Source organism: Misgurnus anguillicaudatus, chromosome 6, assembly GCF_027580225.2.
Source record: "Misgurnus anguillicaudatus chromosome 6, ASM2758022v2, whole genome shotgun sequence".
Classification (NCBI taxonomy): Eukaryota; Metazoa; Chordata; class Actinopteri; order Cypriniformes; family Cobitidae; genus Misgurnus; species Misgurnus anguillicaudatus.
In genome coordinates, this window is record NC_073342.2 from 8,132,473 (window position 1) to 8,370,882 (window position 238,410).

The 238,410-nt window shown below is 39.0% G+C and overlaps 19 protein-coding genes, 2 long non-coding RNA genes and 3 gene segments (V, D, J or C); 17 read left to right on the forward strand and 7 right to left on the reverse strand.

Annotated features, from left to right (window-relative positions):
• Positions 1 to 30,797, reverse strand: part of LOC129433513 (immunoglobulin kappa light chain-like) — a 65,686-nt gene extending 34,889 nt beyond the window's left edge. Inside the window, exons 1-3 of the mRNA XM_073869113.1 lie at positions 30,776 to 30,797; positions 30,598 to 30,690; positions 30,192 to 30,494 (exon numbers count right to left, since the gene is read on the reverse strand). Coding sequence (XP_073725214.1) covers positions 30,192 to 30,494; positions 30,598 to 30,690; positions 30,776 to 30,797 — 418 coding nt within the window. The remainder of the gene's footprint in view (positions 1 to 30,191; positions 30,495 to 30,597; positions 30,691 to 30,775) is intronic.
• Positions 30,798 to 31,085: 288 nt separating this feature from the next.
• Positions 31,086 to 34,487, forward strand: LOC141364429 (Ig kappa-b4 chain C region-like). The segment is given in 3 exon segments: positions 31,086 to 31,091; positions 31,162 to 31,213; positions 34,164 to 34,487. Coding segments are annotated over 3 exon segments (381 nt in total).
• Positions 34,488 to 66,047: 31,560 nt separating this feature from the next.
• Positions 66,048 to 68,092, forward strand: LOC129433531 (Ig kappa-b4 chain C region-like). The segment is given in 3 exon segments: positions 66,048 to 66,064; positions 66,231 to 66,331; positions 67,770 to 68,092. Coding segments are annotated over 3 exon segments (441 nt in total).
• Positions 68,093 to 78,251: 10,159 nt separating this feature from the next.
• Positions 78,252 to 78,711, reverse strand: LOC129434506 (immunoglobulin kappa variable 3-20-like). The segment is given in 2 exon segments: positions 78,252 to 78,556; positions 78,660 to 78,711. Coding segments are annotated over 2 exon segments (357 nt in total).
• Positions 78,712 to 91,738: 13,027 nt separating this feature from the next.
• On the forward strand, positions 91,739 to 98,665 carry LOC141364163 (uncharacterized). Its single transcript, XR_012369814.1, has 3 exons — positions 91,739 to 92,262; positions 97,209 to 97,312; positions 98,471 to 98,665. It is a non-coding gene; the product is annotated as an uncharacterized lncRNA (long non-coding RNA).
• A 12,163-nt stretch (positions 98,666 to 110,828) lies between these two features.
• Positions 110,829 to 112,772, forward strand: LOC129447486 (zinc finger BED domain-containing protein 5-like). The gene has a single exon (XM_055209250.2). The coding sequence runs from the start codon at positions 110,829 to 110,831 to the stop codon at positions 112,770 to 112,772; it is 1,944 nt and encodes a 647-aa protein (XP_055065225.2).
• A 547-nt stretch (positions 112,773 to 113,319) lies between these two features.
• LOC141364164 (uncharacterized) lies at positions 113,320 to 114,011 on the forward strand. Its single transcript, XR_012369815.1, has 2 exons — positions 113,320 to 113,562; positions 113,662 to 114,011. It is a non-coding gene; the product is annotated as an uncharacterized lncRNA (long non-coding RNA).
• A 6,847-nt stretch (positions 114,012 to 120,858) lies between these two features.
• LOC129433280 (macrophage mannose receptor 1-like) lies at positions 120,859 to 127,567 on the forward strand. Its single transcript, XM_073869115.1, has 3 exons — positions 120,859 to 120,955; positions 126,753 to 127,091; positions 127,206 to 127,567. Exons 1-3 carry the CDS (start codon positions 120,859 to 120,861, stop codon positions 127,559 to 127,561), a joined length of 792 nt encoding a protein of 263 aa, XP_073725216.1. The 3' UTR covers positions 127,562 to 127,567.
• Positions 127,568 to 130,167: 2,600 nt separating this feature from the next.
• Positions 130,168 to 134,153, reverse strand: LOC129433718 (histone H2A-like). Its single transcript, XM_055192365.2, has 2 exons — positions 133,719 to 134,153; positions 130,168 to 130,543 (listed from the first exon to the last, which is right to left on the reverse strand). Exons 1-2 carry the CDS (start codon positions 134,088 to 134,090, stop codon positions 130,214 to 130,216), a joined length of 702 nt encoding a protein of 233 aa, XP_055048340.1. The 5' UTR covers positions 134,091 to 134,153; the 3' UTR covers positions 130,168 to 130,213.
• Positions 131,394 to 132,988, reverse strand: LOC129433671 (histone H3). The gene has a single exon (XM_073868454.1). The coding sequence runs from the start codon at positions 132,836 to 132,838 to the stop codon at positions 132,428 to 132,430; it is 411 nt and encodes a 136-aa protein (XP_073724555.1). The 5' UTR covers positions 132,839 to 132,988; the 3' UTR covers positions 131,394 to 132,427.
• Positions 134,154 to 134,518: 365 nt separating the features above from the next.
• On the reverse strand, positions 134,519 to 135,481 carry LOC129433665 (histone H1-like). Its single transcript, XM_055192332.2, has one exon. The coding sequence runs from the start codon at positions 135,420 to 135,422 to the stop codon at positions 134,802 to 134,804; it is 621 nt and encodes a 206-aa protein (XP_055048307.2). The 5' UTR covers positions 135,423 to 135,481; the 3' UTR covers positions 134,519 to 134,801.
• Positions 135,482 to 138,476: 2,995 nt separating this feature from the next.
• Positions 138,477 to 138,788, forward strand: LOC141364430 (histone H4). The gene has a single exon (XM_073869116.1). The coding sequence runs from the start codon at positions 138,477 to 138,479 to the stop codon at positions 138,786 to 138,788; it is 312 nt and encodes a 103-aa protein (XP_073725217.1).
• Positions 138,789 to 139,630: 842 nt separating this feature from the next.
• LOC129433709 (histone H2B) lies at positions 139,631 to 140,059 on the forward strand. The gene has a single exon (XM_055192362.2). It carries the CDS (start codon positions 139,637 to 139,639, stop codon positions 140,009 to 140,011), a length of 375 nt encoding a protein of 124 aa, XP_055048337.2. The 5' UTR covers positions 139,631 to 139,636; the 3' UTR covers positions 140,012 to 140,059.
• Positions 140,060 to 143,026: 2,967 nt separating this feature from the next.
• On the forward strand, positions 143,027 to 144,127 carry LOC129433663 (histone H1-like). Its single transcript, XM_055192330.2, has one exon. The coding sequence runs from the start codon at positions 143,041 to 143,043 to the stop codon at positions 143,653 to 143,655; it is 615 nt and encodes a 204-aa protein (XP_055048305.2). The 5' UTR covers positions 143,027 to 143,040; the 3' UTR covers positions 143,656 to 144,127.
• Positions 144,128 to 144,248: 121 nt separating this feature from the next.
• On the forward strand, positions 144,249 to 144,767 carry LOC129433678 (histone H2A-like). The gene has a single exon (XM_055192345.2). The coding sequence runs from the start codon at positions 144,336 to 144,338 to the stop codon at positions 144,720 to 144,722; it is 387 nt and encodes a 128-aa protein (XP_055048320.2). The 5' UTR covers positions 144,249 to 144,335; the 3' UTR covers positions 144,723 to 144,767.
• A 731-nt stretch (positions 144,768 to 145,498) lies between these two features.
• Positions 145,499 to 147,060, forward strand: LOC141364165 (histone H3-like). Its single transcript, XM_073868265.1, has one exon. The coding sequence runs from the start codon at positions 145,552 to 145,554 to the stop codon at positions 145,960 to 145,962; it is 411 nt and encodes a 136-aa protein (XP_073724366.1). The 5' UTR covers positions 145,499 to 145,551; the 3' UTR covers positions 145,963 to 147,060.
• On the forward strand, positions 146,703 to 147,014 carry LOC141364431 (histone H4). The gene has a single exon (XM_073869117.1). The coding sequence runs from the start codon at positions 146,703 to 146,705 to the stop codon at positions 147,012 to 147,014; it is 312 nt and encodes a 103-aa protein (XP_073725218.1).
• A 614-nt stretch (positions 147,061 to 147,674) lies between the features above and the next one.
• Positions 147,675 to 148,107, forward strand: LOC129434355 (histone H2B-like). Its single transcript, XM_055193288.2, has one exon. The coding sequence runs from the start codon at positions 147,685 to 147,687 to the stop codon at positions 148,057 to 148,059; it is 375 nt and encodes a 124-aa protein (XP_055049263.2). The 5' UTR covers positions 147,675 to 147,684; the 3' UTR covers positions 148,060 to 148,107.
• Positions 148,108 to 150,519: 2,412 nt separating this feature from the next.
• Positions 150,520 to 152,493, reverse strand: LOC141364166 (C-type mannose receptor 2-like). 2 transcript variants are annotated; one of them, XM_073868266.1, is made up of 4 exons: positions 152,460 to 152,493; positions 152,017 to 152,370; positions 151,255 to 151,593; positions 150,520 to 151,123 (listed from the first exon to the last, which is right to left on the reverse strand). In XM_073868266.1, the coding sequence occupies exons 1-4, from the start codon at positions 152,491 to 152,493 to the stop codon at positions 150,768 to 150,770; spliced, it is 1,083 nt and encodes a 360-aa protein (XP_073724367.1). In that variant the 3' UTR covers positions 150,520 to 150,767. The 2 variants fall into 2 exon arrangements, with proteins under 2 accessions (XP_073724367.1, XP_073724368.1); XM_073868267.1 differs by lacking the exon at positions 151,255 to 151,593.
• Positions 152,494 to 165,581: 13,088 nt separating this feature from the next.
• Positions 165,582 to 168,626, reverse strand: LOC141364167 (macrophage mannose receptor 1-like). 2 transcript variants are annotated; one of them, XM_073868268.1, is made up of 4 exons: positions 168,353 to 168,626; positions 167,864 to 168,263; positions 166,358 to 166,653; positions 165,582 to 166,227 (listed from the first exon to the last, which is right to left on the reverse strand). In XM_073868268.1, the coding sequence occupies exons 1-4, from the start codon at positions 168,405 to 168,407 to the stop codon at positions 165,869 to 165,871; spliced, it is 1,110 nt and encodes a 369-aa protein (XP_073724369.1). In that variant the 5' UTR covers positions 168,408 to 168,626; the 3' UTR covers positions 165,582 to 165,868. The 2 variants fall into 2 exon arrangements, with proteins under 2 accessions (XP_073724369.1, XP_073724370.1); XM_073868269.1 differs by lacking the exon at positions 166,358 to 166,653 and having other exon boundaries at positions 167,913 to 168,263.
• Positions 168,627 to 174,044: 5,418 nt separating this feature from the next.
• LOC129434105 (von Willebrand factor A domain-containing protein 5A) lies at positions 174,045 to 182,949 on the forward strand. 8 transcript variants are annotated; one of them, XM_073868457.1, is made up of 23 exons: positions 174,045 to 174,109; positions 174,426 to 174,475; positions 174,680 to 174,882; positions 174,987 to 175,209; positions 176,917 to 177,083; positions 177,184 to 177,298; positions 177,377 to 177,552; positions 177,647 to 177,735; positions 177,814 to 177,958; positions 178,397 to 178,476; positions 178,566 to 178,680; positions 178,774 to 178,932; positions 179,028 to 179,131; positions 179,207 to 179,424; positions 179,528 to 179,569; positions 179,862 to 179,897; positions 180,016 to 180,081; positions 180,982 to 181,023; positions 181,184 to 181,224; positions 181,365 to 181,449; positions 181,541 to 181,680; positions 181,759 to 181,882; positions 182,010 to 182,949. In XM_073868457.1, exons 2-23 carry the CDS (start codon positions 174,433 to 174,435, stop codon positions 182,087 to 182,089), a joined length of 2,493 nt encoding a protein of 830 aa, XP_073724558.1. In that variant the 5' UTR covers positions 174,045 to 174,109; positions 174,426 to 174,432; the 3' UTR covers positions 182,090 to 182,949. The 8 variants fall into 8 exon arrangements, with proteins under 8 accessions (XP_073724558.1, XP_073724560.1, XP_073724561.1 ...); XM_073868459.1 differs by having other exon boundaries at positions 181,544 to 181,680; XM_073868460.1 differs by having other exon boundaries at positions 180,982 to 181,020.
• Positions 182,950 to 183,274: 325 nt separating this feature from the next.
• Positions 183,275 to 198,072, forward strand: hdac10 (histone deacetylase 10). Its single transcript, XM_055192643.2, has 20 exons — positions 183,275 to 183,527; positions 184,238 to 184,372; positions 184,622 to 184,718; positions 185,969 to 186,066; positions 187,227 to 187,331; positions 187,447 to 187,515; positions 187,684 to 187,810; positions 188,382 to 188,447; positions 188,549 to 188,608; positions 188,704 to 188,793; positions 188,926 to 189,032; positions 191,675 to 191,742; positions 191,910 to 192,168; positions 192,267 to 192,345; positions 192,415 to 192,500; positions 192,601 to 192,654; positions 194,679 to 194,760; positions 194,838 to 195,032; positions 195,119 to 195,278; positions 197,955 to 198,072. Exons 1-20 carry the CDS (start codon positions 183,463 to 183,465, stop codon positions 197,966 to 197,968), a joined length of 2,016 nt encoding a protein of 671 aa, XP_055048618.2. The 5' UTR covers positions 183,275 to 183,462; the 3' UTR covers positions 197,969 to 198,072.
• A 9-nt stretch (positions 198,073 to 198,081) lies between these two features.
• On the forward strand, positions 198,082 to 219,131 carry parvb (parvin, beta). 3 transcript variants are annotated; one of them, XM_055192644.2, is made up of 14 exons: positions 198,082 to 198,282; positions 199,016 to 199,137; positions 209,927 to 210,016; positions 211,370 to 211,440; positions 214,403 to 214,505; positions 214,629 to 214,769; positions 214,896 to 215,011; positions 215,093 to 215,154; positions 215,291 to 215,310; positions 215,457 to 215,518; positions 215,596 to 215,664; positions 215,771 to 215,872; positions 218,211 to 218,283; positions 218,818 to 219,131. In XM_055192644.2, the coding sequence occupies exons 1-14, from the start codon at positions 198,227 to 198,229 to the stop codon at positions 218,892 to 218,894; spliced, it is 1,164 nt and encodes a 387-aa protein (XP_055048619.1). In that variant the 5' UTR covers positions 198,082 to 198,226; the 3' UTR covers positions 218,895 to 219,131. The 3 variants fall into 3 exon arrangements, with proteins under 3 accessions (XP_055048619.1, XP_055048621.1, XP_055048620.1); XM_055192646.2 differs by lacking the exons at positions 198,082 to 198,282; positions 199,016 to 199,137 and adding an exon at positions 203,342 to 203,462; XM_055192645.2 differs by lacking the exons at positions 198,082 to 198,282; positions 199,016 to 199,137 and adding an exon at positions 206,250 to 206,410.
• A 5,038-nt stretch (positions 219,132 to 224,169) lies between these two features.
• Positions 224,170 to 234,442, forward strand: parvg (parvin, gamma). Of its 2 annotated transcripts, none has more exons than XM_055193294.2 (12): positions 224,170 to 224,374; positions 225,008 to 225,111; positions 225,232 to 225,334; positions 226,536 to 226,676; positions 226,761 to 226,873; positions 229,140 to 229,195; positions 229,285 to 229,316; positions 229,445 to 229,506; positions 229,582 to 229,650; positions 229,847 to 229,948; positions 230,798 to 230,870; positions 234,050 to 234,442. In XM_055193294.2, exons 2-12 carry the CDS (start codon positions 225,016 to 225,018, stop codon positions 234,121 to 234,123), a joined length of 921 nt encoding a protein of 306 aa, XP_055049269.1. In that variant the 5' UTR covers positions 224,170 to 224,374; positions 225,008 to 225,015; the 3' UTR covers positions 234,124 to 234,442. The 2 variants fall into 2 exon arrangements, with proteins under 2 accessions (XP_055049269.1, XP_055049268.1); XM_055193293.2 differs by having other exon boundaries at positions 224,172 to 224,364.
• Positions 234,443 to 238,410: the final 3,968 nt, after the last annotated feature.

Consider the following 238,410-nt stretch of genomic DNA (forward strand, 5'->3'; position numbering starts at 1 on the left):
TATTTGTTCCGACCCAGCTTCTTTAATTTTTCTTTTGTTTTGTGCGCCGGAGCTTTACAGCTTTACAGGGGAGATGCACGCTATAAGTTTGAAAAAAATTAGCAAACATGTCTGAGGAACAGGGCAGCCGCGTCACTACAGTCACGTGACTTCACGCTCGAGCTGGAAGAGAAGACAATGCTGAATAAAGTCGTAATTCTGCTATTTTTGCACCAAACTGTATTTCCGATGCTCAGTGGCGCCCCCAGGATTGTTTTCATGGGGGGGCACAAAGGGGCCAGTACAAATCTTAGGGTGGCACTATTAAAAAAATTATTATGCCTGAATCTAATGGTCAACAGTTTTCCTTTGCTTTTAATGCTACTTGTATAGTTATTCTTATTTATTACTAGTATATGATGTACTAGAGACAAATAAAAATTGCAAATAATTGAAAGATCAGATGGTGGAATAGTATTAATCTATCAAAGATGAGTATCGACCGATCATCGTTTGATTTGTGTATTTAAAATACATTATTTTATTAAACTATACAATGAGTTATATCCAGTGTTATCCAGTTAACATACTGTAATTAAATGAGTGACATACTTTAGTCCTTAACACGTTTCTAGTCTTCTATAAAGTTTTCTCGACATGGGCACCAATCTTACCTCTCTCTCTGTCTCTCTCTCTGTCTCTCTCTCTCACAAACACACACACACATACACATACACATACACACACACAAAGACGCGTTTGAAGGGAAAAGCGCGTGTTTTTGGCAATGGCGCAGCCCAATTCGCGTCATTGGCATTTCGCATCGCCCCTTGCGAGGACGCGTCTGCCTGATTGCGTCTTTGCATTGACTTTGTATGAAATCTACTCGCGCAAATCGTTGAACTTGCGTTTGGTGAGTATGCCCCATAATGAATGGAAACACATTATTCCCTTCGCCGCACCGCAGGCAGCGAGTGCACATGCACAAGTGCAGCGGGTACACTGGCAAGAGTAGAGCGAGACCTTCAGCCTACGTGCCGGGCTTTTTTAAGGGGGCACAGTGTGCACAGCTCACAGAAATGTGTGCATACACAGACATCAAACGAAATATTATAGATTCTTCAGTCTTTTCTATGGCACTTACATTTTTAACAAGCTGAGCGCCCCAGCCTTCATGCAAAAACCTCCAAAACAAAAGTGTTGACTAACTTTTAGATCAAATACTATTCAATCGGATTAATGACATATTGGCATCATATTTACATCTGAAATGGCATGTTTTGTTTATTTACGTTTTGTTTAATGACTTCTAATTGTGTCATTAATGCATTTGGCAAAACAACTGCATTATCCTATGAAATTAATGTAATTTTAAATCCATAAAGTACATAAACAACGAAAATGACATAAGCTATAGCCACGTGATAGATTGTAATGTTCAATAACGATTTAAAACAATATGTTTAGATAAAATTATTAGAGTAACGGACTTTTGCATTAAATGTTACCTCGTATGTGAGCATGTGTGATTCTGCGCCCCTGTGAACTCTGGCGAACTTTGGCGTTGTGCCAAGAAGATAAATCTAGAAATCTCTACTAATATAACGTCCAGACGGTCACATTTTAAACTATACATTTTCTACACAGAGGAGGTTAACTGCACATTACCGTCCTGGGGTTTGGAAATGTTGTGGGCGTTTCTTAGACGTTTTAATTCCTCAGATAGCCAAATGCAACAGCAAAGCTTGTGAGCGCGCTCCGACGCTGATGACGCCAGAATAAAGAAATTTAACAGGATCAAAGCGGCGAAAATGACAAGTGAAAGTGACAAGGATGCAGCACAGAATTGATAATATTGCGCATATTAAACAGATTAAAAGACAAGCAACAGATTAATGGATGCTTCTTTGATTTCGAGGTTGCATGCAAAATCCAGTTGGCTTAAAAACCGAGCGTCAGTTTGAATGGGCATGACGTCTCTGGTGCCGGGGTTTAGCCCCGGATGGCCCCAGCCCAATTTAAATCCTGACAGTGATTATCTAAGTTGAAACAATATGCTTTATATAACGTAGAATTAACTGAGTTTTACTTACTAGTTTGTAAGTTTCTTCTGTAATGCATGCAATGGCTGAACAGGAGCGAACAGGACGTCACGTGTACGTCACATGGATGGTAGTGCGGCTGCGCGTAATCGTGGGTAAAGGAGAGGGGAGGGGTTAAGGTTGTATTCTATTTATCACATTATACAAATGTATTTTATTTTTTTACATAGTGCTTTTAGTGTACATTTTAATGAATACATATTATTACCATTATTTCAATCTAAAAATCAAAAAAAAAAAAAAAAAAAAAAAGTTTTAATCTCATTCTGTTTGGGGGGGGCACTGGGGGGGCCAGTGACTTTTATTTCAATCTAAAAATCAAAAAAAAAAAAAAAAAATTTTTAATCTCATTCTGTTTGGGGGGGCCACTGGGGGGCGCCACTGCCGATGCTTCAACACAATCTTCCTGACCCACTGATGTCACATGGACTACTTTGATGATGTTTTTATTACCTTTCTGGACATGGAAACCATACATAGATTTTCAATGAAGGAGATAGAAAGCTCTCGGACTAAATCTAACAATAAAACATCTTAAACTGTGTTCCGAAGATGAATGGAGGTCTTCAGAGTTTAGAACGACATAAGGGTAAGTCATTAATTACATTACTTTCATTTTTGGGCGAACTATCCTTGTTTGGTAGTCACGCTGTTCCCTTTGGGGGCGGAGGTGAAAACACAAGCTTATACAGTATGTAAATATACACAGACAATGACGCCCCCACTGCACGCTAGAATCTCCGGAAAAACAAGCCTTTTTTAAAATGTACGCTTTTAAATATACAAAAACTGCTATCTCAAACATGGAGAGGCTTCTTCGTGATCTCAACTAACAGATTCTGCAATAAAACGAAAATCACAAATTTTGAAAAAAAAAACTTTGTTTCTCATTTTCTCGAAACTTGGGCTATGTTTACACGTGGGCGGCTATTTACATAAACGGACATTTCAAGCTCTCCGGTTTCAAAAATAATATCGTGCACACATGTCAGTTTTCAGAAAAGTGTTTATGTACACGTACCCGTGCATATATGCCGTCAAGATAAGCTCAAGCCCACGTAAGCCAATCACCGGCAGCGCTGGTAGTGACGCCAACTGGTTCTTCATGTTGGAGGGAGGTGTTGTTGCAGTAGGTGATCGATGACGTCAAAGTACCATGAGAGCGAGTTGAGGAATCACACGTAGAGGTCTAATTTCGAATCGCTCTCGCGGTACTTTGACATCATCCGTCTGTCGGTTCATGCAGCGCCGCATGAAGTCAAACACGCGTAAAATTGCTGATCTCCGAGCACTCGTCTCTGCTCCTCTACATAATGGAGCAGCTGTATTTGCAAATACAAACACACGAAACGAGTTTGCACGAACATAAATGTGATCTTGGAAGCGTTCAGAGTAGCAGTCACACATGTAAACATAGGTCGCACTTTTGACGTAGGTGCGAGCTCTGCCGCATACTCTGTGACGTTGCCTGCTTAAACATCCGTTTATCTCAGTGTACATGCAATCGTGCAACCGAAGATTTTCAAGATCTCCACTCTGGCCGGAGTTTTTAGAAACAATCAGTTTCAGAGGCGAGTTCTCCGTTTGCGTGTAAACGAGGGGCACAAACGAAGGTAAATCTCTCCGTTTTTAAAAATAACCATGTACGTGTAAACAGAGCCTTGTGCTGCCGACTTGTGTCCCTGGTTTCCGTGACGGGTCACATATTACAACAAATTACAATTAATTAAGTATAATAGTAAACTTTAAAGATGTCTGAAATAAGTCTTTATGATGTGTGACGAGCGTCCTCTGAGGAATCAGCGTCGCCCTGGCAACAAACACAAAACACCTGCACGCCCTCATCGCCGGCTGATCGTTCACAGCTGCTCCCAATCACCCCACAATCATATAAGCAGCATAAGCTGAGAAGACAGACAGACGACGGTCGCGGGTTTGGTCGGAGGTCAGGTTAGTTGGCGGTTTGGCATAATCTGATTTGTGACTGGGTCTGTATAGTATAATGGAAGAGGAAGATGGGAATGAGGATTGGTTAAGAGGTCTAGAGGAGTGGAAAAATCAAGGATATGTACAGGGTAAAGGGAGAGGAGGAATAAATAATAATAGTAGGACTGAGGGGATGTGGAAAGGATCTTCTGTTAAAAGGATCGTTGCCGTAAAAAGGATTTCTTATTAATTGCAGATTTCTTTGATGTTTCACTGACTAAAACTGGTACAAAACAGGCAATTAAGGAGGAACTATATGGTAAATTAGTTGAACGAGGCATTTTACCTGCTGATTCACAAGTTGACTTGGAGGCAGAGGGGGCTTTAAGTGAAACCAGTTCTATAGCTTGCCCTACTGGCCCAGATGTGGGTATGGATCCTACGCTAGCAGTCCGGTTGAAAGAGCTTGAGCTTGCTATTAAACAGCAAGAACATGAAACTAGAGTTGTTCAGCTCCGCACACTTGAGGTGGAAGCTGAGCGTGATATTAAATTGCGAAGCTTAGAATTGGAAGCAGAGTCATTACGACTTCGACCCCATCCAGCCCCAAATTTTCCTTCACCTCTAATGCCTAATACTCCAGTGGACAGTAGCACTGCTAATTATGGTGCGGCAACAGGAGATCAAGTAAACTTTGATGTAACAAAGTATATTAAACTAGTGCCACATTTCAGGGAAGCTGAGGTTGACTCTTATTTGGTGGCCTTCGAACGAATTGCTACAAAACTTGGTTGGCCAAAGGATATGTGGGGTCTGTTACTTCAGTGTAATTTTGTAGGTAAGGCTCAGGAAGTATGTGCTGCATTACCAATTGAACAGTCACTGGATTATGATGTTGTGAAAGCTGTTGTGCTTCGTGCATACGAGTTGGTGCCCGAAGCGTATCGACAGCGTTTTCGAGGTGCGATTAAAACAGCCAAGGCGACTTGCGTAGAATTTGCACGAGAAAAGAGAGTGCTTTTTGAAAAATGGTGTCTGGCTAGTAAAGTTACTGATCTTGAGCAGCTGCAAGAACTTGTGTTACTTGAGGAGTTTAAAAATTGCATGCCTGAAAGCATTGTTGTACATTTAAATGATCAAAAGATAAGTTCACTCTCAGAGGCTGCAGTGGTAGCTGATGAATTTGCACGTTCCCACAAACCATTGTTTTCCTCCATGCGCCAGGCTAAACGTAGGAGTTTTAATAATGAGCAGGCCGAGAAAAAGCCACCTGTTACTTTTGAAAAGTCTGAGAAAGATCAATTCAAACGTGCTGATCGTAAACGCGTTTGTTTCTACTTAGACCCAGGCCATATGATAACAAGTTGTAAAGCATGGAAACAGAAGTCCGGTATTGACAAACCCAAGAGTGTAGCTTTTGCTGTTCCATCTAGATCTGTCTCTGAAAGCTCATTCTCAAAGCTTGAGGCTTCCAGTTATAAACCATTTTTGCTAACTGGTACTGTGTCTCTTTCAGCTGACTTGCCTGACCATCCCATATCGATACTGAGAGACACGGGGGCCGCTCAGTCCTTTATTTTAGCTGATGCCTTACCATTCTCAATAGAGTCATACTCCGGCGCAGATGTTCTAGTCCGCGGGATTGAGTTAGGTTGTGTAAAGGTACCATTACATAATGTCTATCTCAAGTGTGATTTGATCACAGGTCCAGTTCAATTTGGAGTGAGAACAAAACTTCCAGTGGAGGGAATAAGTGTAAAGTTTTTTCTTGCCCAGTTGTTGTAGAAAGACCTGATGTATCCAAGCATGCTGATGTTGCTACATGTTTCCCTGCTGTCTTCCCTGCCTGTGCTGTTACTCGAGCACAAGCTCGAAAACTGGATGATGTTGTGAATCTTTCAGATTCATTTATGAACCCTGTGTCAGACTCTGTGGAGTGCTCTCTATCTATTAAACCTGAAATATGTTCTTTTGAAGCCCCAGATCTCAATGCAGAAGAAGCTACTTTTGAAGTTGGTAAGGCTGGCCTAATAGCTGCTCAAAAAGCTGATCACTCTCTGGCAGCTTATCAAGATGTCGCTGCTGCTACTAACTTGGAGCAAGCTCCTGATGGTCAGGTCACATATTATTTGAATGACGGAGTACTCATGCGTTGCTGGCAGCCTCAAGTAGGTGAAGATCTGTTAGCAATACACCAACTTGTGTTACCTTCTGTTTATCGTCCTCAGGTTTTGAAGCTGGCACATGAGCATCCACTCTCTGGTCACCTGGGTATTACCAAGACATACAAGCGTATTTTGAGGTATTTCTATTGGCCTGGTTTAAGAAGCAGTGTTGTGAGTTACTGTCGTGCCTGTCATGAGTGTCAAGTTACAGGTAAACCAAACCAGACTGTCCCTTCTGCTCCTCTTTATCCCATACCAATAATGAGTGAGCCCTTTGAACACCTGATTTTGGACTGTGTTGGTCCTTTACCCAAGGCCAAATCAGGTCACCAGTACATTTTGACCTTAATGTGTGCAGCCACCCGGTTTCCAGAGGCTATTCCTCTGCGCTCATTAAAAGCTAACATAGTAGTTAAGGAAATCATAAAATTCTGCTCCACATTTGGGTTGCCCAGAGTAGTTCAAACCGATCAGGGTTCCAACTTTACCTCAAAACTGTTTGCACAAGTCATGAAGGAATTGGGAGTTAGCCACCAAATGTCCAGCGCCTACCACCCAGAGTCACAGGGGGTTTTGGAACGCTTTCACCAGACTCTGAAGTCTATGCTCCGTACATATTGTGTGAGTTCCGGTAAAGACTGGGTTGAAGGTTTGCCTTTGTTACTTTTTGCAATCCGTGAAACTGTCCAAGAGTCTTTAGGTTTCAGTCCAGCAGAATTAGTGTTTGGTCACACAGTTCGCGGACCTCTAAAACTTCTTCGTGAGCAGTTAACCTCTAAAACCTCGGTTGCTACTAATGTTTTAGACTATGTCAGTGATTTTTGTGAGAGGTTGCATCATGCCTGTGATGTGGCTAAGGCTCACCTCTCATGCGCTCAGTCTAAAATGAAGACAAGATTTGATAGGAAGACCACAAAACGCAGTTTTCAAACTGGTGATTTAGTACTAGTCTTGCTCCCAATACCCACTTCTCCCCTGCATGCTAGATTTGCTGGCCCATGCACTGTTGAGAAAAAGTTGAGTGATACTAACTATGTTATTTCTACTCCAGATCGTAGAAAGAAGAGCAGGATTTGTCACATTAACATGTTAAAGTCCTATGTGTCAAAGAACAAGACTAATGCATCTATCAACCCCACCCCGGTCATGCCGGCTGTTGTTTACTCTCCAGTAGGAGATGAGTTGAATACAAGTGAAGTGCCTGGCAATCATTTCAATAATTCAGTTGAATTGAATAATCTTGGTGCTTATCTTGCACACTTGCCTAGGGATCAAAGTGAGGCCCTTGTTCAATTGATATACAAATATCCCACTTTATTCTCTGATGTCCCTAGTAGAACCTCAGTTATCACTCATGACATTGATGTTGGCGAGTGCCTTCCCATAAAACAACATCCATACCGTGTTAATCCCCAGAAACGTGAAGTGATGCGTAAGGAAGTTGATTACCTCTTAAAACATGGTCTAGCCGTACCAAGTCATAGCCCTTGGAGCTCACCCTGCTTATTAGTGCCAAAGCAGGACTCATCCTTCCGCTTCTGTACAGATTATCGCAAGGTAATAGTGTTACCCGTATGGAGGATTGTGTGGACAGAGTTGGTTCTGCCAGTTTTGTGACAAAACTTGACCTGCTGAAAGGTTATTGGCAAGTGCCATTGACTTCTCGAGCATCTGAGATCTCTGCCTTTGTGACTCCTGACAACTTTCTACAGTATTCTGTGATGGCCTTTGGAATGCGAAATGCCCCAGCAACGTTTCAAAGGTTAATGCAACGAGTACTATCTGGAGTGTCTAACTGTGAAGCCTACTTGGACGATGTTGTGATTTACTCTCATACATGGGAGGATCATCTTGATAGCCTAGAGCAAGTTTTCAGCAAATTAGCTGATGCTTCATTAACTCTTAACTTGCTTAAGTGTGAGTTTGCTAAGGCAGTTGTAACTTATCTGGGTAAAAAAGTGGGCCAAGGTCAAGTTAAGCCTGTTGAAGCTAAAGTAGAAGCCATACTAGATCTCCCAACTCCTCGTAACAAGAGGGAGCTGCGTAGATTTCTAGGTATGGTTGGGTATTACAGGGGGTTTTGCAAAAACTTTGCTACAGTAGTTACACCCTTAACTGATCTGCTCAGCACAGCCAAAAAGTTTTTGTGGACCTCTGAATGTGTGCCTGCATTTGTTTCAGCTAAAGACCTGTTGAGCAACGCCCCTGTGCTCTCTGCTCCTAATTTTGCTCTACCATTTCAGTTGCGGGTAGATGCCAGCTTTTCAGGTGCAGGAGCTGTGTTGATGCAGGAGGATACTTGTGGTGTTGAACATCCTGTGTGCTATTTTTCTAAAAAGTTTACCCGCCCTCAACAGAATATAGCACAATTGAGAAGGAAGCACTGGCCTTATTGTTGGCTGTGCAGCACTTTGAAGTCTATCTTGGAGGTAGTAGTCATCCCATCATAGTGTATACGGACCATAACCCCTTAGTGTTCTTGCACAGAATGTGTAATTCAAACCAACGTTTGATGAGGTGGTCTTTGGTTATTCAGGAATATAACCTAGTTATTCGTTATTGTAAGGGGTCGGACAATACTGTGGCTGATGCTCTTTCTAGAGTATACTGTGTGGAATAGTGAAGGGTATATACTATATGGTCCTTTATTTTCTTTTTCACAACATTAATGATGTTTGAAAACTTATTGGTGGGGGTGTTACGTTCCAAGGAACGTATACTTTTTTTTCTTTTTATGATTGTTAATGTGGTTGTGTACCTGTGGGTTTTTTGTATGTTTGTGTGGTTTCTCTCTTTCTGTCTTCCACCAGGTGAGAGGAGAGATAGCAAATACTCTGATTGCTGTCACCACCTGCAACTCATTTGCCCTGAGCAGGCAAACACCTTAAGAGAGCAGCAGCGAAAGACTCTGGGGCAGCCTCCTTAGCATGTTGAATCCTCATTGCCAAATACCACATTTGTACTTTTCTAGTTGTTAGAGTATTTGACTCTTTGTTGTATAGTGTTGTACTACCTGGCTGGTTGTAGCCCTTTAGTGGAACTACTTTAATTTTACATCTTGAACTCTGGAATCCTTAGGGAGGTGGGTGCCCGCTTATTCCTTTTTGTAACATGTTTTCTCCTGTTTTTCTTCTAGTCAGGGAGGTAGAGTATACTTTTGTTGTTTATTTCATTTTCTGTTGCTAGCTTAGCAGTTACACATCTAACTAGACAGAGGGTCATTTTTGTTTGTTATTTTGGGCCTTCCCCCCTCCTGAATTTTTGTCTGCCTCCTTATCTTAATTTTAACTGAGAAAAGAACTCCAAACTAATAAAATACTTCTCAGTTTACCTTTTTGTGCTCAATGACACTTACCTAGCCATACATTATTACTTTTTCAACTTGCTGTTACCTTTAAATTAAACTCCTAGACTGCCACCTTAACTAAGAACGTAACACTTCGAAGAGGAGTATTGAGGATGTCGCTGATACAGTAGGTAGAGATGAGCGAAGGAAGATAAGTCAGGAAGAGGAACTGAAGGTAGTCGTCAAGTTTAAAGAGGGACATGATATAGGTGAAGTCGGATTGTTTTCCTTGACTAGTGGATTGAAAAAGGCAGTAGGAGACATAAGTATGGCAAAGGTGTTACGGGATGGTAGACTACTAATTAAATGCAAGAATAATGAGCAAAAAGATAACGCTATGAGATTACAAACGGTGTGTAAAAAAGAAGTGGGCGAAGTACGCAGCTTTGAAGGTACAAGAACAAAAGGGGTGATAACTAGTATACCGATTGGGGAAAAATTGGATGATATTAAAAAGAGTATTAGGGGAGGTACTGTAGTGGATATAAAAAGACTAAAAGCAAATCGTAATGGAGAGAAAGTGGATAGCACTACGGTATTGTTGGAATTCAAAGAGCAAATGTTGCCAGATAAAGTGATGGTGGGATATTTGAGTTTCAGGGTGCGGGAGTATATTCCTCCACCAACTCGATGCTATAGATGCCAAAGGTATGGTCATATAGCGAAAGTTTGTAAAGGGAAACTAAGATGTGGGAAATGTGGAGGAGAACATGAATATGGAGAATGTGGAGAGGGAGTTGAGAGGAAATGTTGTAACTGTGGAGGGGATCATACAGCTGCGTATGGGGGATGTCTTGTAAGCAAAAGAGCAGTTGTGGTGCATCAGATAAGGACAACACAAAACATTACATATGCTGAAGCTGTAAAGGTTGTCAATAAAGGAAAGAATGAGACACATGAGACATCGGTAGCACAAGTTAGTGATGCTGAGGGCAGAAGGCCAAAAGAGGATGTGGTAAACTCAGAGAAACTGATATTGTTCATTGCCTATGTGGTTAATTGTTCTGATCAAGCTAAAACAAAAACTGAGAAAATAAAAATCATTGTTAAAGCTGCTGCTAGATTCTTAAATGTGGAGAATCTATCATGGGAAAAGATACAAGCTGATCTAATACAGGGTGAAACAAGTGATCTATCATTGACACCTGTAGGAACTTAGTGATTTTACAGTGGAATGCAAGAAGTCTAATTGCCAATGGGCAAGAGTTAAAAGGCTTTATTTATAAATTAGAGATTAAACCAGATGTAGTTTGCATTCAGGAGACATGGCTTAAGCAGTCATTAGATTTTGTTATAAAGGGATACATAGGTGTTAGAAGAGATAGAGTGGAGGGAAGTGGTGGAGGATGTGCAATATTTGTCAAAAGAGGAATGCAGTTTAGAGAGGTTAAGAAGGGTGGGGATTTGGAATATATTGTAATTGAAATCTGGACAAATAGTGGTAGTATGGGTATCATTAATTTTTATAACCCATGCAGACTTTTAAAAGTTGAATATCTAGATGAAATGTGGGAGAACTTAAAGGGATACTTCACCGATTTAGCATTCAGCTTTGTATCTGTAGAAACCCGGCAGTATTACTGAATGACCATGTTTCCCTCCATCATTTCCCCCTGAGAGGAGAAATATCTGCATTTTGGTTCTGCAAAAAAGTCCTCCGATGATGCAAAAATCGTCATATTACATCATCGGAGGACTTTTTTGCAGAACCAAATCACAGTGTAGTGGATAAAGTGCATAAATGGGCAATTGAGTGGGGATTTAGGATATCAGTTGAAAAAACTAAGGTTATTTTCTTTACTAGGAAGAAAATAAATCAGGAGCTTAAGATTCAAATAGCTGGTAAGGAATTGGAAAGAGTAGAGGTTTTTAAATATCTTGGAATGTGGTTTGATAAAAGAATGACATGGGCAATACATATTCAGAAGATGGTAGAAAAATGTAAAAAGGTATTGAATGTAATGAGGTGTTTGCGTGGGGTGGAATGGGGTGCAACTAGGAGTGCTATGCAAACAATATATATTGGACTTATTAGGTCAGTTTTTGACTATGGGTGTATTGTATATGGATCTGCTGCTATTTTAAATAAACTAAATAGAATACAGAATCAAGGTCTAAGATTATGTTGTGGAGCTTTGAAAACTACTCCAGTGACAGCCATCCAAGTAGAGATGGGGGCGATGCCATTAGACCTTAGAAGGGACCAACTCAGTCTGGTGTTCTGGGCAAATCTTAGAGGTCATAGGGAAGACCATTTAAGTCAAGCTACACTGGTAGAGAGTCAAGAGAGACAGAATGGTATGAAAAGCAGTTTTGGATGGACTGTTAAACAGAAAGCATATGAGATGGAAATAGCCTCATTGGATATAAGTCCTACAGTGGTAATTTCGAGAACTCCTATATGGACTCTTGAAGATCTTTCCATTGATCTTAATCTTTTGGAAGAAGCTCAGAAGGAGGATATAGATAGTAATGTGGTTCAGAGGTATTTAAGAGAAAGATATGGAGATAGAATAATAATTTACACAGATGGGTCAAAAAGGGAGTCAAGAGTGGGGGTGGCGTTTGTTAATCCAAAGTTAAAAATTGCATCCCAAAAAAGAATTAATGATAATTTAGCAGTCTATACAGCAGAGTTAGTTGCTATTGTATTGGCGCTTTCTTGGGCTGAAAGCAATAAGCCAAGAAGTTTGGTAATTGCTTCTGACTCAGCTTCAGCTTTGATAAGTATTCAGAACATTAATTCACAATCTAGGCAAGACACAGTGCCGGCGCCAGCCGAGCGCTGATGAGGGGGCGTCTTAAATACCAGAGGGGGCGATCACACAGCTCATTTAGCTGCTTTAGGATAGACTAATTTAAATACCTATTCGTTAATTATAAATTCAATGTCTGTTTTTTATCTATTAATATTAATAATAATACACGTATTTTACTTCTGATAAACAGGTGTGTGTGAGAGAGAGATCGTATGCTTACCTTTAACGTTAAATGCAGAACAATAATAGGTTGTACTTTAACTTGCAAGGATGCTGAAGAACATAAACATCTGAACTTTTGTACAGTCTGGCTGAACTTCATGGTGCCAGAATTGACATGACAGCCGAACATTTGGTTCTGTGCACCTGAAATGCTCCGATAATAATCCAAGCCATGGCATTATTTGATGTGTGATAATCCAGAGTCCGGTTTGCAGAATTTGCAGCGCTATTTTACATATATCCATTGCTACAGGGCAGGCCCGGGTCACTCTCCCACTCCTTTCTGTAACTTTTGATATACTTTCGCACTTCGACATCTTGACTTACCGCTGAGACTGAGAACGCGGGCTCATTGTCGACGTGCATCAAGCCTTCAACACAATAGGCTTGTTAAACTCCATGCGGCGCCGCAAGAACCGACAGCCGGATGACGTCAAAGTACCGCGAGAACGATTCGAGAATCATGCAAAGTGTAGTTTCGTCTCGCTCTCGCGGCGCTGTGACGTCATCGCATCACAGTTCTAGTGGCGCCGCTTGAAGTGTAACAAGCCATGGAGTGGGCGTGTGTTTATTAATGTCACGGTAGAATACATGCACACTTGATTTTTTTGTTTTGTTAAATAATTAGACCGTAAAATCCACTTTAGGAAGACAATACACAAGGCAAATGTGATTTTTAAATAAAATATTATCATTAAAATCCCATTCAACATTAATGGTGATCTGAGGGGGCGGGAGAGTGCCGATGAGGGGGCGACGCCCCCTCGTGGCGCCGGCCCTGGCAAGACATTGTTATAGAAATTGTCCAAATGGCAAGTAAATTAATTAAAGGTGGAGTCAAAGTTGGATGTGTATGGATCCCTGCACATAAAGGAGTAGTAGGGAACGAGTTGGCTGATAAGAATGCCAAAGAAGCAACTGAATTGGAGAATATAAATGTAAGTATTAATTACAGTAAAGCTGAAGTTAAATCAATCATAAAAGGAAAGATAAAGGAGAAGTGGCAAGTCCTGTGGGATAATGGTCATTCCGGTAGGAAATTATATAGTATCCAAAAAAGAGTGGGGGTGAGTAGAAGTAAATGAAGAAAATATAATTTCAAGAATGAGATTTGGGCACACAGGATTAAATAGTACATTAGTTTTAATGAAAAAACATGATAATGGGAGGTGTAGTGTATGTAACACACAGGATACCATAGAACATGCTATTGAGGTATGTACTAAATATAGTAATGAGAGGCAGCATTTAATCCATCAGCTAGAAGATGAAGAGATACCGTTGAAAATAAATGAAATATTGCAAAGGAAATCTAGTGATTTATGTTTTAAGTTTTTATTTTTATTTTTTAGGAAAACTGGTTTAATAAGGATAATTTAAGTGTAGGAACAATAGTATTCAGACCCACACTCCATTTCAGAAGGTGGCAGTAATGCAACCAGACGTTGTTTGCCAACTGCCATAAAATAAGAAGAAGAAGAAGAAGAAGAAGAAGAAGACAGACAGACTCTGGTCTCCAGCCGAATGCCATGCTGGTCTAACCCTTGTTCTTCTCTGTTCTCCCTAGAAAGCAGCGACTGACCGACAGCCCACTTTGAAGCACGTTTGGACACCCACTTTTGATTGGACTCAGCACCAGAAGAGCACTTTGAGCACCAGCCACCACGTACCAGCTTACCTACCTTCGCTCCTTTTTGATTAAATACAAATAAATCGACCCTCCGGGGCCTTGTTCACAAAGCATATCTTGTCGAGTGATTCTTCACCCCGTGACAGATGTATGCAGCACGCAAATGCGAGGATGCAGCCCTGGCCGTCATCAGCAACAGAACAGCTGTGGGAATGCTGTGAGTAGGTAGGATGACAAAATTTACAAACCCGAAAGCTCAAAATTTGACTAGACAAAGCAGGAATTTCCCTTTACGAAGATACATCGATTGTAAAAATCCGTTGAAAATTGAGAAAGTTATGATAATTTTAATATTAGAAATCATAAGGAAAAGTTATATATAGATGTCAATGGAAGCTGCTTATTCACATGTTTTTTTCTTGTAACTTTATCATTTCATCAGATATTTGCATGAAATTTGAACAGACGGTACAATTTTAATAGTTCTTTCAAATGAAATCATGAACATTTACTGTTTTAGTCAGAATGGACATCAGACCTCACCGAAAACAATTAAAAATAACAAATTAATAAGCGTTCTTTCATATTCATATTTTTCCACAATACAAGCAAAGACAATTTTATGAATTCATATTTATACACCATGAAAATGCAAAGTTGATAACAGGCTATTGTACAACCAAGTCATCCAAGATGACATCTGCTGCTATCGCATAGATGGACACATCAGTGTTATGTACATCAAATTCATACCCCTCTCCACTCATGGCACAATAACCAACAGTCTATTTCTTTTTTTTAGCATGGAAAGTTTGAGTTTTCCCATTAACAAATTACCCTGCTGGCACCCAAATCCCACGCATGACACACAAATGCCCACCCCTCTACCACACAACAACTCCTTGATCAAGCTCATTTTTTTCTTCTGGGAGTTCTAGAAATGCTTCCTCGATCTTGTCTGCACCTAATTCTTCAAACTTTTTCTCTAACACTTTTCGTTCTTGTTCACTTCTCTTCCTTTCTTTTGTGGCGTGACGTTTATGCAATTCCTTTTGAAGCTCTCCTTGCTTCTTCCTCCTCTAGCCATGTTTCCATCCACATGTTTTTATCCGAATTAAGTGATATCGAATGAAAAATGCGTTATGGAAACAGTAAAATTCGATTGAATTTCATGAATATCGACTCAAAAGAAATACGTTCGATCTCATTGGATTTTATCTTGATCGATTTATGGCTTATGCGATAAACGCTGATGGAAACGTTATTTGCCGAATAAATAATGATTTGCGATTAAGGTTTAGGTCCTTTTATGGTTGCAACCCACACACAAAACAAAGAAGAAAAAGTTTTAGGTCATTTCCGCTCTGGTGGCACACATTGCGTGTGTCAACAAAGTCAGATGTAAGTGGACAAACGACGAGACGAGATTAATTTTAAATTTAATTTACCAGAGAAAAAACGGCTATTTTAGAGCTGAAGATCTTTGCCCGAACCTGACGGGTTCGGTCGGATTCGGGCTTCATTTCTAACATTTTACACGGGCTCGTGTTCCGCCTTTGCACGGTAAATGAGCGGTCAAGTTCAATGCTGCTGAATGCCCTATCAGGTAGCGCAAGACCACGCTGAAGCCATTTACAGTGGATTTAATAATTTCCTCAACAAAAATGTAGCCTAATCTTGGTGAGTAAAGGTTTTTTAATGTATAACTAAATATTACTTAGCCTTAAATACATAATTTAGACAGAGGATATAGACTAATGTTGGCATTAATGTAAAGAAAGTGCCGAAGCAAATACCACGGAACCTTTATCTTAATTTCGTTATTCCCAAATAACCATCTTATTCAGAATGTATTATCATAATTTAATTCGTTAAGAAATAATTGTTTTTATTGGCATGCTGGCATATAATGTTTTGCATATGCCTATTTAGAACGAGATGTTACGATGATGACTTTTTTTTCTTTGTTTCAACTTCCAAGTGACGTGTAGCCCAGTTAGTCATTAATAAATAATGGTAAAACCTGTGTAAATTACTCATTCTTGATAAAAGCTGTTTGTGTGCGCAAATTTAAATAATGTATGGCTATAAACGGGTTCGGGATTTTAAAAAGCTGTCAATCAAAATGTAGTTTCGGGTTCGGGCTGCATTCTGTCGGGCTGCATTCTGTCGGGCTCCGGTCATTTCAGGCCCGATTACAGCTCTATTTTAGATAGAAAAATCTAAGAAATGCCATAATTTATCAGGAACTGGCGAAGGAAATGTCCAACAATGGTTATGACAAGACGTGGGACGTCCTCCGGAGTAAATGAGGCGCTCAAACAGCGATACGTGTTTCAAAAATAGAGTTATCTCGCAATGGTGCCGGAGGGAAAATAAAAGCAAATTCGACCTTGATGAGATGGATCCTCGGCCAAAGAACCCTCGTAGCTTCATTGGCTTATTAACAACTCTAAAGATATTTTTTCGTTCTCATTTACGTTAAGAATTGATCCGGACTATCATTTCACGTTAATGCCTCCGTTGTCGTTGGGAATTTAGATGCATCTGCATCATCATAGCAATTAACGTCATTTTCTTCTTATTATAGCTTGATATGTCGCTATCAGCTCAGCTGGCACATAAGCGCTTATAACTTGTGAAATGGCGCAAATTTGTCTAGCAAAACTTTGTTCGCAAATGTTTGCTTGAATATTGTGCGATTCAGTGCGAAAATGAATGGAAACACCTTGAAATGTCTCAAATCAATTCGATATACCAATTTGATCGCAAACCAGCATGTGACGTCATTACGCACAGGTTTTTATTCGCTTTAAAGCCGTTGGATGGAAACACCGTTTCACCAGCTTTATTCGCATAAGTTTTTTAACCGAACTTCAGATAATTCGATTGACAAGTGGATGGAAACTTAGCTTCTTTCTTCTTTATATGACCCCCAGCTTCACTGCTTTCCTGATGACTAGCTCTTGTTTTTCCTTCTCTAAACTGTCCAAATAGTCCACAGTGTTGTTTTCCGTTCTCACATTTTACAGGAAAAGTAACAGATGGTGGCATTTGGAGCTTTCTTCTTCAGCGCACTAAACATCCCCATCAGCTCTTCAGCATCCATGTTATGTGATCTTGCCGAGGCTGTCTCTTGTTTTAGGTTCTTTGTCACTGTCCATGTATCAACAAAGTATTGTTGATACTGTCTTTCAAGTACTAACATTATTGCTCTCAGACAGCTTTCAATCATTTGAGTGAACATGACTGTGTCTTTTGGTGGTTGTTGCAATTTCTCAAGGATTTTGTCTGAAGCATTCAACTGATTTCCAAAGAGGTCTGTTGTGCAAGTCAGGAATTCAGCAGCTGAGCATAGTTGATCTTTCAGGTTCTGCACAGTCTCTTTGATAATTTCAATACATTTAATGTAATCAGTTTGGTCATCTGCACCAGTGTAGAATTTGGTCATCCAGGGTCCTGTCAGAAATTTACCAAGCAAACCCAGAACTTGCATTTCAACCTGTCCGGTTGTAGAGTTGAAGTCTTTAAGTATGCTAGCATGCAGGCCTCCACATGATGTTTCTCCACAGAGATATGACTTTAGTGTGGCATGATGACTTGACAATATTCCACATATATGGAAAATAATTTGCAGTCTATTACCTCTGTAGCATGCGATGAGGCCAAGAGGGAGATTGTTGTGATCCTTAAAGCCACGAGGGTCACCCTTGCCATCCATGTACCTTATCTTATTTATTTGAACCACAATGTTGGCCCCAATGCAGTCTTCTCCTTAATTTTCCCAGTAATCACCATTTTCGATTTCTCAATCTCATTCAGAGAACTCTTTGAAATGATTGTTTCCAGAGGATAAAGGTTGAAATTAAGCTCATTCAGGGCCTTGTTCCACAGCGGTCAGTGAGCGTGTTTGATATCTTGTTTTATGTGTTTTTATTTGTTTTTCTGTTTTGTTATAATAAAGTTGTCATTGTTTTTCCAATCTGTCTGCACTTGGGTTCGTTTTCAGTCACCCCTTGACAGGTACATTCCCAGTCTGTCTGCCTGCATGTTTCCTCGTTCATTATCTATTTGGACTTCATTTTCCATCATCCTCTTCTCTCGCTCACCTGTACTGTGTTTGTGTTTGTCCGCACATTCCATCAATCATCATTATCATCTCTATACTCTGTCTGTTCTCCACGTTGTTGTCCGTTGTCAAATGTTACGTGTGTGTTTGGATTTACTGTTTATTGGTTTATAATTAAAGTTTATTTGTTGATTATTTTCATCCATCGAATGTTTCATTCATCATCCACCGCATCAAGTTACAATAAGATCAAATCTTCTGTTTTTCTTTAGTGTTAAAAATAAGTCATATAAACCTGCACCTGGTATGAATGCCCGGCTTCAATTGAAAACTCTCCTACTTTTTAAAATTTTCAAAGACTCAAAGACTCTCAAAGACTGTTTTCATAAATATGGGCGTTGCGGTGGATTTTTGCTTGACAATGTAAATGTGATTTTCACTTCACACTCCCAGTGTCACTGTTTGATTGTTAAATCATTTGAACTGAAACAAACCAGTTTCACTTCTCTTAAATGAAGGCATTATTCAGTTATGAAGTTATTTGCATACCATTTTATAATTCTCATAAACATTGAATAGTTTCCTAATGGATTGTGCTAGACAATTCATAAAGTATGAAGTTTTGTTCTCGTCATTGGTATGAACACTGAACTCACTGAAGAAATGTTGTCATTGCAAACATCACCTGTTGCTGCATCTGGTCATAATTATTCAAAGATCATCAGATCTGCTATTGTGCTGTTTTCTACTTAATTACGAGAACAGATGAAAAATAATTTGCTCTCTTATATTCTCATAGAGTCTGTGTATGTTGTGCTCTTAACAGCTTCATTATTTAATGGGGGTTTGAAGCAAATAAAGCAGAAATGAGTTTGATATTAAACCTAAAATCTGATCATATCGTAAAATAATTTTAAGCTCCTGCACTCCCAGTGGCATCAAAAGCAGTTTGGATGAATGGTTATTAAAATTGTTTGTATTTATCATCATAAGTACTGATAAACTTTGTGTGTCTGCTCTGATCAGTGTTGTCCCTACTGAAAAATCCAGCTAAAACCAGCATAAGCTGGTAGCTGGTTCCAGCTGGTTTAAGGTGGTTTATGCTGGTCCTCCCAGCCTGACAAAGCTGGTCATGCTGGTGGGCCAGCTGGTATTCCAGCATGACCAGCTAAGTCCAGCTAGACCAGCTTAAAATGTGACCAAAACACACCTAGACCAGCTTGCTACACCAGCAGAACCAGCTTCCTACACCAGCAAAACCAAGCTGGGGACCAGCTTAAACCAGCTCACCAGCTTATGCTGGTCTTAGCTGGATTTTTCAGTAGGGGTGTTATTATAGTCCCTTTCACACAAACAGTCTTTACTGGTAATTTACTGGTAAATTGCAGTTAACATGTCATGTGTGAACAGAACCTTTCCGGTAAATCAGTGCTCCCAATTTACCAGTAAGACAGGTTGTAAGATTACCAGTAATTTACCGGTAAGCGCTATGTGTGAACGAAAAATTTAGGATCACCGGCATTTAGAACTGACGACGTCAGACCACGCTGACAGATCGGGCCAATAAGAAACTTTTTATACAGGTGACGCGTTACCCCCAAACCCAACTCTAACCTCAACACCAGGCAACAATTGTTTAAAGTTTAGAAAATATAAAAAAATAAATCAGAAAAAATAGTATAAACCAATACTTAAAGTGACATACTAACGCAAACATCAAATCTAATCCTAAACCAGGGGCGTCGCTAGACCCCTTTTACTGGGGCACGTGCCCCAGTGTAAATCTTTTGTGCCCCTGTGTAAATCTCAAGTTTATGTCACGGCCTGGGGCTGGCTGTTCAAGGCTAAAGCCACGCCCCTTCTCAACTTCCACCTCGAGGAGGTCCCCAAAGCCAACCCAATGACCAGACAACACGAGAACAGGTAAGTAATAATAAAACAAGCTTTATTTAAATATTTAAAATGTCTTGGGGAATGGGGAAAGGGGAATTAAAACTAAATCTAGCTCTGCCCTCCAGGTGGGCCTCAGCCGGGGGATGACGGGAAGCAAGGGGCCAACGGGGGTCCGGGGCGTGGGACTCAGGCTCCGGCCCGGCCTTAATAATCCGTGGCGCGCTCCTTCTTCCTCCTGGAGGCAGAATCAGAACCAGTATGAGTGGGGGGGGTTATTATATTGGTCGCGTACCTGAATCTTCCTCGGGGAGGCTCTCCCTTGTAGTTACACAATTTTCATCAGGTTACTCACTACTCCTTTCCTTCTCTCCACAGGTATCGACTTGGACACAGAAGCACAGTTAGTTTGCTCTAAGATGGCTCTCACCTCTCGACTGGACTCAGCGTACCGTAAGTACAGGTTTTTGCTCGGTTTCTCCTCAGAATATTCACTCTCTCTCCTCTTCTCTCCACAGGTATCGACTTGGACACAGAAGCACAGTTAACTTGCTTTGAAATGGCTCTCACCTTTCGACTGGACTCAGCGTACCGTAAGTCCAGGTTTTGCTCGGTTTCTCCTCAGGTTCTTCCCCACAAGTCTACCGGATACAGTGCATGCTCCGTCTCTATGGATCGACAGCTTAAGAGATTAATAGGCACACAGGCAGCAGTGGCGGACTTACAGCAGTCGGCGCAACGTGCGATGGGGTAGGTAGTTCTTAGGTGGCATCGGGGGCGAACCCTCATGACCGTTCGATGGTGGCAGAGGGGTGGAATATCCCAACGTCTCACCGGGCCGAGCGCTGCCCTTTCCTCGTTGCCGTCGGGCGTTCGAACTCTGGACAGGGGCGCCCCTTTGTAGAGGCCACGGGACGATGGAATTACGTCACCTCTCTCTCTGCAACAACAATGTTTATAAAATCGAAAACGTCAATAATAATAGCCCTAAATCGTACTCACACCTCTACTGTTTCCTCGGCTCTTCACTGCCACTTTTCACATCCGCCTGAGGTCTAGAGGGGGGAAAATCGTTTCTGGGCACCGTACTGTTTCTGGAGGCCCGAAGCACACTCACAACGTATGCTGTACTGAACAGAGCTAAAGCCAGCAGCCTCCTTGTCTTCTCTCGACGAAGTGCGTGAAGGCGGGGGTTAATCTGACAAGACACACAGCAATACACCGCAACCCACAGCAATATACAGCACCACGTCAAAAAGAAAGGTTTCCACAGCACAAAGACTCACCCACCACTCCAAGTGTACAAAAAAGACGCCCGTCTTCCTTCACTTCGCTTAGTTCAGATTTGGCGATGGAAATATGCGGCCCAGCTAGTGGTGTCGTTGTTGTGTCTGCTTCGGTAAGTATTTCCTCGGCTCACCCACCACGCTCTGTTAGGGGTAGGGCCGTCCTCCTTCTCCTGGAGGGAGTTAACATAAGCCAGGTTAATACACAAGATACTTTCAGCTAGATCTAGGTACTCACAGCGATGCCATGTGTTCGTTCTCCTCACAACCCTTAAGGTTCGCGATGACTTCCCAATCAACAGTTCCAGCCTGAGAGAGAGAGAGAGAGAGAGAGAGAGAGAGAGATTTTTCAAGCTTTTTTATATAACAATATTACTCATCATCAACAGATCTTACAAAAGTGTTTTAAAAAACATTAAACAAAAAGTGCAAAATTAAGTTCATTGTCAATAACTGAGCACAAAGCTCCTTTGTGACACCATATTCCTTCAAAAACATTTAAAGAGTTCATGATCTTATAAAAACGAAACTCAATCATAAGTCTTGATTTGATTATGGCTGAAAACACCCTTTCCACATTATACTCACTTTTTTGCTCAATTTTATCCCTTCTGCTAATATAAATGGCCATTTTGGCTTTGCCCAGAATAAAATTTAACAAGTTACACTCATACTTTCTTCTTTGGACATATTTACAACCCAAGATAAAAGTTTGCACAGAAAACTTCTCATTAAAACAGTTAAAAAGATCTTGCAAACAATAAAACAAAGGCTTAAGCCTTGAACAATACAAAAAGGTGTGAAAAAAAGGTCTCCCTCTGAAAACAAAAAGGACATTCTTTGCCAACATCTGGATTTAAAACAGAAATAAAAGCATTAACAGCAACAATGCCATGTAAAATTCGCCATTGTAAATCTCCATCTCTTTTAGCTAACGGTGGCTTATACAGTGCTCTCCACTCGGGTTTGACATCATTACTCATTTTAAAAAATAGTATGCCATGGTGTATCAATTCTTTCATGGAGTCCCTTTTTATTAAAAGATTTTACACAAGCATTGTACATATTTTTACCATTATTTTCATACATATCCATGTCTATCAACTTTTCAGAATCCAAAAACAATCCTGTATAATCACCTAAATTGGGTGAAAGAAGCAGGTTTGGAAATGTATCTTTCTTGTTGGGGACCAATTTCCCTTCACAATAATCCTGAAGCATTTTCACTTCTTCTGTTGTAAAAACAGATAGTAATTTTTGTAACACTTGTCCAACAATTCGAGTGGACTTCACTCCTAAAACATTAGCTACATCTTCAACTTTTCCCAGACTTGGGCCAGCCACTTTAATTAAACGTTTTACTGTTGTTATCTTGGATTTAATGAATACTGCCGTCATTGACCCACATGCACCAAGAATGTCCAAACGTGACCCATAAATCAGGGGTTCTTTCAGTAGCCAAAATATTGAGGATGTAAAGTCAGTTCTTTTTACTTGAAAAAGGTCCCAAACTTTAAAAAGATTACTATAAAACTTCGGCAAACTGGATGTATTCATTCTTTTGGGATCTAACAAGAACAATGATTTATCTAAACATAGTCCTTCAGCAGTCCTTAAAATTGCACTGGCCACTGGCCTCCAACTTAAGTCCTCTGGGCCATTGAGAAATCGTTGTAGGAAATGTAATCGAAAATCTGCAGTCCTACTTTGCAAATGTACAAGTCCTTGTCCTCCTTCTTCCTTTGGCAAATACAATACATTATGTGGTATCCAATGCAATTTGTCCCAAAAAAAAATCTACTAAAAGAGATTGGATTTTTCCCAATAACCATGCGGGTGGATCTATACAAGCTAGTCGGTGCCATAAAGAAGAAGCCACCAGATTATTAATAATCAAAGCTCGTCCTCTATATGAAATATTTTTTACAATCCATTTCCATTTCATAAGACGACCTTGTAGTTTCTCAATTGTTCCCTCCCAATTTTTTTGAACAATCGTGTCGTCTCCTAAAAACACTCCCAAATATTTTAAACCATCTTTTTTCCAACTTAACCCATTTGGTAGTATTGGTACCTCTCTTTCCCACTTCCCTACTAACACTGCTTCACTTTTATCCCAATTAATTCTTGCAGAAGAGATGGTTTCAAACTCCCTCAATGTTTTTAATAAAGTATTCACATCATTTTGCTTGTTAAGTATTATGACCACATCATCAGCATAAGCTGATAAACAAAAAGTACTTTTACCGGCTTGTAAAGATACCCCTTCTAAAACTCTTCTCAATTTATTTAAAAATGGTTCTATTGCCAATGTATAAAGTATTCCTGATAGAAAACAACCCTGTCTTACACCACGACATACTTTAAAAGGAGCACATAAGCCACCGTTAACTTTCAATAAACTCTCAATGTCATTATATAATATTTTAGCTTAGCGGCAGAAGTCCTTCGACTAGACTGTCGCTGAGAACTTCCAGCAGATACTCCCCTAACACAGGCCAACAGGCTTTATAAAACTCAACCGGGATTCCATCGATCCCGGGAGCCTTGCCATTCTCCATACTTTGCAGAGCTTCATATAGTTCCCCCAGGCCGATGGCTCGCTTTAGTGCTGCATTAGAGTCTTCAGAGACCTTCGGCAGCTCTTCATAAAAACTCTGTTCAACAACCCGATCCTCTTTGTGTTCGCAACTATAAAGCCGTTAATAAAATCGATTCGCTCTTTCCCGAATTTTTATGGGATCTGATAAAAGAGAACCAGTCTCAGAAAATAAAGAATGTATCAATCGTTTTTGACCATTCCTTTTCTCTAGAGAAGAACTTTGACGGCACGTCCATCTGGTCTATATCTTTAAACCGTGATCGAATTAGCGCCCCTTGTGCTTTCATTCTTTGCATATCAGACAAAACAGATTTCTTTAAAAAAAGGGAATCAATATGCGCTTGATTTCCACTTAACTCCGCTACTTCTTGGAATTTTAAAATTTCATCTTCTAAAACTTTTGTAGATTTAATTATATCTTTCGTGACATTGTGAGTATACTGTTGACATAGCTGTTTGATTTGTGTTTTTCCAAACTCCCACCATTTCTGTAAAGACTGATAATTAGCTTTTTCATTCCTAAAATTCTCCCAAAAAAATTTAAAAGTTTCAATAAAATGTGCATCACTTAATAAACTCGTATTAAAATGCCAATAAGCACTTTTTGGTTTGACAAAGTTTAAAGTTACCGTACATATAACTAAACTATGATCTGAAAACCCAACTGGAATTATAAAACAGGTCTTAAAAATACTAAGATTGTGTTTAAAACAATAGAATCTGTCCAGTCTTGCTAACGACAACATGTTGTCACGGGCATGTGCCCATGTGTATTGCTTTAGATTCCCATTTAAACTCCTCCATACGTCACATAAGTCATTTGTTTCAATCATCTGAATTAGTCGTTTGCGAGAGAGTAAATGTGGTTCTACATGATTTCTATCTATATTAGTTTCTACACAGTTAAAATCTCCACCTAGGAATAAATGTTCTTCACCATTACATTTTTCTAAAGTTTCAGAAAGAGTATGTAAAAAACCATTCTTTCTACTGGTAAGGTTGGAGCATATACACACATAAAAACAAAGGTATGGCTCTCAACCTGAACTCGAATCTTTAACAACCTTCCTTTCACAACCTTTTCCACCTCAGTAGAATGGGGAGTAAAATTTTTAGAAAATAAAATGGCAACGCCTCCACTAAGTGAGGATTTATGACTTGAAAAAAAAGACCTTTAAATTCTTTTGTCCAATCAGCAGCATTTGTTATATCACTGTGTGTTTCTTGTAACAGTAAAACATCAAGTTGTTTCTGACTCATAGTTTCGTATATCTCTGTACGTTTTATGGAATCCCTTGCTCCATTTACATTTAGGGATGCAATACGAATATCACCCATAACAAAAATAAAAGAATAAAAAAGTAAACTTTAGCCATAAAAAAACAGCCAATTTGGGGTAAATAATTAAGCCAGTTCAATGCCATCAATTTATTCTGTCGGTTTGAGTTTTGTCACAAATTTTTTCAACCTATAAACTTCTTTGTTTGTAAAATACCCCTCACTCATAAAAGTTCTAGTATTTTCCACAAAGCGTTTAATGTCTGGAAAATAATCAGCAACCTGTACCCCCCTCAGATTTTTTGTCAGTTTTAAAAACTTCTTGATTTCATCAGTACCATACTCGTGACATATCCACTCATTCTGAGAACAACTAGAAGCACTAGAATCAGAGAAATCACTATCATTGCCATCATCATCAGCATCAACCTCCTTTACATGTTCTGTTGTTTTAGCTTGCTTTGATTCTGAAGCCTTATCATTATTTTTCCTCTTTAAAGGTGCTTTGAATACAGCCTGATCTAAATCCCTCATTAAATCGTCACTTAAGCTGACACTTCCCGAGGGGGCTATTGTGTCAGATGCCGTGACGTGTAATATCCTTGCTCTCAACAGATTTATTCACCTTGGGCTCATCTAAGACAATAAAACGGGTAACTAAACCAGTCTCCCCATTATTCACCTTTTCTGCCTGTGACAGAGACATTCTATCAGTTAAGCCACTAATGTTACTAGATGTCCCAGGTTCAGCTTGGGTTGGTTCATGAACATTCTCTGTTTCTTCGTTCACAACTTTCACACTATTTTCTTCTGGAACATCTTGTTTGTTTGTACCGTTACTATCTGGACAAGCACGTACTAAATGTCCAATTCTTCCACAGCCAAAGCATTTCATCATATCAGTAGATACAAAGACTGTATAATCAAAGTCATCCACTCTAAACTTCAAAGTCAGGTTAAGTTCCTCTCTGTTATCTTTGAGGATCATGTAAGTAAATCTCCGAAAAGATACTACATGCTTTAACAAATCCGATTTACTTCCGAAGGCGATCTTTTTCACCGGAGTGACTATCCTTCCAAAACGTGACAGTTCCTTTGTTAACATTTCGTCTTTAATAAACGGCGGAACGTTAGACAAAGTGACTTTCCTAGCGGGAGTAGAAAGAGGAAGCACTGGGATAAATAAACCACTGATTACAACTCCTTTCGCCACAACTTCATTTGCTTTCTCAACTGAATTTAAAAACAAGACCATAGCGTTATTCATTCTTGATGCCGCTAAAATACATTCATGTCCAACAACATCTCCGACGGCGAGAATGCACTCCTCTACATTCACCGCGGACACCACCTTCACGCCGTGTCTTCGTGTAAGAGAGTTTAAACTAGTGTTTGTGTTTTGGGCTGCCATGCTTCCCAGTAGCTACTACACTGGTTGCTGACGCCGGAAAACCCCAAGGGAAAACCTTATTTCACTTTACTACACCACAGATACCAAAAAACCAAAAGGAAATAATACAAAAGAAAAAAGATTTAAAGAGAGAAAGCAATAGTTTTTGCCACAGCGGGCATAAAAACCACTTACACTCACCACACGCTCCTCACAACCGCTCGCTCAATCAGACGCATGCGCGCGCACACACACACACAGACAGAGAGAGAGAGAGAGAGAGAGAGAGTTAGACAGCCACAAACAGCGCACCAGCGGCCACAACACAGCGCTTCCACACACACCCAAAAGGTCTCCAGACTGTGAATAAACTTGGCCTTAAGTACTGCCTTGTTCAGCGTATCTTCCAATCACTAACCGCTGTCCCCAACTAGGCACAGGTGCATCGAATTTGCCGATTTTCCCGCTCGTGGCGCTTACCGGAGTCCGGAAGTCCGGGCGGAAACACTTCCGGCGGAACCAAACTTCCATAATTTTGGTTCCGCCCCAAAGAAAAAAAAGATCGTCACCTTGTGACATTTACATTTTAGCAGTTAACTAGTGTATTCCTTTACAAAGATAAACGCGGCAAATTCACCCAATTCATGTCCGCGTCCACGCACCCATTCAAGTCCGTGCGCGTCTGTTTTGCCGTGCGCAGCCGCATACGAAGTACAAGACAAGTGACGCCACGCGATTGAGTTGGTTTATGAAAACATGACAAGATTAAAGTAAGTTTCTAAATAACAATAAAAAATGTTAATTTTCACCCGATCACTATTGACGCATGTGATGGACATCAGAAATGTTTTGTGCAAAGTAGGAAAAAGAAAGCAAAAATAAGTGAGGGTGAGTTTAAGGGAGGTAAGACACATATCATCTTACCCTGCCAGGTCTCAAAGATTAGAGACAAAATCTCAGGAAAACCTCTGTCAATAGTCTATAAAATTGCATTGTTCACATACAAAATCTGCGTTATACTGTTCTGTATTTTTAGATATGAAATTAATATTTAGTTAACTAAGTAATTAAGATAGATTTTAATAAAATGAAAATATTCTTAAAAATAAAAAAATAAGTTATTTATCATTGTAATGTAAAATGCAAATGTGCAAAAAAATATTTTTTCTGCTGTCATTATTTCCAAACATTTTATGCCTTTAAACATGTTAATAATCTTAATTATATGAAGATGATACTTAAATGTTTTTAAATACATGTTTGTCTTTCCCAGTACTTGTTGCAATTTTGGAATAGTGGGTTAAGCAAAGGAAATTGTATCTTGCACACTGCAGGCTTTCAAGAAAAAGTCAAAAAAAAAAAAAAAAATGGGGGGCCTGTGCCCCAGTAGAGCTTTATGTCTAGCAACGCCCCTGCCCTAAACCGAAGCAAAAATGGTTTGAAAATAGGAAAAAGCAGTTGAGTAACCAATCCGTGAGAATGCCACGGAAAAAGACAGTCCGTAGCAGGGCCACGGAAAAATGCGGAGATCCGTGAGAATGCTACGGAAAAATGACCACAAAATTCCATGACTATCCCACGGAACTTTGTGAGATCATGTTGCGACTGAAATGGGGGTTGTGACCGAGTAAAAAATTCCTACATTTTTAATCTTACACATGAAGTATAATCACAATATTGCCAAAATCCCATTATAATCACATTATGAGGGTTCAAGCAAATGTGGTCAATGATACATACTGACGTTTCTCTATATGAGTGATTATAATCAGTTAAAATATTGTGAATTAAACTGTACAATAATAATAAAATTAATCCATGTTGAAGCTGTTTTAACACAGCACAGGGCCGGCGCCACGAGGGGGCGTAAGGGGGCGTCGCCCCCTCATCGGCACTCTATCGCCCCCTCAGATCACCATTAATGTTGAATGGGATTTTAATGATAATATTTTATTGAAAAATCACATTTGCCTTGTGTATTGTCTTCCTAAAGTGAATTTTACGGTCTAATTATTTAACAAAACAAAAAAATCAAGTGTGCATGTATTCTACCGTGACATTAATAAACACACGCCCACTCCATGGCTTGTTGCACTTCAGGCGGCGCCGCTGGAGCTGTGGGGCGGTGACGTCAAAGCGCCGCGAGAGCGAGACGAAATTACACTTTGCATGATTTCTCGAATAGTTCTCGCGGTACTTTGACGTCATCCGGCTGTCGGTTCTTGCAGCGCCGCATGGTTTGAACAAGCCTATTGTGTTGACGGCTTGACGCACGTCGACAATGAGCCCGCGTTCTCAGTCTCACCTGTAAATCAAGATGTCGAAGTGCGAAAGTATATCAAAAGTTACAGAAAGGAGTGGGAGACCTGCCCTGTAGCAATGGATATATATGTAAAATAGCGCTGCAAATTCTGAAAACCGGACTCCGGATTACCACACATCATTTAATGCCGTGGCGTGGATTATTATCGGAGCATTTCAGGTGCACAGAACCAAATGTTCGGCTGTCATGTCAATTCTGGCACAATGAACTTCAGCCAGACTGTACATAGTTTCGAAAAGTTCAGATGTTTATGTTCTTCAGCATCCTTGCAAGTTAAAGTACAACCTATTATTGTTCTGCATTTAACGTTAAAGGTAAGCATACGATCTCCCTCTCACACACACCTGTTTATCAGAAGTAAAATACTTGTATTATTATTAATATTAATAGATAAAAAACAGACATTGAATTTATAATTAACGAATAGTTATTTGAATTAGCCTATCCTAAAGCATAGCTAAATGTGTAAACGAGTTATTGTCATTTTGCTATTGTGGTTCTCTATCTGCTGGTGTTTAATCGCTAGCTTATGGTGCATTACTTGTGGCAGTTAAAATAACTACGTTAAATGATCAAATTGAACCAAAATTTTGATAAAATGTTGCGTTTGGACCATTTTTGCGCTAGAAACCATTTGCAAACACTGTCCCCCACATTACGTAAAAATTATTTGCACTACGGACTACGTCTGGGTCTGAACTTCAAATGAGCAGTGTTGTGCTGTTAAGTAACGTTATGTATGCTTTTTTGTTGTTGTATATAGTAAAAGTGTTCAGATCATGTACGTTGCTCACTATAGCTGTAGTTTTTGTGGTTGTATTACAGAGATGTTTGTTTATAACACGTTTAAGCTTAAGGTACGTACCAAAGCTATATGTATTTTCTAGCTTGGGGAATTAAATGCATTTTGCGTGATCGCCCCCTCTGGTATTTAAGACGCCCCCTCATCAGCGCTCAGCTGGCGCCGGCACTGACACAGCAGAAATTGATAGATAGACAATAAATGAATGAAACGATTTATAACTATAAAAAATAGTTATCTAAAGTGTTGTTATTTAAATATACTATGGTACAAAATAAAAAAAGCTGTAAGTGAAATAAACTATCACCATCATCATCATCATCATCATCTGCAGTATCTGTCAGGTGTATGAGTTCAGTCACTGTGTAGTCTGACTGAAAGAGGTTTTTGTATCACTCTTTATCACTGTGTCAACACATTAGTGCTACTTGGATAGTGATAACTCTGACAGTAATAATCTCCTGAATCTTCAGTCTGAACTCCACTGATGGTCAAAGTGAAATCTGTGTTTGATCCGCTGCCACTGAATCTTGATGGAGTTCCTGACTGAAGTCTGTTTGTCTCATGTATGAGGAGTTTAGGAGCTTCTCCATGTCTCTGCAAATACCATTGTATCTCATCACCATCATACACTCTACTGCTGACTTTACAGTTTATTTGAACTTGTTGTCCTGGTTGAACTGTTATTGATGGACTCTGAGTAAGAGTGTACTGTCCTCTACACACTGAAAGAAACAACAAGAATGAAATATAAGACAACACTGAAACAAATCAATATTTCACTCTTCAATGAATTAATGATGATGATAAAAATGTTACAACACAAACCTTGAGTAAAAACTGTGAGTGTCCAGATGAAGATGATGATGAAAGTCATTGTTGTTCTTTTGATTTGTGTGATGATGAAGATTCTGTTCTGTTCTGATCTCAGTCATGAAGTGTTAAACTCACAGCACTATAAACACTCACACATCACTGAAGCATGACAACACAATGCAAAGAAGACGACAGGAAACTTCGGCTATCATTATTCAATGTGGACTTGCATGCTAAAATATTCTGAATAAAAACAAAAATTTTACAGAAATAATACATTTTTTTTCTGTAATTTTGAATAAAAGTAAAAAATTTATGTCCAAAATTAGTTTGTCTAAATTCAGGTTTATGTAACCAGGTGAAAGAGTTACAAAGTGAATAAATGAAAACTAAATGATACTGAGAGAAAAAATACAACCATCTGAAAGATTTTGTAATAGTTTTCTGTTTATTATTCAGACATAAATCATTCAGAGATCTTTACAATAGTTGTTTGTGTGATGTTAGTGTTGTATATTCTGCTGTAGTTTGTGTTCAGTCAAGTGTGTAGAGGTTTTTGTACAGTAGCTCTATTAGTTTGTATCACTGTGGTGGACTTTCGGCAGCGGCACCAGACTGGATGTTGGCAGTAAGTAAATAATCCAATAATAATTTTAATACAATAAATAACTGTTTCTAAATATACAACTCAGATATGAAATACAAGATGGGAGGTACTTTATATCATATTTATTAGTATTTGAATGATATTGTGTATACAAGAGCACCCAGAAATTTTCACTAATATTTGTTTGTGTTTAATCATTTGTACATATAGATACTTGAAAAAGTTTGTGGATTTTCTCAAACTCAAAATGATTTAAAATTTTTACATTTATATGAAATTAACAGCAACAGAGCTAATACAACATTAGCTCTGTTGTATTATTTGGTGTGTAGTTAAAACTAACTGGGTTACAAAAAATATTTTGTTATAGCATTTGGTTAATAGTAAGTTAGATTTTTTCAGACTGCAATTGCTTGTTTATTGTTTACAAAAAGTTTTTTTGGGGGCTGTTTGTTTGTAATGGTTGATTTATTTCACATTTAATAGAATTTAATTTAGGTTAGCCGTTACTTATTCACGATACAGCACTTGCCTCGAGTACCTTATTGCTTTTATAAAACGGTTACCACACAATATTACAGTAAAAAAAATATTAGTGCAACTTTCATGAAGTTAAATCAATAAAAGCATTCCTTCTGCTAGAAAAAATAGTCCCTGAATGCAAACAACAACATGGAAGCTCAAATAAAAACAACAAACTGCTCTCAGACTTTGTCTCATTATATGTTTATGTGTTGCTAAGGGTGTTGCTAAGGGCGCAGTGATATTAAATAGAACCGTTGGGTGAAGCGGTCATAGCAGTGTTTTATTGTGAATAAAGCACACCTATTGACCAATCAGAATCAAGGATTGGAACTAACCGTTTTATAAATAAATATAATCTAGAATAATTCAGAATAACAGTTGCACGAAAAAAGCTGTTAGATTAACACTAACCTGTAAACATGACTTGCTAATAGCGAATATAGGGGTGGGCGATGAGCTAAATGTTTTATCATTATACGAGTCATTTTAACTAACAATAATGATATACTTCACAGTCAAGTTATATTACTTTTAATAAGAATTTTATCATATGGAAATTTAATGCCACTAACATTTCAGAATTCTTTTGACCAATTTCCATAACACAAAAAAATAATAGTCACTTAAGAAAATAATCTCAAGCTTACTGATGACAAGAGTTACAATTAATAACAATAGAACAAAGGCACACAAGAAATCGACCTACTTAAAAAACTTAAAGCACTGAATAATATTATATTGTGTAAAGTAATCAAATATACAATACCTATCTTTCACTATAAATTCAACATTCATTCTTATTTATTTTACAAAAGTGATTCAGTCAATGGCAGTAAATTACTTTATTTCTGATGTTTGATTTATTTATTTATTTATATTTATTTAATGTTTATTTGACAGGGACAAATGGATAAAACATTGCTTTATAAAAAATACAAAGTAGATTCCATGCATACAGGTTTATAGCCAAGACTAATTTGCAACCCCTGTCCCTGTTAGGCTTGTAAGGTTAAAACAGAGATTACAGAGTATTGAAGCACAAATTTATAGCTATTAAAATATATACAATAAATACATCAAATACATCAAATAAGATGTGGGCTTAAATAGATGTAGTAGTCACTATAACACAGAATCTAAACAAATTTATACATTAAGTTGTAGCCTGTATAATCAGCGTTCACAAAGTTGTTTCAGTTTTAGCCATTGCTTTAAATGTGTATTAAAAACCTTGAGTCCTTTCAGTGTTTTAATTTCTGATGGTAAAGCATTCCACCATTTTATGCCATTTTAAAGTGATGTCTGACCAAATGTTGTTCTACATTTTGCGACTATACAGCCTATACAGTGCGGCGCGGCTTTTTATATTGCTAAGCAACCACCGAGTAAGCTGTCTTGAGTCTTGTCAATCAAATATTGACGTGTGAGCGCTCTTTTACTGTTAACTGTCATATTAGCAGAAACTTTAAAAATAGGACGCTTGCTCTGACCTTGTTTGAGGGTGAGGTGCACAAAGACGCAGGAGAAAGTGAGCGAGTGGAGTCCGGTTCTTCAAAGTCCTTGTAAACTTCCCTTACCACAACGTAAGGCCCGCCTCTCCCCTCATTCGATTGGACAATGCGGCCGACGCGAATGACGTCGGGCGCTTCTCCGCTCTCAGCGCTTCTTCAAAAGCGCGTGCTGCGGCTGGCGGCAAAAACCTAATTTGTAGGGGGCGTGGTAAGGCTTTGGCAATAAGATGTCTAGTAGCAGTCAATCTGCTTCACAGCCAATCACGGGCCCCCTACTTGTTCGGGCCCCGGGGCTTTAGCCCCGCCTAGCCCTATGGTTAATGCGGCCCTGGGTACAAGACTTAATGTGACAAATTATTTTTTTTATGTGTATGCAAATTTATAAATGTTATATACAGTATTACACAAAAACTGTCAAGACTTTAAATGACTGTCCTGTATATAATATTTAAAATGTCTTAATATTTTCTTTCACAATAATGAATATGGGTCAGTTTCCCAGACAGAGTTTAAGTTTTGTCCCTCGCTATAATGCGTGTTTGAGCTGTCTTATCTGAAACAGTTTGCATTGAAATACCTTAACATATCAGTGCCATTGTTTTGTCTCAATGTGCACGTCAGTAATGTTTATTGTAAGGTTTGTTTGTTAAAACTAAAGTGTGTTTATATAATTAAGCCCCTAATCCTTTATTTATATTGTCTATATATATATTAATTTATATTTTCATTAAACTAACAAAACGTATTTCAGTGATTCAAAGCCTTCAGATGAACATAACAACAATGATATTAGCCATTTAATGCAGCTATTAAAACATTCTTCAGAAGACCTAAACTTTCTTCATTTATTATTATGATCTTAATGTTTAACAGAGAGAGAGTGAAGTTAATTTATCTTTCTTGTGTGAGTTATTGACTATTGATGTGATTTTCAGCCAACAGTCCCCCTAAAGTGAGCGTCCTGCCGCCGTCCAGTGAAGAGATTTCCACAAAGCAAGCAGCAACACTGATGTGTGTGGCCAACAAGGGCTTCCCCTCAGACTGGAGTCTGAACTGGAAGGTGGACGGGATCAGCAGCAGGTCTCAGTACAGCAGTGTTGCTCTCCTGGAGAAGGACGGTCTGTACAGCTGGAGCAGCAGTCTGACTCTCTCTGAGCAGGAGTGGAGCTCAGTGATCTCAGTCAGCTGTGAGCTCACACAGAAAGACCAGCGTGATAAAGTCACTGGAGAATTGAGGAGAGATCAGTGTTCACAGTAGATCCACTCACTCTCTCCTCTGTCTCACATCAAGACTAACTGTGTTTCTCTCTCTCATCTCACATCTCTTTTCACAAACAACACAAGTCTATGTCTGCTTTATTCATTCACTCATGATTGAAAGTTCACATTTTATAAATAAACCTGACTCAATGAAGCATGAAAACACCTGCAGATGAAGTAATTTTACATAACTGTCAGTCAAATGAAATGAAGAACCTTGAACATGAAGTGATTGGTGTGTTTAGTTTGATAGTTATTCTCATGTGACTCCTTCAGTATCTGTGATACAGCTGTTGACTAAATGATAGCCTACTTACTGACGTTTCTCATATGAGTGATTATCTTCAGTTTTTTTTTATATTGTGAATTAGGTAACACTTTATTTTGATAGACATTTTACTAATTATAAGTAACTTTGCAACTACTTATCAACTACCAATCTTTAGAGAATTAGTAAACTGTCTGCTTAATATCTACTAACACTTCATTGCGATGATATCTCAACAGACATTTGTAGCGAATTTATGCGGGAGGAGGGAAATAACGTTATTTGAAACACTATGAACCTCCGACCGAAACACTACGGGGATTCCCAAGGGAATCTTAGATTTTAGCTCAAAGGGAATATTATGTATAATTAACTGTAATTAATTATACAAGTTTATCAGGTTTTACCTGGCGTAGCAGAATTAATAATAACAATTAATTAATATGTTCGTCCACCGAAGACATATATCCATAATCGTATATTAACGTCTAAGAAATGTTAATTTCATGGCCTTTAAAATTAACCTTCTCACTGATATACAGTGCTACTCGCAGCGTGTAGCTGGATAAAAAGGCAGAAATAGTGACTTTACTTTCATGAGCATTGAACACAGAAACAATTCAATTGTGAAAATGCAAACCGGTTTATTAACTATAAAATGAAGTACACATAACGACTAACTAAACATACACACATACAATAACATAAAACATAGATGAGAAAGAAAAGATTGAAAATAACTAGAGAGAGTGAAAGATTGGCAATAGCACTATTGCTTAACATCTGCACAAACCATCGGATAATCTCTAAGGATCGCCTTAATTTTCATAAGGGGTAAAGCTTGAACATCAGCGAGTTAAACGAGTTTTATACTTGCGTTGGCTCTTTTTGATGCGGTGCGAAGTTTCTTATGCTCGCGGTGCGAGCAAGGAGAGAGAGAGAGAATCCAGGTGTGTTCGTTTAAGATGGAAGTCCGTTAAGTTGTTTCGTAGGGCGGATTGGTCCGCGGGGTTTTCCGAACTCTAGCGCAAAGCCAGGAAAGACTGTCCTGAAGAGACAGGGCTCAGAGAAAAGATGATGAATCCGAGGGACTCTGGGTGAGTCTCAGCGAGTTTCCAAACTGCGCTGACGGGTTACCTGGGTAACCGGGCGACTGGGCGCTCATGAGTGAACTAAGCCACTGACTGAGATACTGAGCGAATCGTTCGAATTGAGCTATTGAGCGATGATCAATGAGCAATGAGCCATGATGGCTTGGGCGATAGGCCGTTTTGACCTTTCACACGCCCAGCCCATTTTGGTTGTATGGCCAATGTGTGAAGTGTTCGATAGCGCGGGGAAACAAGCCCTTTGATCTTTCAGACATCGCATTTGCGTACTTGCATAATGATAAAGGGTTGTTTCTATAACCCTTCGAATCGATATTAAATGACATTGATGCGGCTTATGGTAATATGATACATAGAAATGATTAGGAAATAAAGAGTAGGTTAATTTGATACTAGACAAGACATGGTTTTAAAATCAAGTTGAATAATAATTTCATACCTAAAGATATGAACCATGCTAAAGTGAACAAAATCTAACTAAAGTGTTAACACACAGTTACATCACACATACATAATCATGCAGTAAAGGGATATAACATATATATACACATTTAAACAGCTCATTGGGATCTTTAAATGTGGTTTCATCACAGACATACAGTCTGTGCCCCCTGTTGTGTCTCTGGCGATCTTCGTTCGAACGTCTCTGATGGAATTCCTTTGAACGTCCTTTTACGACGGCATTTGTTTTAATTGTTGCCCACTTTACAGCCTTGATAGGTGGTAGATATCTGGGTGATTGTGTTATCAGGACACAGGGTTATCTAAAGTCACAATTTTAGGGCTGTTTACGATCCAGACGCCAAATGGCCTCAATCTGACTCCGAGCCATTTGCTACACATTCAACTGTCTGTTTCTTTGCAGGTGCATGTCAACTTATTCCACTTACCCAAACCTCTTCCCTAACCCTAACCCTTACAGTCTACTAATAATCTAATGACAGTTAGTTGATGTATAGTTGCAAATTACTGAAAGTAAGTTGACATGTAGTTGCAAAGTTATTTATAGTTTGTAGAATGTCTAAAGTGGACTATCAAAATAAAGTGTAACCGTTAATTAAACTGTATTATAATAACAATATAAATCATCCATGATGAAGCTGTTTTAACACAGCTGAAATTAAAAGACCAACAATAAATTAATGATACAATTTAAGACTATCAAAAAAATTAATAAATATTGAATTAAATGTATAATTAGGGGTTCAAGCATGAAGTTGTAATGTTACGAACTGCGCGGAAGCAAATGCAGGTGAAAAAAACAATGTTTTTTTTAAATAAACAAAGAGACAGATGACAGATTAAATGACCAGGCAGGAAATGTCCAGTGTTGTTGGCAATGGTGGCGAAGACTGTGGTGCAGACCCGGCACCAGACACAAATTCACGGACGGGCATTTCATTTTTTAGGGGGGGCACAAATAAGAGCAACGTCACTGGCTGCAATGCATAATATCATTAGTTATGCATTAAGTGGACAAAAAAGCGAGGAAGAACTAACATACCTCTCCATTAACGCAATACGGAGAAGTCGTAAAGATTGCTTCAGTAAGCTAGGTCCAATCTAAACGCAAATAAAACACGTCGCAGGGCTCGACATCAACGCTTGTCCGGTTAATATCAGAGACAAGTGGATTTTTCAAAAGGCCAAGTGAAAGAGAATTTTACTTGCTCGACCGAACAAGCTGCCTAGTCTGATTAAAAAAACGCCAATAACAATCACCAAAACAGGATGATGATTCTGCATCCTTTAATCAATGGCGACCGAAAGTGCATAATGTAAAAACGCAGAGTTAAACAAATAAGCACAGCAAACACAAAGTGTGTTAACAAAGTGGGTTAAACGTACTGCGGTAAAAATTTGGATTTTTTAATAACATGATACAGTTAAGCAGCATCACATCACGGTTGAAAATGTGACAGATTTAATGACAGTTCACTACAAATAATTAATATTAAGCCACTTACATTTTAGACGCAATGTTGACTGTGTTTTTGTTGTTTCAGCAGCGAAAATAGTGAAAGATAACAGCAGAACCATAACGTGTCAGTCTCACTGCAGGCAGCACTCAATCGTGTCTTAGCATTAAGCGGTGGCGCGCTTAGCAAACAACCAAACATCCGCGCTCACTACTGACAAACCAATCAATCAAATTCGTTTAAAATATATATTTTTTCAAATCAGACCAAACACATTTTTATTTTTATTCATGAGTTATATATGTACAAAACATTAACTTTTAATTAATAAAAGTGGCCTATTGATAAAAACATGAAGCTGGTGAACAGGTGAAGGGAGACGGCAGGTTCGTCCAGGGCGGGCACTAGTGACTCACAGGGCGGGCCCGGCCCCCTAAAGCCCGCCCATGGTGCCGGGACTGCTGTGGTGGTAAGTTGGTGACAGTGTTTATTGAGTGCAGCGTTGGTGGAGTGGTGAGCAGTGGTGAAGATCCAAACTGAACATGGGAACATCCACACGAAAACGACGACGACGACAATAAACAATCGAATTTGACAAACTGTAATCCACAATACGACACGAAGAGCCACACAACACAGGAACCAAACAAAGAGTGAGAATCTGGCAGGGAACAGAGAGTCATGTGAGTATTTATGGAAGGAGATGCAATGATGATCAGCTGGAGCGAGACAATGAACACACAGGTGAGCCGAATCACTCTAATGAGCACATGGCAGAGAGGTAAGCAAACAAACACACACACACACACACACACGACACGGAGAAAACAATGGATTTCCTACCGTGACAGAAGTGCTGAAACCCTATTGTATTTGTTAGGATTTTTATTAGTGGTGCTTGCATTTATGTAAGGCATCACTATTACTATTGCTCATACTTATTATTATATCTTTATTTATTTATTCTTATATCTGGACACTTTTTCGGCGCGTAACTCGTCCCACACGGTTTGTCGTAGACCAATGAAACAGGGCTCAAAATGACCGGCTTATTGAGGTCACGTCTGCTATGACTTTTATAAGGGATCAGGTGCAGGATTTCCGAAAGGGGGGCGAAAAACCACCCAAAAAATCCCATTGACTTAACATTGGGCCCAACTTTGACGGGTCATAGCTCCGCTCAAGGATTTTGTAGAAACATGTGGGTTATAACATTTGAAGAGGGTGGTAGGCTCTGGAAGAACATACATCACAATGGGGTGTAAGTTGTACCCCTGGGGTGTAAGAGGCACCCGAAATTTCCCATTGACTTATAATGGGGCAGGGAACACGCCCATATAAGGGAATAAAACCGTTCCAGATGGGATATCTTTGCTTTACAGTGTCATAGAGATAAGTGGGTGGGCTCATTTTACTCGGGCATCCAATCAGTCTCTCAGGATCATTTCAGAGCTATTAAGCCACGCCCCTAGCAACCACTTTTGAGCACCCTAGCAACATCTCCCATAGACTGCCATTATAAAATGCCCAGACGGGATATCTTCGCTTTACAATGTCATAGAGATATGGGGGTGGGCTCATTTTACTCAGACATCCAATAAATTTATCAGGATAGTCCCAGAGCTATTAAGCCACGCCCCTAGCAACCACTTTTAAGCACCCTAGCAACATAAAATTCAAACAGTTATACCTCGGCATCAGAACATCGTAGAGACACGGGGGTTGGACCGTTTTACTTGTGACTCGGAGTGTAACAACTGGTCACATCATTGGCCACTCCCAAGCCCCGCCCCTAGCAACCAAATAAGAGCACCCTAGCAACCGAATAAAAAAAGCCTTATATCTCCGCATCAGAACATCGTAGAGACACGGGGGTTGGACCGTTTGACTCGTGACTCAGAGTATAATCACTAAGGGATGTAATTTTTTTCCCTAGCAACCAAATACAGTACCCTAGCAACAGAGTAAACAAAGCCTTATATCTCCGCATCAGAAAATCGTAGAGACACGTGGGTTGGACCGTTTGACTCGTGACTCGGCGTGTAATCACTAGTGGATGCCAATTTTTTCCCTAGCAACCAAATACTGTACCCTAGCAACAGTGTAAACAAAGCCTTATATCTCCGCATCAGAACATCGTAGAGACACAGGGGTTGGACCGTTTTACTCGTGACTCGGAGGGTAATCACTAGTGGATGCCATTTTTTCCCCTAGCAACCAAATACAGTATCCTAGCAACAGCGTAAACAAAGCCTTATATCTCCACATCAGAACATCGTAGAGACACGGGGGTTGGACCGTTTGACTTGTGATTCGGAGGGTAATCACTAGTGGATGGCAATTTTTTCCCTAGCAACCAAATACAGTACGCTAGCAACAGAGTAAACAAAGCCTTATATCTCCGCATCAGAACATCGTAGAGACACGGGAGTTGGATCTTTTTACTTTTGATTTGGAGTATAATCATATACTGTCGCCCGAAATTTGCCACGGCAAGCACAACTTCACATTTTCTTCAGGAAATGTACCTATCTTTTTTATTCTTCTTTCTGGACAAAATTTCGGTGCGTAACTCGTCCCGCACGGTTTGTCGTAGATTCATGAAAGAGGGCTCAAATCGACCAGCTTATTGACGGGATGGGTGCTATATCTTTTATAAGGGATCGGGTGCAGGATTTCCGAAAGGGGGGCGAAAAACCACCCGAAAAATCCCATTGTCTTAACATTGGGTTGAAATTTGACAGATCATAGCTCCACTCGAGGATTTAGTAGAAACATGTGGGTTACAACATTTGAAGAGGGTGGTAGACTCTGTAAGAACATACATCACATTGGGGTGTATGCTGTACCCCTGGGGTGTAAGAGGCCCCCGAAATCTCCCATACAAAGTCAATGGGCGAAAATCCCATAGACTTAACATTGGGAAAAAGTTTGAAGGGTCATAGGTCTGAGCAAGTATTTCGTAGAAACATGTGGGTTACTAAATTTGAAGAGGGTGGTAGACTCTGTCAGGATGTACCCCACAATGGGGTGTAAGGTTACCCTAGCAACCATTTTGGGCACCCTAGCAACCTATCCCATAGACTGCCATTATAAAATGCCTAGATGGATATCTTTGCACCACAGTGTCATAGAGACATGGGGGTGGGCTCATTTTACTCAGGCATCCAATCAGTCTCTCAGGATCATTAAAGACTTACTAAGCCACGCCCCTAGCAACCACTTTTGAGCACCCTAGCAACATAAAATTCAAACAGTTATATCTCGGCATCAGAACATCGTAGAGACACGGGGGTTGGACCGTTTTACTTGTGACTAGGGGTGTAACAATTGGGCACATCATTGGCCACTCCCAAGCCACGCCCCTAGCAACCAAATTTGAGCACCCTAGCAACCGAATAAACAAAGCCTTATATCTCCGCATTAGAACATCGTAGAGACACGGGGGTTGGACCGTTTGACTCGTGACTCGGAGGGTAATCACTAGTGGATGCCATTTTTTCCCTAGCAACCAAATACAGTACCTTAGCAACAGAGTAAACAAAGCCTTAAATCTCCGCATCAGAACATTGTAGAGACACGGGGGTTGGACCGTTTGACTCGTGACTTGGAGTGTAATCACCAGTGGATGCCAATTTTCCCCCTAGCAACCAATTACAGTACCCTAGCAACAGTGTAAACAAAGCCTTATATCTCCGCAGCAGAACATCGTAGAGACACGGGGGTTGGACCGTTTTACTTGTGATTCGGAGGGTAATCACTAGTGGATGGCAATTTTTTCCCTAGCAACCAAATACAGTACGCTAGCAACAGAGTAAACAAAGCCTTATATCTCCGCATCAGAACATCGTAGAGACACGGGAGTTGGATCTTTTTACTTTTGATTTGGAGTATAATCATATACTGTCGCCCGAAATTTGCCACGGCAAGCACAACTTCACATTTTCTTCAGGAAATGTACCTATCTTTTTTATTCTTATTTCTGGACAAAATTTCGGTGCGTAACTCGTCCCGCACGGTTTGTCGTAGACCCATGAAAGAGGGCTCAAATCGACCGGATTATTAACGGGATGGGTGCTATATCTTTTATAAGCGATCCGGTGCAGGATTTCCGAAAGGGGGGCAAAAAAACATCTGAAAAATCCCATTGACTTAACATTGGGTTGAAATTTGACAGATCATAGCTCCACTCGAGGATTTAGTAGAAACATGTGGGTTACAACATTTGAAGAGGGTGGTAGACTCTGTAAGAACATACATCACATTGGGGTGTATGCTGTACCCCTGGGGTGTAAGAGGCCCCCGAAATCTCCCATACAAAGTCAATGGGCGAAAATCCCATAGACTTAACATTGGGAAAAAGTTTGAAGGGTCATAGGTCTGAGCAAGTATTTCGTAGAAACATGTGGGTTACTAAATTTGAAGAGGGTGGTAGACTCTGTCAGGATGTACCCCACAATGGGGTGTAAGGTTACCCTAGCAACCATTTTGGGCACCCTAGCAACCTATCCCATAGACTGCCATTATAAAATGCCTAGATGGATATCTTTGCACCACAGTGTCATAGAGACATGGGGGTGGGCTCATTTTACTCAGGCATCCAATCAGTCTCTCAGGATCATTAAAGACTTACTAAGCCACGCCCCTAGCAACCACTTTTGAGCACCCTAGCAACATAAAATTCAAACAGTTATATCTCGGCATCAGAACATCGTAGAGACACGGGGGTTGGACCGTTTTACTTGTGACCCGGAGTGTAACAACTGGGCACATCATTGGCCACTCCCAAGCCACGCCCCTAGCAACCAAATTTGAGCACCCTAGCAACCGAATAAACAAACTCTTATATCTCCGCATCAGAACATCGTAGAGACACGGGGGTTGGACCGTTTGACTCGTGACTCGGAGGGTAATCACTAGTGGATGCCATTTTTTCCCTAGCAACCAAATACAGTACCTTAGCAACAGAGTAAACAAAGCCTTAAATCTCCGCATCAGAACATTGTAGAGACACGGGGGTTGGACCGTTTGACTCGTGACTTGGAGTGTAATCACCAGTGGATGCCAATTTTCCCCCTAGCAACCAATTACAGTACCCTAGCAACAGTGTAAACAAAGCCTTATATCTCCGCAGCAGAACATCGTAGAGACACGGGGGTTGGACCGTTTTACTTGTGACTCGGCGTGTAATCACTAGTGGATGCCAATTTTTTCCCTAGCAACCAAATACAGTACCCTAGCAACAGAGTAAACAAAGCCTTATATCTCCGTATCAGAACATCGTAGAGACACGAGGGTTGGACCGTTTGACTTGTGACTTGGAGTGTAATCACCAGTGGATGCCAATTTTCTGCCTAGCAACCAAATACAGTACCCTAGCAACAGTGTAAACAAAGCCTTATATCTCCGCAACAGAACATCGTAGAGACACGGGGGTTGGACCGTTTTACTTGTGACTCGGCATGTAATCACTAGTGGATGGCAATTTTTTCCCTAGCAACCAAATACAGTACCCTAGCAACAGAGTAAACAAAGCCTTATATCTCCGCATCAGAACATCGTAGAGACACGGGGGTTGGACCGTTTGACTTGTTACTTGGAGTGTAATCACTAGTGGATGCCAATTTTTTCCCTAGCAACCAAATACAGTACCCTAGCAACAGAGTAAACAAAGCCTTATATCTCCGTATCAGAACATCGTAGAGACACGAGGGTTGGACCGTTTGACTTGTGACTTGGAGTGTAATCACCAGTGGATGCCAATTTTCCGCCTAGCAACCAAATACAGTACCCTAGCAACAGTGTAAACAAAGCCTTATATCTCCGCAACAGAACATCTTAGAGACACGGGGGTTGGACCGTTACACTCGTGACTCGGCATGTAATCACTAGTGGATGCCAATCTTTTTCCTAGCAACCAAATACAGTACCCTAGCAACAGAGTAAACAAAGCCACATATCTCGGAATCAGAACATCGTAGAGACACGGGGGTTGGACCGTTTGACTTGTTACTTGGAGTGTAATCACTAGTGGATGCCAATTTTCCCCCTAGCAACCAAATACAGTACCCTAGCAACAGAGGAAACAAAACCTTATATCTCCGCATCACAACATCGTAGAGACACAGGGGTTGGACCATCTTACTTGTGACTCGGCATGTAATCACTAGTGGATGCCAATTTTTTCCCTAGCAACGAAATACAGTACCCTAGCAACAGAGTAAACAAAGCCCTATATCTCCGCATCAGAACATCGTAGAGACACGGGGGTTGGAACATTTGACTCGTGACTCGGAGGGTAATCACTAGTGGATGGCAATTTTTTCCCTAACAACCAAATACAGTACCCTAGCAACCGCATAAACACAGCCTTATATCTCCGCATCAGAACATCGTAGAGACATGGGAGTTGGATCGTTTTACTTTTGGCTTGGAGTATAATCATATATGGTCCCCAGAATTTTGCCACGGCAAGCACCACTCACATTTTCTTCAGGAAATGTACCTATCTAGTTATTATTATTATTGTTATTATTATAACAGTCCCAGGTACTTTGCACTGTTCATGCTATAATAAAAAAGGGGGGAATCGATTCTTTTGTTGCTTGCTTCAAATTGTATTCAAAATATCTACATGCTTATCAAATCCACATCCCACCAATGGTTAAACCCACACAAATATATACATAAACACACTTCCATAAGCATATGTATCACAGTACAAGGCAAATGGGCATTGAGTCTTTTAAGAGTGAAATCGAAAACAGTCCAGAGAACAGTAAAGAATCTTATCTGAGGACGGTCCATATGGTATAGGCTGATGAAGATGAGGAAAAATGTTCCAACTTTTATCCTACAAGGCCAGTGACCTCGAATGCAACCATTTTCCAGAGAGAGTTTCTTCTTCCAATTAAGCAACTATTTTGTCCATAACCAGCAAACATAGCCACAGCAGTTGAGTAGAAGCTACACCATAAAATAATCCTCTACAAGAAAATACAACAAGTAAATCACACTAAACAAATCACACTTATATAAATACAAGCAATGCATATCCTGAAGAAATAAACAATGCATTAAACTTACGTTTGAGCAGGAAACAATAAGTTTCTCAAACAGGCTTAAAATGATCATGACACAGAACCATGAGGCAGCTCCAAACAGGACCTAACACTTACTCTGTCACTTCCTGTTTTATCCCCTACAGGACATGTCATCATGTGTCCCCCTAGTGGCCAGGATGAACTAATATATAAACTGCATTAAACCCTGTGACAGGCAGTGACTGTTACATATCCATCCCCTCATTTTTGAACTTCTATACACTGCCAAAATAAGGTTTTAAATTCTGCACATGAAAAGAATCTACATGTTCAGGTTGATCAATGAATGACACAGAGTAATTGACAGGGCCAAGACATTTAACCACTTTAGCAGGGCCTTTCCATTTTTGGTTTCGCCATGAAACCTTCATCAGCACGTGACAGTGGATGTGTACGAACCCATACTAAATCTCCAATTTGTAAGTGAATTTGTCGCCTACGTAGATTATAGTACTTGCGTTGTTTATTCTGAGCGTGCTCCACATTCCTTCTCACAGCTTGAATTAGCTCTTCTGACCTTTCCAGGACAGGGTATGCGGGACTGTTGGGATCAGATGGTCTTAAGATGGCTCTTTCTAGTGGTCCTTTCAACTTACGACCAAGCATAACTTCAGCTGGGGTGAATCCTGTACTTTCCTGCCATGCTGTATTAATAGCAAACCGGAATTCTGCTAACCACCGGTCCCAATGTCGATGATGGTCCTGCACATAAGAGGCAATCATGGTTTTAAGCGTTCGGTTTATCCGTTCGGTTAAGTTGGTTTGTGGATGCGCTGCAGTGGTGAGCTTCTGTATGACATTCCATTGCTTGCAGATTAGACCAATGAGTTGAGAAGTGAACTGCGTTCCTCTGTCAGATACCAAGTACATAGGAGTACCCCATCTTGTAAAGATTTCTTCAACAAGAATGCGTGAAATTTGAGGAGCTTTGGCTACTCGCAGCGGGAACAACTCAACCCATTTTGAGCAGTAATCCACGATCACCAAGAGATGTTCATTTTGTTTGGGACTTTTAGGGAATGGTCCCATTAGATCAATTCCCAGCATGTGTCCAGGCTCCAGCTAACTTCGAAACTGTTGGTTTGTACTTTTGGCATACCTGGCATTCTTTACAATGCTTCCATACATCAGAGCGTATTGTTGGCCAATAGCATATATCCACCAGTCTCAACAATGTCTTAAGTCTGCCAAGGTGTCCGCTTAACGGGTTGTCGTGAGCATATTTCAGAAAGTCAGCTCTCAAAGAGGTTGGTACCACAAGTTGCAGTTTTTCTCCTTTTTTCCCTTGATTTATGTTTCTGAAAAGAAAACCATTCTTCATAACATAGTGAATACGATTTCGATCTGGTTCAGCGTTTGATTGCACTTCAGCAATGATTTCCTGGATATTTGCATCTTCTTGTTGAGCCTTGGCAACGTCTGACCATTCTATGGGAAAGGTTGAAAACGCAGTTGATGCATCCTTGGATTTTGCCAGAGCTAGCAGGTTGAGTGCTGAGGATTCAGGGAAACTACGAGAGAGGGTGTCCGGAACAATATTACATTGCCCTTTTCAAACTCTTGGAGACGGATACCCCACCGTATCAGTCGAGAAGAGGGTTTCGGATGGTTGAAGACCCAGGCAAGAGCAGCATGATCAGTGATCACTTCAAATGGTCTCCCCTCCAGGTAAGGTCTCCATCTTTCTACTGCCCAGACCACAGCACAGCATTCCTTTTCCGAAACGGAGTATGACTTCTCAGCACCTCTTAGAAGACGTGAAGCGTAGGCCACTACATGTTCCACTCCTGCTATATCTTGGGTTAGGACGGCTCCTAGTCCCAGGTCGCTTGCATCAGTTTGGACTTTGAAGGATTCATTGAGGTCAGGAGCTATAAGAATTGGGGCACTAACCAACTCACGTTTAATCAACTCAAAGGAATTCTGACATTCTTCTGTCCACATCCAAGTAGCTCCTTTTCTTTTCAAGGCATGCAAGGGAGCAGCTTTCTCAGAGAACTTTGGAATAAATCTCTGATACCAGCCGGCCATACCCAGAAATCGTTGTACTTCTTTCAGCGACTTTGGTACAGGGAAATTGGTAACAGCATTGACTTTGTCCTGATCTGTCCGTATTCCTTCGGCTGAAATCACATGTCCAAGAAACTTCAATGACTTCTGCATCAAATTACACTTTTGAAGATTTAAAGTTAAGCCTGCACTGTGTAGGCACTGCAAGACTGTTCTCAGGTGGTTAAGATGCTCCTCCTCAGATTTCGAGTACACCACAATATCATCAATGTACACAAAACAGCTTTTACCTTTCTGATCCTTTAGCACAAACTCCATGAGACGCTGAAAAGAGGCTGCTGAGTTCTTAAGACCAAAAGGTAACCGTAAAAATTCATATAGGCCTGATTGGGTCACAAAAGCAGTTTTATGAACACTTTCTGGATCCATCTCAACTTGCCAATATCCACTTTTAAGATCAAGGGTACTGAAAACTGCTGCTCCATGCACTGTCTCAAGGATATCATGGATCTGAGGCATGGGGTAGCCATCCAGATACTTCTTTGCATTTAGACCTCTAAAATCAATACAAAACCTTTGTCCACCTCGCTTCTTAGGCACTAGTACTACAGGAGCAGTCCAAGAAGAAAATGAAGGTTGGATGATCTTCTTATCCAACATGACCCTGATCTTCTGTTCAATGAAGCCTTGTTTTGCTGAAATACACGGTAAGCTTTCTTGCGAACAGGAACCTCATTGGTGGTGATGATGCGATGCCTTACCACACTAGTATGGCCGATTTCACTTGTGCACACACTAGGCCACTCTTGAAGTAGTTGTCGAAGCTGTGACCTAGAGATGGACGATGTGTCAGAGTTTGCAACCAACTGTTGAATATATTGACTGGTCTCTGAGGTTTCATCTGAAATAGGCAGAGCAATAAAAAGTGATAGCAGTGCATCTGTAGCAGGTGGGGTTAAGAATGAAAAGGTTTCTTCTTGACGATCAGTGATAGCAGGTAAGGTATATGAAGCATGGCCAATATGCAAACTAATTCCAGTCGCTGCCAGAAAATCCAATCCTAGCACAACAGGTACAGTGAGGTCATCATCTTTCATTACAAACAGTTCAAGTGCATAACTTCCTCCATGTAAATCACATTCACTACTCCATACACCTATAGCAGGTAATACCAAACCATTGGCTTGCTTGAAAGCTTGCCCACGGCTTGACTTTAGCCGTTCATTTCGTCCCAACTGTTTCCAGCATGACTCTTGTATCAGAGTTAGGGAGCTTCCAGTATCAACCAGAGCTTGAAAGTATCTCCCTCTGATCAATACAGGTAAGGTCAGAATCTTTAAGTTGGACTCCTTTTCCAAAGATTGTAGAATACGGGTTGAGGACTGATTTGACTTGGGATGAGAATCTCGTTCAGATGGAGATTTTCTTTTCTGTGTTTCTGCATTTATCTGACTCCAATATCGTTTTGTTTCTTCAAAATCTCTCTCTATTTGTGTTCCAGTTCTCACCAGCTCACTCACTTCCTTCACAGTTCCCCTCAACAAGCTTGCAAGTCTAGGGTTACAATTCCTCAGGATAGCTTGAACAATCTCTTTCTCCGGCATGTCTTTCTTCCATCTTAGACAAAGTGCTCGGTAATGGTAAGCAAAATCACGAATGGACTCTCTGGGTCCTTGTTTCCTTTCCAAAAGACGCTTAGTTGCTTCAGCTTCATAATCATCTGTAAGGAAAGCATGCAAAAACTCTTGCTTAAACTCCTCCCAGGTAAGTACATGTCTTCTTTCCGCTAACCACCAGTCTTTCGCCGTCCCCTTTAATACTGAGGTAAGAGATGCTAGGATTTCAGAATTTGATAGAGGTCTAATTGCGAGATATTCCTCACACCGTTCTATGAATGATACAGGATCATCAGAATCTAATTGGGGAAACTCAGTTTTTACAGGTGGACGATAAAATACATCATTCACATTGTCTGGGAAGCTTGGTAAGGGTTTTTTCGGATATGTTGGTGCAGGCAACAAAGGAGAAGCTGGCGTAGATGCATTAGGTATATAACTCTTAAACTTAGCATCAAGTTGAGCGTCTCTCCTTTTCAGGCAATCTACCATAGACTTTCCCATATCTTGAATGCTTAATTCCAGGCTCTGCTTAAGTCGCTGGCATTCTCTTTCCATCTTATATGTCAACTTCTCTTCCAGGTGCTTACAATTGCTGCTATATTCAGTTTGGGTACAACACAGACTTAACTTTTGTAGACAAGCTTGTACGTCCTCTTCTAAAGTTGTAACTCGTTCAGTCAGACCTTGAACATGCCTCTCTACAGAGCTGATATCAAAGGCTATGTCATCTGGAGGAGGAGGAGGAGGAAGATTAATGTCAGATTGAACATCAGATTCCTCATCATCTGAGGTAAGATACAGTTCGCTAAAAGTATTTATAAGGTCTTTTAATTGAGTCGGATCTCTTCTAGTGTTAAAAGATCCAGCAGTGAAATCAGCTGGAGGTTCATACACATCCCCTGCACTGTGCACTGTAGTTGACATTTTTAACACAAAATACCCACTCAACCCAAAACAATACACCTATAGATTTTCTACTTTAACATTCAACAACCGATTCCCCGTACGGGCCACCAATCTATAACAGTCTCAGTTACTTTGCACTGTTCATGCTATAATAAAAAAGGGGGGAATCGATTCTTTTGTTGCTTGCTTCAAATTGTATTCAAAATATCTACATGCTTATCAAATCCACATCCCACCAATGGTTAAACCCACACAAATATATACATAAACACACTTCCATAAGCATATGTATCACAGTACAAGGCAAATGGGCATTGAGTCTTTTAAGAGTGAAATCGAAAACAGTCCAGAGAACAGTAAAGAATCTTATCTGAGGACGGTCCATATGGTATAGGCTGATGAAGATGAGGAAAAATGTTCCAACTTTTATCCTACAAGGCCAGTGACCTCGAATGCAACCATTTTCCAGAGAGAGTTTCTTCTTCCAATTAAGCAACTATTTTGTCCATAACCAGCAAACATAGCCACAGCAGTTGAGTAGAAGCTACACCATAAAATAATCCTCTACAAGAAAATACAACAAGTAAATCACACTAAACAAATCACCCTTATATAAATACAAGCAATGCATATCCTGAAAAAATAAACAATGCATTAAACTTACATTTGAGCAGGAAACAATAAGTTTCTCAAACAGGCTTAAAATGATCATGACACAGAACCATGAGGCAGCTCCAAACAGGACCTAACACTTACTCTGTCACTTCCTGTTTTATCACCTACAGGACATGTCATCATGTGTCCCCCTAGTGGCCAGGATGAACTGATATATAAACTGCATTAAACCCTGTGACAGGCAGTGACTGTTACATAATTGTGCCGTAAAACGAATCGTGCAGACCAAACCGTAAGGCCTAGAAACATGACATTTTGCCAAATGATAGGTCTCGAAGTTAAGAGAGTATCAACCCAATTGGCCTATATGTGGCGCTATAGTGATGACAAACGCGTTGATGCCCATAACTCCCACAATTTTTGTCCAAATATCAAGTGCCTTATCACTGGAATCACTGAATCAAGACAGACAATTTGTATATCTTAGATTTCATTTAAATAATTAAAATGTTTCCGCTATTTAAAATAAAAAAGAACTAGTCCTAGGTTTTTTGCCCAATCGAAACCAATCGAGTGCTGAAATATTCCTTAGTTCAAATATGAAAAGTTATCAAAAAAAGTTGAACTTTCGACTCTCCGTCAACACACCATGACCAAACGTCTGAAGTGCCCGGAGTCACTTGGACTTGATTGGCTATGAAAGCAGTAGAGGAGGCTACTCCCCTGGTAGAGTGAGCTCTCAGACCTGCTGGCGAGACTTGACCACGTGCCTCATAGGCTTAACTCCTGCTCCGGCTTGGCGAACGTCGGAGGGCAGAAAGTCTCAAGAATGACTGGATGTGCAGTCGAAAAGGGAACCTTAGGCAGGTAATCAGTATAAGGATGCTAAATCACCTTCACCATTCCTGGGACAAAATCTAAACAGGATGGCGAAACCGCCAGAGCCTGCATATCCCCAATTCTTTTTAAAGAGGTTATAGCCATTAGAAAAAACATCTTTAGTGTCAGAAGTCTATAAGACGCTGACTCTAGAGGTTCAAAGGGGGTCTAAACCAGACCTTCCAGGACTATAGCTAGGTCCCACGAAAGAATCTTAGTTCAGTCAGGACCACTTAAGAATACCAAAATTATATAATATATTTATATATTATAACAAATATCTGAATTTGGCCAAAGGCTGAGGAATCAAGGGGCTCGGTTGTCATACTGCACCTTTAAGATGCATCCTTTGCATGTATCCCCCAGCCTGTCATAACCAACATTTTAGTATGCTACACGTGAAAATAATTAAAAGGGGTGCAATGGTTGTGAAACTGAGATATTGGAGGTGAAGGGGAGGTGGTGGGTAAAATTGTCTGTGCGACAGAGTAGCTACAGAGCGTCTGATTTACTGCTTAAATACTGTTGATTAAAGCAGGTGAGAGTGATTAAGCAGCTGAGCGTCAGCTGGAGTAGTTAGCGATCAGTGATCTGCCTGAACTACGCTTGAATTCCATCCGGTCACTCAAGCTATATTTCAGTCAGGACCACTTAAGAATACCAAAATTATATAATATATTTATATATTATAACAAATATCTGAATTTGGCCAAAGGCTGAGGAATCAAGGGGCTCGGTTGTCATACTGCACCTTTAGATGCATCCTTTGCATGTATCCCCCAAACACAACAACGTAGTTGAGTGCATAACTTCTAGAGACTGCTTGTCTCGGAGTATGCGGCTCCTGGCATGTTGGGTAGCATACCTCAAAAGGGAACGCGGTTCCCTGATATTCATCAGATTTGAAACAGGCAGGTTCAGAGGAGAGAAATAAAATGAAGGACAGCTGAGGTTGACATTAGTTAATCATTAATTAACAGACCCCCAACACAAGATAACGCGTGCAAAATGTTTCTTACATCTTGGCATTGTTGGAGACTTTTTACGTGACATTCACTCTTCTCAATAAGCAGCTAGCGCTGCTTCAGTGGGCTCCACCCCGACCCAAAGCATTCACAGGCGGTCTAGTCCTTGCGCAGCAGAGCAGAGTCTCTCCCAGTTGCAATCAGGGCAGGACATAGACTGTAAAAAAAGATGGACGACGCGACGTCGCCTCCCACCATTGTAATGAATTGAAGCCAAAAATGTCCGACCACGGTCGCCGCCATGTTACGTAAAAACGTCAGTTTGGAGCCGAGGCATGCGCAGAAGGAATCGTCCGTGAAGCCAGAGGCGGAGCCGCGGTATCAAACTTCCGCCCAAACGCTCGCGCGGCCAATTCAACCACTCCAATCATAACGACACGCCCCGTTTCTATAGCATCAAATTACAAGCTAAAATGAAACTTATCACAAAAATTAACACTTGAACATATATCAGCTTGATAACAACTACTTGAAAGGACCAAAACCATCTTTCGAAAACTTTTATTGGAAGTGTAAATTTTTTTTATTTAGAGCAAAGTCCTATTCATTTGAATGGAGAGGGCGGGGTTATGACTTGTACTACAGCCAGCCACCAGGGGGCGATCAAAGAGCCAGAGGCTTCACTTTTCAAGGCTTATGAGGCACACCCGGGGCAGGAGAAGTGGTTATCTATCCGCGTCCAGACGGCATAATCGTGCATGCGGGAAGCCGGAGCAGGCGGATCCCGCGATGGCTTACATTAATGGCGAGATATAAATATAAAATGGTCTTTGAATAAAATGAATCACTGTACATAAAATAAATGTACTTGAGGGAGCTGAGCAGCAGCACATTTAGAACAGACAAACTGTACGGAGCTGACGCGTTAATGGGCTATTTACCTACAAAACAACGTTTCCCATCATTTATCAGTGTATGTTTTGAAACTGGACTGTTTGGCCATATAAACATGAACATACACACATTTCGTTTTATGAGAACATAAGCAGATAAACAAACGAGAAAACATTTTCAAGCATTCATGTGTCTTAAAATAACATTTTTGACAGTTCAGAGAGAAAGAGAAACGTGAAATAATGTAGTAAGCCAGTGTAGTAAGAATGCAAATGTGACGTGATGACGTCACTGTTATGCAAATGACGCAATGACGTAATCTAGCGACATTTAGCGACTTTCCAAGCAAGCTTTAGCTACTATCCATTGAAAATAGTTGGCAACACTGGTTTCTTATGCTTTACATGCTTGTAGAAGATGCGTAGAGCGACTGCCTTCGGGACGTTAAATCAAGTCTAAGACACGAAATGCTGTAAAACTATAACTGTCGAATTTTGAGGCAATCAATTAAAACAACATATATACACTGATACTGCAAGGTGACCTGAACAATTTATATCGAAATGAATTGAAACGAATGACAGACATACTCCTTGCTTGTAGTCACATTGGTCTAACGTACTGGCCTACTGCTGTAAATACCTAAATGTAAATATGGTAAAACTGCTAAATATTGCATGAAATGCTGTTAATAGAACATCCTGCTATACTGTTGATAAGAAAGTTATTGTTTACAGTGACATAGCGATTTTAGACTATTTGAGCGACAAAGATACTAAAGTGAACTTTTTCCAGTGCGCATACGTGCACAAACTCAAAGCTCACGCACTGAAAAGCGCGTTCAAAGATCACGTAAAACATAAGTTCTTTGGGCTTGACAGGAGATATACGCACAAATTATCTTAATACCTGTACGGAATGGATGTCTTCCAGCAGTTCCACAGAGAGTATTGCAACATCTTCCGATTCCGAGCAAGCCATGGTAACGCCGAAAAGGGTAAGGAATAAAATTCTATCGATCGCATGAGTACTGGCTCAGTCTACAATCTGCTATGCAAATGTCTGTGCGACAGACTCGGTAAAAATGTCTGTGCGACAGACTCGGTAAAATTGTCTGTGCGACAGAGTAGCTACAGAGCGTCTGATTGACTGCTTAAATACTGTTGATTAAAGCAGGTGAGAGTGATTAAGCAGCTGAGCGTCAGCTGGAGTAGTTAGCGATCAGTGCTCTGCCTGAACTACGCTTGAATTCCATCCGGTCACTCAAGCTATATTTCATGTTGGAGGCCTCAATCGTTTTGCCCCACGAATAAAGCAAGCGAGCAGAGGAGGCCTCCCGAGCTACGCCCCGTCCACCAAAGCGTGGCAAGCCAAAAGAGCGGCCACATAAAGCCCGAGAGTGGATGGGCAAACCCTGCTGACAGCCTTTCCTGCAGAAAACTCAGAACTGTAGCAATCTGGCAGTTAACAAGATCTACATTGTGTGTTGTGCACCATGCTTCAAAGACACCCCATTTAACGGCATAATTCTTTCTAGTGGAGGGAGCCCTAGTACTCCAAATAGTGTCAATAACACCAGGCGACAAGCCCGTGTCCCTCAGTTGGTATCCTTCAGGGGTCAAACATGGTGATTCCACAGGTCAGGCCTGGGATGCATTATCGTACTCCTTGCCTGAAACAGAAGGTCCCTCCTCTCTGGACTCACCCATGGCGAGCCGTTGCGGAGAGATATTATCTCTGACAACCATAGTCTATCAGTAACAGGCAAGAGCCTTGCTGGCAAACTCTGGCTAGATTCTGCGGGAGCAGTGCAACTGGAGGAAACGCATAGAGGTGCTTGTCCCACCATGTGTGCGCCATTGCGTCCAGACCCAGGGGGCTGGGGGACTCAGAGAGAAGTAAAGTGGACATTGTGGAGTCTGAAAAGAGGTAAAGAGGTCCACTTCCACTTCCGCTCTGTAAAATCTGGTCCATATCCAAGACACTATGTCTGGGTGGGGTTTCCATTCCCCAGTCGATAATGTCTGCCTGGACAGTAAATCTGCTCCTACATACAGGTTCCCCGGGATGTACATTGCTCTGAGTGACAGGGACTTGTCCTGAGGCCAGAGATAAATCTGCCTCGCTATTCTGTTTAAATTGTGTGAGCGCAGACCTCCCTGGTGACTTATGTATAAGACTGTCGCTGTGTTGTCCACCTGCACTAGGACATGACAGCTTCTTTGTTGGGGAGAAAGTATTTCAGGGCCAGAAATACAGACGTCAGCTCTAGGCAATTGATGTGCCAACCAAACTGATGACCCTCCCATTCCCCTTGAGCTGGACGACCACCTAAGATCGCACCCCAGCCCGTCAGGGAAGCGTCTGTCATTAGCAGTCTGTGATGACAAGTCGTCCATAGTGTGGGACCCAAGGCAAGAAACCGGGGTCTTATCCACATAGGTAGTGTACGAAGCCCGTGGCGCTTTTATTAGCCTTTGAGGGTTGGCCCTTGGATGAAACCCTCTAGATCTGAGTCACAACTGAAATGGCCTCATATGCAACAGCCCCAAAAGAATCACAGTGGATGCTGATGCCATGAGCCCTAATATCCTCTGTTATTGTTTAACAGTGAGATCCTGCCCTAGCCTGACACTGCTCAGGGTATGCTGAATGGTCACGATTTGCGCAGGAGACAGATGTGCCCACATCGTAATGGAATCCCTATTATTTCCTCTTGGGGGAATGCTAAAAGGCCCTGCTCCCGGAATGACAGCAGGAAGACGGGGCCTTTAACATTGAAGACAGGGGTCTTTAACATTTTGCTGGAACCCCCCCGCAAGCCCAGAGGCGGCGGAGGTGGAGATGCTTCGTAAAGGCAGCGGGACGGAGCGATCTAATGTAATATGATATGCCCCGCCGGCGAGCCCGACTGTATAGAGTGGAACCGTTAGGATTGTTTCTTTCTATAAATGAAAGTGCTGAGGTTCACTATGCTATCTTTTTTAATGTCCCTTGGCTTTGAAGGACCGGGAAGAGGTCGGGTGACCGTGACTGACAGCCCCTTCCCTTGCGTGCGGCCAGTCAATCTGCAACCTGGCCACAGTGCGTGTTACCACCTCGAGAAGCTCCTCGACCGAATTTTGATCATGCGAGGAACGCTCGGAGGCTGGTTTATCAAAGTCTGCAGAACCGAGAGAGATATCAACGTATGAAAAAACACCGGAGTGCGCTTCATTTGACGGTGCGGTAAGAAAATAATCACGGCGACCACAAAGCATTTTTATTGTGAATGATTCACAATGCTCGCACTCAGACTGTAAAGCCGTGACCGCATCCTCCTCCCCCAAACACACCTTTGCCAAAGAGCAAGAACAAACACAGGACTTAGACTGTTCTTGGCTCTTCTTACTCATATTTTCCTTTTAACTAAAACTCTTTTAATTTGGAAAGAGAGAAAATCTGACCCCTATCTTGTTGGAATCTAACTCCTAACACAGTCTCAAGTAAAGTTCAAAAGGTAAGAGAGATTTGTATTTTAGTGTAGCACACACACAATCAGTATTTGGTCTGAACAAAAAGACCTGATGACACAGCTGGTGCTCATCTATTTTATAGCCTTGCATCGGGTGCGCATTGATGTCGTCATCAACGGAGGCTATATACCTCCTTGTCAATTCCATTGACAAATCTGTCACAGGTCGGAGCGGACCACCAATACTGTGACTCACGCTCCTCCCTCTATTTCCACCCCATGGTGTTCCCGAAACAACCCAATGAGCAGAAAGACAAGAGGAATACAATTATAACAGAGCTTTATTGAATTAAAAGGAAAAAGGGAGGGGGGATTTAAATAATTAAAATCTTCTGTGGCCAGGCTAAAAGACACAACATACACTCAGGGTACTGGGCGGTGACTCCTCCGATTGCGAGCAAGGATGCAGGCTTTAGTTCTTCAGCTTCCAGGCAGCTGGTGGAGGCGGCCCCCAGGTAAGAAAACAGGCGTGAACTCTTTGACTTCTGGGTGAGAGTACAGGTGAGTACACAGGACTTTAACTCCTTGGCTCACAGGTAGGCATACAGGTACTGATACCGAGTTTCTAGCTCTTCAGCTTTCAGGTGGATATACAGGTAAGTACTCGGGACTTTATCTTTTTGGCTCACAGGTGGGCATACGGGTCGGTACAGGGCTTTAACTCTTGGGCTTGCAGGTAGGTATACAGGTAAGTACACAGGGCTTTAACTCTTGGGCTTGCAGGTAGGTATACGGGTAAGTACACAGGGCTTTAGCTTTTGGGCGTACAGGTGGGTATACAGGTAAGTACACAAGGCTTTAGCTTCTGGGCGTACAGGTGGGTATACAGGTGAGTACCCAGGGCTTTAGCTTCTGGGCGTACAGGTGGGTGTACAGGCAAGTACACAGGGCTTGAACTCTTTGGCTTATAGGTGAATATACAGGCGAGTACACAGGGCTTTAGCTTTTGGGCGTACAGGTAGGTATTACCGGTGAGTACACAAGGCTTAAATTTTTTGACTTACAGGTGGACGTGCAGGTGGGGACACAGAGCTTTAGCTCTTCTGCTTCCAGGTGGCTGGAGAGGATGTACAGGCAAGAATACAAGGCTTTTAACTCTTCGCTCACAGGTGGGTATACAGGTGAGTACACAGGGCTTTAGCCCTTAGACATTCAGGAGGACAGGCAGGTAAAGATGCAGAGCTTAAACTCTTTAGCGTACAGACTGGTGGAAGACGACACACAAGTGAGTACACAAGTATTGACTCAGATGGACATACAGTGAAAGATTCAGCACTTTAGCTCTTCGGCATACGGGCAAGGAGGTAGGTAAGAACACGGAGCTTTAGCTCTTCAGCGTACAGGCAAACATAGACCAGTGGCTGGTACACTCTAAAAAAACAAACAGTGCTATATAGCACCAAAACTGTTGATTTGAATCGTAACCATAGAAGAACCGTTTTTAGTGCCATATAGCACCGGTGAAGCACCGGTGAAGCACCTGTGTAGAACCATATAGGTGCCATATAGCACCACTATAGCACCACATTTGGTTCTACATAGCACTATATGGTTCTACACAGGTGCTTCACCGGTGCTTCACCGGTGCTATATGGCACTAAAAACGGTTCTTCTATGATTACGAGCAAACAACCACTTTTGGTGCTATATAGCACCGTTTTTTTTTTTTTAGCGTGTAGCAATGAGAGGAGACACGGCGATATGCAGTTAAGGGTGGAGGCTTTAACTTTTCAGCTTACTGGTTGATGGAGGCAAGAAACATCCAATCTCCTTTCTCAGACAGCGGAGCGTGGCGTCATAGCATGAACTGGCATTTAGAAACACTCAACAATAGAGCTGTTAGACGTGAAGATAACCAGCAAATATCCCAACAGCAGGATGCAAGTAAAGACACTCCCTCTCCTGCTTCAAGGCACGATAATCAAAGCCAACTCTTACTTCCACGACCACAGCACCACCAGCGGACGATGAGGAAGATCGACCAGTCCCCCAGTCATGGACATGTGTTGGAATACTGTTAAGCACCAACACTCTGCTCTTCTCAGGCAAACACTGATAAAAGCACTGCACTGCAATTTTCCTTGTGTATACACAAAAGAAATCACCCACCGCACTCCACACAGTCACGGTGAAATAAGGCCAGTGATACGTATCCAGCCCGGGTTCCGAGTCCTGGCCAATAGTGCAGTCTAGGCGTGGGACAGACACAGAGGGTATTAAGGTCGCGAACCGGGTAACTCCTTCCTCTTCCTCTACCACCCCCAACAAGGAAACACGGATATAAACAGACTGGGTGATTAACAGACACTGGTAGTTAGATTGGCATCGACATCAACACATCAAACAGCAGTCGTCCTCACCTCAGTTCGAAGTAACACAGGGCAATACCTTCGTTGTTTAGGAAGATTTGGGCTTTTGGCAAGAAGAAAGCACTAATACTAGTGGTAGCATACAAACGGGGTATTTTCCAAAAATGTCGGACTGCCCACAATGTAAACAAATTGCTTGTCACTTATCTCTTCCGTGTTTCATGTATAAATCTTCTTCTTCTTCTTTCCACCTCAGCCTGTAAGTCCAAACATCTGTTCTCAACACCACACCAGCTACTTCCGTATCACTCCCGGCGAACACATGGAATATACTTCACCGCTTCCTGCCTCTTAGACAGCCCTTTATATAAGTCCTCCTCCATCTCTATGATCCAATCACCAATTGCCACATTCTCCTCACCCACCTGATGAGTATTTTGTGTTATCGTTGCCCGGGGTCGACCGGAACCGGCCAGGTGTTACACTGAAATTGGCCCGGGCGGAAATATTTGCAAAACTTTAGTTCCACCTGTACATAGTCACCCCGTGACGTTTACACACTATATTCAGCGGGTCAAGAAATAAAGACGTTTCCTCATAGCGCTTAGCAGCGCAGCATCGAGAGAAGCTTTTGATAGGGAACATAATTGTTTAGACTTTTGTATTTGCACTGAATTGCAAGGCGGCACGTTATTGTCCTTCTCCTTAAGTGGAACCGGAGAGCTTTACGCAGACACTGGAAGAGGTCAACCCTCAGTGGCGTTTTGGTAAGGATTCCCAATTCGTTGGTCACGATGTGACGTCTCCGTTCCCTTCCTCCAGGGAACGTGGGTTACATACGTAACCGAGACGTTCCCTTTCAGTCGGTCACTACGACGTCACGTTGTGACCGACGAATTGGGAATCCCTACCAAAACGCCACTGAGGGCTGACCTCTTCCAGTGTCTCCGTAAAGCTCTCCGGTTCCACTTAAGGAGAAGGACAATTAGGTTTTAAGGCAGAAGGCCGGGCACTAGATGTTCCTTTAACCCCACAGTAGTGCCAGCGACTGGGAAGCACCCTATCTGAGCGCGATAGGAATGCTGCGGAAGCCACCGCCCCCTTAAGGGCTGATGGTGGACGAATAAAGACAGCCGTGGCAGTGTAAGAAAAGCAGTGCTCTGCTGAGGGAAACGTGGGCTAGTAGGATTAACCCCACGGAATGTGGATGCCCGAGTCAAACACATAGGTTCGCGAGGATGCAGCTAGTGAGAGGCTGCAGCGGATGCTCCGCAACATCAGGCTGCCAAGGCAGCGGAGGAAGACAAATCATACTCAATTTGGAGCACCAGTCGGAGGCTGCAAGCCGACCTGCGAGCCTGTTCTCTGTGCTTCCCCTAACGAGGAAAGGACACGAGAGGAGACAGGCTCGACACGAACACTGTAAAATCTAATGAACGTATTAGGTGTCGCCCAACCAGCAGCTCTGCAGATGTCTGTTAGCGAGGAACCACGAGCGAGTGCCCAAGATGAGGCAACACTTCTAGTAGAGTGAGCTCTCAAATGAAATGGACAAGGAATGCCCTGCAGATTATAAGCAAGGGCGATAGTATCAACTATCCAATGAGACATCCTCTGCTTAGTGACAGCTTTCCCTCTCTGCTGACCACCGTAACAAACAAAGAGCTGATCTGAGATCCTGAGGCTTTGTGCGATCCACGTAGAGGCGTACGGGACATAATAAAGCCAAGGTTGGGTCTGCCTCCTCCGGGGGCAGCGCTTGCAAGCTCACCACCTGATCTCTGAAGGGAGTGGTGGGAACTTTGGGCACGTAGCCTGGCCTGGGTCTGAGTGTTACGCTCGAGACAGCAGGACCAAACTGAAGGCACAAATCGTCGATGGAGAATGCATGAAGGTTACCTACCCTCTTAACAGAGGCCAATGCGGGCAGGGTCAGAGTTTTCATTGACAAAAACTTCAGACTCGCAGACTCGAACGGGGGTCCCTGCAGGGCTTTTAGCACCATGGACAGGTCCCAAGGAGGAATAGAGGGAGGGCGCGAAGGATGTAGCCTTTTAGAAATCTAATAATTAAATCGTGCTGGCCAACTGATCTGCCGTTTATTAAAGAGTCATGTGCAGATATAGCGGCAACGTCAACTTTAATGGTGGAGGGTGACAGCCTACCATCTAACCGGTGTTGAAGGTATAAGCACGATATTATTGGGGCATTCTCAGGGGTCCTCGCGTTGCGAAGAGCACCAATCGACAAAAAGGTTCCATTTAAGTGTGTAAGCCCATATTGTGGAAGGTGCTCGTACCGCGGAGATGGTGTTAGATACCGCTTGCGATAAATCACCTAAACCTTGTGTGCACTCAACGACCATATATGGAGATCCCACAGGTCGGGGCGTGGGTGCCATAATGTGCCCCGTCCTTGAGAAAGAAGGTCCTTCCTCAGGGGAATCCGCCAGGGAGGGGCTGTCGCGAGGAGCATCCGTTCTAGAAACCAATTCCTGGTCGTCCAGTAAGGCGCGACCAGTAAAAGGCTCTTCTCGTCCTGCCTGACTTTGCACAGCGTCTGTGCGCTTAAGCTCAATGGAGGGAATGCGTATTTGCTCATCCCCCGCGGCCGGCTGTGTGCATCCACGCCGAGGCTGCCCTCGGTTAGTGAATAAAATAGGTGACAATGGGTATCGTCCGGTGACGCAAACAGATCTATCTGCGCATGACCGAACTTCTTCCAAATTAGCTGAACCGTCTGGGGGTGGAGTCACCATTCGCCAGGGCGCGCAGCTCGGGAAAGCGCGTCTGCTGCTGTATTGAGCGAACCCGGGATGTAAATGGCACGAAGGGACCTCAGATGCTTCTGACTCCAAAGGAGGAGATGACGAGCGAGATGAGACAGGTAACGAGAGCGCAAAAACCGCCTTGACGGTTGATAAACGCAACAGTCGCAATGTTGTCGGTGCCAACTAATACATCCTTCCCTCGCATCTCCGTAGCGGAGCGTACGAGTCCCAGATATACAGCCCACCGCTCGCGGCAGTTGGGGTGCTATGCACACCCCTGAGACTGCAAGCCCGTCATACGTGGCTGCTCACCCCATGCTGGGGGCATCGTATGTGCTACAGAATACCAGGAGACCTGTCTCAGGGGCATATCTTGTCCTCAGAAATGCTGGGTCTGACCACGGGGTGAAATTGAAATGACACGCAGGTGTAATGGTTACACAGTGAATGCCGGTGCGTCACGCTGTCCTCGGGACTCAATCGTAAAGCCAACGCTGAAGCGGTCTCATATGGAGCAGCCCGAATGAGTTTAAAACGAGCAAGACGCCGAAGCATTAAGTCTCTGTGTTCGTGCAGCGTCTGCCGAGAACGAGCTATTATAACCCGACTTAAATATAAGCAGAATGCAAACACTGCTCTCTCTCGGGGGCTTTATTGCCATCTCTAACACTTTCATGGAGACACGGGGAGAGAGAGACAGCTCGAATGGTGGTACTTCGTATTGATATGCCCTCCCCGCGAACGCAGAGTGAAGAAACGGGCTGTGGCGAGGGGAAATGGACACCTGAAGTAACGTCTATAGGTCTAAGGCTGCAAACCGATCTGAACATTGAAATACATGCTTCGGCGTTATCCTCCTGAAGGATCTCATTCGGAGAGCCAGTGCGTAAATCAAATCGGTCTTATGTTGAGTTTACACCAAACGCGTTTTGGGCATCAAAATCGCGTCTACCGCGCCTAGTTTGCCGCTTGAACACTTTGAATGCATTCGCGCGTGTAGAGCGGAGTAGACGCGCGGAAAAAGCAAGCATTTGACGCGCGTCCGAAGCAAAGTCCGCTTCCTGTGGGAGGGGCAACTGCTGTGCGAGTGTCTGTTTGCAAGATGACTGATGTTACTTGTGCATTTATCAAGAGAGTTACCAGTTTGTATTGGGTAACCTTACTATAGGGGGAAAATAAACGGCGCGGGTCGATAAATGTCACGTGACTCAAAAGTGAAGTGTGTATTACAACTTACCAGGTTGCCCAAAGTCCTTACTGACACTCTTCCAAGTGAGTTCCTTTTTATTCCTGTCTCCTCTATAGAAATAACAACTTGTGTCATATAGCTTCGAGTGACTGCTTGAGTGAGTGACTCCGGGCAGGGCTGCCACCACAGCAGGAGGCAGGATCCTGATTGGTTAACGCGGCGTGAAATTCCGCCAAAGTTCAAATTTTTCAACTCGGGCGTCAGCCGCAAATTCGCGTGAACCGCAAAATGCACAAAAGCACCATTCGCGTGTACCGCGCACAACGCTCAATTCATGCCTTTTGCGCGAGCTTCACGCGTGAATGAGGCGGAAACGCGTCTTCCGCTCCACGCCGAACGCCTCTTCCACGCCGCGGGACCTCCTGACGCGCGTCAACGCGTCTGCACATTGACTTAACATTGAAATCACTCGCGCTTCACGCCTCTACCACGGTTGGTGTAAACGCACCATTAAACCGCCGCATATTTTGGGCACTATGATATAAAGGCTGGAAAAACCCTATCATCATCTCGGTAAGAGGGACCGGCTCGATACATCCTTCGCCAGCAGGACATCGACTTTTGAACGCAGTACATGTGCATCGGACACTTTCACTGTAGTGAAACGAATGCCCGAGAATTTGGGGGTGTGCCGGTTTAATTGAATTTCGTAAACGAGGCGGATCGTGCGTAAAACCCAACGAGACAGGCTGGGAACTGAAGCCAAGCACCCAAGGACCGTGCGAGGAGAATTAATGGCACTACCAAAGTACCCGCGGTGGGGCAGCCGAGCGGGGCAGGTGTGACTGCCGGTGCAAGTGCCTTGCAAGCACAAACATCTACAGTGTGCGTGTTTGTGTGAGACACTGACCTGAGCCTGCTGACGGTCATTTGGTCTCCTGCGCGGAGAGCGCAGACTCCGGTGAGGGTGATGGTCGTCTGGTCTCCTTAGCGGAGAACGCAAACTCCGGAAAACACCCGCTGGCGATGGAGGAAAGGGAGGATGAGCATGTGAATGCCCACTCACGTTTCTCTCAATCCTCTGGAGACCTGGAGAGGGAAGAGGAATGCATTCTTATGTGTGGTTATGTGGGTATCGGCTGGACAGCCGATGGAACAACAATGTAACCAAGGATATTTCCACCCGACCCTCTTCCGGGGGAAGGAGCGAACGGCCGTAGACGGCTGCAAATTCCATGTTTGAGTCAGCTCTTCGAGCCGTCGGGAAAGAAAGGAACAGGAGGTGAGGACCGAGAGGCCCAAGCAGCTTCAATGTACCAATCATGCAGACGTGACCGTCTCTGGAGCCCTTATACTTCACATCCAAGATCGCACGGACAAAAAGCTATCCAGAAAAGGACGCTGATCTCCGAATATACGAGAGAGTGGCTGTCTTTAAAAAGACACAGAGCTCTCACGTATCACTCTTCTAGGGAAATCACTCTTTAGGTGCTCAGCTGATGATGCGCACAGGGAGAGGCAACGCACACACTAAACTCAAAACAAAAAAGGTGCAGAGCAGTGGAATACTGCGAGCGTCCGCTGTGTTAGTACTGCTTGTCAATCAACTTCAGCAACGGTTCCCAGAAGAGCAAGTAGCTTCTCAGTAGCAGATAATGCCGGCTTTGGAAGCGAAAAAGCTAATTTCCATATTTGCACCTGCTGCTTATATATTCCCCCTAGCGGGGCGGCACCAGCATTATGCAAATATCTCAATGCCAAGTTCATTGGCGTTTTAGTAGTATACGAAGCAGATTGGTCCCTCTAAGCGACTTCCCAATTCGTCGGTCACGACGTGACGTCGTAGTGACCGACTGAAAGGGAACAGTGCACTATTGCAGACTTAAATAGGGTACTGAGGATTTAATTATATTATTTTAAAATAGTCAGTAGTGAACTAAAGTGGGCCGATCTAAGGCAGGAAATGCCAGGGCTGAAAATTAGTCCCACTCCAGCCCTGACCACATCTGTCTCATGGGAGACGATGAGGTCTTATGCATGTTATATTTGGGCAGGATACAAATTTACAGTGGGCATAGTTTTGCCCACGGCCACGGGCCTTGTATTTGAAACATGTACACTATAGATATAGCAGAGGTCAGCAGATGCAGTGTTTTGTTGGGAAACCTTGTTTTCTAGCATGATTGTGGATGTTGACTTGTATCACATACCTACTTTTGTACAGTAGATCACATTCACGGCAATAATGTTATCAGATTATAGTTTTCTTTCAGCATGATAATGCAGCCTGTCATCTTTAAAAAATATTCAGGAATGGTATAAAGAACATGATGAAGAGATTAAAGTGTTGCCCTGACCACCAAATTCTCCAAATCTCAATTTGATTGAACATGCATCTATGGAAGCCCATTTCCGCCACATAAGAAAAATAGTCGAAAAAAAAATAATTTTAAATTACTTTTAAATCATAACTATGAGATAAAAAGTCGAATTTATAAATTTATAATTATGAAATAAAAAGTTGAAATTATGATTTTAAAAGTCATAGTTATGATATAAAAAAGTCATAATTATATAGGTCTGTGTTTATCTTCATAGGTACTGCTGAACTTATTTGTGTGTCCCCTCTGATCAGTGTTTTGTGTTATTGTGTTATTGTGTGACTGCAGTATCTGTCAGGAGTATGAGAGCAGTCACTGTGCAGTCTGACTGAGGTTTTTGTATCACTCTTTATCACTGTGTCAACACCCAGCTATTACTGATATAGTGTTGACTCTGACAGTAATAATCTCCTAAATCTTCAGTCTGAACTCCACTGATGGTCAAAGTGAAATCTGTGTTTGATCCGCTGCCACTGAATCTTGATGGAGTTCCTGACTGAACATTATTTATGTAATATATGAGGAGTTTAGGAGCTTCTCCAGGTCTCTGTAAGAACCAGTGTAAACGATTTCCATCATGCACTCTACTGCTGACTTTACAGTTTATTTGAACTTGTTGTCCTTGTTGAACTGTTATTGATGGACTCTGAGTAAGAGTGTACTGTCCTCTACACACTGAAAGAAACAACAAGAATGAAAAATAAGACAACACTGAAACAAATCAATATTTCACCCCTCAATTAATTAATAATGATGATGAAAATGTTACAACACAAACCTTGAGTAAAGACTGTGAGTGTCCAGATAAAGATGATGATGAAAGTCATTGTTGTTCTTTTGGTGTGTGTGATGATGAAGATTCTGTTCTGTTCTGATCTCAGTCATGAAGTGTTAAACTCACAGCACTATAAACACTCACACATCACTGAAGCATGACAACACAATGCAAAGAAGACGACAGGAAACTTCTGCTCGTAGACTAATAAACTATAATTTTTAATGTATACTTGCATGCAAGAAATATTCTGAAGAAAAACTAAAATCTTAAAGAAATATTTAAGTTTTGAATAAAAGTAAAACATTGATGTGCAAAATGAAAGAGTTACAAAATGTCCACACAACACAAGTAAATAAATGAAAACTAAATGATACTGAGAGAAAATTGGAGAAAATACAACAATCTGAAAGATTTTGTAATAGTTTTCTGTTCATTATTTAGACATAAATCATTTAGAGATCTTCACAATGGTTGTGTGTGTTGTGTCATGTTAGTGTTGTATATTCTGCTGTAGTTTGTATTCAGTCAAGTGTGTAGAGGTTTTTGTACAGTCGCTCTATTATTTTGTATCACTGTGGTGGACTTTCGGCAGCGGCACCAGACTGGATGTTGGCAGTAAGTAAATACTCCAATAATAAATTCTAAATATAAAGTTTCTAAATATATACATCATGTGTGAAACACAAGAAGTGATGCATGTTTTAGCGTATTTCTTTTGTATTAGTAAGATATAGAGCACCCTGTTTTTTTACTAATATTTGTTTGTGTTTAACAATTTGTACATATAGATACTTAAAAAAGTTTGTGGATATTACATTTATATAAACTCAGTCTTATTTTGTTTAGGCTCAAATTATGTTTTGTTAACAGCTCCATTTTATTATTTGGTGTGAAGTTGAAACTAACTGCACTCTAAAAACAAATGGTGCTATATAGCACCAAAAGTGGTTCTTTGCTCGTAATCATAGAAGAACCGTTTTTATTGCCATATAGCACCGGTGAAGCACCAGTGAAGCACCTGTGTAGAACCTTATAGTGCTATGTAGAACCATATTTGGTGCTATAGTGGTTCTATATGGCCCCTATATGGTTCTACACAGGTGCTTCACTGGTGCTTCACCGGTGCTATATGGCACTAAAAACGGTTCTTCTATGATTACGATCAAAAGCAACAGTTTTGGTTCTATATAGCACTGTTTATTTTTTAGAGTGTGGGTTACAAATATATTTATAGCATTTGGTAAACAGTAAGTTAGACTTTTCAAACTTCAAGCTTGTTTATTGTTTACAACAGATTTTTATTGGGCTGTTTGTTTAATGAGATTGATTTCATATTCACTAGAATTTAATTTAATTTAATTTAGACTAAAATTCAAGTTAAAAGCGTTATCAGGTGCAAGACTTAATTTCACAAATGATTTTTAAGTGTATGCTAAACTTGTATTCTGTAAAAATAGATTATTTTAATATTATTTATAAATGTTATACATTTACACACAGTATTCAACTAAAACGGTCAAGAATTTAACTGACTGTCCTGTATACAATATTTCAAATTTCTTAATATTTTCTTTTACAATAATGAAAATGGGTCAGTTTCCCAGACAGAGTTTAAGTTTTGTCCCGCGCTAAAATATATGTTTGAGCTGTCTTAACTGAAAACAGTTTGCACTGAAATATCTTAACATATCAGTGCCATTGTTTTGTCTCAATGTGCACGCCAGTAATGTTTATTGTTTGTCAAAACTAATTAATTATGTTCATATAATTATAAGCCCTAATCCTTTATTTATATAAACCCTGTCCAGAAAACCGCCTCTATATTTTTTTCATTTATATTTTCATTGAAGTAACAAACAGTATTTCAGTGTTTCAAAGTCTTCATATGAACATGACAAAAGTGACATTAGCCATTTAATGCAGCTATATGATTAAAAAACTCTTCAGGAGACCTAAACTTTCTTCATTTATTATTGTGACCTTTAATGTTTAACATGAAGAGAGTTATTTTTTCTTTCTTGTGTGAGTTATTGATTATTGATGTGATTGTCAGGTATCAGTCCCCCTAAAGTGAGCGTCCTGCCGCCGTCCAGTGAAGAGATTTCCACAAAGCAAGCAGCAACACTGATGTGTGTGGCCAACAAGGGCTTCCCCTCAGACTGGAGTCTGAACTGGAAGGTGGACGGGATCAGCAGCAGGTCTCAGTACAGCAGTGTTGCTCTCCTGGAGAAGGACGATCTGTACAGCTGGAGCAGCAGTCTGACTCTCTCTGAGCAGGAGTGGAGCTCAGTGATCTCAGTCAGCTGTGAGCTCACACAGAAAGACCAGCGTGATAAAGTCACTGGAGAATTGAGGAGAGATCAGTGTTCACAGTAGATCCACTCACTCTCTCCTCTGTCTCACATCAAGACTAACAGACTAACTGTATTTCTCTCTCTCTCATCTCACATCTCTTTTCACAAACAACACAAGTCTATGTCTGCTTTAATCATTCACTCATGATTGTGTGACAATTCATCAAATAAAATCATATTGTATCTTTATGACTTTGACTCATTTAGTCTGTTTTGAATATGAAAGCTCACATTTTATAAATAAACCTGACTCAATAAAGCATGAAAACACCTGCAGATGAAGTAAATTTACATAACTGTCAGTCAAATGAAATGCATGAAGAACCTTGAACATGAAGTGATTGGTGTGTTTATGTCACAGCCGGGGGCGGACCCGAATAACTAAAGGTCACGCCCCTCTCAACTCTTCCACCTCGAGGAGTTCCCCAAGACCACCCCAATGACCAGACAGACGAGTATACTATAATTAAAATAAACTTTATTAAATATTTAAAAGGAAAGGGGAAAGGGGAAAGGGCAAGTTAAAACTAAAGGGGCTCTGGTCCTAGAATCCGTGGCGCGCTCCGCTTCTCCCTGGAGGCAGAATCAAAAAGGCGAGTTATCACAATGTGCTTCAATGTGGTCTTACTGCTACTCTAATCCTCTGTCTTCCCTCTTTCTCCTGTGCCTTAGGTTCGTCGCTCGACAGCTGCTACTGGAAGCAGAGATCGTTAGTGGGCCATGCTGGGAAACAACTCACAATACTGGAGGTCCTCCTACACGACGGAGCCTTAGCTGGGGCACAGGTAAGTGATCGCTGTAGGCACAGATCAATACACTACACAAAGGTGAGTTATTCGCCACACTGGAGATCTTCGTTTCCCACAGGGCCTTCGTTGAGACACAGGTAAGTGATTGTTACAAGCACAGCTCGATATTGTTGCACCGGGGTATATTACTCACACCACTGGAGGTCTTCGTTCACACCGAGCTTTCGTTCAGGTCCAGGTAAGGGGTTGCTATAAGCACCGGTTGATGTCACTACACAGGAGGTAAGTTACTCGCACCTCTGGGGATCTTCGTTCCACATAGAGCCTTCGTTGAGATACAGGTGAGGGGTTGCTGTAAACACAAGTCGATAACACTACACAGAGGTAAGTTATTCACAACACTGGGAGTCTTCGTTCACACAGCTTTCGTTTAGACACAGGTAAATGGTTGCTATAAGCACAGATCAGATATCGCTGCACAGGGTATGTTATTCACAACACTGGGAGTCTTCGTTCACACAGCTTTCGTTTAGACACAGGTAAATGGTTGCTATAAGCACAGATCAGATATCGCTGCACAGGGTATGTTATTCACAACACTGGGAGTCTTCGTTCAAACAGCTTTCGTTCAGACACAGGTAAGGGGTTGCTATAAGCACAGATCAGATATCGCTACACAGGGTATGTTACTCACAACACTGGGAATCTTTGTACTCACTCTTAGACAGTGGACTTTCGCTACAGCGCTGGTGCACCGTGTTCCTTCACCCGTCCGCTCAAGCTTCTCGGGCGTCGTGGGGACTGATGGGTCCAGTGGCACGGAGCCGAACACTTCCCGAACTCCCCCTCCTGTTTCCACAACCGGGGTCCCGAGTTGGGGCGAACTTTCGTTGAGGCTCCGCCACCACGAGTTTCTGTTGGTTAGGTCGAACACACACACAACTGTGACATTCACTCCGCACAGTGCACTTCAGAGACTTACTCACTCTTATCCACCACTGGGCTTCACCACTGTCCGCTCTATTGAGGAGTGAAGCTCTCTCCAACACACCCGGGCCAAGGCTTAATTGCACTCCCTTCGTAGGACTCAGGCCACAACAGGTATAATCATCTCACGATTCGTCCGAGGCCGGCAGTTTGGTCACTACAAGCACAGCATACACACAGCAAGTACAGCGCAACACCAAGTAATAAGTGAAACTCACCCACAGCACTCTTGTACACACTTCACGTGATAGAAAATATGGACTTAGCCACCAGCTTCGATTCCCTCGAGAGGATGGTTGGGCGATGTTTTGGTCACCGCTGTGAAGGACGTAAGAGACTACAGGTGATAAATCCATCCTTTCTATACTAGTTAAATGCTTTTAAGTAAAATCAATACACAGACACAAGTAAAATGGTTAAATTTGAAGTCTTTTATTTGGCTAGTCTAATGTGTTTTTTTTTCTTACCATGTTCTTTGTGTGTTTGATGGTGGTCGAGTTTCTGAGGTTGGTCCGTCATTAAAAGAGGTCCGGGCGGAAACTTCAGCCATATTTATACCGTTCCTACCGATGGTCCAGACCAAACCATTGGCATCCACAAGAAAGGGGATGCCAACTATGTTTGCTCATGCATATTGCTAATAATTTTGATAATATGTGATGTGGGAAATTAAAAGTCATGTTAAGTTGTGTTTATTGTGTATTTCGTATGTGAATTGTGTAGTTCTTTGTTATTAATGTGTGTAATGGCCATTATGTTAGTTTTGTGTCTCCTATGTGTTATATATTGGTGCTGGTCGCCAAGGTATAAGAGGGTTGTGTTTGGGTATTGTAGGTTAGTTGTTGGTTGTGGGTCTGGAGTGAACATGTTTAAACTGTAGATTTTGGACCTCTGGTATTTTATTGTTGAGAGGCATATACAGAGACAACCATTATTAGCTCCATTTTTGAATTACTTTATTTTGTTTGTTTTTTCTATTTTTGGTTTATTCTTGTTTTTTTTGTTACTTTGTACATGGTTGCCTTGTATTTGAGACAATAAATTCTCAAAATATTTTTGCATGAAACTACTGCCCCTGTGTATTTTTCAACCCTTTGGCCATGACTCTCACAATTGGTGGCAGCGGTGGGATTGCCAGTAAGGGGCAGTAGGAGCTAATATTTTACCACAGTCTGAAATGGGACCGAAGAAAGCAGTAAAGCTGGATGAGTTACCAGCCATAGTTACGGCTACAGGAGGTGAGGACTCTGAGAATCTATCGGCTTTAAGAAGCTCGCAAGGGGTTGCCATGGAGGAGTTACAACAGATGTTTCGGACACATATGCAAATGCAACAGGAAAGGGATAAGCGTATGGATCAGGAAGCAACTCGACAGGAGACACGATGGAGGGCTCTCCAGCATCAGTTTACTTTACTTCAAGAAGAGGTCCATGCGAGGGCTACACCCATACCTGCTCCCCTCTCTGGTACTTCATTTACTCCAGTAGGTCCAGGAGGTGCACAAGGTGGTGTTCATCAGGGGTCTCCATCAGATGGGCCTATTGGGCAAGGAACAGGGCAGCTGGGGCCCATGGCAGAACCACGAATGCAGCCACTTAAGGAGGATGATGATGTGGAACATTTCCTTACTACTTTCGAACGCATAGCCAGGGCATGCCGTTGGCCGATGACTGATTGGGCTGTCAGGTTAGTGCCACTTTTAACGGGCAAGGCCCGTAGTGCTTATGTGAATATGGACATAAATGAATCTCTTGATTTCGAGAGTGTAAAAGCTGCAGTCTTGAAAAAGTATGACATTAACCCAGAGACATATCGTTTGAGGTTTCGATCCGCAGATGTGGCTCCTGACGAGACCCCTAAAGAACTTTATGTACGCCTTAAAGACACTTTCAACAAATGGGTGCAGCCAGAACAGCGGAGCAAGGCTGAAGTCGCTGAGGTCATTATCTTGGAGCAGTATCTTCGAATGTTGGCCCCAGACCTTCAAGTATGGATAAAGGAGCATGACCCTTGTACTGCTGCAAAAGCTGCAGAACTTGCTGATGTGTTTGTGGCTGCTCGTCGACGAGGTCAACCATGGTCTTATAATCAGTGGAAAGCTTCTAAAGATCCCAGAAGACCAGGGAAAATGTCTTTCTCTCCAATGAAGTCAAGTACGACAGGAGGTAAGTTTGTGGGTGCGAAGGGTGGTCCTGTAAGTGAGAACTTAGGGCACAATGCCAAAGTTATCATTTGCTATCAGTGCGGTCAGGAAGGACACACTAAGCCCAAGTGCCCCAATAACCCCTCCACACATGCAAATATGTGTAGTGTGCCTAGACCAGAAACTCCTGCTAGAGTAGGACAGAGTCTGTTGCATTATACAACCATTTTGTTAAATGGGCAGGCAGTTAGTGCCTTAGTAGATACAGGAAGTATGCAGACGCTGGTTAAGGCAGAATTAGTACCACTTAATCTTTGGGACCACGCATCACCTGTGATAGTTAAATGTGTCCATGGTGATGAAAAGCACTACCCTACTGCTAATGTGTATGTGACCGTACAAGGGCAGTCATACTTGTTGAAGGTTGGCCTTTCACATGAATTATCATATCCAATGGTGTTGGGTCAGGATTTGCCCATTTTGTTAGATCTCCTTCCCTCTATACAGGAGTGTAATACTGTAGTAACTCGTAGTATGGCCGGGAGTATTGAGAAGGATGTAGATTTACTGGGTGTTCTACCCTTTTATGAGGCAGATATTGAGGTAGAGCCAGGAAAGACTCGTAAATCTAGAAGTCAGAGGAAATGTGAAAAATTTAGGCATTTAGTTGTGAGTAAAGATGAATTCCTCCCTGAGAATCCGTTGGGTTTCAAAGTACCCCAAAACCTAGCGGAACTGCAGAAACTAGATGTTGCTATCGGGTCTCTGTATGATCTTGTTAGAAAGCAGCAACAGGCAGGCCAGGTAGAGACAAAAAGTGGTCAGGGAATTTTCTTTCTTGCAAATGATGTCCTGTGTCGTAGGCAGGGATCTGAGTCTCAAGTGGTGATTCCCAAAGAGGGTAGAGAAATTGTGCTTTTGTTGGGCCACTCTGTGCCCTGGGCAGGGCATCTAGGAAAGCATAAAACTACCGCTCGCATAAAGCGTTATTTCTATTGGCCCGGGATGAGGAAAGATATCAGTTTGTATTGTAAAACCTGTCCACAATGTCAGCAAACCTCTTTGAGAGGTCCTCCTAGAGCCCCTCTTCAGCCACTTCCTATTATAGGGGTACCCTTTGAACAGCTAGGTATGGACATTGTTGGGCCACTAGAAAAGACTAAGGCAGGAAACCGTTATATGCTGGTCATCACAGATTATGCCACAAAATATCCTGAAGTCTTCCCACTTAAAACCATCAAGGCTAGAGTAGTAGCTGGTTCACTCATTCAACTATTTTCTAGAGTTGGCTTTCCTAAAGCCATGGTTACAGATCAAGGTTCTAATTTTATGTCTGAATTATTAAAGCAGGTGTATAAACTTTTAGGCATAAAGGGACTAAGGACCACTCCTTACCATCCACAAACTGATGGCTTAACTGAACGGTTTAATCAAACTCTAAAACAAATGCTCCGAAAATTTGCCTCTGAGAAGAATAGTGACTGGGACCAGTGGCTCCCGTATCTACTCTTTGCATATAGAGAGGTGCCTCAGACCTCTACAGGATTTTCTCCTTTTGAATTGTTGTATGGGAGAGAGGTGAGAGGACCACTTACACTATTAAAGGAGATATGGCAAGGAAAGCATGATGATATCCATTCGACTAATGTTGTTGACTATGTGATCCAGATGCGAGAGAAGCTGGAAACCATGAGTGATCTTGCCCAGAAACACATGGCAGAGGCGCAAAGACAACAAAAGACCTGGTATGATCAAAAGGCCAGACTGAGGAGCTTTGAACCTGGTACTCAGGTATTGGTAATGTTACCTACTGACTCAAGTAAATTAACAGCTAGATGGCAAGGTCCTTTTAAGGTTTTGAGAAAACTTGGGCCCACTACCTACGAGGTAGAAAAGTCTGGACGAAAGCATTCTAAGTGGATATTGCATGTTAATTTGCTTAAAGAGTGGTTTCCCAGATCTGAAGAAAAGAGAGAGATGCTGTTAATCCAAAGGGTAACTGATGAGGAAGAAATTGAAGCCCAGTACTTGCCTGTTTCAACACCTTCGGTACTGTCTCTGGGTCACCTCTCTCCAAGTCAGCAATCTGCAGTCAAGAAGCTGTGTGACCCTCAAGTTTTTCAAAAAACACCAGGACACACGAATCTAGTTGAGCATGATATTGTACTCAAAGAGGGTGCCTCCCCAAAGCGGGTGAGTTATAGAATACCTGAACGCCTTCTAGTTGCATTAAAGGAGGAGTTGGATGAGATGCTGGCCATGGATATCGTGGAACCATCAAGAAGTGAGTGGTGTAGCCCGGTGGTGCTGGTGCCCAAAAAAGATGGCAGCCTAAGGTTTTGTATAGACTTTAGATATCTTAACACTGTGTCAAAATTTGATTCCTACCCAACTCCAAGAATTGATGAACTTATTGACCGTCTGGGTAAGGCCAAATATTTAACAACTATTGATCTATCTAAAGGCTACTGGCAGGTCCCGTTGAGTATCAGAGCTCGGGAGTTGACCGCCTTTCGAACACCTTGGGGGCTGTATCAGTTTTCAAAGATGCCCTTTGGCCTTCATGGGGCTGCAGCCACATTTCAGCGCCTCATTGATCAGGTACTAACTGGCTTAAATGAATTTACATCTGCCTATTTAGATGACATTGTTGTCTACAGTTCGACCTGGGAGGAACATCTGCGACATCTAGAGACTGTTATTAACCGAATTCAAGCAGCAGGGCTCACCATCAATCCATCCAAGTGTGCTATTGCAAAAACAGAGGTTGAGTATCTGGGGTATGTGATTGGCCATGGGGTTATAAAACCTCAAGTTCAAAGGATCCAGGCAATACAGAACTGTCCACTTCCACAAACCAAGTCGCAAGTGAGATCTTTTTTAGGAATGGCAAATTGGTATAGGAGGTTTGTCCCTAATTTTTCTGAGAGAGCTGCTGTGCTTACAGATTTGACTAGGAAGAACTGCCCAAACCATATCTGTTGGAATGAGGAGACAATGCAAGCTTTCCAGGATGTTAAGCATGCTTTGTGTCATGACCCAGTTTTGTACTGCCCAGATTTTAATAAGACTTTTATATTACAAACTGATGCCTCTGGTATTGGAGTTGGAGCTGTTCTTCTCCAGGGGACCCCAGAGAACCGTCACCCAGTCGCTTACATAAGGCGCAAGTTATTTCCTAGGGAGGTTCGATATTCAGTCATCGAGAAGGAGTGCTTGGCGGTAAAATGGGCACTCGATACCCTAAAGTACTATTTGCTTGGCAGGGAGTTCATCCTTGAAACAGATCATAAAGCCCTACAATGGATGGACCGTATGAAGGATTCGAATGCCCGAATTACCCGCTGGTATCTGTCTATCCAACCCTACCGATTTTCCATCCATTATGTCCCAGGTAGAAACAATGTGACTGCAGACTTTCTGTCTCGCCTGCCCGCATGAAACTGGAGAAAGGGGGGTGTGTGAAGGACGTAAGAGACTACAGGTGATAAATCCATCCTTTCTATACTAGTTAAATGCTTTTAAGTAAAATCAATACACAGACACAAGTAAAATGGTTAAATTTGAAGTCTTTTATTTGGCTAGTCTAATGTGTTTTTTTTCTTACCATGTTCTTTGTGTGTTTGATGGTGGTCGAGTTTCTGAGGTTGGTCCGTCATTAAAAGAGGTCCGGGCGGAAACTTCAGCCATATTTATACCGTTCCTACCGATGGTCCAGACCAAACCATTGGCATCCACAAGAAAGGGGATGCCAACTATGTTTGCTCATGCATATTGCTAATAATTTTGATAATATGTGATGTGGGAAATTAAAAGTCATGTTAAGTTGTGTTTATTGTGTATTTCGTATGTGAATTGTGTAGTTCTTTGTTATTAATGTGTGTAATGGCCATTATGTTAGTTTTGTGTCTCCTATGTGTTATATATTGGTGCTGGTCGCCAAGGTATAAGAGGGTTGTGTTTGGATATTGTAGGTTAGTTGTTGGTTGTGGGTCTGGAGTGAACATGTTTAAACTGTAGATTTTGGATCTCTGGTATTTTATTGTTGAGAGGCATATACAGAGACAGCCATTATTAGCTCCATTTTTGAATTACTTTATTTTGTTTGTTTTTTCTATTTTTGGTTTATTCTTGTTTTTTTGTTACTTTGTACATGGTTGCCTTGTATTTGAGACAATAAATTCTCAAAATATTTTTGCATGAAACTACTGCCCCTGTGTATTTTTCAACCCTTTGGCCATGACTCTCACAACCGCTGAGAATGGGTTTTGTATTACTCACAGCTCTGGATGTGTCGTTTGTTCCTTCTCTGGCTCACCCACGCTTTCTTATCCCGCAGGGCCACTGATCTATTGTAGACGGCGCTTCCTATCCGAATGTCTCATCCGTGTTTCCGGTCAACCCACGGCTCGCCCACGCTTCCCTCTCCGGTGGGGCCAGGGACCTCAAACACAAGAAAAACACACACCAAGCAACTCCTCTTCAACGTAGTACACGGTAAACACAATGGCTGTTTACTCACTCTTAGTTGTCAAATAGCCTCCTGTATCTGTAATCCCGTTGCTCTGAATCTTCCTCACTCACGGGTAAAACGTTCCTAATACTCCTTCGCTAGCTGTCTTTCCTTCCTTTACTTCCCCAAGGGAACGATCAGGCCAGCACAGAGCATCTGCAAAGCAGCAACACAGCGTACACAAAGTACATAACAAGCACCCCGTTTGATGTCTTTAAAGGTCTTTATATCCTCTACCTCTTCCCTTCATCAGCCTATCAGCAACCGCTGTGTTGATTACCCTCCCCTGGGCTAAATCAGGCTTGATTTCGTAATCGGGGAAACCCCGGAAATTCCGGTGTTCAGAATAAAACGTCCGGGCGGAACCATCGTCGGGCGGAACCCGTCTTCCACACTTTTGGTTCCGCCCTTACCAAACGTCACCTGTGACATCTAGTTTGATTCTCATGTTACTCCTTCAGTATCTGTGATACAGTTGTTGACTGAATGATACTGACTGATGTTTCTTTTTATTTGAGTGATTATCATCAGTTAAAATATTGTGAATTAAACTGTATTCAAAAATATTATAAAAATCATCCATGGTGAAGTTGCATTTAAAAAACTAATACACAATGGCAATTAATTAATGATAAGATTTACAACTATTAAAAATAAATTAATAAATAATAAATTAAATAAATAGTTATCTATAAAGTTGTTATTTAAATATACTATAATAGAAAATAAATCAATAGTATGTGAAATAAACTATCAGCATCATCATCTGTCAGGTGTATGAGTTCAGTCACTGTTGCTGAGTCCCAATTCACCTACTTATACTACGACCTAAAAGTATGTACTGTTTTTGTGAGGAAAATGTACGTACTTTTGAGTGTGTAGCAAAAGAGTATGCACGTTCTGGGACGTACTTCGATGACGCCATGCAACGTGAACGACAACGTGGTTGCCTAGTTACGCACACCAAACGCAGGTCGTTTGTGAGGCGGCTGGTTATGATGTTCATGTGCAACAATGTGTGTAACGAAAGCTACTTATTTTAAAGTCAAAATAGTTAAAGTTTATAGTATAACTATTGTTTAACGTATTTTATGCTTATTTTATACTTATGTATGCAAAGCAAAAATACCGCGATGAAAATGAACCATGCTTTTACTATAGTAAAAGTTTAGTAACCATATTTCTTAATAAAGTTAACATTTGTACAGCCACAGTTTTACTACAAACTGTGTGGTTAAACTATGATTAGTGTAGTAAAAGGTGTTTATTTTCATAAGGGTTTAAGGTATAAATCTAAGACAGAAACATAAAAAGAAATACATAAAAAGACACATGCATGACACAGTACTACAGCCATGGTACTTTATTTTCACAACATCAACCGAATATTACGACACAATGAAAGATAACTTTAATTAGGGTTAAACATTTGAATTCTTACACTTAAAATTAGGGTTAAACATTTGAATTCTTACACTTAAAAGCTGAGGGCGCATCTCGGCTGCTGCGTCTTGCTGCCATATTTACATCACCACAAAGCTCCTCCCTCCTGCACGCAATGGGTTGTGGGCAATATTAGCCGTTAGAGTGTGGATCGATCTGCACTTCGAAATCTAACTGGAAATAGTAGACCATCCGGGTATCTTTGGGATACTCATTTCAACATACTACGTTTTGGGACGTACTAATTCTAGTTTCGAATACTATTTAGGACGGATAGTATGCGAATTGGGACTCAGCACGCGAGTCTGACTGAAAGAGGTTTTTGTATCACTCTTTATCACTGTGTCTACACATCACTACTGTGATAACTCTGACAGTAATAATCTCCTGAATCTTCAGTCTGAACTCCACTGATGGTCAAAGTAAAATCTGTGTTTGATCCGCTGCCACTGAATCTTGATGGAATTCCTGACTGACGGCTTGTTGCAGCATATATGAGGAGTTTAGGAGCTTCTCCAGGTTTCTGTAAGTACCAGGCTAAGTAATAACCATTAGCCACTCTACTGCTCAGTTTACAGTTTATTTGAACTTGTTGTCCTGGTTGAACTGTTATTGATGGACTCTGAGTAAGAGTGTACTGTCCTCTACACACTGAAAGAAACAACAAGAATGAAATATAAGACAACACTGAAACAAATCAATATTTCACTCTTCAATGAATTAATAATGATGATAAAAATGTTACGACACAAACCTTGAGTGTGAAAGACTGTGAGTGTCCAGATGAAGATGATGATGAAAGTCATTGTTGTTCTTTTGGTTTGTGTGATGATGAAGATTCTGTTCTGTTCTGATCTCAGTCATGAAGTGTTAAACTCACAGCACTATAAACACTCACACATCACTGAAGCATGACAACACAATGCAAAGAAGTGGGCAGGATTTCAAGCAACTTGTGCTACTAAACTAATATACAGCCAATAATAAACATTATGTACTAAAGAAAGTAAAACTCATTGATTGAACAGATCACATTTTTAAAACACTTTGTGTAAAGCTGCAGTTTCTGTTTATTATGATCATATGAAGAACAGAAGAATGATTTTAAGCAGATAAAGATTGACTGGTACATGATGATATAGAGCAGTGATTCCCAACCGGGGGTACGCGTACCCCAGGGGGTACGTGAAGAGTTTCCAGGGGGTACGCGAAAAGATTTACATTTTGCTTTGATCTCATTTACTTTTAATAAAAATGTCTTTCGTTTGTCCAGTCATTGACCTAAGATTGATTTTTGTGAGGAAAGCATTGTATAAAGAACAACTTTGTAATTTTAATCTTATTATTAATATAAATAGCCGTCAAGAGTAATGCGCAGCATGATCCAAAACGCAATAGCGATGTCCAACTCAAGAACGATCTGACTATTTTTAATGAACCTGAATAGTTTCTAAAGACACAAAGTTTATTAACTATAATTAATGTTTAAATAATGTTATAATATTCATTCCCGCTGCCGTTGCATTTTCAAATTATGCAAAAAAAACCTTTTGCATTGTTTTTGGCTAACATATTTTGTCCCGTATGATATCTTTTGTATTTATAGAGAATGCCTTAACACATTTTGTTTCTATTTACATTTGAACAGAATAATTTAACTTATTTGCACACTTTAATTATCAGTAACTTAAATTGCGATTTTAGTAAATTTAGGGCATTTACTAAAAAGGATGTGAGAGCTCAATTCCAAATCAGCGCCGGAGTTGAAAATTTGCGTGTGATTTACTACAAAGGCGCAAATAAAATACACAGGCACAATAATGACATAAGCACATTTCTCTAATGACCACTGCAATCTACTAAGAGCAGCGCAAATTAGTACAGGGTCGCAAATAAGAGACCTCAGCAGGACATCGACAATGAAAATGCGGACTGCGGAGTGTGAAATTCCAGCTAAGTGAAAGTAAGAACCGGAGGACGAAAGATGAAGGGTAAAAGAGGTTTTGAAATACCTGATTTGACTTTTCCTCGTGACTTCTCCTCCTCTTTTCACCAGCAAATTAAACATGGCTTGGCAAACTATATATATTTTTTAAAGTATGTTCCTCTGGCAAAATGTAATACTCTCCTCGCATTAATGTTAACGTAGGAAAACTTTTAACAAATGCATATGCAATAAGGTCGCAAAAATAACACCTTTTCAGAGCTAAATATCTGTTGCGTGTCTTTAGTAAGTTCAGTCGTTATTTAACGTCAAAATGATGGTTTGCGTAAGCTGTTAGTAAATCTGGCCCTTAACCCTTTAGGCGCCAGAGGTTTTTTCCTAAAACGTTTAATTTTGACATGTTACTTTCAAAAGGCTATATCTTAAACGTGATAAGAGATAGAAACTTTCTGTAAATTAGAGAAATATTAAGGATGACACACTTTATGGAGGGGAATAAAATGTCCCATTAAATTTGCATATTATGACGTCATATGTGGCAGCCATCTTGAATTTTCATGAAAAGTCACATGTTTGAATGATAAAATGCAGCACTTCTTTCCCCCAAAATGTCCCTCACCTTCTGTATGCTATATTGCACAATACTGAATGCTCAGGTAAATAGTAAGTAGTAAACAAACTGATCTGCGCGCCGATAGACTAACGTTATGCATAATGGCTCCTCTACCCCGTGTATAACACCGCCTCTGCTCCTGCTACGAGCCGCATGGCCAGATCTGCCTCGCATGCGCCCCGAGTGGAGAGAATTTGCACAGCTGGGACTATTGCCATTACTGTCGCCGTGATTGTGAGGAGGTGCACGGGACGGAGCACTGGAAGTCGGCCGCTCGCCCGACAGACTCCCAGGGCCCACTCGGGAAGACGCAGCTCGCTCTACATTGCTTGCACGGTAAAAAGACTGGACGCGCATATTACCTCCAGCCTCATTCCCCACACCTGTAACACGCCTGCTAACCCGATGAATTCTCCGACCCCGAGTAACATTCCCACCACTGACATTGGGCAAAGGATTCATCATGTGCTTGGTGTATAGCTACAATTTCACTTTGTCCAGCTGCACGATTGCAAAGCAGGTGCGCGTCTGAATCGTGGTCACTAAATGAATCACCAGCATCTTCTGAAGGCAAATATTCCCCTTCAGAATCATTGTCAGCGAATATAAGACCCACCACTTCATTGCAGGTAAGCTTTTTTGATGCCATTATATGATCATGTATTGAAAAAAACTCGCTGAGGTTATCGATCTGATAAAATGACTCACTTGCACACTAGCTATGCTGTTGCGCACTTCAATGCGCTCTTGCTCTAAGAGTTTGTATAGAAGCATGATGTTTTTCTGAGTCGGGTATAAAGTAGGACATGTCTGCCATCTAGTGGAGGGGGGGATGAACGAAATTTGACACCCTATGTAACAAAATCGGCAGTTACATTCAGTGACGCATCTTGTCGACAAAAGTCGACCGTGTCGCCTAGAGGGTTAAAGGGGTCATATGATGAATTTTTTTAATTTGTAAAATAAATCTCTGGCGTTCCCAGAGTCCATATGTGAAGTTTTATCTCAAAACACCCTACAGATAATTAATTATAGCATGTCAAAATTGCCATTTTGTAGGCCTGAGCAAAAATGTGCTGTTTTTGGTTGTGTGTTTTAAAATGCAAATGAGCGGATAAAATGCAAACACTGATCGCAATGGTAGTGGTTTGTTGAAATAAACATGCTTCATCAGTCAGTGCTTTTTACTTTAGTATTTAAAATGAATTAATTAATTAAAATTACTAATTATTTGTCATTAAAACACAACTTTGGTTTAGTTTCGATGAAGGGGTACTTGAGCCTTACTGATAGGGCTGTGGGGGTACTTAGGGCTAAAAAGGTTGGGAACCACTGTTCTAACAGATATCGACAGAGCATTGATTTTAAAAGAGAAACAGAGAAACGCGAGCAGGGCATTTGTTGGTGTTTTTGCCGTCCTTCCTATGGGATTCGGCAAAGGTTGGTCGCAACTGAAATGGGCAACCTTATCATGGCGATGCAAGCCTGCGTGCACGACGAGATGGATATAATTAGCGGTCGTTGCCAGCTTCTTTTCGGAAGCCCGGAGTCGTGGTTGCTGAATAATTGGAGGGACATGCTAGGCTCCAATATTTTCAAGCCAACGTAGGGTATCGTCGTGGATGAAGTTCACCTAACGTACAAATGGTAAGAGATAGTCATACTCCATGACTTAGTAAATACTTCATGTTGTGATATAAACGAAATGTTGTAAACATAGTAGGTGTTGATGTACATTCGCTAACTCAGACTTAGTATAATCACAATGTTAGTGTCATTGTAGCGAAATTACTAGCAGTTCGGTCAGGCTGCTAAAGACGCCATTTCAACATCACACACTCCGTTGCTCTGATTGGTCGTAGGTCTATCCAATTGAGTGCAGAGGCATTTTTCGGTTGAGACACGCCTCATAATTTTAGTTCAATGGAGCGGTATCAGACTCAAATTCTGACTAGAATTGAGTATGACAACGTCAGGCTACCAGTGTCACTGTTTGATTGTTAAACCATCTGAACTTAAACAAACTAGTTTCACTTCTCTTAAATGAAGACATTAGTCAGTTATGAGTTATTTGCATACCATTTTTGAATTCTCATAAACATTGAATAGTTTACTAATGGATTGTGCTAGACAATTCATAAAGGATGATGTTTTGTTCTCTTCATTGGTATGAACACTGAACTCTCTGAAGAAATGTTGTCATTGCAAACATCACCTGTTGGGTCATAATTATTCAAAGATCATCAGATCTGCTGTCGTGCTGTTTTCAACTGAATTCCAAGAACAAAAGAAAAATAATTTGCTCTCTTATATTCTCATTTGATGTCAAGGAGTCTGTGTATGTTGTGCTCTTAACAGCTTCATTATTTAATGAGGGGTTTAAAGCAAATAAAGAATAAATGAGTTTGATATTAAACCTAAAATCTGATCATATGGTAAAATAATTTTAAGCTCCTGCACTCCGTGTGGCATCAATATGAATAAGCATTTTGCATGAATGGTTGTTAAAAAATGTTGTATTTATCATCATAAGTACTGATGAACTTTGTGGGTCTCCTCTGATCAGTGTTGTGTGTTATTGTGTTGTATGATCATCTGAAGCTGTCTTTGATCAGTGAGCACAGGAATGCGGATGATACAGGACGGGGGTTGTGACCGAGTAATAATTCCTACATTTTTAATCTTACACATGAAGTATAATCACAATATTCCCAAAATCCCATTTTAATCACATTATGAGGGTTCAAGCAAATGTGGTCAATGATACTGACTGATGTGAGTGATTATCAGCAGTTAAAATTAAACTGTAGTACAATAATAATAAAATTCATCTATGTTGAAGCTGCTTTAACACAGCAGAAATTGATAGATAAATTAATGTATAATTAAATTAAATGTATAAATTCTGTAATGTTGTTATTTAAATGTACTATAAAACAAAATAAATCAGCTGTAAGTTAAATAAATTATGACCATCATCATCTGCAGTATCTGTCAGGTGTATGAGTTCAGTCACTGTGAGTCTGACCGAAAGAGGTTTTTGTATCACTCTTTATCACTGTGTCAACACTGGACCACTGTGAGCACTTTGACAGTAATAATCTCCTGAATCTTCAGTCTGAACTCCACTGATGGTCAAAGTGAAATCTGTGTTTGATCCGCTGCCACTGAATCTTGATGGAGTTCCTGACTGAAGTCTTGTTGCAGTACACTGTAAAAAAAGTCTGTAAAAATTACAGGGGGAAACTGTGAAATGGCAACAGCAATAGACCGTAAAATTGAAAACAGTGTATCACTGTTAAATAAAAATCAAATTTCCCTAAATCAAGAACAGGCACAAAACTTTAATTTTACTATCAAAATATGTGTAATTTACGGTGAAGAACTATGAATTGGCTACAGTAATTGACCATAAAACCTAAAGCAGTATATCACTGTAGAAAAAACATCTAATTACCTTAAGTCAAGAAACAGCACAAAACTTAAATTTTACTGTCAAAATGTGTGGAATATTACAGTGAAGAACTGTAAATTGGCTACAATAACAGACCATAAAACACAAAACAGTTTATTACTGTAGTAGATACATTGATTTACCCTGAATCAAGAAACAACACACCACTGTATTTTTACTATCATTAAATATAGGAAATTACAGTGAAGAACTGTGAAATTTCAACAGTAAATGGCTGTAAAAAAACATTTCCTTTAAAACAGTTGGCTGCACCCCTAGTAAAGTTGGGGGGAAAGGGTTATGAAAAAATAAATTGTTGATTGCTTAGTTTCAAAGTCAAAAATCCAAAACCTTTAAGACAAACATCCTAAAATAAATAAATATGCAAAATAAATTTTTTACACCTGTAGGCTACTCTAAACTGTGAACACAAAACCCAATTTTCAAGCTACATTCACAAAACCTCAGACTGTTCTTGCAAAACCAAACTTTCACCTCAAAACAGTTCAATCTGTGTTGTCAAATCGTGCCCCGAGTCAATCAAAATTAAAAACACTACAAAACAGTCACTAAACACTACGTAGAAAAATAGAAAACACAATGCTCAGGACATGAAAGGGATAGTTCACCCAAAAATGAAAATTCTGTCATCATTTACTCACTTTCACGTTGTTACAAACCTGTAAATGTCTTTGTTCTGATGAACACAAAGGAAAATATATTGAGAAATGTTTATAACCAAACCATTCGTGGACCCCATTCACTTCCATAGTAGGAAAAAAGTATACTAGTTTTTCTCGATTGCTAAGACACATTTCTTGAATGCTGATCTCCTTTTCTCTAAACTGTGAACACAAAACCCAATTTTCAAGCTACATTCACAAAACCTCAGACTCTTCTTGCAAAACCAAACTTTCACCTCAAAACAGTTTAATCTGTGCTCAAAACTGAACTATGTTGTCAAATCGTGCCCCGAGTCAATCAAAATTAAAAACACTACGGAACAGTCACTAAACAATACGTAGAAAAATAGAAAAACACAATGCTCAGGACATAAAGCTCGAGAAATAAATGTTTATTGTTCACTGTATGCTAAATGCATGTTGCAAAACAAACAAAAAAAACCTGTGCATTTAGCACTTGTACAAAAAGACAAAACAGAAATCTTGTGCCAAACATGGTCAATCATAGTAGCTCTGATTTCATCAGATATTACTTTCCTTTGTCTTCGCTAAACACCTTGACGTCCTCTCACACAAACTCTTCCTCTCAGATTTCTATTCATTACAAACCCGTGCTCTCTGAACTGGCTGTATTGTATATGTTCCCTCACATAATTAGCCACAAGTGTGATCAATTTTGAGTTGTTGTGTTCAAGTGGTGACACTTGTGCTTTAACTGTGCTTGGCTGAATCCGAAACCGCATACTGCCATACTATATAGTATAGGCAAAAAGCAGTAGGCGAACGAATAGTATGTCCGAAACCTCAGTATACGTAAAAGGGTAGGCGAGAATTAGCGGGATTTTGGACTATTTCTCGCGAGATTCAGAGGCACGTGTACTTACAGTTTTTTTCAATTGTTTACACGCAATTTTGAAAACTGGGTTTTTTTTATCAAAATATAATCACAGTTATCCAAACACCACACTCAATTTGCATAATTCCTAGATTGTTTGCAAAATGACACGTTTAAGTCAAAACATACACACTTCAGTCAAAACATATACACATATTTGTGAAAATGCTATTAGTTTTCATTTCAACCAACACAGTCCTCAATGATCAGACACTATTGCAGCCAGTTTCACACTGCTGTGATAAATAAAAAACACATTTGTAAAAAAAATATTTTAGGAGATAGCATGTGCTAGATTTTTGTCCAGACATTGTTATGTAAGGGATAATTTAGATAAAAAATTGTGACAAACCCACAACAATCTTCATGATTAGTTTGAGATAAGGGGAGAATGTACACAAATAGGCCTACTATAAACTTAACAAGCACTGCACAACACTGATGCTGCAGACTGAATATTTCATTTATTTATTTCAATACTTACAGTATTGTCAGTTATAGTAATCAACCAACAATGAAATCATTGAAACCAATAACATCTGTAGACAAATAAAAAATAATGCATGAAGTACATACACTTTGACTCTGAAGAAAAACTTCTGTAAAAGAAACAAGTATACTGTAACTATTCATCATCTCTCCGTCTGGCTGCATCAGGCCATAAGATTTCATCCACATCACAGGCTATGTCTTCATTAGCAAGGCACCGTTGGAGGAATCGCCTCATGTGACGAATCCACCCCTGCACAGAAGCTGCTTCGATATGATCACAGGCCTCCTCCATGGCCTGAATGAGGGGCACACGGTCATAGGGCCACATGTCATATACCTTCCACCACCATGCTCTTTTATTGGATTCAGTATGGGGGAAGGTATAAGACTTCAAATTCAGGGTGCTCATGGAACCAATTCTGGACCAGAGCAGCACGATGGAATGAGACATTGTTCGAAAAGACAATGTACCACATCTGGTCCACTTGGTTTAATGCTGTGACAATCTTGTGCAATCTGTAAAGAAATGCAAGTATTAGATTGCATTATAGGATTCCATATTTGCATGGTGGTGGAGGACCCCATTTTGTGTACAGTTTTTTCCAATTGCTAACACACAATTTTGCAAACTAGTCTGGTTTTATCAAAAAACTTAACACAATTTACAAAACCACACACCCAAATAGCAAAATACCACATATATCCTGCAAAATGAAGCACTCCAACCTAAACTACATATAACATTATCAAAATCAAACTTTGACACAAATTGGAACACACTTCATTCATATTACCAGATTTTTGTCTAACCAACTACACACAGTTGGGCATAATGAAAAGTGCACTTTTCTTTAGTATGCTTTGCCATAATACTAAAATATGTTCACATGCACAGAAATATTTGCAGATACACACACATGCTGTTGATTTTTTTTTCCACCAAACAAGTCACAACGCCACATCACAGGCAATATATTCCCTTGCCAGACATCGAGGGAAGAAGCGCCTTGAGCGCCTTATTCATCCCTAAATTGCACCAACATCAATCCCATCACATGCCTCTTCCATAGCCTGCAAAAGAGGCATGCGCACAAAGGGCTGGTAGTCAGCAAACCAGTTTTGGACTGGGGCTGCACGAGGAAAGCTCACGTTGTGCCATACTACAACATACCAGTTTCTTTGGTCTGCATCATTCATACACTCTGATGGTATGAGAATGTTGTGGAGTCTTTCTAGAAATGTGAGAATATGGGCTGTGTTGTATGGTCCAAGGTTGGCATGACGGTGGAGGACACCATCCCTAATGGAGATGGCAGCACACATTGTGATGTTCCCATCACGTTAGCCAGGAACATCTATAATGGCTCTGTGGCCAATGACGTTCCCGTTGGCTTTTTTTAGTTACACCCTGATTGAAGTGTTAACAATTAACCATTCAGGTGTTTGGGCAGATGGCACATATATTGGCCATTTAGCTCGTGTAGTGTCATTTTGAATGGTAGTGTTTTGAAAAGGCAAACATGTGACTTTATGTCAGATTGTTGTGTCTTGTGCAGAGAACCGTGTTCAGTGCATTTAAAAAGTGCCAATGTGAATTGCAAAATGTGTGTAAAGCAGAAAATGTGTTTAGACTTTTGGATACTTGAGAAGAGGTGTTGCTCTCTGTGTGTCAGTTTACAGTTTTTTACAATTGCTATGACACTTTTTTCAACACTTTTAACAAATTTTCTAAACTCTTAACGCACCAACACACCTAAAACACACAACTGGCAAAACAGTTAATTTTATCCTCAAAATCACACTTTAGGGGTTTTCACACTGCGCTTAACCCTGGGTTATCTTCATTCTAAACCCCGCTTTTAACCCTGGGTTAAGGAGCGTTTCACACCTGTAATTTGAAAGCGGTGTTAGCACCGCTTTTTACCCAGGGTTATGAAACCCTGCTCTGGAGCAGGGTTAGCACCGCATTTGTGGTGTTAACCCTGCATTGTGGTGCCAAACGCATGCAGTGTGAAACGAAGCAGGGTTAGAATGTTATGACCCTAATTAAACACAGCTGAAGTAGCTAATCAAGACTTGATAATTACAGACAGGTGTGTTGAAACTGGGTTGGAGACTCCTGACCCAGGGTTTAGGAATGCTCAGTGTGAAACGTCAAATTATGAATACCCAGGGTTATCTCTTAACCCCTGGTTAAGTTTGAACAGTGTGAAACATGAAAAAAATAACCCAGGATTCCGTTAACCCTGGGTTTAGAATAACCCAGGGTTAACAATTTCAGGTGTGAAAAGCCCTATTGTAAACTAAACTCTCACACTGTTTACAAAAACACTCTAAACATGTTTCAGAATCAACTAGTTATACCAGATCACCAACACATGTTCTCTTCCAACAGAAACATTTAGTCAATCATAACACAATGTCATAAAAAACACAAACATAAGATGGAAAAACAAAAACTGCATAAGTTTATGTGTAAATCTGTCCTTATAGACTGTAGTAGATTATAGACTATAGATTATAGTTTTTTTTTGGAAAACTTTTTTATAGTTTTGTTTAGTTGGGTTTAGTAAATGCATTCATTATGTTTGTTTTGCTGCAGCAATTCAAGACAAAAATGAATCATTCATCTTAGAGTACAGTTTATGAAAAAAAGTAGAATTGTTGCAGTAAAGACTTTACAGTATTTACAACAGGACATTACTGCAAGATAACAAACATAGTCAATATTACTTCCTTTTACAGTAAAAAAGTAAAAATAAACAAATACAACCAGAAAAAGCCACTGAAGAATAAAGTAAAAAAGAAAATCTCATCATCTAATCTATTGCGTTTCTATTTGGCCACATGTTCTCATTCACATAACACCTGATTTTTCTCTGGCAAGGCATCTTGTGAAGAACCTTTTGCCATGTCTTATCCACCTCTGACAGTGTTCAAGTGTGATGTCTGGGAATGCACCATCTATTGCATCCAGGTGGGACTAGAGAAAAACCTCTCCCTTGTCCTGGTGGTCTTCCGCTGGCTCGTGCAGACATATATCTTATTTTTGTGTTGCTCATATTGTTCCTTTTCCACACAAGATCAACCTATAGAGGCCCTCCTTTACTTTGTTGTATACCATATAGGCATGCAATTGAAAGAACCTGAGTGTGTTTCCTAGGTGGGAATCAGCTGTGATTTATATATTTGCATTGGTACAATAAATTGTTTTTCAATCCCAATGGAATAAAATACAGGGGATATATTTATGTTTCAATTCATCATATAAACAGCTGTTTACTTTGACTATAAGTGAGGTTTAGCACATGATGTTATCTGTTTTGACATGCTGTGTTAAAGCATTTGTAAATTTGACATTAAAATCTATTGTTTTGGTCTTGTTTGAGCTTGTCTGTAAAAGAAGTTAAAGCATTTTAAATTTGTGTTAATTGTATGCATTTTGTGTTAAAGCAACAAGAAATGTGTTAATAGTATAGCTTACACAGGTGGATGTAGTGCTAACTGTGTTAAGAGTTTTGAAAACTTGTTAAAAGTATTGAAAAATCTGTCATAGCAATCGTAAAAAACTGTAAATAGTTGTGCTGTTCATGTCATTTTAGTGTGTTAGCAATTAGAAAAAACTGTAATAGCAGCGCAAAGGGTGATGTTACCCCTCGCTGCCCTGGCACATTGGTGATTGCCCTGTGTCCAATAACATTTCTTTCTCTTCTTCTTCTTCTTTTTCTTCTTCTTTTAGTCTTTCCATTTTTATTAAAGTTGCCTTTATTGCACACCTGAGTGCTGCGTTTTCAAATTAGAACATGTGTGTGCTTCCACACTTGGTGGATGTGACTATCCAATTCATTCATTAGTGTGGTAATTGGCAATCCAGAGCTTTGTAATGACAAGGAAGTAACCTCACAATCGTTATCTGTGTATAAGGTGTGAAAATGTGTGTAAAGTTTTACAAATCACTGTGTGTTATGTTTTGCAAAAAGGGTAAAGCAAACATTGTGTGTTATGTTGTGCAAATCTGTGGAGGTGTTTTGCTCATTTGAGTAGAATTTTGCAAATTGTGTGGAAATTTATATTTTAGTGTGTAAACAATTGTAAAAAACTGTAAGTATTGTCCGAAACCGCCTACTTACTGAAAATGTAGTAGCCTAAGGGAAACAGCACGAGAACAGAGTAGTACGTCCGAATCCTCAGTATTCATAAAATCAGTAGGCGAGAAATCCCCGGATGCCCTACTGAGTCCGCCCCGATTCTGAAGCGTGCATCGGATGGACACTTCTATCCCAGCTTTCCCATGATGCCACGGGAAAGCAAAGCAATCGACCGGAGACCAACCAATCGGGTGATTTTGATACGTTACACAGGACTGTTCCTCAGCACCCTGACTTCACGCACAGACCGGCCAGGATTTACCACAAAGTGCTCAGCTGATTCATGAAAATAAAGCTGTAGAATTATCACACCTGTGTTGAGATGGCAGTAAATATGTGATGGTTTGTTAGAAAAATACAATTGAATAAAGTTTTGTTTCATATGGGATTCACTTCAATACGTTTTCATTTATTGTGATCGTTTTATTCATTCATTTTTTATTCATGTTTCCTGTTGTTTTAAGTAAATACAAGAGATTGCTTCACTAAAATGTATATAATCACATTGCCTGCATTGTCTAGTTTGTATTCAAGCACAGCTGTCATCTGACAATAGATATTAAATTACAAGCTGCTTGTTTTACTTATTTTGTCCCCTACAAAATAATGTGTAATATATCTGTAACACTGTTACAGATCAAGTTACTTATGCAATCAGGTGTTAGTGCACCTGTCCCTCATACACACGCATACGTTTTCATATCTGTTAATAGGTTTGTTTGAGTTTATGCACCGCTGTAAGAACCAACAGCTGGATGACATCAAAGTACCGTGAGAGCGATTCCAGAAATCATACGGAGAAGTCTGATTTCGAGTTGCTCTCGCGGTATTGTGATGTCAATCTCCTGTCGGTTCTTGTGGTTCCGCATGAACTCGAACAAGTCTACTACGTCATGTCACATGATAACGTCAACATGGCGAATGCTGTACATACTTAACGTGAACGTACATACTGCCTTAGCGCACGTTAAGTAGGTACCCAATGAAATTCAGTACCTACACAGTAAGTATGCGATTTCGGATTCAGCCCTTGACTTTTGTCACCTGTGCTCACCATTATGCAGCACGGGTGCATCACAATGAAAATGTGTTGGCAATTTGTGTCTAAAGAAAATCCCTGCTGAAATAACCAGCATACCAGCAAGACCAGCATATGTTGTGTTTTGGTGCTGGTTTGCTAGTGAACACTAAACCATAAAACCAGCATTAGCACCAGCATTAGCACCAGCTAAACCAGCAACAAACCAGCATTACGACCAGCTAAACCAGCATTAGCACCAGCATCTCATGCTGGCCATACCAGCATATGTTGTGTTTTGGTGCTGGTATGCTGTGACCACTAGCTAAACCAGCATAGACCAGCATAATTCCCATGCTGGTTTGATGCTGTTTTTTCAGCAGGGATTTGTGCTTATGGTTTTGCCAAAAGAGTGACTGATTCAATCAGTGGGTTCAGGCAACTGAGCATTTGGTTCAGACAATAGGGTTTAGTGTTTTAGCAATTGAGAAAATCAGTTTGAAGCAGTAAGCATGATGACTTAATGGCCGTTTCTCAATACGAGAAACGCATAGCAGGCTGCATACGTTATCTAAACTGCCTTATTTCAGTGTATATTAACAATTATAAAGTTGAAAAATATTCGTAGTTAATCGTAAATTGTTGTAATATGCTTATGACTTGCGAATGTAATGCTTAGTTCATTTAAATAAACCAGGTTTGATGGCGTATGCAAATATATAGCAAAAAAATTGACTGCACGCTCACTTGCAAAATAATTTTATTTTAACCAACGTTTCGGCAAATAGCCTTCGTCAAGGTATGTGATGGCGTATGCAGCCTGCATATGCGATATCCGGAGGATGCAGCCTTCGAAGTGAGAAACGTTTCACTTTGGCATCAAAATAGTGTGACACTGGAATTTATTATTAAAAATCTCATTTATTAAAGCCATATTATTAGGAGAGACCGTAAATACGTTGTTTGAAGCAGGTGCCTCGAAAGACGCCTCGAAAGAAAGTTTGAGGCTACACACGCTTAGACCACCGTGGCGCGAGGCTCCGTGTGCAGACTGAAAAGACGCTGAGAAAAGAAAAGCATCTCGACTCGGACAAGAAGACCAGACAAAGGTAATATATGTATTTTTTGTCCTTATAATTCTACCTCACTGCGCTGCTTTTCTTCATGTAAGTTAGTGATTATATTATTAGCTAACCCAACTTGCTGGTGTGATACGTAGGCTCATATATACATTAGGCTAACATTGCGATGTACCATGCTTAACGTGTTCTTTGGGTCGTGCAGTTCAGACATTGTAATTGTTTATTCGAGTTGTTTCCCATGCTTCTGGGAATACGTCTTGTACCCAGGGATTTGAACCCTCAGCAGTGTTTTCAAATGTTAGGCGTGACATTAGACGTTTGCGCCTTTTTTCTCATTCAGTGGCAGACAGTGCTTAACGTTAGTTGTGGTACTCTATCCGGGTGGTTGTATTGACCATCGACAGTAAGTCTTTTAGAGGAACAAAGTTTTACTAAAAAGTTACTCGAAACTTGGTTGTTTTCTTTTTGTTTTAGGTGAGTTGAAGTTTGCTATGTCTTAACACGGTGCATCTCAACATTTTTGTGTTGCCCTCAAAGTTAAATGTAGCTTTAAATGTTGAATTGTTATTTCTGTGCAAAGTCGGTGTATATGTCACAGGTGATGTTTTGAACCAACGACGGGCGGAACCCGTCTTCCACATCCTTGGTTGAACCGACGACGGGCGGAACCCGTCTTCCACATTTCATTTCCGGGGTTTCCCCGAAGTCAAAATTAAGCCTGATTGCGCGCAGGTGGGGATAATTTACACAGCGGTTGCTAATAGGCTGACAAGGAGAAGAGTCAGTGTATAAAAACACCTTTGAAGACTTCAAACGGTGTGCTTGTGGTGTACTTTGTATACGTTGTGTTGCTGCTTTGCAGACGGACCACGCTGGCTGGATTGTGTATCTGGGGAAAAGAGGAAGAGGGACAGTCAGTTGACGAAGGAATACTGAGGGATTTCATCAGAGAAAGAGTGGACACAGAGCTATCAAGAGTGTAGCTAATAACAGTTGTTGACAACTAAGCGTGAGTAACAGCTGTGGTAATTATCTGTGCAATACTTGTACGAAGAGTTGTTTGGTGTGTTCCTTTGTGTTTTTGAGGTCCCTGGCCCCACTGGAGAGGAGAGCGTGGGCGAGCCGCGGGTTGACCGGAAGCACGGACGAAGCATCTGGTAGGAAGCACCATTCACCAGCAGAATAGTGGCCCTGTGGGAAAACAGAAGCACAGGTGAGCCAGAGGAGTGATAATCAACACACCGGGCCTGTAAATAACACACATCTCACCCTCATTGGCGGTCCAGCTATTGCCCAACCTTCCTCTCGAGGTCGTCGTAGCCAGGTGGCAAGGGCGATTTAAAAACCACGTGAAGTGTATAAGAGTGCTGTGGGTGAGTTACACGGATTGATGGTGTTTACGTTTTACTTGCTGTGTGTATGCTGTGCTTGCAGCGTTCAAACTGCCTAGCCTCCGACGAGTCACGAGACGACGACATCTGTTGTGGCCTGGGTCCTAAGGAGAGCGAGAAAATTGAGCCCTGTGCCCGGGGTGTGTCAACGAGAGCTTGGTTCATCCATAGAGCAGACAGTGGTGAAACCCAGTGAGTATTACCAAGAGTGTACCGTGCGGACTGTGGGTTGTAGCGGTGTGTGTATTGACCTCTCCAACAGAAGCTCGTGGTGAGCGGAGCCCCGACGAGAGTTCGCCCCAACTCGTGACCCCGGTCGTGGAAGAAGGAGGGGGGAGTTTGGGAAGCGTTCGGCTTTGTGTCATCGGACCCACGAGTCCCTACGACGCCCGGACAGCCTGAGTGGATGGGCGAAGGAATACGGTGCACCAACACTGTAGCGAAAATCCACTGTTTGCAAGTAAAGCTCTGTGTGCATGAAGATCCTCAGTGCTGTGAGTAACATAACCTGTGAAGTAAATCTGTTCTGTGCTTATAGCAATTATCTACCTGTACAAGTAAAGCTCTGTGTGCATGAAGATCCTCAGTGCTGTGAGTAACATAACCTGTGAAGTAAATCTGTTCTGTGCTTATAGCAATTACCTACCTGTACAAGTAAAGCTCTGTGTGCATGAAGATCCCCAGTGCTGTGAGTAGCATAACCTGTGAAGTAAACCTGTCCTGTGCTCATAGCAATCACCTACCTGTACAAGTGAAGCTCTGTGCGCATGATGATCCCCAGTGCTGTGAGTAACGTAACCTGTGAAGTAAACCTGTTCTGTGCTTATAGCAATCACCTACCTGTACAAGTGAAGCTCGGTGTGCATGAAGATTCTCAGTGCTGTGAGTAACGTAACCTGTGAAGTAAACCTGTTCTGTGCTTATAGCAACCACCTACCTGTATAAGTGAAGCTCTGTGTGCATGAAGATCCCCAGTGCTGTGAGTAACGTAACCTGTGAAGTAAACTTGTTCTGTGCTTATAGCAATCACCTACCTGTACAAGTGAAGCTCTGTGTGCATGAAGATCCCCAGTGCTGTGAGTAACGTAACCTGTGAAGTAAACCTGTTCTGTGCTTATAGCAGTTACCTACCTGTGCAAGTGAAGCTCCGTGTGAGCGAAGATCTCCAGTGTTGTGAGTAATATAACCTGTGAAGTGAAACTGTTCTGTACTCGTAGCAATTACCTACCTGTGCCGGGGGAGCTCTGTGTGGGAACGAAGATCCTCCAGTACTGTGAGTAACGTAACCTGTGGAGTGAACTTGACCTGTGGCCATAGCCATCACTTACCGTTCCAACGAAGGTCCCGTGTTGAACGAACAGCGACTAGTAACAAAGTACCTTACCCTTGTCTGACTGATATTTGATTCTGCCTCCAGGAGAAGCGGAGCGCGCCACGGATTGTTGGGCCAGAGCCCCCAAAGGAGCCCCTGTCCCCAGTCTTTCCCTCAAGTGGCCCTGGAGGCGAAGAGGAGACATTTTAGTTTTAAATTGCCCTTTCCCCTTTCCCCCTTTCCTTTTAAATATTTAATAAAGATTATTTTAACGATAGTTTACTCGTCTGTCTGGTCATTGGGGTGGTCTTGGGAACCTTCTCGAGGTGGAAGAGTTGAGAGGGGCGTGACCTTTAGTCTATTCGGGTCCGCCCCCGGCCGTGACAGATTCATTTAGAAGCTTATTCTTTATTGCAAACTTTGTCACGATGAACGAACCACATTGATAATTTTCCCTCGCTTCTGTGAATACTGGATATCTTGTACCACCTATATTTGAACCTATCATATGCCAGCATTGTTTTTTGAAAATAGCCAGGTAACGGTTGACTCTTTTAACTAGAAGAATTGCGCCTTTTTCTGTTCAGTGGCAGGGCTCACTTTGTTTAGCTAGTGCTGCTCGGTCCGGATGGTTGTATTGAATGTCCTGCTTTGGTGAGGAAAAAAAATTTATTCGAGAGATAACCTTACATTTTTGCTAAAGTTACTGTTTTTTTTTGTTGTTGTTGAAGTTTGCTACATCACGAATATCTTATCATGGTGCATCTCAAGTTTTGTATTGCCCTCACAGTGAAGTTAAATATAGCTTGAAATGTTGAATTGCAATTTCTGTGGAAAGTCAGTGAAGACAATCAAAGGTTATGTTCTTCATTGCAAATTGCATCGAAATGAACCACATTGTTTATTTAAGTGTTGTGGTGCCGGTTGCGGTAGGGCATTTGTCAGATATGGAGCATTTAAGGCACATTTCTACCGCAAGCATAACGTACCTGCTGCCCCTGTTAGTGTTAGGGCTGTTGTTAATACTTATAGATGCCCAGTTGCATTGTGTGAACACCAATGTCAAGAGATCAAGGATCTGTTAACACACTTGAAGGAACATATTGCTGAAGGATGTGCAGTAGGTTGTCCAGTGACTGGATGCAAAGGTGTTTTCAATATCAAATCTTCATTTACATCTCACATGTCGCGGAAACACCGAGATTTTTCAGATGGCAGTATCAGTGACTTGTACAGAGAATCTGCATCTCAGTCATCGGTTGCAACTGTTGTAACTGAATCAGATAGCTTTGGCCCTCAAGTGAATGAGGTAGAGACAGATGAAGGTGATATGGATATAGCAGAAAATTTTAGTGATCTTTTTCTCAGAAATGTCAGTTTGTTTTACTTAAAATTACAGGGGCAGTTTATGCTACCTGCTTCGACCATTCAGAATATTGTTGAGGAGATGCAAAACATTCACGACTTGGGTCAGACATATACTTTGAGTAAACTTAGTTCATTGTTAAAAAAATGAGACACCATTGTCAGATGAGGACATCACCAAAGTTTGTGAGTCTGTTAAAGGTTTCGATCTGTTTTCTGCATGTCATACAGGGCCGATGAGGACAGCATACTCAAGAACGCAGTCTTTCAAAAAAATGTTCAACTTTATTGAGCCTAAGAAATTGTTTTTAGGAAGAGATGAGAATCGGAGAGACAGGTTTGCCTATTATGTTCCAGTGAGGGAGACTTTAAAATGTTTGTTAGAGTCTGATCTATGGTTGAGTTGTGTATCAGGAGCGCACTCGACTGAGACTTCTGTGGATGTTCTAAGCGACATTAGTGATGGTCAAATATTTAAGAACAAAGATTTTTTTGTGCAAAACCCATCCTGTTTAAAGTTAGTGCTATACCAGGATGCCTTTGAAGTTGTTAATCCTCTAGGCTCTGCAAAGACCAAACATAAAGTATTAGCTGTTTATGTGTCTGTTGCTAATCTGCCACTTCATGTACGGTCTGACACAGACCACATGTCACTTGTTTTATTGTGCAGAGAGAAAGATTTCAAAGAATTTGGTCATGCTAAGGTGTTCTCTGAATTTCTAGGCGACTTGAAAGAATTGGAGGAGAATGGGATAGTGACATCTCATAAAACGGTAGTCAGAGGGACCTTGTATTGCATTGCTGGCGATAATTTGGGCTCGCATTGCATTGGTGGTTTTTCTGAAAATTTCAGTTGTTCTCAATATTTTTGTCGGTACTGTCTCATAACTCGATCTGAATTTCAGGGTGATGATCCAAATCTGTGTGGACCAGAGCGCACCATTGAGAAGTACGATTCTGCCATTGAGCGCCTCCAGACTGAAGATACATCAGAAGGAGTGAAGTTCAGGTCAGTTTTCAACTCTTTAAATTACTTTCATGTTTGTCAGCCAGGTCTGCCACCTTGTCTAGGCCATGACATCTTTGAGGGCATTTTGTCCTATGATGTTGCACTGTGTCTTAAGTATTTCGTAAAGACAAAGAAATGGTTCACTTACCCCACTCTGAATCGGCGCATTAATCAGTTCAAATACTGTGCATCTGATGCTTCTACAAAGCCGTGTACAGTCAAGCCTCTATCAAAGAAACTGTTAGGACAGGCCATACAGAACTGGAATTTTCTGAGGCTGCTGCCCCTTTTAATTGGTGACCTAGTGAAAGACACAGCTGATGATGTTTGGCAGTTGATTCTGCAGCTAAAAGACATTGTGGACATGGTATGCGCTCAGAAAATCTCTGTGCCTCAGGTTGCATTTCTTGATGCTCTAATTCAAGAATATTTAGAGTCAAGAAAAGCTCTGTTCCCAAACACTAAGCTGAAACCCAAGCATCATTATTTACGTCATTATCCGGCACTCATTTTGAAATTTGGCCCTTTGATCAGACTCTGGACGATGAGATTTGAGAGCAAGCACAGTTATTTCAAGACATGTGCAAGGAATTTAAAGAATTTCAAAAACCTCTGCTTTACTCTGTCCGAAAGACATCAAGTGCTGCAGGCTTACCTCTCAGCAGGATCACTTGGCCAAGTTGTCCTGCAAGTCAAAGACAGTTCCCCATGTTACCTGGAACTCTACAGTCAAGCCATTCAAGATGCAGTCAGACAGTTTGGCTTCACTGATATTGACACACAGGTCACAGTAGAAATGTCTTATAAGGGAACATTGTACAAAAAAGGACAATTCCTTGTGACTGGTAATATGGCTAACGTGGAGTTTGGTGAACTAGTGCTTATTTTGATGAAAAATGACACTATTCATTTTATTGTGTCAGTGTACAGTGCTGAGTTCTTAGCTCATTTCCATATGTACTCCATTAAAAAGGACAATGAAAGGATGCACTGTCTGAACATCATTGACTTAACTGATTTCTATCCATTGCCATCTTACCAGAAGGATGGATATCAATTGGTTCCATTGAAACACAGTGTGCTGTCACAATAATGAATGCCTTTCTATGGTCTTTCATTCTTATGTAAACTGAACTTAATTTACTTTTTCATTCTTAGAAATGGATATTTCAGAGCAAAACAACATCAGAAGTTCCATTACTAAGGTGTTGCCAGACCTCCCAGACCCAATTCTAAACCTTGTGGAGGAGACACTACAATCATTGGGGGTTGAGACCACTGAGGATTTTCACTTTTTACAGGAGGCTGATCTTGCATCAGTTTTACGACCAATACAAGCGAGAAGATTGGTTGCTGCATGTAAACAAACCAGTAAGTACAAATCAACAGAATTTACTTGAACATATATCAATGGTTCAATCACCATTTGTTCATTTGATATTCAATAGAAATACCAAACATTAGTTTTTATGCTCACAGAAAAAAAAACATGTTGAAAAACGAGCACAGGTGCAAATTTGATTTTGAAAACTGCTGCCTTATGCCAACAACGCTGGTGACTTTGGATAGACCACCATGTATACTTCACATATCGTAATTTCCCGACTATAAGCCACAATTTCTACACAAAATTTGCAAAAAAATCTATATCTCTGCGGCTTATACACATTACATTTCAATCATCTTCCATCATATTCTCGTCAGAACAGTGAGCAGATTCTATGATAGAAATTTTAGATCTTCTCTAGGCAGAAGATTTTCATCTGTTTGATATTTCATTTGCAATTCTGAATATCAAATGAACTAATGGTACACAGACCACCAATCAGTTTAATACACCTTTAATTTTATTATTTTTGTTTTACAGTTCAGAGCCCTGAAACCCACAGCCAGTCAGCTGTCAGTCCTTCAGTCTCACCTCTCACCTCTTCTAACTCCACTCACTCCTCACTCTCACCTTGCACCTCAACCAGCAATCTGATTAGAACTGCAGATTGGGTTGACAGCTTTCAGATTCCATGGGGAACATTTCCTGAAGACTTGATGCAGTGCTTGGAGAGAGGGAAAAGGCCAAGCCCACGTTTACGGCGTGAAATGATCCGGATTGTTGTCTCTGCAATGATGAACACTTGTGCATCTCCAAGTAAACTAGAGTCTACAGAAGTTGCCAAAAAAATTGTTGCCAAGTATCCACAGTCCCTAAAAGATGTCATAGAAGGTGAGGTAGTGGGAGCAGGATATCACTCACTAGTCAAACAGCTACAAGCCCGTATTGACAACGTGAAGCGGCCTTCAGCATCAAGGATTAAGAGGCGTAAACCGGAAACGGGTGACTCAGACACAGATGAAATCCCAGCTGAGCAAAGGGCATTTGTTCAGGACACATATGGCTGCATAAAGTGGAATTTGAAGTTCATGCCAGTCAGTTAGACATTGGAAAGCCAACAGGAGAAGAAGGATAAAATGAAGATGCTTCGTGAACAGCATACTTTCAGTCCAGAAGAGGTAAAAGCCCTTATGAAGTGCACTTACTACTCCCAACGTCAAGCAATAAACACAGGAACAGATCTCCAACACCTAATAGAAGAATGGCCTTTTTTATTTGAAGAGATTGGGATGACCATCCATTTCCTAGAGCTCACAGGACTACCACTTAAGGATACTTTTCTCAATAGTGTAGAAAAAAAGGGAAAATGGCTTTTGAACTTTATGACAACTGTCTGTGCAGACAAGACCAAACGGGTCTTGGAGACTGCAATAAAGCTGAAATTTCTGAGAGGGCCGTTGGAGGGCAGCTCAGGTGACATCAAGGATATGATGCTGCTTATTCTCTCCTACTTCAATGAAAAAGAGGAGCACCTCTTCCACTACGTAGAGGAGACATGCCTGGCAAATGAAGTCCAAGTGGAAGGCTTGCCTGTGACCCCTTGCATCATTGTATGTGGTAAGTTTATTCCAGTTTACTGAAGGGGTCTGTATTGACATGTTGCATAAAATACACGGTCAAGTTTAAAGTGTAACTCGCACCAAAATGCATCCTGGGGTGCTGTTCTGAATGTACTCCAGTCAAACTTTTGTTTAAAAGCATAATTATGTCCAAAGTGCCACTTTTAAGCTTGTCCATGTTGTCGTTTTCAGGTCAAATGGCTTTTTGAATGGGGAATCTTGGGGACACTACTATTTTGATACATGATCGCATCAAAATCTCTATTTTAAAAACACTAAGAAGGCTCAACACAACATGAAACTTTGAAGTATCATCAGTGTCTCTACACACGAACTTGAGCATTGAGAACATTGTTAGTGTACACATACTTTACTAAAAAGAACGGTTTTGAACAACTTACTTGGTTTTTCTCCAGGCCGCCAACTTGCCAGTCAAAAAGTGAGTTGTTCAAAACCTTTCTTTTTAGTAAACTCTTTGTACACCAACAATGTTTTCAATGCTCGAGTTCATGTGTACAGACACTGATGATACTTCAATCAAAGTTTCATGTTGTGTCGAGCCATCTTAGTGTTTTAAAAATAGCAATTTTGAAGCAATCACGTATCAAAATAGTAGTGGCCGTACTATTCCAATTCAAAAGGACATTTGACTAGAAAACGACAACATGGAAAAGCTTAAAAGTGGCGCTTCGGACGTATTTATGCTTTTAACCGAACGTTTGACTCGTGTACAATCACAAACACACCCATCTTGGCAAGAGTTACGCTTTAAAAATGCTTGTACTGAGAAAGTAAAAGATCATGTAATGTGATTCACTACAAAACAGTCTGCTCTGTTCTGTTATTGTGCATCATTCAAAACATTTTATATTTGCACTATTGAATGGTAATAGCTGATGTGCTGTTCTTTGCAGGAACCTGCTGCTATGGTGCAAGGCAGTTCATGCTCAGCATAGACGGCAAGATTGTGAACGACCAAATTTCCAACTTCACCACTGCAATCTGCTTGATGTTTGGTAGCTACTACTGCCTGAACATCCACTATCCAGTAGATCTGGGTTCCACGCTTGAGTTCCTTCAGAGGTAAAGTGTGTGTATGTGTCACAAGGTGACGATCTTTTGGGCGGAACCGAAAGCCGGGAAACTTTGGTTCCGCCCGGATGTTTCCGCCCGGACCGGGAAGAGGAAACACCGGACATCCGGTAGCATTGCGAGGGCTGTAATCAGCGAAATAGAGCGCAGCTGTGGGCGTTTAAGGGAAACGCCGGTTGATTGGAGGATGACAGCACACAGAGGAGTATTTTAGAGCAGTGTAAATCACAGTTTGGGTGCGCTAGTTGTGAGTTGAAGTACGGAGCTGTGCTCATCCATTATACGTTGGCAGTTGGTTGCACTCTCTCTCTTTCCCTCTCGTAGTTTTCAGTGGATGTTACCGTAAGAAGAAACCCTGTGGGTAGAAGGAAACAACGGTAAATGTGACACGCTTGGAGTAACCAAGGAGTAAGGAAACGAAGCCGTTTGTAAACTGTTTACCAAGAAGACCGCCGTGAGTATTGGCTCTGGATTTGATCCGAAAACATAGCTACTAACTTGTGTATTATTGAACGCTCCAGGAAGAGGAAAGCGGCCCTACCCCCGATCGAGCGTGGTAGGTGAGCCGCAGGAATAAGTGGATTACATCGCCATAGCAGCAGACCTAAAAGCCCCGGCCGTAGTGTCATCGCCCCCATCTGCCCTTAGCGAAGTGGAGGACGCTGGGCGTCTCGTGTGTGCACCTGTAGTGTGCCGCATCATCCCCTCCACTGAGGAAGAGACGGAGAGGCTGATGGCTGTGAGTAAACATTAACTATTGTATGCTGTGTGCGATTTAAGTGAATGTGAAGGTGTGGGCCGTGGAAGTTGCCCCGTCTGTGTGTTGACAGTTTCAGAGTGCGGCGGTGAAGACCTGGAAGCTGGCAGTGTGTGTGTGTGAGTACAAACACGTACCTGTATATTGCTACTTACCTGTGTGTTCTATCTGTGGCAGAGTGAGGGGCGAAGGAGTTCCGCCGCCCCGTGGTCTCTACAAAGGGGCGCCCCTGTCTGGTATTCGATCGGCCTACGGGCATTGAGGACAGGGCAGCGCTCAGCCCGGTGAGACGGTGTGACGGTTCGCCCCCCTGCTGACCAGCGAATTCGCCGAGAGGGTTTTGGCCCCCGGCACCCCCTGGGGAAATCGTCGCCGTTTGCCCTTCTGTGCAGGCCAGCTGTCGTAAGCCCGCCCCCGTGCATTGTCGACCAAAACACCGTATAGCGAGCTGAGGAAAAGCCGCACTTACCCGGAGTTGTAAATAGCAGAGAGGTGAGAAGTATCCAAGTTGCACTAACTGTGTTATTGTGTCCAAGCTGCCTGTAAAGGAAGAGAGAACGAGAGTGAACGTCAGTAGAACAAACTGTGGACAGTCACACACGCCCGAGCTGTAAACAGCAGAGAGGTGAGAAGTATCCAAGTTGCACTAACTGTGTTATTGTGTCCAAGCTGCCTGTAAAGGAAGAGAGGACGAGAGTGAACGTCAGTAGAACGAACTGTGGACAGTCACACACGACCGAGCTGTAATCAGCAGAGAGGTGAGAAGCATCCAAGTTGCACTAACTGTGTCTTTGTGTCCTAGCTGCCTGTAAAGGAAGAGAGAACGAGAGTGAACGCCAGTAGAACGAACTGTGGACAGTCACACACGCCCGAGCTGTAAACAGCAGAGAGGTGAGAAGTATCCAAGTTGCACTAACTGTGTTATTGTGTCCGAGCTGCCTGTAAAGGAAGAGAGAACGAGAGTGAACGTCAGTAGAACGAACTGTGGACAGTCACACACGCTCGAGCTGTAAACAGCAGAGAGGTGAGAAGTATCCAAGTTGCACTAACTGTGTTATTGTGTCCAAGCTGCCTGTAAAGGAAGAGAGAACGAGAGTGAACGTCAGTAGAACGAACTGTGGACAGTCACACACGCCCGAGCTGTAAACAGCAGAGAGGTGAGAAGTAATTAAGCTGCACTAACTGTGTCGTTGTGACTAAGTGGCCTGTGAAGAGAGAGACAAGACGGGAGTGAATGTCAGGAGAGTGACCTGTGGAAGAAAGACCACACTTACCACGAGTTATCAGCAAGCCGACAGGCGAAGGCGATTCCGGTCCAGGCTAAACGAGTCTTCGCGTCCCAGTCGAACCCTGTGGAGAGAAACACACAGTGGAGCGAGCAGTGAAGTATCGGCTCGACGTGACACAGGTACCACAGTAGAGAGAGAGAGATAAAATCCCAAATTCACACTGCTTGTCTTTTGCCTCCAGGAGAGAAGAGGAGGGCGCCACGGATAGCGGGATTGGCAGGAGCCTGTGTTCCCCCGTCCCCTCCCCCCTACACTTGGGTCACCAGCCCCTGGAGCCCCCGTTGCCCTCTTCCCCTTTCTGCCACTTTCCCGTGCTGTGGTCTGTCTGGAAGGCAGAGAGGAAGCTAGTTTTAATTGCCCCTTTCCCCATTTCCCCAGTTATTTTTAATATTTAAATAAAGTTTGTTTTAATACTTACCTGCTCTCGTGTTGTTTGGTCATTGGGTTGGCTTTGGGGACCTCCTCGAGGTGGAAGTTGAGAAGGGGCGTGGCTTTAGGGTTAGTAGCCAGCCCCTGGCCGTGACATATGCACATTGTTTCTTTTTATTTACACATTTAAAACAAATCACTATATTAATTTAAATGTTTGTGTTCACAAAGGTGTTTCTTCAACATCAACCCTGAGAGGCAGGGCCGGTTTTTGCTATGGGCAATGTGGGCGAATGCCCAGGGCGCAATCTATGTGAGGGCGCACGAGCGCACTCAAAAAAAAAAAAAAAAAATCCAAGCGGTTTTTTAGACAAACGCTCATTTCCATCTCAAGTTAGTGCTAAGAGTCATACACAGGTTGTGTGCGTGTCAGAAGAGGCATGGGAGAAAGGGGCGGGGAAACAGCTTGCGACTGCAAAACGCTCGCTCGCCTTAAGGGGGGCGAGTGAGGGATAGACTGATCCCAGACCAGAGAGGCCATACAACACAAACTGCTGCGTCTGCTTCCAAAATCATTTTATTTTTCATTCCTAAAATTAACATAGACCCATATACCTACGAACATGTTATCAATTGGATTTTGTGAGAAAAAAAATCTGTAGAGTCAGTCATCTACGTGACTCACGTCACGTGACACCGGTTGATTGACGGGCGAACGGACGTTGTTGTTGGCAAAATGTAATGCAAAGTTAATGATGTCGAGTCTTCATCATCATGGATCAAATTAAAAGACCAAAGAAGCCATAAGTTGCCCAGATCAGAAAAATAAGAAAAGAAGATGAGGAAAAATGGGCAACAGATAAAGGTATGCCGATTTCTACGAGCTAATGTTATTTATATTAGCCTCGCTCTCTTGCTAATATGTTGCTATTAGCCACAGAACACGACTGTTTTTTTGTTTTGTTTTAGTTTTGCTGAACTAGCAACTATTACAATTGAGGCACCATGTCATGCAACTAAATTCACCCATAGGCAACACACAGTCTAGTTTGTGTTTGCAACACAACAAGTGCAAACTCACACAGACCTCCTGACTGTGTCATTTTTTATTGCTATACGCTATATGTGAACTTAAATAACTTATAATATAAATTGACATGCCATTTTGTAAGCTACACAGTGATATAGCTTTTTAAATAATTTGTAGTGTATGCTTAGCATTTGTTAACATCCTATAAACTAATGTGTGTTATGGTCATTTTAATTGGGTAACTGATGCATGTGTGATGTAAGTGTATCTAACTTACATATTGGATCTTAATTGTAAATTCAGGGGCATTTCTGAAATATTTTGAAGTTAGAGCACCCACTGGCAAAAATGAGGAGTCAGATACTTCAACAGCAGCCACAGACATGGTTGTGGAGTCTGATGAGGAGTGTGTGTGTGTGTGTTTATATACTGTATTACATTTATTTATCTTGTTTTTCTCTGTTCTTGTTACCTTTTTGTATTTAAGATTATATATAATAAAATAATACATGTTGGTGGCGGGATTTGGGGGTAATTCTTTTTTTTCTGGGGGCGGCCAAGGGATGGTTCGCCCAGGGCGTAAATCTAGCCAGGACCGCCACTGCTGAGAGGGGCACAAAAGTTAAAACAAAGAAGAACAAGAAGCAGCTGACAGTAAACCCGAGAGTCCTCACCCTCATCGCTGATCTCGCTGATCATGAGTGGAGACAGACAAATTAAACTGTGATGTACATTTTGATTGCCTACCTTTATTATTTTGAAAATGGAAAATTCTAGTTGCAAATTTAGATTTTAATGTAAGTTTTACATTAGTGAAGTGTTACGGGATTTAAAGTAAATTGGCATACTGTACATTTAAGATGTGTTTGTGATCGTGATTTTTCATAATACAGTTTCAAGTGTAAGTGCGGAGTAATTTTAACCCAGGGTCTTTTTTCAACATGACAAAAGGTCGACCAGCCCTTCAAGAGACATATTTCGTTGATCAGAGTTTGACTGTCTTCGGTGCTAACAGCTCAAACAGCGCTAACATTGCAGTGCTAAGGGCAGTGCGCCAAACTAATCAAAATCGCATCATAAAACTGATCAATGAAATCTGTCTCTCAAAGGGCTAGGTTGAAATTACTCTGGACTTATACTTTAAGTTCGTTATTTTTGTAATTGTACAACACAAACAGTTTGTTAAGTGTGTACCACCAGTTTGTGTTTATTGGATGGAACGACTGTAAATCCTCAAATAATAACTATGCAAATGTTAGATTAGTGTTCTCAAAGGGCTGGTCGACCTGTTTTATGCCGAAAAAGACCCTGGGTTGAAATTACTCCAGACTTGCACTTTAAGTTTGTTATTTTTGTAAATTGACAAACACAAACAGTTTATTTAGTGTTTGCCACCAGTTTGTGTTTATTGGATAGATCTACTGTGCAAATGTTATATTAGTGTTCTGAAGTCAGTCTTTTCAATTACTATGCTGTAATTAGATTTTCTGAACATTCTCCAGACTGTAACCAACAACTTTAAGAAAACTGCAATAAAATACTGTGATATATGATACAGTTGTGATGTGTTTTTCATAGTGAAAGAATGTAATGGGGTTAACAGAATATGTGGTATTTCACATTAGTTTACTGTAAACAGCTTCACATTATTGATGTTGATTAGCAGTAAAATAATGTGATAGATGATACGGTTGTGATGTTTTTTTCATAGTGAAAGAATGTAATGGGGTTTACAGAATATATTTTGTTTTTCACAGTAGTTTCTCGTTAACAGCTTCACATTATTGATGTTTTTTTAGCAGGAATTAACCTTAAACAAGTTTACAGTATATTTGTTTTTAATAGTAATTTACCTTAAAAGCAGCTGTTTTAAACTGTGAAATTTACAGCTGGGAATGAAGCTTACCGTAATGTCCTTTACATTGTCACCGTATTTTTTACAGTGAAGTTCTGGCAACCACAGCTGCCAGTATTTCACCGTAAATTTTACAGATTTTTTTTACAGTGCAGGTTATCATAGATGAGTGTTTGGGAACATCAACAACCACTGGGTTTCAGTATTGTAATCTGATGTAAATGTCACAGATACTTGGATACAGAATCACACCTGGACATCCATTGTCTTATCTACATTCACTTATGTTATGTTTTCTTCTGAGGTCTGTTGTTTGTCCACGAGCTCCACCTTGTGGTTCTAATACAATAAGACACAAAGTATTTTCATTGCTCTTCATTTAAGCAGATCTTCTAAATAACACCTGAGTATCAGAAATGACTAATGACACAAATTCCACTTTTTTATTTATCACACTCATCTAGTAGAACATCCGTATATAACATAATACTTGTACATATGTGTGTTGCATAACTATTATAAACTGTTAAATAGAAGAAAGCAATCCAACTGCCGAGAATTTATAAAAAAAGGGGTAACACTTTAAAATAATGGTCAATACTTAATAGGTAGTTACACAGGAAGTAATGCAGAACAAATGGTAAGTGCTGCATTAACACTTTTATCACTACTGGTAACTAATAAAGAAGAGCGATTAACTAATCAGTAGTTAATAGCATACTAATGTTTGGATTAAGTAACAATTAGTTACTTATTACTTATTTAATAGTCATTATTAACTATTACATGTTGAATAAATCCTGGTGAACAATACCTTAATTAAGACATATTAAAAAAAAAACAAAACTATAAATTAACTACATATTTAGAGTTGCTGTAAATTAATTATGATGTGTGTGCGTGCGTGCGCGTGTATGGGCTATATGATCACATTTTGATCATTTATGTTATCTATATTGATTCATGATTAAATCAAATCCAGAACGTAGAATTAACGTAAGACTAGACACGTAAGAATTAACCCCATCTTAATTATTTAATTATTATCACTTGCTTTTATGGTAAATAGTTAATAAATCCATGTTTGATTTTGAACCCATACGCTGTCACTTTAAGGAGGGGGAGGTGCATGACGTCATGCGGAAGTCACTCACAGCAAGCGCGTGCTGCGGCTAATATTAGAGCTGGTGTGTGATTAATTGAACACATCGATTCAACAAGAAATTTGGGGAAAAAAAGAAAAAAAAAGAAATTTGAGTTATCTTTTCACAAACTGCTAAAGCTACAGAGAAGAGAAACGGAGAAGAGAAGCAAAACAGAGAAGAGATTTTGCGGCGATGCAAAGAAACAACCAAAGCCAGGCACATGGATTAACAGTTGCCATTTTGTGTTAAATAAGTAAGGGATAATGTAGAGGCAGCCGGTAGTTATCGGGAAATAAGCCCCGACAGTGTGATCGAGTAACCCCAGGGTGCACCCTGGACGATGGGGCGGGGCAACACTTCTTGGCGGAGTGACACGTGTCGCCTCGCCCATATTTGTTCCCCCGCCATTGGCATTGTCCTCCGACCCAGCAGGGGGCAGTTAGCGTTGAGACGGTGGCAACTGCAGCAGCAGAGTAATAATAACAAAGTTGATTGCATGAGGTGAAAGCATAGAAGTTTTTTGGTAGAAGTGGTCAGAAAAAGTGGAACCAAGGGTAAAATACATTTTTATTAGTAAAATGAGATGGAAAAATGTCAAATGAACGAATTTTATTTGTTTTATTTGTTGAACTGTTGCCTAAGAATCATATAGCACATCGCTTTCTGCATGGTAAAGTAACAGTCTAAATTATTTTATTGATAACGAGATATAGAATATGTATCTGATATTTGTTTCTTTGTAACAGGATGTCAATGTGTATGTTGCTAATTCCTACGTGATAGTGACCTGGCTTTCACTACATTCTTGTTTCCCTGGGTTGTTTTTTTCGGTAAGTTCTGGAATGTTGTATCTTATGAATGATTGTACTATCACTGAATATAAACAACATATTATAGGCTCTGATTTGGTTCTATATATTTTAGCCTAATGTCAGTTTACCAATATCCAATACTAAACAATGTGCTGTTGAATTTTGTTAAGTTGCACAATGCTATTAATTACATAAACCATTACAGAGATGTGTGTGTAGAGCATGTGCGTTATACAGATAGACAAACCAAAGACAGTAAGACACGAGAAATGTATTTTCTTAACCCATATGCAACAAGCAGGATTTGGACAGTACATTGACACATTCAGGTTATAGAAATGTTATCAGAATGCGTTCAGAGATTACAGTCGTTCTGTTTTAAACTGTAATCACATATTTTTTGTTTATTGAAAATTAACAATTGCATGAACAGTTATGTATCAACAAACCACATATATGACACTTGAAAATGAAATATAGATGTGTTAATTGACATTAAGGACTACATCCCTAAAATATTTTATATACATGCTACCAAAAGTCTGTTTCATTACATAAATTATAACATTTACAATAATTGATGTGATGGTGATCTGTAAAGGTAAAACTATGTGCTTGTTTTCATCCAAACCTCACAGGGAATCCCGAAGCAGATGGGTGGGAACCACTGTGGGATTTACATACTAATGGTAGGTAAAATTTAAAGAGAATTGTTAAGAATTGTAAGTTATATAACCTGCTAATTTTCTTGTTTTTTTGTGGATTGTACACTCTGTACATGACAGACATACATGATTATTGTGTGTGTATGTATATATTTGTCAGGACTCTGCCTTGAAGTCTTGTTATATTTGTATTTTGTCATGGTGGCACAGTTCTGGCAGTCCCTGGCCTTGTGTGGAGGTTCATGCCTTGTTTTTGTGTTTGGCATGTCCCTCCGGTGTCTTGTCTTTTGTCCCCGCCCCCTCGTTCTCCTGCTTATTGGTAATCATTAGTTTATTCCCATCACCTGTTCCCCGCTCGTTATCTTGTTTGGTTCATTCTATTTAATGTCAGTGTATCTTTAGTTCTGTGCAGGATCATTGTGTTGTGACATCGTGTTTCGTGTACGGTCGAGTCTTCCTATCGAGTCAAGTCATCTAGTCAAGTCTTAATGTTATCTGTCAGTTTCATGTCTTCATGTTGTGTACCCCCTCGTGGGTTTTTGTTTTTGTGTATTTAAAATAAAGTGTTTTCTGTTTTTCCCCGACATCGTTGCGTTTGGGTTCATCTGTTCCTCAACCCTCACATATATTATTATTATTATTATGTTTTTTTTTTTTCAGAATGATGCCTCAGATTAGTAGGTGGTGGTGTTCTGTTTTCCTGGACAATGTATGTAGCTATTAGAATGTTCCTACATTAAACATTACTCTGTACCATATCTACCAATATACCTACCTCTTGTCATTTGTTCTTTTAGGCAATGTCTTCAGGCAGAGTCCAGTGAATCAGGTTATTTGTGCACATACATTCATTAAGAACTAATAATAACATATGTGTGTGCATGCAGAGGTATTTTTTTCTTAGTTGTTACAACTATATAGTTGTTCAGATATAAAATTGAAGGGATTAAGTAAAAGTACTATATCAGTCAGCACTGCAGATCATTTCATATTATCAGTTAACATCAGCATCAAAGACATTTAATAACATTTCAGCTTAACTCAATTTCTGTTTGCTATCCAATGTGGATTCTGTTCACCATATAAGACAAATATTTGTATTCAATACAAAAGATCCCCATGTGGATCATACTGCCGGTCATCAGACTTCTTGTAAATACCAAACTGGATTATTACAATTAATGGCAAAATTAATGTTTGGAAATGTAAACTGAAATTTCTTACTGACACACTACAGCAAAAGCTATAAATAACTGGCTTAAAAGGTTTTTTTCAGTGTGAAAATGCCAACATGCCTAAAAATTCTGCACAGTACTGTATATATTCATATTTTATTTGTAGTATTATAAAATAATATTAATCTTGAGTATGAAGTTGTGACAACTTTCAGGTTTGTCTAAACCAGTAATTCTCAAAGTGTGGTCCGCGGACCACTAGTGGTCCGCCATCGCCCCCTAGTGGTCCGCGAAAAGATGACCTATAGGCAAGTGTTTTTAAATCATCTCTTATTTAAGAAGATTTTTAATGCTTTTGCAAGACTGTTTTAATAACGTATAATGGATCGGTGGCTAAACCAAAAAGGGGTTAAAAGAAAAGAACAAGCGTCCCCTGAAAGCAGCAAAACTACAACATCACAAAGGCCTACTGAAGCCGGGATCGATGACACCGAGTCACGGCCACTGGCCACCACACTCCCGCCGACCATGGAGCGAAAACCATGTGAGAAAGTTAAGCGAAAATATAACAATGAGTACATAAAGTTTGGATTTTCCTGGACTGGGGATCTTGAGGATGCTAGACCTCACTGTGTTTTGTGTTATGAAATATTGGCTAATGAAGCAATGAAACCATCCAAACTCAAGCGTCACTTCGAGTCTAAGCACAAAGATTGTACAGGTAAACCAGTGTCATTTTTTGAGAGAAAACGTGATGAGCTTGAGCGACACATGAGTAAAAACACTTCACAGTTTTTTATGCCCGGTGAAAATGCAAAGGCTACGGAGGCATCATACAAAGTGTCTCTACTCATTGCAAAAACGGGAAAACCCCATTCAATTGGAGAGACTCTAGTTAAGCCTGCTGCCGAAGTTATGGCAAACGTAATGCTAGGGAAGAAAGCTAGTGATGACATGCACAAAGTACCTCTGTCCAATGACACTGTCCAGCGACGCATAACTTCAATGTCCGAAAATATCCAAGAGCAGCTGATCACACGATTACACCAGAGTCCCTTCTTTTCTCTTCAATTGGACGAGTCCACGGACATTGGTAACGAAGCAAATCTTCTGTGTTTTGTCAGATACATCCATGCGCGCTCAGTTCATGAGGATTTTCTCTTCTGTAAATCCCTTCCAACGAACACCACAGGAGAAGCGATCTTTGATGCACTAAATGACTTCATTGTGCATAATAAAATTGACTGGAAATGTTGTGTTGGAGTTTGCACTGATGGTGCAACTGCGATGACAGCCAAACACAAGGGCCTGGTAACGCGTGTGCGTAATGTTGCTCCATCCGCTGTGTCAACGCATTGCTGCATTCATAGAGAACAGCTCGCGGTGAAAAAGATGCCAAGTTGCCTTAAAACTGTTTTGGACGAGGCAGTTAAAATTGTCAACTCAATCAAAGGCAAGGCCCTCAACTCGCGTCTTTTTAAAGTCCTGTGTGAGGAAATGGGAAGTGAGCACACAAAACTTCTGTTCCACACTGAAGTGCGCTGGTTGTCCCGTGGCAAGGTCCTGTGTCGTCTCTTTGAACTGCGCGATGAAGTAAAATTATTTCTGCACCAAGCTGATGAATTGTATGATGGAATTCATGACTTTATGTGGCTTTCAAAACTAGCCTATCTTGCAGATATTTTCAGCACGCTCAATACGCTCAACTTAGCACTGCAAGGAAACGCGGTCACAGTCTTTAATGTACAGGACAAAATTAAAGGGGCGCGCACCAAATTAAAGCTCTGGTGCGCGCATATCGATCGCCGTGAATTTGACTGTTTCCCCACTCTAGCGGACTTTCTTCTCGAATCTAAAGAGACTCTGGATGACGACACCATCACAGCCATAAAGGAACATCTACAAGGCATTCACATGCAGCTGGAAAAATATTTTCCAGAGCTAGATGTGGACTTTGAGTGGATCAGAAATCCATTTGGTGACATCATTGAGCAATGTACCAAGCTCTCAATACAAGAAGGCAATAGTCTTGCGGACATTGCATCAGATGGAGGTCTCAAAATGTCATTCAAACAAGAGCCCTTAACAGACTTCTGGGCTCAGCTCCTTCCTGAACATCCAAAGCTTGCAGAATCTGCCCTCAAAGTGCTTATGCCCTTCCCAACTACATACAACTGTGAGGTTGGGTTTTCCACACTGGTTGGTTTGAAAACAAAACAGCGCAACAGACTAAACGTGGAGCCTAGTATGAGACTGAAACTCTCCTCTTTGGAGCCAGACATTCAGAAACTGATGTGTGATAAGCAGCACCACTCGTCTCATTAATATTCACGTTAAGTTTTAGATGGAAATCTCAAAAAATAAAATCCACAGATCTATTTGTTTTGTAATTTACCAGTTTTTGTTTCATTTGTAAAATTCCAGTTATTTCACTGATAGTGGACATTAAGGGGAACATTAATTTCCAGCATGTTATTGTTACCATAGTTACAACCATAGTTACGCTTCATATACCCACCACCTCAGTCACTTAATGGCTCTTTGCAATGACATTAAGTGGGACCTGGGTTGTTACAGTATGTTTAATTGCAGTTTTTGTTCATATTAAACTGCAGTTTATTTCAACTTAAATTTTTCAAATTAAATAAAATGCATGTACTATTTTCTGATCATATCATTGCATGTGTGTTTGAATAATTCGTTTTTGACTTGAAACAGTTAATACATTTATAAAAATAAATTTAGTTTATCCTTCCTTTTTTGTTGTTTTTTGGGTGCGTGTTAAAGTGAGATTCTGTTAGGTGGTCCTCAGAAAAAAATTGGAAGATAAAGTGGTCCTTGGGCTGAAAAAGTTTGAGAAACACTGGTCTAAACTAAGGTTGGCTGTAGTCAGTGTTTATATAATGTTTCATGACTTTTATAGTATAAATAAACATTTGTTTGTTTTTGTTTCAACAGCTTCCTCTGGAAATCATTTCTGAAATCCTCAGTGAAGTTATTTGGTCAACGAGTGACTCTGCGTATTTGACCGTTTCTCTGGTATGCAGATTTAAGTTAAGGGATGTGGTCACTCAAGAAGTTTTTCGGAAAGCAGAACACTTTGCATGGCTAGACGGTAAGATTCACCCCACTGTTCAATGCACATTCTTCAATTGAATTTCGTAGTATGAGGCAGTTAAACTTTTTATTTATCTTTCCTGTATTTTGTCTTTAGACTTTAAGGGGTGGCCATCTGGAAGAATTTCAGTCCTGTCTACTGGACAGAGTTTTGATTGTTTACAGCATCAGGGAATGCTTGCAGTGCAGAGCCCTTTTCAAGTCATACCCACCAGGGTGAAGGGGAAGAGGCCGATGTGGTGAACTTCTGGGCTTTTAATGAAATGTTTTCACAGGATTTTGCTTCCAGGACGGTTTTTTTTTTGCGGAAGGAAACACATTGGTGTGTTAAGCGTGAATGAACTGAGATCAACTGATTTTGATGTATGAATTAATAATTTAAAGTTGAACTTTGCAGTGTATAGTGTTCTAATAAAAAAGCTATGGCAAACACGTGCATGAAAACAAGGTTTCAGTCATTTACATCAGTCTGTTCTTTAAGGTTTCTCATATTCCATGTAAACATAATTTGCTATGTATTGCTTTAAGCAGGCATGAAGTCCATCTAATTAATAAATTCTTAATTTAGCTGTTAAAATTTTGTGTAATATTTCAATTACCATTGATTTTAGAAAGTGTTTAAAGGGGTTATTAAATGTATTGTTTTTAAGTTTTTTTTATATAGAAACAGGTGACTACATTCAGGATTTATAAGGTTTCAGTAATGCAGTTCAGAAATCAAATACGATCTTGTTACTTCCTTGCGAAAAGTAATTTTTATTGGTAAGATTGACTATTTTAAAAAGTAAGGTTTTATTGTTGTAAAAATCTTTGTTGGCATTTTGATTACCATGTGTTACACAAACACGTTTTATAAATATAATGTGTGTGTTTGAATATATTAATCAAGGTACATCTACATAACCATGCTTCGCATTATATTGTCGTGTCACTTACAAAAACCAGCGAGAAATGTCGAGGTAACCTTAGGGTCTGAGGGTCAGCTGTTGAGGGAGTAAATTAAACCGTTTATTTATATTCTGTTCTTCGTAATCCAGAATTATTTGTATTTCTGTTTTCATGGAATGTTGTGGAATTGCAACAATAAACGCAAAAACAAAATTTATATTCGCTTTTTAATATATATTAAAAGTGTATTCGTCTCATGATTCGTCTGAATGGCTACTTCCGCATTCCAAGCCTGCTCAAAGCATCATAATTCTCTACACCAATAAGCTGTAAAAGCGTCACACATCTCTACACCAATAAGCTCATCTTAATCACAAACCAATAACTGTCGAGCTGGGCGGGGCGACACGTGTCGGTCCATCCCAACGTGTCGACCCACCCCATCGTCCAGGGTGCACTCTGGGGTACTTGGAGTGATCAGGACCTGACGCGAAGCGGAGGGTCTTGTATCACACTGAAGGGGCTTATTTCTCGATAACTTCCGGCTGACTCTACATTATCCCGCTTATTACACGGCTACTTGTCACATAAGAAAAAAAACGGACATGAATATGAATTTGAAACATTTTATTGGCATATTTGTTTTAAAAATTAACATTTTTATCCTTCCGCGAAACTTTGCACAGATGCATAAAATGATCATAATACCTTAAGATCCTCTGCTTCAAACTTGTCTGTCTCCATTTTTTTCTCTTTTAGCCAGTCTTTGAGAAGTTTTAATGCCCATTCTGTAATTTTTTGTGTGTTGGCTTCGTAGCTGTCATGCTCTATTTTGTCAAGTTCAGTCTCAGTAAGCTTGTCGTGGTTGTCCAGTGTTTGTCACAAGATGGCGCCAAACAAACAGTAATCTTTATTGATCTTTATTGGCGCGGAGTGATTTTACTCGTAAAAGTAGTACCGGCTATGCGTTATTATTTTGGAGCGGTTATTATTCGAAAAGAACGAACCTGCAAATGTCTCAACTGACCAATCAGAATCAAGCATTCCAGAGAGCCGTGTAATAAGTAACGTTAACGTTAGCCTTTTTGAGTAAAATCTTATGTAAAATATGGCACTGACTACTCATTAATTAAATATTTAACATTTAGTGATCTGTGTAACTATTAAGTATTTTTAAAGAATTTATTAAAAATATATACATTATGATGAGTCGTATGTTTCTACATGGATGCAGACAAAGGTCCGCTCTACTGTTTGTGTTGTTTCTCGCTTCAGTTTGCATAACGTTACTTTATGCCTTTACAGTACCATTTCTTTTATTTGTAATAGTGTTGTTATTATAAAAGTACAGGATCGTGTCTTTACTAGGGGGTTACCATGATTTGTACCGTAGAATACAATTTTTTATAATTAATTGTGCTAATTACTAGAACATTACCATGTTTTTCACTTTAAAATAATGGTCAAGATTTTAAGTAATTTCTTGAGATTTATGTCTTAAGTCCTGAGTAATTACTAATAAGTTACCGTGTTTTTCACTTTAAAATAATGGTCAAGATTTTAAGTAATTTCTTAAGATTTATGTGTTAAGTCCTGAGTAATTACTAATAAGTTACCGTGTTTTTCACTTTAAAATAATGGTCAAGATTTTAAGTAATTTCTTAAGATTCATGTCTTAAGTCCTGAGTTATTACTAATAAGTTACCGTGTTTTTTACTTTAAAATAATGGTCAAGATTTTAAGTAATTTCTTAAGATTTATGTCTTAAGTCCTGAGTAATTACTAATAAGTTACCGTGTTTTTCACTTTAAAATAATGGTCAAGATTTTAAGTAATTTCTTAAGATTTATGTGTTAAGTCCTGAGTAATTACTAATAAGTTACCGTGTTTTTCACTTTAAAATAATGGTCAAGATTTTAAGTAATTTCTTAAGATTCATGTCTTAAGTCCTGAGTTATTACTAATAAGTTACCGTGTTTTTTACTTTAAAATAATGGTCAAGATTTTAAGTAATTCATTAAGAACAGTGTGGTAATACTTGAATAATTACTAATGGGTTACCATGATTTTTTTAATATTAAGTCAGTCTTCGAGACTTATAAACATCAGTAAGGAGGGATATAGCTAACAGAGGTTGAAAACATGGAATCTGTATTTTGTGAGGTAAGTTAGTTAGAGATTAAGAGGTGTATTCCTTAGGTTGTTTATAGAAAACAGAATAAAAATTCTAAAAATTAAATGTATATGGTAATATAAGAATTGAATCCTAAAGAGTTACCATATTTTACCCTTTCAGTGATGATAGGTAACATGAGTAATTCAAAGTAATTAAGTAATCATATTTTTTCAGATTGTATTATACAGCAGTGGTTCTCAAACGGGGCCCCCAAATTTTATAACATTTTGTAAAGTACATTATCGTAAATTCTGTGTAATTAAACTTCAGAAAAAATAAGGCTACTAACCAACAGCACCAAATTGTATAATTTAATATGTTTTGTGTAATAAAAAGAAATAGATTTTACAATTTCGGGGGGGGGGGGGGGGCACCTTACACAAAGGGGGACGGCACGCCGAAAAAGTTTACAGGATCAGACTTTATTTATTGGTATGTGACTGTTGACATGTATTTAATTCATAGTTACTTGAAATAAGTCTTAGTTAATGTATTGTTCACCAGGATTTTGACCATTATTTTAAAGTGTTACCAAAAAAGGGTCTCTTTTATCATAAACCCCATTAGAAGCATCTGCTGCAGGCTCGTATTTTGACATCACACATGATGCACATAAGTTAACATGAGGCGGTAAACACATATTTTGAAGGAGAGCCACACAGCTTATGGGCTACATTTATGTGTGCGCCCTCAAAAAATAAGTCACTGGTCTCAACTGGTTTTTAGCCGATTCTTAAAGACGGCTACAGAATCATCAGATCTTGTTGCAACTTGCAGATCATTCCACAGATATGATACAGATCCAGAGAAGGTTTTTTTCCCTTTTTTGGGATGGGACCACAAGACGTCACTTGATGGAAGAGAAATGTTTTAGTATGAATTCAATGCAAGCCTTTGTACATAAGGCCCCAGGTCCTCTTTGTCACGTGCTGTTGACAGGGCGAATCGTAATATCGCTGCTCTATTGATAATGGCTTGTCATAGTGGTTGTGTACACACTTAACTCAGATTCAACCTACTTAGAATCAATTTATACTAACTAATTTCGGTTTTCCATCTCAGAGTAATCAACTCAGAGTTCTTACTGAAACAGGCCACTGATCCACCGCCGGTTTATTTTTTATTTTGTCAACATAGAAATTTTTTATTTTTTATTGTTTGATGCATCATCTGTTGTTCATTACTTTGAGGCAGCGCAGTGAAGCAGGGGTTCTGTTTGTTTGTGTGCGTTTTTGTTTAAGTGTTGATTTCAAACAACAACAACATTTTCCCAGAATCACTTTTATTTGTAAAAGGTTTGAGTCAAACAACATGTGTGCTGGGTAGAGTTGGGGTTTGGATGTCTAAAAATGGAACAGAAAGTTATTCTAACCCCAACCCCAATACAATGAGAAAACAAAACATAAAAAAGCGCAGAGTAGGTTTTTGGCTAAAACAACACATTTTTGGCTTTAAATGTGTCATACAATACTCAAGAAATTAGACAATAGGAGTAATGTTAAAAGTTTCAACCTAAAGAAAGTGTTTTACAATTACAATAATTTTCAAATACAACAATAATTATCTGTACAGCACAAAAATATTTGTATATTTACATAAGTAATTTTAAGAATTATTGAAAGACAAAGAGTACATGTAAAACTAAAATGAAGTTTTGGGTATGCCAGGCTTGCCCTTCATACAAATCCCAGATACCTTAGCATAAGTTTGTTATATTATAAGTTTAGAGCTAGATCTTGGGTTTGTTAATCCCAGTTTTATTTTAATTCAAGTTGTGTTGCACTACTTAATTTTAAACACAAATTAAGAAATCTTTATTTCATGTGGTATATTGTGTCTTCGATGAATTGTGATTATTTATGCCATGAATACAGTGTAACTAAACAACAACAATATTGATATTGTCAAAAAGGAAATAAACAGTTTATGCAGACAACCCAGCAGGCATATGACCCACCTTCAACGTTAAAATTTGGTTGAAATTAGTTGTTTGTTCAACTTTGAAACAACGGTGAATGGTAAAAGGTTGCAAAATGTTAATAAAATGCTTAAAAATAAATAAATACATTTGCAAAATCAAAAGGTAATTCAATGTTGATTCAACCTTGTCCTTGACGTTGATTCAATGGTGAATCAATGTTGAAATGCTTGCTGGGAAAGGTAGTAAGTAATTTTAGGATTATAAATCACCTCCATATATCGGTAATATAATGGGTTAATTCAAAATAAATCATAAATAAATAAATTTTAAATAATAATTTGACATTTCATTAAAACAATCTATTGTATTGACTAATGGAGCAGTATGGCTGGATATATTTGTCACCGGTGCTGTTAATGTTTTTCTCGAGCGATTGGACTCTTTTCCGTGAAATTATAAAAGATGTCTTTGTATTTACTGTAAAATAAAGACGACATCCAGGACTGGATGCTTCGAAACAGACAAGCCAAGTTACTGTGCCACCAAATGTCTCTATTTTATTTGTAATAAACCTAAATCTTTGATCAATTAGCAACAAATTTAATTGTAAATGTTTGTATATTTAAATTTCATCATTTGCTCAGTTTAAAGTTAATCCCCATTTGAGATTTAAATCAGAGTTTAATTTAATGGATCAACAGGATTAAATATAATCTAGGTTTACTGTAAAATTTAAACCTGAATCAAAATGGGAATTAAAATGTAGCCCTGATTATGTTTAATTAAACAAGGGATAAAGTTTGTTACAACATAATGATCAAATCATCATTGATTTAAACCAGATTTAAGCCTAATCCTTGTTGCAACCCACCCTAAATGTATGTATTAAATACACTGAATTAACCTCATCTATCTTTTATTCACTATATTTTACTGACACCAATATGCAAATAAGGTGAGAACTGATCTCTCATTGTTTTACACTTTGACTGCTGTTATTTTCAGTAACAACAGATAACAATAAGATAGGTGGTCAATATACAAAAAAGAAGGAAATGAAATATGAAAATAACTTTCTAAAGAAATAAACAAATGATGTGATGTGCTGAAGAGCAGATATCATATAATCACATATACAGATACAGACAGAGACACAGCAGATTCAGGAGAGAAACACAACAACATCAAAAGTAAGAACAACTTACATTCTTATTCCTGTTCAAATTAAACTTCTTAATCTATATTGTCATTGTAACAATGGGATGTACAATAAAATTAAGTGTGAACTCACAGTGCAATAATAATAATAGTAATATTCATCATCATAATAATAATGGAAAATACAAAAGATAAATATAGACACAGATATTTACACTTTGGCGCCACTTAAATTATTCATATAAATATTATAGGGAATACAAATTAATAGATTTCAAGGAGTCTTGCATGGCATTTAAAGATTGTATGGGTTGTTTACTGTCTGCCTGAAAAAGTGACCGGGTTGGGAATGGGATTTATCTTTTATGATGTTTTAATGTGAAGTTTTAATGCAGTACTATTTAATTGTGATTTAATTTCAGTGTTCAGTTCAATAACTTATAATCAGACTTAATCCGGCAAAGAGTTAACGAATAGATTTTTTTTTCAGTTTTAGAGACATTTAAAAATGAACAAATTAAACATTTAAATATAATATTTTTGTATCTATTTGCTAAAATAATTTCAAAATGTACTACTCCTAAACTGTGTTTATTTGTGGCAAAAAAAGGATACAACTAAACACTGAACAGATTAATCAGGGTTCAATTTTATGCAATTTTCTTTACTAATATTCTGTTTGTCTGTAAATTTGTGATGTGAGCTAAATATTATAAAGTTTTTTTTAGGAGGATTTTTGTTTATGTTTGCATGATAAATCATATAGTTAATACCAGTCAAGATGATTTACAGTACTTGGATGAGCATCTCTTATCAGGTTTAGTCTGTTTTTGGTGAATAAATAAACTCAGAAGGTCCCGGCTGACGAATCAGAATGAAGTATAAATAGACAGCCATTTTAATAAGCAAAGTAATTTGTCCCTTACAATTCAAAAATCAATCTGAAGTTTATTATGTGTTTAATCCTTTAGAAATGACACAAACGATATATTTCAGACTTCTTCTTGTTGGTAAGTATGTGTTTCTGGTTTATATTTTGTATATTAAGTGTAATAAGATTTGAGTCTGTTTTAATAAAGAATCAATTTCTCTCTTTCATAGCTCTCTGTTCAATATCTGAATGCATTCAGCACCGCTATCACTATATAGACATGAATAAGACCTGGACTGAAGCTCAAAGTTACTGCAGAGAGAAGTACACAGATCTGGCCACAGTCGACAACATGAATGACATGAAACAGCTGAAAAGTGTGATAAATAAAAGTGTGAACAAGAAGGATCAGCATATCTGGATAGGACTGAAGAATACAAGTATTTATAAATGGAAGTGGTCTATGGGTGACCCTGTGAACCATACAAACTTAGTAATAAACAGTAGCATTAATGGTGATGGTAATTGTGTATTTATGAGAAATGGAACATGGTGTCGTCAGAACTGTGATCAGAAGTCAGGGTTCATCTGCTACAATGGTGAGTGCAGCTCCTTACAACAAACCTTCACTAAAAAAGCATGCATCATATGTTACCTTTTTATGACAACAACAACAACAGACAGTAAAGAAAGAGAAATAGCATTTAAGTCACCGTCAACAAACTACACCTGTGTTTAAGAAGCATTGAGATCAGTTTATTCTCTGACCTTTATCCCTAAACATTTACTGTAAAGGGGATGTTAAAGGGCGTGTTGCAGGTTAACCACCACTGTCGATTAATGGGTACATACATCAGTCAAGATATGTATATCATTTTTAAAATGTCTCAAATGTCTTAAAATGTACAACCCCAAAACAGAAAAAGTTGGGACACTGTAGAAATTGTGAGTAAAAAAGGAATGGAATAATTTACAAATCTCATAAACTTATATTTTATATTTTCTTATATTTTCTTATATTCCCCCCAGCATTGGGGGAATTGGTGATTCTTTGCCCATCTTGACCTCTGAGAGACACTGCCACTCTGAGAGGCTCTTTTTATACCCAATCATGTTGCCAATTGACCTAATAAGTTGCAAATTAGTCCTTAAAGCTCACGTAACACACGCTGTTTCTGCATTTCTGATATTAATCTGGAGTACCTATGGAGTAGTATGACATCCTTTATATCTCTGAAGAGTCTTTAGTTTAATCAGATTTATAAAAGAAAGATTAGCTTTACCGAATCTTTCCGATAACGTACGAAAAAATGCAGAAGGAGGAGTTATAACATGGGAGGAGCGAGTACGAGTCATACAACACTATACAACACTGTTTTAACTTATGATTCACTACATGTTCGTGGCATTTATATAATATACACGCGCCTACTTCCAACATAAGACAGAAGTCTTACTTACCACGTGTAACTCGTCATGACCCGGTTCTGAAAATCCACCGCATCAAACACACACGCAAAACTCCGCTGCTAATCCGGATAATAAACTATATCCATTGTTTCCATAAGGCTGGATGTCTTCTCCTTACATCCAAAAACACACTTCTTGTTGTGCCATTGTTGACTTTTGAAATTAAACAAGGCTGAGTGGCGTGATAAGCTGTTAGCAAGCTCTAGCGTCTCCCGCTGACTGACGGCTGGGCGGGGTTTTCCGGGGGAAGTTTTCCGGCGGAAGCCCATATAAAGAAGTGATACGTATCGAAAACCCCTGAAACGTCAGTTAGAACCGTAATCGAAAAAAATTAGCCGAAACTTGTACGAACCCTGGCGAAGTGCATTCGGCACAGAAATACTCTGAAACACGCCCAACTGCATTTTTGACACTTTGCCTACGTTTAGCATGAGGAAACAACTCTATAACTGTGTTAATAAGTCAGAATGCTTGAAATACAATTAAACCCCCCCCCCTTTAAGCTTTTCCTTATGTGTACATTAAAATTTTCTGGCCTCTTATTGCTACCTGTCCCAACTTTTTTTGGAATGTGTAGCTCTCATGAAATGCAAAATGAGCCAATATTTGGCATGACATTTCAAAATATCTTACTTTCAACATTTTATATGTTATCTATATTCTACTGTAAATTAAATATAAGTTTATGAGATTTGTAAATTATTCCATTACTTTTTTACTCACAATTACTACAGTGTCCAAACTTTTTCTGTTTTGGGGTTGTACGTTTTTGGTATTAAAAGGTTTTTTACGCAATTCGGCGATAACGTCACATTGGGGAGAAGTGAAGAAAGCCTTAGCCAGAGCCATAGAGATAGATGAGACATTCATTGCCGTTTAATACTTACATATATAATTTGGAAATCATATATACATCGTAGGAAATATATAATGTGGTATACTGCAAAGTTACCATGCTAATTATTATTTATGATATATGTGGAGATAAATAAAACTTTGCAAATTTGCTGCTGATTTGATCCATTCATGTCCTGACCACCAGTCTAGAGATTTTTAAACATCGCATGTCCCTCCACTTATTCAGCAGCCACATTTCCGGGGTTCCGAAAAGACGCTGACAACGACCGCTATGATACCCATTTCAGTTGCTTCTTTAACTTGGTCCTTCATAAGTGCGACCAAAGGAGAAACAACAATGCCAATAGGGTTTTCATGTCCCGTCTTCATAGCGACCATCGGAGCTAGCTGATAAATGAAACGTTTGCCAAATCCCGTAGGAAGGACGGCAAAAACATCTTTCCGATCAACAAATGCCTTGCTCGCGTTTCTGTGTTCCTCTTTTAAAATCAATGTTCTGTCGATATCTTTTAGAACAGACTCAATGTCAGAATCCACACATTTGAATTCTAAGTCGGCAGCCATTTCGTTGTAAACAGATTCAACACACGCGCTCTTTGGTGACAAGGTTGATTATGTTACTGTTGATCATCTGTCCATCATCGTATAAAGCCCGCCCTGACAATTTGATTGGTCGACTAACTTTGGGTCTTGCATAGAAGCTCCATAACGGAAAAACCCCAGACCGATCTTCCCATTTTCAAAATGTTGTGGGCGGGGCTAAGATTGGCTGGCACCCAGGCTAGCCTAAATCCGTTTGTGCTGAAGATCGCATACACCCATTTCAGGCAAGATCATGGACCCCCTCAAGCCAGCACGCACAAGTATGTTAATTGTTTGTTTACTTTCTACACGAAGTTATGCTAACGTTATGCTATCTGGCTCTCTATACTAGTCTGTCCGTCTGTCTGTCTGTCTGTCTGTCTGTCTGTCTATGTATTTATCTATAATCTGTGCAATCAAAACTGTACTTTACTCGTCTCTCTAGTCACTCTTTCAATGCTCTCAAGGCGGCTTTGGTAAATTCTCTCCCCAATGTGACGTAATACAGTGCGTTGTGGGGGAAAGGAGAATCATTGCAAACCGCTGTACTTTTTCGTATTAGTTTCCGTTTTGTAATACCCAACAACATAAAATACAATGAATAATAGTTTAAATGTTTATTATCAACAAGCAAATTGCAAAAATTTGTTGAAAAATGTAACCTGCAACACGCCCTTTAACCTCTTAAGCACAGAGGCTATTTTGGGGATTTCCGCCTGGATTTGGCCTACCTAATTTCAAAAGATTCCCATACGCACATGCAGAGGTTTACATACAAAAGTTTTGTATCATTTTACAGGAAAAGGGCGCATGCTTGACCATAATGTATAGCGTGCACAACGCGCATTGCTTATCTAATCTACACAGATGCAACAATTATTTTTGCAAATCATAAATTGTTACAATAAAAAATATTAATACATGAGATAAGGGAAATCATTGTGGTGAGCAAGGCCGTAGCCAGGATTTTTCAAATACCGAGGACATTTTTTATTATTTACATTTTTTCCATATTACAGAATAATAATAAACATGTCCAAACTACGACATAGCACAAATGTAACTGTGTCTTTGAGAATTTTGTTGGTGACTAAAAGCATCCAAAATAAATCAATGGTTACATTTCATCATCTGAAGTGCAAGTCACCCTTTGCCTAGAAACTGCAAAACTGTGTCATTTTTTCAAAAAGCTTATTACATTTTCAATTTAGGATGAATTTTTAAGAGTATAGGAGTTTATATATAATAAGGGCTCTTAGTGGCTGCTTTTTCTTCAATATTCAGTGTAAGTCATCTATTTCAAAAAATATATTTTTTGGTTTCTAATAACAAAAATTAATCTGTTTGGCACAGCTATATTTTGTCTACAAAAGTAATTTCAAGCATTTAACCATAAGCCTTCAGATTTAATGATTTTAAGACCATAGTTAACATTTTAGTTAAGTGACCTTAAACTTTTGAACAGTAGTGTAGGTTTTAATCTCATTGGTAGCCGTATTGCATCCCATATTGTACCCTATTTGCTGCATAACCTTTAACTTTCTCATCTTCCCTCCTTCTCTGCTCATCTTTTGCTGGCTTTCCAAATGATAGTTAAGTTTGTTACAGCCTTTTCATTTTCATTTGCTTTATTAGATTAGAATTACAGACGTGGAGAGACTCTTTCTTACGTTGCATGTTACACAAACATTCTTGCCTTTCTTGCATACTATTCTTGTATAGAAGCAGTGCACTTTGTGTTTGCGACCGCTACCTTTGAGCTTGTTGTACTTCCATCGCTCTGTCGTTGCGGAGGTGAGGGACTCGGGCAGACTGCACGTGATGACCGGGCTGCTTGTGATTGTCTAGCAGCACCTGCTGCTCGTTGAGTGTAGAGAATGATACATGCTCTCGCGTCCGTCTCCAACCACGACAGAAAAGATCGCTAGATTTGTCCTTTTTCGCTTTTTTTAAGTTGCTAAATCTAGCGACAAAGTCATCAACAAGTTGGCAACACGACACTGCTTGGACTGTGCATGTATATAGTGTATGAGCTAATCCTGCTTCTGATTGGCTAACGATGGAAATTCAGCCAATCATCATTGATAATGTGGTTGTCCCACCCCCTCTAACATACACAGGCCAATCAGTTATGTGTTTCCCACCCCTCAACACACGCAAGAGAAAAACATTGCCTGTCTAATGATGAGAGTTTACTCGCTTCAGTGAGATTAATTATACTAATGCGCAGCATTTTAATGTCAGTAACGCTGTAAGGAAACGACGTTTATATATAACGCCGTTATTTCCATCACTGCACGTGATGGTCCGTAGATGCAAGGATTGTCTCGTCGGCTAAATTCACATCAAAATGAAACGTAACTTCAAGAAAAAACTACCGAGGACATGACCTCGGTGTCCTCAATGGTAGCTACGGCCATGGTGGTGAGCATTGTAGTGATAGTTTTTATTTATTTTGTGTGGCAGCGTTAAACAATTATCATGCAAATAACGATTAAAATATTTTCATAAGTTTGTTGTGTGGCTGTATTACGTTTATTTTATGAAAATAATAATTAAAATGTTTTCATAAGAAACCTTTATGTATATGAACATGATTTGTAAGTGTACTTTGGGGTTGGACCTTGCTTGCGTTTCTTGTGTCGAATTTCAAAGCCCCCAAACCCTTTCAGCGGTGAGGGTGGACGCAGCGATGTCCTCCTGTGTGCCCGGCGTGCCCGATTTATGCTGGCAAGCTTGGGATCCGCCCGTCTCCTGACATCATTGTAGTGCTTGGCGCAGCTGATGAGACAATTGCGGCTATTTCCTCTCACGCCTGTTTAACCGCGACGCTGATTCGGGCGGTTTCTCTCATCCTCATACAAAACAACTTCTTTGTCTTTGACTGCTCTTACAAGAACCTGGGTCTCCTCGGCTGTGAACCGCTCCTGGCGTGCGCCTGGTAAATCCGTCTAATAATAGCAACCCGCCATGGAACTTGCGCCCTTGCGTTTAAAAGGAATGTTGGATAGCGTTCTGATTGGTTTATTTGACGTTACGCCCAAACCACACCTATGAATAATGCACCTATTTTAGACCAACCCCTTATTGATTTGCGCCCGGCGCAAGACTTATTTCTCCCGCCGGGAAAATAGCAACAGCGCCCAAGATCCGCCCACAAAGTCACTTGCGCTTCGCACTTGCGTTTCAGAACGTTAAAATAGGGCCCAATGTGTAGTCAGAATGATTGACAATAATGTATATTCTTTATTTCTTCTTTAATAGAGACAATCAAAAGATACATCTATGAAACTACTAATAAAACCTGGAATGACTCTCAGATCTTCTGCAGAGAGAATCATACTGATCTGGTGACTGTGAGGAACCAGAATGAGAGTGAACAGATTCAGAAGATCATTAATGACAGTCAGATATCTGTCTGGATCGGTCTGTTCAGTGACTCATGGGAGTGGGCAGATCAGAGTAACTCTGGCTTCAGATACTGGATGTCCCGTGAACCCAGTGGTGGTGGTAATCCAATGTGTACAGAGGTCAAAATGGAACATCAGGGTCAATGGAATGATGCAGGTTGCAGTTACCCTGAGACCTTTGTGTGTCATGAAAGTGAGTCAAAATGTCAAATCTTTCTTCATTATCAGAATTAAATCAGATTCATACACAGTATTTTCCTTCATGTTTGTGTTTGACTGATGTCATTGTGGTTTATTGTGTGTTCAGATAAGCTGGTATTGATCAATAAGAGTCTGAGCTGGTCTGATGCTCTGAGTTACTGTAGACAGCATCATGTGGATTTGGTTTCGGTTGATTCAGAGGAGATTCAGCGCTGGGTGTCAGGATTGGTTCAACAGGCCTCTACTCCAGAGGTGTGGTTGGGGTTACGTCACTCCTGTGCTCTGGGCGTTTGGTTCTGGATGAATGGACAGATGGTTTGCTATCAGAATTGGGTGAACAGTACAGCAGATAAGAGCTGTGACACTGTGAGATCTGGAGCAGTTCTGTCTGGAGGAGTTCAGCGCTGGATCAGCCTTCCTCAAACTGAACTACGCAACTTCATCTGCACCAGATATGAATAATGAAATCATCTGTGTCTTACTGTTATATACAACTATTAGGTATTTTAACTTTTTTATGTTGTTTTGAATTGTTTGGCAATGGGTGAATTTGAAAGTTTATTATAGATTAAATTCAACTCCCTTTGTTTCAAGCAAATGTAATGTATACTCTCTTTGGGGATACAACTTTCAGTGGTAAATAACTTCCTGTGGTAATTTATAGCATACAAATACAATTCACTTTACAGTTTATTATCTCTTGTCTTTTAGTAACTACTGAATTATGGGAAATACATTTGTAAATTGTAAGCGTTCCTACACGTTTTACTTCTGATGGACATGATTATTAATATGTAATGGATGTATTTTATGTAGTCTACAGTAAAACTGTGCATTAATATTATACACCCTTTAAATTGTGTTTTTTATGTCAATTCTTTAATTTTAATGTATCAATGTAGAATTGCTTACATCAGCAACACATCATAAAAACTCTCAGAAAACGTGCAAACGTAGATAATTCTAGTTTAATTACTCTTAAACATCTGGATTGCTAGACAAGAGCTTAATAACCTTATTTTTGTGAAAATCGTCATTTTCTTTTCATCTGAAGTGAGAGTTTATGTGGCATCCCTTCTTGAAGTGCCCTAAAACGCAAACTAAAAGACGAGGCGATGCCTGTCCCCGTTTTCATGTGACATTTAAAAGCGACTAAAGCGATCACGAAATTGTGCACAGATTGTGGAATAAATCAATTTTTGGGGGTAGCAGGGCAGAACTTTGGGGGCTAAAGCCCACATTTAAAAGGGCCTAATTATGCTTGGCTGGATGGGTGGGCTTGAGACCATCGCAGGGCTGGCCAAGCCTCCCTTGACCCCAGGCCTGGAGAGTTCTAGCACTGGACCACTGAGGACAGTATGTGCCACTATTCAGTTTAAGTAATTGTGCCAGGAGGTATGACACATCAAAATATCTTTGCCATATTTCTTCTATATTTACCCACTTAAATGCATATCGCCCACTGTTCACTGCTTTCCAGCCGATGGTTGGTGGTGACCATGTGTGCGGTGGCCCTATCATCACTGCTTGAAACTTTATGTCTTATCTGCCTCATCTGACTGGCACGTAATCATATTGACTGTATTTTAAACGACAAGACAAAAACATTCAAGGAAGCGACTAAATCACTCAACAGCCGCATTTATTATTCACAAGCAATAATTAACCAATGCTAGGCCTACTAGTTTTTAAGCATAACACTGACACGAATGCTCCAATACTTGCCCTGGTGAAAGGACTAATTTATTAGTAGGGGTGTAACAATATGGTACAAGTGCAGAACTGAGTAATACATGCAATTCACCCACAATCCAGAAGGTTTTAAGTATCTATCTTGAAGGCTCGCGCACTTGTTTGTGAAAGAGTGCCACAGGGATGACCCATGTTGACATTAAAGGACAAGTTTGGTATTTTACACTTAAAGCCCTGTTTTCAGATTGTTTATGATGAAATAGAACTATTTTGACTGAAATTTCGACATATGATGCTGGCCCGAGAATTTTCGGGTTATATCACCTCCCACCTCTATAATGGCTATATAGGTGCACAGGAACAATCCTTCCTAAAATGCATTAAACTTTTGTTTACAAATATGTGAAACTCACAGAGTGGTCAGGCGTGTTCACTGATATGCTCACACAAAAATCGCTGCAAAAAAAGCTTTTCAACAGGTTTTATCGTAGTTTTTGCCCACTCTATTGACTTGTATTAGTTGTGCTGTGAGGTACGGTATTACTCCGCGCCGGGAACTTTGTTTCTATTCTTGCAATTGGCAAAGGTGGATTAGCGCCACCACCTGGGCTGGAGTGTCTGTTATTCAAGCTCTCAGCGGAAGAATATACGGGTGTGAGGCGTTTGGAAAAATAGGTCCACAAGTTTACAACGAATGCTAAAACACCTGTTGGAAAGAATCTTTTGCAGTGTTTTTTTGTGTGAGCATATCAGTGAACACCCCTGACCACTCGCGGAGTTTCACGTCTTTGTAAACGAAAGTCCAATGCACTCCAGGAAGGACTGCTCCAGCGCACCCACGCACACACTGTAGAGGTGGGAGGCGAAACAACAAACACCCGAAAATTCCCGGGGCAGCCGCACATGTCGACATTCCAGCCAAAACCATTCCACTTCACCACAAACAATCTGAAAACAGGGCTTCAAGTGCAAAACACCGAACTTGTCCTTTAAAGATTTTCTATGAAGACTTCCTTCTGAATACATCTACTGACCGTAACCCCTAACAGTTTAGCAACATGTACAGAAAAAGAAAAGAAATGTGCAATAATCAGCAGTTTTAAACTAAACATCACTGATCTTTTAAAACGATAATTTCAAAGAAAACAAATATAAAATCATACAAATAAAAAAAGCAAATTCTAACTTTCATACCACTTCACAGATAATTACTCAAAAAAATCCAGTTTTTAATACAATAAAGATTTTGTTCTCGTACCGTTAACTGGTGGTTTTATGTTTAATTACACAGCATTACTGTAGTGCTTTTTTAAGGATTTCTACTTATAAATTTATACTTAAGTGTTTAAACTGGAAGCTCTTTAACTGATAAGGTGGGTGGCTCTTAAAAGAGCCTTTGGGGTGTTGAAAGCTTCAACAGATTTATTTGGAGCTGGTGTACTTGGTGACGGCCTTTGTTCCCTCAGACACGGCGTGTTTGGCGAGTTCACCGGGCAGCAGGAGACGCACGGCGGTCTGGATCTCTCTCGATGTGATGGTGGAGCGCTTGTTGTAGTGAGCGAGACGAGAGGACTCACCGGCGATACGCTCGAAAATATCATTGACGAAAGAGTTCATGATCCCCATGGCCTTAGAGGAAATCCCGGTGTCAGGATGTACCTGCTTCAGGACCTTGTAGACGTAGATAGCATAACTCTCCTTCCTGGACCTCTTGCGCTTCTTCCCACCCTTTCCTGCGGTTTTAGTAACGGCCTTCTTGGATCCCTTCTTAGGTGCGGACTTTGCTGGCTCAGGCATGATCACTCTATTACAATAACACAATGAATAAAGATTTGTGTTTGTGAAGAAGCATATATACACTGCCCATGCTAATTTTCAGAGACCGTAGACGAACCTTCTGATTGCGGGTTGTGATTGGACAAAGAACACGAATGGATTTCATTGGATTAGCTGTAAACTAAGCGAGCCAATCAGTGTCTTCAAAACCGCAGATCCACCCATCGCCTCATGTTTGAAACGCCCTACGTGTTTATGGGTTGTTTTACTTTCCCGCTCAATTTTATACACAATGCTATTTCTTTCAAATATTATTTTATATACTATAAAGTTTTTTTAACTCGAACAAAACAAATGAATGCACCACTTTTAGTTCAAAACGTGCAATGAAGTTTATAGTATACTAATCTTGTTCTGTTCTTCATTTTACATGTGTGTGTAACAAACGAATAAATGTAATCATTATGTAACAAAGAAAGGTAGACTATGATTTATATTATAGCATCTATAAGCAAGATATATAATGTATATATATGTAGCATTACCATGAGCACTAACTTGAGAGCAATATTGTTCTTTCAGTTGCCAAATTCTGTAATCGGAAGTACATAAAGAACACAAAGTAAAGCGTAATTATACGCTTTGTTTAAACGTTATCTCTAATATGTCCGAATTAAATAAAGTACAGCACGACAACCATGTGACGATCAAAAAGACACACAAAACTACAATTACCGTGACGAGAGTGTAAAAAAAATAATCTTAAATAAAAAACTGACCGGTACGTTATTCCAACGATGATGTTAACTCTTTATATGAGAAGATGGGTGGCTCTTAAAAGAGCCGTTTGGGTTTGTGTGGAGTTTAAGCGTTTAACCTCCGAAACCGTACAGAGTGCGACCCTGACGCTTCAGAGCATAAACGACATCCATGGCGGTGACGGTCTTTCTCTTGGCGTGTTCAGTGTAGGTGACGGCGTCACGAATAACGTTCTCCAAAAACACCTTCAGCACACCGCGAGTCTCCTCATAGATCAGACCGGAGATACGCTTGACACCACCACGACGAGCGAGACGACGAATGGCGGGTTTGGTGATTCCCTGGATGTTATCACGCAAAACCTTGCGATGACGCTTTGCGCCTCCTTTGCCGAGTCCCTTACCGCCTTTGCCTCTTCCAGACATAACTTAAAGATCTGGTAGCAAAAAATGCATAGTGGAGTGCTGTGAAACAGGAATTTACAGTTGCCTACAGGACCTGATGGAAACACACAGAAATGAAGGCGGAGCCAGCAATGTGATTCTAGTTCGACCCACCTCCAGTTTACGTTAAAGCTGATTTATATTTTGGCAATCATTTGTTGCCACAAAGACATCACATTTGAAAATATTTACGTTTACCAAATTATGATTTTCGCACCTGCACAACACAACATGCAGTCGTGCTTGTTTACAGTAAATGTGTTGTTGTACAGATGCAGCAATGTTAACAAGATGTAAAAACCAAATGTAAAGCGAGGATCTTCATTTTTGGTCGTTCATCCCATATTTAATAGGCACTTACGTATAGTAGTGTTCATAGATGCAATTTTCTCGAAACGAATATTTAACCACTTTATACTCAAGCAAAAACAGTCAGTTGTAGTGCTTGTAGGACCACTAAAAAGTAACTACAGAAAATCAGTATTCTTTTCAGTTACTTTTATTGACGGTTTTAAAGTTCATGTATTTTTCTTAAATTTATTCAGAAGTTTGAAAAGGTTTAGTTTAATTTTTTAAAACATTTAAAGAAATTCTCTCGTTCAGTGGAATTGTGGTGGCTCTTAAAAGAGCCTTTGTGTTGATGTGGGCGACGTTGAGTTTAGGCGCGTTCACCGCGAATGCGGCGAGCCAGCTGAATGTCTTTGGGCATGATGGTGACCCTCTTTGCGTGGATGGCGCACAGGTTGGTGTCCTCAAACAGGCCGACTAAATAAGCTTCGCTGGACTCCTGCAGGGCCATGACGGCCGAACTCTGGAAGCGCAAGTCAGTCTTGAAATCCTGGGCGATTTCTCTCACCAGACGCTGGAAAGGCAGCTTACGGATCAGCAGCTCAGTGGATTTCTGGTAGCGGCGGATTTCTCTCAGCGCTACGGTACCGGGCCTGTAACGATGAGGTTTCTTCACACCGCCGGTAGCTGGGGCGCTCTTACGTGCAGCTTTGGTAGCGAGCTGCTTCCTGGGCGCTTTGCCTCCGGTGGATTTACGAGCGGTCTGCTTTGTTCTTGCCATGACTGAAGTCAAAACTCTTCTTCGTAGAAAAGCGAATGCAGAACTACACCCAGCAAGCTGCTTTTAAAGACTAGAAGACCGTGAGCTCAGAGGGCGGTGACAGTACACTGACATGTGATTGGCTAATGTGTGACCTCTACTGGCCATTGGCTCTTTTTAAACGAGCTGAAGCGGTTTGTTCCCGCTCGATATCCTTTGTTTAGTTGAATGCCACATTTAAGCAGATATATTTAAGTTTAAAGTCATGTATAATTAATAATGTGGTGTTCTGATAAAAAAATATGTTACATAAAAAGCAAATGACATCACCAGTATGAAAACGCTCCCGACACACAAATAATATATTCGCGAGCGATGTGATCTCAAACGTCCTTAAAACCATATAAGGTTCATTGTGTATTTTAGAGCCTTCAATGCTTTTAGTACAGTTTTCGAACTGTATAGTGCCGAGAACTCCCAAATATGAAAAAGGATTATGAGACGAACCCGCTTTTTTATGTACAAATAAACATTTATAAGACATCTAAACTGTTAAATGAATAGTAATAAAGACACTGTTTGGAATTAAATAGTTGGTTGCACTTTGGATGTACAAACCTGAAGAGAAACATTTTGATTCGATTTTATTGCAGCAATCCGGTTTCATAGCAGTTTTACAGAGAACACAACATATCAAACACCACTAAAATAAAAAAATCTGATAGTATGCATGTAGCAAGAAATAGTATTGATATTTCTTAAAGCGTCTTGTTAATGCTGTAAAGTTAAACTGGCATAATCTATAAAATTAAACGATTTTCGCTCTTTTATGGTTCAAGTGGGTGGCTCTTAAAAGAGCCTTTTTTAGTTGTGCAGAAACCGCAGTTTACTTTGATTTAGCGGCCTTCTCGGTCTTCTTCGGCAGCAAAACAGCCTGGATGTTGGGCAACACACCGCCCTGAGCGATGGTCACGCCACCCAAGAGTTTGTTCAACTCCTCGTCGTTACGCACTGCCAGCTGTAAATGGCGGGGAATGATGCGAGTTTTCTTGTTGTCACGAGCGGCGTTTCCAGCCAACTCCAGAATCTCAGCAGTAAGATACTCGAGCACAGCGGCGAGATAAACTGGAGCTCCAGCACCGACGCGCTCTCCGTAGTTACCCTTGCGAAGAAGTCTGTGAACACGGCCGACGGGAAACTGAAGCCCGGCTCTGGATGAACGAGTCTTAGCCTTTGCTCTGGCCTTACCACCGGTTTTGCCTCTGCCGCTCATTTTCGTTTCACTTTTGTAATCACAAAAAGTTGTGATTCAAGGTTGACGTTTCCAGTTTTTAAGAGCTGCTTTAGTTGCCTATTGGTTGAAGTCTGTGAAAAGTTCAAACCAATCACTGAACTTCCCTCCAAACGCCAAAGCCCGCCCCCTTCTATCTTTCTGCCTGCCTTTGTTTTACAATTGCCGCTTACATTCATATTTATACATTTGGCAGATGCTTCAATCCAACTTACAGTTCATTATAATTTATACATTTATATGTGTATATCTGTATGTGTTGCCTGAGGACAAATGTTTAAACTGGCAGAAACGGAAAGTTTACTAATACATTTGTTTTTGTCGTAAGCACGTTTAAAAGCAAAGGTGGAAAGTAGGTGGAACAAAATAAAAGTATGTACTGATGTGTACTGTAGTGAAATTATGCTGCAATAACATTTACTTACATCTTTACTGCACTTCATAAATACAAAGCAGTTTTAACAATTTTAATGCTTTCTTATGGCATACTCCAAAATCTGCGTGGCACCAAAGTAAAACTTTTAGGTACTTTATAGTAGAGGTACTATTTTATGAAGTATTGTTTGTTTTAATAAATCAGATAAATTCTGGAGTTTAACTACAAGAAATACATATTGAAACTTTGCTCTTTAAAGGGCTGGTGGGTGGCTCTTAAAAGAGCCTTTTTAGTGGAAATAAAGTAGGCTATTGACTTTATTTCTTTTTGGGCGCTGCCTTTTTAGGCTTAGCTGCTTTGGGCTTTGTCGTCTTGGGTTTAGCAGCCTTTGCTTTCTTGGGACTCTTCGCTGCTTTCTTAGGAGCCGCTGGCTTCTTTGCTTTCTTGGGGCTCTTTGTTGCCTTCTTAGCGGCGGTGGCGGCTGGTTTCTTCGCTGCTTTCTTGGGTGATTTCTTAGCGGCGGTCTTCTTTGTCGCTGCAGTCTTGGGCTTCTTGGCAGCGGCGGGTTTCTTGGCTGCGGGCTTCTTTGCTTTAGGAGCGGCTTTCTTCGCTGGTTTTGCCTTGGTCTCTGCCTGCTTTTTGTTGAGTTTGAAAGACCCGGAAGCGCCGGTGCCTTTGGTCTGGACCAGAGTGCCTTTAGTGACCAGGTTCTTGATGGCGATCTTGACGCGAGAGTTGTTCTTCTCCACGTCGTAGCCACCGGCGACGAGCGCTTTCTTCAGGGCAGCGAGAGAGACGCCGCTCCTCTCCTTGGAAGCCGAAACGGCTTTGACGATGAGGTCACCGACGCTTGGTCCGGTTTTCTTGGCTTTTGCAGCGGATTTCTTCTTGGGCGCTTTGGCCGGCGCGGCGGCAACAGCTGGGGCGGTTTCTGCCATCTTCTCAAAGTAAATCTGTATTATCACACAGTCAACAAAAGATCAGTAATGAGGAGCAACAGAGCGCGCGGCGCTTTTAGAAAGCACATGAGAACCATATAGACTCAACCGGGACAGCTGAGTGTCTGTGCGCCTCCACAAGCCGCTAACGCGTGTGTTTTCTCCTCTAACTTTTACAACTAAACAGGAGATGTAAAATACATGGGCGCGTTAAAAACAGCTTAAACACAGAGCAGAGGTCCAGCGCTATATCTTTAAACTAAATTACGCGACGATAAAACAATTATTTTTACCAATTTCATATCAAATCCACGACCAACATCAGTCACCGGATAAAGCCGCGTTTGTTTCTAATGTGATTTTTGTATTTTAAATTTAATTAAAGGTTAAACGCGTCTTTTGTATTTGTAGCAGACACTTGGGTAATTATTTTCGTTACATGAATAACATTAAAAGACTTGTAAATTGTTATATATAGTAGTCGTTTTGACCACCTTGAAGCACACGGATCATCCAGATGCTTCCTGTTTATTTGTGACTCCATCTCTGATTTGGAGCTAAAATATTTTTCTTGCTTTTGTGTGTGTATTTGTTATTCAATGCTGATTGATATTTTTCAGAGCTGTAAACCCTCATTGGAAAGTTATTTTATGATCTATCTATCATACTGTGTGTAGTTTTTCTATCTTCCTCACAAACTGTTGAAACCTGTTGATCATTTTTAATCCAGTAAGCATCAATCAAATCAGTGCTGACATACAGTATGTCTGAATTGTCTGTAAGGGATTATGCAATGATCCTCATGAAAATAAAATGTTATACTTTTATGAAAAAAGCTTTAAAGACTTAAATAGAAAATAAAGCCATAATAATACTGTACACAAGCATTAATATCACAACCTCTCTCCTCAATCGGTTATTTTAATCAGTACTGTTACCAAGAGGTCAATTTTTTTTACATATTATATCAAAACTTTAGCAATAATACATTTAATTAGTCTGAATAATACAATGTTATCTGTTATCAAAGCTCACAAGTTGGCTGATGATTTGTGTTATCAAAAATACAAACCATGCCTTTAAACTTTAATTAAAATTAAAGTTTTATTTTTATTTTTTTTTACTGACAACATTTCCAAAAAACATGACAAAAATATGCATATTATAAAAAAAACGTAGCATAAAATGACAGAAAGTAGTACTTTTGGAACAAACCTAATACTGTAAGTTGTTAGTATTTAGTGGGGATGTTACAACATATTTACTACATTGGTTGCAGTTTTTATTATTCATCCAATCCATAGTGTCCATGTTTCGTCACGCACTTAGGGCACCTAAGTCCCCTGATGGGCAAAAGAGCGCTATCTACCATTGACCGCAGGTTAGGAAGAGAGTGATTTCTTTAATTTAGCCTAAATACTGAATAGTTGTAGTGTATTAAAATTAACTAAGCGACAAGTAGACAATCCCGGGCTGTGCTTCTACAGAATGCCGTCAAAGATGAAAACCCAGAAAGGAGAAATTTGTGAATTTTGTATCATAAACATATCTACCTCTGTCCCCAGCGGGTGTGCATTATTTTTAAATAATTCAAAGGACCGGAGTCAATTATCCCTCTTATACAACAGTTACCACAAGCATTGACAGGATAGGTGTGCCTTTTACAGAAAAATAATCAACACCTACATTTCTCAACCAATCAGAATAAAGCATTCAGAGATATGTTGTTTGTCCCAGTGTCAAGTGAGCGAGCACTGATTTTTGCGTTGCATTGTGGGAATTATCATTTTGTAATTGAAACCATTAAAATGGTCAACTCCCTGATCAGTGCCCTGACTACTGAAAAGGGAGCTGATTGAGACGCAGGGTACATCCCAATTTGAAGGTGACATCAGAGCAAGTCGGACATAATTCGAGCTGCGTCCAAATACCCACACTTGCGGTCTTGGGTTGTTTCTCAATATGCGTTCTTCAGCAATCTTACGTCCTTGTGTTCTCGCTCTACGTCATCCTTAACCATCGAAGTTTAATTACAATTCTCAAAAAACGCAAGTACAGAGGACGCATGAAAATACCCGGATGTGTTTTTGATATCGAGGTTGCATTGAGTGCAGACTTGCAGGCTGAATTCACTTTACGCCACAGAAGTCATTGCCGCAAACCAATGGTGGAGGTCAGGGGACCAACAGGAAGATTGCACACAACCCAATTCTCACAAGTGGGTTCTGTGTTCTCGCGACCTTCTGAGTTCGTTTTTCCAAGGTCGTCTAGCAAGACCGATCTCCACGAGAACACAAGTCCGTTCTTTGTGTTAATGGAACTGAGAAACAGCCTTGGCCACTCAAGAGCGTGTGCATGTGACAGGAAGTGCACAAGACTGTCCCATGTCTTAAAACTGGCAAAGTGCAGGGCCTTTAACCCACACTATCTCAAATATTGCTTCAGAGCGGTCTTGAAGATTAAGTGTATCCTATCATGCATCATGTTCTGGATGTAAATCATAAGAGTTTTGCTCAGACCTCACAAGATGTCGCGGAAACTTGTAATTGTAAGTTAATAAATGAATATTAAATACTTTGGTAGTAAAACGTTGCACATTTCAATGTTGCAATCATTGTTATATATTTTGTAAAACATCTGCAACTGCTTTTATCACATAGTTAGAAACAACATTATTTGTGTAGTTTATTCAGGGACTAAATAAACAATAAACTTTTGCAAAAAAACAACAAAAAAAAAACAATCTGCCAAAATGCATTGACAAAATAAAGGTTTTTATACAGGTCCAAAGAAGTCTGCTTCTGAAAGTTTCAGATAAGTGTAGATAATAAACTCTTAAGTTCAGTAAATATTCATTTCAGAGTGTTTATGTGTTCATTTTATTTAAAGATATATCCTGTTAAGAACTGAGATTAAGTGCTGCCTTCTAACAGTGACATAAAGCGTTGTTAGCACCGCCTTTATTGTGTGTGTTTCCATCAGGTCCTGTAGGCAACTGTAAAGTCCTGTTTCACAGTACTCCATTATGCATTCTTGCTACGAGAGGTTGAAATCATGTCTGGAAGAGGCAAAGGCGGTAAAGGACTCGGTAAAGGAGGCGCTAAGCGTCATCGCAAAGTTTTGCGTGATAACATTCAGGGAATCACCAAACCCGCCATCCGTCGTCTCGCTCGCCGTGGTGGTGTCAAGCGTATCTCCGGTCTGATCTATGAGGAGACTCGCGGTGTGTTGAAGGTGTTTTTGGAGAACGTTATTCGTGACGCCGTCACCTACACTGAACACGCCAAGAGAAAGACCGTCACCGCCATGGATGTCGTCTATGCTTTGAAGCGTCAGGGTCGCACTCTGTACGGTTTCGGAGGTTAAACGCTTAAGCTCCACACAAACCCAAACGGCTCTTTTAAGAGCCACCCATCTTCTCATATAAAGAGTTAACGTCTCCGTTGTAATAATATACCGTTCAGTTTGTTGTTTAAGAATAAATTGCTTTTTAAAACTGATATTCGGATGTTGTGGCACTGTATATCTTTCTAATGACTTGATCGTTACACGGTGGTCGCGCTGTACTTTTTTAATATGAACATTAGAAATAACGTTTAAACTAAGCGACACTTTACTTTTGTGTTCTTTATCTACTTCCGATTACAGAATTTTGCAACTGAAATGACAATATAGCTCTTAAGTTAGTGCTCATAGTAATGCTACGTGTATACACGTTATCTTGCTTATAGATGCATTAAATCATAGTTTAACTTTCTTTGTTACATAAGATTTACATGTTTTAGTTTATTACACACTCATGTAAAAGGAAGAACAGAACAAGATTAGCATATTACAAACTTCATTACGTGTTTTGAACCAAAAGGAGTGCATTAATTTGTTCTGCTCGAATTTAGAATAAAAAACTTTATAGTATATAATATAAAATTAAAAAGAAATAGTATTGTGTACAAAATTGAGCGGGAAAGTAAAACAACCCTGAAACGCATCGGGCGATTCAAACATGAGGCGGTGGGTGGGACTTAAGTTTTGAATACACTGATTGGCTCACTTGGTATACAGCTACTCCAATGAAATCCATTCCTGTTCTTTGTCCAATCACAACCCGTAATCAGAAGGCACGTCTACGTCTCTGAAAATTTGCATGGGAGGTGAATAAATGATTCCTTACAAACACACATCTTCATTCATTGTGTTATTAAAACAGAGTGATCATGCCTGAACCAGCAAAGTCCGCACCTAAGAAGGGGTCCAAGAAGGCCGTTACTAAAACCGGAGGAAAGGGAGGCAAGAAGCGCAAGAGGTCCAGGAAGGAGAGCTATGCTATCTACGTCTACAAGGTCTTGAAGCAGGTTCATCCTGACACCGGGATTTCCTCTAAGGCCATGGGGATCATGAACTCTTTCGTCAATGATATTTTCGAGCGTATCGCCGGTGAGTCCTCTCGTCTCGCTCACTACAACAAGCGCTCCACCATCACATCGAGAGAGATCCAGACCGCCGTGCGTCTGCTGCTGCCCGGTGAACTCGCCAAACACGCCGTGTCTGAGGGAACAAAGGCCGTCACCAAGTACACCAGCTCCAAATAAATCTGTTGAAGCTTTCAACACCCCAAAGGCTCTTTTAAGAGCCACCCACCTTTTCGGCTAAAGAGCTTTCTATTTTCGTCGTTAGCTTTCACGCATTAAAGCAAAACACTTTTTGCGTGTATGAAGTACTAGTTATTTTAGCTTTACATTATCCGGCAGTAACTTCAGAGCAGTACTACATTGAAACAAACCTCAATTCAGGAGTTCGGAGTCCTCCATTACCTTGATTACCAAAGACCCACAATGTAAACCGACTGTAAATTCTGATTTAAAAACAATACTGTGACAGAACCAAATACAAAGAGGTGTAAATGTTTGGCTTATTTATCATTTAAAATTAACGTCTTTTTTTAGAACCAATTATGAAAACATTTTGGCATGACAGGAATTGATATTGTCTCATTTAAGGCTACATATTTTACATTTATTAATATTTTGAGATGACGTGTTATAAATGGAGTTTATTCCCTTAACATACATTCAATTCCAAATCAGAGCATTAACAAAATGATCAAGTCTCTCTTGTTCTTTTAAATGAAAGCAAATAAGTTTAAGCTGTTAAAAATAATAGCTGTGTCAACATTTTTCTTTTTAGATACTTTAATTTTTTAAGATTTAATTTCACTTTAAACTATTGACTAGTGATTTTTAGTCGCATAACCATTGTTGTTTATAAATGCTGTACATCTGTGTCAAATTGAGTCAATCAACTTCTGGCCTAGAAACAGATATTGCAGCACAGGATCCACAGTTCCTGTCAATTTTTAGGTTTTGCTTCAGAAACTATATTTTTAATGTCACCCCTCACGTTTTCAACGGGGTATTGTTGTAAACCTTTTTAGCAAAGACCAGTAGACTTGGATTTCTTCAAGCAGCAGTCTTTGTTGGAGAAAGCGATATTCAAATCAGAGCATAGAGCTCAGGAGCTGCAGTCACCAAGTCTGACTTACAACATTGCATTTTACACTTTTTTTGTGGCCAGTGCCCTAAATGGAAAACAAAGCACTCAACTTTAAACAAAACATTGAAAAGAAGTAAACCTGCCACCCATCAACATTACACTGTCTCACTCAGACCATTTAATTATCATAGAAATGGGTTCACACCTTAGGCTTGGTATTCACCTATGACTCAGAGCCTTCGTCAGCAAATGGCCACCAACTCAAACAATGAAACAAAAGGTAACAAGGCCATATAGTTACCTGGCTAATTTCTTTCATATTAAGATGAGACAGGAGCTTGCCTTTAAGTATTCTGATGTATTTAAATTGATCAATGTTCCATTCTATATGATAAATAGGCCCAACACGGTAGTATGAAAAACATCCCAATACCATGATTTTTGTCTTTACAGTGTACTGTGGCTTTTATTCAGTACCCAGAGGTCACATGAGGTTCTGTCAATAGACCCCATAAGAGCAATTTAACTCTCATCAGACCAAAAATGTTACACAATGTTTCTTCGGGCCAGTTGATGTGTTGATGTGTTTCTGCTCATGCCTTTATTTCAACACTGGTGCTTTATGGGAGCTTCTTGCAAACAGCTTAAATCAGATGTCTTCTGACTGCCACATATCATTTTATATAATCTTTGATCTTTCTAGAGATGACAAAAGGCTGAATCTTTGCCATCCTGGCTATTCTTCAGTCTGTTTTACCTGAAGTAGCTTATATTTCCATGTGCTTTGAGTTTTGGTTGCCTTTCTAAAGTTTTTGAGATCATTTTAGCCGAGATTCTTAAACTTTGCTGCATTTCTTTATACTTTTTCCCTTCTCAAATAAACTTTTTTATCAAATTGCATTGCTGCTCAAGGATGGAACAGTCCAGTTTACTTAGAAATTCAGCAGCAGATATATTTTATAACAAACATTTGCTTACCCTCTTTCTTAATAAAGGACAACAAAAAGGACCTATGTTTTCTATTTCGGTTTCTATAACTCATAATGGCCATATAAATAAGTAGAGTGGTTATCATTACCATAATGTAAAATTGCTATGGTAACAGGACTGATTAAAATAACTGATTTATATGCTTTATATGCTATTCAAATCGTATAACATTTTTCATAGAAATATTTATGAGGATAATTTTATCATCTGTTACAAACAATTCAGACATACTGTATGTCAATGCTGATTGTAATAACCTTTTAAACTGGATGAAATATATCCAAAAAGCTTTTAATAGTTGAATAGATAGTAGTAGTAATACTGTAATAGAATAGTTTAGTTAATCCTAACACTGTTTGATCTTTTAAATGAGTTTATAAGGAAGATAGAAAAACTGCACACAGTATGACAGATCATACAACGAAGGTTTATGCCTTTGAAAAACTGTATTTCATAAAGTGTTTGTGTATGCACGTCAGCATTTCACCACTATGTTATTGTTTGAATGCTTTAGACATTTTAATACATCTTCCTTCACACGTTCACTTTACAATCAGCAACAAAAGCAAGAAAAATGTTTTAACAACAAATCAGAGATGAAGTCACAAAAGAACAGGAAGCCTCTGGATGATGCGTGTGCTTCAAGGTGTCCAGAATAACTACTATATATAACAATTTACAAGCCCTTTAATGTTATTCATGTAATGAAAATAATTTTCCAATTGTCTGCTACAAATACAAAAGAGGCTTCTAACCTTTAATTAAATGTAAAATACAAAAATCACATGAGAAACAAACGCGGCTTTATCCTTTGGCTGATGTTAGTCGAGGATTTGATCTAAAGATGTCAAAATACTTTTTGAATCGTGGCGTATTTTAACTTTAAGATATAGCGCTGGACCTCTGCTCTGTGTTTATGCTGTTTATATCACACCCATGTATTTTACATCTCCTGTTTAGTTGTAAAAGTTAGAGGAGAAAACACACGCGTTAGCTGCTCGTGGAGGCGCACAGACACCCAGCTGTCACGGTTGAGTCTATATGGTTCTCATGTGCTGTATAAAAGCGCCGCGCGCTCTGACGCTCGCATTACTGATCTCTTGTTGACACTGTGATAATACAGATACTCTCAGAGAAAATGGCAGAAACCGCCCCAGCTGTTGCCGCCGCGCCGGCCAAGGCGCCCAAGAAGAAATCCGCCCCAAAGGCCAAGAAAACCGGACCAGGTGTGGGTGATCTCATCATCAAAGCTGTATCGGCTTCCAAGGAGAGGAGCGGTGTCTCTCTCGCCGCTCTGAAGAAAGCGCTCGTCGCCGGTGGCTACGACGTGGAGAAGAACAACTCCCGCGTCAAGATCGCCATCAAGAACCTGGTCACTAAAGGCACTCTGGTCCAGACCAAAGGCACCGGCGCTTCCGGGTCTTTTAAACTCAACAAAAAGCAGGCAGAGACCAAGGCAAAACCAGCGAAGAAAGCCGCTCCTAAAGCAAAGAAGCCCGCAGCCAAGAAACCCGCCGCTGCCAAGAAGCCCAAGACTGCAGCGACAAAGAAGACCGCCGCTAAGAAATCACCCAAGAAAGCAGCGAAGAAACCAGCCGCCACCGCCGCTAAAAAGGCAACAAAGAGCCCCAAGAAAGCAAAGAAGCCAGCGGCTCCTAAGAAAGCAGCGAAGAGCCCCAAAAAGGCTGCTAAACCCAAGACGACAAAGCCCAAAGCAGCGAAGCCTAAAAAGGCAGCGCCCAAAAAGAAATAGATTTTCACTAAAAATGTATTTCCACTAAAAAGGCTCTTTTAAGAGCCACCCACCAGCCCTTTAAAGAGCAATGTTTCAATATTTGTCGTTTTCTGGCTGTTTATTTCGAGAATTTCTGATTTGTTAAAAAATACTTCATAAAATAGTTTTACTTTAGTGCCACGCAGATTTTGGAGCGTCTCTGCCATATAAGAAAGCTCTATATTTTTAATGTAACTTTAGTATTAAAGCACTTTGTATTTATGAAGTGCAGTAGAGTATAAAGCTGTAAGTAAAAAGAATTGCAGCATATAAACACTCTGATACAGTAAAGATACTTGTATTTTGTCATTAAGTAAAAACATATTTTAATACTTTTCCCTTTTCTTTAAAATGTGTTTGTTTAACACGTGTCCTCCGGTCACACATACACATATACACATATAAATGTAAACATTATAATGAACTGTAAAATGGATTAAAGCATCTGCCAAATGTATAAATATAAATATAAGCGGCAATTGTAAAACAAAGGCAGTGAGAAAGATAGAAGGGGGCGGGCTTTGGTGTTTGGAGGGAAGTTCAGTGATTGGTTTGAACTTTTCACAGACTTCAACCAATAGGCAACTAAAGCAGCTGTTAAATACTTGAAACAACAGCCTTGAATCACAACTTTTTGTGATTACAAAAGTGAAACAAGAATGAGCGGCAGAGGTAAAACCGGTGGTAAGGTCAGAGCAAAGGCTAAGACTCGTTCATCCAGAGCCGGGCTTCAGTTTCCCGTCGGCCGTGTTCACAGACTTCTTCGCAAGGGTAACTATGCAGAGCGCGTTGGTGCTGGAGCTCCAGTTTATCTCGCCGCTGTGCTCGAGTATCTTACTGCTGAGATCCTGGAGTTGGCTGGAAACGCCGCTCGTGACAACAAGAAGACTCGCATCATTCCCCGCCATTTACAGCTGGCAGTGCGTAACGACGAGGAGCTGAACAAACTCTTGGGCCGCGTGACCATCGCTCAGGGCGGTGTGTTGCCCAACATCCAGGCTGTGTTGCTGCCAAAGAAGACCGAGAAGCCCGCTAAAGCAAAGTAAACCAGCTTCTCCACAACTTAAAAAAAGGCTCTTTTAAGAGCCACCCACTTAACTATAAGAGAGCGAAGTTTATATTTTAATGTATAGGTTGGCATGTATGTGCTGAATGGGGCATAACAATACTATGCCTTAACTGATGAAAGCAAATCTTACACTCAAGTTAATGAACCTCGTCTTCCTACAAACATACTTTCAAGACTTTTTTTTAAGAGTATGTTCTGTGCCCTTTATCTTGATGTTTGCAATGTTGTATTATTTGTAACGTTTCTATGAAACAGGATTATTGAAGTATTCAATTTGAATTGAAGTTTTTTCTCTAAGTTTGTGTATTCACCATTAAGTGCAGCCAACTATTTAAATCTGAATCGTTATAAATAAAAAAAGATGTTTATTAATGGTATGTACATCAAAATCGGGTTTCTCAACAACAAAAAAAAAAAATACACACATTACATGGTGATAAACGACGTCTGTGATCACATCGCGATTATATTATTTGTGTGTGAGGGGCGCTTTCATACTGGTGATGTCTTTTGCTTTTTATGTAACTTTTTTTTTATCAGAACACTCCAAATAATTACAAACGACTTTAAACATAAATATAACTGCTTAAATGTGGCATTAAACTAAACAAAGGATATTGAGCGGGAACAAACCGCTGCTGTTCGTTTGAAAAGAGCCAATGGCCTTTAGAGGTCACACATTAGCCAATCACATGTCAGTGTACTGTCTCCGCCCTCTGAGCTCACGGTCTTCTAGTCTTTAAAAGCAGCTTGCTGGGTGTTATTCTGTATTCACTTTTCTACGAAGAAGAGGTTTGACTTCAGTCATGGCAAGAACAAAGCAGACCGCTCGTAAATCCACCGGAGGTAAAGCGCCCAGGAAGCAGCTCGCTACTAAAGCTGCCCGTAAGAGCGCCCCAGCCACCGGCGGTGTGAAGAAACCTCATCGTTATAGGCCCGGTACCGTAGCTCTGAGAGAAATCCGCCGCTATCAGAAGTCCACTGAGCTGCTGATCCGTAAGCTGCCTTTCCAGCGTCTGGTGAGAGAAATCGCCCAGGACTTCAAGACTGATCTGCGCTTCCAGAGCTCCGCCGTCATGGCCCTGCAGGAGTCCAGCGAAGCTTATTTGGTCGGCCTGTTTGAGGACACCAACCTGTGCGCCATCCACGCCAAGAGGGTCACCATCATGCCCAAAGACATCCAGCTTGCCCGCCGCATTCGTGGTGAACGCGCCTAAACACAACCTCATCCACAACACAAAGGCTCTTTTAAGAGCCACCACAACTCCACCGAACGAGAGAATTTCTTTGTTAGCGGTTGTAGGCTAAAACTTCTAACCTCTTATTAAAACTAGATTAAAATAATAAAAACTTCCTAACAAGCATGTAGAATAAGTGAATAGAAGCATAAGTCAGTATATTAAGAGTTTATTCCTGATTGTAGGCACTGTTTAAAGGAGACAATTACAATCTGCTGACCATTTAACAACTAACGTGGGCGTTCGTGTAAGGACAACAAGAAAATAAGACACGTTTACCTAATCTCGTGCCCAGAGTTATTACAAATTCATGTTTTTGTTAGAGTATAAAATGGTTAAATAATCGTTTTGAGAAGATTGCAACAATGAACACCGTACCATAGTAAAGTGCTCATTATATAATGAAAAAAACATGTATATTGCTTGACTTGGATTATTATTCTGTTTACATTGCTATAAAACAAAACAACACATTTACTGTAAACAAGCACGACTGCATGTTGTGTTGTGCATGTGCAAAAATTATAATTATGTATTTTGAAATGTGATGTCTATGTGACAATAAATAATCAACAAAATATAAACCGGGGGTGGGTCGATATAGAAGCACATTGCTGGCTCCGCCTTCATTTGTGTGTTTCCCTCAGGTCCTGTAGGCAACGGTAAAGCTCTGTTCCACAGCACTCCATTATGCATTTTTGCTACGAGAAGTTGAAATCATGTCAGGAAGAGGCAAAGGTGGTAAAGGACTCGGTAAAGGAGGCGCTAAGCGTCATCGCAAGGTTTTGCGTGATAATATCCAGGGAATCACCAAACCCGCCATCCGTCGTCTCGCTCGCCGTGGTGGTGTCAAGCGTATCTCCGGTCTGATCTATGAGGAGACTCGCGGTGTGTTGAAGGTGTTTTTGGAGAATGTTATTCGTGACGCCGTCACCTACACTGAACACGCCAAGAGAAAGACCGTCACCGCCATGGATGTCGTTTATGCTCTGAAGCGTCAGGGTCGCACTCTGTACGGTTTCGGAGGTTAAACGCTTAAACTCCACACAAACCCAAACGGCTCTTTTAAGAGCCACCCATCTTCTCATTTAAAGAGAAATCCATTAATTTATCACATTTTTATGATACTATGTCTGGCCTATTTCAACTTCATTATGGTAGCCACGCTGTACTTTTGTTTGTTTAGTGTTTATCAGAATGGTTCCTTAAATAATTGCACATCGCCTTAACATAACTTAGAAAAGGTTGTGCAAACTTAATTTAAAACGTCCTCTTGGATAAGTTTGCTTTCCAACACATACGGGTTTATAGATCATTCTTGTTTATAGGTGCTTTAAATTCGTCTAACTTTGTTGCATAAGCTTTACATCTAATTATTTGTTACACGCTCATTAATAAGAAGCGGTAGATAAAACTGCAAATAAACTGTATTATATATAAAAATGAGCGGGAAAGTTGAATAACACTCAAACGCATACGACGTTTCAAACATGAGGCGATGGGTGGGACTGCGGTTTTGAAGACATTGATTGGCTCGCTTATTTACAGCTACGCCAATGAAATTCAGTCGTGCTCTGTGTCCAATCACAACCCGCAATCAGAAGGCACTATGGTGTCTGAAAATTTGCATGGGTGGTGAATAAATAGTTCCTTACAAACACGCATCTTCATTCATTGTGTTATTTTAACAGAGTGATTATCATGCCTGAGCCAGCAAAGTCCGCACCTAAGAAGGGGTCAAAAAAGGCTGTTACGAAAACCGCCGTTAAGGGCGGTAAGAAGCGCAAGAGGTCCAGGAAGGAGAGCTATGCTATCTACGTCTACAAGGTCCTGAAGCAGGTTCATCCTGACACCGGGATTTCTTCTAAGGCCATGGGGATCATGAACTCTTTCGTCAATGATATTTTCGAGCGTATCGCCGGTGAGTCCTCTCGTCTCGCTCACTACAACAAGCGCTCCACCATCACATCGAGAGAGATCCAGACCGCCGTGCGTCTGCTGCTGCCCGGTGAACTCGCCAAACACGCCGTGTCTGAGGGAACAAAGGCCGTCACCAAGTACACCAGCTCCAAATAAATCTGTTGAAGCTTTCAACACCCCAAAGGCTCTTTTAAAAGCCACCCACTTTTGTCAGATAAGGGCTTCCCGTTCTTAATACACTTTAGTGACAACTGAAAGTTTGATAATTTATAAGGGTTGCAACTTTGTGACTAAATTCTGGCACCTTTAAAGAAACGAGTGTTTACCACATTTAGTCTAATACAATTACTTTCTATTTGCTATGTAATAACATGCAAATGCTAGTTACAGTGTCTAATTTCCTATTTGCATTTATACGATTTTTTTCCGATTGATTGTTTTATTTGAGCAATTTTTTTATTGTCAGGTTTATTTTGAATGCTGCTGATTGCATCTTTTTTTTACAGGATGATGGGTTATGGTCAGTAAATGCATTCTAAGAACTCTTCCTAGTAAATGAAAGTAACACTAATTTAAAGGAAAGCACCACCATTTTTTCAATATTTTACTATGTTCTTCCTTTACCTTAGACACATTATTACATACTTGCATCTACTACATTATCTTTTTTGTTAATGCGTGCACTTAATCTTTGTACAACGCTTTGTGAATGTGTTCGCATTTAGCCTAGCACCATTCATTCCTTAGAATCCAAACAGGGCTGAATTTAGAAGCCGTCAAACACTTCCATGTTTTCCATATAACTTTGTTCACAGAAAGGAAACTTAAATGGCTGAAAGCGATAGACAAGAACTATTGGTATTGACATGTAGACTTTATACTTTATAGACTAATTGTTAGCATGCAGTATGAATTCACAGTCTTTGTTTAACATTTCAAACAAAAAATGCAAACAGACCAACAGGGTTACCCCACGCTCATTAAATTGACCTATGACTAAGGTCAATTCACTCACTCAGACAAACAATCAATGGCAGCTGTCACAGTAGGAGACATTTCACATGAGGCAATTGATGAGTTTTGGAGACAGAAAGACTATATATCATCTTGTTACCAAAAGGGCCTTAACTATGCATTGGAGGGTTATATTAATAATTTTATTGCTGAGAAGGTCGATGAAAAGCTTCAGCGTACGTTTCCAGGACAAGCCGTTTAACCATCTTTACCAAGAGTAAGTTACCTCTCTGTTAGTTTGGTGCTACAGTATTTACATGAATTATTCGGCACAACATTGCTATTACAAATAACATTAAAACATGAAGCTAAGTGACATGATGTACAAACGCAGCTAGAAGCTAATGTTAACGTTTTCTAATGTTAGGCTAACGTTCCGTTAAAGACGTTAATGATAACATTCAAATACGTTGTTGTTGACTTAGCTTAGAGTAGATGTAGACATCCTTGTTTAATTTATCAGCGTTTAGTTGGTGTTGTGATCTACCGCATAACTTAATCCAGAGAAGACACTTATCTCGGTTGAGATGTGGCTTGGGAATGGGTAAAAAATACACAACATCTCCCAGCCTCTCGGGATACCTGCATGTACCCCATCACACCGTTTGACCAGAAGGGATATGCATTTGTAATTACAGGAGGAATACGTTAGGTATATTGATGGTATTTTAATGTGCCACACCTCCTATCTGTAGCAGGTAGTGCAATTGACTTATCTCTAAGCCCCACCCCTCAAACGCAGATGAGCCAATGTCAGTTGAGTATCAGTTGCACTTGGACCGGAACTCGTACAACTGCGTTTTTCAGCGCCACAGAAAAGCAATGTAAGATCATAAGCTTACATCGATTTAATTGTGTTTATGCTGCCATAACGGTAAAACTATGTGCCTGGTGTACTTGTAACACTTATCCCAGGTATTTTGGGAGGATGGGCAATACAATTTACTATTTTATTCAATTTTCTAAGCCTAAACAAGACAGAGCAAAATGTCACTTAATGTCCAGATCAACAAGGATGTATACATTTGTTCTAAGGCAAGTCGAATGAACAATGGGTGGTAACTAAGGGGGACGGGGATTCTATCGCAATAGGTTAATTCTTAAACTAAATAGTGGCACATAAATGCCTTCAGTTCTCAACTCATAAAACATTAATTATGGCACAGATTAAACACTGTATGTTTAAGTTAATATAAAGCACGCCTTCTCACATTGCCAGCAGGTGGTGTTATGACTGTAACTGAATATTGCCATGTTGATGTGTGCAGGTCAGGACCATTATCAAACCTGTGACGTCTGAGGTAGGTCAGACATTGTAAGTCATTGTTTCAACAGCCTGTTTCATGGTAAAACGGCAACATTTGTCAGGCCGCTACAGACACACCCTCCAACAAAAGGCCAAATCTCCGCAATTTAGCATCACAAAGGCCTTTATATAAGGTATACCAAGGAGGAATTTGTTAAAGTATGATGTCCGGAAATGTAAAAGAGAACACTGTTTGTAGAGAAGTTTCTTTTGAACTGATATTATCTTACACTATTTAACATCAGTCAAACACATACAAGAAACAAACAAACCTTTATTTTATTTTCACTCTAAATTCTTCTAAGTTATTTCTAACCCAATGCCGGGTAAATATTGGATAGAAGGCATGCTGAGTTGTATGCTATGGATTACATCAGAAAGTTATTTACCACTGAAAAGTTTTATCCCCAAAGATAGTATACATTACATTTGTTTCAGTTGTATTTAATCTATAATAAACCTTCAAATTCCCACATTGTCAAACAATTTAAAACAGCATGAAAAATAACTAATAGTTATATATAACAGTAAGACGCAAATTATTTCATTCTTCATATCTGGTGCAGATGAAGTTGCGTAGTTCGGTTTGAGGAAGGCTGATCCAGCGCTGATCTTCAGACTGAACTGCTCCAGATCTCACAGTGTCACAGCTCTTATCTACTGTACTGTTCACCCAATTCTGATAGCAAACCATCTGTCCATTCATCCAGAACCAAACGCCCAGAGCACAGGAGTGACGTAACCCTAACCACACCTCTGGAGTAGAGGCCTTTTTAACCAATCCTGACACCCAGCGCTGAATCTCCTCTGAATCAACCGAAACCAAATCCACATGATTCTGTCTACAGTAACTCAGAGCATCAGACCAGCTCAGACTCTCATTGATCAATACCAGCTTATCTGAACACACAATAAACCACAATGACATCAGTCAAACACAAACATGAAGGAAAATACTGTAGATGAATCTGATTGAATTCTGATAATGAAGAAAGCTTTGACATAAAGAAACACTGATATTTATTACTCACTTTCATGACACACAAATGTCTGAGAGTGACTACAAACTTTATCACTCCATTGACCCTGAGCCTTTATTTGGACTTCTGTACATATTTCACCGGCACCATTATTGGGTTTACCAGACATCCAGTATCTGAAGGTGGAGTCACTCTTATCTGACCACTCCCATGAGTCACTGAAAAGACCGATCCAGACAGATATCTGAGTGTTATTAATGATCTTCTGAATCTGTTCACTCTCATTCTGGTTCCTCACAGTCACCAGATCAGTATGATGCTGTCGGCAGAAACTCTGAGCATCTCTCCAGGTTTTATTAGAAGTTTCATAGATGTATCCTTTGATAGCCTCTATTTAAGGAAGAAAATAAAGAACATAACGTATTACTACTCTTAGAGTCAATCTTCAGACACTCTTTATTACAAAAGTTATGAGCTATTGTCTTTCTGTCTCTGTTTGTATTTCTCTCAGTCAGTCAGTTTTTACAGTATGTGCAGTATGTACAGTTTTTTAGACACATGTTTTAACAAATACACATGGTGAACTTTGGTTTTAAGGATTAAACTAAAATTTTTAAGATCCCATTTTAATGTGTAGTGGTAAAGGTCAGAGAATAAGCTGAACTTAATGCTTCTTAAACACATGTAGTTTATCGACTGTGACTCACATGCTATTTCTGTGTCTTTACTGTCTGTTGTTGTCATGAAAAGTTGACATATGATTTGTGTTTTGTTTAGTGAACGTTTGTTGTAATTTTAGGAAGCTGCACTCACCATTGTAGCAGATGAACCTTGATGTCTGACCACAGTACTGAGAATTCAATTTTCCATTTATCATATATGCACAATTATCATTAGCCTCACTGTTTATTTCCCAGTTTGTATAGTTTACAGGATCACCCATAGACCACCTCCATTTATAAACACCTGTTTTGTACAGTCCAATCCAGACGCCAATATTCCCACTGTTATTTACTTGACTCATCAGCTGTTTCATGTCATTCATGTTGTCGACTTTGGCCAGATCTGTGTAGTTTTCTCTGCAGTAACTCTGAGCTTCAGTCCAGTTCATAGTCATGTTTATATAGTGATAGCGGCGATGAATGCATTCAGATAATGAACAGAGAGCTATTAAAGAGAAAGTTTGATTCTTTATTAAAACAGATTCAATTCTTATTACATTTTAAACAAAATATAAATCAAAAAACCGTACTTACCAATGAGAAGTCTGAAATATAGCGTTTGTGACATTTCTAAAGGGTTATACATACAAAAAAATCAGACTCTTCTGAACAAAATTAATGACCTTCCAAGTTTATTTAACCACTTAAGAACAGACATTCATCAAGATTGTAACAAGGCTTGAGACGAGGTTGGATCCATATATGCAGTTTTATTGGCAGCGCAGTAAACAACCAATAGTCAGGCAGGGCAAAAAGATATATGTAAGGCAAGACAAGAGCCGTTTCTCAATATGCGTTCTTGTCTGTACTTGCGTTCTTGTGGACTTGTGAAACGTCATCAGTCGCGGCCCAAGTACTGTTCCAATTCAAAGTTCGCATCAAGCCCAAGGCTGTTTCTCAATTCCAAGAACGCAAAGAACGGACTTGCGTCCTCGTGGAGATCGGTCTTGCCAGGCGACCTGGGAAGAACGAACTCGGAAGTTTAGCCGCAATGACTTCTGGGGCGTAAAGCGATTTCAGCAAGGCTGCACTCGATGCATCCTCGATATCAAGAACACATCCGGGTATTTTCATGTGTCCTCTGTCCTTGCGTTCTTGAGAATTGGAATGAACTTCGACCGTTAATGATGACGTAGAGCGAGGACACAAGGACGGAAGATCGCTGAAGAACGCATATTGAGAAACAGCCCAAGTTCACATAAAATCCCCGGATGTGTTCTTGATCCGCCCATTTTATCGAGGATGCATCAGAGGAGACTTCTGTGGACTTTTGACAGCGAAGTTTCCCAGAATGCATTTCGCATCAGGAGTTCGTTCTTCCGAGTCTGAACTTGCAAGTTCGAACTACGAAGGACACAAGTCCGAGTTTGGCGTACTTGGTATTGAGAAACGGCTAAAAGCATAAAGAGTAAACAGGGGTCGGCAGCAGGCACCAAAACTTTGGTACACGCTCAGTATGTTTCTGCAAAAATAAAGCCTGCAATCAGCTGGCAAAATCTGTCGGGAAAAGGAGTAAAAGGACGGCTGTCAAGACAGACACTTGCTGTTTGCCTTTCTATCAGATAAAGTGGATTATAGCCTATGTAATATTTGTAAGATATTCAAACGATTTAGCACCAAGAAACAATTTACACTGAATAGGTTGTGTGCTGGTTTATATTGTAGGAAATAAAATAAAACAAAAATAAAGTTACAGATAAGTGTATATTATTGAATAATCTTTTAACTTTTATAATAGCCCTGTATAACATAAGGTTTTGATCAGAGTTTACTGTAATCAAAACGATGAATTTTATGAGCATTACTGGAACTAGAGGTGTCAGGATAAACCTAAAATGCATGTAATTGATGTTCTCAGAAAATCTGGCAAATAAAATAGTGTATTGTCATTAAGCACCTGTCCTATGTGGCTGGTCTCGTTTTGCTCTCATGGTACTTTGATGGCACACATGTGATCGTGAGGCGCCTGCAGCACAGATGAAAGGCGGACAAATTGTTTAAATGCATTGCATTGCATTCTACAGGTCGTTGTCGCAGCACAACATCAACGCACATATTACTTCACAAAGAGTTAGTACGAGAGTCTGAAATTTATAGGGCAGAGTAATGACCCACAGGTTAGGGGTAATAGACCCTTCACGGTTCACGTCACAGGCGGTTCCCACTGTGCATGTCGGGGTCAGAAAAGTCATTACAACAGATTGAGTTGCGTATTATTCGGTATCGTCAAAAATGCCTACTTGCGTCGTGGGCTTTTAAAATCGCACCAGGTCTGCCGTTAAGTTTTTCAAAATTCCTGCAGAATCTCAAAAACAAAAAATACAACATCTGTGGCTGCACGCAATTAAATGTGCAGACTGGGACAATGCAAAGATAAAAGAGGCTTGTGTTTGTAGGGCTCACTTCATTTCAGGTAAGTCATCATTTTTCAGCGCTGTTAGATTAAACTAGACAGCCTAAATGGTATGAACAGTTTGACCCCATGTTGCGCGCGCACCCGATAGTCATTCAATGTTTACAGACCTTGAAGGGGTCTATAAGTGGAGCGTGTGACCGCTCAGGAACATTGTAGAGGGGCTTGTGACACATACTGCAAGTCATCTTAACTGGAATTAACCATATTTCTCATGCCAACATAAACAATATTCTTTCTAAACAAAAACAATTTTAACACAGTTTAGGAGAAGTTTTTTTAGCAATCACAACAGTGTCATGCCAAAAGTATAATTTGAATATGAATGTAAGTTGTTCTTACTTTTGATGTTGTTGTGTTTCTCTCTTGAATCTGCTGTGTCTCTGTCTGTATCTGCATATGTGATTATATGATATCTGCTCTTCAGCACATCACATCAGTCGGTTATTTCCCTTAAAAGTTATTTTCATATTTCATTTCCTTCTTGTGTAGAGGTTTTAGGTCATTTCAGGGTTACTGTTAAACATAGAACTAATTGATAACAACATGAGAGCATAGTAAGGATTGTAAGGTATAAACAGTCTGGTTTAAATTATTGTTCAACCACTATAGATACCAATGCTACAGCGCTCTTCGATTGCCTACCAAAAGCGTTTATGCTGCATGACATCAACTGCAGGAGCTCTTTTGTGGACAAACTTGGACAAAATGAAAGGTCAGTTCTCACCTTATTTGCATGTTGGTGTCAGAGAGATTTATGGTGTAAAGGTGTGGTTTTTTTTCTTTTTTGTTTTGTTTCTGTGATCTGTTTTAGGTGACAGGAGAAATGGGAAACACCTTCAAGTCGGGATGCAGAAATAAAAAAGTAATAAAAAAAGTGGTCCGAAGCGGGGAAGTGACATCATCCCATGATGCCTGTATGTTATCTCGCTACGTTTTTGGATCTGCCCTTTGAAATTAATTTACTGATGTGCTAATTGTAATTGTATTCCCCTAGAACTGTGAAATTAACAGTTTATTTATTATACGTTCATGGTCTCCATCTTCTTTTGCGGTTTTGAGCTGACCGTAACAGCAAGTGTTAGTAAAATTTAAAAATATTAGTAGATTAAGTTAATTAATGTATTTTATATTTTAATATAACAAACTTGCTTAGGTGTCAAGGATGTGTATGAAACCCAAGGCTGGCGTACCTGTGACTTTGTTTTAGCTTTACATGTACTGTGTCTTTTCCATAACTCTTAAAATTGAGTATATAAATATACAAATACTTTTGTGTGTCGTACAGATACATTGTGTGCATCATTTTTAAGCATGTGGATAATTTGATTGCAATTTTTTTCAGGCACATTTTACCAATTCCAAACCACATTAATTTGAACAACTGCCGTAATTTTTTTGTATGTAATCATTTATAAGTGACATATTATTGTTAATGGTCGCTGGAGGTAAAACACATATATTCAGGTAAATAGCAAAACTGAGGTTCAGTGGCGGTTCTACACGGAGGCCAAGGGTGGCCCGTGCCTCTGTAGACATGTCCCTGGCCACCCCTGTGGCCACCCCGTGCTGACCAAATAAAAAAGTATACATTTACTTTGATTTTACACGCGAACTAATGCGACGCAACGTTCTTCATGGGCAAATTAAAGCTCCACACACAACCACTGTAGCTGGCTGCGGGTGCTGCTCGGCGAGTGTCTCAATTCGTTCACAATCTCCCGATGTTGAGAATGTGTATGCAGGTTTGGGCACTGGTAAGGACTCTAGCTGACTTCACATTGGGACACTGTTCACTTGTTCTCCTGTGACGTGGCTGCTTAAGCGCGGTGATCATTCACAGCTGTTACTCATCAACAACCGGCAAAACCAACATCTCGCTAACTTTTTAAAGTTTACACATTGTAAAAAGCACTAATTATGCTCTTACATATACGTGCATAAAATTGGAGGAATATAATTAAATGTTACATATAAAAATGTTTACAGTTTAAAATACATATTATTTTAAATATTGATTAGATTGTGGTCCCTAACTGTCTAGCAATGTGTGTTTATAAGTAAACTAAAACAAACGTTTGTCTTTATAAAAGTTTGCATTTCATAAAGTTTATTGAGTAGGCTCGCATGCTTTTCGGTTGGGGGGCTTTAGAAAAGAGCCCAGCTCCCCTTTTGCACCTGCACTCACTTTTGTATTAAATAAATATTTATATGATTGTAAAGTAAAATAACGTTTACAGGGCAGTTTCCCGGAAAGGGATTAGACTAGTCCTAGTCTAAAATAAATGTAAGAGCTGTCCAAACTGAAAAAAACTTTCAATGCCATATCTTAAAATACACCAGTGCCCTTTGTTTTGCTTCAAAATGCACACAAGTAATGTATTTAGTAAGGCATGTTTGTTAAAACTAGTTATATTTCCTAATTAAACTAAGGCCTAGTCCTATCTTAAACTAATTCCTGTAACCACCCCTATAATCTTTAAATATAATTTCTTGCCATTTTTTATGTGTCCCTCTGGTAAAACACTGGCCCCTCCTTGGCCCCCCTAATGAAATTTGTCTAGAACCGCCACTGCTGAGGTTTGACCATTAGACAAGAAATGTTGATTGGGGCAACAGGGACACAAAGAAATATGATGAAAAGAAAAGATACTAACTGTAAAATGACTTTTTTTTAAGTGAAATAAGCTCAGTGGTAAAGAACTGTGTTATCAACGAAAGGTCATACTGGCACATACTGAGCCAATAGCTTAAATCCCAGCCTTAGTGTAGAAATGAAGTGGCCATCATTTCTAAATTGATGGCCTCTTCTAAATTCTAAATTTCTAATTTTCTAAATTTGTGCCATTACAAAATACTTTTATTCTACAGCAGCCGGCTAGTTGACTTCTCTGTTCAATTTATAGCCTACCACCTGTTCCTTCTGCCCATATCCGTATCACAGGTTTGGGCCAAATTAGTGTTTTGTATTTTAAACGCATCTCCTGACTTCCGGTTGAGTTGCGGAAAACGGACCTGGGACAAATCTGTAAATCGATGAAAAAACAGCTTTGCTAGCAGAGCTGAAATCTTATCTAAAGGCTTTCATGCGGATCCGCCCCAAAGGAAATTGCTATCTGGGTTCGAACCCAGGGAAACACACATGCCAATAAAATATATTTATACAATATGTATATTGTGGACAGGTTTCTGCCAAATACGTAAATGTAAATATATGGTAATGTCTCTGTACAAAACAAATTTATTCACCATGGCTGCTGCTGCTGTTGGGATAAAGATATTATGGGACAGATATATTTGTAATCAGATATAAGGAAAGCTTTAATCAAATTAAGTCAAATCAAAATTTATTTATAGAGCACCTTTTCAAAACAGCAGGTGTTCACCAAAGTGCTGTACATACATTATAAAATAAACAGTAGAACTAAAAAGCATAAAAAATAATAAATAAAAAAATGCAATAAATAGAATAGTGATTAGTAACAGATACATAAATACTCCTAACAGGGAGCTCTCATACTGGGTTACACGCCGTACTATACAAATATGTTTTTAAATGTGATTTGTGACACCAGATGACGTAGAGCAACATAAATTCAAACGTAAACAGCTTTTATGGGTATGTGTACACAGCTGAAAGCTTTGCAACTAAACCAGCAGCTGTATATTGATATTGAAAAGCAACACAATTTAGTGGCACTGTGACAACCACAGTACAGGCATAATGACAATATGATATTAATAAATACCACTTACAATTTATAAGTTAAATGGACTTCAACTACGACGATATAGGCAAGTTGGTCCTATAAAACTCCATGGCTATCATGTTTTGCCATATCCAAACATCCTTCTTGGATATGAAATTGTTTAACGCCAAAAGTTGATCTTTTTTAAATAAACTTGTGTTCAAAACTACATAGAACACTATCTAAGGCTGCATCGAAAGTAACTTCGCGTCTGCTGCTGTGTTGGATAAACAATACTGCTTCGTTGTGTCCCATAGACGTCGTCATCGTCTTGCTGCCCCATCCCCGTTCTGTGATTAGTTCCCTATTTCAGGGGCAAAATTGGTCCATAGTTTCCATGCTAGATTGCAGCATGAATAAATTTGCATGAGGAAACCCAGGATACAATATAGGTCCCCGTTAATAAACATGCAGCCGCGTTAACCTCTAAGGCAGGGTTCCCCAAATCTTACCCTGGAGGGCCGGAGCACTTCAGAGTTTAGCTTCAACCCTGATCAAACACACCTGAGCAAGCTAATCAAGGTCTTCATGATCACTAGAAAATCACAGGTGGGTAAATTTGATTAGGGTTGGACCTAAACTCTGTAGTGCTCCAGCCCTCCAGGGTAAGATTTGAGGAACCCTGCTCTAAGGTCTTATGCCCTATACCTACATAGAGACTACATTTGTTCCACTGACCTCTTGGAGGGTTTGGAAGTCGATCTGCACTGATGGTCCACATTCACAAGTAGCATTTATTCTGGAGCAGAAACAGGATAACTCTCGATGGTGGATCATCCCAGGCTTGTCTGCCACAATTTGGTGGATTTTTAAAGTGCCTTTCACATGTGGCAACTTATTTGGAACAGCTTCGTCATATCTGCTTACCTCAGCCTCATCAATCCAAAGGTATTTGATGTTTGATGCTTTGTCTTGAAGGACATTGAAGAGATCTTTTGGGTCCTGGATATCTCCTCCCTTTCGTACAAAGTCATCAGCACATCTCTTGGCAGCACCACCCACTCCATCTGGTGCCCCTTTGCCATGACTTTTCTCTGAGAAGTTCCATGTCACTTTTTTGAACCCAAAGAGAAAAGGAACTGTGCTGAGCAGGTAAAAATTCTTGCGATTTCTGTACTGGGTTACTGGGCCATCACTCATGCAGTGTAGTGTGGTGATTGAAGGATTTTGATCCCTCAAATGCTGCAGTTACTGGTTTGAGGTGAGCCCAGATAGCACGCTCATCATTACGCAAAGAATTTGAAATTGTAACATAGGACTGGTGACTCTTAGTTGTGTATGCTACACTTGTGTGAATGGTAGCCTGTCTTCGGTTGCCACCAAAATGAAATGCCTGCACTTCAGTGGCCAATTTGCAGGCATAGTTTTCTGAAAAGTCCATGTGGAGTACAGCCTCTTCATCAGACAGGGTCTCTTTTAGATGTCTACACTGTTCTGCCTGGTGGAGCCAATTATACTGGTGTCTTGCTAGAGAGTTAAGCTTACTATTAAAGACTTTCAGTAGATCATGCCAGGTCCCATTGTTTGTCTTCTTCACAATGTTGGTGAATGGCTTATCCCCTTCTACAGTCTTCTGTCTTTCCCACTGTTGCCACATAATCTTTACAGATTCTTCAGGCACATCAGCCTCAATTTCATTATAGCAGCACTTGGCACATACACGGTACATGCAGTTTCTTTGGTGGGGGTCACAGACGATGGCTGCTATTAGCTCAGAAGTGCTTGACGTTTTAAGCAACCCTTTTTGCTTGAGTTTTTCGACCAGAAGTTTAACATTCTCATGATCTATACAAGCACATGTGTTCCGATCATTTGCTTTTGGCTCAGTGATGTGAAATGGCCTTAAACGTAAGAACTGTCTGTAGGATATGGATTCCTCTTTGGTCACCTCTGAGTTATACTCTCCATGGAGTTCTTTCAGTGTCTTGGTGAGGATGCGTCTCTGAAGTTTAGTTTTGTTTTTTGTTACAGTATCTTTCTTACCAGACAGCTGTCGGCTGTTCTCATCTCTGCTGAGAAAAGAATGGACCTTTTCTCGTCGTGCTGACTTTTCCTTCATATTCCCTATCCTTTTACTGGCCATTTTCACCCTACTCTGTTTCTTTGACCTTTGTAAATCCTTCCTTAACTTTTCTTTTTTTTTTGAGCTTGGGCTAGTTGTTTTTTCAGTTGGAAGAGCTGTTTTCTCAATTTTAAATTTAGCTTTTTCAGTCTTTTGCACCTGTTAGACAGCTTTTCTTTATTCTCTTTTGGGGTGGAAAACGGCAATGGTGGTTCTGGCTGAGACCGAGGCTGGTGAGTGGGTTCTGCAGGAGAGGGTCTTTCAATATTTTCCTCAAGAGGCTCTTCAAAGGAATCTGGTGTAAGATCCAGAACTGCCCTTATACGTTTAGCTTCTGCCCTGTGTTTTCTTTGATTTTCCCGCCATTGTTTTCGCCTCTTCTCAGCTGCAGCATCTGATACATTCCTGATTGACGGGTGATCAGGATTTGCAGCCAAGGCAGCTTGCTTTCTTCTCTGGTAGCTGAAATACAGATTCCATGTAATTATTGACATACAATTTTGACATAGATCTATATAAAACGTGTTATTCATTAAAAATACTTTCTGTTTGGCAACATAAATGACATGTTATCAGGATTGGTATTATGGGTGGAGAATCCCCTCAGTGGCCTCTCTTAACTTGTGGTATAGGTAGGGTGGAGTCTCTATCTAAAAACAGCAGTAAACTATTATTTTGTAGGGCTAGGCTTGGATACAAATTTCACGATTTGATTCAATTTCAAATCAATTTGATATTGATTAACATCAGCTGAAAACAGCATAGACTGTAAGATCGATTCTTGGGATTTACAAATCACTATTGTTTCTTCAAAATTAGAATTGATTAAAATCGAGAAATCTATCTTTTCTACCCAGCCCTATTATTTTTACATTGCACTCCTCAATACCTTTCTCGTCTCCTTGCTAAATGTGCTGCCCTAGCTACTGGGTCTGCATTTACTTTCTGCCGGTGCCTAGAAACTCTCTCTTTGTTTGTGGGCATCTAAAAGAAATCAGTACCAAAACAACAAAAATGCATTAAAACATTAATATTGATAAAGTTTGATATATTTTGTTTGTGCTGAACATCCTTCATTTATCTGAAATATAAAAACAATGCTAAAAATGTTATCTAAACAGTGACACTGTCATTCAGTGTTATGTATGACACTGTGGTGTAACAGACAATTTGCATTACACCGAATGACAAACATTACCCTGAATGACGGAAATTTTACTTAAGCTAATATTGCTAGCTAACAACTAGCCACCTATATCAAACAGTGAACTTGACCAGAAATGTTTATCATCATTATTCACAACATCTACTTATTTTTCAAAAAATCTAACAAAAAAGTGTTTTTTTTACATTTCACTGAATGACAGTCGTTTTTGTAACTCAAGATACCACACTATGAAAAGGTGAAATTATCAAATATTTAAGAGCAATAAACTTACCTTGCTGAATCACCACATGGTCTTCAGGTGGCCTTTTGATGATGTCACTGACTGCTTGATTACTATTGTTTGTTTATTTAATTTTAAAATGGCTTCCTGATCCCGTTACACTGAATGACCTCGGACAAACTGCATATTCGGGACAAAAGTCCCCTAGTTGTTTCAATATTTAACAAAAAAATAACACATAGTCCTATTAATATAAAACAGCCAACACTTATGTGAACATGCCAAGGAAGCAAATTTTTTTTTAACATGGTATTTTATACATTTATTAAAAAATGTATTAGTAAAATCATAGTCCGGACCATTACGCTGAATGACGATTTTACACTTTGGAGCATTATTTAAATCATATTTTGTCATTGTATTTTCACAAAAGTTATTTGAAACATGAAAGTAGACATTTTACTTGCATTTAATATGGTTTTATTTGTATGTAAAATCACTTTTGGAAATGATATTTGATGCGGACACCAAAATGGTGACGTCTCGTCTTTGACCCATATATATATATATATATATATATATATATATATATATATATATATATATATATATATATATATATATATATATATATATATATATATATATATATATATATATATATATAAAGAAAAGAAAATCGGTCCAAGAATAGAACCCTGGGGGACTCCATATACAAGAGATGCATAGAGCACACAAATTCTCCAAGACGTACAGAGAAAGGTATTTCACTCAGATAAGATCTAAACCATTGTAACGTGGCATCCTTAATACCAACACAATGCTCAAGGTGAGAGATCAGTATATTGTGATCTATGGTGTCAAATGCAGCAGTGACATCTAACAGCACAGCATAGTTACCTTCGACAGTGGCCAATAATAAATCATTATAAACTTTTAACAGGGCCGTTTCTGAAGTGATTTAAAATAAGATACATTTATTGCAAGCCACGCAGGTCTAGAAAGGACAGTAACTGATTAAAAACTACTTTTTCCAATATTTTGGAGAGACACGAGTTTTGAAATGGGTCTAAAAGTAAGAAGCAATAAATTCATGTTAGGTTTTTTAATCAGTGGTTCCACTATTGCTTGTTTAAAATGTAGGAGTACAAATCCATTAGTGAGACTACTATTTATAATAGGGGTTTCAAACCTCTTTTTCAGGAAAACTGGGAAATAATGTATGTGGGGCAAACAAGTGGAATTATTTTGTCAATTATGTCTTTTAAACAAGCAAGAGACAATGGCTCAAACTGATTAAAAACAAAAGAAGCACACTTTTGAATAAATATAGCTGAAGCATATGGAAATACAGGGAAGACTATAATTGGATTAAAGAATTTTTAATGGAAAGAAATACTGAAGTGAAGATAGGAAATTATATATCAAGTTATAGTGAGATTGAGGAATGGGACTCCTCAGGAAAGTGTAAATAGTCATTGCTTTTCATAACAATGATTAATGACATATTTGCATCAATAAAGCATATGCAAATCATTGTTCGCTGATCCTGGAGCACTAGGGGTCAGAGGAAGTAATATGAAATGCATAGTTAATAAAATGCAGTCAGGGATCATTCATGTAGAGAATTGGACTTATAAGTGGGGTTAAAATTCTCAGTGGAGAAAACAAAATACATAGTTAACTCCTGCATTGCCTTATGACCGACTCTTACATGAAGCGTCACGTTTCCAGCTGACGTCAGAGGTATTCAGGCCAATCACACCGTACAGATTAGCTGGCCAATCAGGGACACAGAGCTTTTCAAATTGATGAGTTTTCATACAAAATCTGTGTGTTTCAGGAAGAGAGTGAAATCTGGAGCTACAAAAGTGTATGGTATGTGGAGAGTGGGTGACTTACAAGCTTTTCAGCTTCTTGGTCATGCCTGGAGTTCACTCCAGACGAAATTAAGGCTATTTTAAAATGGAAACTATTCACTACTTGGTGTAGTGACAAACATTTAGATCCAAACTGCCCAGTGGTTTCAGTTCTGAAATTTTTATAAAACCGTTTTTTATCCTACTAACCGGTTTATCTACTATCAGCAGCGCCGCCGCTCCCATAACGCGCATCACACGTAGGGCACCAAGTGCTGAGGGGGCACCAAAAATAATAGCCTAATGAAAAAGAATATAATGCCGACATAATTTCATTAGCCTATACAAATATCATTAGGCACTTTTTAGCCATGTATATGTAACAAAAAAAGGGTAACAAGATAATGTAATTGCTTTAGTCTAGAAAGTATGCCCCCCTCGCCTTGGATGGTCTGCGCCAGTTGATCGCACGGTCGCCTGACGAAGTTTGACAGACAGTAGCCAACTTTTATGGAAATGGCCCCAAAAAGACAACAGGAGTCAGGATTTGAGAAAAGAAAGAACAAGAACCTGCGAGATGATGCCCGTGCATCACTTCCAGGTAATAATCATGGGAAAAGTGCATGTGCTGCTGTTAATCGTAATCTGCAATAATGCGCCTCGAACTTGCTGACATTAATGTTAACAAACTATGTTGTTATAACTTCGGTGCAAGCTAAATTGAGATTTTACTGTTACTCTTACCTATGCATTTTACATATAACTGACGCCAGCTAGCTGTTTATTTTTATGGTTTTGGTTATTTACAGGTATTGTTTATGTTTAATTTTGATGGGTAGATGTTGTTTTGTAAATAGGGTAGGCGCAATAAGCCGCGGCTTCAACCTACACCTGTTTGGTTACCATTTTTGTCTGTCTGTAATGAATTTTCTGTACATATATTTTGTTCTATGTTTAGTAACCGAATAAACAAACATTCATGTTTATTTTTGGTTTATGGTTTATTTTGACGTGACGTGGTTAATACTGTCTCAGTAACAGTTAACGTTAGCAGAGTTCCGACATGGGATCTGGAAGTAGTTTTGAAAGGGCTCTCTTAACATCTGTCACTGAGGTTAGCCTCTGAAGAGAGTTTGCTTCAGGCAAAATTAAGCCTATTTTACACCCAAGACCGGGTTATGTTCCCAAGGTTCCTATTGATGTGGCTAGGACATTGGTCTTTCAGGCTTTTCATCCTCCTCCTCATGAGGCGAATCAACAGATGCTACATCCTCTATGCCAGGCTCCCCCAAACCTTACCCTGGGGTGCCGGAGCACTATAGAGTTTAGGTCCAACCCTATAAATTGATTGTAGAGGCTATTTCTATAGCATAAGAGGTGTGCAATATAGCTTCACCTCTACGAATTAATGCACACTCGACTAAGAGTATGGCATCTGCTCTTGCCCCTTTGGCAGGGGCCTCCATGCAGAATCTTTGTGGTATGGCGGGTGATCTCCCCCACACTTTTTTATGAAGTATTATGATTTAGACCTCCCTTCTCTACCTGCATCTCAGGTCCTTACGTCTTAAGTTGTGTGTGACACCTTCACACTTACAGACAGTTACAATTAATTATGACATAGTGGGTATCTTGTTCCCCAAAATGTCATTAGCATGACACAGCGTTGAGATTCCCTTTGAAAGGGAACATCAGGGTTATGACTGTAACCCCGATTCCCTGAAATAGGGAACAAGACGCTGTGTCTCTTTGCTATAACTCCTTGTGTCTGTATCATTCGCTTCATTTTAACAGGAGCTGTTTGATCTACATTATCTTTCCTATGTATAGCCTCGCGTTGCGAAGTCACACATATGACATCATCCGCCGGCATCTATATATAGACCTAGTTTGACACGTTATTCATGAGCATCACGCTGCATAGCATTCCCCAAAATGTCAGTAGCATGACACAATATATTCTAAATATTATACTGCAAAACACTTGATCTAGACAAGAACCTAAATCAATAAACACAGAGATGTTTAAAGCACTCATATCTTTTGTTTGTATTTCAGATATGTGATTCTCTCATGTTATAAAATAAATTTAATTTAATTCGAATATGTGCTTATGAAATAATAGAAATAATAACATATCATTAAACAAAATCACACATGTAAGAAAACAAAGAAGAGATTTCTGATGAGTAAATATGACAAACTTTTGCTCTCTCTCAAATATAATTTACAAATTCATCTCAAACAATTCGGTAGTTACTAAAAGACAAAAGAAATTAAATTGTATCTGTATATGGATTACCACAGAAAGTTATTTACCACTGAAAAGTTTTCTCCCCAAAAATAGTATACATTACATATGTTTCAGACAATATGAGTTGTATTTAATCTATAATAAACCTTCAAATTCCTAAATTGCAACAAAAATAACTAATAGTTGTATATAACAGTAAGTGACAGTTTCATGTGATTTCATTTTTCAGATTTGATGCAGATGAAGTTGCGTAGTTCAGTTTGAGGAAGGCTGATCCAGCGCTGATCTCCTCCAGACTGAACTGCTCCAGATCTCACAGTGTCACAGCTCTTATCTGCTGTACTGTTTACCCAATTCTGATAGCAAACCATCTGTCCATTCATCCAGAACCAAACGCCCAAAGCACAGGAGTGACGTAACCCCAACCACACCTCTGGAGTAGAGGCCTTTTGAACCAATCCTGACACCCTGCGTTGAATCTTTTCTGAATCAACCGAAACCAAATCCACATGATTCTGTCTACAGTAACTCAGAGCATCAGACCAACTCAGATTCTGATTGATCAATACCAGCTTATCTGAACACACAATAAACCACAATGGCATCAGTCAAACACAAACATAAAAAGAAATACTGTGTATGAATCTGATTGAATTCTGATAATAAAGAAAGCTTTGACATGAAACAGAGTGATTTTTATTACTCACCTTCATGACACACAAAGGTCTGAGAGTTACTACAAAGCGCATCATTCCATTGACCCTGATTCATTTGGACTTCTGTACAATTTTTATCAGTACCAATACTGGGTTCACCAGACTTCCAGTATCTGAAGGTAAAGTTACTCTGATCTGACCACTCCCATGAGTCACTGAACAGACCGATCCAGACAGATATCTTACTGTTATTAATGATATCCTGAATCTGTTTACTCTCATTCTGGTTCCTCACACTCGCCAGATCAGTATGATGCTCTCTGCAGAAGATCTGAGCATCTCTCCAGGTTTTATTAGAAGTTTCATAGATGTATTCATTGATTGTCTCTGTTTAAGGAAGAAATAAAGAAAATAAATTATATTCAATCATTCTTACTACATTTAGAGTCAATCTTCAGACAGTCTTTATTATAAAAGTTATGAGCTACTGCTGTGTGTGTGTGTGTGTGTGTGTGTGTGTGTGTGTGTGTGTGTGTGCGCGCGCGTGCATGCGTGCGTGTGCGTTTCTTTGTCTTTCTGTCTCTGTTTGCATTTCTCTCAGTCAGTCAGTTTACAGTATGTGCTGAGTTTTTTAGACAAATGTTTTAAAAAAATACACCTGCTGTACTTTGGTTTTAAAGATTAAACTAACATTTTTAGCATTTGTTTAGTGGTAAAGGTCAGAGAATAAGCTGATCTTAAAGGAATAGTCTACTCATTTTCAATATTAAAATATGTTATTACCTTAACTAAGAATTGTTGATACATCCCGCTATCATCTGTGTGCGTGCACGTAAGCGCTGGAGCGCGCTGCGACGCTTCGATAGCATTTAGCTTAGCCCCATTCATTCAATGGTACCATTTAGAGATAAAGTTAGAAGTGACCAAACACATCAACGTTTTTCCTATTTAAGACGAGTAGTTATACGAGCAAGTTTGGTGGTACAAAATAAAACGTAGGGCTTTTCTAAGCGGATTTAAAAGAGGAATTATATTTTATGGCGTAATAGCACTTTTGGGAGTACTTCGACTCGCCTGAAAAGTCCGCTCCCCTTCTCCCTCTCATAATGGGAGAGGGAGGGTGTTACTGCGCCGAGTCGAAGTACTCCCAAAAGTGCTACCACGCCACAAAATGTAGATCCTCCTTTAAATCCGCTTAGAAAAGCGCTATGTTTTATTTTGTACCACCAAACTTGCTCGTATAACTACTCGTCTTAAATAGGAAAAACGTTGATGTGTTTGGTCACTTCTATCTTTATCTCTAAATGGTACCATTGAATGAATGGGGCTAAGCTAAATGCTATCGAAGCATCGCAGCGCGCTCCAGCGCTTACGTGCACGCACACAGATGATAGCGGGATGTATCAACAATTCTTAGTTAAGGTAATAACATATTTTAATATTGAAAATGAGACTATTCCTTTAATGCTTCTTAATCACACGTAGTTTGTTGAAGGTGACTCACATGCTATTTCTGTGTCTTTGCTGTCTGTTGTTGTCATGAAAGTTGACATATGATTTGTGTTTTGTTTAATGAAGGTTAGTTGTAATTTTAAGCTGCACTCACCATTGTAGCAAATGAACCCTTGGTTCCCATAGTTCAGATCACGCCATTTTCCATTTATCATATATGCACAATTACCATTAGCCCTAATGCTTGTTTCCCAGTTTGTATAGTTTACAGTATCACCCATAGACCACTTCCATTTATAAACACCTGTATTGGTCAGTCCAATCCAGACGCCAATATCCCTGCTGTTATTTACTTCACTCATTAGTTGTTTCATGTCATTCATGTTGTCGACTGTGGCCAGATCGGTGTAGTTTTTTCTGCAGTAACTCTGAGCTTCAGTCCAGTTCATACTTATATTTATATAGTGATAGCGTCGCTGAATGCATTCAGATAATGAACAGAGAGCTATGAAAGAGAGAAATTGGTTCTTTATTAAAACAGAGTCAAATCTTATTACATTTTAAACAAAATATAAACCAGAAACACGTACTTACCAATGAGAAGAAGACTGAAATATAGCGTTTGTGCCATTTCTAAAGGGTTAAACATACAAAAATCTGACTCTTCTGGATAAAATTACTCTTTTTTTATTACATGGATGTCTAATTGTACTTAATTCTAATTGGTCAGTTGATAACTTCCAAGTTTATTTATTCTCCAGTAACAACCACAAAATCTAAAAACAGAAGAAGTCGAAGTTCAAAATAGTTTTGCGCATGGTTTGTGATCTTTTGGACTTTATCCGGGAAATGAGCTGACAGTCTGTACCAGTTGTATGAGTGTGTGCTTGCACTGTATTTGTTGTTTTAATGTCTTGTTTTTGCAAGTTATTGTGGCTATTGCGTGCCCCCCCGTTGGAAGCCACATGCCCCCCTGTTAGTTATGGTCTGGCGCCGGCTCTGCTTTGAGCTAAATCAACAATTCCCTGAATTGGAATAGTGATAAACAATCATTTCCCTAATAAGGGTGGTGGATAAATATCAAAATTAATAATTGTAATTATTAATAAATGCATCATCATTTATCAAAATGATGATTGGTTGTTTTAAACAACACAATTTTAAAACCCCTAAATTCGCCACACTATCTACGTTTAAACATCCAAATCCTCGGTTCTGATTCTGCTAGACCTGTCTGCAGCCTTTGACACAGTCAACCAGATTCCACCCTATCATCGCTAGGGATCAGTGGTAGTACTCCTCTTTAATGGTTTAGATATTATCTCTCTGATAGATCCTTCAGGGTGTCATGGAGGGGCACGTTGTACACAGCCCACCAGAGGGTCACTGGGGTTCCTCAGGGATCAGTGCTTGGTCCACTTCTTTTCTCCATCTACACAACATCCTTAGGACCTATCATACTGGCTCATGGCTTCTCCTACCACTGCTATGCTGATGACACCCAGATCTTCTTCTCATTTCATCCAGACCACCATAGCAGCATGCATTACAGCCTGCTTAGCCGACGTCTCGGCTTGGATGAAGAAACACCACCTCTAATTGAACCTTACGAAAACTGAGCTGCTTGTATTTCCGGCAAAACCCTAGATAATGCATGGTCTGTCTATTTAAGTCAAACGTGTCACAGAAACCCTGAAAAGTGAAGCCAAAACGTCTCGATCGCCCCCCAGTGACTGGTGCCACTCTGATGTAAGTTCAAGTGTTTGTTTTTAAAATAAGTTGTTTATAGTTATTTAATGCTATAAAAAGGGTGATGTCACGTCATGATTGACAGCTGTGATATGCGCATTCTGCGCGAGCGAGGGCAGGGCCTTGCTTTCGCGGCTTTACTTCCTGCTCACTACTGTGCAGGACTGGTCCCGAAATCGCTACTGCACAGAATCAAGACCCAAGATGTCAGCACCATATCGGGACACGGCTTCACTTTTAACCAATGGAAGAGAGCGAACGGGCGTCATCCATCTTTTTTTACAGTCTATGATTCAAGTGGGCAACACAACCATCACTCATTCCAAAACTGCCAGAAACCTTGGCGTAATCTTTGACGGCCAACTGTCCTTTACTGATTACAATGCAAAGACAGCGCAATCATGTTGAGTTGCATTATACATTATCAGAAAGACATGGTAGTCTGATGGTAGACACATCTCTTCTTTCTTAACTAACTATAATTTAACTAACTCTCTTTCTCTCTCAACAGGTATAGTCTTGTTTTATTTGTGAAAACTTGTAACTCGGCATAAGCAACTCTTTTATTATTCACTTCCGATGACTCCCTCGCTTGATTGTTTCCTAATCTTTGTAAGTTGTTTTGGATAAAAGGGTCTGCTGAACGCCTAAATGTAAATGTATGTAAACTTAAATGCTCGGGATCATTGTAGAAGCGTTTGTGACACAGATACTACAAGTCATCTTAACTGGTATTAATGATATTTCTCATGCCAACATAAACAATATACCTTTAAAAAAAAATTAACCCAGTTTAGGAGTAGTAGAAGTTTAAAGTATTTTTAGCAATCACATTAAAACAGTGTCATGCCAAAAGTATAATTTAAATAGGAATGAGAATGTAAGTTGTTCTTACTTTTGATGTTGTTGGGTTTCTCTCCTGAATCTGCTGTGTCTCTGTCTGTATCTGCATATGTGATTATATGATATCTGCTCTTCAGCACATCACATTATTTGGTTATTTCCTTTGAAAGTTATTTTCATATTTTATTTCCTTCTTATTTGTGTGTAGATGTCCGGACGTCACGTAACCCATTTTGTTTACGCTATCATCAGTGTAAGGACAGGAGGAGCGAATAAGTGAATAGCACCAGCAGGAGTTTCATGGCAACACAGTTCACTGCACACTTTAATTCAAAAGATAGATGAAACATAACAGATCTCTATAATGCCTTTTAATGTGTATCGGCCCAGTTATTTTCCACATTTAAAACTTTCATTGTCATTACAGGGTTACAGTTAAACATAAAACTCGTATTCAACATGTTGAAATAGTACGATTTGTAAAGTATAAACAGTCTGGTTTAATTGTTCAATCAATATCAGCACTCAAGCGCTCTTTGCCTGCCAAAAGGGCGGATTTTAGGCTACGTGACGTCAGGAACTTGGTTTCGAGGATGTGTATGAAAACCAACACTTGCCTACCTGAGACTTTTTTTAAGCTTTACATGTAGGCTACTTTGTCTTTCCATAACTCTTAAAATTGAGCATGTCGATATATTTTTTCACAGGCACATTTACCAATTCCAAACCACTCAATACCACTCAAAATACCATTCATGTATATAATTAGCATTTTTTATGTAATATATTATTGTTAATAACTGAAAACACCTTATTTTCAGGTGTGCAAAATTATTAACCACATTTTCTTTTAGATGTAAAATGGGCCAAGAAGGTTTAACTCACACTGAAAATGCATTATTAAATGTCTATGAGAAAGAAGCAATGCTATGGAAATTGTAAAAATGAGGTGTGACCATTAGACAAGAAATGTTGATTGGGGCAACAGAGTCACAGAAAATTAGATTAAAAGAAAATGTTAACTGCAAAATTAAATTTAAAAGTGAAATAAGCTCAGGAGCAAAGCACTGTGTTAGCAGCTGAAAGGTCATGGGTTCGAATCCAGGGAACAAACTAATAAAAATAAAAAATTTTGCTAATAAAAAATGTAAATTGTTGGATAACAGCTTTCGGTCAAATGCGTCAATGTAAATATATGTAAATGTAAATGTCTCTGTACAAATCTAATCTATTCAGCATGGCTGCTGGAAGAAAGATATCATAGGACAGATGAGGAAGCTAAATTAACTTTGTTTCATCATAAATTTCGTCATTTTCTTTAATATAACGCATATGATATGTTATGGAAGGAAGGTTTGCTGATAAAGCTGGAGCATATGGCAATAACAGGAAGACTATAATTGGATTAAAGAATTCTTAATGGTAAGATATATTAAATAATATAAAAATCAATCACATCTTAAAGTGAAGATAGGGGATTATATATTAATTAGTAGTAAGATTAAGAATGGAAATGTGTAAATAGTCCATTGCTTTTCATTACTATATGATTAATTGCGTATTTGCATCAATAGATAAAAGCATATGCAAATCATTGTTTGTGGATGATGGAGCAGATGGGTCAGATGAAGGAATATGAAATGCACAGTTAATAAAAAATGCAGTCTCTTTCATGTAGAGAATTGGTCTTTTAATTGGGGTTTAAATTCTCAGTGGAAAAAAAAACAAAATACATTTTCTTTACAAATAAAAGAATGAAGATGGATTTAAAATTAAAGTTTTACAATAAAAAGCTGGAACAAGTTAAAATATTTTTTCCTATGTGGTTTGACACGAAATCTACATGGAATATACGGAATATTGGAAGATTTTAAATGTAATGAGATGTATTTCTGGGGCTGAAGGATTGGTATTAAAAACCATGAATACAGCAATAAGAGCAGTGCTACATTATGGACATATTGCATACAGATCAGCATCCAACTCACAATTGTATATTGAGGCAAAGTATGGCCAAATACACAAATCTGGACTTAAAGAGGCTGTAGGGAAAAGGATATCAGACCAAGTCTCAATGTTTACTGGAGAATTGTTAGCATATTTTCAAATTCAAGTTCGCCTTGCTGCGGCCTTGATGCTAAACAGTCAGAAACTACACAAATACATTAAATAATATTGCATCTATTGCATCAGACAAAAAATATGGTTAAATTTTTGTGGGTTGCATAGGGTGTCAGGAAATGAGGATGCAGACAAGCTACCAAAGCTGGTTGGTATAAGGGACGTATACAGTATGCATATAAAGTGTAGTAAAACAGAACTTCAAGGGATAGTTTGCCTAAAAACTACATGCATAGTTAGTTATTATAATAGTTATTTTTGTTTTGTAAAGTTTTAAATATTGATATTATTGTGTGTGTTCCAGACTATACAAGTTAATGGATGTTGTTCAAGTAAGATAAACACACAGTTACAGAGCTTTTTTATTTATAATTAAATTATTTGTTGTAATTGTATTTATTTGTTTACTTCTGTTGTTTCTTGATGTCTGAATGTGCTGGTAAGTTTATGACGATGTAGAGGTATGTGATGAAATCTAATTTGACAGTGCTTGCGAAGAATGGGACACACGTAAGCAAACACTGCGTTTACTGTCACCCCACCCTTTTGAGTGGGGGACTGAAAAGCTGATGTGCACCTTCAAATTAATATAACTCTGGCATTTTTCAACTCTAGAAGCCTAATCTTGGGCTTGTTCTAAAGAAGACAATGTAAGGTTTTTCACTGATGTTTCTGGAGGTGAAAATATTTAACAGAAAAAGTGTTATAGCAGTTTAAATTTATTTTAAGAATGAAAAATAATGCAACATATTCATTTGATAAATAAAATGATAAAAATGTAAATATTTCACAAAAGTAATAATGTAAACATGAGTCCATAAGTCTAATTTTAAGTTAAAATCACAAAAAAATGAGGTTTGTATAAACCTTTTAGTGGTTTTACCAACAACGGCCACTATGTGTCAACGGTTTGCTGCATACACTTGTCACAAATTAATACATTTGAAATATGAAATACATTCTTAGAGCTTTCCAATGATATATAGTTAAACTTATATTAAATTGTTTAAAGATGTTGTATACAAAGACTTACTGCATCACAGAAGTAGTTTTACTGTAAAGCAAGCTATCTGCTAGCACTCCTATTTATCTCAATGGAAATTAATATGAAAAATAATATGAAAATTAACTAATCTGATTTGAAAAGCTGCATGTAATATTATTTATTTATTATTACATAAATATTCTGTAAATGTTATCTTAACTATGTTAAATATTAGCCTACTGTAAATAAATTAAAATCAATGTGCCGGGCGATAATGATCCATGACGCAAAAAAATGTCTCATGTAACTGAAATAGTTTTTATTATTATCCTCCAGCTTGAGATAAATGTAAGAAATATACTGTAGATGTTTGACTGTTTCTATTTTATCTTAGTGCATTTATTTTAATATACCCACCACTGTGTGTAATATTAATAATTTATTGTATTTATTTGTTTTATGGTCGCTGGCTGCTACTTAAAAAGAAAATAGTATTTTGTGACCTTTAATTACTATGAGAAAGGCTTAGCTGTTACATATTAATTAGGCCGCGCTAGCATTGGTTACCATTCGTTGGTGGTCGACTGATAAATATTCAGTGAATCCTTCGCCATAGTAACGCATTCTCTTCGGATTTAAAAGGCGTTGTTCAGGTACAGTTCCGCTCTTCCACCTAAATACACATTAACATTTAAATCTTCCGGCTCGGATTAATACATTTTTATACAGTTGTTGGTGTTTGTCTCCAAAATTTTTATATTTACTGAACGTGATTGTTGTACTTTCGCTTTGACGAGAGCTGACTCATAGTTTCATTTTAAAATGTATATCTGTTCATCTTAATTAAATCTTTCTTATGTGCTATACATTAATACTGTTTTTAATAACGAGGTTTTAAAAACACAAACATCTTTAGACAGCATGTATGTTGTTCAGTAATCTGCAGTGAAGCTTTATTTCCTTGAACAGAGTCAGAATGACGAACTGCTGTGGTCTCGTGACTGAACAAAAACTGCCAGGTAAACTCACTAGACCTGTTTCCTGTCTTTTATTAAAGCGTTAACGTTTTATTTTACTGTTTATTTTACATACGTCTATCTGTCTCTACATATTTTACATTCATCTGTCTGTTTGTGTGTGTGCGCGCGCGTGTTTATATGCATTTAAATGTCGTTATGGTATATCTGGGCAGACAGATGTTGTGCTGATTCTTTACATGTCAGTTCCTCTGAAGAGCATCAGAGTTGAGGTGCAGGTGAAGGGTCATGTTGCCACAGTCACATCCACTCTACAGTATGTGAATGAGGAAGAGCGCCACCTGGAGGCCTTGTTTGTGTTTCCTCTGCCTGCTGATGCTGCTGTCTGTCACTTTAGTGCCAAGATCGGAGATCAGGAGATTGTGGCAGAGGTGCAAGAGAGACAAACTGTGAGTCCAAACACCTATGCACAAACCTACAGGAAATGATGCATTTAAGCAATTTGCATTTTTCCCTCATATTTACATTTTCTCTCCGTCTCACTGTGTTTCAGGCAAGGGATCAGTATGATGACGCTGTGAGTTCGGGTCAGCAGGCGTTTCTGTTGGAAGAGAGTGAAGAAAGTTCTGATGTGTTTAGACTAAGTGTTGGGTGTCTGTCACCGGGTCAGAACGCTGACATCACCATCACATACATCACTGAGCTCTCTGTACAGGCCGACCACTCGCTGCGCTTCTGTCTGCCTGCTGTACTCAACCCCAGATACACACCAGCAGGTGCTGCACTTTAACAGCTGTGGACATTTTACAGTAATACATAATATTTACTGTAATTTCACGTATTTACAGTAATGCACAAAATTATTGTAATACCACAAATTTACAGTAATTCACAATATTTACTGTAATACCATGCATTTACAGTAATGCACAAGATTATTGTAATACCACACATTTGCAGTAACCCACAAGATTTACAGTAATACCACACATTTACACTAACGCACAAGATTTACAATAATACCACACATTTACAGTAAAGCATAATATTATTATAATACCACACATTTACACTAACGCACAAGATTTACAGTAATACCATGCATTTACACTAACGCACAAGATTTACAGTAATACCACGCATTTACAGTAAAGCATAATATTATTGTAATACTACACATTTACACTAACACACAATAATTACAGTAATACACACATTTACAGTAATGCTCAAGATTTACAGTAATACCACATGTTTACAATAACACATAAGATTTACAGTAATACCATGCATTTACTGTAATTCACAAAATGTACTGTAATAGCATGCATTTACAATAATGCACAATATTTCCTGTAATACCACGTATTTACAGTAATGCACAATATTTACTGTAATACCATGCATTTACAGTAATGCACATTTTTTACTGTAATACCATGCATTTACAGTAATGCACAAGATTTACAATAATACCACACATTTACAGTAAAGCACAAGATTTACAGTAATACCACACATTTACACTAATGCACAATATTTACAGTAATACTACACATTTACAGTAATGCACAAGATTTACAGTAATACCACACATTTGCAGGAATGCACAAGATTTACAGTAATACCACAAATTTACAGTAAAGCACAAGATTATTGTAATGTCATGCATTTACACTAACGCACAAGATTTACAGTAATACCACACATTTACAGTAAAGCATAATATTATTGTAATACCACACATTTACACTAACGCACAATATTTACAGTAATACCACGCATTTACAGTAAAGCATAATATTATTGTAATACCACACGTTTACACTAACACACAATAATTACAGTAATACACACATTTACAGTAATGCTCAAGATTAACAGTAATACCACATGTTTACAATAACACATAAGATTCACAGTAATACCATGCATTTACTGTAATTCACAAAATTTACTGTAATAGCATGAATTTACAATAATGCACAATATTTTCTGTAATACCACGTATTTACAGTAATGCACAATTTTTACTGTAATACCATGCATTTACAGTGATGCACAATATTTACAATAATACCACACATTTACACTAACACACAATATTTACAGTAATACTACACGTTTACAGTAACGCACAAGATTTACAGTAATACCACACATTTGCAGTAACCCACAAGATTTACAGTAATACCACACATTTGCAGTAATGCACAAGATTTACAGTAATACCACAAATTTACACTAACGCACAAGATTATTGCAATGTCATGCATTTACACTAACACAAAAGATTTACAGTAATACCACGCATTTACAGTAGCACACAATATTTACAGTAATACCATGCATTTACACTAATGCACAAGATTTACAGTAATACCTCGCATTTAAACTAACGCACAAGATTTACAGTAATACCATGCATTTACACTAACGCACAAGACTACGTTTTTATACAACACTCTCTGTGTTGTCCGCAGGTTCAGATGCTGGAATAGTTTCAGAGATTTCTTCAGTGTGTGATGCTGTTCCCTACACTTTGACTCTTAGTGTTCATGTGAGCTCTTCAAACCCCATTTCCAAACTAGAGTCCAACTGTACTTTGGATCCTATTGAGTTCCTTAACTCTGATCACACTCAGGCAACGGTACTGTGGGCTTAATACAGTTTATATTTGTGTATTTATGGAGATATAGAAATCCTGTAATAATGTATGTGTTGGTTTGTGTTTGTTTGTGTGTGCATAGGTGAATCTGAGGTCTGGTCACAAGTTTGATAAAGATGTTGAGTTGTTTCTGTACTATCAGAATACCCATCAGCCCACTGCTATAGTGGAGGCAGGAGTGACCACTGCAAAACCAGGTAGAGACTACAGTACATCAACCTGATTTAAACTCTGTGTTAAACATTGTCAATCAATAAACTCTGTGTCTGTTTCAGGTTCTCTGATGAGTGACCCAGTGCTGATGATAAGTTTATACCCAGAATTCCCTGAGGAAGTGATGTCATCATTAGCAACTCAAGGCGAGTTTGTTTTTGTGATTGACAGATCAGGCAGTATGGACTGCATGATGCATCATGGGAAAGGAGCACAGATGCGTATAGAAAGTGCAAAGGTATGTAGTTTTTTTTTGTTCATAGAGATATTAAAGATTTGTAAAAGTAAATAATAAGGCTTTAAATTGTCTGTACATATCTGTCTGTCTGCAGGAAACTCTGCTGTTACTGTTGAAGAGTCTGCCTATGGGCTGTTACTTCAATATCTATGGATTTGGCTCTAATTTTGAGTCCTTCTTCCCGTTAGTGACTAGAATCAAAATATGTATTGTGTTATATTCTGTTCATATGAGAGGATTTTAATGTTTGTGTCATTGCAGTCAAAGTGTTGTGTACAATCAAGACACAATGGATCAAGCAATGAAGAAAGTCAATAATATGACAGCAGACATGGGCGGCACAGAGATTTTACAGCCTCTGGAACACATTTACAGTCAGCCCTGCTACCCTGAACACCCCAGACAGGTACAGCACCTCAAAATAAATATGTTCATACTGGAATCTAATCTAATACCACATATTTACAGTAATGCACAATATTTACTGTAATACCACGCATTTACAGTAATGCTCAAGATTTACAGTAATACCACACATTTACAGTAATGCTCAAGATTTACAGTTATACCACACATTTACAGTAATGCTCAAGATTTACAGTAATACCACATGTTTACAGTAACACACAAGATTTACAGTAATATCATGCATTTACTCTAATGCACAAAATTTACTGTAATAGCATGAACTTACAATAATGCACAATATTTAATGTAATACCACACATTTACAGTAATGCACAATATGTATATTTTTCAGACATGATTTTTCAGAATGTGTCAAGCTTTTCATTGTTTTGATGTTGAAGTGTAATGTGTAATGTACTGCTTTTTTTCTCTGCAGCTGTTTGTCTTCACTGATGGAGAGGTGGGGAACAATAAAGAGGTACTGGATCTTGTGAGACACCATGCTCACTCTCACAGGTGAGTCCAAATGTTTTTGTCTTGTCAGATTTCAACTTACTAGACTGTTAGCCAATGCCATTATTAATTTATCGTCATATTGTCTTCAGGTGTTTCTCATTTGGGATTGGTGAGGGTGCAAGTAGCGCCCTCATCACAGGAATGGCCAAAGAGGGATCCGGACACGCCCAGTTCATCACAGGCACAGACCGCATGCAACCCAAAGTAAACGGTCTATCAGTCTTAAAAGAGATAAATGTAAATGTAGAGAGATTGAATCTGTATGACATTGTTTTATTTCTCTATAAATGTTATCAGGTGATGGAGTCTCTCAGGTTTGCTCTTCAGCCTGCAGTGAACAAGATCTCAGTACAGTGGAAAGTACCAGATGGCATTACTGTGGACACGCTGTCTCCCCCTATCCATGCCATCTTTCAGGGTCAAAGGTCACTCATTTATGCCCAACTTAAAGGACAGGTAAGCATGTATTTATTACGGTTTGAGGTTTGTGATTTTTTCTTCTGTTCATGTGTTTGTAGAGCCGTTGTTTGCTTTTCATTTCTGTGTCGTAGAGTTCAGAAAGCTCTGAAGGATCAGTCATAGTTCAATACAACCTGAAAGATCAACCCGTGACAAACCAGCTTCAATTCTGCCTTAAACCAACCGAGGACACTGGGTAACATAAACAAAGCACTGATTCAGACTCCAGAGTCAGATTCCTAAATCACAGTTTTGATCTGTGTTTCTGTAGGTTGTCCATCCACCGGCTGGCGGCCCGATCTCTGATCCGCGGTCTGGAGCAAGAGGAGAGGACAGAAGGTGTAGATGTGGAGGATATCAAGAGGAGGATGGTGGAGATCAGTGTTGAAGCAGGAGTGAACAGTGTTCATACAGCCTTCATTGCCATTAATAAAGACAACCGAGAGGCTGTGAAAGGACCTCTGATCCAGAGAAGAGTACCAACACAAGGTTAGTCATCTCACTGTTTGTGTGCGTGTGTGATTTCTGTGTGTTTTGTTAAATTTGTGGTTTTAAAATAGGTTTTACTGTCACTGTAAATTCAACGTTTTAGGAGAATATCTGCAAAGTTGTTCCTTGGTTGCAAATTCATGGGGTAAGACAAACAATTCTTATTACAAAACCCATATTTCTGTTGCTTTACAAACTATGTTTTTCTTATCATTTTAGATGTGGCTTAATAAGCAGATGTGTAGTCTATTAAAGTTTGTACACCACAGACTAAATGTACATATATGACCTTGATATCATCTAGAGGCACATGTAATGAAACATGACATTTATAAAGATAATTGTGCCTACAGTACACACAGTATGTATTTTTTGTTGTAGTAGCCTATTCAGTTTGTATACATTGGTGTATGCTGGTTACCGTGTTTGTGTTTCAGTGCTTTCAAGTTCCACGATGGCTTTTGATTGTTCAAGTAAGAGAAACACACAGTTACTGTACAGAGCGTTTCCGTTTATGATGAAACGCTTTTGTTGTAATTGTATTTATTTGTTTACTTCTGTTGTTTTTTAATGTCTGAATGCACTTGTAAGACTATGACTGTCTCACTGAATGTGATGGTATCCAATCTGACGGTGCTTGGGAAGAACGGGACTCATGTAAGCAAATGTTGAGTCATTAAACTATATAATATGTAAAATATGATATTTTAATATAATATTTACATTTAAATATATAATACATTAATTATAGATCTGTAATTGAATGATTCATTGTATTTAATTGTAATCAAAATATTTTGTAACTTGCTCAATACACTATAACACGGGTAGGTTTATGTATTGTTGAGGTGATATGATTTTGAAGGAATATGGTCAATATTTTGAGTTTTTCTAAATTAATAGGTGTGTTATTGCTATATGATACACAAATGAGTTAAGCTGCATACCAATGTACATCTGTAGTAGGGCACCATGGATTCAAACATAAAGGGGACATATCATGAAAATCAGATTTTTCCATGTTTAAGTGCTATAATTGGGTCCCCAGTGCTTATATGAACCTAGAAAATGTAAAAAAAGATCAACCCAGTAACTTAGTTTTATAAAACCATTCTCTGCAAGCATGTGTAAAAATAGGTAATTGAAATTTGGCTCCCCTTGTGATGTCAGAAGGAGATAATACCGCCCCTTAATCTGCACTACCCAACCAGAGCACTGACATTTAGTGCAGAGATAAACTCCTTTGTGTTTTAAAGGATACCAAAAAATGGCACACTTTTGCTCACACCTACAAAGTGTCAATTTTAACATAAATTATCTATATGGTATATTATGATATAAAACTTCACATACATACTCCGGGGACACCAAAGATTTGTTTTAAATCTTAAAAAGTCTTGTGAAATGTCACCTTTAAATGGATTAAAAATTCAGTAGCATCACAAAATGAAATGCAACAATTTCCCTTGTTTGTGATTTAATGTCATGCACTAGAAATTTGTATGTTTTGTATAAAATATGTATACATTTGGTTCATCAAGATTTTTTTTTTTTTAGCGGTGTGTGCATCTCGTCCTGCTGCCGTGGATTTAAAATGTAGTAAGAACTGTCTGCTTTAAAATCATGCACTAAATTTACTGTGTGTGTGCGTGCGTGCGTGTGTGTGTGTGTATTGTACATTAGATGATATGTATTGTACAGTAGATGTTTGGACATTTGGTAGTTTTACATCTAACTGAGACATAAATTCTTCTTTTAGGCCTGAAAAAGTCTGTACGAAAACAAAACACTGGAATTATGACAAGTAAGATGACTAATTCTCACTTAAAGTGCAAGTTGTGTTTATTTTCTTTTATGTTTGATATGCATGCTTTTCATTACAAAATCTGTGTCAAACTCCTCCTGGTTAGATAATAATGTAATAATGGCTGTTTTCATTTACAAAGGTCAAAAATTTATTTCGCCGTAATTCTAAACACAAGGCTGCACAACCTGAACAAGCAAGATTTCAATGCGAACAAGAGGGTACTGTACACACACGGAACTCAAACATGCACAATATCAGTCAGTAAAGCTGATTTATTTACGTATATGTATGTGTTTTGTGTGTGTTCAGCAGAATCTGATCTCCAGGAGGATCTTTTACTTCAGCTGATTTCTCTTCAAAAGGCTTCAGGCTGCTGGGAACTGAACTCTGCTCTGGCCCAAGTGTTTGAAAAGACTGAAGAAGAGCTGACCAATAAGAAACCAGCACAGGTGTGACATATAATTCAACATTATCAAATAATGAAACTTAAGTGCTGGTGTAATAAATGCATGTGTATTTGTGTACAGGTGGATGAGTCAGTGTGGGCCACTCTGCTGTCTCTCATCTGGTTATACGGCTATAAAACAGACCAACAGACTGAGTGGCAGTTTGTGGCCATGAAGGCAGCGTCGTGGATCAGCTCTCAAAACGGTAAGATATCAAAATGGGAAAGAGACGTTTGGTCAAGTATTTTCAAGTATTAAACTAAAGTGATGTGTGTGTGTGTGTGTGTGTGTGTGTGTGTGTGTGTGTGTGTGTTTGTGTGTGTGTGTTTCAGTGGTCAGTCTGTCTCAGTGTGTGTGTGATGGTAATGACCTACTGGGATGTCAAGTGAAAGAAGAGATTTTGGGAATCTGAAGACTTCAATGTTTTTACTTCATCCACTATGAAAACACTAAAAACTTTTACTGTTTCTGTGCTTGATATACAGTGTTTCTGTAGCTTAATAGGTAGCATTACATATGGAGCGCAAAGGGTGATATTCAAGCATGCAAAGAAACCTGCAAAATCAGCTAAACCTAAAGTGTTTTTTTTTTTTTGCAAATTGTTAAATTACACACACAAGAAAAAGTGAATGACCATTCAAACCTTGCACTAAACTTAAGTAAGAAAAGTGATTTAAAGATCAATAATTATTATTGCTTAATAAATAACAAAATGAGTTTCTGAGTAATATACTTTTTTTAGCATTTATTTATTTGTTATGAATTTATGACTACGAAAAATAACCATGGTTTTATTGTGGTAAAAGTTTAGTAACCATGTTTTTTTGGTGGATTGATTACTATCAGCAAAACTATGGTTTTACTACACTAACCATGGCGTAACTATGGTTTTTGAAAACCATGGTTGTCAAAACCATTGTTAATTTCTGGTTACCATGGTTTTACTAACCATGTTTTTTTTTACTGTAGTAAAACCATGGTTAATTTTCGTAAGGGAGGGCTTATCCTGGTCCCAGACTAAAATGCTTGTTTGAGCTGCCTTCATTTAAAAACATCTTATAGACGGTTTCATCGGACGCATGTCCGCTGATGCGATACACGTCTGGATCCGAACTTTACTTCTGGTTTTCGTTTTTTTTAATGATCTGACTAGTTGCTAAACTGATCTCTTGAACAAATGCCTCATCGAAAAAAAATAATATTTTGGTTTCCTAGGTAATCTATGTGTTGTTGTTTTTTTGCTTGTTATATAAATAAACTATGTTTAAAGAACTTTGTTGTTATTTATTCTTAGCGTGACATCATATGTACTATTGTTTTTTCTCAAGATTCACACCAGTATTTTTTTGTAAGGTTTGTTTGAAAAAAATCTACTTAAATGTTCTTATATAACTAAAACCTAGTCCTGGATTAGAGAAAGACATCAACATTTTGGATGACATGGTGGTGAGTAAATTATCTGGATTTTTCTTTTAAGAAAAATGGAATATTCCTTTAAGAAGAGCCTCACCTAGCCTCTGAAGGAAGTGACTTGTAAGGACTAGTCCTGCCAAGGAAGTATCCTTGACATTGGTTTATTGCGCGTGGTGTCGTAACCCGAATCAGTCAGTCGATGGCAGTAATGTACAGCGCGCGACACATTCATTCCACCGCGAGGAAACGAACACAAACACGGGCGCGTGTACTTCCTAAAGATTGAACTGCTGTCATAAAACACTGTCATTTGCTTTAGTTTAACATTTCATTTAACGGATACACAAGGCTGTACATACATTACTGTGTAAAATGGCATCAGGATGCGCACTTATCTTCGACGAGGAGATGAGCCGTTATAAACTCCTCTGGACAGAGTAAGTTCACGAGCTCACATTTTACACGATTATAATGTAGTGTAAAAAGTGTAATAATATTGAAAATATTATGTTATAGTGTAATAATGGTGCACAAAGTGTGGATTTGATCAATGTTGTGTCGTTCGGTGTCATTATTACTTAAAGCTTGGTTTTCATTATGATCTATTAACTGTTTAGTATTAAGTCATTATAAAAATTGCTTCACGTAACGTTAATTGTTTATTCCAGTAGGATTTTATGGTGTTCTATTGCTTCCCATCCACCAGGATTACATCCCATAAACAGAACCCAATACATCACCAAAAGAGACCATTTCATTAAAATCAATTCAATACAGTTCCTGTTTATTACAAATGTATATTTCTATAGAGTTTATGTTGTTTTGTTTCAGTAGAGTTAGGATTATATTGGCCAACCAATATTTATATTAAGAATGTAAATGCATTTTAGTTTATAAATGCACACACTTTTATCCAAAAATGACAGAAATATTAAAAAAATTAAGTTGCAGTGCATTACAAAGTATACATTTTTTATCAGCATGTGTGTTTCTTATGTAATCCTTGAACTTTTGGAGTGCTGACCCAATGCTCTACCACTGAACTATACAGGATAATGTTCACTATTAATAAGTGACTTATGTGATGAAAATTAATCTGGTATGTACAATGTTTCTACAATACGTGATTTCTACGGTTTCTTTTCAGTCCAGCATGTGAAATTGAGGTCCCCGAGCGCTTAACCGTGTCTTATGAAGCGCTTAAAACTAATGGTGTTGTGCAGAGATGTACACGGGTGCCGGTTCGACAGGCCACTGAGCAAGAGATTTTACTTGGGCACAGGTTGGTGGTGACCTTACTGGACTTACTAGACACTGATTCATTTGAAATGCCACGAGTGTATGAGCTATAGACCATGGTTTGAATACCAGTCTTCTTATCCAACATTTTATACCAGCTGCCCAACATGGTGTTTAGCAGGTGTTGTTTACATGAAACATCAAATTACCTTTAACCAGGCCCAGGGCAATAACAGAAATGTGTTGATGGTTAATATGTTTCAGTCATCTGAATAATTTGTGTTTATTGTAGTGAGGAGTATCTAGAGGCTGTGAAACAAACTCCCAAAATGACAGCGGAGGAGCTGATGGAATTTTCAAAACAGTACAATGATGTTTATTTTCACCCAGTAAGTCAAATCAATTTATACATTTAAAGGACCATTCCACTTTTTTTTTTGAAAATATGCTGATTTTTCCAGCTCCTCTAGAGTTAAACAATTGATTCTTAACGCTTTGCAATCCATTCACCTGATCTCCGGGTCTGGTGGTACCACTTTTAGCATAGCTTAGCACAATCCATTGAATCTGATTAGACCATTAGCATCGTGCAAAAAATAAAAATCACAACTTTCAATTTTCCGTCGGTCTTAGTACACGATGTAACTTCGGAAGAGTCAAGTTTTAAATAGGAAAAATATCGAAACTCTTCAGTTATTTTAGCCGCGATGCTAATGGTCTAATCAGATTCAATGGATTGTGCCAAGCCATGCCAAAAGTGGCACCACCAGACCTGGAGAGCAGCTGAATGGGCTCTAAAACGGTAAGAATCAAATGTTTAACTCTAGAGGAGCTGGAAAATGAGCATATTTTCAAAAAAGTGGAGTGTCCCTTTAAAGGTGCTGTAGAATGTAAAACTCAAACATGATTGTTTCCTTTTTTTATGTAAATCTCAGGCATGCAAAAGACTAACACCGACTGTGACATTACAGATGAGATGTATGTCCCGACATTGAATTACACATTTTATTAATTACAATCTTGTTATAATGCTAAAAACAAAGTTGTGACTGCTGAGTTAGCACTATATGCTAGTTAATGCTATATGCTAGCGTTTAGACTTAAGTTGTACTGTTGACGTTACAGTTACATTTTGCAGGTCCATGCTAAAAAAATACACACTTACAACTTAAAAACATCCATTAACAATCTCCAAGCAATTGATTATTCCTCAAAATCTGTATCTTTGTCTGATACAGATTCAGACATAAGGTCTGTTTACACACGCACACATAGCTACTGAAGGAGCTGCTCTGAGAAACAGCCAATCAGAGCAGAGCTCAACATTATTATTCATTACCTTTCAAATAAGGTAATGATAGACCATAGACAAATCATAGGCTTGTAAATGGACGTGTAAAACCATCTCTGGATTATTTTGGCACTTACATTTTTGCATTAAAGTTACATGCCTTCTATGTAGGTATCAGAGAACAATGTAACGCTATATCAATGCATTATTTGCCACCTTTAAAATATTTCTCAGTTTTGGATATGTGGTGTGTTTTATTTAGCACAGCAGATCATGTAGATGTTAATTATATCATCCTATAACAATCACTGTCCTTTGATGTATTTCTTGTCTTTTATCTAACTGCAGAACATCTATCACTGTGCTAAGTTAGCGTTGGGTGCCACACTTCAGCTGGTGGACAGTGTTATGAAGAGAGAGGTCAGGAATGGCATGGCACTGGTGAGGTGAGTTTGCAAACTAGTAGCTACTGAATTCGCTTGCACGCAGAAAGACGATTAAAGCTGTGTTAAGGCTGCCTAACAACCTTATATTTCTAAATTAATGCGACCTTCAGAATTTACTATACAAGAATCTACAAGGTCAAACTGGGGGTTTGACTTAAAGCTCAAAATCACCAAACAATTTGAGATTTTTAATATGGGTTTTATTTGGATTTATTAAACTGGCTGTGAAAAGAGATGTAGTATTTATTTTGAGAGTTTTAGAGTAGGTACACACCCAAATGATGGCAATGAAAGCAAACTAAACGAAAGCATGCTTGTTCGCTCGTCTCGGCTCAGAGTTGCCCTGACGCAACAAGCCTACGGTCAACGTCCGACTAAAGGGCTCGTTATAGTCGTGCGTAGGTCCTACGGCGTAGCCGCGACGGCGTAGGTTCTGCGTCGGTTTTCATTTATACTTTTGCGTCGTCGTCCGCATCGACGTGCAAACACACGCGCAGACCGCTGGTAGGCAGTAATCACGCATGTAACCACAGTAGCAGCGCGACCGTCAGAGAAGAAGAAGCTTAGCAAGTTAACCCACAAACGAAGAAGAAACAGCAACTTGTTGTGTATAATTTTAGAAGACCAGCAATGATGGAAGTAAATAAACAACGACTTCTGATGCAGTTTGAGTTAAATCACTCCTCAACTTGGCTCATCTTTGTTTTCACCGTCACAAACGGAAATACCTATGACGCAGTTTTTTTTACCTGACGGGAGGGGTTCTGGTGGACCAATCACAGCGCTTGCGGTCCGCGTAGATTTGACATGCTGTTAAAATTTTTGCGAGGTGCGCGTCAGGCTACATAGCTACGGCGTAGAACCTAAGCACGACTATAAATCGCCCGTAAGTAGCACGTTAGATATTGAAATTGGATAACTTTTCTTCCCAGCAGGTGGCAGTATTCATTATTCAAGAAAGTGCTGCTATACAAAATCAGTTTATCGGTTTTGCACAACTCACTCATCACAGATGGATTTGTGATACAAGTCTCATGAGCCATATCCTTTTTAAATAATCACATATTCAAATAAAAGATGCAAAAAATGAAAACCTGCTTGACGGCTGATCGGCTTGGCGTGTACCTAGCTTACATAAATCATTGATTATTTCTCTCCAGGCCTCCAGGACATCACGGTCAGCGCTCTGCTGCCAGCGGCTTCTGCGTGTTTAATAATGTGGCCATCGCTGCGCTGTATGCTAAAAAAAACTACAACCTGAAGAGGTAAGCAGGTCTGAGCGTTCTGTCTAATGTTTATACCCGTAATACTCAATGAATAAAAAAATCATAGTTATGGTGTATGAGCTGTGTCAGTGAGAGCTTATGGGTTTTCTTCTAGGGTTTTGATTGTAGACTGGGACGTCCACCATGGACAGGGTATCCAGTACTGTTTTGAGGAGGACCCAAGGTGATTCTGAAGTTGTTTTTAACATTACCAGACTAATGTTGCAATGCAGTTGTTAAAGGGTCTCCAGTGGTTTTATCTTATGTTTGCCAGTTGGTCGCTTTGAAAAGTAAAAGCAGATCATCTTAGCAAAGGCCGCTAATAATATCCGAGCATTTATCTTTTATTCAGCGTTCTTTATTTTTCCTGGCATCGTTACGAGCATCAGACCTTCTGGCCGAATCTCCCAGAGTCAGACTACACCAGCGTCGGGAAGGGCAAAGGGTCCGGCTTTAACGTCAATCTCCCCTGGAACAAGGTAAATGGAAATCACATGGTTATGAATTGAGTTTTTTATAATTAAGACTTTTAATAACATTTTATAATAACATTAAAGGTGACATAGAATGATTGAACGGGGTATTTATCCTTGTTCTGTGATGTGACATGTAGACAAAAATGTTTTTGTTTGGGTCTGTAAAGCCTTAGAAGCTTCCTAAAAACCTCTCTCAGATAGCTCTATTAGGATGGGGAAATTTGAACAAGTGGTTTTGCACCTATTTGGCTCCCCCTACTGGCTTAACTTGCAATCTCATAACTGATTGGCTGACTTTGCTGCCACTCTAAAAATGTAGCCAATTATTTTAAAGTGGAAGGGCAGTTAGATGCCTGTGATGTCATAAGCATCAGGTTTTCAGATTGGGCCGTTTTCTGGCTGACATTTCTAAAAGAGGAATTTCTATGAGACTGAGATGTTTAGAATGTCTAGAACTTTTTGTATGTTTGTGAATGCGGGTAGACTACCATTATCCAACAAAGACAAGATAAAATGGTTTTTCATTCTCTGTCCCCTTTAAGTCAAAAACACTGAAGTTGTTTTTTTCCTGCAGATTGGGATGACGAACAGCGACTACCTCGCAGGCTTCTTCCACGTTCTCTTACCCATCGCATACGAGGTTTGTGTGTTGTTCTTTTTTCTCTTTTTGGACAGACAAGATGAGGTAGATATTCTGCACTGGTTTGTTTTGAGTCAAATTGATACGCTGATGTTTTTCAGTTTGATCCAGAGTTGGTTCTGGTGTCTGCCGGTTATGATTCAGCCATCGGAGACCCAGAGGTTAAAGACTTTTAACATTCATCATATTGGCATTATCAACATACAGTTTTAATACCTGAAGACTTTTTATTAAGATGTGTCTTGTTCTGGTTTAGGGTCAAATGGTTGCATCCCCTGAGATCTTTGCCCATCTTACCCAGCTCCTGATGCCTCTGGCTGCTGGCAAAATGTGTGTTGTCCTTGAGGTCAGTCGTCACTTTTAAATAAAGATCTTGGATTAATATTATTTTTACTATCCTACTCTTGTTATTATCATGTTTGGAGTTACACATTGATTGTATAATTTTCTTTTATCCTTGTTTCTTTCAAATGTTTAGGGTGGATACAACTTGACTTCTCTAGCCCAATCAGTTTGCCAGACCGTCCAGACCCTTCTTGGAGATCTGGCCCCTGAACTGTCAGGGCTCAGTGGCCCTTGCGAGAGGTGAGTTGGGCTGTCATTCAGGTAAATGCATTTGATTGGCTAAGCTGGTTTGATTAACACACCATATTAGGGGAAAAAAACATGATGCAATAAACTTGTGCAATATAACTTTATATTACAAATAAAATATGAAGAGTTCAGATGCAAAAGCAGCTAAACGGCACCTGTCAAAAATGACATCATCATATTGGCCGAATGCTCTCAGCATGTATTATACGTTCATAGTAATGTATTATACTTTTGCTTCAAATCTGCTTAAAGGAATAGTCTACTCATTTTCAATATTAAAATATGTTATTACCTTTAAGGAATAGTCTACTCATTTTCAATATTAAAATACGTTATTACCTTAACTAAGAATTGTTGATACATCCCTCTATCATCTGTGTGCGTGCACGTAAGCGCTGGAGCACGCTGCGACGCTTCGATAGCATTTAGCTTAGCCCCATTCATTCAATGGTACCATTTAGAGATAAAGTTAGAAGTGACCAAACACATCAACGTTTTTCCTATTTAAGACGAGTAGTTATACGAGCAAGTTTGGTGGTACAAAATAAAACGTAGCGCTTTTCTAAGCGGATTTAAAAGAGGAACTATATTTTATGGCGTAATAGCACTTTTGGGAGTACTTCGACTCGGCGCAGTAACACCCTCCCTCTCCCATTATGAGAGTGAGAAGGGGAGCGGACTTTTCAGGCGAGTCGATGTACTCCCATAAGTGCTATTACGCCATACAATATAGTTCCTCTTTTAAATCCGCTTAGAAAAGCGCTACGTTTTATTTTGTACCACCAAACTTGCTCGTATAACTACTCGTCTTAAATAGGAAAAACGTTGATGTGTTTGGTCACTTCTAACTTTATCTCTAAATGGTACCATTGAATGAATGGGGCTAAGCTAAATGCTATCAAAGCGTCGCAGCGCGCTCATGCGCTTGTTTGCGTGCACGCACACAGATGACAGAGGGATGTATCAACAGTTCTTAGTTAAGGTAATAACATATTTTAATATTGAAAATGAGTAGACTATTCCTTTGAAGAGTAACTAAACCCTAAACCAACTTTTTATAGTTAATGTTCTGTAAGAATGGGGCTTTAGTTCTGTTTATTGATTTGAGTAACTTTTTTGACATTTGGATATAAAGTGTTTCAATAATACAATATATGGTGTAAAAACATCTGAGTGCTACCCTATTCAGGTTGAACCGTGGCTACTGCAGTTGAATTTTCTTATTGGATGTTGCGGTACCATGTGACGTAAGCGGTACAATGTGATGTAAGCAGGTTCAAGCTCACCACGCCCTTGTTACGATCTCACCACACCCTTGGTACGAGCTCAGTTCGTCCCCCCTCTCCATTGGGGTCTGCCCACTTTTCGTTCATTTTTCAAATATTACCAGTGGGTGGAGTCAGGCTCTGACCAGGGGTTTAGTTACCCTTTAAAGGTGGTGTGTGTAGATTGTGTGTCTAGTGGTGAGATTGCTAATTGCAATTTACAGCTTACCCCTCAATTTCCAAAAAGCATACGGTAGCTGCCCCTCCCCTCCTCGAAACATTCTCTCTTTACTTCCGGTCATATGGCAGGTCGACGGGGCCTGGGAACAAATTGCATCGATAAGCATAAAGCAATGTGACCCAACTTAAAATGATCCAATCAGTTCCTCGATGGACGAATTCAAGTCCAGCCTTATCTTTTTCATTTCAAAAACCGTTCACTCGGATACGTCACCATGGGGAAAATAAGACAATCGCTTATTTCGTGGCAACTTGAACTTAATCTGTGTCTCATTTCAGAGATTGCGTCCACCTGAGGTCACATTTATGGGCCATTGCGGTCTCTTTTAAAGGGGACAGAGCATGAAAAACCATTTTTACCTTGTCTTTGTTGAATAAAGGTAGTCTACCCGCATTCACAAACATACAAAAAGTTCTAGACATTCTAAACATCTCAGTCTCATCGAAATTCCTCTTTTAGAAATGTCAGCCAGAAAACAGCCCAATCTGAAAAACTGATGCTTATGACATCACAGGCATCTCCCTGCCCCTTCACTTTAAAATAATTGGTTACATTTTTAGAGTGGCAGCAAAGTCAGCCAATCAGTAATGAGATTGCAAGTTAAGCCAGTAGGGGGAGCCAAATAGGTGCAAAACCACTTGTTTAAATTCCTAATAGAGCTATCTGAGAGAGGTTTTTAGGAAGCTTCTAAGGCATTACAGACCCAAACAAAAACATTTTTGTCTACATGTCGCATCACAGAACAAGGATAAATACCCCGTTCAATCATTCTATGTCACCTTTAAGCAACTGTGAGAACTGGCAACCGAGCTGTCCACATGCCCCCTTAATAATGTTTTCATTGGCATTAAAAGCGAAATTACTGAACCTAAACAGGAGCCTGATAAAAAACAAGAAAACATGTCAGACACACTTAGATGGTTTTGCATCTGAACTCTTGATATTATCTTATTGATTGTAGTTTGCAACATGTTGTTTGTTATGTGTAGATAGGACACACAAAGAGAATAATACACCTGCTCTTTTTAAATACTTTATTTATTGTCATTTATAGCAGACATGCAAAAAAGAAAAACATTTTGCAATAAAGAACAATAACATTAGAAACACCTCCTGCTCTTTTGTAGTGCACTGGAATCTATTCAGAATGTCCGCAGAGCTCATTCATCTTACTGGAGCTGTCTTAAACAATCTGGTGAGGGTTTGTGTAAATTTTATTCTTATATGTAAAAATTTTGACAAGCTGCAAACGGTGCGAGAGTGTGACTTCCTCATCTCAAAAAAGATCAAATACTGTGACAAATTTACATCACATACACAATAGTTGTATATCATTGATCATTTGTTGTTGTTGTTTTTAAGACACAAATTCAGATGCAAACAGCAAACGACGCAAACTGGAGAACAACAGTGAAGTGAAAGTTAATGAGAATCCTTCTCCAGATGCAGAAGCCAAAGAGACGACACAGGATCTTGTGTGGCCTGAACCTTTACCCAGGTCAGCTCCTGCGGTGCGCACAGTAGTGGCGCCCCCTTCTGGTGCTCAGGTGTCATTGCCAGACGGCTGCCAACCTTTAGGAGGAATTTCCAAAGCGGCTACTGAAGAAGCACAAAGAATCTGGTTGGTAGAACGACATCAGATAGATCTGTGGTAGTAAAAGAAAATTGTGTTATTCTGTTAGATAACGGCTACTTTGAAACTTTTCTGCCATCATAAAGGGATAAAGATTTTAAAGAAAAAGCAGACCAGGCTTTTGGAAATATAATTTCAGTTCTTGATAAAATGAAGAATAAAGAGGTAAGTGAAATAATAAGTTGTTTTTGTGTGTGCAGTATTTGTTGATGATGGATTGTAACATGTTTTTAGGTGTGTAATGGATGCGTATCGGTGTCTGATCTGAATGTGTCTGTACGCTGTGCTCTTCAACACGCACTTGCACATCTGGCTGAACGGTATAACACTTATCTCAACATATTATTAACTTTAAAATCAATTTAAGATTAATATTGACTTGCTGTTACTTGATATTGAGTGATTGTGTGTTTAATAAAGGGTGCTGGTTGTTTTTATTGGAGATGGGAAATTGCCAGTCGACACCTCTGATGGGTGAGCATCAGCAAACACTAAATGGTCTTCATTATATTTTGGTTTATAGATATAGCTCGGGTCTCTCCTTTAGTGTAAATCCGTGCTTTTATAACCACATTATAATCTCAAACAAGACTCATACAACATTTACGGGCGACCTGTTGTTCACATTCAATGTCTTATTTAGTATTTTGTCCTGTTTGAAAAATTTTCCCTGTAAACCAGGAAAGTTTGCGATGTGACTTTTCACAAAATGAAACAAAATATCACATGAAGAAAATAATGGGTGTGGCTTGTGTTTTCCACTGTGAATTGATTAGATCTAGAAAAGTAAACGTTTTTATTCAAAAATGAAACCTGCGGCAGACTGACATTTGGAGAGGGCGGAGTTAATAGATGCTCCACCCAAGCGGTCTAGCTGATGTCATCAGAGAAGGTACGCCACAATAGGGCGAAAGTACATTTTAGGATTAGTATAAATGTTTATGAGGACACATGAATAAAAAAAATTGAAAATCAAGTTCATTCTTAAAACTGGTAAATAAAATATCTGTCAGTGGGGTAAGAAAAATAAACTTAATTCAAGTTTCAAATTAATTTAATAAACTTACGTTGACTTTTGTATTCTCCCACTGGCATGCATTTTTTAAAGGGACACTCTACTTTTTTAAAATATGCTCATTTTCCAGCTCCCCTAGAGTTAAACATTTGAATCGTACTATTTTGGAATCCGTTCAGCCGATCTCCAGGTATGGCGCTAGCACTTTTAGCATAGCTTAGCACAATCCATTGAATCTGATTAGACCATTAGCATCGCGCTAAAAAATAACCATAGTTTCAATATTTTCCTATTTAAAACGTGACTCTTCTGTAGTTACGTCGTGTACTAAGACCGACAGAAAATTAAAAGTTGTAATTTTCTAGGCAGATATGGCTAGGAACTATACTCTCAAACTGGCGTGATAATCAGTAACTTTGCTGATGTAACATTGCTGCAGCAGGCGTAGTGATATTACGCACTGCCCGAAAATTGTCCCCTGCCATTGAAAGTAAGCAAGGACACTATTTTCGGGCAGTGCGTAATATCACTAGAAGAAATTAAGTTTTTTAAGGAAATCATTCCAGGAGTTTTCTCCATATAGTGAACTTTATTGGACCTCAACACATTACAGTTTCAACGCAGTTTTATTTGGCAGTTTCAATGCAGCTTTAAAGGGATCTAAACAATCCCAACCAAGGCATAAGGGTCTAATATAGCAAAACAATCGTAATAAAAAAAAGTACTATTAGGTAAACTAAGGCTGACCGATTTAGGGAAATAATTTAATTGCGATTTTAATATGTGCTTTTTTTAAGCTCTTCGTCTTCAGTATTAATCTTCAACAAGGACAAGCAATAAATCAAATCAAGTATAGAGTATGACCAACACAATTAGATTAAAAATAAAGCCAGGCTTAATGAAATTAAATAATGTATGAATTGATTTGAATGACATAAAGCAGTGCCAAATAAGCCTGATATAAACCTTAATATGAAACTTAGTAAAACACATACTAAAGTGCAGAAAACATATGATATGTAAACATGTGGACTGCCCTTTTAAATGTTAAAAAGAAAGACATAAACATCTTGGATGATGTGGGGGATGAGTAAATTATCAGAATTTTTTATGAAAGTTGAGTATTCATTTAAGCGAAAAACTTTTTTTTTTTTTTTCAGAAAACAAGTCTGTCTTTGCTCAATTTGCTTATCAAGTAAATTGATCTTGATTTAAGAATTTTTTAGGTATGGTATTTATGCTGGAAATCAAGACAAAAAAGAGATTTTTTTTTGCACTTTTGAGGCATGACATAACATTAATATGAATTAATTTGACATACCATAAGTTGTTTTGGATAAAAATGTCTATCACGTTTTTAGTGTTTGTGTACCCTGGGTATCCAACCCTTGTCCACAATGCTACTGAGCTGCAGCAGCACCGTTTTAAACAATTTGGGAATAGCATACACATGGAAATCTAATTTAAGTATTTTTCCCTTCAGGAAGATCTTACTCATCCAGATCTGTGGTGAAGAATCAGAAGAGGGAAACTCTTTGAGCCACATGTCCTTGCGTTTCAGAGAGGTTTGTGCTCTAACACATGCGTCTTGTTTTCTCTCAAGATCCATTTGATAAAGTTACTTTCTCCTGTGTATATTTAGGGTGAAGGTTTCACTTCAGGTTTCATGCAGGCAGTGCTTGGTCTTCTCCTACCCCTGGCTTATGAGTTTAAACCTGGCCTGGTGCTGGGTGTTGTGGGAGAGGGCAAATGGATGAGTCATCTACCACCAGTCTGGGGTCATTTGATCAGTTTGCTCCAAGGCCTGGCACAGGGCCGGACCCTCGCTTTACTGCAGGTCTCTTTGTATGATCCGTCTTTGGATATGTAGCAATACTTGCTTCAGCTACAGACAAGTAAATTATAATTTCTACATATCTTCAGGGTAATGATAAACATCTGATGGAGATTACAGTTCTTGCCCTCTCTGGGGCCTCTGTCCCTCCTCTCGGGGCCCTGGCGGCCCCCAGAGCTGAAGATGTTGAGATGATGGAGAAGCAGAGATGTAGACTTCAGAAGAGATGGAGTCTTCTGCGCCGTACAGGTACTTGTATCACCAGAAATGTATATTTTAAGATACAGTACTGTGCAAAAGTCTTGGTTAAAATGTTTAAGAAATGGTATAATAATCATATATTTCTCTATTTAAATACAACCAGAAAATTTGTATGCAGAGTCGAGAATTTAGTGTGAGCTCATTTTACAATTGATCAACAGCAGGAACCTGCAGTCTTTCTTCAATGAAATGAAAATCTTCATGAAATGAAATCTTAAAGGGAAATTCCGCCTTGAAATGATCCTAGGGTTAATAACAAACGTGTACCGAGTTCGACCGTTCACTGGAGTTTGTTTTCATGCTAGTCTAACGTGACCAGTGTTATTGCTAAACGCCAATTAGCATGTTATGGTAGCCTTCGGGGCATCAGTGCATTAAAAACGAAATCGCTATGTCTATACTACTAATAATGCTCAAAATAACCCCACACTTACACTGTAGCACAATGAGGGTCTCTATATGTAAACCGAAGCATTGAGAACTTTGCAAGTGTACAGGCAGTTTATTAAAAATAAACATTTGCCGTTCGCGTCTGGATCGCGTGTCCGTGCGGGCGCCGTCTTGGGAGGGCTAGACTCTCGCGTGAAAGCACAACACCTGTTCAGGGCAACAACGTTTCGCGCGGGAGTTTGGTTTTCCCAAGATGGTGCCCGCGTGGATGTGTGGTCCAGGCGTGAACGGTGGATGTTTCTTTTTAATAAACTGCCTGTACACTTGCAAAGTTCTCAATGCTTCGGTTTACATATAGAGACCCTCATTGTGCTACAGTGTAAGTGTGGGGTTATTTTGAGCATTATTAGTAGTATAGACATAGCGATTTCGTTTTTAATGCACTGATGCCCCGAAGGCTACCATAACATGCTAATTTGCGTTTAGCAATAACACTGGTCACGTTAGACTAGCATGAAAACAAACTCCAGTGAACGGTCGAACTCAGTACACGTTTGTTGTTAACCCTGGGATCATTTCAAGGCGGAATTTCCCTTTAATGTCTAATTCAAATGTAATCACTTCAGTCTATTTAAAGAGTTCAACATTTGTTTAATGCAGACATAGAAAGGCCAATACTGACTAAATACTGACTTTTACCTAAAGAAGACATTTTATTCTGAAATTTGTGGCTTTATATATTTTCTTAAATGGACAGCTCCCCTAGAGTTAAACACGTGATTTTTAGCATTTTGGAACCCATTCAGCCGAACTCCAAGTCTGGTGGTCCCACTTTTAGCATAGCTTAGCATAATCCATTGAATCTGATTAGACCATTAGCATTGCGTTCAAAAATGACCAAAGAGTTTTGATATTTTTTCTATTTAAAACTTGACTCTTCTGTAGTTACATCGTGTACTAAGACCAACAGAAAATGAATGTTGCGAATTTCTAGACCGATGTGGCTAGGAACTATAATCTTTGTACTCCCCTGCTATTGAAAGTTACCAAGGGGACTACTTTCGGGCACTGCGTAATATCAATGCGCCTGCTGCAGCCATGTTACAGCAAAAAAGTCCCTGATTATTACGCCAGAATGAGAGTATAGTTCCCAGTTTAAAATAGGAAAAATATCAAAACTCCTTGGTTATTTTTTAGCATGATGCTAATGGTCTAATAAGATTCAATGGATTATGCTAAGCTATGCTAAAAGTGATACCACCAGACCTGTAGATCGGCTGAATGGATTCCAAAATGGTAAAATTCAATGTTAATCTCTAGGTTGGCTGGAAAATAACTATGCTAAAACAACATTTGCTGGTGGTGGCCCAAGACTTCAGCACAATGTTGTATACAGTGTATAAGAGTTTCGTTGCAAAACGAGATTACTCCGTTTTTAACATTTTTGTCAAAACATGTTTACTATTATTTTATCGTGTTATTGTTTTGTTTTATGGTGCCACTTAGCTGTATTTTTTTAAGTTATGAAGGTTTAAATAAAAAACCAACTGCAGTTGAATTGATATTAATTGGAATGCACAGAGACAAGATTTTTAAAATTTTTAAGAAATCCTCGATAAAATGTATGAATTGAAATTTTTTAACCAATCTATGACTTAATATTTTAAGGTTAAAGTAATTTAATATTTTTTTGGTAAAAAAATGGACTTAAGAAACTTTAAAATAACATAATGATGATGCAATAATTATTGGTTCAAATAAAGTATAAAAACAGAGTAAATACATGGTTTTATTAAACAAAACATTAATATACAGCCATGGAAAATATTAAGAGACCTTTTAGTTTTTCTACATTTACTATTTATAGGTTTGTGTTCAAGTAAAATTAGTATTTTTGTTTTTTTCTGTCAACTACTAACAACATTTCTGCCAAACATTTCTGCCAAATTCTTAATAAAAAATAATGTTTTTAATTGCATTGATTTACTGAATATTCAAATGGGGGAAACATGGTAACCAAAAAAAAAGATGCAGTTTTCCCCGATTTTCAATACTACAGAAAAAAAATTCAAAATCGTTTCTCAACAACAAAATTCTAATGTTTTCACATGTATATTAGGAAAAAATCTACATGCAGTAAAAGACAATATAATGCACGTCGTACAAGATCTCGTCACACCCCTAATATATAGTAAAATATATAAAAATAAATAAAAAGTTCACGGTGACATTGTGTATGTATTAATATAAAATTTTGTATGTTTGTGTTTGCAGTTTCAGAAAGCTGATGGAAACCTCTGAGAACTCTCTTTCCTGTGGCATCTCTCTGTTGTTGGAAATTATGTATTTTTATATACTTTTTCACTTTTGTTATTAAAGCGTAATCTAATATTGCTGGGTGTTGTTTTTTTGTTGGGTTTTGGTTGTTGGGTGTTGGTCGTGTGTGTGTATTTCTTTTCTCGGAGTATAAGGGTGTGTCTCAAGATGCGACTGTCTATTCAGTATATTTAGAAAAAAGTCATACTTCCTTTTATTTTTACAGCTGTATGACACCATGTAATTGTCTGCTTTCTTACCACCACACCCTACAGATGGTTGAATGGTCAGTTTTGTATTTATTAAATTTTTATGGGTTGTTGTTATTATATTACTGTACGGCAGATCATTTTTATAAAATAATTGTAATGAATGCATTAAAATGACATAATTAGCATTTCTCTTTTCAAAATATGTTTATATTAAAAAAAGTTTGTATTTAATATCCACTTTTGAGTAGGGTGTGTGTGTGATTTTAATTTATTTGGTGAATGTGTGGGGATCTGGTGGGTTTGGTCATGTTTATCTGGTGTAAACTCAAATAGCAGATGCGTGCTCCCTCACAGATGTCTATGACGGTCATAGTTTTGTCTGCCAGGGGGCGCGTGACGGCTCACAAATCCCAATCATCCATTAAGCTTTATTAATTTATTCGAGGGGTTTTCTATGTTTGCTACATTAAAAACATGTGTCGGTAAAATATTTGATGGCATAATTATTTTGACACGATAAACTAATTGAAAACGCGTCAGCAATCTGTTAATCCAGTCATGAATGACGGTGATTTGTTCATTTCAGCAGTCATGCATTTTACCTGAGGAAAATAATTTTAGACACAGTTAAAACGAAAAAAAATATAACAATAATAATAATAATAATTAATATGTGTTTACTAATGTGAAATAGCACACTGTCTTGTCAGTTAATGTCGACTTCCGGGTGTAAGCCACGCCCACTTTAGAACTCCCCATTCATACCGACGTTGATTCTATGTAATTCTTCCATTTCTGTGAGTGAAGCCGCAGCACGATGGCCACGAATCCGACAAGAGCATCAGGACAACCGGGCAAAATAAAGAAAGACGAGTCGCTACTTGGAAAACTTGGAGGAACGTTAGTTCGTAAAAAGAAGATCAAAGAAGGTAATTTCTCCTGATATAGAAAACATTATAAAAAGAAGACCGTATGTATCATGTCATGTTTGATAATTTTTATATCGCTGTCCATGGTGCTGCATTGGATCAATATATGATAGATTTATTGAAAGTGCGTCTTATATGTGAGATATCGAGTCAAATAACATTTATGTACATATAAATACACATCTAGGCTATAACATGAGCTTCATAAAGGTCGTGAGTGGCTAGCATCATATCCTAGTATAACTTAATGAGCTGACGCCTGGGACAGAAATAGACACGTGAGGCACTCAAGGAATTTATTCAGATAAGACTAAAACAGATTTTCCATTCTGTGTTTGTCCCTTAGCAATGTTTTAAGGGTTAAAATCAGTCTCTGTACTTGTTATCCTGTGCTATTTTAGATGAAACTCAGCCCTTCTCCAGTCTTCATTTGTGTAAACAGCTGTTCATTTACAAGTGTGTGGTGTGGTCTGTGTGTCATTCCATTCTTTTGTGTCTGTTTGAGGAACAGAGACATGGGCTTGGTTTTAGTTGCTCTGTACTGTTATAATCTTTAGATAGTGACACTGGACTGGCTTTTGGTGACCCTGTTCATGCAAACTCCTATAAGGTTTACATTACTTATTGCTGCAGAAATTCGTTTTTTTCTCTCTCCTTGACACCTGAAGAAGACGCATTCAGGCAATTATAATTGAAAAGCACATACCGTAAGATTAAGCCACCAGTCGTATTATTATGTAACCCTAACCAGTGGCGGAACTAGAATTTTTGTATGGGGTGGCCAAGGCTACTTAAGGTGGTCCACTTAAAAAAAAAAGTTGGTGCTATAGCACTAAAAGCCACATGGGGCGATATAACACCACTTATGGTTCTACAAAGCACAATATGGTTCTACACAGGTGCTATATGGCAGTTAAAATGGTTCCCCTATGTAATTAGGAGCCAGTGAACTCCTTTTAGTGCTATTTAGCACCATTTGTCTGTAGATGTAGACATAAGGGTGAATTTTAAACTTTTCTATTACTCAGATCTGATTTAATGTCTGTTGATGAAGCAAAATATCTAATACTGCAGTAGGCTAAAATGCATTTACATTTACATAACTGCAGTAACTTTTGTAAAAGTTGTTCAGAAAATCAAATTTATCATCTAATTTATCATGTACCATGGTAAACCTTACCCTGCTGAAAACCATCACAGAAATTCTAATGGCTTCCATTAAAATACAATTAGGAACCATACGCGTTTACCGTTAAACCAGTAGTTCATTTTTGCAGTGTGTTTTGCGACATATTCAAGTAGGATTTATTGGTCCCACCAATACAACCCAACACGAGACCCACAGAGACCATTATAGTTTCCATTACAACCAATGAATTCACATTAAATCCATTTACTCCAATAGAATTTCTGTGATGGTTTCTATAGTTTTTTAGCAGGGTAAACTTTCTCGAATAGCAGAGCCAAACACAAATGTTTTTTTGCAAAAAATAATTTAAGTAAACATGGATTCATCTTTTTTACGAAGTTAGTCAGTCAGGAGCATTGATTGTTTTTTTTTCTTTGTTTGTTATTTAATGACCGAATGCAATAAATATTTGTTTGTTAAATACATTCAGTAACCAATTGTTTGCTATGGTAATCACTTAGACAGTTTAGACCAAAAACACACGAACATGAACTCTTTTAAGATGTGCACGCGCGCTATCGATGGGATGCTTGTCGCGTTTTCAAGTTTAAGGCGGGAGTCTAATTCAACTTATAACTATGCATTAGAGATCAGTTCAATAATAAAAAGACGGCGTTGGGTAGGATAATCTTAGACTTTATTCAGTCCACAGAAAAAACATTTAACCTACACACGTCCACGCTGAAATCATGTAGTAGGCTATTAGCAATGTATGTTAATATTCTCTTAATATTTGTTTTGAACAATGTGCTGCACTGCCGCCCGTCGAAATAAGCACGGCGATTAATTATTGGAGGAAGTGAAAGTAACGCATTAAAGCGATACTGTAGTTCTTAATTCTGAAGTTAATTCTGTTATCATTTACTCATCCTCATGTTGTTCTTAACCTGTATGAATTTATTTTTTCTGATGAACACAAAAGAAGACATTTTGAAAAATGATGGTAAACACAGCAGATAGTGACCATTGATTTCCATAGTAGGAAAACATATTTTGGAAGTATTGTTATAAATGATGAATAAGATATTTTGATAAATGATGGAAAGCACACAGTTGATGGTACCCATTAAATTCCATCATATTTTTATTCCTACTATGGAACTCAATGGTCACTATCTGCTGTGTGTTTACCATCATTTCTCAAAATATCTTATTTTGTGTTCATCAGAAAAAAAGAAATTTATACAGGTTTAGAACAACATGAGGATGTAAATGATGACCGAATTTTCATTTTAAACTGAACTATCCCTTTAAATTTGGGGTGACACCCGGGGTGGCCAGTCAGTCAGGGGGGTCCAATGCCACCCCAGAAATATCTCTGTCTCCGCTACTGACTTTAACCCTAATCTACAGTACATTCTCAGAAAAATTGTAATCGTATTGGTGGCTCAATCAGATTGAAAAGCTTTCATGTAAACACCTTAATCAATACGATTGAGGTTGATCGGATTAAATTTTTTATTGTATTGAAAGAGGTGGTGTAGTCCGATCTGTGATCCGATCATCAGGAGAAAAGTATGCATGTAAATGCATACTTCGGATGCAAAAATAACCTGTGCACATGTGCGGAATATGTTCTCGTCTTATATTTACCACTTATTTACGTATCACACGATTCGTTGTCACAGAAACATGCGATACCAAGGCAATGGCAACATGCATTATAGGTAATGTGGTCACGCACTGTACATTTTGTAGCGTTGATGTGTAGGTCTAACATAAAGCAATAAAATTATAGCATCATGCCTTTCGAAAAGTGTTTTTTCTTTGCCTATATCTGAAAACTTCTTAAGAACAACTTTCTCCAACTCAACTTTGACTTTGTACATTTATAAAGCGTGAACTCGACGCTAGAGATGCTGTGTGCAGCGTTGTCACCCTTACGAAAATTAACCATAGTTTTACTACAGTACTGTAGTAAAACCATGGTAACCGCAAAATAACCATGGTTTTAAAAAAACATAGTTAAATCATGGTTTAACTATGTTAGTGCAGTAAAACCATGGTTTTGTTGATAGTAATCAATACACCAAAAACCATGGTTACTACACTTTTACCACAAAAAAAACATTGGTTAATTTTCGTAAGCTCTGCTTTTTTGCAACCTTCAGATTTTGGATAGCCTACTGTTTAAACTGTTCAAGCTAGTTGATTTTTTTTCCTGCGGGTTTAAGACGAAAGGATTCCGTTCATTAGTTATTGGTATTTGGGCTGTGAATAGTCATTGGGATGCTTTAGGGCTAGTTTTGAATGTCTATTTGGCTTGTTTTGATACGCAAATCTGGCAACCCTGTGCACTTGTGCAGACGTTTGGTTCGAATTATATAGAGAAAAAGAACATATTAATCAGATTGCAATGTTGCAAAACATTTAAACTGTATTGTTGTAACCTGCAATCGGATTAAATTCAGTCGGATTGACAAAATTATGTGCATGTAAACATATCAGACACTTTTAGTTTAGGAATAAACAAATCATGTATGAATATGGTATTTTGACAATGACATTTCTAATGGTAAACAGTTTTCTGTGTCCACAGTAAAACATCATAAAAAGATAAATGCACATTTAAAATGTACCCTGAGCAGTAAGGACCATTTCTGTTTTTATATTGACATATGGGATAATTTCTTTATATATATAAATATTATATATATATATATATATATGACCACAAGTGAATAGAGATTCACTGTATTCTGTTTTTTATCAGAGGCTGAGTTTTATTGAGTTAATAAATGTACACAATAAATGATACACAAGTCATCAGATGTTTAAATAGTGTTGTGGGTGATTTGGTCAGTGTAACTTTGGTCTGTTTTGTCTGTAGTAGTGAAGAATGGGGTCAGAGGACATTTATTGGCTCTGTATAAAGAGCGGTTTATTTTCTGCAGGAGCCCTGCGACAGTTATCATTACTGACAGCTCAACCACAACTTTATCATCCATGTTCTGCAAAAGTCATATCAGAAAATACCCAGAAATATTAAAAGGAAGTGTGTGCATGTGTCAGGATGTTGGGCCGGCACGTGTTGATGTTTTTGTGTGAGATACTGAATAATTACTTATTGCTTACTTAAACTTGTTGAGTGTCGCACGTTCACCGAGACTTAAACTCCTCAAGAGAACCGACTCAAGTAAGTCTAACATTTGTTTTTGAAGTTAAGCATCAATGTTGTGCGCTGTGTTGTGTCAGTGTGCATTAAAATAGTTTTGACTATATTTCATATCAGAAAGCATTTATTTATTATCTAGAACGTGCAACAATATGATACACTGGACATTATTCACAAATATTTCACTATAAATATTTCACATATGTGACCCTGTCTGTAAAATCCAGGCTAAAGTCTCATAATCTAATGATGACATTAGCAGCATCAAATTTTTATTTAACAATCTTTACTAAGATAATTATCGAGCCCCTAAGGTGACATTGGAGTAAAAAATCAAAAGTTTAGTTTCATGTGCTCACGCGAAACCTTCATGTGCAGAATTTTATAAGCAGTTTACTTTTTTACTAAAAAAGTTTAGTTTCACGTACGCGCGATAGTTTCACGTGTGCGCACGATAGTTTCATGTGCGCATGCGAAACTAAACTTTATTTAATTTTTTCTCCATGTCCCCTTGTATGTAGAAAACAGTAAATTTCAATGACTTTAGTTACTTTACTTACCGTATTTAATAGATTAATTTGACTCTATAACGTATTGCTCTTATGAAACAAAACAATGGTGAGATTATTAAAGAGGCCAATTTTTAGGTCATAATTTATTATAAATGATAATCTAAATAAACAATTAGTCCAGTTGTTTGACTTTTTCTGTAACAAATGAATCAAAAATTGTATGTAATACAAAGATTTTGTGTAAAATGGGATCAGTGTGTAACTTCCGGTAATGTGACATCTATGTTACTCATCCCACGTCTCTCATTTCTCACTCCAGCATCTCAGAGCTCCCAGAAATAAATGTGGCTAAATATAAGACCAGTCTCATTCTCTCTGACCGGACCGAGTCTGTATTTTTATCTGCTTTGTAATAAATAACTTTCCCCAGGCGCACTGCAGTACACACACTGTTGAGCTCACACCAAACACAGCACAACCGTATTGATTTCTGGTGAAGTGTTTGGTCTGATGTCATGTTGCGGTCGTGCTTTTTTATTTTAAACCTCAGTGCCTGACTGGCAGCTTTTTACTCGTTTCTGAGAATAAGCTTTTAAGGGGAGATTTATATTTTCACGAGAAAGACAAATGAACTGTATAAATCACCCAAAACGGTATAAATCCATAAACTAGAGCTGTCGAAAGAATAAAAGTGACTAATCACATACAAAATAAAAGTGCACTGTGTTTAATTATTTTGTAAATACACACATGCATGAATGTTTAAGAAAACATTTATATATTTATTTAGATTTAAAGGCGGGGTGCACTTTAAATTTTAAACACTTTGGAAAAGGGAGTTGGTCCGCGTACCAAAAAACACTTGTAGCCAATCACAGAGTTTCCACGGTCCTTGAAATCCTTGAAAGTTTGTGAATCTGGGGAAAATATTTCAAGGCCTTGGGAAGTTTTTGAAAATATACATACATAGATACAGGTCATTGAAAGTGCTTGAATCTATTTTATGCAAGAAATTTTCTGGAAAAAATCCATATTATTCCCTGTGTAGTGTAGTATAATAGCATAAAAAATCTAGACTTTTTAAACACACATGCTAAACTGTTCACTTTAAATGCTTATATCTTCGGTATGCGAATGTTGATTCATACCAAAATGCGTTTTTGCAAAGTTGTGTTTGACAAATGAAAACGTCTCGGGTTACGTATATAAGTGTTGTTCCCTGAGTAGGGAACGAGACGCTGCGTCTCCCTTGTCATACTTCCTGCGTCCCTGTAATGCCGTCTTTGGCAATATTTCAGATAGCAATATACTTCCTGGCTCCAGAATCACCCTGTCTTTGTCGTTAAGCCTCACCATTGGTTGAATTTGATATACACATTCAGACGCACTTACCCCTGGAGCCGAGGCGTCCCCAAAGTGTCACCGCAGTGACGCAGCGCGAGTTCCCTCGAAAGGGATCTGTAACAATGTATCTTAAAAGGTAACACGATGTAACCTTGCTCTCACTTGAAATGTGTCCCCACATTTAGTCCTTGAATTGAAGGGTATTGGACCTGGAAAGTCCTTCAAAAGGTCCTTGAATTTAAAGTTAACTAAGGTGTGGGAACCCTGCAATCAGCAGTAAGGGGCGTGTCTACTAACCCAAATCGTTGCCTGGGTTGCAAATGTTTGGGGCGGGATTTTGTATGCGATTAATCTTTTGACAGCCCTACCATAAACACAAAGAAATATATTTTGAATTTTTTTTGTAACAAAGCAGATCAGAGGCACCATTCACATCTATAGTATTATTTTATTCCTACTATGCAAGTGAATGGTGCCCCTGATCTGCTTTGTTACAAACATTCTTCAAAATAACTGTCGAACGGGATCTAAGAAAATTCATATAAAGATTTCTTATGTTAATGAAAATTTGCATATCAAATCAATCATGGCATAAGCGTAATATTTTAAAAGAGCATGGTTTGAAGCTAAATCTCACTTAGGTTGGCGGTTGTCTTGAGTCATGGGAATGTCTGGAGTGTTCACTTTTAATAGAATGTAAAACATGTAATTTAGGTGTAGGAGTAGCATATTTTGAGACTTGCCGTTTGGGCTATTTTGGTGCTGATTTTGTTACGCAGACCTGGAAACCTTGTTAAATTGGATGTTGTTATTGTCCAGTCATACCTGTTGTCTCTGTTAGTCTCTGATCAAGTAGATCAGTAGTGTCACGGAGCCGGATCTTGATCCTCTGGTCTCAGTGAAACAGGAGCAGTGAGGGTGGGGGGTTTAAAAGAGACAGAAATAACACGTGATGACGCCTAGGGGTCGATGCTGTAGCCGCACTGGCGGCCCCTCATAAACACACACTCACACACACGACTGTAAGACTCAACGCAGATACGATACTGGGATCCAGTACTGTTTGACTGGACATGGCTGGACTACTATGTGGAACCAAGAAACGAAAACAAGGTAGAGCACGTGTTTGATATGGTTTCTGTTCATTTTTATTGCATTTCTTTTATAGCAAATACATATGTAGTATTTAAATCAAAAGAATTGATGTACAAATGTACAGAGTATATGTAATATATATATATATTAAAGTTTTTCTGGTGTAGCTCTTTATAGTGTAGGTTTCCTATAGACTTGGTCTGTACTTTCAACACGGTCTCAACTGTAATTGTGAGATACAGAGGCACGAGTCCCTGAGGAGAAGTGCCAATTATGATAAACAGCAGGGCCGTTATCGCACAGGAAATGCAGATTGAGCGCGAGATGCCTGCAGACGCGTACTGCAATACTGCGCAGATCTGCAGGGTGGATGAAGAACTGTGAACGTTAAAGTGTCCCTCTGGACCAGAAATGTTTATCTCAGCTAAATAAGGACTGATGATGGTTGTGCTAAGCTTATTTCGCTTTGTCCCCTTTATAAGCCTTGAAAGGGTTTGTAGACTTTAAACTCAAATGAGTGATATAAAAATGTTGAGGCTGGTGGCCAATTGTGATGGCTGTCATATAGGATCACATGACCTGCTAAATACTATTGCTGAAACACTTGCTGTGATAAATTTAATGGGTACATGTGCAAATGGTATTTATTACAAACTTGAAATGTGTCGCATTACATGCATTCATCCAAAGTGACTTAGTGCATGCAAGATATACATTTCATATGTGTGTTCCCTTGGAATCAAACCCATGGCTTTTGCGTTGCTAACACATTGCTCTTCCAATTGAGCTACGATCCAGGACTGCTACTCACAACTCTCATCTTTACTGATGAGAATAACTGATCATTTGTGACTGTTCTAAGATCAGCATGTTTAACACCAGGTTTTAATATATACAGTAAAACATCAAGTCATTTTGTCTTAATGCATGAATGCAATCTTTTCTTAGATGTGCATATATGTCTGTTAGTTTGGGTGTGGTATAGTGAGAACTTAATCTGATGTCATCAGTTCTGCTTAGATGTGAACCCTGATGTCTGTGTTTCTGTATGGGAGGAAGTGAAATTTCAGATCATTGGTCTAATTATAAATTAACTTAATATGGTAGAGAGAGAGAGAGAGGTTAATTACTGTAAACTAATATCTTCATTAAACTGCCAGACATGATGGTATTGACTTTGCAATAACACAGAGTCATGCGACATTAGCTGTTCTGTCTATCACAAATCTTTAATTATTTTGATCAGGTTGAGGATACAGCTGGGAAAATAAGTATTTGACACATCAGCATTTTTATCAGTAAGGGGATTTCTAAGGGGGCTGTTGAAACAAATTTTTTACCAGATGTAGACATCAAGCCAAATATTGAATTTAGACAAAGAGATCAGAACATTTAAGTATACAAGTTGAGTCATAATAAATAAAGTGAAATGACACAGGGAATAAGTATTGAACACACTTTATTTAATACTTTGTAGAAAAGCCTTTGTTGGTGATTACAGCTTTTAGCTGCCTCTTGTATAGAGAGACCAGTCGTCTGCATTGCTCAGGAGTGATTCTGGCCCATTCTTGCACACAAATGGTCTTTAAATCTTGGACTTCTTTTGTGAACTTTGATCTTCACTTCTCTCCATAGATTTTCTATTGGAGTTAGGTCAGGTGATTGACTGGGCCATCAAGCAACTTGATTTTTTTTCTTTGAATCCACTTCATTGTTTCCTTGGCCTTGTGTATGTCCACATTCTTCTGATGGTACTGTAACATATGTAGAAAGCATTTTAGCACTTCCGGTTCCATTGTCACAAAGTCAATGGGTTTTTTGAATGGTGTTTTGGTAGACTTCCAAGATCTAATAAGATAACAGTTAACATAAACGCAATATATATTCAAGGCATAAAACACATTAGTATTACCCCCATTGACTTTTTAAAGGGGACATTTCACATGACTTTTTAAATATGTAAAATGAATCTTAGGTGTCCCCAGAATACATATTTGAAGTTTTAGCTCAAAATACCCCACAGATAATTGATTATAACATGTTAAAATTCAAATTTTGTAGGTGTGAGCAAAAATGTGCCGTTTTTGGGTGTTTCCTTTAAAATGCAAATGCAAACACTGATCACCATAATGGTATTTTGTTGAAATTGAAACTCAGTTGTGCTGTTAATATTTTTTTCTCTCTCTGTACTAAATGGCAGTGCAGTGGTTGGATATTGCAGATAAAGGGGTGGTATCATTATAATAAGATCCCTTTCTGACATCACAAGGGGAGCCAAATTTCAATGACCTATTTTTCACATGCTTGCAGCGAATGGTTAACCAAAACTGAGTTACTGGGTTGATCTTTTTCACATTTTCTAGGTTGATAGAAGCACTGGGCACCCAATTATAGCACTTAAACATAGAAAAAGTGATATGTCCCCTTTAAAGCTTTAATGTCTTTTTGAAAGGGCGGTTGCTTGCTAGCAATTTGCCATTGGACTTCAGACTTTTTGTTGTCTTTAAAGGGATAGTTCACCCAAAAATGAAAATTCTGTCATCATTTACTCACTCTCATGTTGTTACAAACCTGATTTATTTTTTAAGGAACACAAAAGAAGATATTTTGATAAATGATGGTAAACACACAGCAGTAAGTGACCATTGACTTCCATAGTAGTAAAAGAAATTTCATGGAAGTATTGTGATAAATGATAATGTAGATGTTTTGATAAATGATGATAAGCACATTTGACGGGTACCCATTGAATTCCATCGTATTTGTTTTCCTACTATGGAAGTCAATGGGTACCCGTCAACTGTGTGCTTACCATCATTTATCAAAATTTATTTTTTTGTGTTCATCAGAAAAAAGAAATTCATACAGGTTTAAAACAACATGAGGGTGAGAAAATGATGACAGAATTTTCATTTTTGGGTGAACTATCCCTTTAAACGTCATCATGCATGAAGATCCTTAAAACAACACAGCATGGGCACAATTTCCAACAAAGAATCAGGGAACATGTTTTTAAATGTGTTTGATAAGCTTGGTGATGACAAGAGACCCTTGTGTAGTTCGCTTGTAGCCTATGGTTAGCTTTTCATTTCTAGTAAACGCATTTAGACTTCAAAATTCAAAATAAGTTGTGTTCATCTGTGAAGATTATCTTGTTGGACAAAACATGCAAGTAACTTTTGTTAAACAGAGCTTATTTTTTGAGCCTACTTTTGGGTAGGCTTACAGAAATGCATCATCCCTGCGGCACTCTATGGGGTGGTTTCTCGGACAGGGTTTATCGTAGTCCCAGACTAAAATGCATGTTTGAGCTGCCCTAATTTAAAAAAAACCTTGCACTGACATATCTTAACATGTATCAGTGCCATTGTTTTTTTTTTTTGTAAGGTTTGTTTTTAGAAACTACTTTAATGTCCTAATATGTCTAAGGCCTAGTCCTGGATTAATCTAAACCTTGTCCAAGACACTGCCCCTATAGGTTTTGTAGTAAAATCAGTTTTGCTTTAATATTGTTTCTGTTGTTTGTCTCTTTAGTGAGTGATCTTCAGGAAGAGGGCAAGAACGCCATCAATGCTCCTCTCCTTCATGCCGGTTATGAGATTCTCCCAGAGGACACACTGCTTGGTAACATATCGATTCCTCTCAAATCATCCATTAAAAATCTAATTTATGATCTCTATCCTTCTTACCACTAGAGGTCAGCGCTTAGATCTTGTTCATTTTTCAGTTATTTGTCTTAAAAGAATAGTCTACTCATTTTCAATATTAAACTATGTTATTACCTTAACTAAGAAGAGTTGATACATCCCTCTGTCATCTGTGTGTGCATGCAAGTAAGCGCTGGAGCGAGCTGCGACACTTCGATAGCATTTAGCTTAGCCCCATTCATTCAATGGTATCAAACAGAGATAAAGTTAGAAGTGACCAAGCACATCAACGTTTTTCCTGTTTGGGACGAGTAGTTGTGCGAGCAAGTTTGGTGGTACAAAATAAAACGTAGCGCTTTTCTGAGCGGATTTGGGGGAGGAACTATGTTTTGTGGCGTGATAGCACTTTTGGGAGTACTTCGACTCGGCGCAGTAACACCCTCCCTCTCCCATTATGAGAGTGAGAAGGGGAGCGGACTTTTCAGGCGAGTCGAGGTGCTCCCAAGGGTGCTATTGCGCCGTGGAGCATGGTTCCTCTTTTGAATCCGCTTGGAGAAGCGCTGCGTTTTGTTTTGTACCACCAAACTTGCTCGTGTGGCTGCTCGTCTTGGATGGGAGGGGCGTTGATGTGTTTGGTCACTTCTAGCTTTGTCTCTAAATGGTAGCGTTGAATGAATGGAGCTAAGCTAAATGCTAGCGAAGTGTCGCAGCGCGCTCCAGCGCTTACGTGCACGCACACAGATGATAGAGGGATGTACCAACAATGCTTAGTTAAGGTAATAACAGTTTAATATTGAAAATGAGTAGACTATTCCTTTAAGAGCCCGGTCACACTAAACTTTTCGTTCAATTGACTTCCATTCAGACGCATACAACAAATGAATCAACTGAAAATGCACGCTCGTACGACAATAGGCTTGTTTGAGATGCACAATCTAAGTGTCCACATCCAGTATATACAGTATCACTGTCTGTTGTCAGTTGTTTCCCTTAAAAGAATTGAAGGGATTAAACATCTGAGACAAGTTGGTACTTAGATTATATGAGAATTGCATTGAGTCTGAGCTATTCAAAGCAAGCAAACATTGTTTCTCCAGGGAGTCTTGGAGTAAATCTGTGGTTGCGTGCCTTGTGTTGGGGTACTTCTCATTTCCTTTACGTCTCTTACTAACTTGGTCTCTGAGTCAGAACTGAACAAATTTATCCACACCCTAGCGGGTGACAAAGAATAATCCTACATGATCATCATTAAACAAAGTCTGTATGAATGGACATCTATCTGTGTTTAAGAACTTCCTGTTTCTTATCTTATCATTCTCTATCTGTAAAGATGAAAATGCAGAGAGGACCATCCTGGATCCCAATTCCAAAGAGGACATCAACTTTAAAGATCTGCAGAAGGTGATTTCTTTTGATTGTAAAGATAATCTGAGGATTATTTTAGCACATACTCACATCTCACATTAAGGAGCAGATTGTGTGATTTATAATGACTGTTGCAGTAAGTTTTGACAGTGTTTGGCGCCCTCTAGAGCTCAGTGTGTGCTTTTACTGAAGTTAATGGAGTTTAAAGGGATAGTTCAGCCAAAAATGAAATTCTGTCATCATTTACTCACGCTCATGTTGTTCCAAAACGGGTGTGCCTCATAAGCCTTGAAAAGTGAAGCAGTACTCCCAAAAGTGCTATTACGCCATAAAATATAGTTCCTCTTTTAAATCCGCTTAGAAAAGCGCTACATTTTATTTTGTACCACCAAACTTGCTCGTATAACTACTCGTCTTAAATAGGAAAAACGTTGATGTGTTGGGTCACTTCTAACTTTATCTCTAAATGGTACCATTGAATGAATGGGGCTAAGCTAAATGCTATCGAAGCGTCACAGCGCGCTCCAGCGCTTACGTGCACGCACACAGATAATAGAGGGATGTATCAACAATTCTTAGTTAAGGTAATAACATATTTTAATATTGAAAATGAGTAGACTATTCCTTTAAAGTACATCAGTGACCTTTGTTTTGCCTAAAAAATTTCAATTTCAAGTTTATTGTCCAAAAAAAGTGGAAATTTGTCTTTGGCTCCACAGGTGGATTTCTAAAACACATACACAATGAATAGACAATAAATACAACAGGCAAACAACACAGTAACCCTTTCAATCAACACTAGATAGCACCTTCGTCACACACCAATAGATATCATGGACTATTGTGAGTTCAGTAATGATATAGCGCTCGGTATAAATGACTTTTTGTAAATATTTTTTGTTGCTAATGCAGCTGTGTACCTCCTTCCTGATGGTAATTTCCTAAATTCTGTGAACAGAGGATGCACTGGGTCAGACACAATGTGGTGGGCCTTACGTCTCATATGTGTAGTATATAAATCTGCCAAATGTCCCTGTCCTTTACCAACTATTTTACTGCCCAGCTAAACAATTCTGGATAGTTTGTTTCTGTTCTTAACCCCCAGGTTTCCCCCAGGTTTCCAAACCAAATCACACAAGTAATGTGTTTAGTAAGACATGTTTGTTAAAACTAGTTATATTAGCTAATTAAACTAAGGCCTAGTCCTGGCTTAAGCTAATCCCTGTCCGGGAAACCACACCAGAGTGTTTTTCTTTGGAAAACGTTTACTTCACTACATTCTAAAGGATAGTGGGGTCGTTTCCCAGACAGGGATTAGCTTAAATCAGGACTAGGCCTTAGTTTAATTATGAAATATATAGTTTTAACAAACATGCATTACTAAAAACGTAGCTGGCATGCATTTTGAGGCAAAACTAAGAGCACTGATATATTTTAAGATATGTCAGTGAAAAATGTTTTCAGTTTGGACAGCTCTTACATTTATTCTAGGACTAATCCCTGTCTGGAAAACCTCCCCAGTATCATACTTTTTTATTCCACTACATTTCATTAAATTTAATTTAATGTAATAGCCTACCTAATTGCATTAAAAAAAATTTTTTTTTACTTTTACTTAAAGGGGTCATATTATGTTGCTAAAAATGACACAATTTAGTGTATTTGGTGTAATTCAATGGGTTTACACGATCTAAAAAGTGTGCTCTGTCTGGCCAGCTATCTAGTGCATTGTGATCGGCCAAAGACCTCAAGCCCCTTACCATATTTGGAATATCAGCTCCCAAAGCACAGGGTCTTCACGGCACGGCGGCGGTGGCAATAATACTACAGCGACAATAAAACAGTCCTTCCAGAAAAACGCAGTGGGTTTTTTGGGTGATTGTTGCAGGCAAAAATCCTCGATCTTGTGTCGTGTTTTCTTAAAAAAAGCAATGGAATATGTGGTATATTTATGCAATTTTATGCTATGAAATTACAGGAACTTGCCAACATTACAGAAACTTGCAAAAACTGTGTGAACTTGCAAAAATTGTTTGCAGCTTTTGCAGCTTTTCATTGATGTTCACGTCGCGTAATTACGTTACTTCTTACATTCCCATGACAACAAGGGACATGGCTGCGCATTAGTGATGCTAATGCTGGCAGGAGGAGCTACTTGGCGCTTCCATGACGTGAAGCCAAAGGTTTGGGGATATCAAGTTATGTTGCGCATGTTACGTTGCGGAAGTTACGTTGCCACGTAGGCCTACGTAATTTAACCTTATCAACAACCTAATAAAATATGAAAATATATATTCCCAAATATTGAATATATGCTACAGGGAATTAGACGCAACATACATGTTTTTTTAATTTTGTTTTTAATGACCTGTCCTGCCCCGCAATACATTTAAAATTTCTTTACCCGCCCCGACCCGCGGGGCCTGCGGGTTACGAGACGACCAGCGCATCACTACTGCGCATGTGTGAAGTAAATGCAACATTTTTCAACTTTCTGCAAAGATTTTTGCTACGAAAATGCCAAATCATGAAAATTCTGAAATCAGCAAGCCCTGCATATTTTGCGAGCAGAAATCTGCAATTTATGCGGCAAAGTGCAGCGTATTTAAAAATGCAGCTCCCGCATAAATATGCCGACTTTGGCTGATTACGCATTGAATCATGCGATCGCAAAATAACGTTTTTCTGGAGGGACTGATAAAATGTACGCTTTTCTTTGCTTATACATGGGTGGTGTTGTGCAAATCTTCCCACACAGTGATGTAGATGGGATCGGAAGATTTTTATGTTCTTAAGTATTAAATGTAAAACAAACTTGCATTTATGAAGTAAGTAGTAAAATATTCTTTGAAATGTAATAAAGGCTGTTCTTCAAAAAGAAACACTGACAGATACTGAAATATAATGTCAAAAATACCACCTCTGCTAATGAATAACTTAAGTATGAATAATTGTATTAGTAACAAATCTCATATTATGTGACACATCTTCCTCTCAGGTTCTCATTGATTGGATCAACAGTGAATTAGAGGAAGAAAGAATCATTGTGAAGGATCTTGAAGAAGATCTGTATGATGGACAGGTGTTACAAAAACTATTTGGTAAGACAAAGAAACTTTTCATTTAGATAATAGAAAGTGATTGTGTATATTTGTGTGTATATTTGCATTTGTATGTGTGCATGTGTGATTCTGTGAAGCTTTTTGTGTTTTGACTGTGTTTAGAAAAGCTGTCGGGTAATAAACTAAACGTTGCTGAAGTGACTCAGTCAGAGATCGGACAGAAGCAGAAACTTCAGACGGTTCTTGAAGCTGTTAATGGAGTTCTCCGACCGCTGGAGTGGAACACAGAGTGGAGCGTCGACTGTGAGCATCAAACACCTTTCAGATCTCTTTTATTAAGCACAGTCGACAATACCATTACCCCAGACTGTGTGCTTTAGTAGAAACCAGTCAAGTAATAAGGAAACATGTCTTGTTATATTTCTTCAGCCATTCACTCTAAGAACCTGGTGTCCATCATTTATCTGCTACTGGGACTGGCCATCTACTACACAGCTCCCATCCGCATACCTGAGCATGTGTCCGTCCAGGTGATTGTGGTCAAGGTACGAGTGCTTTATTATATCGAAATTAGATGTTGAATGTTACCTATAAATGTTGACAGATTCATGTCTGTCTTTTTTTAGAAAAAAGAGGGAATGCTGCAGACGTCTCATGTCACCAAACAACTCACAACGTCCAGTACAGAGTAAGTCCTGTTAATGGTACAGACCGCTCCACTAGATGGCAACATTGACCAGTGGAAATAAAAATGGTTAGAACTGCACTAAATTAATTTTGGCTACATCAGATGACACCGAATCTTTGTCTTCTCTGTTTGACAGAATGATGGTCGGAAGGACAGGTATGATTTCATTTTTTACACCTGCAGTGACTCCATATATCTTGTCTGTTAGAAACCACTTAACTGGGTTTAGCAGTCTTTCATTAGTGTAATGTGAATGCTTTCTTTATTTACTAAACTAAAACTACTTTGTCGTTGATTTGCAGAACGGGATGCATTTGACACTTTACTGGATCATGCACCTGACAAACTGAATGTAGTAAAAACGGTAAGATGTGATTCCAGATTCACAACTAAGATAAAATGGATGAATTATATTAAATATTCTTTGGTTTATTCCTGCAGTCACTGATCACATTTGTGAATAAACATTTAAACAAACTCAATCTGGAGGTGACTGAACTGGAATCACAGGTATGAACATCACCTGTACAGTCTGCCATATGACCAATTTACATCATGCTAATCATCATCATGAGCACAGTGTTGTTATTTCTTAACTGTGTGTGTTTGTGTACAGTTTGCAGATGGTGTTTATCTGGTGTTGTTAATGGGATTGTTGGAGAATTACTTTGTGCCGCTGTATAACTTCTACCTCACGCCAGAAAGCTTTGAACAAAAGGTGAGTGGCATGAGGTCTGATGTGTACTGATGAGGTGTGGTCAGATGTATTGATGTGGTCAGGTCTGATGTATGCAGTTGTGGTCTGATAAGGTCTGATGTGATCTGATGAGGTGTGATGTATACTGTGGGCTGATGTGATCAGATGAGGTTTGATGAGATCCAATGAGGTCTGGTGTGATCTGATGAGGTCTAATGTGTATTGCTGTGGCCTGATGAGGTCTTATGTGGTCTGATGTGTACTGATGTGACATATTGAGGTCTGTTGTGATCTGATACTGTCTGATGTGATCCAATGAGGAGGTCTGGTGTGATCTGACGATGTCTGATGTGTATTGCTGTGGTCTAATTAGGTCTGATGTTGTCTAATGAGGTCTGGTGTGTACTGATGTGATATATTGAGGTCTGTTGTGATCTGATGAAGTCTGATGTATACTGCTGGTGTCTGATGTGATCTGATGAGGTCTGATGTGATCCAATGAGGAGGTCTTGTGTGATCTGACGATGTCTGGTGTATACTGTTGTGATCTGATGTATACTGCTGGTGTCTGATGTGATCTGATGAGGTCTAATGTATACTGTTCTAGTCTGATGTTTATTGATGTGATCTATTGAGGTGTGTTGTAATCTGATGATGTCTGATGTGACATGATGAGTCAGGTCTGATGTGTATTGCTGTGGTCTGATTAGGTCTGATGTGGTCTGATGTGATCTATTGAGGTCCGTTGTGATCTAAGGAGGTCTGATGTGTATTGCTGTGGTCTGTTTAGGTCTAATGTGATCTGATGAGGTCTGATGAGGTCTTAAGTGTACTATTATGATATATTGAGGTCTTTTGTGATCTGATGAGGTCTGATGTGTATTGCTGTGGTCTGGTGTGATCTGATAAGGTCTGATGTATACTGCTAGTGTCTGATGGGATCCAATGAGGATGTCTGGTGTGATCTGACGTATACTGTTGTGATCTGATGAGGTCTAATGTATACTGTTCTGGTTTGATGTGTATTAATGTGGTCTGATGTGATCTATTGAGGTCTGTTGTGATCTAATGAGGTCTGATGTTGTCTGATGTGATCTATTGAGCTCTGTTGTGGTCTTATGAGGTCTGATGTGTATTGATGTGGTCTGTTTAGGTCTAATGTGATCTGATGTGGTCTGATGAGGTCTTATGTGTACTATTGTGATATATTGAGGTCTGTTATGATCTGATGAGGTCTGATGCGTATTGCTGTGGTCTGGTGTGATCTGATGAGGTCTGATGCGTATTGCTGTGGTCTGGTGTGATCTGATGAGGTCTGATGTGTATTGTTGTGGTCTGATGTGATGAGGTCTGATGTGTATTGCTCTGGTCTGGTGTGATCTGATGAGGTCTGATGTGTTCCAATAAGAAGGTCTGGTGTGATCTGATGATGTCTGATGTTTACTGTTGTGATCTGATGAGGTCTAATGTATACTGTTCTGGTCTGATGTGTATTGATGTGGTCTAATGTGATCTATTGAGGTCTGATGTGATCTATTGTGGTCTGTTGTGATCTAATGAGGTCTGATGTGTATTGCTGTGGTCTGATGAGGTCTGATGTGATCTATTGAGGTCCGTTGTGGTCTTAGGAGGTCTAATGTATTGTGTATTGCTGTGGTCTGATTAGGACTAATGCTATCTGATGAGGTCTTATGTGTACTGTTGCAATATATTGAGGTCTGTTGTGATCTGATGAGGTCTGATGTATACTGATGTGGTCTGATGTGATCTTTTGAGGTCTGATGTGTATTGCTGTGGTCTGGAGTGATCTGATGAGGTCTGATGTATACTGTTGTACTGTGGTACTTTTGTGATATATCGAGGTCTGTTGTGGTCTGATGTATACTGTTGTGGTCGGATAAGGTCTATTGATGTTTGTTGTGGTCTTATGAGGTCTGATGTATATTGCTGTGGTCTGATGTGATCTGATGTGGTCTATTGAGGTATGATAAGGTCTGATGTGTATTGCTGTGGTCTGATTATGTCTGATGTGTACTGATGTGGTTTGATGTGAGGGCTCTCAGGTTCTGGGCTCTAATAAGTTCTTAACATGTTCAATGTTGTCAGGTGATGTGGACTGATTTGTTCTGTTGTATATAAGGTTAAATAAAGTCTAAAAAGGTCCACTGAAATCTAATGGGTCTGATCAAGTTTAATGTGCTCTGAGGAAGTCTTAATATGTTGTCTGAGTCTTTTGTATATCAGTAAGTCCTTAAACTCTTGACTGGTATAACTTTTGACAATTTTTTATTTTTTTTTAATCTATAAAACTTTCAAAATGAGAGAGAGATTTAAGAAATTCCGTGTTTCTGTTTTACAGGTCCATAACGTGACGTTTGCTTTCGAGCTCATGCAGGACGGTGGATTACAGAAACCCAAAGCACGACCAGAAGGTACCAGACAAATCTGTGCAACCTCTCATAAAACGACACATTCTAATATTACAACATATCATCTTATGGGGCGGTTTCCCGGACAGGGTTTAGATAAATCCAGGACTAGGCCTTAGTTTTATAAGGACATTTAAGTCGTTTTTACAAACAAACCTTACAAAAAATACTGGTACACTATCCTGAGACAAAACAAATGGTAGTGATGTTTGTTAAAATATGTAAGTACAAGGTGTTTATAAATAAAATATTAATTTTAGCCTGTAACTGGGATAAGCCCTGTCCAGGAAACTTCCCCCATAATCGGTCAACCACAGCATTTGAAGACCTCGTTTTGTCCGAAATTGCAACTGTACAGCATTACCCAGATTATACACTAGAGGGTGGTGCTGTATAACAATATTTCTAATATACATTACACTTTACTGTACATTCAATCCACTAGAAATACTGTATTCCCTTTACAATCATATTTAAAGATATGTATTTATCTGTCTATTCTAACAGTGATCGCGTGATCTTTTCTGTGTTTTGTAGATGTGGTGAACTTGAATCTGAAGTCCACACTCAGAGTTCTTTACAATCTTTTCACAAACTACAAGAACTCAGATTAACAATAATAGACTTTATATTAACCAATCTAAGAAATCTTGCCTTTTGCATCAGTGTCATCTGCGCTTACACACATCCCGACTGCTTTTTGTATGTAGGAATGAAATATTTTGTATGAACTGGCTTTTTATTCCCAGACTCGAATGTATTTATATGTGGCTTATTTATGAATGTAATTTTTGCTTGCTTGACTTGCAAAAATAAGACCTTCTGTTGCTTTAAATAATATAAAGAATTAACTGTTTGTCTTGAATTATTTAAACACCTGTGGGTTATGTTCAAAGAAATGCTGTAATTATTATTGCAAATAAATGTTTCACATTTGACCGAATTCTTTAAATAGTTTATCGTTTGTCTATTAAAATTGCTGAATTGCTAAACCAGCCACACGCCTTCAGAAACACAATTATTCATGCTGTAAAACCCCAATCCACATAAATATTTAACCTATGCCTGCTTAGATTCCAGATCCTGGATTTATGAATTAATTTGTGGGCTTGTTTCTTTATGAAGGACCTCTGATATAATCACATACTGTATATATTTAGAGGCATTTGATAATGCAAACATCAATACCATGTCTATTGCTTATCTTAGAGTGTTTTCACACTTGCCTTTGTAACTGTTGCCAGCAATCGAACTCTGGTGCGCACCAAAGGCGGACCAAACAAGCTGACCGAGACCACCTTGCAGAGTGAATGCTTTCAAATGAACTCTAGAGCGGTTCGTTTTGTGGTGAGAACACGATCCGAGATCTAACCGACCTAACTGCAAAAGTTCTGCGCATTTTGGACTAAACCAGCTGCTGTAGTCAGCTGCGCAGTGCATTATCGGATGAGGAAGTGTATGTTGACAGTTTCTATTAGCAATATTAGCAACATAATAGGTCGCAGACATACCTGGAGGTGCGTGGGAGCCTCAGAAATTTGGTGTCTTCGCCCTGTTTGTAGTGCATTAAACAGTTGTTTTCAAGCCGCATCCGCGATTCATTCTGAAAATGAACGGTTTGTCTAGAGCGCTGTATAGAAACTATGTATAACAACCACGGAGACATAATTACAGCGCGCAGCCGTCGGTCCATGGTGTCTGCTGTATTTTCCTCCTTTTTGTTTACTTCAAGGGGTTCCGTTGGAATTTCTCGCAAGTTGATTCTGACCAATCGAGAAGCAGTTTAGGAAATATGTTCAAATACATGTGGCCAACGAGTGATGTTGATCTTATCACATGACAGAATTTTGGTTTGTTTCAACTGGTGCGGATCAGAGTAATCAGTGTGGTGTGAAATGGAACCAAAACTTCTAAAAAAGTTAAAATGTAGCATTTTTTTGCTTTTGGTCCGGACCAAATGAACCGAACTACAGATGTGAAAACACCCTTAGGTAGTATTATTAAGCCATGTCATACTCTGTACTACATTTTTTTTGGGAAAGGTGAGCTGTTACTTTTCTAATTGATCAAGATTGTTATCAGACAGGTGACAAAGCCGTAAACAAAAGCTCAGATTAAAAGAGCCAAAGTACCAGAACATTTTGGGAGTACCCACCAACACATCCTGTATAGCAAAGCCAAAACATTTACCTTTGGTGGCTGGCTGCAGTATAGGTCATCATAATCCTTCGCCCTCTCTATGTAAACGAATGGGGCATAAGTCAAACTTAAAAATGTAGTTACACTTCAAATAAATGGTTTATTTTAGTTATTTCTTATCATGCTGATGTACATTTAAGCGTTAGTTTTTCTAAGCTTGATCATCGGCACAAGATTGTAGGGTTCTGGCGAGATGGGATAAAGCTATGGACTAAATCCCATGAAATATTGGGTTTAGTGTTAGGTATAGGGGTAGGATTATGATGAAAACAGGACTCATCCGGAGAGATTTCACAAGATTTTGGCCATAGCTGCAGTGGCAACCGGTGACTTCTTTTTCGAGGGCGCTTGATGCGAAGTTCGTCACAACATGTATGTAGCCCGTCATGTGTGTGGTTCGTAATTTCAAAATATGTGTTCTGAGCGTCGAGTGAACCTATGTGCATAGGTGACGTGTTTTGTCAAAATAAGTGCCTGCTGCAGACGCGTCTAAAGGGTTTATAATAAAAGAGACGCTCGCGTTTGCCAGATACTCGCATATTCTCATGCGTAATCAGAGTGTACTGTTAACGGCATGTCTTGCATTTATTTTGTGAACGTGAGCGTCTCTTTTATCATGGACGGTTTTGACGTATGCGCAGCAGGCACTTATTTTGACAAAACACGTTATGCACATGTTTCACACTATGAAACAAACACATATTTTGAAAACACGAGCAACACACATGACACTCCAAACACTTATTTTGAATTTGCGCCCTCGGAAGAGCAGTCATGAGCAGCCACCGCGTAGCTGTATCCCTTCTAGCCTCAACCAGAGGATTGGCGGCCATTTTTTAAAATATTTTGTATTATTTTTTTTTCAGTGGAAGTCTATGAAGACGCATCGTCCATCTGTTTATATTCTATGGTAAAAATGTAGGTACCACAAAGCGAACAGTCAGAATTTTATAGCAACAGCCCTGCTGATAAAAACAATAAAACCATTACAGAAAATTCAAATGGTTTTCATTAAAATACCAATAGGAACCATTAGCTTTTACCAATAAAACCACTACACTGTACTGTGTTTTGGGCCATATTCTATTAGAACCAATAAATATTCCATTGGAACCAATACATAGAACCAATACATACCATTAGAGACCAACAAAAACCAATACACTGTAGTCTGTTTTGGGCCATATTCTATTAGAACCAATACACCTTCCATTAGAACCAATACATACCATTAGAAACCAACAAAGACCAATACACTGTAGTGTGTTTTGGGCCATATTCCATTAGAACCAATACATACCATTAGAAACTAACAAAGACCAATACACTGTAGTGTGTTTTGGGCCATATTCCATTAGAACAAATACATATTCCAATAGAACCAATACATAGAACCAATACATACCATTAGAGACCAACAAAAACCAATACACTGTAGTCTGTTTTGGGCCATATTCTATTAGAACCAATACACATTCCATTAGAACCAATACATGCCATTAGAAACCAACAAAGACCAATACACTGTAGTGTGTTTTGGGCCATATTCCATTAGAACAAATACATATTCCAATAGAACCAATACATAGAACCAATACATACCATTAGGGACCAACAAAAACCAATACACTGTAGTGTGTTTTGGGTCATATTCCAATACATACCATTAGAAACCAACAAAGACCAATACACTGTAGTGTGTTTTGGGCCATATTCCATTAGAACCAATACATATTCCAATAGAACCAATACATAGAACCAATACATACCATTAGGGACCAACAAAAACCAATACACTGTAGTCTGTTTTGGGCCATATTCTATTAGAACCAATACACATTCCATTAGAACCAATACATACCATTAGAAACCAACAAAGACCAATACACTATAGTGTGTTTTGGGCCATATTCCATTAGAACCAATACATACCATTAGAAACTAACAAAGACCAATACACTGTAGTGTGTTTTGGGCCATATTCCATTAGAACAAATACATATTCCAATAGAACCAATACATAGAACCAATACATAGAACCAATACATACCATTAGAGACCAACAAAAACCAATACACTGTAGTCTGTTTTGGGCCATATTCCATTAGAACAAATACATATTCCAATATAACCAATACATGCCATTAGAAACCAACAAAGACCAATACACTGTAGTGTGTTTTGGGCCATATTCCATTAGAACCAATACATACCATTAGAAACCAACAAAGACCAATACACTGTAGTGTGTTTTGGGCCATATTCCATTAGAACCAATACATACCATTAGGGACCAACAAAAACCAATACACTGTAGTGTGTTTTGGGCCATATTCCATTAGAACAAATACATATTTCAATAGAACCAATACATAGAACCAATACATACCATTAGGGACCAACAAAAACCAATACACTGTAGTGTGTTTTGGGCCATATTCCATTAGAACCAATACATACCATTAGAAACCAACAAAGACCAATACACAGTAGTGTGTTTTGGGCCATATTCCATTAGAACAAATACATATTCCAATAGAACCAATACATAGAACCAATACATAGAACCAATACATACCATTAGAGACCAACAAAAACCAATACACTGTAGCCTGTTTTGGGCCATATTCTATTAGAACCAATACACATTCCATTAGAACCAAAACATACCATTAGAAACCAACAAAGACCAATACACTGTAGTGTGTTTTGGGCCATATTCCATTAGAACCAATACATACCATTAGAAACCAACAAAGACCAATACACTGTAGTGTGTTTTGGGCCATATTCCATTAGAACCAATACATACCATTAGAAACCAACACAGACCAATACACTGTAGTGTGTCTTGGGCCATATTCCATTAGAACAAATACATATTCCAATAGAACCAATACATAGAACCAATACATACCATTAGGGACCAACAAAAACCAATACACTGTAGTGTGTTTTGGGCCATATTCCATTAGAACCAATAAAATTCCCAACAAAACCAATAGAATTTCTGTGATGGTGTCTATTGTTTTTTTAGCAGGGAGCTTAGCAAAACACACAATCAACAACCCGGTACACTTTAGCATATCTACTCCCTAGCAACCACATGTAATATCCTAGCAACCACATACCAACAATTCACGAACTTAATTGGCATAGTCACACCTGATATTGCGGTGGTGCGCTTTGCATGAGAAAACTTCACTCGTATGCATTTACAAAATCTAAAGCACGTCATTTTTTTGGTAATGTCTGATAATGTCTCTTAGCATGAACTAAATTTAACCCGATATAAATGCAGATGGGAGTCTAAATCAAAATAATGCCGTTGATTTGATGAATGTTCTTATCAGTTTGTTGGGCATTAAAATTTGTTTTATGTTCCGTAGGGAAATCCATTGGGATGGTAACCATGGTAACCACCCAGCCCAAATTACCTCTGGTTACCAGTCAAATCCAGGCGTTCGTTTGATCAGAAAAAGAAGAAAGGGATAAATTCACACCCTTGTAACTTATAAACCTGAATATTTTAAAGGCACAAAAGTTTGTTTACCAACAATGGTCTTTGTTTCATCCTTTATTCTCTTTCATTTTTTGGACCTGTGTGTGCTCAATTAAGGTCTTGTATGCGTTTGATGATGTTTGACAGAACATACAAAACTTATGTATACGGTATGGTAAAAGAGGAAGCGATGTGTAACCACGCTTCTGCAACTTCCTGTCTGGTTTTGACGCAGGCCTCACCCAGAGCTGACTTCTTGTTTTCATTTGATAACGTTGTTCAATTCAGCTGGATAGATTGGTGACGGGACACTTTTGTCCACAGACTACTGAAGCTTTACTGAGGAACAGAAGGATTTTTGAAGACATTTGGTGAAAGTTGAGGTACAACTGCGTGAGTTCACTTTAAACACACAAACACGACAGGAAACCCAAAGGAAAATGCTCTCGCTTAGATGTGTCGCTTTCATAGTCGATGAGATGGAGACGTCTTGGTTTTGTGTCATCCACTGACTCAATGTCTGTCCATCTGTCTGTCTCAATTTCAATTTAAGTGTGGTTTATTGTCTCTGTATGTCTGTCTATCACTCTGTCTGTCTGTCTCTCTCTTTTTCTTTTTCTCTGTCTGTCTCCCTGCCTTTTTTCTGTCTCTCCGTTTTGTTTTTGTTGTCAGTTTTGGTTGTCACTCTGTGTTATGTCACTGTGTGCTGGTGTGTGATGCAAGAAGGCAGAGATCTCGGCGCTCTGCGTGCTCTCAGTTTAATGTGAGATCAGTGCAGGCGTCTGCTGTGCGCTGTGGAGATTCTCTGTCCTTGTGTTTTGACGTTTGAAGTCGACTTCGCCGTGCTGCACTTCATCACAGCCATAAAAATGTCCATTTAAAAACAAGACCCTGTGATGAATTGAGTCTTTGAAATCCCCTCCGGACACAAACACTGAGAACCAAACAGCGGCAGCGACCAAATATTTTGCTGAGTAAAACAATCTTTAAAGTTCACCTTTTGACAAAAGCAATGTTTTGGAACAGTATAAAGTATGGCCGACTGCAGAGATGATCGTGCTAAAACCGAGAGAGGACTGATCATACAGCCGACTTTTTTAAGTGATCCCAAACTCAACAACCTTAAAGAGGTGAACTACACAACTACAGATGTTTTGGGGTGGGGTAGTGTTTGGTGCTGAAGGGCAAACCAGCTAACATCTCAACAAAGTGATCTGATGGCTCTGATCTTCTGTTTCATTGTGCATCAGGTTTTGGTGGACTGGATCAACAGTACTCTTAAAGTGGAACATATTGTGGTGAGAACATTGGAGGAAGACCTGTATGATGGGCTTGTCCTTTATCATCTGTTACGTAAGAATCACCTGTCCGAACTAAAAAAAAGACAAAGATAATTCGATGTGTAATTGTGTGAATCTGAACCTCTTGTCAGTCTTTACCGCCAAATCCAAAGATAGAAAAATTATATATACATGAAATTATACTTATTTTTAGGACTATTTATTGTTATAACATTTAAATAAAGTAATGCAAACCTCTTGCTAGTATTTGCCCAAATTATATTATTTATATATATATATATATATATATATATATATATATATATATATTTATTTATTTATTTTTTTAGGATATTTACCCAGCCATGGGTGCGTTTCCCGAACAATGACGTAACTCGCTGCTGAACCAACATAGTACGATCCATAGTTGGAGAAACGAACTACCTTGTCACGACTGTTTCCCGAAAGCATAGTAACTTTTTCACACATTCGTTGTTTGAACCATGTTGGTTTAACAACACAGCTGATGATGTCACGTGGGAGGTGAAGTACTAATTAACCTGTGCAAATCGATTTTATGTCAGATTATTGCTGTAGATAACATATATTGCATTAGAAGACTGATTTGGTTATCTGATTTAGTTTTCTGTTGTTTATTTTCAATATATTTAATTCATGCGCAAGTTCCCTCTTATGTCGCTCCTCCCAGGGATTCCCCAGGGTCTTAAAGCTCGTAGGAATGCGCACATGCACAGTTTTCAAATGCAGCGCTTTAATTCTGTTTACAAACTTGAAGACGTAAAATATTTTTTACATATATATATATAGAATGATGGATATAGAATGTACTACATGTTTTATGCTTATTTTGTTCAAAAGCATGATCAAAGTAAATCTACGTATTATTATAACAAGGAACTTCAAACCACACAAGTTTGCGATGCAGTTTGCGAATGTTCGTTTGAACTATGGTTTCGGGAAACACCAAATCGTTGAACTTTGTCAGTAACGACGAAAATTAAGACAGTAGTTGGCTAACGATGCTTTCGGGAAACGCATCCCTAATCTCACGTAATTCATAGCTATTTTACAAGGTTGCTAATTCGTATAATTTTGAAAGATGTGAATCAAGCAAAAATGTTAGATTGTAAAAAAATTGCACACCTAAACACAAGTCAGTGGGGTGGAATCAGAATTTCGTATGAATTCATACGAAATAGCCATCTTGTAAAATGTTTACAAATTACCATGAGATTTGTATATGTGTTACATAGGTAGGTTTACTGACATTCAGTTACCGGTGGAGGAGATTGCGCTGACTGCCGAAGCCCAGATACGAAAACTAGAGGCGATCCTGACGGCTCTGAATGAGGTCTTCGAGACTAACGAGGAAGCGGTCAAATGGAGCGTTAAACGTGAGCCAATCAGATCAACTCTTGCCAATTACCTACTGTATATACATATTTATGGGCATGTGCCTACCCATTCCTATCTGTCAGTCATTCACAGCAGAGACCTGTTGGCTACGTTACATCTTCTGGTTGCCATGGTGAGACGTTTTCAGCCTGACCTCGCTCTGCCAGTTGTCAGCGTTGAGGTTATCCAACGTGAGGTGATTATACCTGCATAAATGTTCGACAAACATTATTATATATTTGCGTCTTTAGCAATCGTTAATCTATCGTACATGGTTGAATTTCCAAAATACCCCATTAATATAATATAAGTTGTAATATTTTATTAATATTACATATTTTGGTCACACTTTATTTTATGGTATGACTGTTACAGTGTAATTATACATTTAAATACTAAGTAATAATCATTAACAACATGTACTTACTATAGGGTTGGGGTTAGGATTAGGGTTTGGTTTAGGGTTAGTTGCATGTAATTATGCATAATTACCTGTTATTACTATAATAATTACATGTAACATGTGTAACAAAGACACCGTAAAAAAAAGTGTTACCCATATTTTTTCATTAATATATTTTAGCCATTTATCCATTACAAAAAGATAAAATGAAGCATATTTTGTTATATTCTATTAATTTATTTGTTATATTCATATTTTATTTGTCATTAAACAGAGGCAAAAAATATTAAAAATTTATATTTTAATGTTTCAATTACGCACTGTTGTGTTTTCATCAAATCATTTCAGTAGCCTAACATAAGAAAAAATATATATTCCTAATTAACGTCATTTTATCATGTAGAATTTTCACAGCTTAAAGCAATATGATCATTTATGTAGACCCATGTAAACTTATAATAAATTGAGTGAAAAACAGATGTTATTTTACATTTTTGTTTCTTTTTTGATATATTGTTGATAATAAATAGATTAATACTATAAATAGAAAAATACTAAAGGTACACTTAAATGACAACGTAAGGTTTTCCCTTTATGTTTTTATATGCAGACGACAATCTCTGTTCACCTAACTAAGATTTTATGACTAAAACCACTGTTTTAGGGACGATTCACATTTTGCTTCTTTTGCACGCTCAAGTTTGTTATTTCAAATGTCAATTCCAGGCGCGTCAAAAACATCTCAACTTTTTGTGCGTTAAAACATCTCAACATTTCAAAATTCCACAAGCGTACCTCAGGTCATGTGACAAGAACCAACCGACGGTTGCGTTTTACACGTGGTTTTAGACGCAAAATGTGAACCGCTCCTTATGCATGCCAGGCCAGTAGTTGGCGATGTGACTCGATGTTCGAACATGTAATACGCATGTGGATGACATCACCGTTATTACAATTTTGTATTTTTGTAGTTTACATGGAAAGATAACAGTTTTTTATTGAACTTGCAATTTGTTTTCAAAAGTTTGTGTGTAAATGTAACATTTAAAGATAAAAAATTGGGGAAAAGTATAATGCATGAGGCAATGGGTCGCTGCATGCACACAGCCAGGTACTAGCAACGGTTAATAATTTGTTTATAAGTGTTACTAGGACAGCCAGAATTAAGAAAGCCTAATGACCTTATTGCAATAGACTAGCGACACGCAGAGGCTGTTTACACTTGGCATTAACATGCGCTTTAGTCGATCGGATCACAAGTGGACGACTTTAATGTCAGGTGTAAACGGTGTTCAAAACGTTTTGAGCTCGTCCACTTTCGACCACTTTCAACCACATTCAGAGGTAGTTGAAAACACTTTCGATCGGATTGCTTTTGTAGTGTAAATGTACATGTGATTGAATGTGTTCGAACAGCCACACGAGACCGCCTTCTCTCTGCCCATTTATCTAATCTGAGGTATTGAACACAATGTTTTACGTCTTTTCTGACTTCTGGCACACACGGTGTACAGCACTATTTTTAGCCTTTCGTTGATAAAACTAAGGCGGCTGATCTCCGTAGTTTTATTTTGTAAGCGTGTGAAAGTTGCACGATCTTATTTCATCAATTGCGCTGAAAATTCAGAGAAAGCTCTAACATATACATGTACAAAACACTCCATGTTTACTTACAACACAAGCAGTGGACTCCAACATAATATTAGTTTGCATCCATATAAACTCGTCATTACTCCCGCTTGCGTTTAAATGACAGCAGAGAGACTCGCCCACCATCTCACAGACCACCCTATCACAGTATTCAGGACAGAAGCGGTCAAAAGTGCACAAAATAGACAGATTTAAACACCAGGTGTAAACGTGATGTGTCTCTCGCGTCCGCTTATGATCCGATCGACGAATACACATCTTAATACCAAGTGTAAACAGCCCCACAGTAATGAAGTCGCTGGCGGTGTTCACGCACAGTAAGGGTTAAAATGCTAATCCTACCTACACCGTTGTTTTAATTTGAACCTTTGGTCATCGTCTGTGAATTTAAAGCTCTTTTGTTAAACAGGTTACAAAAGGTGGCTTCAAATCGGACAAGCAGATTGAACACATCACTTCTCAAAGGTCTGTGAAGATTCTGATCTCCTCATGAAACATGTTTTAACTGCCCTGTGCATAGATCAGCTGTTTTATGCTGTGTTTTGTCTCTATAGTGATTCCAAAGACGATCGAGGGGGATCTAACAGTGAGTCAAACACAAGCTGAACTCTGAGTTCATTTCCATATTTATAAGCATCAGTAACTTTCAGATAGTGGGGGCGTATGAAGAAGAACCGCATCATTATTAATGTCTCTTGTGTGATGTCTGTACAGAGGATTGTCCCATCGATGAGCTCTTCAAACTGGATGCGCACAAAATTGAGACAGTGAAAAAGGTTGAGAATCAAATTCTGAAGTTCTTTGAAAGGTTTTTTTGACAGCTTCATTACAATTAATGCTTTTTTCTGCAGGCAATAATACATTTTGTTAATAAGAACATGGCACCATTGGGACTGACTGTGACTGATCTTGAAAAACAGGTGGGTAAATCTGTCTGGATATAAATTTGGTTGTGTTGATAAATATTTTTGATGTTAAATTTATAAAATTAGTCAACATTATTGTAACGCAAAATATTTCTTTTTTTATAATGCTCCTTTAAGAATTTAAAACTGTAATAGAATGTATTATAATGACTATGCCATGACATCTTACATAGTTTTTGATTTTTGCTAGTTTTCAGATGGAGTAATTTTGCTGCTGTTGATTGGTCAGTTGGAAGGCTTCTTCATCCCGCTGTATGATTTCCACCTCAGTCCCACCAGTTCTGCAGAAATGGTGAGAACCAGAAAAAAACATTTATAGACTTGTCAAAAAAATGGTCCCTAACTGTCACTGGGGTGGTCCCCTTTAAAAAATTACACCGAGAAGTACCCTTTGGGGTACATATAGGTATATCTGTACTTATTGCACGGCTCTCTGAAATGCTAGATTCTGATTCACATTCAAATGATCCAATTGCTGCAAATCATTTTGATAGGTACAGTTTAATAATACACAAAATTAAATATAAATATATATTTTAATAACATTTATGGCATTGTATTTACAAATTATTAAATCAAATAGTGTGTTTGTGACATTTGAACGTCTTGTCTAAAATCGAAAGTAAACATGTTTAGCCATGTAATAAGCAGCTCCGCTCCGCGTATTGTCCTGATCACACTGTCAGGGCTTATTTCTGCGATACCAACCTGCTGCATACATTATCCCTTACCTACAGTAACAAGGACCTTGTTAAAGAGCACTGCCCCAGTATAGGTGCCATTATTTGACTATTTTTTCTGACAGTGACAGGATTAAACCCATCTCTGTCTGATTTGCATTGCAACATGACAGCCATGTTTAGTAAATCCAGGTTTTGTTACTTTACAAGCACATCCAGACAATGTCTCATTATTGTATAATTGACATAAGATAACAGAAAACCTGAGGCTAATGACATCAGACTGTTAACACACCGAAGACAATACAAGTGACAGATATCCAATTTAATGATGTGACAGACTAATACAGTTTAATTACTAGTTTGTGTTTCCGTTTGCTTAGTGCTTTGCTTTTGTGTTTACATTTACTAAAGTAAATATATGGTTAAAATGTTGTAATAATGATCAATGTTGCCTAAAGGTTCATAACGTGACGCTTGCGTTGGATCTGCTGATTGACAGACAGATTCCTGTGGAGTCAGTTAATCCTCAGGGTATGTACAGTATAATGTTTAATTTATGGCTATATTTATAACGCTTGTGAGATACTAAACATAGACATAACCAGTGTTGGGGTAAGTTACTTTTAAAAGTAATGCATTACAATATTAAGTTACTCCCAAAAAAGTAACTAATTGCGTTGCTTAGTTACTTTTCATGGAAAGCAATGCTTATGTTACTTTTAAGTTACTTTTGCGTTACTTTTTCTTACTTGGCTGAGGCTTGATCTCTTTCAGGCCTTGCAGGTGTCTTTTATGACTGAGAAGTTCTGCTTTCAGAAATTGCATATATCGCAAAAATGTCAAGCTCTGGCCTGCCATCTTCCTTTCTGACTGAATAGGTTCCCGCTCAGGCGCGCACTTATAGAGTGCGTAAATCTACATTAATATGTTCAGTTTAATGCAGTACATTGTTTTTTTTATCAAATTAATTAAACTGAAAAGTAACTTGCATTACTTTTTTAAAATGTAACTTAAATATGAATATGTACAGTTATAAAGTAATGCGTTACTTTACTCGTTACTTCAGAAAAGTAATATATTACGTAATGCACGTTATAAAACGGTTAGTTCCAATCCTTGATTCTGATTGGTCAATAGGCGTGCTTTATTCACGATAAAAAACTGCTATGACCGCTTCACCCAACGGTTCTATTTAATATCACTGCGCCCTTAGGAACACCCTTAGCAACACATAAACATATAATGAGACAAAGTCTGAGAACAGTTTGTTGTTTTTATTTGAGCTTTCATGTTGTTGTTCCCAGTCAGGGACTATTTTTCTAGCGGAAGGAATGCTTTTATTGATTTAACTTCATGAAAGTTGCACTAATATTTTTTTTTTACTTTAACATTGTGTGGTAACCGTTTTATAAAAGCAATAAGGTACTCGAGGCAAGTGCTGTATCACAGCCTCTCGTACCTTATTGCTTACTTACTTGTAAAGTGTTACACCCAACACTGGACATAACTGTAAAGAGTTAGGGGCTGGACACACCAAAACTTTTAAACGCGTCTGAAAACGCTTTGAGGACGCCGAATGCCAGCTGTTTTTCAGCTGAGTGCCAGCTTTCTTCAGCTGAGCGCTTTGGTAGCTGTGATACGTCAGCTGTGAGACGGTTGGTTGCCGCGATACTTGTCCCGCCTCTCCTCCACTGTGATTGGACGGCCGCGTGAGAGCTGACATTGACGAGCGGAGCTTTTCTTCCAAAGTTGAACATCTTTGAACTCTCGGTGCTCAGCGCCGAGCACGGAAAAACCGCCGAGCGCCGGTTTTCAGTGCGGAAAAAACCTGCTAGCTGCTGGCTTATTTGAAAAACGTCGAGCTTCCATTGGAAACAATTGAAAACATGCGCCGGCCGCGGGCGTAAAAGCGTTGGTGTGCACGCCCCCTTATACAGTACTTGACTGGTTTTAAATGCCACAAATGTATTTATGTTGTTGACGATGAAACCATCTATACTGTAGTAAGAGTGTAGTAACCATGTTTTTGGAAAATGATTACCATTTTTAAAACCATGATTTAACTATTGTTACTGTACCAAAACCGCTTAGTTGTTAATTTGTGGTTAACTATGTGTTTTGGTATTATTTATAGTAAAATTATAGTTATTTTGTAGGAATAAATCTATTTCGTTCATATTTTGCAGTAATTGATAAAATATTTTATAAAATATTAAAATTAAATAATATAAATTAAAAATATAAAGAGCTGATATCCAAAAGCTGCAAACGCCGCCTTCACCAAAAAATTGATAATGATATTAACCAAATGCTCTCGGTACATATATAATATACGTTCATCAGATACTTTCACTTCAAGTCCCATGCTCAGGCCAATTAGGGTGACCATAAGTGCCATTCTTCCCAGACGTGTCCTGGCCAGGATTTCAGGTGCGTCTTCCGGAAGTCATATTTGTCGACCGCATACATCATAGAGGATTATAATTATTATTACAGAAAAGCAACCATTACATTTTAAGGTAAAAATGAAACTACGATTGTATGTAGATTGTGGCCAAAACTGGTATTGCAATCACAAAACTTGTGGCTAAAACTAGTACTGCAATCACACAACTGGTGGCCAATACACAAAATGACAACATAAACATCAGTTGAGGGATGCAACTCTACTTTTTAAATAACAATATCCTGGCCTGACCACTGTTGTCAGTGATATAAGTATTTGAAATGAAAATGATTTCTTAATGTCTAGTGACATATCAGGGCTATTTTATGATTAATTGATAGTGTTCCTTTAACTGAATGGCGTATGCGGTCAACAAATACGACTTCCGGAAGACGCACCGAAATCCTGGCCAGGACGCGTCCGGGAAGAATGGCACGTATGGTCACCCTAAGGCCAATTCAGAAATACCTGTTAAAAAATATGCTATTAAAAGGGGACATATAATGAAAATCTGGCTTTTTCCATGTTTAAATGCTAGAATTGGGTCCCCAGTGCTTCTATCAACCTAGAAAATGTGAAAAAGATCAACTGAGTAACTTAGTTTTAGTAAACCATTCTCTGCAAGCATGTAAAAAATAGTTCATTAAAATTTGGCTTCCCTTGTTATGTCAGAAGCAAATATTACCGCCCCTTAATCTGCACTTTCCAACCACAATACTGCCATTTAGTGCAGAGAGCAACTCATTTTAAAGGACACACCCCAAACAGCACGTTTTTGCTGAAACCTACAAAGTGGCAATTTTAACATGTTATAATAAATTATCTATATGGTATTTTGAGCTAAAACTTTACATACGTACTATGGAGACACCTATGATTTATTTTACATCTTAAAAAATTACTTGTGGGATTTAACTTGTGTCAATTTTCCACTTAAATTGAATATTTTTAACTTGCATGAAGACACGTTTGAGGCAAATAGCGCATGTTTTTAAGGCAATCGTGCTGCCCAGTTATCATCATTCGTATTGCAAAAGTTCGCCACTATTTATGTCTTTGCCTTGACTTCGTATGTAATCGTGCAAATCATTAAATTTGCTTTTGGTGTGTATTCCCCATTACAAGCAATCATGTCAGATGCATTAAGAGGATTTTGCACCTGAGCTCTTCATATTCAAGGGTTTGTAATTTAGCAGTGCATTATGAAATTGAGTATTTATCTATTTAATTGCTCGCTGACGTCTGTTTCTTTTGTTTCCTACAGATATTGTTTCCCAAGACATTCCAGCAACGGTGAAAGTGTTGTACTACTTGTTCAGGAGACACAAAAACAAATAAAAAATCTCCTCCTTTGTCAGTTCAATACAGTTTCCAAAGTTTCTGGTAATGGAAATAGCGTAAATCTTAGATTGACCAATCCTTTATCTCTGAGGACATTAATGCAAAGTTTCTCTCTAAACTCTGCTTAAATGGTTCCCAGATTACATGCACTCGTCTTATCATGAAAATTGCTTTTGGATAATGACAGCTTCAATTTAATGTCACCTTTACACTCATTCATTTTATTGAACCAATGTGCATTAGTCTAAATTTATCACTCAACAATATTTTTCGCTGACTTGCAGCTTGTTTAGAAATAAAAGTGGCACATCATATAGCTCTGGCAAATGTGCATTGAAGTGCTTTCATAAAAATTTGAACAAATGCCATTGACAAAATTGCAAGATTCCTCAGCCGAAGACCTCTGGCTCATTTTGAAGTCAAGAGTAAAGGGCATTTTCTCTCCGAACACCTCTTCATCCACCCCTGTAATTTCATTTTCTTAATGTGTCTTCTCTCAAATTGGATACGGTGAATGGCTTTCATTTAATCCAAATGGGCAGTTTAAGCGGGTCTTTCTCTGCAACTCTGCCGGGGTTGAGGTGCGGGCGGAAAGATTATAACGGTGAATTGCCTATGGGTATTTTTTACCATTTTTATAACACGCCTGGAAACAGACTGACATTTTCATTCTCATGCCAGTCTGTTATTCGTTTAGTTCTATAACCACAATATATCAAACTTTTTTATTGGTATTAGCGTCATAAAAATAAAGCAAATCTGTTTATAGAAAGGAGAAATACAGCTGACTGTAAGAGACATGTGAGTCGGGCCAGACAGATAGACATACAGACATTTCTCATATTAATAGCTTCAAAACATCCAGCACGATGATCCAAGTGACCCGCCTGCATCTCTGTGACAGTTTCAGATTCTTGAAGGCTGGTTAGACGGATTTGTGAGACACAAACTGTCCATCTGCTGTCCGATACGCTCTCTGTGTTGTTTTCGGTCGGTTAATGATGTGTTAGGATGGACAGAGATGGGACGGTGGGATGGCTGATGATGGGTAATGATCTAAATGAGTACAAACCGCAACGGCGTACAGAGACTGAAAACCCCTGCTGATGTCTCATCATCACAGACCTCGGGCTGTGAAGACAGATAGCTCACAATTGCTAATCTGTCACACAGTATCCTTCATTTAAAGCATTAATTTCATCCTCGTGTCGTTCCTAACCCACACGAACATAAAAGGAGATGTTTTGATGAATTGCACTGGCCGGTTTATCCATGCAATTACAATGAAAGGGGACCGAAGCCTTCGAGCAATAAAAAGGATGTAAAAGCAAGTGATAGCTTTGTGTGAGAAACTTTGTTGTGTTTCCTTGAGAGTGCCAGAGTATGATGAGTCATTTCAACTTTCTTCAGAAAGTTTTACTTTGCGTGCCGTGCAAATTTGACAAAGTTTTAAATAATGCATAATGCTTACGCCGTAAATAGTGGCCAGCTATAAAATAATGAGGAGAGTTCACCCAAGCTGGGTTCTTTCAGTTTAAAATGCAGTGTTGTTTCAACCGTTCAACAGTTGGGATTGTACTTTTTGTCCAAGCAATGGGTTGAAAAAAGCAAATAATGTTTTAGAGTGTAAGAAAGGTAAAGATTTTCTATGTCTATTCTATGTCTATTATATCTTTATTCTATTCTATGCCTGTTCTATTCTATGCCTATATGTCTATCCTATTCTATGTCTATCCTATTCTATGCCTATTCTATTCTATAGCTGTCCTATTCTATGTATATTCTATGCCTATTCTATTATATGCTTATGTCTATTCTATTATATTATATGCCTATTCTATTTTATTCTATTCTATGTCTATCATATTCTATGTCTATCCTATTCTATACCTCTATGTCTATCCTATTCTATCTCCATCCTATTATATGCCTATTCTATGTCTATCCTATTATATGCCTATTCTATTCTATATCTATGCTATTCTATGTCTATTCTATTCTATGTTTATTCTATATCTATCCTATTCTGTGCCTATTCTATTCTATATCTATCATATTCTATTCTATGTTTATTGTATGTCTATCCTATTCTATTCCTCTATGTCTATCCTATTCTATGTATATTCTATTCTATAGCTATCCTATTCTATGTCTATTATATTCTATGTCTATTCTATAGCTATCCTATTCTATGTCTATCCTATTCTGTGCCTATTCTATATCTATCCTATTCTATGTCTATTCTATTCTATGTTTATTCTATGTCTATCCTATTCTATGAGTCTATGTCTATCCTATTCTATGACTATTCTATATCTATCCTATTCTATGTTTATTTTATGGCTATCCTATTCTATGCCTCTATGTCTTTCCTATTCTATGTCTATTCTATAGCTATCCTATTCTATGTCCATTATGTTCTATGTCTATTCTATGCCTATTCTATCCCATGTCTATCCTATTCTATGTCTATCCTATTCTGTGCCTATTCTATTCTATATCTATCCTATTCTATGTCTATTCTATTCTATGTTTATTCTATGTCTATCCTATTCTATGCCTCTATGTCTATCCTATTCTATGCCTATTCTATTCTATAGCTATCATATTCTGTGTCTATTATATTCTATGTCTATTCTATGCCTATTCTATTCTATCCTATGTCTATCCTATTCTATTCTAAATCTATCCTATTCTATGTTTATTCTATGTCTATTCCATGCCTATTGTTGAGAATTCTGAGGTAGCAATGTGGGAGGAGCTATGTCTCCACAGCTGCATTAAATTGTTAATTAGTGGCTCTTTGTTCTGTGTGGCATTCAACAGCTCATGGGGAGATTTAGAGTTGATGAGTCCTTGAATTTGTAAGTTTGTTGTATTATTTCTTTAAATATATATACAAGTAATTTAATGTTTAGTAGTATTGTTTTGTCTATATTTGTAATCTGTGTGATTGATTAATTATGTGTTTAAATCACTGATCTATATAAATGACTGGATTGCGCATAGAACGCTTGACGTAACTGCGTGAGATGAAGCCAGCGCAGAGTTCGAGCCGCCATCTTGGTATACCCAACCGGCAGAGAGCGTCATTGACTTCCATTCAAAATCATGATCAAAATGTACCCCCTTTACAGCGTATCAGTTACACAAGGTTAATATTTATGATATGTGTACGTTAATTATTTGTTAATTCTGGTGTTATTTGCAATGTTTATGTTTTAATCGGGCAGGAGAATAGATTTATAAAAAACCGTTAAGGTGAGTGTGTCTGTTGCATTTGTTAATGACACGGGTATAAATAAAGTTTTGTTTGACATTCAGCTACACTGTGACGGTCAGCGTTATTTCGCTAAATACGTTTAGGTAACTTGTAAGTTTACAACATAATTACAAAACTAGCAAATTATTGCATGCACATACGGTACTAAGTATGATTATTTATTTAGATTTCAGAATGAGCACGTTTATTGTCATTAATACTAAATATGCTGCCGTCTGTCTGCTGATCTGATACTGTAATAAAGATGAACGTATAATAACTGATTAAAACGCAAAATGTACATCTTTCAGTAAATAACTATACATGCTTAGGACGTTTGCGTTGTAATAATGTACAGGGTAACTTCAGATATAAAAACGAAGACGAGTAAAGTGATGTTTTATCACTAAAATTTGATAACGTCCATTGATTTAATAGAATGTTTGGGTATACCAACATGGCGGCACGGTGGCTTCACAAGTGTGACGTCATGCGCAATCCAGTCATTTATATAGATCAGTGGTTTAAATTGTAAAATGTTTGTTTGTTTTAGAAACCATACAACTCTGGTCTCATGATTGCTTGACTGACAATAAAATGTTAAGGAACTGGATTATTTGGAGCTTCTGTTCATTTAATGGGCACACCATCCTAGTAACACTTTGCCTGAACTAGCTTCTATCCTTATCAGTAATTTATACCTATTCTATTCAATATCTATCCTATATCTATCCTATTCTATGATTTTTCTATCCTATGCCTATTCTATGATATACTTATGTCTATTGTATTTTATTCTATTCTATTATATGTATGTTCTATCTCTATTTTATTATCCTATTATGTCTATATTCTATGTCTATTCTATCTATATGTTACTCTGTTCTATTCTATGCCTATTCTTTTCTATGTCTATCCTATTATATGCCTATTTTATTCTATGATTATATCTATTCTACTCTGTGCCTATTCTATGCCTATTCTATGTTTATTCTATTCTATGCCTATTCTATTATATGATT

Excerpts from the sequence above, each read along its gene's own strand:
- LOC129447486 (XM_055209250.2), top strand. The coding sequence starts at position 110,829 with ATGGATCGGTGGCTAAACCAAAAAGGGGTTAAAAGAAAAGAACAAGCG.
- LOC129433280 (XM_073869115.1), top strand. The coding sequence starts at position 120,859 with ATGAATAAGACCTGGACTGAAGCTCAAAGTTACTGCAGAGAGAAGTAC. Across the intron at positions 120,956-126,752 it reads TGACATGAAACAGCTGAAAA|AGACAATCAAAAGATACATC; the intron begins GTGTGATAAATA and ends CTTCTTTAATAG. Across the intron at positions 127,092-127,205 it reads GACCTTTGTGTGTCATGAAA|ATAAGCTGGTATTGATCAAT; the intron begins GTGAGTCAAAAT and ends TTGTGTGTTCAG.
- LOC129433671 (XM_073868454.1), bottom strand. The coding sequence starts at position 132,838 with ATGGCAAGAACAAAGCAGACCGCTCGTAAATCCACCGGAGGCAAAGCG.
- LOC129433718 (XM_055192365.2), bottom strand. The coding sequence starts at position 134,090 with ATGAGCGGCAGAGGCAAAACCGGTGGTAAGGCCAGAGCAAAGGCTAAG. Across the intron at positions 130,544-133,718 it reads CGAAGAAGACCGAGAAGGCC|GCCGTTACTAAAACCGCAGG; the intron begins GCTAAATCAAAG and ends GGATCCAAGAAG.
- LOC129433665 (XM_055192332.2), bottom strand. The coding sequence starts at position 135,422 with ATGGCAGAAACCGCCCCAGCTGTTGCCGCCGCGCCGGCCAAAGCGCCC.
- LOC141364430 (XM_073869116.1), top strand. The coding sequence starts at position 138,477 with ATGTCTGGAAGAGGCAAAGGCGGTAAAGGACTCGGTAAAGGAGGCGCT.
- LOC129433709 (XM_055192362.2), top strand. The coding sequence starts at position 139,637 with ATGCCTGAACCAGCAAAGTCCGCACCTAAGAAGGGGTCCAAGAAGGCC.
- LOC129433663 (XM_055192330.2), top strand. The coding sequence starts at position 143,041 with ATGGCAGAAACCGCCCCAGCTGTTGCCGCCGCGCCGGCCAAGGCGCCC.
- LOC129433678 (XM_055192345.2), top strand. The coding sequence starts at position 144,336 with ATGAGCGGCAGAGGTAAAACCGGTGGTAAGGTCAGAGCAAAGGCTAAG.
- LOC141364165 (XM_073868265.1), top strand. The coding sequence starts at position 145,552 with ATGGCAAGAACAAAGCAGACCGCTCGTAAATCCACCGGAGGTAAAGCG.
- LOC141364431 (XM_073869117.1), top strand. The coding sequence starts at position 146,703 with ATGTCAGGAAGAGGCAAAGGTGGTAAAGGACTCGGTAAAGGAGGCGCT.
- LOC129434355 (XM_055193288.2), top strand. The coding sequence starts at position 147,685 with ATGCCTGAGCCAGCAAAGTCCGCACCTAAGAAGGGGTCAAAAAAGGCT.
- LOC141364166 (XM_073868266.1), bottom strand. The coding sequence starts at position 152,493 with ATGTCACAAACGCTATATTTCAGACTTCTCATTG. Across the intron at positions 151,594-152,016 it reads AAGGTTCATCTGCTACAATG|AGGCTATCAAAGGATACATC; the intron begins GTGAGTGCAGCT and ends TTCCTTAAATAG. Across the intron at positions 151,124-151,254 it reads GACATTTGTGTGTCATGAAA|ATAAGCTGGTATTGATCAAT; the intron begins GTGAGTAATAAA and ends TTGTGTGTTCAG.
- LOC141364167 (XM_073868268.1), bottom strand. The coding sequence starts at position 168,407 with ATGTTTAACCCTTTAGAAATGGCACAAACGCTATATTTCAGTCTTCTT. Across the intron at positions 168,264-168,352 it reads TTTCAGTCTTCTTCTCATTG|CTCTCTGTTCATTATCTGAA; the intron begins GTAAGTACGTGT and ends TCTCTTTCATAG. Across the intron at positions 166,228-166,357 it reads GACCTTTGTGTGTCATGAAG|ATAAGCTGGTATTGATCAAT; the intron begins GTGAGTAATAAA and ends TTGTGTGTTCAG.
- LOC129434105 (XM_073868457.1), top strand. The coding sequence starts at position 174,433 with ATGACGAACTGCTGTGGTCTCGTGACTGAACAAAAACTGCCAG. Across the intron at positions 174,476-174,679 it reads GACTGAACAAAAACTGCCAG|TTCCTCTGAAGAGCATCAGA; the intron begins GTAAACTCACTA and ends TTTACATGTCAG. Across the intron at positions 177,736-177,813 it reads AATTTTGAGTCCTTCTTCCC|TCAAAGTGTTGTGTACAATC; the intron begins GTTAGTGACTAG and ends GTGTCATTGCAG.
- hdac10 (XM_055192643.2), top strand. The coding sequence starts at position 183,463 with ATGGCATCAGGATGCGCACTTATCTTCGACGAGGAGATGAGCCGTTAT. Across the intron at positions 188,794-188,925 it reads AAATGTGTGTTGTCCTTGAG|GGTGGATACAACTTGACTTC; the intron begins GTCAGTCGTCAC and ends TCAAATGTTTAG. Across the intron at positions 189,033-191,674 it reads CTCAGTGGCCCTTGCGAGAG|TGCACTGGAATCTATTCAGA; the intron begins GTGAGTTGGGCT and ends GCTCTTTTGTAG.
- parvb (XM_055192644.2), top strand. The coding sequence starts at position 198,227 with ATGACACCATGTAATTGTCTGCTTTCTTACCACCACACCCTACAGATG. Across the intron at positions 199,138-209,926 it reads TAAAAAGAAGATCAAAGAAG|TGAGTGATCTTCAGGAAGAG; the intron begins GTAATTTCTCCT and ends TTGTCTCTTTAG. Across the intron at positions 218,284-218,817 it reads ACCCAAAGCACGACCAGAAG|ATGTGGTGAACTTGAATCTG; the intron begins GTACCAGACAAA and ends TGTGTTTTGTAG.
- parvg (XM_055193294.2), top strand. The coding sequence starts at position 225,016 with ATGGCCGACTGCAGAGATGATCGTGCTAAAACCGAGAGAGGACTGATC. Across the intron at positions 225,112-225,231 it reads AACTCAACAACCTTAAAGAG|GTTTTGGTGGACTGGATCAA; the intron begins GTGAACTACACA and ends ATTGTGCATCAG. Across the intron at positions 229,651-229,846 it reads TGACTGATCTTGAAAAACAG|TTTTCAGATGGAGTAATTTT; the intron begins GTGGGTAAATCT and ends GATTTTTGCTAG.